At 41.2% G+C, this 288,358-nt stretch overlaps 2 protein-coding genes across 2 annotated transcripts; one reads left to right on the forward strand and one right to left on the reverse strand.

Moving 5' to 3' along the window:
• PGM5 (phosphoglucomutase 5) lies at nt 3,915-207,163 on the forward strand. The gene is made up of 11 exons (XM_003121933.6): nt 3,915-4,704; nt 24,809-24,971; nt 32,144-32,290; nt 36,511-36,636; nt 43,728-43,918; nt 44,765-44,919; nt 127,529-127,644; nt 148,149-148,284; nt 152,221-152,404; nt 168,635-168,769; nt 205,675-207,163. The coding sequence occupies exons 1-11, from the start codon at nt 4,444-4,446 to the stop codon at nt 205,762-205,764; spliced, it is 1,704 nt and encodes a 567-aa protein (XP_003121981.4). The 5' UTR covers nt 3,915-4,443; the 3' UTR covers nt 205,765-207,163.
• On the reverse strand, nt 212,378-218,066 carry TMEM252 (transmembrane protein 252). Its single transcript, XM_003121935.4, is given in 3 exon segments — nt 212,378-213,599; nt 213,602-213,678; nt 217,572-218,066. Coding segments are annotated over 3 exon segments (504 nt in total). The 5' UTR covers nt 217,850-218,066; the 3' UTR covers nt 212,378-213,450.

Consider the following 288,358-nt stretch of genomic DNA (forward strand, 5'->3'; position numbering starts at 1 on the left):
CTACAGCTCTGATTGGATCCCTAGCCTGGGAACCTCTGTATGCCTTGGCCACGGCCCTAAAAAACCAAAAAAAAAAAAAAAAAAAAAAAAAAAAAATCAGGAAAATGTATTTATCCATGACCTAGCCCACTGGGGGCACAGGAAGGGGGGGAGGGGATTGTCACCAGCTGTAGTCACAAAGCTTGTCTGAGTCCCTTTCCCTAAGCAAAAGGGCTGTGTGAGTTTATGTAGGGAAATGCCAGTTAAAAAAAAGAGTTAAACTGATTTTAAAAAGTTAAAGGTCTTTTCTGCAGGACCTTTCAGGGGTTTCAGAAAATGAGGTAATGTGAAAATGTACATTGTGACAACTCCAAGAATGGCATAGAGCATGCAGAATTTTGTTGTTGTTGTTGTTCTTTTTAGGACTGTGCCATGGCATTTGGAAGTTCCCAGGATAGGGGTCAAATCAGAGCTGTAGCCATTGGCCTTCACCATAGCCACAGCAACGCCAAATCCGAGGTGCGTCTCGCTCCATAGCTCTATGCCGGATCCTTAACCTGCTGAGTGAGGCCAGGGATAGAACCTGCATCCTCATGGATATCAGTCAGATTTGTTTCCTCTGAGCAACGACAGGAACTTCAGAACATGCAGAATCATGAAATACTTGCCTGTGCAGCATTTGGGAGGCACTTGTGTTCTGAGGAAAACCCTTGGGGAAACACTGATCTAATCCGACCTTCTCATTTTACCAGAGAGCAACTATGGTCAGGCATTTTTTACCTGTGGGGCCCTGTCAGGTTCCTTTCTTCATCACTGTTACACACTTGTTGGAATTAACTTGATCAAAATTGGGGGGCAGCTTTGAAGAGATCTCTTTTATTCATAAACCCCTTTTGTATGTTTCAAGGGCAAATTACACTATATATTTTGAGTTTCCATGGTAAAGAACCAGAATAATGAAACTAAACCTTATATAATATCACCTTTACCTAAAGATCTTTACATACAAAGATAGAAACTGTAGTTCTTACTATACAGGACATTAATAATAATGACAAATACTATACTGATGGCCATAATATGACCATCTAACATTTATCAAATGCCTTTCTGTTTGTCAGACACCTTAGTAATACTTTTATCTTCCCAGCAGTTTATGTGGTTGGGGTTATAATAACCCCCATTTCACAGTGATGAAGAGGGTAAGACATTATTCCACGGCCACATGCAGCTGGAGGAGAGAAGGTATATGGAAATATTCCTTATGAGTGACACAAAGTGCTATATGAATTCTGAGAAAAATAAAATTTTCAAAAGACTTGATCAGTGAAAGTGTTAACTATGGTTTGGTTACCCATTTCACCTCTCTCTGGGGACCAGCACCCCCGACTTTGGAGGAACTGTTTTCGTTTTCACTGTGGGGTTCCTGCTATGTGGTTGGGTGCACCGCCTCCAACTGGACCAATCAGAGTCTTTGGAAATTTGGGGATTAGAACCAAGGGACAAAGCTTTCTTCTTGGCTGGTAAAGCTGTAAAATCTTGTCTGTCATGTGCCTGACTTGTCCTCAGCTCTGAGGATGGAGCTAGGCTGTGGTAGGAGAGAATGATGGTGATGTACAGAGAGGCAAGTCCTGGAAGTGGAGAGGTGGAGTCCTGGAGACCTTCAGGTTAAGGCTTGGAGGCTACGTCCTTTTCTTCTTTACTGTGACAGAGGACTTGTCACCTTCTCTTCTGGGAATGATACCATCTTTCCTCGAAGTGTTATTAGAATGTGATTTTAAAAATCCTGCACTCCAGCGTTCATTGCAGCACTGTCTATGATAGTCAAGATATGGAAGCAACCTCAATGTCCATCAACAGAAGATTGGATAAAGACGATGTGGTATATATATTACAATGGAATATTACTCAGCTATAAAAAAGAATGAAATAATGCTATTTGCCGCAACATGGATAAACCTAGAAATTACAATACTAAATCAGTCAAAGACAAATAGTATATGAGATCACTAAATGCGGAATCTAATAAAAATGATACAAAAGAACTTACAAAACAGAAACAGATTCAAGGATTTTGAAAACAAACTTATGGTTAGTGAAGGGGACACGTGGAAGGGAGGGATAAATTAGGGGGGTGGGATTGAAACACACATACTACTATATATAGGTAACAAGGACCTACTGTATAGCACAGGGAAATCTACTTAATACTGTGTAATGACATATATGGGAAAATAATCTGAAAAGGAATGTATGTATGTGTATATATTTAACGGATTTACTTTGCTGTACACCTGAAATTAATACAACTTTGTAAGTCAACTACAATAAAATTAAAAAAGGGGTTCCCATTGTGGTGCAGTGGAAACAAATCTGACTAGGATCCATGAGGATTGCAGGTTTGATCCCTGGCCTTGCTAAGTGGGTCGGGGATTCAGCATTGCCATGAGCTGTGGTGTAGGTTGCAGAGGCGACTTGGATCCCACGTTGTTGTGGCTGTGGTGTGGGCTGGCAGCTGTAGCTCACATTCGACCGCTGGCCTGGGAACTTCCATATGTCGTAGGTGGGGCCCTAAAAAGGAAAGAAATAAAAAAATAAAAAAACCCACACCACAGAGAAATGCACAGGTTCTGAGACATGTTAATATTCTATTTGATGCTGAGACAAGGCTTGCTCAACCATAATGTCAAGAACTTTGCAGGGGAATGGACTCTTGGGGGCCTGAAAATAGAGTAGAACTAAAACAATAACAACACGTACACACGTTAAAAACATTGCTGTTTGAGAAAAGCTAAAATGTCTCAACTGGATTCAGTTGATGATCTCACACTTTAATGATGTAAATAGAAAGGGGAAGCATCATATAAGAATGTGGACTGAATGCAAGTGCATCTTGGCCACTTCCTTCAACCTCATAGAAAGCCTCCTTTTTCTCATCCTTAAAATGGGAATGATATGAATGCCATTCCTACTTCTTTTAGCTGTTTTGATGCTCCAAAGAGAAAACAGATGCAAAGCCTTTTATCAACTGCAAAAATGCATATAAGTGTGAGCTATTAGTCAGTCATTTTATGACTATCACTTCATAACCCTGCAGCAAGTCAACATTAGTCTCAGAAAGTGCACACTGTTTGGAGGGGAAGCAGCAGGAGATTTTAGTGACTTTAGTTGGTGCAAAAATGCTTTGGGAGTCAAAGGAGACAGAAGCAAAAATAAGAATTATTTCTTACCTTTTGGGGCTTTATCCTTTTAGCCTGTTCTCTCTTCACACCTATTTTCTATGGGGAATTTCTTGATTTGGGAATTTTGGTGGACTTTACAGAGAGATGAGAATGCATGTGAAAGGACCAAGCCCAGTTCCTGGTTCTCTGTCCTTGTTTAATTCGGGTTTGTCCATTCATTCCTGGTATAAAGGGCTTTGCCTTCCTCCAAGTGAAAGCGATGAATCCTGGTAGGAGCCAGTGTGGACAAGTTCAGTGTAGGATAGCCTGGTTCCAAGCAGGAGCTGGACTAGGGAGGGTGAGAAGGGCAAGCAGAATAAGGAAATACTTCTCTGTGCGTCTGTGTTGCTGCTGCCGTTTTAACTACCACGACAAACAAGCCAAACAAACAAACAAAAAAGTTTTCATCCGGAGACGTGTGCTGCCTTCAGAGAGTTGGGGAAAAGTGTGGATGGCTGGGTGGGTCCCGCTGGATTGAAGGGCCTGACAGTGTGTGATTCCCTGCAACAAATGGTCATGGTGGGGTGTGTGTCCACACACACAGACACACTCGCAGTGCCCAGCCTCCAATTTCAGCGCTGGCAGAAGATAACAATTCTCAGCTCGCCTTTCCAGGGTTATTTTTGGCCGGGGCTGTTCCCTGATGGCAAAAGGTTTCAGCCCCCACCCAATTCCCTCCCCTGTCCTTGTTCAAAAGAGAAACTGGTGCGTGTAAACCGCTCATTTCCAGGGAGGCTAGGAGGCCGGGCTGCGGGAGGGAAGGGAGAGGGACTGCGGGTGCGGGCGAGGACCCCCCAATCCTGCTCTAGCTCTCAACACCCCCAGTCTGTTTTCTAGCGGAGGGTGTGCCTGGGAGAGAAGCTATCGCCGAGGAAGGCTCGGGCCAGGCGCGCGAGGAGGCGCCCCTGGGGTCGGGGTAGCTGGCTCTGAGAAGGGGACACTCTGAAAGTGAGTCCAGCTCAGGGAAGAAACTGCGGCACCTCTGGCGCTTCGGACTGAGAGGAAGTTGGGCGGGAGCAAACTTTCTTGGAAGGTAGAGGCCGAACTCTGCCCGGGCAGCTAGGGGCCGCGTGCGGAGGGAGGAGCGGTCGGCGCGGCGGGAGGGCGCGGGGCGCCGCGCGGCGGCGGAGGGGGCCGCGGCGCGAGGCGGAGCCCGGGCGTGCGGCCAGGCTGGTGGGGGCCCCGGTGGCCTGCAGATTCCCTCCGGCTCCCGGAGCCGCGGCAGGACCGGCCAGGAGGCGCCATGGAAGGGAGCCCCATCCCAGTGCTGACGGTGCCCACGGCGCCCTACGAAGACCAGCGGCCGGCCGGCGGCGGGGGGCTGCGGCGGCCCACCGGACTCTTCGAGGGCCAGCGCAACTACCTGCCCAACTTCATCCAGAGCGTGCTGTCGTCCATCGACCTGCGCGACCGCCAGGGCTGCACCATGGTGGTGGGCAGCGACGGCAGGTACTTCAGCAGGACGGCCACAGAGATCGTGGTGCAGATGGCCGCGGCCAACGGGGTGAGTGACCCGGCCTCCCCTCGAGTCTGCCTTGCCCCCTTCTCGCCCTGCCGGCCCCCAGCCGACCTCCCTTCCTCAACCCCGCTCTCGGGCTCGCCGCTCCCCCAGGTCTTCTCTGCCCGCGTCCCGCCACCGCCGCTCCCCGCAGCCTCCCCAGCGCGCCCCGCACACCCGGGATAGATCGTGTCCGCCGCCCCGAAAGGCCTTAGGAGTTCCGCGACCCTCTTTGTGCCCCGCCGGGCATCCTGAACCTGCCGCAGCTCCCTGAATCTCCCTGGACTATGCGCACGTCCCACACCTGCTCGCGGTTCTTTTCGTCTTTCTCCTCGCCAGCTCTTTACAAATACTTGCTCTTACCGCTTGCCCTACCCTCCCGCTACCAACATAGTTTTTACCCCCCCTTGTAGCCTATTTGCAATCATCTTCTTCCACCCTAAATCTTGGCTCCGCTAAATTTCAACACACACACACACACACGCACACACACCCCAGTGTTGATCCCTGACATTTTTGGCAAGCGTGGACCCTGAAAGTTTTTAATATTATTGGGTCGTTAACCTCGTGGAGTTATTTCGAGATTAATTTGATTAGGGAAGGGATGGGGCGGGAATCAGCGTGAAGCTCTGCAGCCTGGGCTTTCAGGTCCCAGGAGGGGAGGCACATCTCTTAAATGGTCAGAAACGAGATTTGCAATGCCTTTCTTTAAGCAGTTCCCAACTTCTCTCCAAGATGCCCTTTGGCAGTTGATAGTATTTTGTGCCTCTTCACCTTTGCAGTTTTCATCCTCATTTCCTCTCCCTTCTCCCAAGACCTTTGCAGTCTTCTTTCGGGATATGATTCTCAGACCTTGGGTTTTTCCTCCCTCCTTTCTGCCTATCGTACAACTGGACCGACCTTTTGGTATGTCCCCCTTCCCTGGTTTCCTCCTTTCCAAAGCCAGCAACATCTCAAGAGGGACACCTAACTTCAGGGATTCCTGAAATCTCTGTGGGAAACATTGTCTAAAATAGGACTTTCAGCCTTGTTAATGTCTTCAGAACCACACACATAGAACTTTTAAGTGAAACCTCTGCAGATGTATAAATGGGTGTGAACATTTAAAAAAGTGAAACCAAACAATTATCCAGCTTTTGAATTCCCTCCCTCTATTCCAACCCTCTCCTTTTTTATTTGCTCATTTTTTGTTTAAAAAAAAAAAAAAGCTTGGAGGTTGTCTATTTTGTCACATTTACCTGCTGTAATTCCCCTTTGTCAGTGTTTCAGGGATGGGGGAAGAGGATCCCCTTTTTGCTTTTGTGGGTTTTTTTTTTTTTTTTGCTTTGTTTTGTTTTAATAACCCAAAAGCAGTGGGGAGAAAAAGAGCCCTCGGAAGAATGGGGGTGGAGTGGGAATGGAGAGGGTGAGTTGGGTGGCAGATTGTTGATATCCACCCCCAGCAGATGCTGCTGCTGGAGATATGGGACCATTTCTCTGGCTTCTCATTTGGGATTTGATGAAAGTTGGCTTGAATCAGGGGTTTGTGGAGAGGCTGACAAATGGTTTTTACTCTTGTCTGACAAAGCCCTTGCCTTGGAATGATGGAGAGTGATGAATCTTGGGGCAGCTTTCGTACTCTTTCCTGGGCCAGTTTTTCCAAGGAATGAGAGAGACATAGCCTGTCCAGTGTTTATTGTGGGTCAGGATATTTGTGAAGCTATAGTCATTGATTTGCATGAGCAAATTATTATTATTATTATGCTTTGTTATTTCTTGGCACACTTTATGCTAAGGACTCTTCAACCTCTTCAATGTGTCTTCTCTGATAAACACATTTTATCAACTTTAAGAGTGGAGTTTATTTCGGGAGATAGGTAGCATATGTTAATATAGGCTTAAAATAGAGTCAAATTTAATGTAGCAGTTGTCATGAAGGACAGACTGATACATTAAAGTCCACATAGAAGCACCATCTCTTAAATAATCTTCAAGTACTGCTTCTAAGATGGGTGGGCATGGTGGAAAGGGATGGTTGCCTTTTATCAAAATCTCAAACAGCCAGTTTTTTTTTTTTACCAATCTTTTCCTCATTTTGTTCTCTTTCTTGGGAACTTTTGTTAAAACAAAGTGAATACTCAGAAGGCTGGCTTCAGGAACAAGGAAGGTGGTTTAAAGGGACCACTGTAAGTGAAATTGGTCTTGCAAATTGATGGGGATGCACTAGTCTCTTAACTTGGCCTGCTGATTATACGCAGGAACTTCAATTCAGAATGCTCTGGCCTTTTTTGGATTTCCCACTGGATATTCATAAACAGGCTAGAAAAGTAGTAGAAAATAGAATTTATTCTCTTTGAACTGACTTGAATCTGACCAGGTGGGCTGCATTCTCTCTTTCTCTGTCTGAAATTCTTGGTTTTGATTGAAAAAGTTAATTTTATAAAGCAATTTTTTCTATGCTTTTTTTTTTTAAACTGGTCTGGTTGCTCCTAGTTGCTCTTTGATTATATAATTGCTGGAGAAGAACAGAATTTTGGAATTTCTGAAATGATAAACTATGCTATTAATGTTTTAATATCTCATAAAGCTTGGAATAGATTCTTACACAAAAAGTGGTACAATTTGAGATTAAAATTTTTTTTCTTAGAAAGAAATTTTCAAGCTTTCACAAAAAATGGAGCGAATAGATTAATGACATCCATATGTCCATACCTTAGATTGCTGACATTTTTCTATATTTGTTTCATCTTTTTGAGGGAATAAAAAAGTAAGTTTAAAGAAAATGACATTTTACCCCTAAGTTTTTCAGTATGGATCTCTAAAAAATAAGAACATTTTCCTTGGTAGTTATAATGTCGTTAACATCCCCCCCAAAATAAGAAAATATTTCTTTATATCATTTATTACCCTGTCCACATTCAGATTTCTTCAATTATTCTGAAATGGCTCTTATACCTAATTTGTTTAAACAAGTTTCTTCTAATCAAGGAACACATTACATTTGTCTTTTTTAACCTAGAAAGAACTCCCCCCCTTTATTTTTATTTTGTTAATTAAATTGACCTGTTGAAGAGACTAGGTTGGTTGGTTGTCCTATAGAATGTCTCCTCCACCCCTTTTCTGGAATTTTCTGATTACTTCTTAATGGTGTACTTTACTTTTTCCTTCTGTTTCCTATTTGTGTGAGTGTGCGTGTGTGTGTGTGTGTGTACTAGAAATTACTCTAAAGGGTTAATTAGATTCAGGTTCAACTTTTTTTTTTTTTTTGCCTCACCTGCAGCATGTGGAAGTTCATAGGCCAGGGATTGAAGCTGTGCCACAGCAGTAACCAGAGCTACAGCAGTAATGATGCTGGGTCCATAATCTGCTGCACCACCAGGAAGCTCCTCAACTTTTTTTTTACAAGATTATTTAATAGGTGATGGTGTGTATTCAGTTGCATGATGCAAAGAAACATCTATGGTTGTACCATCATTCATGATGCTAAGATGATTACAGAGCTGTGGTGCTATTATTTGTTACTTTTCCCTTGGGGACTAGGCAGTAGCCTATGGAGTGAACTTTGTGAATATTAAGTTCCTAATAATTCACAGTTCCTGCTGTAGCCCAGGGGCACAGATTCAACCTCCCCCATTAAAAAAAAATCAGTTCCTTATCAACCTTTACTCCATTGTTTTAGCATCCATTAATGATACTGGCTTGAGGTGATTATTTCATGAGGGGTTTCAAAATGATGCTTTTTAAATTATCTAATTCCATCTACATGTTCTTGGTGACATTTTTCTGTAAACTGGACATTTTCCTCACTACGAGGCTTTTTGATTATCCTGTAATATAGTTCCATTCGGAAAGGCAGAATATATGTTTATTTCTCTGTCTTTTTTTAAAAATCATTTTTGAAAATGTTATTAAAGTATAGTTGATTTATAATGTGTTAATTTCTGCCATACAGCAGCAATTAGGTTATTTATATATAATATATATATATACACACACACACATTCTTCTTCATATTCTTTTCCATTATGGTTTATCACAGGATATTGAATATAGTTCCCTGTGCTATTCAGTAGGACCTTGTTCATTATCCATTCTGTGTATAATAGTTTGCATCTCTTAATCATAAACTCCCAATCCATCCCTTCCCTCCCCCTACCTCCCTTGGTCTCTGTCTTTTTTAATTACCAATTTTCAGTGTAAGAATTTACTGAAATAGCCACCTCCCTTGATGACACATGAATTTTGTTTTGCCTTCACTTTTTTGAATATCGCTATGATTTCTTGTACTTTTATATATTAGGTGAATATATTAGTGAGGAATAAAAAGATACTTTTACCTTTTTTTAGTAGTTTTTATGGGGCTATGTGAATTTATCTAAAAAAATCCCCAGAAGTATTTTAATTCTCCTTTAAAGATACAAACTGTGTCATGCTATACAGAGCAAGAGAAAAATAACTCCTAAGTACAAAGAGGAAATAGTGTTATTTAAATGAACTGTGATTAAACTTCGTAACTAATTGATTTTTTAAATCCTATTTCTATTTCCTCCTCAGGGCTTTAGATCCTCTATGTATCAATTTATTCTAATGTCTTAAAGAGAGGAAAAGCCACATGCATCACAATGGCTACAGGAATGCCTTTGCCTTCTCTGGGTGGTTCCATCTGTGGTTAAGGGCATCTCTTTTTCTTCCTCCTCTTTGTTTTAATTTTCTTTTTAGCCCTAAACTACCTTTAATGTTGGACAGATGATGGCACTATGTCTGCCTCAAGAAGCTACAGACTTTTTCTAAAGTCTTCTTTCTGTAAAACGATGTTGCATGTCAGCACTGTCTAATAGGACTTACTTTGATGATAGAAATGCTTTGTAATCTCTATAATCTGCATTTTTCCTAGCCAACTAGGGCACATGACTATTGAATACTTGAAAAATTCACATTTTAGTTCATTTGATTGATTGATTGATTGATCGTCTTTTTAGGGCTGTACCTGCAGCATATGGAGGTTCCCAGGCTAGGGGTCGAATTGGAGCTGTAGCCGCCGGGATCTGAGCTGCATCTGTGACCTACACCACAGCTCACGGCAATGCCGGATCCTTAACCCACTGAATGAGGCCAGGGATGGAACCCATGTCCTTGTGGATACTAGTCAGGTTCATTAACCTCTGAGCCATGATGGGACCTCCATGTTTCAGTTCATTTTAATTAATTAAGATTTAAACTTAAATAGCCACAGGTGATTAGTAGCTACCATACTGGATGGCATGATTCTATAATTTAGCATTTAAAATGTGTGTGTGTGTGTCTGTGTGTGTTTTAATAGAGCCAGACTGTTCAAACCAAAAGAAACTATATGTTATATAATCGTAGGTCACAAAATACTACAAGTATGTAATTGGCAAACCCATACCAGAGTTCTTCATGTGACCACCACATTCTCTTTTGACTTTAGCCCAGGAAGCAATGAGGTATGGTAGAAAAAGCTTTGTACCAGCAGCTGGGGGGCTTGCCTTCTTTTTCTGGGTCTGCCATACAAGTTGTAGTGCAAATGCTTTAGCCTCTTGAAATACCTAGAAACCACTTGTTTTCTCATCTATAAGTTGGATATGACAGCATCACTGAATTATTCTGAGAATCAAATGAAGCATTGAGTATGAAAGCATTTTGTAACATCTGCAGCACTAAGAAATGCCAGGGGGTATTATTATGGTCAACTGAATACATCTCTGATAATAATGATTTGACTGTGTGTATGGACTAAAACAACTTAGAGCTCTGGTACAGGTTTTAGCCAAGAGAAAATCCATTTGTTGACTAGCCATGCACTGTAATGGCCATATGATGAGAAGCATTAGTCATAATAAAATTGGCCTACAGTGCAGCTTACAGAATTCAAGAGCTTCTCCATGCCTTATGATATCTTTTAGAGGTGGACAGTAAGGTTAAATGATAGGAGGAAAGCCCAGTCAGTGAGGAACTCGAGTGTGCCCTCTGGATAGATGCTGGCACTGCTCGTTTCTGATTCCAGCAGGTTACAAAGAGGTGTTGGTTTCCAAAGAATGAGAATACACTTGCCTTGGCACTTATGAGAAATATCTGGGGAACAAATTTTGGTTTGGTCCCAAAATCAAGGAACATATATTTAGAAGAGAAGCAGAGTGGAATTAGGTGGTGAGTGGTAAGTAGAGAGGAAAGGAGAAGGAAGCACGAGAGAGGAACACATGCTTCAACACATGAGGCTGCTTTCCTGGAATGGATCTGGAAATCTGGGCATGGCTAGCTCCAGGTCCTGTCTCTGGAAGGGAAAAATAACCAGGTAGTGATTGCTTTCTATGCAGAATAGATGAATGGAATGGGCTACAATGGCCTAGACATTAGAAAGGGCTAGTTTATAATACATCAGAAGACTCTAAAGAGACTTCCATAACTTTATCTTGCTTCCTTTCCCAAATTCTCATCCCTGAATTATGGAAAATGGAAATCTATTATATGATAATAGCGAATTTTAGGGTGCCCTTGATTCCATCCATTTCCCTTTTTGCTTCAGTTCATTCTTGACTCGCTTACCCTTAAGTCTTCATTCACTTTTTTTTATGGGGAAGTAAAAGGAGTGGGAGAGATTTTGAGAACAGCTGGGCCCTCCCAGTTGCTGGGGTGGGTTATTTTAAGCTTTGTTTAATGTGTCCAGGGACCCAGATGGCATTTTTAGCTAAGCTGCTTTATTAAATCTTGTGATAAAGCATAATGATGTTTATTGAAAAGACAGATACACATCAGCAACATTATGTCTGAAACTTGCCCTAAGAATTTTCTATAAAACATCTGTTCCTTTTTTGAACTCTGGAAGTTTGCTAGTTTCTGCAGAGCCTTGAGGAATAAAAGTTGGAACCTATTTGGGGGGAATCTAAGCAGAGGTATTGGCTTCACCTAACCTTAACCTTCATCTTTTGGGCCCTGGCCACTCTTCTGTTAGACGATAGTGACATCACTGCAAGCTGTAATAGGATTTGAATAGGATTATTTGGGAATAATAGGAAGTAAATGAAAGGGTCTAAATTTCCCAGGGATTTTTAAATTGAAGGTAGAAAGCTAGGGGCTGCAGTGTCCTTTGTTAGCCTACAGCCTTGACAGCTAATTGCAAACACTCAAGATTTGGCCAGTGTGCCTTTACTGTTTATACTTGCATAGCCAAAGGGAAAGTTTTAGGTTCTTTCATCTGACTTGACCCTCATTAGTTATGAATAAGAGGATATGTAGAATATACACAAGACTTGTTAAAATCCACATTTTCTGAGCCTTTAAATATCTTTCATCTCCTACGTGGCTAATGACGTCAAATTTTGCAGTCATGCTTCTATTTGTATGAAGAAAAAAAATTTTAGGAACATTCAATCCCCAAAGAAATTCTTTTTCTTGGCATAAGGTCACAGAAAATTTTATTTCCTTTTCCAAGTCCCTACTAATAGGTGTTTTGTATAAATAGAATAATTATTGCCTTTTTTTTTTCTAATGAGTCCAGTTTTGTAGATAGGGATATCTAGCTACATTTAGGTGTTTTTAATAAAAAAGTGAAAAGAATTTGAAATCATGGAACCACAGTTTATTCTGCTGGACCCAAGACCCCACAATATTCTGGGAGGAGGGTTTTAACAATCTACCATGTATGAAAAGCTTTTTCAAATCAATATGAAAATTCAAACAGTTTAAAAGAAATACTGTCAACAACCTACCACAAATGCATGAAAAGGTGATCAGCTTCATTAATAACCAAAGAAATGCAAATAAAAACAATCCATTAATTGAAAAGAAAAAAAGGAAAATACTCAGAGCTGGTGTAGGTGCTGGAAAATTGTCATGTCTTTACACTGCTGGTGAGGGTTAAATTGGTACAACTTTTTGGTCAGGCAGTTTGGCAGTATACATCTAAATTAAAAGAATACTTGTCCAATAATCTAGGAATCCCTCAGTCTAAGACTCTATGCTCTAAAGTTTCTAATATAAATGTGGAAACACTTATATACAAGAACACTCACAGCAGCATTTTGCTAGAGAAAAACTTGGAAACCATTTGTATGTTCAGCCATAGAGAACAGGTTCATAATTTATGATACAACCTCACCAGGAATGCATGAATATCCATAAATAATGGAGCTAAGTCTATACGTGACATGAGAAAGAGGTGGATGAGAGTCGGTTAAGAAACAAAGCAGTTAATAGAAGATCATGTGTAACACGATCCCACTTTTGTGTTTATAATTAGTCATCGAAAGTAGGGTTGGAAGCACATGGTTCAAACAGTTAACAGTGAATATATATCTGGGTACGTGGGTATGTATGATGGTGGGGGAAATCACCTTTCTACTTCATGTACTTGGCTTTGTTAAGTAATCACGCACGTATGTACACATGGCTTTCATAATTAAACACATCACTGCAGAGTGGTGGAGGACAAACGAGAAGCTCTGAATTTGCATCATGGTACTACCGTGTGCAACATGTATGACAGTGGTGAAAGTCACCTATTTTTCTGGGGTTTGTTTCCTCTTTTATAAAAATAGGAAAAGTTATAGTATTTGCCTCTCATATCCTCCAGAGCTTTGGGGACTACTGAATGAGGTAATGGATTATTATCAATTATTTTATTGATTCACAGAACACTATTATTACCAAACCGTTTTCCTCTGGTCAAAATAATAGAAGGACATGTGCACATCTGCTGTTCATTCTCACCTTACTGATGGAAGGTGCCTGCCCAGTGGTGATCACAGTTGCTTTCGTAGAGGTTCCTCTTGGCATCTGGCATTCCTGCACACTGCTGGCTATGGCTTGGGTGGCGGCTGCTCAAGTCACGATCCTCTCCCAGCACATACGTGCACACACACACACACACACACACACACACTCATGCACATACAAATACATGTGTACACACAGCCTGTCACGGTATTTGAGGTGGTAGCAGCTGCTCTGGCACAGACTTTAACTCAACATAAGGGACTTTTTATTATTTTTTTTTTTTTTGCATGGTCTCTGCATTGTTTTCTGTTATTAATCAGACAAGTCAATGCTGTGCTTTTCAACCTTAAACCTTTCTGAGGCTTAGGCTGTGTCAAGAGCAGACCCACCCGCTCTACCCAAATCATTGCCTCCAACTGAGGCCAGATCTTAATCTGCTCATTTCATGAAGATTTTCAAGCCTAATGGACTGGGCCATGTGAGAGATTACCGAGAGGAACAGACCACGCAGAGGCTAAGGGACTCCACGCTCATCTGCCGAGTAGTATGAAAATGCACAGCTGCAAGCTCTAGCGATGCTTTAAAGTATTTTGTCAGGCTGTTTGTCAGGGTGCCTGTTCCTGCAGCCTTGCTGAATGTTTGGTTAGAAGGCATAATCTTTTTTTGGACAGGCTCTCCCAAATGTAAAGTGACAGATGCTAATGTGGAATATAATACAGAAGACCCAGCTTTGCTGTCATAAATAACAGTAAATTGTTTAATCTTGCTGAGTTGTAAATCTATGATTGCCAGAGGTCTTTAGTTCACTGGAACATAGTATAAGGGATGGAAGCACTTAGCAAATGGGCAGTAATTATTTCCCAACCAAACAGATACTGGTCTGATGGAATTTATTTAAAGATCCATACATATGTATTTTAATTGATTGTGACAACTACTCAGAGAAACACATAGCTAAAAAGAGAGACTGAGATTTTTCTGGGACAATATAGACACCTATATAGGAATATGTGTATGAATATATACATTCCATCTATAAAGGTGCCAAAGATACTGAATTTTTTCTTTTGGGTAAATATATATATGTATGTGTGTGTGTGTGTGTGTGTGTGTGTGTGTATATATATTCATATATATTTTTTCTGTTTACCTATAAAGGTACCAGATGGAAAATGTTCTTAAACATTTAGGTAGTTAAGCAACATATGTGTCTGCTCATGTGCACAGGACACCCCCCTGCCGAAGACAGATCTTCCCTTGATATATTCAAAAAGAGAGTAGAAGCAGAGTCCCAGATGTCAGAAGTATTTGAAGACAGCACAGAGTTGAAGGAGATGACTGAGTGTTCCCTAATGACCTATGTTTCTACGATAATAAGTAGAACTTGTGTTGGAGTTGGATGGACCAATAGTAAGAAATATAAGCAGTATAAATCCTACTCTTCCAGGCAGGAGTGGACCTTGCGTGAATAGTGTCTGCTGTGAGCTCAGCAATGTGGGTAAGTTAGCAGCCTGCATGGGACATACCAGTGGACAGTGCAAGTCAGAGGCAAACATGGGGCAATGAGAGAAGATCTGGGCTATGATAAAGTCACAGACATGGTCCTGTCACTCCTCACCATGGACTTCAGCCGTTTCCTAGAGAGCAGGTTTGGTGGTTAAAGAAAGAAGACATTGCGCTTATATAGGCACTTTGCAACTAATTTTCTATTTAAATAGTGGCAAGCTACCTTCAGTTTAACTTATGTCGTGATGTGGGTTTAGTCCTTAAGCATTTTTTAGTTTTGCGTATAAAAACTTAGGTAAAAGAATACTTTTATATTGGTCAATAAACCATTGTCCATTTAAGTAATGAAAGTCCATACAAACACTAAAATCGTGCTGTGGAAAGATGGTTAGTAGCATGGAAAGGCAGACTCCAGGGAAGGACTCTGATATATTACATGAAAGATGTCGACCACACAACAATCTTTTTTTGTAAAAGTATATAAATACGTAAATGAAACAGATGGAGAGAGAGAGATACATTGCAACACACAGACAATGGGTAGACACCAGAATGTTTATAATGATCATTTTTAGGTTTACAGATGATTTTCATTTTCTTGTTTGTATATACTTACTAAATATCTTATGTATATGTCATATATATGATACAGTAATTAGAAAACCACTGCAGGTTAGTAAAACAAATTCATTCAATTACTATGTATTAGAAATTCATAATTAAGAATTAAGAAATGACACCAGCAAAGAAGGCAAGGGAAACATGTTGAGAATTTATTGAGTACCACACACTGAACTAGACCTTGGCTATGTTCCTTTTTCTCACCTTCCATCTTTTAGTTAACTAAATCAAGATACAGAGGATTGAGGATCTTGTCCAAAGTCACATAGCTGATAGGTGGCCAGTCCGTTTTGCCTCCTTTCCCATTGGATACCAAAATCTCAGCTTATCTCAGGGCATTCAGCACTGCCTTCTTGATCCAGATAGATCTAATAGTTTTTATTCTGGTATGCAGTTGGGTTGGTCACCTCAAAAATGGCAGTAGACATAGCCCTTTCTTGCTTCTGTGAGTCAGGTTCTGTATCTGAAAGTAAAGATTTCAGTATTTTTCAAGACAGATAACACCTAATAGACATCAGAAACATGAGTTCCAATTTCATCACCCCCATTTTGCACCCAAGGAGTGCTAGATTGCAGGATCCTCTCAATGAGATCTTGACAAGTGGGGGGCTGATTGAGGAACAGAACTGGGGCCAAACTTCTAGATGCCTGCGACTTTTCTGCACCTGTTCAGATGTTAGGAACTGAATGTGAAATCCATCTTGGTTTGGTTCAAATGTGCTCTCACCTCTCACCTTCCAGCCCCTGAGTGTGTATGTACAGACCTCCAGGGGAACAGGCAGCTGAGGGTGAGCTCGGTCACTCCCATTTGGTCTCCATGTAACAGAGCATATAACTGTACAATTATCCACGTGCAAACGGAGAGGTCCCTTGATGTTTGGATAACCACATGCATGTCTTGAGTTTGTTATTTCTCAAAATTCCACTTGGCTCTCTCCTGCTGACTCATGTACGGCCCTGGTCAAGGGCTGGCATGCCTCTCTGACAGCTGGGGCTGAGAGACTGAAGCCCGGCCATCCATGGCAGCTTGGCTCTGGGCTTTCTTCATGATTTTTGTTTTATGCTTAATGGAGGAGACAAGAAACAGGCATCTTTGTATATATGACTTCCCATGTGCTTCGTAGGTGGATGTGGCCGTGGCTGTGTGGTCCTGTACAGCACTTTCTCTGCGAACCATCAAGGAAGTTTCTGTTTAGTGCCCTCTTCACTCTCCCTGATTCACTTTGGGAATTACAGGGATGTGACGCAGTGAGCAGGGGATATTGAAGCATGTCATGCTTACTTCTTTTCTCTCTATGGGGCCCTTTCTTTTTTAAACAACTTATTTAAAATCTAAAATCAAGTCATAAAGGAGGGATCTTCTTTAAGGGAATTCACATATGAACACAATCCTGCTTTCATTGGTCTTGGGTTACTGGAGGGGAATTATTTGAAATCAAAATTCTGTGTCTACTCAGAGATTCTAGCCTCGGGGTTTCAGTTGTATATTGCTGTACTCTAGGACTTTACTCTGAGCTAATTAGAAACTGAACTCATGCAAAATCTAATTTAGAAGAGTAGTTATTAGTGTTCTGAAAAGAGGGAGCCATCAGAAATAAAGTCATCAAAAAGTTCATTGTATGTGGCACGTGATGTTAAGAATGGATGTACTGAGAGAAAGCTTCATGAAATCAGGTTTCCTCTTTCTTGGGACACTGGTATGTGGCATGTAGGGGTGAAGATCGATTCTTGGGGCACTTGCTATGCCCATTCATGGGTGGAGTACACAGTGATACAATCGAGGTGAGGTTTATCGCTTATATCTGGAATATAATATACAGCACAAAGGAACCTTTCCACAGAAAAGAAAATCATGGACTTAGAAAATAGACTTGTGGTTGCCAAGGGGGAAGGGGAGGGAGTGGGAGGGACTGGGAACTTGGAGTAAAGAGAGCAGAATCTTGCCTTCGGGATGGATTAGCGATGGGATCCTGCTGTGTAGCACTGGGAATTCTGTCTAGTCAATTATGATGGAACATGTAATGTGAGAAAAAAGAATGTATACATGTAAGTGTAACTGGGTCACCATGCTGTACAGTAGAAAAAATATATATATATAAATAAAAGATAAAAAAAAAAGAGTTGGTGGAGGGCACTGGCATCCAGTTAAAAGAATAGACTCAGAGATTATAAGTAACCGCACTGAGGGAAATGATGCACACAGCTCCCTGCAACATCCTCCCTTTCCCAAGCATTTAGAAGTCATGGCTGATGGGAGTTTCCATTGTGGATCACTGAGTTAAGAACCCAACAAAATGTCCATGAGGATGCTGGTTCTTCCCTGGCCTCGCTCAGTGGGTTAAGGATCCGGGGCTGCCACAAGCTATGGCATAGGTCTCAGAAGTGGCTCAGATCTGATGTTACTGTGGCTGTGGTGTAGACTGGCAGCTGTGGCTCCAATTCAACCCCTAGCCCCTTTGTGTAGCCCAAAAAAGACAAAAAAAAAAAAAAAAAAAGGCTGAGTGGGAACAAGTTCATAATGGGTGTGTGTATCTGTGTATCTCAGAAAGTGTGTGTCTCACCTATGTGTCTTTAGCCACCAGTGTGACAGTGTTCTCCTGGCTACCTGTGGATGCTGGGTGTGTATCTGTGTGCCTTCTCTGTGTGTAAGTGGCAGCAGATGAAGATCTACCTTGCCCCCTTTCCTGGTGGGACTTGAAGGACGTGTTCCTCAGTGGCAGTTAAGCCCACCCAGGTTGGTGCACCTTCTGCCAGACCAGGTGGGGTTCCCTCCTCCAGCCAAAGATAGACCATGGGAACGACAGTCCTCCAGTGTCCCTTGGGGAGGGTCAGAGAAGGGGCAGCAGAGTGCCATGGCTCAGACCTCCCCAGGCTGCGGTCTGGGTTTCACTCCAGGATAAAAGTCAGATGCTGTCTGCTCCAGTGCTGTAAACAAAACCAAATCCAATTATGTAATCAGACTATCTTTTCCTTGCAAGGTAGTGGTCTGCTTAAAGTACCCCTAAGACTTTTTCAGAAAGTGGAAGTGGTAATTTAAGGGAATGAATTTTGCATTTGGCCGGAGGGGAGGCTATTGGGGGAAGGCAATAGCATGATTTGAGTCACGTTGAATTTCACAAAGAGTTTATATAATCTCATTTTAAGTGAATTTTCCTGACTCCAAACTCTCTGGTCTTTGCAGATGAAGAACCAAGCCTCAGAGAAGCAACATGATTCAACTTGGGTCAGGGGTACAGCCAACACTCATAACTAGATCTTTTAACTTTAGATTGGCTGCTTTTTCTTTACACCACAGGGCCTTCTGAAAGTTATATTTCTTGGATGAATACTAGATCTTGAAAGTCCTAGCTTTCCGGATGACATTTGCCTTGGGCTAACTGGGAGAGGGAGAGTTCACAGAAGAGGAGAAAAGGGACACACACACAAGGTGATGTGTACACAGAGGCAGAGATGAGTGAGAGTGAGGGTTGGTCTCTGCTGTGGGCAGATGGGCAGACGGAGCCCTCAGCGGGGGCTGTAGCCAGGTCAGCCTTGATGAGTGGAGGTCCACATTGCTGAGTCCATGCTTGACCTCCCTGCTTGCTGCTGTGGCCACTTCATTCACAAGCCCTTTGGGTGGCTGGGGAAAGAGGCTGACGGTATTAACAGGACTCGTCAGCCAACCTACTTGATTATCCTCCTCTGCCAATGTCCCCTTTGGTGACCACTCCCACGGGACATGAATTTTCTCGTGATTTCCCATGTCTGACCTTGAAGCCTCATCTCTCACCCCCCTGTATCTCCTCCAGCACTTCTTGCCTCTCAGAAGTCCCTCAACTAGAGTTACATGCAGTGGCCAGCACTGCCTCATTTTTTTTTTTTTGGTATTGGTGGGTTAATGAGCAGGTCCACCCAGGTAAAATTTTCAGATAACTAGAATTTCTGTTATTCTCTGGTTGTAGCCAAAATGCTTCAGGTTGGAATTTTGTCCAAGCGTCTTTTCCCTCTCAAATCTTAAACACAGTATACGTTATCTTTTCAAAAAATAATTCAAGTTTAAGAAGACAAAAATGTATGTATAATCTCTCCTGTTTTAATAAACTCTGCGTATTGATTTCTGTATTTTTCTAAGTGCTAGGCCCAAAGTATACATAAGTACACTGCTGTAATAGCATACAAGTTACTTAAAGTTCTGCATTTCTGACTTAGCATTAAAGCATTGTCTTTGTTCCTTCTCTACTACTTAAGAAAATATAAGTTGTTATAGCAGATAAGCCTGAAACATAGATGATTGTTACTGTTTTAAAAACAGTGGAAATTTATTTCTCATTCCCATGACAGTCCAATGTGGATCTTGCTTTTGGGCAAAGACTCTTGTCCATCCAATGAGACAGGGACCCAGGTTCTTTCCATCTTGTGACCCTGACATCTCATCCAGCTGCCTGGTCACCCATATTGATTCTGTGGAAGGGGAAAAAAGCTGTGAGGAGAAGGTGTATCTACTCCTTAACATCTTTAGCCCAGAAGGAACATGCATTACTTGTGTTCTCATTCTCACACGAGTTTATCACTTGTTGTGATAACTGGTCACGTGACCACACCTAGACGCAGGGGTGGCCTAGAAAATGTAGGCTGGGCCAGCTGCTCCTCAGCAACAACTCTGTCCTAGGGAAGGGGAGTATAACTTTTTGTGGATTGTGCCCCAAGTCTACCACGGTTGCACGATCTTCATAAATATCCTTTTAGATGGCTGAAGAATATTCTATAAGTGATACCTCATACTTTATTTTATAGGTTCTTCATTATTAGACATTCATAAAGATCGCCTTTAATTTTTTTACCTCTAATGAATACCACTATAGGAAATGTCTGCACCTACATATCTTTTCCCCCTTTAAAGTTTATTTCTTTAAGAATAATTCTGAAAAATGAGACAGAAAACTATGAACTAAAGTTACAGATATATTTCACATTTTTGTATCTACAGGTTTATACCTTGAGAGCAGTGTTCAGTGAGAACACTTGAGAGCAGGGTTCTCATGTCTTGAGAGCAATGAATTAGTTCATTGCTGTAACGACAAGGTCTTCTAGTTTTGCCTATTTCATGGTAAAACTCAATAAAATGAGTTGCAAGACTAAATTCTAACAAAAGCATGTAGAACTGTCATGGCTCTGGGTAATAATATGAGTTAATTGTTGTCCTGTGTCTTTCTTATCTTGATAAATGGCACCACCATCCATCAAGTTATTAAAGGTAGAAGCTGGGAGTTGACTCCTTTCCTCACTGCCCTTGTTTGAGTTATTTTTTGTGTAAGAAGTTATGACAAAACCTAGTGGCTTAAAATAACAACACATATGTATTATTGCTCACAGTTTCTCTGGGATGGGAGGTAGGTTTTTCTGACTTTGTCGCAGTCACATATTGGTGGAGGCTTTGTCGTATGAAGGCTGGAAGGGTTGGAGGATCCAGTGCAAGATGGCTCCCCTACACGCCTAGCAAGTGGGTGTTGGATGTTGGTGGGAGGCCTCAGTTCCTCTCCATTCAGGTGGCTACACAGGGCTCCTTGAGTGTCTTCATGATTTGGTGGCTGCTATCCCCCAGAGTGAACAATCCAAGAGCAAGGCAGAAGTGGCAGTGTCATTTATGGCCCCACCTTGGAAGTCCCACATCATCACTTCTGCAACATTCTGCTGATCACCCAGATCTGCGTTATGCACTACTGGAGGGGACTGACTGCACCAAGGCGTGAATGCCAGAAGGCAGGGATGACTGGGGGCATCTAGGAGGCTGGCTACCATAGCACCACTCTTCTGCAGTTCATTCCCCCCACATGTTGTGTTCATTCTCCTTCCAAAAATGTATTCAACCATGATCACTTCCCTTGATGTCTTCTGCCGCTAGTCTAGTCCAAGACACTGTCCAAACTTAGTTCTGCTGTGATGACCCCTGTCTGATCTTCTTCCTTATGCTCTTGTCATTCTCTAATGCATTTTTCACACAATAGCCACTCATTCATCAGTCATTCATCTTCTTTTTGCTTTTTATGGCCGCACCTGTGGCATATGGAGGCCAGGCTAGGAGTTGATTCAGAGCTGTAGCTGCCAGCCTATGCCACAGCCACAGCGACTTGGGATCCAAGACATGTCTGTGACCTACACCACAGCTCATGGCAACGCTGGGTCCTTAACCCACTGAGCAAGGCTAGGGCTTGAACCCAAATCCTCGTGGATCCTAGTCAGGTTCATTAACCGCTGAGCCATGAAGAGAATTCTATTTTTTTAAATTAATTAATTCAATATATATTTACTGTGTACTTACTATATGCTAGGTTGGTTCTATATTCTCAGAATATGGTGGTGGAAAAAACAAAGCCCTTGAGCTTATCTATAGTGGGAAATAAATAAAATGGATGATATTGGGGGGAGAACTGTGTGTAATACAGAAGACTGAACAGGATACAGAAAATAGAAGACACTAGGGAAATTAGGGACTGATGGCTCCTGTACCATATAGGGCCGTCAAAAGTGCTGTCTTTGATTAGTTGACATTGAAAGAGTAACCCAAAGGACAGGAGGGGGCAGGCTTGTGAGTACCTGGGTAAGGGTGCTCTAAGCAGAGGAAGGAGCAAAGGTCAAGGCCCTCAGCATGCTTGATGTGTGTATGGAACAGCAAACCAGCTGTGTGAGGAGCAGAGGGAGGGAGGGAAGTGGAGAAGGACAGGTGATGGGGGTCAGATCATGTAGGCTCTGGTAGACTCTGAAGATTTTGACTTTACCTTGGGATGATGGGGGACAAGGAAAGTCATGGGAGAGTTTTGCTGATTTGATATGACTTGTTTTTTAATAAAATCACTTGGATTGCTCCATTCATGATCTTTGAAAATGTAACTGAGTAGTTGCCATTGTGGCTCAGGGGTAACAAACCTGACTGGTATCCATGAGGATGCTGGTTCGACCCCTGGCCTCGCTTAGTGGGTTGGGGATCTGGCATTGCCGTGAGCTGTGGTGCAGGTTGCAGATGAAGCTCGGATCCTGTGTTGCTATGGCTGTGGCATAGGCCAGTGGCTGCATTTCCAATTCAACCCCTAGCCTGGGAACTTCCATATGCTGCAGGTGCAGCCCTAAAAAGCAAAAAACAAACAAACAAACAAACAAACCCCAAAAACCAAACTGATATCAGGTTACTTCTACTGATTAAAAGCCTTCAATGGATTCCCACTGTACTTAGAATAAAATCCAAGCTTCCTTACCTATTGTTATTATTAAAATTTATACTCCATTATTGTCTATCACAGAACACTGCTGATTTTTTCCAATAGGTATCCAACTAATAATTATTACTACTATTATTAGGCTTATTTGTTTATAAATAGCCTCATCACCTTGAAAATATGTCTGGAGATGTTGTGGTGTGTAGGTCTTTCCATCCTAAATTTCTGAAGACTGCTTTGTTTTTGGAGCTCTTGTGTTTGTTCTTTTTAAAATATTTTTAAAAGATGTATCTTTTCCATTGTCATATTTGGTGGTTGACCTGCTTCTAGCATTGCTGTCAGTGGTGCCAGGGTCACTGTGCTGTTGAGCTGGACATAAAAGCTTGTTTTGGCTTCTGGACTACGTCAGTACTTCTCAAACTTTACTGGACAAATGAATTATGTGAAAGGAAGAAGGGGTGGGGTCTTGCTGAGATAGTGATTCTGATTCAGTAGGTGTGGGTGGGCTTGAATTTTGTGGTTCTCCCAAGTTCACAGGTGATGCCCATGCTTCTGGCTCTTCGAGTAATGAGGGGGTTTGATCATCAAACTCACCTGAATGTTGGAATCACCTGTGGAGCTTTAAAAACTATCACTACTGGAACCCCACCCCGAGATTCTAATTAGTGTGGGAAACAGTCTTAGTATGGAGAATCTTCTAGGCATCACTTTTTTTTGGCCTCTTTTTTTTTTTTTTTTTTTTTTTTTAGGGCCACACCTGCAACATATGGAGGCTCCCAGTTCAGGGGTCTAATCGGAGCTGTGGCCACCGGCCTATACCACAGCAGCATGGGATCCAAGCCACATCTTCGCCCTGCACCACAGCTCATGGCAATGCCGGATCCCCAACCCACTGACAGAGGCCAGGGATCTAATCCAAAACCTCATGGTTCCCAGTCAGATTCGTTTCTGCTGCACCACAGTGGGAACTCCTAGGCATCATTAATGATTCTAATTTGTAGCAACATTTGAGAGCCCCTGGATTGGATGACATTGGGCCCTAGTTTATTTTATTTTTTCCCATCAACAAAAGTATTTCTCTTATTTTTTTCAGTGAATTTTATTATATTTATAGTTGTACAACTACCATCACACTCTAATTTTAGAACATTTCCATTGCAAACCCACGGTGCACCCCTCCCTCCTCCCACCTGTCCCCTTTGGTAACCATAAGTTTTTCAAAGTCTGTGAGTCTGTTTTTGTTCTGGAAATAAGTTCATTTCTGTCCTTTTTAAAAATTCCACACTTAACTGATATCATATGATGTTTGTCTCTTGCTGTCTAACTTCATTTAGTATGATAATCTCTAGGTACATCCATGTTGCTGCAAATGCCACTATTTCATTCTTTTTTATGGCTGAGTAATATTCCATTGTAGTGCTCTGCAGGGCCATGCTGCTTTCTCTTTAAAAATCAGTTTTGCAGCTGTAGAGTCTGGCCACACCAGTGGATGACCTCCATATCTCTGCTGGATTTTGCCAATGTCCCAAGCATGTGCTGTCACTTAGTGGCTGAAATAGAATTTCTGCCTTCAGGAAAACAGGCCTTCTGATACAGGTAAAATACACTTGCTGACGATGAGGTTATAGTAGATCAGGCCCCTGCCATGTGAGCTTGTGCTGAGGCAGAGAAGGAAGGTGAAGCAGAAAAGTGCTCTCTATTTTTTTCTTTGTAATTTCCAGCACGTGCATGTGCAGTTTCTGAACCAGTAACAAACTAAAACCTTGGGTGATTCAAGCTAACCCTTTGGTTATTAGAAGCAGGTATTTCAAGTTACTGAAAATCAGTGAGACAGATCCCATTTACAGGTTAATAACTGTCTACAAGATGTGGGTGTCCTAAATGGTCTTGGAGACACTGGCAGCAGAGACAACGCTAGAGCCAACCCTCCCCGACCCCACCTCCCCCCACCTAAAGCCCATTCAGTTCTTTTTGCAAGAGATTAATTAGTGTGTGATATCAGAGTCTGAGACATCTTCTTATTGAAATGGACTTCAATCTCATGTAACTGAATTGATTTTTTCCCCCCCTGGCTAATCTAGATTGGTCGACTGATTATTGGACAGAATGGCATCTTGTCGACACCTGCTGTTTCCTGCATTATCAGAAAGATCAAGGCAGCTGGTGGAATCATCTTAACAGCCAGCCACTGCCCTGGAGGACCAGGGGGAGAATTTGGAGTGAAGTTTAATGTGGCCAATGGAGGTATGTGGTTCAGAGTACACCTTAATTCTCATGATTTCTTTCCTCTTACATTATCATGGTTTTACAGTGACCCCCTGGTGGTCGACAGGCAAGGAGGAGAGGAAATGGTGCAGAAAAATCTAGTGAGGTGCCTGTATTGGTCAGAGTTCTCCAGAGAAGCAGAACCAATAGGACTTATGATAGTTCCTTTGAGAGATTTTTTGACTTTATGATGATGTGAAAGCAATATGCGTTCAATAGAAACTGTACTTCATTCCATTTTGAATTTTGATCTTTTCCTGGGCTGGCAGTGTGTGATCTGATTCTCATGATGCTGGCAACTACAGTGAGCACAGCTCCCACCCCATCATGAAGTAAGCAACTGATACACTTACAACCCTTCTGTACCCCTTCATCCATTCTGTTTTTCCCTTTCAGTACAGTATTCAATAAATTGCAGGAGATATTCAGTGCTTTATCATAAAATAGACTTTGTATTAGACAATTGTGCCCAGCTGTACTAATGTACATGTTCTGAGCACATTAAAGATAGGCTAGGATAAGTCATGATGTTAGGTGTATTAAATGCATCTTTGCCTTATCATATTTTCAATTTCCAGTGGGTTTATTGGGATATAACTCCATTGAAAGTTGAGGGAAGAATTCCCATCATGGTTCAGTGGTTAACAAACCCAACTAGTATCCAGGGTTTGATCCCTGACCTTGATCAGTGGGTTAAAGATCCGGCATTGCCATGAGCTGTGGCATAGGTTGCAGATGTGGCTTGGATCTGACATTGCTATGGCTGTGGTGTAGCCTGGTGGCTACAGCTTCAACTCAACCCCTAGCCTGGGAAGCTCCATATGATTTTGGTGTGGTCCTAAAAAGACAAAAAAAAAAAAAAAAAAAAAAAAAAAGGAAAAAAAGTTGAGGGAGATCTGTAAAGAGATTTATTATAAAGAATTGGCTCATGTGATTATGGAGGCTGAGAAGTCCCAAGATCTGTGGTTAGCAAACTGGACACCAAGAAGAGCCAATGGTATAAATTCTGATCCAAGTCTGAAGGCCTGAGAAGCAGTACAGCTGATGGTATAAGCTCCAGTCTGAGTCCAGGTCTAAAGGCAGGAGGAGACCAGTGTGTCAGCTGGAAGCAGACAGAGAGTAAAGTCTCTCTTACTCAGCTCTTTGTCCTGTCCAGGCCTTCAGTGGGTTGGATGAAGCCCACCCATACTGAGGAGGGCAGTCTGCTTTACTCAGTCTGCTGATTCAAATGTCAATCTCATCCAGAAACAACCTCACAGACACACCCAGAATAACATTTAGCTGAACTTCTGGGCCATCCCTGGCCCAAGCAATTTGATGCATAAGTTTAAGCATCACGGTGCCCAAGGTGACATGATAGGGAAGTGGCATAACAGGCACTCAAACCCACTTGGTATCTTGGTCGTCTGCCTTCCTAAGCCCAGTGAAAGGGTTGAATTGTTGATGCTTATCTGACATGGAAGGGCTCTGTATTTTAAAGCTGAATGTATCCTCAAAGTCATTTAGATGATTCCTGTCATTTTACAGGTGAACATATCAGAGCCCTATGAAGTTGTTTGCTCCAGGTCACATGGTTGCTCAGGGCCAGACAGATGACTTCTTAGCATAAATCCTACACTCTGTCTTGTATGTCCTATAGTGTTGACTCTCTCACTGGCATGCTTAGAATTAGTTTGATTTTTCTTTTTTTCCTTTTTTTCTTTATTGGCTGCCCATAGCCCTTGGAGCTTCTGGGCCAGGGATCAGATCCAAACTGCATTTGTGAAATACGCCACAGTTGCGGCAACACTGGATCCTTTAACCCACTATGCTGGGCCAGGGATCGAACCTTGGTCCTGCTGTTGTAGAGATATGGCCAATCCCATAGTGCCATCATGGGCACTTCCACTTATATTCATATAAATTTGTAGTTTAGAAGTCCTAGTAGGGTGGAAAATATGTAAAGGGGTAAATTAAAAAAAAATTGAACATATATTAAGGTAGGAAGTATAATAAATGGATACCATGTTTCCATTACTTTGTTTTTCCATTTTGCTTATTTTTCCCCCAAAGAATTTTAAGGTAAATTACAGCATGAAGATATTTCATACCTAAATATTTTTGAATGCATCTCTAAAATAGAGACATATTCCATGTTAACTACATGATCACACCTGACAAAAATAACACTAATTCTCTAATATCATCTAAAATCTAATCTACATTCAGAAGTCTCTCCCAAATGTTATCTACATCTGTTTTGTTCAAACCAAGATTCATCCCAGAACCATGCATTGCGTTTGGTTGTTAAGTCTCTTAAATCTCTCTTAAGCTACAGCACTGAGTCTTTGTGTTTACATGGGTGGAAGCTGAATTCTTACCAACAGCAGTTATCACTATGAAGTATCCCTGGCCCCAGGGGGAAAAAAGCACATCCGGAAGGGAAGGTACATGATCAACACCACCACCCCCCGCAGCCATTTTGGACCTTATCCAAAAAAAGAAAATTACTCACTCGCATCAAGTGTTTAAAAGACACACCTTACAAAGAGCCTCGTTTTTGAAGGTATGATCCAAGAAACTGTTTCACTATAAAGCACATCTAGGAGCCACATCTAGTCTTGCAGCAGCTACTGAATATTTCAAGAAAAAATATGCAGGTATTCTATACAGGGATAACACAGGTCATCTGATGGACTCAAAATGGCAATTTGTAGAGAAATGTAGCATAGAAGTTGCCAAACTAAATGCTGTATTTAAACTTTGAACTAATATCTAACTTTGTATCTTGCAAGTGCATCTTAGCCATCTCTATAACTTGTGAGGATTAAAAGGAGAAGATATTTTTTAAATACCCATTTTGTAGGCTAAATTACAGATTATGAGACCTTTTCAATCATGTCCTAAATAGGGGGAAGGGGTTGAACTTGTCACTTGCCTTTAACTATTTAATTAGTTCGTTTAGTTAATAAGAATTAGTTTAATTCTTCATATTTATATGCCTTCATTAATGAGACTAACATTCCTAATGGCATAGAGAGACTCAGTTGGTTTCTTCCATGACATCCTCATCTGAAGTTGCAGACATTCATCTCTTCTACTGGGTGTCATGCAAATGCGCCTTACACAATAAGTCAAAAGGCTGAAGAATTAAATGTGTGTAGAATTAGCTGGCACATCCAGAGAAATGGGAAACATCTGAAACTATATTGCTTTTAGATTATTTAGAAAACAGGACCATTTTAAGCATGTTTTTAAGTAGAGGAGAAGATGCTGGAGGACAAAAGGACTCACTAACAAAAATACTGACTTTTTGGAATACTTACGGCATGCCAGGCTCCATACTCAGAACTTTACCTACGTGATCTCATTTCATCCTCAGAACAACCTGATGAAGTCACCGAGAATGAAAATGAATTTAAAAACTTTACCAGTGTCACAAAAACTCAGAAGTTGCAGAGGTCACTGGGAACCAGAAGTGGGCAGAACTTCTGAGTAAGAAGGCAAAGGTGGGGAAAGAGGCACTTTGAGGGGAACAGAATGGAAGTTTTGGGAAAGAGGTGTCTCTAACTCTTCAAAAAAAAAAAAAAAAAAAAAAAAAAAGTAAAGAAGTTCCTGTCATGCCACAGTGGAAATGAATCCAACTAAGAACCATGAGGTTGTGGGTTCGATCCCTGGCCTCGCTCTGTAGGTTAACGATCCAGCATTGCCAATACCTGTGGTGAAGGTCACAGATGCTGTGGCTGTGGTGTAGGCCGGCAGCAACAGTTCCGATTGGACCCCTAGCTTGGGAACCTCTATATGCCATGGGTGTGGCCTTAAAAGGACAAAAGACAAAAAAAAAGAAGAGATGTTGCCTGCCAAGATAATGGGGCAAAGTTAGAGAAGGGACTTGGGATAAAAAGAGATGTTTTCTGGGAGTTTCCTTCATGGCACAGTGGAAACGAATATGACTAGTATCCATGAGGATGCAGGTGCAATCCCTGGCCTTACTCAGTGAGTTGGGGATCCAGAGTTGCTGTGAACTGTGGTGTAGTTTGCAGATGTGGCTCAGATCCCTTGTTCTGTGGCTGTGGCATAGGCTGGTGGTTGTAGCTTCAATTCGACCCCAAGCTTGGGAACTTCCATTTGCCTCAGGTGCAGCCCTAAAAAGCAAAAAAAAAAGGAAATAAAGAAAAGAGATGTTTCCTAAAAGGACCTCTGCGAAATGTGTTGACAGTTCCCAAGGAGCTGTGAGGGCCAAAGTGACATTCATTAAGCAGCCTCATTCTTTGGGAGAGCCAGTTTGCATAATTTCACCACTTCCCTCAGCAGTGTATGGAAGAGTCTGGGAAGGGCAGCGGTGGAGCAGACACTGGCCATGTCCTGGGGTTGGGAGGAGCAGTGTGGGCATGGCGGGGCATCAAGACGGCTGGCAGTTGCTAAGAGTGTCTGTGCTGACATCAGACTATTAGGATTCAAACCCAGCCTCTGTCAATTACTAGCGATGTGATCTTGGTTAAGGTCACCTCTTCCAACTTCAGTTTCCTTATTTGGAAATTTAGGATAATAGTAATGCCTACTTCATCTACTTTTTGTGAGTGTGAAGTTCCGCAGAAGGTGTGAAATGTGGCATGGGTGAGTTTCAACAAATGTTGGCTTATGTTATTATGTGAACCAAGGCAAGGCTCAAATGCTTCCTGGGCTAAGAGAGCCATGACATGACAGTGGACTGCTGGCCTCTGGGATTAATCAAGTGATGATGGGCAGCAGTGTGGGAATGAGGAACAGGCTCAGCAGGGGGTGCAGACGAGGGTAGAAGGAAGATTAGGAATTTGTGGGCTGAAGACTTTCAGCTCTGATATTTTTGAAAGAAGGATTTTAAGAGACAATAATCCTGTATGACTGTACCAGGAATTGACTAAAATGAAGAGGGAAGTCAAGGGAGCAAAAGATGTCAGGACCTGGGAAGGTACAAAGGAATGCAGAGGATGCTGATGGACTAAGAGGTTATCAGTGTGGCTGGTTGAATGGCATTTAGCCTGCTAGATCGTTTTACTTTTGGAAATCGCTGTGCTTTGGCATACAAACTCAGATGGAGACTTTTAAAAAAGCAATGTAAACAGCCCAGGAACATAATGTGGTACCTGGGAGGCAGGGGGATATTCATGTATCATCTGGCCAGCATTAAAAAAAGTGCAAAAACTAAATAAGACTATTTATTTTTAAGTTTTGTGAAAGAATATAAAATGGTAAGGAGTGAAATTGAGAAAGACTCTGTTTATTTCTTTGTGGTCTTTACTTTGGCTATATAGGAAAATGTGTATTAAAATCTACTAGGTTCTTTATCGAAATGGTGCAAATTCTATTCCTTCCCTGCCGCCCCAGCTTTACTGAGGTGTAATTGATATATAAAAACCCTGCACACATTTAATGTCTGCAACCTGATGAATTTGGTCATTAGTCCTTTTTATATGTTCATTGAGCCTTTATTGGTGGTTGATAACAGTGCTATGCTTGAAGGCAGCACTGTGCAATAGAAATGTATTATTATTATTTTTTAAGGCCACACCCACAGCATATAGAAGTTCCCAGGCTAGGGGTCAAATCAGAGCTACAGCAGCCACAGCCTACGCCACAGCCACAGCAACGTGGGATCCGAGCCATGTCTGCAACCGAAACCACAGATCACAGCAATGCCAGATCCCCAACCCACTAACTGAGACCAGGGTTTGAATCCGCATCCTCATGGATACTAGTCGGATTCATTTCTGCTGCACCGCAATAGAAACTCCTTAGAAATATATTGTGAGCCACATATGTAAATAAAAATTTTCTAGTAGACAGATCAAAAGTAAAAAGAAGCAGATGAAATGAATAACATTTTGGGAGTTCCCGTTGTAGCGCAGTGGTTAATGAATCTGACTAGGAACCATGAGGTTGCAGGTTCGATCCCTGGCCTTGCTCAATGGGTTAAGGATCCAGCATTGCCATGAGCTGTGGTGTAGGTTGCAGATGCGGCTCGGATCTGGTGTTGCTGTGGCTCTGGTGTAGGAGGGTGCCTACAGCTCTGATTAGACCCCTAGCCTGGGAACCTCCATATGCCGCAGGAGCAGCCCTAGAAAAGGCAAAAAGACAAAAAAAAAAAAAAAAAAAGAAATGAATAACGTTTTATTTAACTTAACATATCTCAAGTATTATCACTTCACCATGTTACTATGAAATTATGAAGGGGATCAATTCTGTTTTTCTACTAACTCTTTAAAATTTGGCATGTATTTTATAATAACAGCACATGTCAGATAGACTAGCTACATTTCATGTGCTTAAGAGCCACATGTGACCAGGGCTATTGAATGGGACAGTGTAGCTCTAAGGATTGGGATGTAAAATAAATCGACATAATTTATGTTCAGTAGAAAGTTATAATATAGCTGGTGAGAGTGATCAATGCACAAAGCTATCTATCTGTCTATCTACCTACTTATCTATCATTTATATCTTAGATCTTCTACTTATTTATTTGATTCCTAAACTTGTTGCAAAAAAAAAAAATCTAAAGTGGTTTGCGCTGAAATAAAAATTAAAAAGAAAGGAAAAACTAGAGGAAGACAACTATTGATTTCATTTAAAGCCTATCACAGCTTAATTGTCAACTTGACCTTGTGAGGATGTGCATCAGATATTTACAGTTAAACCTCTCTTTAAAAACTTGGGAATCACTAGAGAGTGTGAGTTGGGGAAAATAACCTATCCTGGTCAGCTTACCCATCAACAATGAGGCAGCAGACTTGGGAGTAGAAATTGTATTTTCTTTCACTAAGTGCACTTGGGGAGCTTCAGTTTAAATCTGGAATCCCTCACTTCTGTCAAATGCATATCCTGTTTGTGTCTCATAGCCTGAATAAAGCTGATGACATAACCGGGTCTCCCTGGCAGGTGCGAAACTATTTTTAGGGAAGATGTATCATGGCTTAGGAGTGGATTAGAACAAATAAACATGTAGGTTTGTGGCCTCCATGGAACAGGTGAGGCTGGCCTCATTTCCTTCACAGTGGATGGATAAGAAGTAGCGAATCTGATCGAAGTGGGAGCTAGTGACAATTGTCTAGAGAACAAATGAATCTTTCTCCTGCTTGGTGGATTTTTTAAAACAAATTTATTTTTGGTGGCATGTTATTTTCAAATTTTAGGTCCTGCACCAGATGTCGTCTCAGACAAAATCTATCAGATCAGCAAAACAATTGAGGAATATGCCATATGCCCTGACCTTCGAATTGACCTGTCTCGACTAGGAAGACAAGAATTTGACCTGGAGAACAAATTCAAACCATTTAGAGGTAATAGAGTATTCTGAAGAAGTCAGAATAACTCCGTGGATGGGGGTGTTTCTTTTCTTTTTTTTTCCAGGGGATTGTGCAGAGGAAAGCCATTGAGTTATCAGTCTTAGGAGTGGCACTTGATAAATAGATATAATCTGAATGTGGCGCAGAGAATAATGAGAGCAGCCAAGAAATTTAGAACTGGCAACTTTCAAAAACCACTTTCCAAACTCTATATCATTTTTGACATAGGGAATGTTTCACGGCTGTGAATTGCCAAAATATGTCTTCACTTTTCTAAGCAGTTAAGGTGAAGATACTGAAATACTTTAGATAATTGAGAAGAGACCTGACAAGGTAGTGGGGCTATTAAAATTTCCCATGGAAGGCAGCATTTCTTTTCCAGGCCAGAACCATGTAGTTTATCTTGATTCAATGCACAATGGTTGATCACCTGCTCTATACAACACTCCATGTTGAGAGATTTTACCTAAGAATTCACTAAGTACCAGATGGATGTAGGAAAATTGTTCAAGAATTAAAAAACCAGGATTGATAGACAGTGATGGAAGATAATATAAGAAAGGGACGTCTGTGTCTGTACGTGTGTGTGTGTGTGTGTGTGTGTGTGTGTGTGTATAAATATGAATGACTGGGTCAACTTGCTGTAAAGCAGAAATTGGCACAACATTGTAAATCAACTGTAATCTTTAAAAAAAATAAAAAAAAACAAGGATGAAGTTGCCAAAAACATTATCCTATATTATAGATGAATACAATTTCTGAGTCCTCAAATTATAACTTTTCAATTTGTAGATTAATATTGAACCATAAACGATATTAATACCGTGCATATGCACATCATTTTTTTCACCCCCTGCTTTATCATATTGCTTTTTCCTAGAAGGCATACAAGTAACAATAAAAGTAACATTTTTAAAACTCCTTTGGTGCTCCTGTAAGCTTAAATCCAATTTGTGTTAAGATGTTCTCTTTCTTTTACAAGTGATTTAATTTAGCAAAAAAAGTGAAATACCTGGCTCCTGGCCACATGGTATTTTAGAAACAGAAAAGAACTTCAAATGAACTGTTCTGAGTCACAGTGTTGGGCCAACTCTACCACATTTTTCTTGGAAGATTTTTTTTTTGGATGGTGGAGATTGGTTTTGTTTATTGTGGTAAGCAGGGTGGGGCAGGAGTTCCTGTTGTGACTCAGTGGGTTAAGAACCTGACATAAAGTCCATGAGGATGTGGGTTCGATCCCTGGCCTTGCTCAGAGGGTTAAGGATCTGGCATTGCCATGAGGTGCAGTGTAGGTCATAGATGTGGCTTAGATCTGGCATTGCCGGGGCTGTGGTGTAGGCCTGTAGCTGTAGCTCCAATTCAACCCCTAGCCTGGGGACCTCCACATGCCCTCTTGGAAGATTTTGAGTCAGTTCTTTGCTTAGCTAATGAGCAGAAATTAATTAAAAACTATGTGATACCTACTGGAAGCAATGGTTGCTGCTTTTATTAATCTAGTTGGGAGCATGCATACACACAGGCACACACACACACACAAGACCACTTGATAACTTGATAACTAAGATAAAGGGATATTTTATATTAAATAAATAATTTAAGGATACTTTATTATGTATAAATAGGACTTAAGAATAAGATGAATAATAAAAATCAGGTATTACTGTCAGGAAGAAATTATATTTATTTATTCATATATTTTTGGTATTTTCACAATTGTATTAGCTGTGCAAGAGATCCAGATCTTTGGTGAACTCAGATTCAGGCCCCTGGCTTCAGCCACCTTGCTAGCTTGCTGTTTTCTATAATGCTACAGATACCATGAGGTGAATAGGGATATTTTCTGGTTCCCAAGAATAATTTGGAGATAATTGTTTGGGATAATTTTTATGCCATGTTCTTCTGGTTTTAAATGTTGAGCAAATCTTGAGTTAATTTGAAGCAAGTCAATCTATGGTATTTCACTGAAGAACATGAACTATGCGATATGAACTTTCAGTTTTCATAGAATTCTACTTATTTGTTTTTTACATTTCTGTTTGGTACTATTTGTTATCTGCTATAAATACCAAATGTATTTAGGTAAGCAGTTCAGGAATTAAAGAACTAGAATTAAATTGTCCAAAATATTATCCTATATGGTACAGTGAATAAGACTTCAAACATATTCAGACCATATCTTTAATTTTGTAGATTAATTTTTTATTGTGGTAAAATGTATGTAACATAAAGTTTACCATTTTTTTTTTTGGTCTTTTGTCTTTTGTCTTTTTAGGGCCGTACTCCTGGCATATGGAGGTTCCCAGGCTAGGGGTCCAATTGGAGCTATAGCTGCCGGCCTACACCACAGCCACACAGGATACAAGCCACATCTATGACCTAGCCACAGCTCATGGCAACGCTGGATCCTTAACCCACTGAGCAAGGCCAAGGATTGAACCCGCAACCTCGTGGTTCCTGGTCAGACCACTGTGCCATGACGGGAACTGCAAAAGTTTACCATGTTAATGATTTTTAAATGTACAGTTCATACAGATAACTTTTTCTTGGCTATGCCCACAGCATGTGGAAATTCCTGGGCCAGTGGCCAAACCTGTGCCACAGCAGAGACCCAAAGCTGCTACAGTGACAACAACACTGGATCCTTAACCCACTGCCCTACAAAGGAACTCCTAGATCATTTTTAATTAATTTGTTTTGTAGATTAATATCCTCCTCAGGAGCATGATAATGTGAGAAAAAAGAATGTATACATGTATGTGTAACTGGGTCACCCTGCTCTACAGTAGAAAAAAAATGATGTATTGGGGAAATAAAAAAACAAAGATAATTAAAAACTATCTGTGTTCCTTAAAAAAGTAATATTTGTGGAGTTCCCGTGGTGGCGCAGTGGTTAACGAATCCGACTAGGAACCATGAGGTCGCGGGTTCGGTCCCTGCCCTTGCTCAGTGGGTTAATGATCCGGCGTTGCCATGAGCTGTGGTGTAGGTTGCAGACGCGGCTTGGATCCCGCGTTGCTGTGGCTCTGGCGTAGGCTGGTGGCTACAGCTCCGATTGGACCCCTAGCCTGGGAACCTCCATATGCCGCGGGAGCGGCCCAAGAAATAGCAACAACAACAACAACAACAACAAAAAAAGACAACAGACAAAAAAAAAAAAAAAGTAATATTTGTATAGATACACATACTACCTTGATTTAAGTGCAAGTAAAAATATTTTCAGATGTGGATGAAGGGATAGTTTCATGTTACATATTAAAACCTCATCCATTAAGTGTTGCACTTGGTTTTACTAAAAATTATTAAGATGGATTTAGTGCAGGTTTACCTATCTCAGGATTCCAAAGTAGTATGCATTCGAAAAATGTGAAAAACAGCACACATAAGTTTCAAAATGTTAAGTACAAATTTAAAAAGAAAGGCTTAAGGACAAATTTTAGTACATAAAATGAAACATTTATCACTTCTAGGAAAAGCATTTCCTGGGTATTAATTATTTACTGATTGCCAAGTTTGAAAATTTGATATATTTTGGGTTTTATGAAACTGTGAAATAAACAGAAAAAACTTGTTTTGGATGCCTGCTCATTGGGTAGTGCAGAACTTTGGAGAATGTTTGTGTTTAATGAGGATTTCTAAGTATCTGGCACTCACCCTGACACTGATACTAGGCTGGGAATGCAAGAGACTCATGTAAGCTCTGAAATACATCCTTCATCACCAATTCAGAACCTGGACATGGTCAACACCATGGCCTTTGGCAAGTAGGGGTCACTGCTGAGGTTACTTGATTTGTTTCAGGCCGGCTGAGTCATTCTTTGGCCAATCCCCATAGAAGAAGCATAGGAGTGGGTGTGCCAACATGCCTCTTGGCATTGGTGTGTTTGCAGTTTGGGGAAGGGAGATGGTAAAAAGAAGGTGGGAATAGAGACAATAGGCCCAGTTTTATTTTAACCACTTCATTCTTGTAGTTGATTTTTTACTTGCAAAGAAGAATTTGTAACTTCTTGAGGTTTCTTTTTTTTACACCTAGATCACTTGCAAAGTTTATATCATCTTTAATTTGTGCTTTAATTTGTGATTTTGTCAGCAAATGGACATTTTGCTTTCCACATAAATGTGTACTATATGATGGAATCATAATTCTATATTTTTTATGCTACCAAGTATCCTTCATGGGTAGTCATGGGTGTCTGCTTTTGCTTTCCTGCCCTTAGTGGAGATAGTGGACCCAGTGGATATCTATCTCAACCTCCTTCGGACCATCTTTGATTTTAACGCCATCAAGAGTTTGCTGACTGGGCCTGGACAACTGAAGATCCGAGTTGATGCCATGCATGGAGGTAAGTGTATGGTCTTTCACCAAATGGTGGGCAAGAGATGGTTAAGAAGACCTCGATGTGTGTTGGGTTTCTGGGATTACAGGGAAGGTTGGATTTGTAGATATACACATACATGTTCAGATATTTGAGATGCTCTGGAAAACTTCAGGGTTCTAATTTCTTTTGATGCGAATGAAAACAAAGTTTCAACAAATGATTTTGAGGCTATGCCTGTTTGGGTGTGGAGGGAAGATAACAAAACTGTAGTTATTAAAAAAATTCTTGGGGAATTTTTTTAAATTTTATTTTTATTAGGGTATAGTTGATTTACAGTGTTGTATGAATTTCTGCTGTACAGCAAAGTGACCCAGTCATACACACATATATATACATTCTTTTGCTCATCTTCTATCATGTTCTGTCCCAAGAGACTATATATAGTTCCCCATGCTGTATAGTAGGACCTCATTGCTTATTCATTCTAAATGAAACAGTTTGTATCTACCAACTCCAAACTCCCTGTCCATCCCACTCCATCCCTCCGTCCCACTTGGAACCACCAGTGTGTCCTCTATGTCCATGAGTCTGTTTCTGTTTTATAGATAGGTTCATTTGTGCCATATTTTAGATCCACATATATATGATATCATATGGTATTTGTCCTTCTCTTTCTCTCTTATTTCACTTAGTATGAGAATCTTAGTTGTATCCATATTGTTGCAAATGGCATTATTTTGTTCTTTTTCATGGCTGAGTAGTGTTCCATTGTATGTATGTACCACATCTTAATCCATTCATCTATTGATGGGCATTTAGGAATTTTATTGATCACAGTACAGGTACATAATTTAAAAAGTCAAGTAGATCAAAGTATATTAGGAAAAATCCATTCCCAACACTTTTCCCAATTTTCTACTTTTCAGAGGCAACATTAAAAAAAAAAAACACCTCTTTTAGTGGGTTTTTAAAAAAGTATTTATCTCCATGTTACTAAATGCTATGAATATATGACTCCTTGTTGATTTTTCAGTTTGGGGAATCACTGACTTCATACTATGGAAGATGAGGTTGTCACTTTTTTCACCCTCTCCACTCACTAAATCCTGAAAGCACACTTCCTTAAACTAGTTATATCATCATTTTATAAGATCAGTATCCAGTGTCTACACTATCATAACAGTGCAGAGCCATGCAAAATACTATTACATTTTCCTGACAGCACAACTTTTTTCTTCTTTGGAATTACTAATTGTCTTGTTTCCTCATTGTTTAGTTTTTTTTTTTCTTTTTTTTTCCCCACTGTACAGCAAGGTGATCAAGTTATCCTACATGTATACATTACAATTACATTTTTTCCCCACCCTTGTTATGTTGCAACATGAGTATCTAGACAAAGTTCTCAATGCTATTCAGCAGGATCTCCTTGTAAATCTATTCTAAGTTGTGTCTGATAAGCCCAAGCTCCTGTTCCCTCCCATTCCCTCCCTCTCCCATCAGGCATCCACAAGTCTTTTCTCCAAGTCCATGATTTTCTTTTCTGAGGGGATGTTCATTTGTGCTGGATATTAGATTCCAGTTATAAGTGATATCATATGGTATTTGTCTTTGTCTGTCTGGCTCATTTCACTCAGGATGAGATTCTCTAGTTCCATCCATGTTGCTGCAAATGGCATGATGTCATTCTTTTTTATGGCTGAGTAGTATTCCATTGTGTATATATACACCACCTCTTCCGAATCCAATCATCTGTCGATGGACATTTGGATTGTTTCCATGTCCTGGCTATTGTGAATAGTGCTGCAATGAACATGCGGGTGCATGTGTCTCTTTTAAGTAGAGCTTTGTCCGATAGATGCCCAAGAGTGGGATTGCAGGGTCATATGGAAGTTCTATGTATAGATTTCTAAGGTATCTCCAAACTGTTCTCCATAGTGGCTGTACCAGTTTACATTCCCACCAGCAGTGCAGGAGGGTTCCCTTTTCTCCACAGCCCCTCCAGCACTTGTTATTTGTGGATTTATGAATGATGGCCATTCTGACTGGTGTGAGGTGGTATCTCATGGTAGTTTTGATTTGCATTTCTCTTATAATCAGCGATGTTGAGCATTTTTTCATGTGTTTGCTGGCCATCTGTATATCTTCTTTGGAGAAATGTCTATTCAGGTCTTTTGCCCATTTTTCCATTGATTGATTGGCTTTTTTGCTGTTGGGTTGTATAAGTTGTTTATATATTCTAGAGATTAAGCCCTTGTCAGTTGCATCATTTGAAACTATTTTCTCCCATTCTGTAAGTTGTCTTTTTGTTTTCTTTTGGGTTTCCTTTGCTGTGCAAAAGCTTTTCAGTTTGATGAGGTCCCATGGTTTATTTTTGCTCTAATTTCTATTGCTTTGGGAGACTGACCTGAGAAAATATTCATGATGTTGATGTCAGAGAGTGTTTTGCCTATGTTTTCTTCTAGGAGTTTGATGGTGTCCTGTCGTACATTTAAGTCTTTCAGCCATTTGGAGTTTATTTTTGTGCATGGTGTGAGGGTGTGTTCTAGTTTCATTGCTTTGCATGCAGCTGTCCAGGTTTCCCAGCAATGCTTGCCGAATAGACTTTCCTTTTCCCATTTTATGTTCTTGCCTCCCTTGTCAAAGATTAATTGACCATAGGTGTCAGGGTTTATTTCCGGATTCTCTATTCTGTTCCATTGGTTTGTCTGTCTGTTTTGATACCAGTACCACACTGTTTTGATGACTGTGGCTTTGTAGTATTTCTTGAAGTCTGGGAGAGTTATGCCTCCTGCTTGGTTTTTGTTTCTCAGGATTGCTTTGGCGATTCTGGGTCTTTTGTGGTTTGATATAAATGTTTGGATTGTTTGTTCTAGTTCTGTGAAAAATGTCATGGGTAATTTGATAGGGATTGCACTGAATCTGTAGATTGCTTTGGGTAGGATGGCCATTTTCACAATATTGATTTTTCCAATCCAGGAACATGGAATATCTTTCCATTTCTTTACATCTTTGATTTCTTTGATTAAAGTTTTATAGTTCTCGGCATATAGGTCCTTTACCTCTTTGGTCAGGTGTATTCCGAGGTATTTGATTTTGTGAGGTGCAATTTTAAAAGGTATCGTATTTTTGTATTCCTTTTCTAATGTTTCATTGCTGGTATACAGAAATGCAACTGACTTCTGAATGTTAATCTTATATCCTGCCACTTTGCTGAATTTATTAATCAGTTCAAGTAGTTTTGGGGTTGAGTCCTTAGGGTTTTCTATGTATAGTATCATGTCATCTGCATACAGTGACAGTTTTATCTCTTCTCTTCCTATATGGATGCCTTTTATATCTTTTGTTTGTCTAATTGCTGTGGCCAGGACTTCCAAAACGATGTTGAAGAGCAGTGGTGAGAGTGGGCATCCCTGTCTTGTTCCAGATTTGAGTGAGAAGGCTTTCAGTTTTTCCCCATTGAGTATTATATTTGCTGTGGGTTTATCATAAATGGCTTTGATTATGTTCAGGAATGTTCCCTCTATACCCACTTTGGCGAGGGTCTTGATCATGAATGGATGTTGGACTTTGTCAAATGCTTTTCCTGCGTCTATTGAGATGATCATATGATTTTTGACTTTTTTTTTTTTGTTGTTAATGTGGTGTATGATGTTGATTGATTTGCGTATGTTGAACCATCCTTGTAAACCTGGGATGAACCCAGCCTGGTCATGGTGTATAATTTTTTTGGTATGTTGTTGGATTCGGTTGGCTAAGATTTTGTTGAGAATTTTTGCATCTATATTCGTCAATGATATTGGGTGATAATTTTCTTTTTTGGTGGTATCTCTGTCTGGTTTGGGAATGAGGGTGATGGTGGCATCATAGAATGTCTTTGGGAGTGTTCCTTCTTCTTCAACCTTTTGAAAGTCATTGTTTCGTTTTAAAGTCTATTTACCATTATTAACCCTCATTCTCTCCCAGTGTCAAAATCTTCTCTCACTTGTTTTCCTGGAGACCTGGGATCTCCTCTGCTCTGTACTGATTGCTTTCTGAGCTGCTATTGTCCTGGAATCTCCACTGATTGTCATCTGGTAATTCCCTTTATCCTTTTCTTATCTTGACTCTCATATTTCTGGATCCTCAGTCTTCCCCCTTTTTTTCCCTTTGAATTACTCCTACATTTTGGAGGGGCATGTTCCTCAGGAACTTTGTGAGAGAAAGCTTATATGTTTTGAGTCACTAGGTAGCTGAAAATGCTTCCTTTCTATGATAACTCTTAATTGCTATTCATCTGTGTATAGAAGTCTAGGTTGGTATTATTTTCCTTCAGAAGTTTGAGGGCATTGCTCCATTGTCTTATGGCTATTCATACTGAACCTGAGAAATTTGATGCTGTTCCAATTTTTAATCCATGATACGAAACCTTTCTTTTTTGGAGGCTTTTAGGGCCTTTGAACAATCTTCAGTATTCCTTCCTTCCACAAAGTTGAGTCTTGGCGTGGGGCTGATTTCTTCTATTGTGCACCTGGAGGGTCCTTTTAATCTGGAAACTTGTATCCTTTAATTATGGGAAATTTTCTTGAATTACTTCTTGGATGATTTCTTTTATTATTTTTCTCTTTCCTTTCTTTCTAGAGTGGCTATTGTTTAGATATTGGCCCTCTTGGACTGATCCTTTAATCATCCTATTCTTTCCTCCCACCACCCATTTTCCTTCTCTTTGTTTTGGGCTACTTTCTGGGAGGTTTCCTCAATTTTATCTCCAAGTCCTTCCATTAAGTTTTTCAGTTCTACTATCACATTTTTAATTTCCCAAAATTTATTTTTTGTTTTACACATAGTCTGTTTTTAAAAATAGCTTCCTATTCATGTCCATATCTGTTAAAAATAAGTCAGGTTCACTGAGGGATAATTTATATGCTATAAAATTGATACCTTGTCAGTACAGTTTGACAAGGTTTGACAAACATATATAGTGATGTAGCCACTCTGACAATCAAGATATGGAGTATTTCCCTGACCTTAATAAGTCTTTTTTGTGACCCTTTGTGGTCATAACCCACCTCCTTCCCCTGGTCCCTGGCAATCACTCATCTGCCTTTTGTCCCCATAGTTTTTTCCTTTTCTAGAAAGCTATATAAATCAAAGCACACAATATGTAGCTTTTTCTTCAGGCTTCTTTCATTTAGCATAACATTTTAGAGATGTATTCATGGTATTGTATGTATTAATAGTTATTTCTTATTACTACTGAGTAGTATTCCATCTGTTTATCTATTCACAAGGGTTATTTCTAGATTTGGGCTACTACAAAACAAAGCTGCTGTAAACATTTGGGAACAAGTCTTTGCAGGGACACAGAACTTCCTCTGTTGTGGATAAATATGTAGGAGTGGGATTTCTGTGTCATATAATGTGTTTGTCTAACTTAATAAACTGCCAAACTGTTTTCCAAAGTGGCTCTATCATTTCACTACCAGCAGAATATGAAGGCTCCAGTTTCTCTGTGAACTCATCAACACTTGGTGTTGTCAGTCTTTTCAATTTTAGCCATTCTGCCATATCTTGTTGATCTCTCTTAGGATATGACTGATATATACATAAAAATATTTCTTCTCCCTGTGTAGTTTCTGTTTCCTCTAGGCTGCTCTTCACTCTGTTTGTTTTGGTCTCCTGTTAAATGCATTCCTCAAAAGTTTGGTGGTCCTTGGCTGTCTAGCACATTTGAGAGTGAGGGGCTAAAAATTTTGTTGGCATCTCTGAGCTTACATGTGGAACTTATCTTCCAAAAGCTTTACTTTAGTTCTTTCGGCTGGGCTATTTTTTCTTTCCTATTAGGTTATTATATTCCCCAGAAAGAAAGATCTTTCTGTTTCTTGCCTTGCATTATCTGGACTGGAGGGAAGATAGCTTTTCTTTCTAAATAGCTTGAGTAGTGTTTCTGGATTTGAGCGTCATTGCCTACCTTGTACTATGTGTTCATTTCTGAATCAGTTGTTCTGATTGAGGGGTGGGAATATGAATCAGCAGACCTAGGTTACTCCCCAGCCTTGGGGGAGATGGGATTTAGCCACACCCAGATCACATGACCTGAGATGGGAAAAGGACTCATTCTCCAGAGGAAAGCCAAAAAGCTGCTACCAGAAGAAGGGGAAAAGGGTGCTGGGTAGGCAAAATCACAAGATGTTCACTATTTGATGTTTGTGTTAGTGGGGGAAAAAAAGGAAAGCAGTACTTCCATCGATTTCAGCCAACAGGATTACATAGTGCTCCCCAAACATGCTGTATGTTTCTACCTCAGGCTCCATTCCCTTGCTCACAATATTCTCTCCATTTGGATTGCATCTTCACTCTTGCCAAATTTCTATTCTTCCAAGTCCTCCCAGAAATGCTGCCTCCTTCTTGAAACCTTACCTATGGCCATTTCCTCTGTCAAGCTATTGGATCTCATTAGTTCATGAATATACATTTCAGTCACTCACCTCTTGATTTGACTCATCCCACTACTAGATTGAGAGCCCAGCAATGGAGGAATGGGGTGCTTTTTGTCCCTAGATGTGCTCCACTCCTCACGTGGGAGTTCCATGTTCGGCACTCCATGAATGTCTGTTGAATTGGAAAACACAACTGCTTAGCATTTTTATTTTGTAAAATGGGCTTAGTTTTACATGCTTCAGTGGTTTACAGTGCTTAATTATACACTTGGCAGAGTTAAAACAATTGTAGAGACAGAATACATCACTAGAGCCTTTAAGTGCTTTTGCATATGTTTAGCTAAAGCTTTTAATACATAGAAAGTAACAGACAATGAATCATTATTAGGTAGTGAATTTCTTTCTGGCAACATTTTAGAAAAGTTTCAGAGAAAAATTTCCTGTAATTGGATTGTTGAATACAACTTCTCCGAGTCTAATAGTTACTGCCACATAGTAGATGGTTAGTGAGTAGTAGTTGAAGTAAATATTACTCTTCTCACTGCCTTGAAAAAACATGTAAACATGTAGAATGTATCTTCCCCCCACCCCCTGCTCTTAAGTAGCCTCTCTTGTAGCAAAACAAAAAACACCCTTGGGGGTTCTGAAAAGGTCTCACATTGCTGTGCACCTTTTTTTTTTTTTTTTTTTTTTTTTTAGTTATGGGACCCTATGTGAGAAAAGTCCTGTGTGATGAGCTGGGAGCCCCAGCCAATTCTGCAATCAACTGTGTTCCCCTGGAAGATTTTGGGGGCCAGCATCCTGACCCCAACCTGACATATGCAACAACCCTTCTGGAAGCTATGAAAGGAGGGGAATATGGATTTGGAGCTGCCTTTGATGCTGATGGGGTAAGTAGGAAAGTTTTCTACCTGCTGATTCTTTTACTAGGTAATGAGCCAAGTGCTGGAAACCAGAGAATTAATGAATACCTCTGGGCATAGGAACCCAACTGGCTCTGCATCTGCCCTTCTGTTTAATGCCTAAGTATTGCAATTAAATAGCCATTACTTTTCTTTTCCCTAGTAAACATGATGTTATAAAGAGGTTATTTCTTTTTTAAAAAAATTAGGCAATCTTTCCTTATGGCTGGTTTTGTTGAGATCACTATGTAAGGAATCACCTATTTTAACAATAATCTCCATTAAGTTTGGAGGAAAGTATGAATTAAGAATATAGAGACTTGGAGTTCCTGCTGTGGCTCAGCAGAAATGAATCTGACTAGCATCCATGAAGATGCAGGTTCGATCCCTGGGCTCGCTCAGTGGGTTAAGGATCCGGCATTGCCACAAGCTGTGGTGTAGATTGCAGACACAGCTTGGATCCCACGTTGCTGTGGCTGTGGTGTAGGCCAACGGCTATAGCTCTGATTCAGCCCCTGCCCTGGGAACCTCCAACTGCCATGGTTGCAGCCCTAAAAAGATAAAAAGCAAAGAAACAAACAAACAAAAAAGAATATAGAGGCTACTGAAGCCTGAGAAAGTCATCTCTACTTTGACCGGTGGGACATATTCCTCATTGTATCAGGTTCCTGGGCCCTACAATATTCAGGGATTTTGGTTTCCCATGCCCTCTTCGGCCTCATTCAAGTTGTGTAAATGTGTGGGTGGCAGTAAAGTGGCTTGTGATGATGATGGCACTGGGCTGCTAGTGGCAGATGCCTTGGTCTGAACATTTTCACACATTCCTTCCCACAGGACCGTTACATGATCCTAGGCCAAAACGGCTTCTTTGTGAGCCCTTCCGACTCCCTGGCCATCATTGCCGCCAACCTCTCTTGCATTCCGTATTTCCGTCAGATGGGCGTCCGAGGGTTTGGGAGGAGCATGCCCACCAGCACAGCCCTGGACAGGTAAGCACGGTGGTCACCATGATCAGCTTCATGGTAGGCCTCTGATGCCCGTGTCTCCTGTGCTGGCAGCTGTCACTCCTTCTCCCCTACTCCACTGGGAACTTGTTGAAAGCCTGGGAACTTACAGATACGGCAGCATGTACTGGTAGGAGGGTGAAGGATCAGGTGTTCTGAACTTGATTCTTGGTTCTACTACTTCTTTACTCTTTGGAACTTGAAAGACTTACTTGGTTTCTACACCTCTTTTCTTATCTTTTGAATGAAGATGATCATAGTATCATTCTTACGGGGATTGTTATGAGGTAGGAATGAGGTGATTCTTATGAAACGTTTAACAGAATATGTCTGGTTCATAGTAAATACTTCGTAGGAAAACTTACTAAGCACATGAGCTAGAAAGAACATAAGTCTTAAGGTGGATCATATTATGTTAAAATGCTAACGTGTATCATCATTACTTCTGTAAAAACAAATGACACATTATAGGTTTGTTGTGAGAATGAAAGAAGAGACGCATGGAAAATGCCCAGTAGGAGATTCACTTAGTAGATAAGACATTCTGAGGTTTCTTTCTGCTTGTCCTACACATCCATCTTTTACCTTGTCTTATAAACATGAATTTCAGAGTCTAAGATTTTCAAGCCACACATATTATTGTGGAGGCAGTATTTGTTATGGTGGAAAGTTATGTACAATGTGGTATATGGAATGACTGGCCAACAGGGATCTGCTTATAGCACAGGGAACTTTACCCAATATTCTGTGATAACATATATGGGAAAATGATCTGAAAAAGAGTGAATGTGTGTACATATATAACTGAATCACTTTGTAATACAGCAGAAATTATCACAACATTGTACATCAACTATACTTCAATAAATTAAAAAAAGAGAGATTGAGGTAAATTTGAAAAAAAAAAAGAAAACAAAAAAGGAAACTGTAAATATCATCTCTCTCTTCCTAAGTTACTTATATTAATCCATAAATATATTTTTCCTTTGGATCTCTTTCTATACATGTAAAATATATACTGTTGTAAATCATATATAATCTACATAATATGATATATAATATGTATAATATATATTTGCTTTTTTAGAAAACCAAAAAGAGATCTGAAAGTACATACTGCTTTGTAACTTGCTTTTCTTTTTCACCAGCAATCTCTACCTTCATATTAATATATTTATGTCATCTAAAACCAAGATTATATTCAAATTGCCTCCAAGTGTCCTCAGAATGCTTTTAATGGATGTTTTGCCCAAAGCAGCATCCTATTCAACACCTTTCAGGGCATCTGGTTGTTAGGTCCATCCTTTAAGGCTTTTATAATCTCACAGAATCCTTTTATCTTTACTTAATGACATTGATTTTTGAAGAGACCTGACCAGGTGTCCTGCAGAATCCCACCTTCTGGATTTGTATAGTTGTTTCTTCATCATGTTACTAGTCATTCGGTCATTCCTGAAGTAAATTTTATATGTACTGTAATCATAATCTTAAGGGTACAGTTTAATGAGTTTTGAAAAATGTATACGTCTGTAAAAGAACCCCCCAGAATAAGCCATAGAACATTCCTATAACCCCCAAAAGTTCCCCTGTCCTCCTTCTAATGCCCCTTAGGCAAACCATTGTCATAGTTTCTTCTGCCATATTTCGGTTTTACCTGTTCTTGAACTGCACGTAAATAGAATCATGTACCAGGTACTCGTTTGTTACTGTTTTTTTTTTTTTCACTTAATGTGTATTTTTGATTCATCCACATCCACTGCGTGCATTACTAGTTCATTCTCCTTTGTTGCTGTGTGGTATACCAGGGTATGAATATTCATAATTTATTTTCCCAGTCTCCTATTTATGAACATTCAGGTTGTTTCCATTTGTTAGCTGCTATGAATCACGCCATTATAAGCATGTTTTTTTTTAGACACATTTACTTTTCTCTAGGGTTATTGTCTAATAGAATGCTGATTGTAGGGTAGATGTATGTTTAATTTTACAACTCCCAACTTATTCTCCATCTCACACTCTTATTTTGCAATGTTTGAGAGTCCTAGTTGCTTCATATTCTCATTAACATGTGGTGTCATCAGTCTTTTATTTTAACCATTCTGATGAGAACAAAATATTATTTCATTTTGGTTTAGATTTGCTTCATCCTAATAACTAGTGATGTTGGGCTCGTTTTCATGTGCTTATTGTCCCTTTGTGAACTTTTTTTGTTTAAGGACATATTCAAATTGTATTTTCTCAATTAAAAAATGCTTGTCTTACTGATTTATAGAAGTTCTTTATAGTCTCTAGATAATAAATCTCTTGTGAAACATATCACAGATATTTCTCCCTCCTGTCACTGTCGTTTTCAGAAGAGCATAACTTTAAAATTTTGATTTCTTACATAATTAATATAGACTTTTTTTTTGTTCTCCATAGGAAATCTTTGTTTACCCAAACATCAAAAGGATGTTTTCCCTATGTTCTCTTATAGAATCATTATAGTTTTTATTTATTACATTTAACACTATGATGATTGTGAATTAATTTTTGTGTGGGGTATAAGGCAGGCGTCAAGGTTCACTTTTCCCCCACAACCGTTTGTAATTGAAAAGGATTTATTTTCCCTTTGTGGGTTTGTTAAAAATAAGTTGAGCATGTATATGTGGGTCTGTTTCAAGAGTCTACCTTCTCTTCCACTGATCCATTTGTCTGTCCTTTTGCCAATATTACACTATCTCCATTATTGAAGTTTTAAAGTAAATATTTAAATCAGGTGACACCCTCAACTCTTTTGTCCACATTGAAAAAAATGTGTATCTTAGATCTTTTGTCTTTCTAAAAACATTTTCTTTTCTTTTTTTATCACATCTGTAGTTGCATAATGATCATAACAATCTGATCCCACAGCCCAAGCACATCCCCCTACCCCCCAAACTGTCTCCTCCGGAGACCATAAGTTTTTCAATGTCTGTGAGTCAGCATCTGTTCTGCAAAGAAGTTCAGTCTGTCCTTTTTTCAGATTCCACACATCAGTGAAAGCATTTGATGTTGGTGTCTCATTGTATGGCTGGCTTCACTTAGCATGATAGTTTCTAGGTCCATCCATGTTGCTAAAAATGCTGGTATTTCATTCATTTTAATGGCTAATTCCATTGTGTATATGTACCACATCTTCTTGATCCACTCCTCCGTCGATGGACATTTAGGTTGTTTCCATGTCTTGGCTATTGTAAACAGTGCTGCAATGAAGATCAGAGTACATGTGTCTTTGCGAGTCATGGTTTTCTCTGGAGAGATGCCCAGGAGTGGGATTGCTGGGTCAAATGGTAGTTCTATGTTTAGTTTTCTGAGGCATCTACATACTGCTTTCTACAGTGGTTGCACCAATTTACATTCCCACCAACAGTGTACTAGGGTTCCTTTTTCTCCACACCCTCTCCAGCACTTATTGTTTGTAGACTTTTGGATGATGGCCATTGTGGCTGGTGTAAGGTGGTATGGCATCGTGGTTTTGATTTGCATCTCTCTAAGGATGAGTGATGCTGAACATCTTTTCATGTGTTTCTCAGCCATCTGTGTGTCTTCTTTGGAGAAGTGTCTGTTTAGATCTTCTGCCCATTTTCTGATGGGGTTGATTGTTTCTTTGGTATGGAGCTGCAGAAGGTGTTTATAAATTTTGGAGATGAATCCCTTGCCAGTTGAATCACTTGCAAAGATTTTCTCCCATTCTGTGGGTTGTCTTTTTGTTTTGTTTCGGGTTTCCTTTGCTGTGCAGAAACCTTTCAGTTTGATTAGGTCCCATTTGTTTATTTTTGTTTTTATTGTCAATCCTCTGATAGGTGGATCTGAGAAGATGTGGCTGTCGTTTATGTCAGAGAGTGTTTGGCCTATGTTTTCCTCTAGGAGTTTGATAGTGTCTGGTCTTCTATCTAGGCCTTTAATCCATTTGGAGTTTATTTTTGCGTATGGTGTTAGGAAGTGTTCTCATTTCATCCTTTTCCATGTGGCTGTCCAGTTTTCCCAGCACCACTTATTGAACAAGCTGTCCTTTCTCCATTGTATATCCTTGCCTCTTTTGTCATAGAGTAGTTGGCTGTAGGTGTGTGGGTTTAATTCTGGGCTTTCTATCCTGTTTGACTGATCTATATTTCTGTCTTTGTGCCAGTACCACATGGTTTTGATGATTGTTGCTTTATAGTATATTCTGAAGTCTGGGCGCCCGATTCCTCCAGCTCCAGTTTTCTTCTTCAGGATGTCTTTGGCTATTCTGGGTCTTTTGTGCTTCCAAACAAACTTTAACATATTTTGTTCAAGTTCTGTGAAAAATGTCCTTGGTACTTTGATGGGGATTGCCTTGAATCTGTAGATTGCCTTGGGTAGTATAGTCATTTTGATAAGATTGACTTTTCCAATCCATGAGCATGGTATATCTTTCCATCTATTTGTGTCGTCTTTGATTTGGTTCATCAGTGGCTTGTAGTTTTCAGAGTACAGGTCTTTTGTCTCTTTAGGTAGGTTTACTCCTAGGTATTTTATTCTTTTGGATGTGATGGTAAACAGGATTGCTGCCCTAATTTCCTTTTCTACTCTTTCATTGTTAGTGTATAGAAATGTTGTCAATTTCTGTGTGTTGATTTTGTATCCTGCGACTTTGTCAAATTCGTGGATGAGCTCTAACAGTTTTCTGGTAAAGTTTTTAGGATTCTCTAGGTATAGTATCATGTCATCTGCAAATAGTGATAGTTTTACTTCTTCCTTTCCAATTTGGATTCCTTTTATTTCTTTTACTTCTCTGATTGCTGTGGCTAGGACCTCCGGAACTATGTTGAAGAGCAGTGGTGAGAGTGGACATCCTTGTCTTGTTCCTGATCTCAGCAGGAATTCTTTCAGCTTTTCACCATTGAGAATGATGTTTGCTGTGGGTTTGCCGTATATGGCCTTTATCATGTTGAGGTAGGTTCCCATCATGCCCACTTTCTGAAGGGTTTTTATCAGAAATGGGTGTTGGATTTTGTCAAAGGCTTTTCCGCGTCTATGGTTTTTATTCAGTTTGTTAATGTGGTGTATCACACTGATGGATTTGTGGATATTGAAGAATCCTTGCATCCCTGGGATAAATCCCACTTGATCATGATGTACAATCCTTTTAATGTATTGTTGGATGTGGTTTGCTCATATTTTGTTGAGGATTTTTGCATCGATGTTCATCTGTGACATTGGGCTGTAGTTTTCTTTTTTTGTGGGATCTTTGTCTGGTTTTGGTACCAGGGTGATGGTGGCCTCATAGAATATGTTTGGGAGTATCCCTTCCTCTGCAGTTTTTTGAAATAGTTTCAGAAGGAGAGGTGTTAGCTCTTCTCTAAATGTTTGATAGAATTTGCCTGTGAAGCCCTCTGGTCCTGGACTTTTGTTTCTTGGAAGTTTTTTAATCACAGTTTCAATTTCAGTATTCTTGTGACGGGTCCATTCATCTTTTCTATTTCATCTTGGTTTAGTCTTGGAAGATTGTACTTTTCTAAGAATTTGTCCATTTCTTCTAGGTTTTCCATTTTATTGGCATATAGTTGCATATAGTAGTCTCTTATGATCCTTTGCATTTCTGTGATGTCCATTGTTATTCCTCCTTTTTCATTTCTAATTTTATTGATTTGAGTCTTCTCTCTTTTTTGCTTGATAAGTCTGGCTAGGGGTTTATCAATTTTGTTGATCTTTTCAAAGAACCAGCTTTTCGTTTCATTGATCTTTTCTATGGTTTTCTTTGTTTCTATTTCATTGATTTCTGCTCAGATCTTTATGATTTCTTTCCTCTACTAACTTTAGGTCTTGTCTGTTCTTCTCTCTCGAGCTGCTTTAGATGTAAAGTTAGCTTGTTTATTTGAGCTTTTTCTTGTTTCCTGAGGTGGGCTTGTATTGCTATAAGCTTTGCTCTTAGAATGGCTTTTGCTGCATCCCATAGGTTTTGGAGTGTGGTATCTTTGTTGTCATTTACTTCTAGGTATTTTTTAATTTCCTCTTTGATTTCTTCAGTGGTCTGTTTGTTGTTTAGTAGTATGTTGTTTAGTCTCCACGTGTTTGTGTTTTCTGCAGATTTTTTCCTGTTGATGTCCAGTTGAATAGTGTTTTCAGAAAAGATGCTTACTATGATTTAGATTTTCTTAAAGTTACCAAGGTTGGGTTTGTATCCCAGGATATGATCAATCTTAGAGAATGTTCCATGTGCACTTGAGAAGAATGTGTATTCTGTTGCTTTTGGATGGAATGTCCTATAAATATCTCTTAAGTCCATCTGGTTTAATGCTTCATTCAGGGCCTCTGTTTCCTTATTGCTTTTCTGTCTGGTTGATCTGTCCATTGCTGTAAGTGAGGTGTTAAAGTCCCCCACTATGATTGTGTTATTGTCGACTTCTTCTTTTAAGGTTGTTAGCAGTTGCCTTATAATTGTGGTGAACCTACGTTGGGTGCGTAGATATTTAAAATTGCTACATCATCCTCTTGGATTGATCTTTTGATCATTATGTAATGTCCTTCTTTGTCCCTTAAAATATTCTTCATTTTAAAGTCTATTTTGTCTGATATGTGTATTGCTACTGCAGTTTTCTTTTGATTCCCATTTGCATGAAATATTTTCTTCCATCCTCTCACTTTCAATTTGTATGTGTCCCTAGAAGTGAAGTAGGTCTCTTGAAGACAGCATATATATGGGTCTTGTTTTTTGTATCCATTCAGCCAGTCTATGTCTTTTGGTTGGGGCATTTAGTCCATTCACATTTAAAGTAATTATTGATATGTATGTTCTTTTTGCCATTTTATTAATTACTTTGGATTTGTTTCTGCTGCCTTTTTTCTTTCCTTCTTCTCTTGTTCTTTTCTGCCTATAGAATTTCCGTTAGTATTTGTTGTAAGGCTGGTTTAGTGTTGCTGAATTCTCTCATATTTTGCTTATCTGTGAAGGTTTTGATTTCTCCTCAAATTTGAATGAGAGCCTTGCTGGGTAGAGTAATCTTGGTTGGAGGTTTTTTCCTTTCATCACGTTAAGTATATCATGCCACTCCCTTCTGGCCTGCAGAGTTTCTGCTGAAAAATCTGCCGATAACCTTATAGGGGTTCCCTTGTATGTTATTTGTTTCTTTTCCCTGGCTGCTTTCAATATTTTCTCTTTGTCTTTAATTTTGGTCAGTTTGATTAATATGTGTCTTGGGGTGTTCCTCCTTGGGTTTATTTTATATGGTACTCATTGTGCTTGCTGGATTTGAGTGAGTGATTCCTTTCCCATGTTAGGGAAGTTTCGGCTATTATCTCTTGGAATATTTTTTCTGTCCCCTTCTCTCTCTCTTCTCCTTCTGGCACCCCTGTAATACAGATGTTGGTGCATTTAACATTGTCCCAGAGTTCTCTGAGACTCTTTTCATTCTTTTTTTTTTTTTGTCTTTTTGCCTTTTCTTGAGCCGCTCCCATGGCATATGGAGGTTCCCAGGCTAGGGGTCGAATCAGAGCTGTAGCCACTGGCCTACACCAGAGCCACAGCAACGTGGGATCCGAGCCGCATCTGCAACCTACTCCACAGCTCACAGCAATACCGGATCGTTAACCCACTGAGCAAGGGCAGGGACTGAACCCGCAACCTCATGGTTCCTAGTCAGATTCGTTAACCACTGCGCCACAACGGGAATTCCTCTTCATTTGTTTTCAATCTTTTTTCTCTTTTCTGTTCTGCATCCGTAATTTCCACTAATCTGTCCTCCACCTCGCTTATTCGTTCTTCTGCCTCCTGTATTCTGCTGTTAGCTGCTTCTAGTGAATTTTTGATTTCAGTTATTTATTGTATTTTACATCTCTTCTTGTTTAAGTTTTATATCTTGTATCTCTTTGCTCAGTATTTCCTGTGAGTTATCCATCTTTGCCTCCAGTTTATTTCCAATATCTTGCATCATCTTCAGCATCAACAGTCTAAAGTCTTTTTCCTAGAGGCTAAGAATCTCCTCCTTGCTTAGCTGTTTTTCTGGGGTTTTTCCTTTCTCCCTCATCTGAGTTATGGTCCTCTGTCTTTTCGTTTTTATAGGTTTTTGGTGTGGTGAGCTTTTTACACATAATAGTATTGTAGCCTTTCTTACTTCTGGTGTCTGCCCCCCCTGTGGCTGAAGTCGGTATGGGGGCTTGCTGTAGGCTTCCTGATGGGAGGGGCTGATGCCTGCCCACTGGTAGGTGGAGCTGATTCTAATCCCTCTGGTGGGTGAGATTTAGTCTCTGGATGGGATTAGAAGCAGCTGTGTGTGCCTGAGGGGTCTTTAGGTAGCCTGTTTACTGAGGGGCAGGGCTGTGATCCCACCTGGATTGTTGTTTGCCCTGGGGCTTCTCAGCAGCTGACTGAGGGGGAGTGGCCAGATTTTCCCAAAATGGCCACCTCCAGAGAAAGGCATGCTGCTGAATATTCCTGAGAGCTTTGCTTTCAATGTCCCTCCCTCACAACAAGCCACATTCACCCCTGTTTTCCCAGGATGTCCTCCAAGAACTGCAGTCAGGTTTGACCCAGATTCCCATGGAGACTTTGCTTTGCCCTGGGACTCAGTGCATGTGAAAGTCTGTGTGTGCCTTTTAAGAATGGGGTCTCCATTTCCCCCAGTCCCATGGAGCTCCTGTGCACAAGCCCCACTGGCCTTTAATGCCAGATTCTCCAGGGGCTCTTTTTCCCCGAACCAGATCCCCACACATGAGAGTTTGATGTGGGGTTCAGACCTCTCACTCCTGTAGGTGAGTCTCTGTGAACCAGTTAGTTTACAGTCTGTGGGTCTTCCCACCCAGGAGGTATGGGGTTGTTTATATCGTGAAATTGCTCCTCCTACCTCTTGATGTGTCCTCCTCTTTTTCTTCTGGAGTAGGATATCTTTTTTAAGGTTTCTGGTCCATTTGGGTGAAGAATGCTCAGTCTTTAGTTGTGAATTTTGTCATTTTTAGGAGACAAGTTGAGCTCCAGTCGTTCTATTCTGCCATCTTAATCCCATCTCCTCTACATACATTTTAGAATCAACTTGTCTACCAGAACCTGGTGAAATTTTGATTGAGATTATATTGACTCCATAGAGCAATTTTGAAAGCGTTGCATTTTAGTAATATTGAGATTTCTACTCCATGCATGTGATATATATCTCAGTTGATGATGTTTCCTTTAACTTCTCTTATATCCATTGTAGGTTTATTTCTCTTACATATGCTTTGTAGTTTAGTGTGGACACTTTACACAATTCTTGTTAAATTTACTTTTTTGGGGGGTGGGGGTCTTTTCTAGGGCCACACCCTTGGCATATGGAGGTTCCCAGGCTAGGGGTCTAATCAGAGCTGTAGCTGCTGGCCTATGCCACAACCACAGCAACACGGGATCAGAGCCGCATCTGCAACGTACACCACAGCCCATGGCAACACCAGATCCTTAACCCATTGAGTAAGGCCAGGGATCGAACTTGCAACCTCATGGTTCCTAGTCAGATTTGTTAACCACTGCGCCATGATAGGAACTCCAATTCTTGTTAAATTTAATCATGAATATTTTATATATTTTGATGCTCTTGTAAATGGAATAGTTTTATAGATTTAATTTTCCAGTTGTTTGCTGCTAGTAATGAGGAATATAACTGATTTCTGTAAATTGATCTCTTATTCTTCCACCAGTGGGGAGATGAATTACATGCCTTTTGGATGTTCCCTAGGTTACTTTGCCCTCAGGTGATATTGATATTAAGGTCCATGATAATGAACCAACCTCAGTTTAAAAGTTTTGCCTTATTAATAGCATCAAAGACTTGGATGTATGATGGCATTTTCCCTCTTTGCCTTTCTTTCCTTTCCAAAAAAAAAAAAAAGCGAAGCAAAAATCAGACCATCTCTAGAAAAGGTCATTCTAGACCATTTCTTATGGTCCAGAGTCATAAAGGATCCTGAGTGTTATGTAAGTTATTTAATATTGTGGGAGCATATTTAATAACACCTACTTATACAGAATCTTATAAATTAGAAAGAATTTTCAAAAATTTTAACTCAGAACAAGACAGGGATGCCCACTCTCACCACTGCTCTTCAACATCGTTTTGGAAGTCTTAGCCACAGCAATTAGACAAACAAAAGAAATAAAAGGCATCCAAATAGGAAGAGAAGAGATCAAACTGTCACTGTATGCAGATGACATGATTCTATACCTAGAAAACCCTAAGGACTCAACCCCAAAACTCCTTGAACTGATTAATAAATTCAGCAAAGTGGCAGGATATAAGATTAACATTCAGAAGTCAGTTGCATTTCTGTATACCAGCAATGAAACATTAGAAAAGGAATACAAAAATACGATACCTTTTAAAATTGTACCACACAAAATCAAATACCTCGGAATACACCTGACCAAAGAGGTAAAGGACCTATATGCCGAGAACTATAAAACCTTAATCAAAGAAATCAAAGATGTAAAGAAATGGAAAGATATTCCATGTTCCTGGATTGGAAAAATCAATATTGTAAAAATGGCCATACTACCCAAAGCAATCTACAGATTCAGTGCAATCCCTATCAAATTACCCATGACATTTTTCACAGAACTAGAACAGACAATCCAAACATTTATATGGAACCACAAAAGACCCAGAATCGCCAAAGCAATCCTGAGAAACAAAAACCAAGCAGGAGGCATAACTCTCCCAGACTTCAAGAAATACTACAAAGCCACAGTCATCAAAACAGTGTGGTACTGGTACCAAAACAGACAGACAGACCAATGGAACAGAATAGAGAATCCGGAAATAAACCCTGACACCTATGGTCAATTAATTTTTGACAAGGGAGGCAAGAACATAAAATGGGAAAAGGAAAGTCTATTCGGCAAGCATTGCTGGGAAACCTGGACAGCTGTATGCAAAGCAATGAAACGAGAACACACCCTCACACCATGCACAAAAATAAACTCCAAATGGCTGAAAGACTTAAATATATGACAGGACACCATCAAACTCCTAGAAGAAAACATAGGCAAAACACTCTCTGACATCAACATCATGACTATTTTCTCAGGTCAGTCTCCCAAAGCAATAGAAATTAGAGCAAAAATAAACCCGTGGGACCTCATCAAACTGAAAAGCTTTTGCACAGCAAAGGAAACCCAAAAGAAAACAAAAAGACAACTTACAGAATGGGAGAAAACAGTTTCAAATGATGCAACTGACAAGGGCTTAATCTCTAGAATATATAAGCAACTTATACAATTCAACAGCAAAAAAACCAATCGATCAATGGAAAAATGGGCAAAAGACCTGAATAGACATTTCTCCAAAGAAGATATACAGATGGCCAGCAAACACATGAAAAAATGCTCAACATCCCTGATTATAAGAGAAATGCAAATCAAAACTACCATGAGATACCACCTCACACCAGTCAGAATGGCCATCATTCATAAATCCACAAATAACAAGTGCTGGAGGGGCTGTGGAGAAAAGGGAACCCTCCTGCACTGTTGGTGGGAATGTAAACTGGTACAGCCACTATGGAGAACAGTTTGGAGATACGTTAGAAATCTATACATAGAACTTCCATATGACCCTGCAATCCCACTCTTGGGCATCTATCTGGACAAAGCTCTACTTAAAAGAGACACATGCACCCGCATGTTCATTGCAGCACTATTCACAATAGCCAGGACATGGAAACAACCCAAATGTCCATCGACAGATGATTGGATTCGGAAGATGTGGTGTATATATACACAATGGAATACTACTCAGCCATAAAAAAGGATGACATAATGCCATTTGTAGCAACATGGATGGAACTAGAGAATCTCATCCTGAGTGAAATGAGCCAGACAGACAAAGACAAATACCATATGATATCACTTATAACTGGAATCTAATATCCAGCACAAATGAACATCTCCTCAGAAAAGAAAATCATGGACTTGGAGAAGAGACTTGTGGCTGCCTGATGGGAGGGGGAGGGAGTGGGAGGGATCGGGAGCTTGGGCTTATCAGACACAACCTAGAATAGATTTACAAGGAGATCCCGCTGAATAGCATTGAGAACTATGTCTAGATACTCATGTTGCAACAGAAGAAAGGGTGGGGGAAAAACTGTAATTGCAATGTATACATGTAAGGATAACCTGACCCCCTTGCTGTACAGTGGGAAAATAATAAAAAAAAAAAAATTTTAACTCAACTTCGTCTTTGCAAAGATTTGATAAGGTAACTGGGTAGGTCTTACTCTCAACATATTAAAGATGCTGAACCAGTTATCAGAGAGGTCAAGTGACTTGCGTAAGCCTACCCAGCTAGTAGGAATGGCCCAGGATTTGAAACTGTTACATCTTCCCAGTAACTACAACTTGATCGGGATGGTCCCTGAGAAACCAGTTGAGACTATTGCTCAACTCTCCTGTGGGGTAGTCATGGCTTTCCAAACCCTGGCCAGGAGAAGCTGGTTTCATTCTGACAACAAAAACCATTTGTCCTCTTTTCTGGTGGAAATTTCCCAGTAGTTCTTGATTTCACTTTATCCTTCCCACTCCCAATAAATCTCTGTTTCAGTCAGAAACCAGAGGCCTTGCTTAGAAATTTCACAAAGGACCTGTTCTGATATGTAAGTGACCATTTAAAAGGATTATTCATGCTTGCTGGTTGGGATTCAGAATCCTGTGGGGCTCTGACGTGGTGATTTATTTTGGGTGTTTGACCTCTTGTGGAGTCCCAGGTGGATTTGCATGATGGACACTTTATACGCTTCTTTCTTCTTAGTAAAATAAATGCAACCTCATCATTTTATCTTGACAGTGGTTTCCCATAGAGGTTATTTTTTTAATTGATAAAATCACAGGAATGTGCCCGTAAATGCCAGGCCATGGAAGAATGATGATTGAGTGGCTGAGCCACATTAAATGATATGCTTGCCCTAACTTCTGGGATTCCAGAATAAGGAGCCCCTGCACCCTTGAAGCTTATGACTTAGACAAACTTCCATTGTTCACAGATAGTTGTTGTTCCCAAGGGAAGATATTCAGTATCTTCAATTTCTACTCTTGCAGTATCACTAAAACAAGGATTCCATTTTCCCCTGAATAATACTGTTTCAGCCTTGAAAATGGCATTCCTTTGGGGCTTTGTCATTCTGAATGTGTCTGATTTGTGGTTGCAGATGAATCTGTGTTGCTGAAATCATTTTGGTTCAAATGATTTGAGAAGTAAAGCACATTCAAAGTGTAATGTCGCCCCAAGTTCTGTCTCCGCCCCATGAGGAGGTATTAAATAATCCTCTGTGTCATCATCCTTCAGTAATATTTATGAAGCACCCGTCTGTGCTTGGGACTGTGCTGAATGCTGTGTGAACAAAGCAAACACACGCAGCCTTGAGCTCTCCTCATTACAGATGTTTAGAGCCTCCGACAAGGCTAGCATCCTTCTATACCCTGCAAGGGAGCCAGATCTGAAGAGTGTGTTTTGACTCAAGGGAGGCCACATAAGGTCCACCACCCATAAACATCATGGTGAAGGGAGTTAGTGCTCTCCTCTCTTTTTGCATTTTGTGTCACTCCTGTTGTTCACCATTTATTCACTCAATAAATACTTATTAAAGGCCTTCTAGGTCCTAGACAACTGTCCTTTTCCCTGATGGAACTTACAGTCTAATGGAGAAAATAAATTATAAATAAAGAAAAAATATAGAAACATAAGTTGTAACACATGTTAGGGGAAATGACCTTGGTATAGGAATATTTGGCAGGTGTGGTGCATCCTGCTTAGATAAGGTATCCAGGAAAGGACTTTTTGAGGAGGTTACAGGTAGGACCAAACATCAGAAACATGAGGCTGGACCTGGCTTTGATGCTGAAATGACCCATGACATATGGGAAAATACTTATTTTTCAGGGTGTGGTCTGCAACTATTTGTTGCCAGTCCCCAATCTGAAATATGTACTGTAGCTTTATCTTGAATTTATTCAGCTGGTCATTGGAATGAAGAGAGTGTTAATCCTGCACATAGGCAAGTATCTACTGATGTATGATAACCTTGGTCCTTGTTGCGTCCTTTAGATCTGTGCTATTTTTGTCTCCAAGCTCAGTCAAGATTGTATAGCAGTAATGGAAGAGATAGTGTTGTGAGCTAATATGTGCTTGTCCAGTCTCTCATACATCCCTTGAGCAATAGAATGATAGGACTTAAAATGATAACTATGTTCAAGTGTAGCTTTTTGGGGTCACACCCATGGCATATGGAGGTTCCCAGGCTAGGGGTCAGATAGGAGCTGCAGCTGTTGGCCTACACTACAGCCACAGCAACACAGGATCAGAGCTATGTCTGTGGCCTACACCACAGCTCACGGCAACGCCAGATCCTTAATCCAATGAGCAAGGCCAGGGATCGAACCCGCATCCTCATGGTTACTAGGTGGGTTCGTTTCTGCTGTGCCACAACGGGAACTCTCTCCATAGCTTTTTAAGTCAGGGTGAAGGAAGAAAAGAGATGGCACCCTCAAAAGGATTTGCTATAAAGAATTTAGTAAGTTAATAACCTGGTCCACAGAAGTATGGGTAAAGATTACAAAGGAAACCCTCCAAATTAAGAAGCCCCCCTGATGGAGAGGCACTTAAGGACTCACAATATCAGAAAGCTATTAATTCTCACATGACTCAAGGGTCAAGGGTGGGATCAGGGTAACCATGGTCTGGCAAGGTCTGGAGTTGCCGGGGACTGAACTTATTGGGGAGGTACAAATACCTTAGCTTCCCTTTGTTACCACCTTCCAAAATCTGCAGTCTGCTGCTGATGCCTCCTAGTGGCCAAGACCAACTGGAAGCCAGAGGGCAAGCTGTGGAGCTCAGCTTTGTAGGGAAGTGAACAGGGCAGAGATGGGCACTGAATGAGATGGGGACTCTGGGGTAGAAGAGGAGCAGATGAAGAATAACCAGCACGACCAACACAATGGCCAGTCCTTTTGGTAATCTCTACCTCCTCTTCTCTCAGTCTTATCCTCTCATCAGTTATTTGGACTTCAGATCTAGCAAGTTGAGTTAATCATACTTATCACTGAACAATCCTTTCATAATTTGTCCAATATTATTAAATATTATTATTAAATACTATAATTTGTCATATTATTAAAAAATTAATGTTTCTCTTTTCTTTGACTGTCTTCCCCCCATAGACAACCACAGATGTGTTTATTGTTTCCTTTTGTTTGAGTGTAGTTGGTTTATTTGCATGTATTTTAAATGATTGTGACTAGTACTGTATACTAGATCATTTGGTTTCTTATTTTTTTCCACTGTATTAAGATCCTCTCAGTGGCTACGTGTACATCTAGTGTGTTTCTTCTTGCTGCTGCATGGTAGCATGATGTGCATTCACATGTCACCTTTGTCCCCTTAGCACCAAACCCTTAGGCTGCCTCTTATCTCCTGCAGCAATGAATGATGCTCAGTAGCCCCCTTGGGGTTTGTGGGAGGATTTCATTAACATGTGTATCCAAGAGCAAAATTGTTGGGGCAGAGGCAGTGTATATACTTAATTTGACCAAATCCTATGTAAGATTGTACTCTTAAATGGCTTTCCTAGTTTGCTTCCCCCACCAGTTCTTGCATCTTCAAACCCAGGCCAATATTTTATTGTCTAGCTTTCTAATTTTCTCCCAGTGGAATAGATAGAGAGTGACATACCATTGCTGTACTAAACTTTCATTTGTCATGTTACTAATAAGCATATCTTCAGATGCTTGAGAGATTTGGGGGTTTCCTTTTATTAGCTGTCTGTTCCTGTCCTTGACCTGTTTTTCTCTTTAGGGTTCTCCCACCATTTTTGGTGTATTTGCATGAGTTTATTGTATATTCTGAATATTAGACCCTTGTTCATTTTAGGCACTTCTAATTTTCATCTTTTCTTCCTCAGACAAAAACTTACCCCTAAGTTCTATATTCAAATTGCTGTTAATAGACAACTTTGCCATAGACAAATCAAATTTAATATGTGTGAATAGCAACTTTTTTGATTTTTCCCTAAAAATGGTTCTTTTTCATGTTTATTATCTGAGTGAATCACCTGTCATAATCGTGGACTTCCACTTCTCCCTCATTCCCAGTGCACCATTAGTCATGTAAAATCACTTAAATATTTCCTGAGTGATTCTTTCCTCTCCATCCCTATTTTTATTTTCCTAGTACAGGTTCTCATAACCTTTTGCTTGGACTAGTGCAATAGTTAGTGAACTGGTCTCCTTAGCCCCAGACCTCTTCTTCTTCATTCCATCATCAGGACCATGCCCAAGGTCGATTGTTCTAGGGCAGAAAGCCATGCATCTCCTTCCCTTGCTTACAATGTCTTGGTGGCTTCAAAAGGCTGCAGCATGAGATCCCATGTCCTGATGCTAAAACATGCATAATCTCTGAATAATGACCATGTCACGCTTGCCGACAATTTTATCATGCCCTCTTAGTTGTATTGTGTTGCTTACTGTTTCCTAAATTTGATGGCCTCTCACACTGATGGGCCTTTACATCTCCTGCTCTCTTTCCTTGAAATGTGTTCCCTTTGTCCCATCCTACGCCCCACTTAGTTCTTCCTGTTCTTACAATACTGAGTCAGCATGACCTTCTTAGTAAGTACTCCTTTAATGTCATGTTCCTCCACCCCAAATGGTGGGACTTGCTCTTCTGAGATCCCTTTATCACAGTTGTCATAGTCATTGAACACATGTACTTGTCTGTTTCCTAATGTCTTGTGATCCCCCCAAAGGCATGGGTAGGTTCTTAGTAAACACTTAAATGAATGAATGAGATTTTTTTCTCCTTTTGGATACTTTTTATTGGGAGAATACATAACTAGAACTCCACAGATCTAATCACATAATTCTAAAAGTTAACTACCATGAACTAAAAACAAGCTTCTTTTGAATTTTGTACAAAATAAATTTGTCGATGCCATCACCAGGTGGTACAAAAAAAGTATCTGAAGGATAAGAAGGATATAATAAAACTGTGCCTGACTTATGGTTTTCATTTATATTTAGGTAAGTTTGTAGTGAGTTGGATTTTTCTAATGTTATGTGAGTATTGATTATAACAATAAAATGAGGTAAAAGGAAGTAACAACATAGCAGTTATTTCCTAGTTAATAACTCAGACTCACCACAGCTTCAGCTGAAGCTCAGGTTTCTTTATTCCTTGCTCTGCTAAGTAGAGTGAGAAGTGGATTTCTTTCTAGGACATGCAGAGAATACCTAGCATTGCCTTCTTCTGTGCTTTTTGTGTTTACCTCCTGGAAAGGATGCTAGCAGTGATTCAAGCCTGCATGTCAGAATTTCTAAGATATGATATCAGATGAGAAAGTGATTTCATACCTACGTTTAGTAGAATACCCTTATAAATTAATTAGCTAAAGTGAGAGGAATAAATTGGTAATATTTAAGACTAGAAGCTGCAATAGTTTTGGAGATGCCGGATAAGCCATCTTGGGTTTCTCCTGTCTGTGTTGGTCAGAAAAACAATTTTGGATGAGCATCGAGTGACCTGAGTTCCAAAATATATAGTCGTCATCATTCTTCCATGTGAACTCAAAGACAGACCATTTTGATAAATCAGCTTTCTCTGGCCTGCTCTTTGCAAGGACTTTTTCCACTCTTTGGTTTTGTTTATAGAAAGACCTAGTCTTTTTTTTTTTTTTTTTTTTTTTTTTTTTTGCTTTTTAGGGCTGCACCTGTGGCACATGGAAGTTCCTAGCCTAGCAGTTGAATTGGAGCTGTAGCCGCTGGCCTACACCACAGCCACAGCAACACAAGATCCAAGCCACATCCACAACCTACACAACAGCTCAAGGCAATGCTGGATCCTTAACCCACTGAGAGAGGCCAGGGATCGAACCTGCATCCTCATGGATCCTAGTTGGGTTCATTACTGATGAACCATGAAGGGAACTCCCAGAGTCACTGTTAAGGGTGTCCCGTATCGTCTTCTCAGTCTTTCCACTGACTTGGCACTTGTTGGCTTTTGGCAGGTAATTTTGATCACTGGTGAATTCTACCAGTGTGGAAAGACATTTCTTTACACTGCCCTGGGTGACTGGGAATTAAAGATCATTTTAAGCAGTGGTTTCAATGCCATCTGCTCTAGAGCATAAAATTAAGCAGCATGCAGTTGCTCTCCAGTGGGAATGTTGAATTCATGACTTGCCTTTATTTATAATCTCAGTTTTGGTTTGGGGAGGGTCCATTTGGTTAAATAACCTTATACCTTTTTTTTTCTTGTGACTTAAAATATTTACGCACTTTAAAAATCAATTCCATTTATTACTGCAAAGGGACATGAGGTAACTTTTTGGGCTGATAATAACGTTCTGTATCTTCTATGGTGGTGGATACAGAACTCACTCTATACTCACTCTGTATATATACGCATATATACATACACACATATATTTTAAATTTATTGGATATAGTTGACTTATAAAGTTGTGTTAGTTTCAGTGTACAGCAAAGTAAATCAGTTATACATATACATATATCTGTTCCTTTTCAGATTCTTTTCCTATATAGGTTAACTCCATCTGTATTTATCTATCTATCTGTTGAGATTTATGATACTGAACATTTAAAATTGGTGAATTTTATTTTATGTCAGTTATAAAGGTGAAAGAATAATCAAACCCTATTTATTTGAAAACCAAACAAAGCACTTCTCTTGGGTCTTCCTTTAGATTGGGGTCATGGGTCATGACTCTTTTTGAATGACTCCAGTTCCCAGCATCAAGGCTGGCATTTACCAAACCATCAGTAAACACTGGCTGGGTTCAGGTGAGTCTTTGGACTAGCTATCCACTGCCTCCTTCTGTGTAGTAAGCCAAAGCCTCAGTACACTACATGCAGTCTTGTCTTGAAAAGACTTACATTTAGAGTTGGAAGTTCTAAGATTTCATAGTCACATTTATTGGTGGCATAAAAGATATAAGGAAGATGGGATAGCCTAGCATGACTCTGAACTGTATGCTTTGTCAAGCAGCCAGAGAAGCTTGGCACTTGACAATGCTTTTAAATGACAGAGGATAATGATAAATTATCTTTAGGCTCGAAGATCTTTCTGGAGTGAAAAAGGTTTTTGTACCCAAAAAAATGTACTTTTAGTATAACTCTCACCAAAAAAAAAAAAGTTTTTTCAAATGGATCTTAAACTCCAACCTCTTAGGGTGGGGTTAAGCTGAACCTTTTGCGAACACTTAAATTGCTTACTATCAATTTCACTTACCCCTCAGGCTGAGGGAAGAATAATATCTAAGAAAGATACACAGGGGAATCAAGAAACTGCCAAAAAGTTTTGCTTATTCAGCAAAGAATGAGAGGGTGAATGCATTTTTATTTACAGTGGATTCCATTAGAGAGTCCTGTTGGATGGTCACAAAAACCCTCAGAAGATTGGCAACAAGTGCTATTATTAACATTTTATTTATAGGAAAAAATTGATATTGGGAGATTAAGTTACTTGTCTGAGGTTGTTCGTCAAGAAGGAAGCAGTCGGGACTGGTACCAGAATGTCTAATTCCAAGTCTCATCATTTCTTTGTTCTTCCTTATTGCTGAGAGCAGGAGAACCTTCTGATTGTATCTTGGGTGAAAGTCACTTGTATCTCTCGATGTGTGTCTTGGGGGTTACCTCTGAGTGTGGTGGATTACATCAGACAAGCATAATTAATTTCAATCCCAAGACATCTTGTAATTTTGACTTGAACATCACCACTGTTCAGTAAAGCTCTAGAAGAAGCAGTTCCTGGCTTTAATTTAAGACTTCCAGGAAAATGTTGACTGGAGTTCAAGGCAAGGTTTGAATTTTATACCCTTACCTCAGGATCTGCTTGAAGTAGTAAGATCAGCAGTGGCTGCATGAAACAACCTTTCTCAGTTTTCAGCAGAACTTTCTCCACAACATGTAAAGTGGGTTAAACTGATATGGTTTCTTCTAAGAGTTTTTAATCTCAGACAGTCAACACTGATGATAAGAAAAATAAAAGATACCAACTAAGTATGTACAAAGGAAGTGCAGTGGGATCCTTTGGTGAATAATGTGTTAGCAGTTGGGTATAAGATGATGCTTAGAAAAAGAAAAGACACCACGTCGGCCCCTGTCAATATGCCCCATACAGGTGAGGGTAGAAGTCAGACCTAGGATCCATTCATCTTGTCTCTCATTAGGATTCTTCCTGAGGTTTAAATTTGTCATTTTGGAATTCCAGGTTATTTTAGAGTTCCCAGTTGCATCAGTGGTTAATATTCTAGCATGGAAGAAAACTGTTTGGTGAGTGGGTGCCCACATTTGAGAATGCTAGGTCTTAATTGAGGACTCGCCACTGAGAGATTACATCAGTCAGGATCATTATGCTGCAAATGAGAGAGAAAACTAGCTGAAATGGAACCCAGACAATAAAGGGAATGTGTTGGTCCACACTAACTGAAGTAGAGTTGGCCTCAGATGAACCTTGATTCAGCAGCTCTGTGATACCTGAATATTCCCTCTGTGCTTTGTCTTAGAAGGTATCACTTTCATCCTCAGGTTCCCTGTCTCTTGCTCCCCAGGCTCTCCCTTTGGAGGAGTAAATGTCTGCAGGATTTCTATGCCTCACCTTCTTACAGGACTTTGTCTAGGAGGATAAAGTGTTTTTTATATTGAAGTAGAGTTGATAATAATGTGTTAGTTTCAGGTGTACTGTACAGTGATTCAGTTATATATATGTATGTATATACATACATACATACATATATATGTGTGTGTATATATATATATATATATACACACACATGTATTTTTTTCAGATTCTTTTCCCTTATAGGTTATTACAGAATATTGAGTATAGTTCCCTATGCTATACAGTAGGTCCTATCCTTGTTAGTTATCTATTTAATATATAGTAGTGTTTATATGTTAGTCCTAAACTAGGAGGATAAAGGTGTGTGTGTGTGTGTGTGTGTGTGTGTGTGTGTGTGTGTGACAAATCTTTTCTAGAAAAAAGCAACTGAGAATATCTCCTTGAGTCCTGATTTTGGTGGTGGTTTGTATCATCTTTGACCCATTGAGGACATGAAGGGTGGGAAAGGCTGAAAATTTTAAGTTCTTTCTCTTTATTAAGTGGAGCTGAGAAGGCAGTCATTTCTCCCCAGGCTAAGAGACAGAATGGATGCATTTGTCCTCCAAAGCAAGATCTTTTCTTTCTTCTTCCAGAAGGAGTAATAGTAGTAGCCTGGAACCCAATAGAGGGCAAAGGATGGGGTGTAGTTCTAGGGGGAGAATTCAGGACCTACTTAAGAACGCAAGATGACCTTCTTCTTGTTATCTCCTCATACTCCTGCAGATCCCCTGTTCCTTGCAATGACTGACAGTGGTGTGGGAATTAGAATGGTGGTGCTTACCTCTGGTCCTTGCATGTGCTCTAGGATTCATCTATCCTTCTTTCCCATCCTCTCCTTTCTACCCCCTTCCTCCATCTCTCTTGCTGATTCTTTCCTTTCTCCTTCCTTTATTCCCTCCCTTTCTCCTTAACTACCTTCTTTCCACTTTGTCATTTTTCAAAAACCATTTTTTTTTTTTTGCCTTTTAGGGCCACATCTGAGGCATATGGAAGTTCCCAGGCTAGGGGTTGAATCGAATCTACAGCTGCTGGTCTACACCACAGCCACAGCGATGCAGGATCAAAGCCAAGCCTTCGACTTACGCCACAGCTCACGGCAATGCTGGATCTTTAACCCACCAAGCAAGGCCAGGGATCGAACCCACATCCTCATGGATCCTAGTTGGGTTTGTTAACCACTGAGCCATGAAGGGAACTCCTCAGAAAAAATTTTAACACCTGCTGTGTGCCAAGCACTCTGCTAGGTTCTAGATACACTAATGAAGTTCCTCTTCTTTTCTACATCTTTTCTTCCTTTGTTAAACTTCACCATCAACAAAATATATTAATATTTTCTGTAGAAGGTATTCTGCTAGATTCAGAGAGGTTCAGGACTTCAATCCAAATGTTAGTGATAGACTTTGGAGAGTGTTTCCAAATCATGATGTTGTATCCAGCAGATTGCCTTACACAGATTCTTCTACTTAAATTTAGGAGTGGGAGGGAGAGAGAGAGGGTGTATGCTAGTTGGATGGAACATAGATTAAGGAGTGTAAACTTTTCTGCCTTTGCAAGTGTGTTCTTGCACGAAGGGGGTCATGGTCCTCTTTGACTTTCATTGGCCTCTGCATTCAGATGACCTGGGTTTGAATCCTCTGTTTTCTGGCTCAGTGGCTTTGGGCTGGTTACCTAATCAGTTTAGCTGTTATTACCACAATGATGGAGTTTTATAGATAGCAGACTCAAGGATGGGCAGTGGATTCTAATGACTAGTCTCCCATCTTCCACACTAAGGAACTAGGACTCAACTTTAACCAGTGGCTGCAGTGAGAGCCCATGTCCCCCATGTAGATAACAGTGGTAGAGTGGTTCTCCTTTCTATGGGTCCCTCACATTTCACAGCATAACAAAACTTCAGAAGACTGCTCCGTGACCCTCAAATATCTATGTTCAGTCATTTTTCAGATTACTTTGTAAGTAATAATTGTTAACTTTCTTTAGTTCTTCTCTAGGTATGTATGGAACCTTTCAACTAGGGATCCAGGATTAGACTGGTTGCTGTTTGATCTTTTGCCTTTTTATTAAAATCCTTTGAAGTTGTTACAAATGAGAAGTTCTTTGTTCATTGGAACACTTGTACCTTGGACTCTTGGACCCATATATTTAGAAAAATTGTCTTTCTGGTAAAACATAGGATTTCTTTTTTTCTTTTGAAATATACCTGTATCTCCTGGTTTTTGGTCAGAATCATTAAACCCTCATACAGAGCTCAAAGGTATTTTTCTCCACTACTAACGCTGATGATGTGTTATATACACATCCCATTAAAACATATAATGTGATTTGTGTGCAGAATGTAAGCACTTGCCTTTCATAATCTTTTCAATGTTCAGCCCAAAGCTAGACAAGTAAAATAAGAGAAACACTGTGACCAAATAAATTGCTCTGTGATATACCCGTGTGTAGGGATGAGAGACCGAGGAGAGATTTGTGAAAATGGCTTTCTTTGTTCCTAATATAACTCTAACTACTTCCTTTTCTAACACTTAGCATCTTGATGCTAATTTATTGTTGTAATGGTTATTTCCTACTTTTTAGTGACTTTTTAAAAGTTTACAAGCTCTTCTTTAGTCCTTTTATCTGCAAACTCATTAGCCAGTTCCTCTGGTGCACCAGGGAGAGACTTGGGGGTGAAAGGGTGGCTAGTTCCTCTCCAGTGAGGTTTATTTAGTGAATCTTATCAAAGCAAGTGGGTGGCGGGAGCAGGAGAAATTTGAGAATCAGAGTTGATTTGGGCATGACTGTTTGGATTTATACAGGAAACTTCCATTTGAGGGCAACTCCTAGAGTAGGTCAGAGAGCAGAGGCTGTGTTATAGTTCTGGGTGGGCATGACATTGAGTCAGGGAAGGGTGACTAGAAGGGGCTCTCGTGGAGATACAGTAGAATAAAACAGAAAAGGAGCTCTATGTATGAGCATCTGACTTTACTTTCTATCCTTACTGCTTCTCAAAGCCTGGCTCTTCCCATCTAGAAGGGATGCAGCCAGGGCTGGTAGAGTGGCTCTTCTCCACTGAGCTCCCAGGGACTCACGTTCCTTCTGGCTTATTGCTCTGCTTCCTGTGGGTGTAGCACTAGCCCTCATGTTTCAAGACTGCAGGAACTCCAACCATCATGTCTGCATTTTATTCAGCTAATGGAGTAAACGATACAGAAGAGCAAAAGGAAGAGCAAAGATAGATACACTGTCTTTTAAAGGGGTTCACAGAGTGAACATTTGCTGCTTTTGCTTATATCCTACTGGCCAGAACTTAATGATATGGCCATACCTAGCTGCAAGGGAAGCTGGGAAATGGAGTTTTCTCTCTGAATGGCCATGTGGACAATTCAAAGTCAAGGGTTTTCTTATCAAGAAAAAAGGGGAAGAATAGTTATAGAAAGACAGCTAGCAATCTCTGTCATAGGTTTAGAGAATGTCCTAAACATTTTGTGTAGAATATTGTAGCCTATGCAGATATAAAATATTGTTTTCTCTATCTTTGACATGAAAATATTTTTTCTTTTATTTATACTGAAGAAGTTAGGATGGTGACATAAATGATGGTGATATTAATGATGATAATGAGGAAGAGGATAAGATATTCCTTATCTACCAAAAAAAAAAAGATAAAAGATATAGCAACTCACAACCTAAGGAGGAAAGTGTTCCTTCCTTATAAATAAATAAATTGATGCTCAGAGAGGAGGAACCCACTAACATCGATCCTGATCTATGGTGGCAACTGTCAGTAGCTGCTAATTCATTTAAAGTGTTTGCCCATCATTAAAGGACATTGTAGAATTATAGACATTTCATAAAAATGCCATTGCCTTTGATGTCACTTGCTTATTACAGTTTGTTCACTTACTCATCAGTAAACATGTATTGAATACTTTCTCTGGGTCAGATGGTGTTATAGGTGAATATAATTCATGTTTGCCATCAAAAAAATGTATGACTTAGTGAGACAGACAGCCTGAGTAACACTTTCATTGCAATGTGAGGAATGCCATAATAGGGACCATGAAAGAACTAAGAGGAAACCATTTATGGCCTGGACCAAGATCAAGACTTGTGGCTGTAATGGCACTTTCTTCTCTTAGGTTATGAATGTGTCTTTTGAGACGCCTTTGAATAAGCTCCTTGAGATCAGGGACCACCTTTTATTCTTTATCTTTTTTCATCTGAGTGTAATGCTTTGACCATAGTAGTTGCTCATTGTGGTAAGCAGGGATGTGTCAGGTCAGGAAATGAAAACATTCTGGAGCAAACCATCCACTTTGAGCAAAAAGGTGCTATGGTATCGTGGTAGAGAATAGGAGCTTTGGAGTTCCTGTCGTGGCGCAGTGAAAATGAATCTGACTAGGAACCATGAGGTTGTGGGTTTGATCCCTGGCGTTGCTCAGTGGGTTAGGGATCTGGCATTGTCATGAGCTGTGGTGTAGGTCGCAGATGTGGCTTGGATCTGGTGTTGCTGTGGCTGTGGTGTAGGCTAGCAGCTATAGCTCTGATTAGACTCCTAGCCTGGGTACCTCCATATGCCACAGATGTAGCCCTAAAAGGACAAAAGACAAAAAAAAAAAAAAAGAAAGAAAAAAAAGAAAAGAAAAGAATACAAGCATTAACTTCACAAAGACCTGGGTTCAAGTGTGAGAGCTCTACCATGACTTAGCTGTATAAATGTAGGGAAGTTACCTAACCTCTGTGCTTGTTGTCTCATCTGTCAAATGAACCTTAAAGGATTTAGCCTCATCAAGTTGTTGTGCAGGTTGAATTGGATGATGCATATAAAATGATCAGCACAGAATAAGTGCTTAATGGATATTGCTGTTTTTATTACTTAATATCATGCTCTACCTTTTTTTCCTCCCTCATCTAATTCTTCAATTTTACTGGATTCTTTGTCAAAGAAAATGCTTTCTCTTAATCAGAATGTTTCTGGCAACTGGAAGTGAGCCTTACACTTACTGTGCTTCATGATACCTTAGTTGAGAGCCACAGAGTTAACAGACATTTACAGTGTGATTCTGACAAATATCACATGCTAATATTTCCTACATTCTGTTTATTCAGTGTTCTCTATTTCCTAAAAGAGGAAAGGGTGCACTGCTGAAGGCTTGCTGAATTTTCTCCACAAGAGTCTAGGTTTTCCTTAATTGATGAAATCATCTTTTCTTGATGGGACCCATTTCCAAGAGGGTTTCTAGATCTCAGGGCTCATGCTCTGGGTTCCCACTTCACTCCCCCCCCACAAAGGTGTTAGGTATTTTTAAGCCAAGATTGTCCACTAGGGAGTTCCTTTTGTAGCTCAGTGGACTATGAAACCTACTAGTATCCATGAGAAAGTGAGTTTGATTCCTGGCCTTGCTCAGTGGGTTAAGGATTTGGCATTGCTGTGAGCTGTGGTATAGGCTGGCAGCTGCAGTTCTGATTTGACCCTAGCCTTGGAACTTCCATATGCCTCAGAGGTAGACCTAAAAGGCAAAATAAAAACAAAAACAAACCCTGAAAAAACAAAAAACATAAAGAATGTCCACTAGTTGTGTCAGCTACACATCAGAGACTAGATTTCCTTTAATTGGCTCCAGGGGCCATTTTCTTAACAGTCTCTCCTTTTTATAAAAGTCTGTGCCATGTTCCATTTATGAGAAGAACACAGTATTCCAGAGCCCATGGTTGGGGATAACTGATCTAGCCAATGGAACAGTGAGGTAAAGGAGAAATCCAGTTGCACAGAGGCCCCTGGTCTTATGTGTGGCTTGAAGACATGGAGGACGCTGATGTATGCTTTGGGGAGAGATTCACAGTTTGACAGGAAACATCTGCTTTCATCTGCTCCAATATCAACATGAACAGTGTGGTAGGAAACCTGCTGTGATTGTGTGGGTTCCATTTCTCAAGCCAGGGCTGGGCCTGAGATCAGGACTGTTTGGACAGGCAACGCAACATGGCCCCATTTGTCAAAATAAGGACATACAAGGGCCATTATTTGAGAGTATCCTGGGGCTCTTTCTCATTTAAAGGGAACCATTTCTTTTTAAGCCATCTGGCTCTCTCTTCATGTCTCTTTTTTTTCTTTATGTTTTCTTACTCTCCTCACATGTCTATTCTGGGTTTCAATTTTGCGTGTGCCCTTCTCAACCTTCATTCTACACCACATCCATTTTCGTGAATAAGAATGGCTCCCTGTGGAGGAGGATTCTCCCCAGACATATCAAAATATCTGGGAAAGAAGTGTGCAAACATGCAGCTCACATCCACTCACATTCACTCAATTTTAGAGATTATTATCTAGCCCTTAAGACAGATCTGCCTCCACTCGCCACCTTCAGAATTACTACCTAGAATTAATTAAAGATGTGTCTGCTTTAGCATTGCGGAAGTGGTTTGCAGGGGAAAACTGCCTCGTTTTTGAATATCTAAAGAAGTAAAGTTGGTATCTTACACTGTTCAAAAATATCTGACATTCAGAAGTCAAGTAGGAGAGTCAAGTAGGGCCTCTGGAGAGTTCAAAGTGAGTGGAATTGCTGTCAAATCTGAAATAAACTGCATACTTCTGGAAAGATGTAAGATCTGAGGAATTCCTGCTACAAATGCTCTGATTATTGATTAACCAGCGACTTCCTGCTATCCTCAAAACACCCTCACTGAAATAGGAAGAAAAAATTAAATATTAGGTGAAGTACTTTGAGGCCAAGGGTTTCCACACAGGGAGTTATGGATGGCTCTGCTGAGATTCCTGCCCAAGTGTCTGATGAGTGTTGGGGTATAAATACCCCAGCTCCCTCCTCTCTCAGCAGGATCCTGTGACGTGTGTTTTTACAGGTTCCCAGAGGATCTTTGCTGGGTTAAGTTCAGTCACCGACGGTGATACCTGGCCAGGGAACCTTTCTTCCCTCCAATGTCTTACTTCCCTCCAATGTCTTACTTCCCTTCTCCCCAGCCTCTGCCCTCTCCACTTCCTTCCTTCCCCCACAGATCAAGGTGTGCACTTGAATCCTTGCTTTAGACCTCAAATCTGCTCCTGGAGAACCCAAACTAAGACATCAGGAATTTTTATTCTCTTTCTTCTCATTTGGACTTGATATATTTTAAAGCCGTAGATTTCCCCTGAATATGCAGATTTGTGCCTGGCTGATGAAAAGTACATAATGAGAAAACTAAGGCACACAGAGAAACTTGATACAACTCTGCTGGGATAACTCAGAAACATGCCCAGCTCTAGAACTTTATCTCAGTTTCCTCTAAGCAGGAAACCTCAAAGGGAATGCTTCTAGCTTTCACAATTGTGTGTGATTTTGTTATTTTATGAAATCTACTGCTGTGCAACTTTGTTGAGGAAAGACCCTTGATTAAGCTAGTAAAATATACATCTGCCACAAAGGGAATTTTATCTCAAAAATGCTATTTCCTCCTTAGCTTTGAATGTTGACGGATTCTTTCTTTCCTCTGGGGGTTCAGCAGGTTGGCTGGAAAGCCAGGATCAAATACCAGCAGGAGGTGTGAAGACTGGGTGAGCTGGAGTCCCATGAGTAGCCTTCCTCTTGCTTGGTTCTCCATCCTGATAAGATAAGCACCCTCCCAGGCTCAGGCTGCTGGTATCTTTATAGTGTCTGCAGCAAAGAAGCAAAGATGCATACATCAAGCAAATACAGCTTTTTTTTTTTTTTTTTTTTTTGCTTTTTTGCTTTTTAGGGCCACACTGGAAGCATATGGAAGTTCCCAGGCTAGGGGTCGAATCGGAGCTGCAGCTTCTGGCCTACGACACAGACACAATGAGGGATCTGAGCTGCAACCTATACCACAGCTCACAGCAACACCAGATCCTTAACCCACTGAGCGAGGCCAGGGATCGAACCCACATCCTCATGGATACTAGTCAGATTTGTTTCCACTGCACCACAACAGCAACTTCCTAGATACTGCTTTTAAATTAGGTTTAGCAGAAGGTCCCATGAGATAGCGTCTCCTTGTCAAAAACCGGTGAGATATAGTGATATTTGGAGTCCTTTCTTTGACAGTGGGTTATGCCTTTGGCTCTCAGGCTACGCCTGCTGAGAAGCACATGTGATAGCTCTTCACTCAACCCTAGGTCTCTGCCAAACCTGGGGGACCTCCGGGAGGAAGCAGTGAGAGTCAGGGAGTGGGAAGTGTGCTCTCCTGAGCTCTGGGGGTGGTGGGGGGGAATGCTTGTGCTGCATCTCCATTTGTGGAGATTTATTTATTTATTTTTTCAGATAGCAAAATTGAACTTTAATGAAAAGCAAATATCTTTTTTTAATGTTAAAGGGAAACATTTTGTTTTATATATATATTCCTTTCATATTCTTTTCCATTATAGTTTATCACAGGATATTGAATATAGTCCTTTGTGTTATACAATTGGACCTTGTTGTTTATCCATCCTATATATGCTAGTTTGCATCTGCTAACCTCAAACTCCAACTCCATCTCTCCCCCTGCCCCCTCCCCATCGGCAACCACAAGTCTGTTCTCTATGTCTGTCTGTTTCTTTTTCATAGATAATTTTATTTGTGTCATATTTTAGCTTCCATATATAAGTGATATTATGTTGTATTTGTCTTTTCTCTTTCTGATTTACTTCACTTAGTGTGATCATTTCTAGGTCCATCCATGTAACTGCAAATGGCATTATTTCATTCTTTTTATGGCTGAGTATTATTCGTGTGTGAGAGAGAGAGAGAGAGAGAGGGAGAGAGAGAATTTTGATCAAGTGCCTGGATGACCTTTTTCATAGAACATTGAATCACACATCTCACTTCCTTCATTCATGGCAATATCCAAAATATGAGGCATTTTCAGCCCCAAAGTTGTACTGAGATGCTGGAAAAGGTACATTACATGCCTATCAAGCAAGGAGAGGCTGAAAGCATTTGGATGCTACTAAGTGCTGCATCAAAAACCTGTCTTCAAAACCTGCTGACTTCAACTGTAGCCGCTGAGGTCTTCCTTCTTTCAATGGCTGCCAAGAAACACTTTCTTCTGTGTTGCCACCCAGGTTTTCCAGGATTTGATGGCATCTGCCAGACCTTTCAGGCAACCAGGAAAAGCGTCTCAGCTCTGCCTCAGTTGGACCATGTCTCTCCTGCTCCTGGCTTCTTGGGGAACTTCAGTTCGTTTTCTGTTATGGAACCTTCACCAGTAACTGCTCCCTGCCTGGTTAACACATCATTTGGGATGTACAGTGGCCAGAGCCCTCTCTGACACCGCAGGAAAGAGAGACTTAATTTTCCTGCCTTTGATCTCTCCTTTTGGCTCTGTTTCTGTCCTGATAAGAGCCAGAACTGGTCTTCTTGGGGTCATGGGGGGCGGGGAGGCTTTCTCTCTGCGTTGTTCTCTCCCCTCTTTGGTCATGGTGTTACACTCACCTGCTTGCAGAGTCACGTAATTTGTTTGCAGAGTTTGGCCAGAGACACCTCTGGAGTTTCTTTGAACTCCAGAGGTGGTTGTCGGATCTACTTGCTCCAACCCAGTGCGCCGTTTCACTGGGCAAATCCCCTGGAATGTTATTTACACCCAGGGGCTGAGAAGAAAGAGTCCCCCGAGGATTTGCCCCTGGAGGTTTCTACCGCCTCCCACTCTGCCTCGGCTTAGACAGAGGCCTCGTGGGCTCTGAACCCCCTCTGCCCCTGTTTTCGCCTTGACGGACAAGTGGTCTTATTTTTAGCTCGCAGACCTTTTAGTTAACATCCTGTCGCATTGAGGGTGTGAGAGAGAAGCGCTTTGGAAATCAGTCCCTGTCACTGATAGCTTGTCCTGAACTGAAAGGGCGATAAAAGAAAGGATGCCTTGTGTTCAAGAAAGAAGAGAACCGGGCTCTGCGTGGCCACTGCAGGCTGCTTCTGTTTCTCTCACCTCAGCTCGGCTCTTTGTCGGGATGAGTCACGGCTCTCTTGACGCGCCTGCCCGCGAGGTGCCGGGCCTTTGGTGGCACCTCACCTAATCCTGTCTGAGCCCAGAGGAGTCGGTTTCATCAGCCGGCTGGTGGGAGTGGGGCATGACCCGCTACCTTTTCAGGGCCCTCTTCTGTTTCCCTTCAGGACCCCTTCCCACCAGGTTGCCTGCCTGGAGCCCCTCCTACTAGCCCACTGCCTCTTGACTTGGGTGTCAAGGTCCGAGGGAGGATGGAGATGAGGGAGAGATGGAAGTTCAGAGGAGAGACTGACACAGGGTGAGGAGCCAGGCTTATGTGAGCTTAGAGTCGAGGGAAAAGAGAGAATGGGGTCCAGATTGGGTGGCCTGTTTTACAATGGCTCTAACATTCACTTCGTGCTTTCCTGGGTACCTCCCCTCACCTCCCCCTGTGTATAAGAAATAAACCTCCGCTTTGGGATTTTGGCAGAAAAATCAAATTAGAGGAATCTTGTAAATAAATATGATTTAATATAACACATAATTGATCTCAGTTCTGTGGCATATAACTATTTATTTAATTAGGAAGGAGATACAGTCACTATCGTGTACTTTCAGTTGTTTGAGGGAGAAGATGAACAGAAGATAATAGGTCTTGAGGGCTTTTTAAAAAAGTTTGAAAGCGTTGTGGCAGCTCATAATTTTCAGTAAATATATGAAGTACCCATTACTGGACATTTTATGGGCAAAACAGCAAAACACACATAGTTTTATTAGTTTTTTTAAAATTTACTGTATTAGTTTCATGTATACAGTAAAGTGATTCATTTACACACACACACACACACACACACTCTCAGATTCCTTTCCCATATAGGTAATTACAGAATATTGAGTATGGTGCTATACAGTAGGTCCTTGTTGGTTATCTGTTTTATATGTAGTAGCGTGTATCTGTTAATCCCCAACTCCTTATTTATCCCTCCCCACTTCCCCTGTGGTAACTAGCAGTTTGTAGAAAAGAAAGAAAATATAAAATTTTAAATGAATATTTACCCTACTATATATATATACATATACACACACATATGCATATATTTATTTATTTAAGTATAGTGGATTACAATAGTGTACTAATTTCCGCTATACAGCAAACTGACCCCGTCATTCATATACATATATATATGTGTGTGTGTTTCTTTTCTTAAATTATCTTCCATCATGGTCTATCCCAAGAGGTTAAATATCTTTCCCTGTGCTATACCCTATTTGGTAGGGCTTTGTTGTTTATCCGTTCTAAATGTAATAGTTTGCATCTACCAACTCCAAACTCCCAGTCCATCCGACTCTTTCTCCCCTCCCCATTGGAGGTTACCCTCTCTTAAAACAGGGTGTAGTTTTGAGAGAATCCTGAATCTACTTGAAGACTTAAATGAGCAGTTTAGCAAAGTTTGGGATCTAGTATTCTGGAGCAGATTTTTGGAAAGTTTGGTTAACAAACGTTATTCTCCTTAAAATCCTCTTTTAAAGCTTAGAGTAAGCAACCAGATGTTTTATTGTGCTTCAGTTTGCCAGATCTCAGCTTCGATCTATAAAAGGGGATAAGATAAATATTATCATGCAATAAACATGAATGAAATAAAAACTCAAGCTTGATTTTACAGAAACCATACTGAGAGAGAGACTGTAATCTAAATCTGGACTCACTAATATTACATTTACATATGATTAATTCTGAGTTCTGCTTACATGTTATCTTATATGAGTCATTGTGTCTTTAAAAAATTAAGGATGGATGTAAATGCCCAAGTTCTTAATCCTGGAGGAATCGGGGATGATTTTAAATGACTGCATTGTACTATGTGCCTAATGGGCTTTCCAATTTTAAAAGGCAGTTGAAACAGCATGTTGAAAATTCTTTGGAACTTAGAAAGTGAGACAGTTCTACATTTGTTTTTTTCTGTCCCTCAGATCTTAACATTTCAGTTACATCTGCTGAAAGACTTAAACATCTGTACTGAGGTTCAGAACAAGTATGAGAGTCAAGTGATGAGTTTTAACTTAGTGTACATTATCCATATTAAGAATAGAAATAAGCAATTAAAGGCTGTTGATGAAATGATCAAAACGCCAACCTTATAAAGTATCAGCGTGTAAGAAAAATTACGCCTAACCTTATTTTAAAACATTGCATTCTGATTTTAAATTTTTTTTCAAGTTTAAAGCAAGTTTTCCAGTACACGCATAGTGTAAATACTCAATAAATATGTGTTGAGTTAATAAACTGCAAATAGAATTAAGAAGGATGTACTTCTGCCAAGCCTTACTGAAGAACATAAAATCAGTAAAACTGAGACCCTGTAACAGTAGACAAAATTGGCAAACAAGTATAAAGTACAGAGCAAGATGATAGAAGGAATTTTTGTCCATGTATGGATTATAAATGTAAATGAATTAATATATCTTTTTTTCTTCTTTTTAGGGTCACAGCTGCAGCATATGGAAATTCCCAGGCTAGGAGTTGAATCAGAGCTATAGCTATAGGCCTCCGCAACAGCCACAGCAACACAGGATCCAAGCCACATCTGTGACCTACATCACAGCTTACGGCTATGCTGGATACTTAACCCACTGATCAAGTCCAGGGCTTGAACCTGCAATCTCATGGATACTAGTCAGGTCTTTACTGCTAAGCCATGACAAGAACTACTAATATATCTTTTTAAAGAATAAAGACTCTCAGAATGGAGTTTAAATGATTAAAAGTAAGATACCAGGCAAATATGTATTAAAAATTAGGAGAAAAAAGAAATAAAAGCAAAAATCAAGGTAGAAAGTGTTAAATAAAGCGATGAAGATAATTTTTATTGTTTCTAAATAACTTTCATGCATATTTATATATTAAGTAACAGCTCAAAATGTGTGAATATTCTTAAATATGCAATACTTTTTAAAAAAGAAACTCTAGATGTGAGGAAACTTACTATAATTCTCCTAACTTTGACAGAGCAAGTAGAGAAAGAATCTCCAGCAACAGTAAAATAATGATGTGATGACTTCACAATGTATTTAAATAGCATCGATTGGTTCTAAAACGTCTGTATCGTGTTTTTAGCCATCATAGTCTTTCCGCAAGGGATGTAGAAGAATTGAACTTCCATTTGTTTAGCAGGGACTCAGTTTTTGTTCGCAGATGTAGTTAACTTATTGGGAGGGATTGAAGGAGATAATGAGAGTGGGGCAAAAGCACCCCCCTTCCTTGGTTGCATCACTGCTCCTCAAGATTCTCTCTATGTTCTGGTGCTCTTTCTTCCCCATTTTGAAAAGTGAAAAAGATAAACAGGTAGTTGAGATAATTAAAGGAAATAAAATAAATTAGCATTCTAGTAGGAAAATAAGTAGTGGGAGAAAAGCATCTTGCAGAGGCAAAAATACTTTAAAAAACACAGAATGATCTGAATATAAACAGAGCAAAGCTTCTTTGAAGGGAGAAGGCTCTAAGGAGCAGGACTGAAAAGTTTTGCAGAGGTGTGATTTGAATCAGGGTTAATGTGAAAGTGACTGGCATTTCTGGCAGGCTCCTTCTCTCAGGCTTCCTTTTCTGTGGGGGCTAAGGTCCTTGAAGACCCATTAGCATTCCATGAATAATCAGAGATATTACCCTCAAATACTTTACCACGTGTGGAGTGGGCAAGTGTGGGTGTAGATACCTAACTCTACCTTCTTCTTCTCTTTCTTCTGTCTTTGCTGTGGGAGGAGTCGGGAGTGGATAAGGACACAGGACCTTATTGGGGTGACAGAATTAACCTAGATGGGGAATTCCAGGCTGAATTTGAGGAGGCTGTGTTTACTTTCAAAATCATCTAGGGGGTTCCCCTTTGTGGTGCAGCAGGAATGAATTCAACTAGTATCCATGAGGATGCGTGTTCGATTCCTGGCCTTGCTCAGTGTGTCGGGGATCCAGCGTTGCTGGGAGCTGTGGTGTAGGTCGCATATGCATCTCCAATCTGGTGTTGCTGTAGCTGTGGCACAGGCCGGCAGCTGCAACTCCAATTCAACCCCTAGCCTTGAAACTTCCATATGCTCCGGGTGCGTCCCTAAAAAAAAAAATTATCTAGGTGTGACTTATGCCATGTCCCCTGACAAAATTGGAAGAAGATGCAGTTTGTGGCCATTTCTCACCTAATATCATTTCTGACCTCCTCTTCTCACTCCTCCCTGCCCACATTTGCCCTTCAGGTACCTCTGACCTCATGATGAACAAGGATTGTGAAATGTCCGGAAATTTTTCCTAGGAGGAGCTCCTGACCAAACCAGACATGTTTGGTAAAGAAAAGACTCAGCTTTGCAATTCCCATGGTGTTTCTCAGAATGCTGCTCATGAGAAATGTTAGTGGGTATTCCAAAGCAAGGCAGAGAGGTTCCATAGACAAAATAAGTTTGAAAATGGTGGGATAAGGTTAGAATAGAGGTTTTTTTGGTTTGTATTTTAAAAACTTCTTACAGCCTTTAACAGTTGCTATGATTCTCCAATGGAGGGGCACACAATGCAGTCTTTATTACCACCTATTCACATCTCTTAGGGCACTAGGGTTCCTTGGGAAGCACTTGGGAGAAATCTTAACCTAAGCCATCAAGTGGAAAAGCAGTAGGTTTATTCTGCATTAATCAGAGGACTGATGCTGGTAGCAGTTTTAGGGAAAGACAGAACTTGACTCAATATAAGAGAAACAAACTATTAATTCTGCTCTGCAAAAAATTTAAATGGACATCCTTGAAAGGAGAGCTCTGAAACCCTCAGAAGCTAGTCAGCTCCACTGTTGTAGATTTCACAAGAGGGATTTTATATTAGGAGGGAGATTGAACTATCAGATTTTAAAGATCCCTTCCAAAATCTGACACTCTAGTTCCAAGTTGCCCTTCTTACTCTGACGTGTCTTCCAATGTCCAAAAATGACCTTCTTCCTTCATCTGAAATTAACATTATTATGTGATTAAACACATTTCTAGCAAGGCAAATTTGATGTTAAGTCTCTAGCTATTCATTTGCCATCCATTAAAAAAAGTGAAGTTTCCGGAGTTCCCGTCGTGGCGCAGTGGTTAACGAATCCGACTAGGAACCATGAGGTTGCGGGTTCGATCCCTGCCCTTGCTCAGTGGGTTGACGATCCGGCGTTGCCGTGAGCTGTGGTGTAGGTTGCAGACGCGGCTCGGATCCTGCGTTGCTGTGGCTCTGGCGTAGGCCAGTGGCTACAGCTCTGATTCAACCCCTAGCCTGGGAACCTCCATATGCCGTGGGAGCGGCCCAAGAAATAGCAACAACAACAACAACAACAACAACAACAAAAAGACAAAAGACAAAAAAAAAAAAAAAAAGGTGAAGTTTCCTATACTAAATAAATAATTAAATCGAGAATTATAATGAGATCCCCTTTTTTTGAGGAGTTTTCTGTATGCTCTTTCTAGTCTACATCAACTCATCCTTGTTTTCTTTCTTTCTTATTTATTTATTTATTTATTCTTTTTTTAAATTACTTAATGAATTTTATTACATTTATAGTTGTACAGCAGTCATCACAACCAAATTTTACAGCATTTCCTTCCCAAACCCTCAGTGCATCCCCCGACCCCCAAACTGTCTCATTTGGAAACCATAAGTTTTTAAAGTCTGTGAGTCATTATCTGTTCTGCAAAGAAGTTCATTGTGTCCTTTTTTTAGGTTCCATATGTAAGTGATAGCATTTGATGTTGGTGTCTCATTGTCTGACTGACTTCACTTAGCGTGATAATTTCTAGGTCCATCCGTGTTGCTGCAAATGCCATTATTTCTTTCCTTTTAATGGCTGAGTAATATTCTCTTGTTTATATGCACCACCTCTTCTTTATCCACTCTTCTGTCGATGGACACTTAGGTTGTTTCCATGTCTTGGCTGTTGTATAGAGTGCTGCAATGAACATTGGAGTACATGTGTCTTTTCGAGTCATGGTTTTCTCTGGATAGATGCCCAGAAATGGGATTTCTGGATCAAATGGGTAGTTCTATTTTTAGTTTTCTGAAGAATCTCCATACTGTTTTCCACTGTTGTCTAGGTCAACTCATCCTCATTTCCTTTCTTTCTTTCTTTTTTTTTTTTTTTTTTTCTTTTTTAAAGCTGTACCTGTGGCATATGGAAGTTCCCTGGCTAAGGGTCAAATCAGAGCTGCAGCTGCAGACCTACATCGAAGCCACAGCAATGCCAGATCTGAGCCGCATCTGCAACCTGCACCACAGCTTGTGGCAACACCGGATCCTTAACCCATTAAACGAGGTTGGGGATCAAACCCACATCCTCAGGAACACTAGTCGGCTTTTTTAACCTGCTGAGCCACAACAGGAATTCCTCATTCTTGTTTTCTGCCCTTGGGCAGGCTAAAGGACAAACTTAGGAAAAAGCCAGACTCATCAAAGCTTCTACAGCAGTGAGGAGGAAAAAAAAAAAAAAAAAGAAAGAAAGAACACAAAAGAGGCAACTCCCTTGATGACATGGTAGAAACATCCAAATTGCTATATTATTTTCCAAAGATGACAGGCAAGGCTCACTCTGAAAGTGTCCCATCTGGTTAATGATGTCATAACAATCCAATCTACCATGAAGGGGGAGAGAGAGGTGAGGTGGAGAGCAATGCAAATTCCAAGGTACTGTTGTTGGTAATGGGAGTTGAGGAGGCTTCCAAGTGTGTGTGTAGCTTGCGGGAAGTGGACTTGGAATTCTGCAAATGTATATTTGCTCTTACGTTCCTAAATATGCATAAGGGAGGGAAAATGTCAAGAGCATAGTCTCAGAGAAAGTTGCGGCTGGATCAAATCCTGTCCGGAGCATTATCCTATTTTGAAGTTAAGATACCTATATTCCAGAGATGATTTTAATACAGCACAGCTCAGTGCTGGACTTTAAGATTAAATAATTTTCTGCTTGGCATGTGGGAGGAAAACTATCTTGAAGCAATTATAAATCTTGGTCAAATGGTATGATAACACCTTAACAACTTTTATTGACTTATACATTAAAGCAAAGTTTTAACTTTCACTGCCAGTAAACCTAGGACACAAAAAGTGACAAGGGATGCCCCAAATGGCTTTCTACAGCTGGGATTAAGATGTATTTGTATCAAAAGCAGGTTAGGATTTGCATTTCCCTGATTTTTTGGTTTTATATCGAAAAGAAACACCTCCTGGCTCTCAGCAAAATTGATTATTGTTGTTATTTGGCATGTGAAACCCTTCAGTACTATTGTAGATACATTTTTTAAAAAATTAAATTTACTTTCAAGCACTTTAAATTATTTAGAGATGTATATTGACAATTAAAATCTAGCAAATGTTTCACCTATACTAGCCCAGCAATGATTTGCATTTTCCAGAAACAGAATAGTAAAATGGAAAGAAGGCCTTGGAGATTAGATGTGTTCCTCGTGTTTGAGTTTTCTATTCTGACCCTGGACAAGTCACTTATCTTCCAGAACTCCATTCCTCACACATGAAGAAAAATGTGGCTTTGTAATCATACTACTTAATTCCCAGGGTTGTTGTGAGTATCCAATAAGAGAATATGTAAAACTAGCTTCTAATTTTCAGGTTCCTTATACATCTGTATAGTTACTTTTAGTTCCTTTCTGATCTTTATTTATGTATACATGGTTCCAATCATGGTACCTTTTACAAATTTGTGTTCTACTTTTTACATCTAACATTGGGTTGTGCTGTAATTTACTATCTTTTCTTCTATTGATGGACATTTAAATGGTTTACAGTTGTTCCCTATTATAGTAATATAGTGAAAAACATCTTTGTACATTTAGGCTTTTTTTTTTTTTCCCTTGGACCAATTTCTCTGGGACTGGTTCCAGAGGAGGGATTATGGAGTCAAAGTGAATGAACATTTTTTATCTATCCTGTAGCTTTTTCCTTCATCCAAATACCCCTCCCTTTGGTAACTTTCCTAGAATGTCACAGAATGCTTAAATGCCCTCTTGAAAGCAGCCAGCAGGATTCAGAATCTACATTTGGTGGCCATATTTCCTCTTTAGGCTCCATCAGAACAATTCAACTCTGAGGCTTCCCCCCCAGACTACAGGGTCCTCCAGGGCAGGACCATGTCTTAATCATCTGTGCATCCTAGCGTGGCCTGGCCTGTCATAAGATCTTAATGAATGATTGTTCAGTGGAAATAAACTGAGCAGATGGCTAATACAGGATAGGCTCCTTGCAGTCACCTGACTTGCCAAAACTTTCATCCATCAAAGAGTTGTTAAAAATGCCGGACACTGGTACTAGAAACTGGAGATAGAGAGGCAAATGCAGCACAGGTCGTCTCCTTGGTCTAAAAGCAGAATTCCCAGTGGGAGTGGAAGGCTTGGGTCTGCAATCTGTGAATTCCCTGAGAAGGGGTTAAATAATGGAGCTGGCCTGATCCATGTGATGTGATATCAGGGAAGGCTCTTGCTCTGGTCAAATATTTTAATCATCGACCCTCTAATATCTGTCATTCTGTTACCAAGATCTCATTACAGAGGTTGAGATGACAGAAGGGGCCTGTGCTGCGTTGCTTGATAAACCATATCCTGTGTCAGAGAACTCAGACTGTGTTGTAAGAGCCAGGATGTGAAAACAGAGTTCCTTGACCCAGCCGGGCTAGGGAGGGTTTCCAAATTCCCTCTGGAGCAGAAAATCAATGTCTGATCCTATAGAGCATCATAAGGCTACCTGCTCTGGGCATAGATGCTGCAGCCTCCAGCCAATTAAGGAAAGATCAGAGTTCTGAGCTTTTGACTTGCATATGAAGAAGTTCATATCTGAATATCGTATGCATGCCACTTGCCTATTGCTGGAAAACTTTGATAAGGGGAATTGAAGTTGAGTAAACAGTTCTGAAAAGTTTTCCTTGGCCTCAGACCCTGGGTTGTTTTGTAGCTGATTCCTTGGGAGTCTATGTAATTTATTGAAGGCTGGCTGAAAGCCAGTCTTGGGTCTACTACGAAGAAGCCTCTTATAGGGTTGGCTTAGCTTGAACTCTGAGGGCAGCTCTGCTCCAGAATTCTAATTACTGTTGTTTTCTGTGGAAACTCTCAGAGAACTCTGACAAGTTTTTCAGACCCCAGATTGTTTCTTGTTGGACGTCACACTATTGAGCAATGACTCGGAGTTCTCTTTATGAGATAGAATAGTGCACCTTTCCTTTTACAAGGCTCTGTTAAAGAGCTCCCCAAATTTGGCTAAAAATTATATACTTTATATATTGCAGTACAATCATCTATAAAATTGAGTAAAAATAAATGCACTTGAACTTACATGTGAAACTCAATTTAATAATATTTAATTGTTCTGATTTGATCAGAAAGATACTGTTTGCTTGAGATGGCCACTTAACCAACTGGGACTAAGGAATTTTCCTCTGTTTAAGACAGAGTATTAACAATCTGCAAGTTTTAAATGTCAACAGGACAAGGGATCTAGCACAGTTATCTTGCATGGGGTATTGATTGTAACTTCATATGTGCAGATGTAGTTAGAGGTATGGTAGGTGTTTGATTTATTTTTGACCACTCATAGATGATTTCATTATTCCAGATTTGTACTGATGAGCCACGGCTTTCCAACTTTTTCATTTTGGCTCCTATTTCAAAAGTGCCTGGGTGTCTTCTTTTCTTTGCCTTTGTTGACTGGCTTTCAGGCAGGCGTGCTAATTCCTGTTTCCCCTGAGCCAAGATCACATTTTGAGTTTCAGCTGCAACCTAATAACCTGTCAGAAGTATGGAAATATAGATCTGGAGTTTGTGATTCTGCATGGAATTAGGACTTCCAGGAGTGCCTGTTAAAGGAAACTGCTTTGTGCTTCTCATTTCTTAAAACTGGCTCTTCAGGTTAATTCAGAGCAGCTGCCGGAGACCCGATTTCCCTGGAAATTGCTATCTCTCTCACGTTCTTCAACCTCACATGCACATAAATCTGATGACACTTAAGGCATTTCTATAAGTATGTGTGTTTTGCAGAACGCTCCCCACAATTCAGATTTCCTGCATAGACTTGTTGCCATTTAGCTGCAGAGGTGGAATTGTGCAGGGCCGGGTTCAGACCCTGGCTCTGTTACTTATGGACATGCCTTCTAACCTTCCTGTCCTTTACTTTCCTTATCTGCAAAATGGAGATGAACATTGTCTTGGTTTAGATTTGTCCAGTGGTTCAAGGCACCTGGATAAAACATTTTAGGGGTCTTTTCAGTAATTGTACTATTGTAAGGATTATACTAGTCTTGCTGTAGGTTATTATATAGGATAATACTCTAAAGTATTCAGAACAGTTCCCAGTACATAGTAGGCTTTTAGTTTCCATGATCACCTTAAGGGTCTCAAGAAAATATTAATTTTTTGCCTCTGAAATGAGACAGAGCTCTAATTAAACTAAATGCATGCTGATTGTGGGGAGTTTACATTTTTTAAATTTCTACAAAAGTAAATACAATAAATCACCAAAAATAATCAACCATCCAGCCAATTAACCAATCAACCAACAGGGGAAAAAAAAATCAATCCAGATTCTAAAGCGGTAGAATATCACTATACTTCCTGCTAACACAAAGTTCATAAAACACAAACTTCAAGGAGTTAATCCAAACTCCCAATTAATATTTTCCCTTCAAGTAGTATTTTTTGCTCACATATCCCACAGATGACAAAATTCACTGCCTGACAATGTTCTCTGTCAGTGTTTTTGGAAGTTAAATGAAACAAGTATATTTTGGAATGAAATAGTATAAAATATATTTGGAATGAAAAGTGGTGAAAAATTTCCCCCAAGTATAATTTTTCATTGGTTCCTATGAATTATATTGTCTTGGATTAAAGAGCACTCATTCTTTTTGTCCCAGCATCTGGAGGAGAACAGGCCACAGTCTTTCTCAGGCCTCCATCCCAGGGTTTCATGGCTATAACAGTTCTGAAGTCTTTCTGAGATATAATCTATGTGGTTGCAATTTAAGACAGTTTCTTTTTATCCTGTTTTCCACACTCATCCTTTGAACAATAGCCAGGGACGATGGACTTGAACCTGACAATCCTGTTACCCAGGGAAGAATGCCAGTGATCTAGAATAGGACACAGTGTTGGTGTAGCTGGGAGGAGGAGCAGTATCTGGGTATCTGAGGTTGGTTATTATCTGCTTTATTGTCTTAAGACCCGTGGGCTTTGTTTGAAAGGCAAAACCCAGTTGAAAAACTTCTGTTGTTGTCTTGGAGATATATCATTTGGAATGGAGAAATACTCTGAAAAATAAGCATACATTATTGAAACAGCTGTCAAGAATGAATACTTTTGGAAACATGTAGTTTCCTTTTGTCTTTGCTACAGTTTTGAAATTTAACCTTGAGATATTTGTCATCATTCTATAGGTTGAATTTTCCACCTGTTTTTGTTTTGTTTCATATCCCAATTCTTGTGCTTGAATGGATGTACATGAGCTGTGGCCCTGGGACTAAACAGCTCCATGTGTCAGGGATAAGCAAATGAAAGCATTTTATACTTTTCCTTTCCAAAATGTTTACTCTATTAAACTAAATTCTACTTACAGATGTTTTCATTATTTGTAATCTATTCTAGCATATCATTAATATCAGAGATAAAGAATTTAGAGCAAAATTCAGGAGAGCATTTATGTACTTTCCTCACTGACTTTCAAATATTCTTATTTCCTAATTTAGTCCTGATTTTCTCAAGGCTCAATGATGTTAAATCCATCCATCAACTTTTCAGGAATCAAATTTTCTTGGATATTGTTTCTAATTTAGACTTGTAGCCAGTTTCCAGGTATAAAAATGGCTTCAACTTTTTTAAGAGAAATCTCAGATTTCTTTTCCTATACCTCTCTCTATATATGTACTTCATATCTTGTCTCTTTTATAAGAAACCAACACAGCCAGAAAGTTTGAAAACTTTTAGGTGATTGCTCCTTTCTAATTAGAAGATTATTTTCTCACTTCATTCTTTGTTAGAATTTCTTTGTCTTTTGAAGTTAGAGTAATCAATCATAATATGCACATATGCATCAAATATTTAAATTTTATCAATAGTTTTTGTAAGGAATTTTACACCATGACTTTTTCTTCTCCAGCTGTATGGAGATAAAATTGGTATTAACACTGTTTAAGGTATACAATGTGATGATTTAATGTACATATATATTGAGAAATAATTACCACAATAATGTTAGTTACCACATCTATCATCTCACAGTTGCTATTTTCTTTTGTGCTGAGAACTTTTAAGAGCCATTCTCTCAGCAACTTATAAGTCTGCAGCACATTATTAACTATAGACACCATGCTCTATATTACATCAAGAAACTTATTTACCTTATTCCTGAATGTTTATACCCTTTGACCAACCTCACCCATTTTCCTTAATCCTCCCCCAACCCCTGGCAACCATCAGTCTACTCTCTCTTTCAATAATTTCTTTTTTTAAGGATTTCACATATAAAGATTTAATTTTATTTTTTGATGCTATTGTAAATGGGATTTTTTTTTCAGATCATTAGTATTTAGAAACAAAATAGGCTTTTGTTTGTTGATTTTGTATCCCAACTTTATTGAGTTCAGTGATTAGTTCTAACAGTTTTTTGGTGGAGTCCTTAGAGTTTCCTATATATAAGATAATGTCATCTCCAAACAAAGACATTTTTAGTTCTTTCTTTCTAATTTGGATGCCTTTTCTTTCTTTTCCTTGTCCAATTGCCCTGGTTACAACTCCCTGGTTACAACAGTACTCTGTTGAATCTACTGGTTACGACAATACTCTGCTGGGCTCCTTTGTCTTGTTCCTGATCTTAGAGGAAAAGCTTGAAAAAGCCTGAAAAGCCTGAATGTTAAAGTGCATTTCTTCTGTACATAATTTGTTGAGTTTTTATCATGAATGGATACTGAATTTTGACAAATGCTTTTTCTGCATCTGAGACGATATTGTTTTTATCTTTCATTGTGTTAATATGATGTATCACATTGATTTGCATATGTTGAATTACACTTGTATCTCGGGAATGAATTCCACTTGATCAAGGTACATGATCCTTCTAATGCGCTGTTGAGCTTGGTTTGCTACTATTTTGCTGAGAATTTTTGCAGCCACATTTATCAAGGATGTTGGCTTGTGGTTTACTTTTCTTATAATGTCCTTATCAAGCTTTGGTGTCAGGGTAATGCTGGCCTCATAAAATGAATTTGGAAGTGTTCTCTCCTTTTCAGCTTTTTGTAAGAAGGTGAAAAAATTGGCATTAATTCTTTAAATATTTGGTGGAGATCACCAGTGAAACCACCTGATCGTGGGCTTTTCTTTGTTGGAAAGGTTTTGATTACTGATTTAATCTCTTTACTCATTGGTCTTTTCAGATTTTCTATTTATCTATAATTCACTCTCAGTAGGTTGTATGTTTCTAGGAATTTATCCATTTCTCTCATTTACCCAATTTTCTGGCAAATAATTTTTCCTCATAGTCTCTTATGACCCTTTGCATTTCTGTGGTATCAGCTGTTAATGTCTCCTCTTTCATTCATAATTTTATTTATTTGATTCCTCTCTGTTTTTTCTTTGTGAGTCTAGCTAAAGATTTGTCAATTTGATTTATCTTTTCAAAGAATCAACTCTTAGTTTTGTTAATTTTTTCTATTGTTTCTCTTTTCACTGTTTCATTTATTACTGCTCTATTCTTTAATATTTCTCACTAGCTTTAAGCTTCATTTGCTTTTCTTTTTCTAGTCCCTTGGGGTGTAATGTTAGGTTGTTCATTTGAGAACTTTCTTTCATCTTAGTGTATGCATTTATAGTTATAAACTTTCGTCTTAAAAGTACTTTTTCTGCTTCCATTTTCATTGGTTTCAAGATTTTTTAAATTTCCTTTTTGATTTCTTCTTTGATTTGTTGTTTGTTCAGAAGGGCATTGTTTATTTGTCATGAACTTATGAATTTTTTAGCTTTCATCTGGTTATTGATTTCTAATTTCATACCATTGTGGTCTGAAAAGATACTCGATGTAATTTCTGTCTTCTTAAATTTGTTGAGATTTGTTTTGTGGCCTAACATGATCTGTCCTGGAAAATGTTTCATGTGCACTTGAGTAGAACACATGTTCTGCTGTCGTTGGATGGAGTGTTCTATATTTGTCTGTTAGGCTAATTTGCTCTATGGTATAGTTTCAATCCACTATTTCCTTATTGGTTCTCACCTTAGATCTTTTGAATACAGTTCTATAAATATCATGCCTGCCTGTTCCCCTGGAATATATTATAATATATTATAACCTGAAAACATTCTGGTCTTATGCAATCAAGTCACAGGGCAGTGTAACATTCAAAGAAACAATCAAAAGCAAATGAAATGAACAATGGTTCTCAGTTTGCTTGCTGTTCTTAGAACATATTGAAGGGGATCCAAGGGGATCTAATGTACAGATCTTATTACCCTGCTCTTCCATTTCCTTTTTTTTTTTTTTTTTTTTTTTTTTTTGCTTTTTAGGGCCACACCATGGCATATGGAGGCTCCCAGGCTAGGGGTCTAATTGGAGCTCAGCTGCCGGCCTACGCCAGAGCCACAGTAACACAGGATGCGAGCCGCATCTGCAACCTACACCACAGCTCACAGCAACATCCTTAACCTACTGAGTGAGGCCATGGATGGAACCAACAAACTCATGGTTCCTAGTCGGATTAATTTCCGCTGCCATTTCCTTATTTTTGGCGACCACCTGGAGCTTTCTCTTTTCTGTGTCTCCTCAGTGCTCTCCACTCTTTTTCACCACTTAATTCTGTCTTTTTAGTCCTACAGCTTTTTTCAAAAAAAATTTTTGTTTTTAATCACGGGAACCCAGCCCTTAAGTTGGCAAGATTAAAAAAATCTCTTTAGAGGCCAGGCAAAGAGGAGACACTAGCAGGCAGAGATGAAATTATCTTTACTGAGGAGCAGAGGCCTCCAGGGTTCAGAGCGAGGCTAGGAAACTCAAATAATAATAAATTTTGTTTCTGTCTCAAAAGCATTTTTAAAAAGAACATGGGGATTTAATATAGCTATTAAAGCTCTTGCTTTACTTAGCTTAGGTTAAGCTTTCCAAAAGAGAAAAGTTCTTAAGTCCATGGCAATGGAATGTGTGCTCAGAGAAACCTCAGATAATACATTTACAATCTTCTTCTAGAACTGTAACAGATATAGGGGCAAAATGTACTATTAAGACTCTAAGTCTATTCTATCTCATAAGGAGTGTGGATTTTCCAGGAGTCCATGCTGTGGTTTTCTCAAAATTCCCTCTAGGAATAGCTAAAGGAGGCAGCTGGTTGGAAAGGGAATACTGGGGAAAATGAAACTTGAGTTTGAAAATCACTTTATGTGAGATAGAAAGAACATCATTTTTCACATCAAAGAAGGGACAGGTACTAGTGGCTGCTGGAGGTCAGTGCAGTGCCAAAGCAACCCCTCCTCTCCGCCACCGTTCAGTCCGCCCCTTGGAGTTCCATTACTAATGTGTGGTTTGCAGCCCAGGAGCCTTTCCTGAATGTAGTATGCCTTGGGTTACTAACATATTCTCAGGTTATTTCATTATTCTTGTGGGAGCATTTTTGTTTTTTAAAAATTCCTCCTTCTATACGTAACTACTATAAATACCGGTATGTGTCTTTCCAGGCACCATACACACACACAGAGGCACACGCAGTTTTAATTTGTTTTTTAAACAAACAAAAAAATTAGGTCATACTCACTCTTTGATCTGAAAATTGCCTTTTTCACTTTACTGTTTGTTATGAAAACCAATGTCAGAACATTTAAATATACTGTATTTTGAACAGCTGTTGTACTCCATTGCATAATAAGGGAATCTTATATGCATAAATTCCCCCACCATTGGACATGTAGTTTGCTTTTAATTTTTCATTCTACAGACACTAGTTCAGTGGACATCCTGGCCTATAGATTTTTGCAAATTTGTACTAGTATTCCTATACTATTGGCTCCTAATAGTGTAACTTGTGCTTTACACCGTGCAGCATGTGCTTTCAAAATTGTCATTGCAGCTACAGAATTAATGCCCCTCCCCAGAGAGGAAAGCTTTTGCCCTAAAAGGCATGGGCTCTAATCTGAACTCTGTTACCTAGTTGTATGCTGTGAGCAAGTGGCTTCTTCTCTCCTTTGTTTTGGCTTCCTCTCTGTGAAATGAGAGGAGTGGAGCAGATGATGATCTCTGAGTTCCAGTGGCTCATGAATCTTTACATTTACAGATTGATGTTGCCCAATTTCAGAAAATTATTTAGGGCTGTCCCCAACCAACGTATGAAAATCTGCTCTTTAAAAGATTGCAGAGAGCAAAGGTAATTTGGGTTCCTTTTGATTTAGCTTTGATTAAGAAATAAATATATTATCATCTCCCCCCACCCTCCCTGAGGATCCTTTTGAGACATTCAAGCTGTGAACTTTTCTTTCAGGGCATTTACAAAGCTGAAAGACATTACTGAACAAACTCCCATTTTGGCCAGATTTTGTTTATTTTGTCCAATTCAGATCAGTTTGATGGCTATGTGTTTATGTGTGCTCTTCAACATTCCCCTGTACTTGAACAGGGCACATTTGACCTGGTGGTCAATGAACAGATTTGGTTTTAATCAAGTTCCAAGTCAGATATAGCACTCATGTGATGGTAATCTTGCATCTAAAGGCTGTGTTATGCTCACTGAACCTTGAAAAATCAAATACATAAATAAAATGAAGAGATGGGGAAAGATGTTCGTTTGGTTTCTTCAACCTTCTGCTTATTGAGGGCTCAGAGCCAAAGGAAAGGGAAAGGTAGAATGATGGGGATTTTACTCTTTATTTACTTAACTGAACAAGTCTGCAGATGTCTGGAACCATCCTTTGTAAAACAGAGTATTCGCCAGTCCCTCAGAGTCCCTCAAGGAAACAGTCCTGGTTTAACAAAGCCAATGTCAAAGTGGATTTGAAATCTGTTCAAACCCACACAGGTATGGTGTAGTGTTTGCCTTGGTGGGATGTGTTTACGTCTGCTCTGTGAAAGGGTGTTTGTAAATCATCTGTGTGCAAATTAGCCAATGGTCTGAAACCTTTGTTAAAAGGTTGAAACCTTGTTCTAACCTAGTGTTAGAATATTGATCCCTCTGTGATGTTGAAACCCAACCAGGGTGAGTTGCTCATCACACATCATGCCAAAGAATGGTATTCATTTGATTTTTAAATGAATTTGAGCCATAACAGGTTAGGCCAAAAAGGGGCAATCAGCTCAAATCTGGCCTATTCACAGAATGGTTGGTGTCCTTTGAAACAGAGCAAAAGGGCCTTCATAAATAAGAAATTAAAAGACAATCAGATTTCTTTTAAAAATCATGTTGAATTTAGTAATTCGAATAACATAAGAACCAGGTAAGGATTTTCCTTAAGCAGGAGCAGAAGCTGTTAGGTCCTAAGATAGAAGGAATCTGGTGGGTTCTTGCTGCTTCATGAGTGAGTGGTAGTTACAGGTAAGCCAGAGTCAGTGTAATGAGAAAACAAAACCTAGAAGATAAAGGAAAACAATATATATGGAATGAAATATGAGGATTCCAGTGAGAAGGAGTAGCTGGGTCAAGGTCATGACAAAGTCGTGACCAGCCATATTCCCTTCTTGGATTTTAAACAATGTATGTTTGTGCAGCCTTGTGGTTCAGTGTTTCCTGGATTCCTTTTAAAGCTTGGCCTCATGGTCAAAATTTCTGTGTTCTCATTCTGAAATGTACTCTTTCAAACTACTTCATCCCACAGAATCATGCCCTATTATTTGAAGTAACTTGAGTTGAGCCTTTGTTCCTTGCAACCAGAAAAGCTGAATTTAAAACTTTCATTATTAACTGCATTCGACAGAGGAAGAAACCAAGATTCAAAGTCATAGTCTAGTAAATGAGGGAGCTCGAGTTCAGATTCAAGTTTATCTGACTCCAAAGCCCAAACTTTTTACTGTAATCTGTGTGCTCAGATGTATTTCCTGTCATAGTCAGGTGTTTAACTTCAGTTTGATAGCAATATGTTCTCACCAGTTAAATGAACCAGCTTGGAACTAAGTGTAAATTCATATTTATTAATGAATCTCTTCACTAAAGTTAAAATATGGTGTCATATTTATGCATAACTCCTGATTTTCTGTTACTGCCAATAACTGAGAAGTGTTTTGTACATATAAATGTGTGTAGCTAATGTTTCACTTCATTATCCCTGTCAGGTCACATCACTTTGAAATCAAAATCAAATGAGACATGTCGCATACCCTTCAGTAACTTGCAAATTAAAAATTCCTGGCAACATATATTAAATGATTTTTGAGATTTTTCTTTCTCTTGCTAATTTCCTCCCTTTGCTCTATTTCCTCCGGGTTTTTGTTGGAAGAAAAGGATTCAATGAAAGATATTATTAGTGGGGGAAAAGAAAGCTTGGCAAATTCCATTAAATTATATGCTTTAAAGAAAAAGGAATTCTTAATCATACTTCAGGGAGTCTAGTTCATGAACAACAGTCTATAAGTTGGTAAATTTCTCTTTCCAAAGGGGTGTTATACTTTACATATGTTGCTGTACCACAAAATTTCTAGACAATGAATATTTTGGTTGCATGTAGGGGATTTCCAGGTATTCAAGGACAAAGATTAGACTTTTGAAAGGAACACACACACAGGCACCTCCCCCCCCACATACACAATATATGTACAACCAAATTACTTTATAGAAATGCTACCAGTTTCTCTCTAGACCAAAAACAGAAAACTGATATCCTGCAGTTCTATTTTTGAATTATTTTGCTACCATTTTGTATCAAAATGAAGATCATTATTGTTTTATTGAAAAATTGCAGTTCTGGTGCTACTGGGTCTGCATTCCTCCATAGGAATAGTTGTTTGGAGCTTAGTGGAGGCTGCCCTGAACAGATGTGGACTTTCTAGTTCACCACTGTCCCAATCACTTTCTGGTGTCATAGGAGCAACTGGACGTTTAACCTATGTAGCCTCAGGAGGCATTTGAGTTTGCAATCTTTGATTAAGGACCCAGAGTTCTTGAACATTAGCCATTATCAGAGTGATCTGGGGTAGAATCCGAGCAGCCGTAGGTAATCTGTGTGGCTTGACCATATTCTGAGAAATGGCTCTCCACAGAAGTTGTGCATCTACATCTCCAAAAATCTACATTTTGTCCCCCATTTCCCAATTCCCCTTTAAGTGCCAGTAGGTCTGGTGTGGAGCCAGGGAATCTGAAGGTTGAAAAAGTTTCCCTCTTATTTCTTATTTTAAGTAAGGTGGAGTAAACACATTTTATCTACTCTGTGTTCCACTGAAGGCAGCTATAAAATCTGGACAGGTGTATGGCATAGCTATTTAAGGACTCTGAAAAGTAAATAGTAGTAGACAGATTGGGGAAGAAGACCAGAACTTAAAGTACCACCAAACTGGTAATGAATTTATCTTTTTATGTATCTAGTATCCTTCAACTTGAACTCAAGGCAGCCTAAAAACTGAAAGTGAACATCAGCACAGACAGAACTCTGGGATAAGTCCTCTACTTCAGGCTCAAGGGACCAGTTTTCCTGAGGAAATTCTCCATTTTTCTTTTTTCCTCTCTTTTTCCCAGTCTCTTGTGCCATAGCTCCCAAGAAGTTCAGAGGCTACAGTAGCTGAAGTAGTAAGGTAGCCAGCAGGAGCCTAAAACATAGGAGGAAAGGACACATTCCTCTCAGTTGGAGAAGTATTTCCAAGAAAGTAGGGAAAAACACCATTGATTTTTTTTTTCTTTCTCTGTCTTCCCACTGCTTGACTCTCTCTTCCCCCCCTAAACAGGGGCAGACATGGGAAGTAAAAATCAATTTTCTAGCCAGAGTACCAAAAAGAGCCCCAGGGAAGCTGGAAGGTTATCAGGGAGATCAAAAAGAGGGTGGAGTCAGGAAAAATGACCCTCAAGTTATGTATAAACTGTAAGATTCATCTATGAGCTGAGCATGCACAGATATAGCCTTAAATAATATACATTGGCTTTAAGAAATCAACAGCACTGCAAAGTCTTTGGAAATTGAAATTATAATTGACCTGTTTACTAAAAGAAATAATAATCCTAAATATTATAATACCATAACTTCAAGGTATATGAAGAAAAAATGGGCAGAACAGGAAGGGAAAATAGAGAAATCCAAAATTCCAGGTGGATAAATCAACAATTTCCTCTCAGAAACTGATAGAACAGACAAAACCAGATAGACTAGCCAGAAAATAAGCAAGGATATGGAAATAATGAACAACTCAATCCATCAACTTTGTGTTATTGGCATTTATAGGATAATTTTACCATTGGCAAACTATGTATTTTTTTCAAGGGCATGGAACATTTAACCATCTCCTGGGCATTAAAAACAAAAACAAGAACAAAATGTAAAAGAATTATATGTTCCTTGACCATAAAGGAATTAGACTAAGAATTGGTAATGGAATGATAAAAAGAAAATCTCTAAATATTTGGAATGTAAACAATATGCTTCTAAATAATCTGTGGATCAAAGAGAATGTTTCAAGGAACATCTAAAAATTTTGAACTAAATGAAAATAAACACAACACGCACATCTTTGTAGGATGCATATAAAGCATTAAAAAGGGGGAAATTATAGCATCAAATTCTTATATTAAAAAAGAAGACAACTTTCAAATTAGTAATCTGTGCTTCCACCTTAAGAAACTAGAAAAAAGGAGCAAAATAAATACAAATTAAGGAGAAGACAAGGAATAATAAAGTTAAGTGCAAAATTCAATGATATTGAAAAGTAAAACAATTAAAAAATCAACATTCAAAATCTGGTTCTTTGAAAAGATGAACAAAGTTGATAATCTAGCAATGACAACAAGAAAGGGCACAAATTATAAGGATCAGGAATGAAAATATCACTACTCAATCTTTAGACATTAAAAGTAAGGGAGTAATCTTTAGACATTATAGTAAGGGAACACTATAAACAACTCAATGAATGAATTAAACAACCTAAATGAAAAGGCTATTCTTCAAATAACACACATGATCAATACTCACCTGGAAGAAAATAGGTTAATTTGAACATTTCTGAGGCTAGTGAAAAAATTGAATCAATGGTTTAAAACCTTCCAAAAAAATAAACCTTCAAGTGCAAATGGATGCTTTGATTAATTATTCAAAATATTAAAAAGAAAATTTTACACAGTCTCTTCCAGAAAATAGAACAGGATGAAACACCTTCCAATACATTTTATGAGGCCAGCATTACTCTGAAACTAAAACTAAACAAAGGTGGTATAAGAAAAGAAAAATACTTTATAAACTTATAAAGATCTTTGACAAAATAGAAATATTAAAATGTAGCAACATGTAATAAAAATCTGGGGTTTCTCGAGCTGATTTAATATTCAAAAGTCAATCGGTGTAATCCACTTTATTAGCAGTTTAAAGATCATATCAATTAAGACAAAATTATTTGAAAAAAAGTAAATATTCATTTAAACTTAGAAGAGGACTTACTTATGTCTAATAAAGGGCATCTACAAAATACCCTGAAGCTAAAATTATAGTTAATGGTGAAAAACTGAATGCTCTCCCACTCAAGGTCAGGAAGAAGACATGGTTGTCCACATTCACTGCTACTAATCAACATTGTACTGGAAGTCCTCACCAATGTGATAAGGCATGAAAAGACATAGAGAGTTCCTAGTCACAGGTGACGTGATTAGCTACATAATATATCCCAAGAAATCCACTAAGAAGTCCTAGAATTAACAAAGGAAGATCAGAGGATACAAAGTCATTGCTCTAAAGTCAATTATATACAATCAATGTTCAGTTGGAAACTGAAAAGAAAAAAAAAGTCGATACTATTTACAGTGCTCAAAAGAAATAAAATACCTAGCTATAAATTTAATGAAACCTATACAGGGTCTATATACTAAAAACTGCAAAGCATTGATCAAAACGTAACATGTCCATGAACTGGAAAACTCAACACAGCGTAAGTGTCATTTTTTTTCAAGTTAATATATCGATTTAATCCAATTCCAATAAATATTCCCACAGGATTTTGGTAGATATAGACAGACCAATTCTAAAATTTATGTTGAAAGGCAAAAGAACTAGAATAGACAAAACAATTTTAAAAAAAGGAATAAAGCTGGAAGAAGCACATTTTTTCTTTTTATTTTTTTATTTTTATTTTTTAATTGTTATTTCCCCAATATATATGTTTTTTGTACTGTACAGCATGGTAACCCAGTTGCACATACATATACACTTCTATTTTCTCACATTATCATGCTCTGTCATAAGTGATGAGACATAGTTCCCAGGGCTGCACAGGAGGATCTCATTGCTAATCCATTTAAAAGGCAATAGTTTGCATCTATTAATCCCAAGCTCCCAATCCACCCCCCTTCCCCCTCTCCCCCTTGGCAACCACAAGTCTATTCTCCAAGTCCATGATTTTCTTTTCTGTGGAAAGGTTCCTTTGTGGCTTATATTAGATTCCAGGTATAAGTGATATCATATGATATTTGTCTTTCTCTTTATGACTTCACTCAGAATGAGAGTCTTTAGTTCCATCCATGTTGCTGCAAATGGCATTATGTCATTCTTCTTTATGGCTAAGTAGTATTCCATTGTGTATATATACCACATCTTCCTAACCCAATCATCTGTCATGGACACTTGGGTTGATTCCATGTCTTGGCTATTGTGAATAGTGCTGCAATGAACATGCGGGTGCATGCGTCTTTTTTAGGTAGAGATTTTTCCAGATATATGCCCAAGAGTGGGATTGCAGGGTCATATGGAAGTTCTATGTATAGATTTCTAAGGTACCTCCATAGTGTTCTCCATAGTGGTTGTACCAGTTTACATTCCCACCAACAGTGCAGGAGGGTTCCCTTTTCTCCACACCCCTCCAGCACTTGTTATTTGTGGACTTATTAATGATGGCCATTCTGACTGGTGTGAGGTGGTATCTCATGGTAGTTTTGATTTGCATTTCTCTAATAATCAGGGATGTTGAGCATTTTTTCATGTGCTTGTTGGCCATCTGTACATCTTCCTTGGAAAAATGTCTATTCAGGCCTTTTGCCCATTTTTAAATAGAGTGGTTGGCTTTTTTGCTGTTGAGTTGTATAAGTTGCTTATATATTCTAGAGATTAAGCCCTTGTCTGTTGCATCATTTGAAACTATTTTCTTGCATTCTATAAGTCGTCTTTTTGTTTTCTTTTTGGTTTCCTTTGCTGTGCTAAAGCTTGTCAGTTTGATTAGGGCCCATTGATTTATTTTTGCTTTTATTTCTGTTGCTCTGGGAGACTGACCTGAGAAAATACTCATAAGGTTGATGTCAGAGAATGTTTTGCCTATGTTCTCTTCCAGGAGTTTGATGGTGTCTTGTCTTCCTTTAAGCCATTTTGAGTTTATTTTTGAAGAAGCACAGTTTTTGATTAGCAGAAAGTGATGTGGTATTGGCAAAGGGATAGACATGCAGAACAATGAGAAACAATAGAGAGTACAAAAATAGCATATATAAATATAGCCAGTTGATTTTTTTTTCTTTTTAGGGCCACATCTAAGGGATATGGTAGTTCCCAAGCTAGAGGTTGAATCAGAGCTGCAGGTGCTGGCCTATGCCACAGCCACAGCAATGCTAGATATGAGCCATGTCTATGACCTACACCACAGCTCACAGCAACACTGGATCCTTAACCCACTGAATGAGGCCAGGGATCGAACCCATATCCTCATGGATAATAGTCAGGGTTATTACCCCTCTGAGCCACAATGGGAACTCTGCTAGTTAATTTTTTACCAAAATGCTAAAGCAATTCATAGAAGAAAGTATAATTTTTCAACATATTAGAAGAATTGGAACTGTCAATCCAATTAAAACTGGGCAGAATATTTGATTGAAAGGAAATGTATGGATATGTAATAAGCACATCAAAAGATATTCAATATCATTAGCCTTTAGGAGAGGCAAATTAAAACCAGGGTGAGATACCACTATATAATAATTAGAATGGCTAAAATAAAAAAATCCTGCTAATACCAAGTGCTGATAAGGATGCACATCTGGAGCTCTCATGCACTGTTGATGGAAATGCAAAATGGGACATATAGCTACTCTGGAAAACAGTTAGCCATTGTTTATAAAGTTAAACAGACAATTACCATATGACTCTGTAATCGTGCTCCTATGTATTTATCCTAGAGAACTGAAACCTCAAGTTTACCCCAAAACCTAGACACAAATATTTATTGCAGTTCTATTCATAATATTCCCCAAGAAGCAATAGCTCACAGTTGAATAACTTCAACGGGTGAATGGATAAATAAACTGTGATATAGTCATACGATGGAATACTACTTAGCAATAAAATGGAACTACTGATACACACAACTTGGATGAATTTCAAATGATTATACTGAGTGAAAGGAGCCTGATTCAAAATGTCATATACTGTGTGAATCCACTTATATGGTATTCAAAAAGACAAAATTAAAGAGAGGAAACCAGAGAAGTTATTACAGGAGTCAGGGGTGGGGATTAGATGTGACTGTACAGGAGTGTTTCTGGAGAGTAACGGGAGTGTTTTGTCTCCTGATTATGGTGCTAGTTACATAAGTCTATACATATGTCAGAATTAATGAACACACCAAAAGTCCATTTCACTGCAGGTTACTTTAAAAAATTTAAATACTGGAGTTCCCTTGTGGCACAGCGGGTTAAGGATCTGGCATTGTCACTACTGTGGCTGCTATGGCTCAGGTTTGATCCCTGGCTAGGGAATTTCTACATGCTGTGGGCATGGCCAAATAAATAACTAAGTAATAAATAAATAATCAAAATACATTTTAAAGCTTTCCTCTTAAAGCTGAGGTGCTGCCTGGGTTGTATATCACTTCTCTGGAGCGACATTCCAATGATGGGCCTCTTAAACAACAGTGTTTTGGAACTTGCTTCCAAAAACTTAGAACTTATTTTGGAGAATCACAGTAAAGAGTCAATAACCTGCAGCAGGAATAAGGCAGCTATTTCAAAGCAAGAGCAGTAGAGAGTCTGAAAAGTTGCCTTGCTGCCAAGTCAAACAGAAAACACAAATATTTGTATAGCTTTGTAACAAAAGGGCCATATGGGTTTTGGCAGGAAGACCCCTTAATGGCACTTACGGCTTTAAAATAACGGAGTCTTGCTCCTTTATGTGGAAATTGCACGCAGATGTCAGGGGCCATAGCGCTACCCTGGGGAGAGGACATTAAAGATAAAACCCAGACTGACAAGGAGGAGACTCTGTCTACTTGCGCAGATGTGGTGAGCCCAATAACTTCTTGGCACTGGATCTTGAGATTGCGTGCACTACTTAGAAGAGTCACTTGGATCACTTTGCAGTTGTGGCTTCATGACTATTTCTATTTTCGGCTGCACGGATAGTGTCTTAAGCCTTTTAGTTTAGGGATGGGGTGTTTGGGGATCAAAGGCAAAATACTAGGCCTTTTTTGAAAGAATAGAATGGTGGGTATTGATGGAGACAGAGGTTTTCAATACTGCACCCCCAGCCATCCAACTGCAGTCTTATATCCTCTTGTTTCCAAAAAAAGAGATATTTAGCCCCAACATCTCTTTCCAAAGGACTGAATCAAAGGTTTGTGCATTGATGGTTTGGAGTTAAGGAAGCAGGGGTCGTGTACAGTTCTTGACATATAAGTGACAGACCAATTTTAAGTTACTTAAAAGGAATGCAATATGAGGATAAGGAGTAGCTCTCAGAATCAAAGGAAAAACTGGTCTCGAAAATAATGGGAACTTGGGATGAGAGTAGCCATCAAAAAGTCTACAAATAAAACATGGTGGAGAGAGTGTCGAGAAAAGGGAACTCTCCTACACTGTTGGTGGGAATGTAAATTGGTACCACCATTATGGAAAACAGTATGGAGGTTCCTCGAAAACTAAAAATAAAGTTGCCATATGATTCAGCAATCCCATTCCTGGACGTATATCTGGAAAAAGATGAAAACTCTAATTTGAAAAGATACATGCACTCCAATGTTTATAGCAGCACTATTTACAAAAGCCAAAACATGGAAGCAACCTAAATGTTTATTGACAGATGAATAGATATAGAAGATGTGGCAGGTGTGTGTGTGTGTGTGTGTGTGTGTGTGTGTGTGCAATGAAATATTACTCAGCCATAAAAAGAATGAAGTAATGCCATTTTCAGCAATATGGATGGACCCAGAGATTCTCACACTAAATGAAATAAGCCTGACAGAGGAAGACAAATACCATATGATATCACTTATTTGTGGAATCTAAAAAAATAATACAATGAACATATTTACAAAAACAGAAACAGACTCACAGATGTAGAAAACAAACTTATAGATAGGGGTAAATTGGGAGTATGGGATTAATACATGTACACTAACATATATAAAATAGATAAACAACACAGATTTACTGTATAATACAGGGAACTATATTCAATATCTTGTAATAAGCTATAATGGAAAAGAAAAAATCCACAGATCAAAGAACTACAACAACAACAACAAAAATTAATAGGAACCCAGTTGGCAGGAATCATGTGTAGACAATCCTGTTAGAGAATTGCCTTCCAGATCTAGGAAGAAACTTCAGGCATTTTCCCTGTTTCACTTCACTCAAGGCTCAGTCCAGGTTGAGTCAGTTTTAGGCTCGAATTTTGGCCAGAGGAGTGGCTATCACCTTGAGTGAAAAGCAGTGAGAAGGGAATGGTTCTATCAAAGTCCTGTTTCCTTGAGTACTTGGATATCGGATAGAAACAACAATTTCCAGATCACCATTGTGGGTTTTCTGCATTTATTTTATTTTATTTTTTATTTTTATTATTTGCGTTTTAGGACCACACCTGTGGCATATGGAAATTTCTAGCCAGGGGTTGAATCAGAGCTGCAGGTGCCAGCCCACACCACAGCCACAGCAACGTGGGATCCAAACCACATCTGTGACCTACACCACAGCTCACAGCAATGCCAGATTCTTAACCCACTGAGCGAGGTCAAGGATTGAACCTACATCCTCATGGATACTAGTAGGGTCCTGAGCCATGACAGGAGCTTCTTATTCTGCATTTAAAAATGTCTATAAATAGTGTGCGTTTGGGTGCAGGTATGGTGCAGGGAAGGGTGGGGAAGGTGTTGTGTGTTATGACAGGATAAGCAGTAGTCTAGGACCTGGATTGGGACTAGAACTTCCAAAGGGCTCTATGTAGGCTGGCAATAAGACCCTATAGCAATTCAGTTACTCTTCCTGGATCTCTGCTTTCCTTATTTCAAGAATGAAGAGATTGAATTAGCTGTCCCTAAGATCCCTGTTTGCTACATATCTTAGAAGAAGTGTGCTTTGGGGCCAGGGTCATGATTGTATTCCTTAGCTGGATATAAGACTGTGTCAAATTGAAACAGGATTTCTTGAAGTGCTTATAGCAGTGGTTCTTATAGCATAAGAATGTTGGGGTTGGTTGAGTGGAGATATATTTGTTAAAATGCAGATTCCAAAAAACCTCTCCCCAAGATTCAGATTCAGCCATGCTGAGAGGAACATCAGCATTTTAAAGGAAATAGTCGGTTCTGATGCAGGTGATCCAGGCTGCAGACTTGCATTCCTGCTGTTTGGTTTTCAAGCAAATCAAGCAAAAGCGAACCCCCTCAGTTGGACCTGCAGGTGTTTCAAAGTGTTTAAATTAGAGCAACCAGCATGCCCCTGAAAGCTCCCCACCCCAGGCCCTCTAGAGAGTGGGAAGATGCTGGCAAGACAGGGGACACCAGGGTAGGCAGGGCTCCACTGCCCATGTATTGGGCGCAAGAGACAGAGCCATCCAGGGCTCCTGCATTTTCTCCTCCCTACTCTCACTCTCTCCACCTCAAATGTAGCCATGGGATAAAACTGTTGCAGAGAGTCAGCCATGAGCATACGGAGGTCCCAGGCTAGGGGTCAAATCGAAGCTACAGCTGTCAGCCTACACCATAGCCACAGCGACGAGGGATCCGAGCCTCATCTGCAATCTACACCATAGCTCCTGGCAATGCCAGATCCTTAACCCACTGAGTGGGGCCAGGGATCGAACCTGCATCCTCATGGATCCTAGTCGGGTTCGTTAACTGCTGAGCCATGAAAGGAACTCCTGGTAGATCTTTTTAGGTGAGGACATGTGTTAGAGAGCAGAGTCTGATCTCTAAATTTCTGATTTTAAGAAATTCAGCCTCCAGGCTGCACTTTCACATTAAACACGTCTCATTTGGGGAGCTACGTCGAAGGATGCATTGTTGGTTGTTTTCTTTCTTTTTTTTTAAAATCTTTTTTTTTTTTTTTTTTTTTGCCTTTTGAGGGCCTCACCTGTGGCATATTGAGATTCCCAGGCTAGGGGGCTAATTGGAGCTGTAGCTGCCAGCCTACACCACAGCCACAGCAACGCCAGATCCGAGCCGTGTCTGCAACCTATACCACAGCTCATGGCAACGCTGGATCCTCCACCTACTAAGCGAGGCCAGGGATCGAACCCACAACCTCATGGTTCCTAGTCGGATTCATTTCCACTGCGCCATGACAGGACCTCCATTTTCTTGAGTCTTGTACTTTGCATAGCACCCTCTGTGTGGTGATCTCCAAGTGTTTTTTAAGAGTATTTACTCAAGGTTCTCTCTGCATACTTGTCATTTGCAAATGGTGATGGAATATGCTTTATGTGTATAAAATGCCTGACTCCCCTATCCACTAGTTTGTATAATGTGCCTTTAGAACCTATAGTGGACACCAAGGGTTCCTTGGCTTTTTTAGACAGGATAGAAGAATTTGGTCATTTGGACCAGCATGTACTCCAACTAGATTCAGAGTCCTGACCAAATGAAAGTGAAGAATAGCCAGGGTGAAAATAATTTAAATAGTGATGTAACATGCTTCCTTATATCCAAGAAACTGCCTTATGTATTAAGACACAAAACAATAGTCATTTACAAATTACAATTCTAAGAGGACATTAACACAGTGCTTGAGTTAACTGTGGATATGATTTTTGCTGTACAAAGCACTTCTCCATACATGCGCATTTGATACACCCTCTTGTCTTTATTGGTTTCTGTCTTAGGACAGAGATTGGATGGGAGAACTTGGCTTATAGCTTCTAACAACATGACTAAGGCCCTTTATAGATAAGAACTCTTTGTAGCTGATTCTCAATAGGACGGTGTCCTATTTCTGTGCTATGTTTCAAACGAAATTGCCCTTCTTCTTCAGATGCTTGATGGGTTGTGTGGTGTGTGTGTGTGTATTGAATGGGGAAACAAAGACTAGGGCTGGAGGGTATAAATGCGGGAAGGTGACTTTCTATTAGTTTTGATTCTTGCTTTCTTTATCTCTTTCTCTGAGACTTGGGGGGAGCTGGGCATATTCTTTGGCTTTAAGAAATGTTGATATTTGAGAGAGGAACAAAAATGTTTATTCTTCAGAATAAAAAAAAAAAAAGCCTCAGCAAGCACGCATGCTGTTCCACTTGGTCTCATAAGTCCTTTGCCAGCAAGATGAGCCTTATATCTTCTCTCGGGTGAAAGAGCCCCACATCTCCTGATCGACATTCCTCCACTTGTGCGCTTCATAAATTAGGAGGGAGGGTGCCATTGTCATACTTGACCATATAAGGGAAAGAGAGGGCCCCACCGTTATTTGGTCCTGCCCTCCTGTCAGAATTGTATATACACCCAAGACCTTTTAAGGGAACGTGGTGCGTGCAGGGAAAACATCCCCAGGCAGTCCATCCATTTCCTTCGCTACTGCAGAGCTGGTGCCTGCAAGCTCTGTGTCACTTGGAAGCATAAATCATAGGGGGTTGCTGGCGCCGAGCTCGGGGGAGGGAAACCTCAGAGGACCATGCTCGCTGCCTCGTGCTGTTAGCCTCTTGGTTTTCACTAAAAGCCTATCTCACAACTTGGCCTTCTGACGTGGAGTAACAGCATCACAATTTATCCATCCTGACATTCATCTGGACCCCTCCTCCCTATTAGGAAGTATTGTGATGGCTGCAACGAAGTGACTGCGGCTTCCTTAAGATTTCATGTGAGTTTTATCTGCACTGTAGCATTGTCTCCATACAGCATGAGGTCTTGAGGTCAGAGAGGCTGGTCTTGAACCACAGAGCTTTCTCTCCCCAGCTCTGAGACCTTGGGCATGTTACATAACCTCTCTGAGGTCCAATGTCTTATCTAAACCCGGGGAAGATAAATGCGATAAAGTCCATTTTAATGTGTTGAGGACAGTGCCTGATACATAGTAAATGCTTGATACCTGTCAGCTGTTATTATTACCACAATTGCTGCCAGAAGAGAGCTGTAGTTCTGCTCTTTGCAGCAAGAATTTCCTATCAGAGCAAGTAAGTGCTCTGATCCAGCACTCTTTTTTACAAACAGAATTTCTTTAGAGGCAAAACACGTCCAGAAGTATTCTTAGCAGCCCTGAAGAATGTCTTGGCACAATTCGTCGTACAGAGAATAGGTTCTGGAATTAGGCAGGTCAGAGCCTGAATCCCCACCCAGCCACTTATCACTTATGGCATTGGACAAATGAATTAATCTCTTGGTACCTCAGTTTTGTGGTCTGTAGTCTAGTGATAATGGTTGTTTAAATCCAGGCATTTGATGGCCAAGGTTGAATCTTGCATAGAGCCAAAACAAAGAAAGGATTGACTGCAAACCTGTAGAAGTTTCATGGAAATAAATTGCAGTTCCGAGGGCTCTTCAGTGCCGCTGAATGGTAATTCCTACCTCTCGGACTTGCAGGGAGGAGCCAGTGCATTAACAGAGGGTAGCACCCAGCACCGAGCCTACTCCTAGGTCAGTGCTCATTCAGCGTCTGCTCTGTCCCACTGATTCCCTGACTCCCTTCCCCATGAGTCCACACTCTACTCCTAGAGCTATAGCACCAACGAGGGTGGCAGGAAAGAGAGCACTGCTGTCAATTCTGAGTTAGAATTCAGAGAGAAAGAGGTGACTAAGTCTGGGGTGAGGAAAAAGAGAGAGGGGCCTTGAGGGGAGGGGGAGCTTCCACTTGTAGGTACATAGACTGTCTCCTCTGGTTCCCGCTGATCTTACACTCACTTCCTTCTTTGAATTCCACCTGCTTGGAATGGAATTCACGCTTGAATGGAATTTCCCAGGAAACATAGCTCTGCAGGAGAGGTCAACATGACAAACACAACACTCTATCCTTCAAATTCCTGCCCTTCTATTCAGACAAGTCCTGCATCAGTCACATTGCCAGGGCAACCAGGTAGCTGAATCAGCCAGGCCAAGGAGGTGCTGGGGGGACACCCAGGGAAGCCTGCATGGGACATCCCTTGGGGCCCCTGCACCTTCAGTGCAGAGCCCTAGCCCCAGCCGGAGGCTCCAGTACCTCAGAACCTCATGCTAATTTCCATAACAAGCCTGTGCTGGATTGGACCTCCCTTCTCTTCTCCATTAGGTCAGAGGCTCTTGAACTGTTTTTCTGTTTACAGGTATAGGCCACTCCCACCAGGAGCAGCCATTCTCCCTGCAGCAGTGATTCTCAAGGCAGGTGGGGTTCTGCCTATTAGAACCACCTCTGAGTTTCTGATAATCCTTTCTGATCCCGTTAGAATATAGCCTAGGGACTTCCCATTGTGGCTTAGCGGTAATGAACTGACTAGTACCCATGGGAATGTGGAATGTGGGTGTGATCCCTGGCCCTACTCAGTGGGTTAAGGATCTGGTATTGCCATGAGCTGTGGTGTAAGTCACAGGTGTAGCTCAGATCTGGTGGTGTTGTGGCTGTTGTATAGGCTGGCAGCTGCAGCTCTGATTGTCCCCTTAGCCTGGGAACTTCTGTAGGCCATGGGTGCAGTCCTAAAAAGAGAAAAAAAAAAAAAAAGAATGTAGCCCAGAGGCCATTTTTCCATCAATCAGTATCTCTCAATACATGCTCAGTACCTGGCCCTGTGCTAGGAGTTGGCCTTCAGAAAGGACACAGCCCTTGTCGTTGTGAAGCTGCTGGGGGAGATGGACCAGGACAACAATGTCTTGCACGTGGCTACCGGACAGCAGAAGAGACACCTGGGGAGGGGTGATCGTTTCACCTTCAAGGAAACTCTGGGGGTCTGGAGAACCTGATCAGAAGCTGAAACTTAAAAACACTTAAAAGTCAGCTAGTTCAAGTGAGGGAAGCTGTGTCCCTGAGTTCTGGGAGGGCAGAAAGTATGGCTTATCTGGGACTTATTAACCTATGCAGTCCCTGGAAGGTAAAACTGGGGAGTATTTCTTCAAGGAAGACAAACTCTTTCACTTGCTGTCAAGCTCACTGTGAGGGTCCTGGGGCCCCCAAGGTCATAGCCCTTGCAGTTCACATGCAGCACCTTCCCAGGAAACACTATGGGCCAGTCCGCAGTGGGGGAGAGGGAGGTGGTGGCTGGTCCTGATCCCACACAGCCATCTCTCAGAGTCACACCCCTCTGGCAGCTCCCATTTCCTTGCAGGCTATCACCAATGGGGGAGTTGCTTTTCTTGGAAGCCTTCGGAAGGCCCACTTTCCCCAACCAAGGATTTCTGCCTACAAAATCATGCAGCTCTTCTGGCTTGTTTACTGTGTATCATGACAATCCTCATTTCTTCCTATGGGAACACGAGATTCAGAAATGCAGTGACTTAACCTGTAAAAGTTAGTAAAATATGGAGTCAGGATTTGAACCCAGGTTGATCCACCCAAGACACCCAAGCTTACTCCGCTCTGCTGCACGAGCTCCCTAGAGCACTGCATGAGAAATGAGTGGGGAAGTAAATCCAGCTCCTCTTGGTAGCAGGTAATATTAGTAGTAGTATTATTCCAGTTTCTTAGAGGTCAACTCCAAAGAATGAGGGTCACAGAATCAAAAGAGTTGTGCTTTGAAACCACGCTTGTCAGATTTCAAAGACAGTACCATACTTACAGGTTGAGGGACTGGTTGTTTTGTTCACATTTGCAGAACATGCCGTGTTGAGGTGAGAGCTGAACCTCAACCTGCCAGGGTTTGATTGCCATCATCCGTATTCTCACAACACAGGCTCACATCTAGGCTAACCCTGATGTTCAATGTTGAGTTGAGTCTGGATTCCCAATCAGATAATATCCTCTGAGGACTTCTTAAACATTATGCAATGCGTGCATCAAAGTTTGGTTCTTAGCATTTTGACATCATTAACACTGTTGGTAACACTTGACACATCAAAACTGTTGCATAGGTCACTATCATTTGCCTCTAGTTTGTCTTAGAGTTACTTTATAAATCCTCTTAGAATAAGAGTCTTCTAGAAATAAAAAACACTACTTGAGGGGTTGCCATTGTGGCTTATTGGGTTAAGGTCCCGACATAGTCTCTGTGAGGATGCAGGTTTGATCCCTGGTCTCGCTCAGTATGTTAAGGATCTGGTGTTGCCACAAGCTATGGTGTAGGTCGCAGACACAGCTTGGATCTGGCATTGCTCTGGCTGTGGCATAGACCCGCAGCTACAGCCCCAATTTGACCCCTAGCCCAGGAACTTCCATATGCCTCGGGTGTGGCCGTAAAAAAACAAAAAACCCCACTACTTGTTATAAGTATAGACACCTAAGCCCTAAATAAGACCAACTAATTCAAGATATTCTCACGGAGGGGCCTAGGAATTAGTAAGTACCCCAAATGATTGTTATTATCAAGAAAGTGTGGGAAGCATGACCTCTTCTGTGAAGCTGAGTAATTAAGCACCACCAGCTAGACAAAAGAGGGAAGCTTGTCCAAGCTTGTGTGCTAGGTGAGACCTTGAAAAATTCTGAGGACCCCATAGATGTCATCTTACTCTAAGTTTATAAAAGTTTACATTATATCAAGTCATTTTGCTACTTTTAATTGGGTTGAATATGCACACTTGGTTTCGTGAAGGAAAAAAACACAACAACCAACTGTCATATTTCATCCAGCTAGAAAGTCTAGTGTAAGTGGATATCCATATCTTTTTCTCACCCTTGGAGCATTACCTTGGGATTTTTCTAAGAAACTCAGTCAGTGATCTAGTGCCAGGGTAGGGTCCCGGGGTTGCATGCATCCAGTTTTGGCTTTCCAGATGGGCATAATTAACTGCATTGGATACTGGCAGAGAAATGGGAGCTGGCTGAGACAATTCTGGGATGGAATGTTCAGAAATATATTTGTAGGACCTGCTGAAAATAAGTATGGTATATGCAGAATAGTGTGGAGATTAAGTGGAAGAAAAGATGAAACATTCTCTCTAAACCTTATTGTACAAGAAACTCCCTAAGGTTCTGAAATTCCCTGGTGGCCTAGTGGTTAAGGATCCAGCATTGTCACTTCTGTGGCTCTAGTTGGATCCCCGGCCTGGGAACTTCCAGATGCTATGGGCGGGGTCAAAAAAGAAAACAAAACACAACCAAAGAAACTCCCTAGGGTTCTGACAAGAGTTCCACCACCTTCCCTTCCCACCACACACACACACACACACCACATACACACATATGTACATACTTAGCCACATGCACCTGTGTCATTTTATCACTGCCTTCATTCTCCACCTCTTGCCTAGGGCCTTTGATATTCACTGACTTAAAAGTAGAGACCTGAAAACAATTAAGGTTGACTCCTGAGCAAGGTGGGTTTGAACTGCATGGGTCCACTTATAGGAGGGATCCACTTTTAGGAGAATTTCATTTGCTAAATGCCTACTACAGTGGTACACAATCTGAGAGTGGTTGAATCTGTGGATACAGAATGGATACAGAGGGCCAAGTATAAAATTACACGTGGATCTTTCAGCTGCAGAGCTGGTGGGTGCCCCTACCCACCTGCATTGTTCAAGGATCATCTCTATTAGCTCCAAAATGAAGCTAATGAAGAAAATTGCAACATCAATATGATCAACTGCCTAGTTTAATTTGTAAAAATGTAACATCTTGTCACTTTATTATTAAATTTAGCAACCAAGTAATCATAACACTTGAAAATAATTTGTAATGTACATATTCTTATTTTGAAAGGATCTAGAGGGTGCATCATAGATGAGAAATCTTGTCAATAGTTAATTAAATGAGTGACTTGTAGGAGTTCCTGTCTTGGCTCAGTGGTTAATGAATCTGACTAGGAACTATGAGTGCAGGTTCGATCCCTGGCCTTGCTCAGTGGGTTAAGGATCCAGTGTTGCCGTGAGCTGTGGTGTAGGTTGCAGATGCAGCTCGGATCCCACGTTGCTGTGGCCCTGGTGTAGGCTGGTGGCTACAGCTCTGATTTGACCCCTAGCCCGGGAACCTCCATATACCGTGGGAGTGGCCCAAGAAATGGCAAAAAGACAAAAAAATAATAATAATAATAATAATAATAAAATAAATAAATAAATGAGTGACTTGTAGCCGCATTTCAAAAACAAAATTATAAGAATACCTTCAAGATACTTTTAAAGCAAAAAGTTTTTATGTGAGATGTGGATGTCTTTTATTATGTTCAGTTTGCTATGGGTGAGGCCTCACACATGCACACACTCACAGAGTTCATCACTTCCGAATGTTCTTGGAAGAATTATGGCCAGAGAAAATAAACTATTGTTCAAAGCTGTATCTTCAACTGTTCAAAGACCGTGAAAGAGGGTTTAGGGTCCACCCGTATTCATATGACTATTGGGAAGGCTGTGATCCACCCCTGCTACACCAGGAACAGTTTTAAGGACTTGAGAGCCATAGCTTCTACTCTGGCTACATTCAAGTGAAGCTGGTGGAGAGCTGCAGCATCCAGTTGCACAAGCTGTGTACTGCGTAAGGATGCCATATCCCGAGGGGGCAATGTTCTCATTGAGGACACTTGCAAGTAAATATTTATCATGACAGTGTTTCAGCAGATGGCATTAAAGTACTCTCTTCTAAGAAAAGCAGTGTGCTAAAACACTTTTTGAGCACTGAAAATTATCAGGTTTTGAAGACAGATGATATAGTACCTTTAGCACAAAGGCACTGCTGGGGCTGCAGCCCCTGGGGCTGATACGAAGGGTGATGCTCCTACTGCCCTGCTTGTCCTTCCCCAGGGGAAGTGGGATTGTTAATTTTTTTTGAGGGATGTACCTGCGGCATATGGGAGTTCCCAGGCTAGGGGGTCGCATCAGAGCTGCAGCTGCCGGCCTGCACCACAGCCACAGCCACGTGGGATCCAAGCCTCATCTGTGACCTACACAGCAGCTCATGGCAACACCAGATACTTAACCCACTGAGTGAGGCTAGGGATTGAACCTGTGTCCTCACAGAGAGGATGTTGGGTTATTGGCCTACTGAGCCACAAGAGGAACTCCCCATAAGTGGGATCTTGACCAAGAGAGTTGTTCCTCTCACACAAGACCATGCCCCTTCAGTGGTTCTCAATGTCCAGAAGACATCATGTCCTCCCCCGACCCTGTCCCTCTTCTGTAGGCCCCAGTTAGACCCAGATAGCATTGTCCTAAAACACGGAATGGTTCCACACAGAGAAATAATTCTATGCCTCATTCTCTGAGAAGGGGAACAGAGCAGCTGAGTGGCATCCTAATTCCCTGAGGAGGCTCTGCTTCTTCAATTAATTTCAGGAACTGCATGTTCTGACCGACCTATTTTGGTCCTGTCCCCCAGAGACTACTAGGTCCTTTGAGAGAGTCCATCCCACTGCATGGGTCACCCTGAATGCAAACAGCTGCTTCCCCAGCTCTTTCCTCTTCCCCTGGTGCCTCCCTAGGGACTGGGCCCCAGGACAAGATGCAGAGAGTGAATAGAGCCCTGCTGTCAACTTCCCCTGCCAGCCTGGTCACTGGGCTGCTTCTCTCTGCTGAGCTCAGAGCTTCCTGGAGGACTGGTATCTGATTCCCTGGGATATGCCCTTCATGTTAACTCATCTCTCAAGCCTCTCTGGGAAAGGCATCTTCCTGAGAATCCTTGAAATGACGTAAGACCCACTGGCATGTTCTTTCTCCCTTGCTCTTCAGAAGTGTTCAGTGTGGTGTACCTGTCGTGGCTCAGCAGTAATGAACCCAACTAGTAACTATGAAGACACGGGTTCTATCCCTGGCTCCACTCAGTGGGTTAAGGATCCAGCAATCCCATGAGCTGTGGTATATGTCACAGACGCGGCTTGGATCATGCATTGCTATAGCTGTGATATAGGCCGGCAGCTGCAGCTCTGATAGGACTCTTAGCCTAGGAATTTCCATATGCTGCAAATGAAGCCCTAAAAAGAAAGGAAAAAAAAGTATTCAGTGGGAATAAAATCCTTTGAAGTACAGCCCTGCCATAGCGATATAAAGACTACATTTCTTGCCTTGTCTTAACCAGTGTTTTCCAGCATGTGCTACACAAAACATTAGCCCCATGAGGTGCTGCTTGTAAACATGAGGAATAGGCACCCTATCTTCTCTTGAAAGTTTTACACTGAAATGAACATTTAATTCTGAGAAATCCCACAAAGGTAAAGAGAAACCAGTTTTACCCTAATCTCCCTTTTCACAATAAACCGACAGTACTGGATTTGGTAAACTAACACACACTTATTTAGAAGTAAGGCTATCCATCTTTTCAGACAATTCTTTGGCTGTAATTCCATTTGGAAATTCATCCACCATAAGTTAACTTTATCCTAAGCTTTCAGTGGTTTTATGTACTTGCCTGTGGTATTTGAAGGACTTAGTTCTGGAATCTCAATGACGTTTGTACCCATGTAGGAGAAGCTCTGTGTTCTGATAGACCCCACGATACTTCCATGGAATTAAGAAATGCTATTAAGTACGAGGTCAGAACCCTTCTCCTCCAGGCACTCACAGGTAAGAAGCAGTCAGCTGTCCCAGCGTCTAATGCAAGACCCTGTGCTGAGTTGTAACTGGTGGGATTTGCTGAGGCAGCACAGAGAGGGGACTGAACTGATTAACCTGGACAATTGGAAGTAGCCCAGTCTAGGGGGATGGATGAAGAAAGTGCACAGTATCTTCCATTTGCTCCCAAGACCCCCTCCCCCACTTCCCTACCCTCTTTCCTTCAGGGTGACCTCTATGGACGGTATCGACTGGCTCATCTTCCCTCCTGATCAGTTGGGTTTGGACAGTTGGGAGCACTTCAATACTGTAGATGGAGGAAAAGGCAGTCAGGAATTGACTCTTCTCCCTGTTGGGTTTCTCTGAGGTAGCAACATGCCTCTTCTGAAGGTCATGGCTCCTGCCAGGCAACCCTCTCCACCCAGCTTTGCTTCTGGGTCCAAGAATGAGTCTTGGGTCGGGGTGATGTGAGCTCTGATGTTACTTGCCCTGGGGTTCTGTCCTGCCAAGTTGTGCTTCCCTTCTCCATGGCCCACACCCATGTAAATAGTTCCTATATTAGACTCTTCTCAAATTATTCAACTTGTGTGTCATCTATTCCTGTTGAGACTCTAACTGATAGAGTAGCCTTCTCTAAGTGAACTGGTGTGCCAGGATCTGAAGCTATGTGATGCTTTAAGGAGGCACCATCGAAATAGCAGTTTGCCCTGGCAGGAGTATTAGGGGAAATGCAGGAGAGGTACCAGTGCTAGGAGCTGTTGCTGCTGCTGGTGGACTGCTCTGGGTGCTTGGGGCTTCCTGAGGATTACCCCATTGAGTCCTCCCTGATTGAGGAGATCCGTTGTTATTCTGTTGCACAGTTGAAAGAGCTGGGCTTATTGAGTTTGAGTAACTTGCCTAAGGTCACCCAGCCAGGAAGGGGTGGAACTGAATGGGCACTCAGGCAGTCAAAATTCAGAGTCCATCCTTTCGTCCATGCAAAGGTGTCTGGACTTGATTCCACAGCAGTGCATGTTTGCCTACCTTTCCCATCCACTCAGCTTTACCTTTTGCAGTAAACATCACTTCCCACGAAAGGACATCAACTTTTTGAATAGTTTCTTTCCTCATAACTATGTCTCATAAGTCAAAACTTTTTAAAAAGATAAATTTTTTTTTTTGTCTTTTTGCCTTTTCTAGGGCCGCTCCTGCGGCATATGGAGGCTCCCAGACTAGGAGTCCAATAGGAGCTGTAGCTGCCAGCCTATGCCAGAGCCACAGCAACTCGGGACCCAAGCTGCGTCTGCAACCTACACCATAGCTCATGGCATCACTGGATCCTTAACCCACTGAGCAAGGCCAGGGATCGAACCCAAAATCTCATGGTTCCTAGTCGGATTCATTAACCACTGAGCCACGATGGGAACTCCTAAAAAGATAAATTGTTAGAGCAGAATTAATGCGGCATGAGCTTTCATTATACTTAATGTCAAAATGGAACCTAGTCTTGACTAAGAATGGACATCCTGGGAGTTCCCGTTGTGGCTCAGAGGTTAGGAGCCTGACATAGTATCTGTGAGGATGCAGGTTCAATCCATGGCCCTGCTCAGTGGGTCAAGGGTCTGGCTTGAGGCCACAAGCTGTGACATAGGTCTCAGGTGTGGCTCAGATCTGCTGTTGCTGTGGCTATGGCCTCAGCTGCAACTCCAATTTGACCCCTAGTCTGGGAACTTCCATGTACTGCAGATGCAGCAGTAAAAAAAACAATGGACATCCTGGAAGGGTAAGTGCATCCTGGAATATGTGGTACCTTTCAGGTGGAGTGGCTGCTTTTATGTCCCTTGATAAGTACTTGTCTTCTCAGAGCCCATTTAGAGATGGCTGGCTGGTGACTTGACCTGGCTTTCTGGGAAACAGCAACCTGGGTCATACATTAGGCTGCAGATCTTTGGGAAAATGGATAATGACATAATGTTTCAATGTTTACCTCTGCTCATGGCATTACCCATGGAATGGTGATGCGGCATTATGCGAAGACTTATTTTCTCTGCACTTTGTTCTTTCTTTAAAATTAGTTGGGAGTTCCCGTCATGGCTCAGTGGTTAACGAGCCTGACTAGTATCCATGAGGATGCTGAGTTCAATCCTTGGCCTTGCTCAGTGGGTTAAGGATCCAACGTTGCCATGAGCTGTGATATAGGTCTCAGACATAGCTTGGATCTGGCATTTCTCTGGCTGTGGTGAATGTCGGCAGTTATAGCAGTGATTTGACCCCTAGCCTGGGAACTTCCATATGCTTGGGTGCGGCTCTAAAAAGACAAAAGACAAAAGACAAAAAAAAAAAAAAAAATTGGTGTCCATGTATAGATGCTGTGTATTTGTTTACCGTTCTATGCCCTGGTAAACCTTCTGTCCTGTTTTACAACATAAGATCAATAAGATTTTGTAGTCCCATCTAGGAAGAGACACTAATTGAATCCACAAGACGAAACACAGCAAGGGTTTTAAGAAAGAGAAGCTTTGGAGTTCTCATGTAGCTCAGCACATTAAGGCGTGTCACTGCTGTGGCTCAGGTTGCTTCTGTGTCGTGGGTTCGACTCCTGGCCCAGGAACTTCCGCATGCTGGGGACATGGCCAAAAAAGAAAAAGAAAAGAAAGAGAAGCTTTGTGAGTGAGTTGTGTTATCTCCTGAGTTAGAGCTGTCCTATAAGTTCGTATTTACCACTTTTTGTCTATAGGAGCAAATGAAATCTGCTAAAGGTATTATACAGGCTTTTAAAAAAGCTTCAATAAAGTGTCAACACACTTTAAAATTCAAAGCCAAACAAAAGGACAAGAAGTTGATTCACTCTTTGCTCTCTCATGGGAGCAGTCTCAGGGGAATCTGAAGGACAGCTGACAATGGTCTCTTTCTCAGCTTAACAGGAACACTTGGGACTTAAAATTTGCCAGCCCTAGCCCTCAACAATTTTTCTTCTTTGAAAAGAATTAGAACTAGGAACATTTTGCATCAACGTCCTCAAGCATCAAGATGCTAAATACAGATATTGTTAATTCCCAGACCTAGGGTTACAGATCATTTACCAGCTTAAGAGATTGAACCTCTGAGTCCTTCAGTTTTATATATTTTTCCTCCTCAGATTTTGGTCAATTTCCCAAAGCCAACTCTTGCCTTTTAAGTAAAGCTAAGATGCTCAGAAATGTGCCTGCCTTATGTTTCCTAACAAAATTTAAAATCTATCTGGGAAGGATCCTGTTTCTCCCCCATAACACCTCCTAAAATGAAAGAGCAGAAGCTTTTAGATAAAGCAGCAAAGGTCCCTGGGCTTGTTTTACAATTAGCCAAAATCTAGAATTTTAGAGAGGCATACAGTTATATTTTGATTTTTCTTATAAATAGTCCTTAAATGATCTGTTTGTTTCCCTTTAGGTTAAGTGAAAAATCCAATACTCAGAACAGTAATAATGTTGTAATGCTGTAGGACATTTCGAAGTTGGTAGAGGACTTTTTTTTTCTTTGTAAACCATCTAATTTGGTCCTTATGTCCCCCCTGCTAAGATAGGCAAGGGAGGTGTTTTTTAATGTATGAATTTTGAGGTTCAGACCAGGCTGAGATTCTATAGGTCCCAGGAACAAATAGCTCTTTGCTAAAGCTTATATATAAGTAGCTCTCTGCTAAAGCTTAGAGAGAGAGTGTGTTGGTGAAAACTTCTGTGGTTATCTTACTATTACAGCGTCATGTTTTGTATTTATTTTACCTGACAGTATGGGTTGCTCCATGCAAAAGATGAGTCGAAAAGTGGACTTGGAGATTGGTTCAGTCTCGCTGAACTCTGCCTGATTCTTGTTTGTGAGCCGGGTAGGCTGCCTTAGAAGTGCTTTTAAAGTGCAAACTCACATAAACTTTTTACCCCAGAGCAGCTCCAGCCAGCAGTGCCACATATCAGAGAAGGGATCTGAGAGTGAACTCATCGATATGAAAATACTGAAAGGATTAACTTGAGGGCAGTTTTGTTACACATCTCCTAGACATTAACCAGGATGTCCCCAATGCCATTAAACTCTCTCTTCAATAGTTTGTTTGTTTGGGGGATGACGTAAACATGGCTAATTCAAACATGTACTCAGTCATAAATACTGCAGAGAGCTTTTGCTTTTAAATAGATGTTTAAGTGAAGCATAATGTATTTTTTTTTTTTTTGGTCTTTTTTGCTATTTCTTGGGCTGCTGCCGCGGCATATGGAGGTTCCCAGGCTAGGGGTCTAATCGGAGCTGTAGCCCCCAGCCTACGCCAGAGCCACAGCAACTCGGGATCCGAGCCGCGTCTGCGACCTATGCCACAGCTCACGGCAATGATGGATCGTTAACCCACTGAGCAAGGGCAGGGATCGAACCTGCAACCTCATGGTTCCCAGTCAGATTCGTTAACCACTGCGCCACGATGGGAACTCTGAAGCATAATGTATGTTTTTAAAAGGCATAACTCATGCATAGCTCCAGGACTTTTCTCAAAGTGAACAAACCCATGTAACTATCATTGCAGATCAAGAGATAGAATAGGAGTTCCTGTTGTGGTGCAGAGGAAATGAATCCAGCTAGTAACCATGAAGTTGCAGGTTCAATTCCCTGGCCTAGCTCAGTGGGTTAAGGGTCTGGCATTGCTGTGAAATGTAGGAGGAGGTCTCAGACATGGCTCGGATCCTGCGTTGCTGTGGCCGTGATGTAGGCTGGCAGTTGTAGCTCTTATTCAACCCCTAGCCTGGAACCTCCATATGCTGTGAGTGTGGCCCTAAAAAAAAGGCAAAAAAAAAAAGAGAAAAGAAACAGAACAACATTCCTGAACCTCCTTTGATCCCCATTCCAATCACTGCCTCCCCCTCCTCCCCAGAGATAACCTCCATTCTGACTTCTGTCACCAATAACTAGCTTTGCTGGTTATTTTTTTTCGTTTGATTGAAGTATAATTGACAAATAAGCTGTAATGTATTTAAAGTGTACAACATGATGATTTGATACTCATATACATTGTGAAATGATTATCATGATCATAACTCATTCATCACCTTATACATAGTTAAATTATTTTGGTGAGAATTCTACTCTCAGCGAATTTCAAGTGTACAACACATATTAATAACTATAGTTACAGTAGATATTTAGAACTTATTCACTTATCGATGGAAATTTGTACCCTCTCACCAACATCTCTTCATTTCCGCACGCCCTCAGTCCCATTTCCCCATGCCCTCAGTCCCTGGTAATCACCCATCTACTCTTTGTTTCTATGAGTTTGTCTTATTTTATTTTATTTTTTTGGATTCCAGGTGTCTGTAATACTCTACAGTATTTGTTTTTCTCTGTCTGATTTATTTCACTTAGCAGAATGCCCTCAGCAGAATGCCCTTCAGATTCATCCAAGTTGTTGCAAATGGCAGAATTTTCTTCTTTTTTATTCATTGTATTTGTGTACCACATCTATCTATCAATGGACATGTAGGTTGTTTCCATAAGTTGGCTATTGCAAATGAAGATGCAATGAAAGTGTAAGTACAGATAACTTTTTGAGATCCTGTTGTCATTTCCCTTGGATAAATATCCAGAAGTGGGGCTGGATCATATGATAGTTCTTTTTTAATTTTTTGAGGACCCTCCATGCTATTTTCCAGAGTAACTGTACCAATTTACACTCCCACCAACAGTGTGCAAGTGTTCCCTTTTCTCCACACTGGCTCTTATCTCTTGTCTTTTTGATAACAGCCATTCTAATAGGTGTGAGGTGATTTCTCACTGTGGTTTTGATTGGCATTTTTCTGATGATTCGTGATGTTGACCATTTTTTCACGTATCTGTTGGTCATTTGTATATCTTCTTCAAAAAAATTTATTTTACTGTTTATATCCCTTGCCCATTTTTTATTGCATTGTTTGTCTTCTTGCTGTTTTTTTTTTTTTTTTTGTCTTCTTGCTATTGAGTTGTAAGCATTCCTTATATATTTTGGATATTAACCCCTTATTGGATATAGGGTTTGCAAATATTTTCTCCCAATCCATAGGTTTTCATTTTGTGGGTTGTTTCCTTTGCTGTGCGGTAACTTTTTAGTTTATGTAGTCCCACTTGTTTTTTACTTGTTTGTTTGCTGTTATTGCCTGTGCTTTTGGTGTCAGATCCAAAAGATAATTGCCTAGACCAATGTGGATGATTAATTTAGTCTATTTTTGAACTCTGTATAAGTGGAATCACATAGTGTATGTTCCTCTGTCTTACTTTTAGTCAATGTCATGTTTATGAGATTCATTCATAGTGTTCTATATAGTGCTAGTTTGTTCACTTTCTTTGTGTTGTGCTATTCTTTTTGTGTAATTATATCATATAAATAAATATATTGTAATCAGTACTGACCTGCATTCCTTTAACAGTACATGAAATTCCAAATCTTTACCAGCACTTGACAATACCACTCTTTCCAGTATTTTTTTCATATGCTAATTGGTCACTTGACTATCTTCTTTTGTAAATTGTCTATTCTAGGTTTTTGCCTATTTTTTAAAGGTTATCTGCCTTTTTTATTGATTTGTAGGAGTTTTTATGTGTAGCATATATATAAATCTTTTGTTAGATATACGTGAGGCAAATATCTATCCTCTCCTAACCTAAGCAGATGGAGGCTTTTTTTTAAATTTTATTTTGTGTGCGTGTGCTTTTTTTTTTTTTTTTTTCAGGGCTGCACCCATGGCACATGGAAGTTCCCAGGCTTGGAGTCGAATCAGAGCTATAGCCACCCACCTATGCCATAGCCACGGCAATGCAGGATCCTAGCCATGTCTGCGACTGACACCAAAGTTCACAGCAATGCCAGATCCTTAACCCACTGAGCAAAGCCAGGGTTTGAACCTGCAACCTCATGGTTCCTAGTCAGATTCGTTTCCACTGTGCCACGATGAGAACTCTTGTAGGCTTTTTTAAAAAGTGCCTAGAGGAGTTTCTTTGTGACTCAGAGGGTTAAGGATCTAGTGTTGTTATTGTAGCAGTTTGGGGTTGCTGCTGTGGTGTGGGTTTGATCCCTGGCCCAGCAACTTTCGTATGCTGCGGGTATAGCCAAGAAAAGTTGGGGGGCTGAGAGTTCAGTGTGTAGAAAATAGAACCAAGAGGTCTGCTAAGCTCTTTCTTAAGAAAGTACACATTTGAAGATAAATCAAAGGAAGAGGGACCTGGATCTTGTCCTATTTAAATCTATTGAAACTTTCTTAAGGTAAGATTCTAGGAGCAGGTGGGTAGAGGGATGCACTAGGGGTTTGGGAAGGAAATGCTATAAAAATGGGTTGTGAGGATCATTGTACGACTATAAATGTAATAAAATTCATTTAAAAAAAATTCCAGGAGCAGCTGATTATGCCTCATGTACTTGGTATAATTAGTCGTTGTTTATTTGGCTGTTCTCTTGCAGGGTAAAGGAGAGTCATTAATAACCATTGATATTCCAGTAAAATATTATTGCATACCATGATGTAGTACTGAATAATTAAGTTAACATCTTTTAATACCTACTATGGGCATGCACTGTGCTGGATGTGGGAGGCACAAAGATGGATAAGCTAGCACCTCCCCATGTAGTGAGCTTTGAGGAATCTTTTAGGATGCATTTGTATCTGGAGTCTTGTGTGAGCACATGAGGGTAAGGTGACCACCAGACTTGTAATATAGAAATAGCGTGTCCTTCGACTCCCCCAACCTTTGATTCTCATATAGTCACTACCCTAATCCTGTGAGATCCTTTTTTTTTTTTTTTTTTGTCTTTTTATCTTTTCTTGAGCCACTCCCACAGCATATGAAGGTTCCCAGGCTAGGGGTCTAATTGGAGCTGTAACCACTGGCCTACGCCACAGCTCATGGCAACGCCAGATCGTTAACCCACTGAGCAAGGGCAGGGATCGAACCCGCAACCTCATGGTTCCTAGTCAGATTCATTAACCACTGCACCACGATGGGAACTCCTGTGAGATCTTTATCTTCAAGAAACGCTTTTGTCTTATCCTGATATCCCCACTAATTAATATCTGGAGAAATTCTCTTTGCTTAAAATGACTAATTTAAATGAAACATGCACAAATTACCTAGTTATATTTTAATATAATGTAAAGAAACTACAATGAGAAGAGACCATAAAATAGAGACAATTTTCCCTTTGCTGTTCAACAACTTTCCTTAAAAAATAGATATTAGTCAACCAAAATCATAAAGAATGTATTGAGGGCAAGTCTGACAAGGTACTATGCTATCCTGGACATAGAACTATAAAGATATGTAAGACACAGTACCTGCCTTCAAGGAACTTCTAACACCTTGGAGGTGGTAGTTGTGTCTGTCTGTGGAGGGAAAGTGTTAAGGAGGTAACAACATCTACAATGGCAGTGTGAAGAGAAAAACCCCCTCCCAAGTGAGAGGAAGCATAGGGGCAGGAAGGGTTACTTTGGGTTGATTATGGCATTGAAGAGAGACTTGTATTTGTTACAGTAAGGGAGCTGCTGCTACAAAACTAATCCCCAAATGTACAAGGACTCAAACACAGCAAAAGGTATTTCTCAATCATTGAAAGTTAAAAACAGGTGTTCCTGACTGATTAATTCTGTAATTCTGCTCCAAATGGTGATTCAGAGATCCAGATCCTTCCAACTGGGAAATCCACCATCTTCAATATGTAGCTTCTAGAATTGCTGGGCTTGTCCACCTTAAAGTGACAAAGGAGAAAGATCATGGAGAATTTTTTTTTTTAATTTTATTGAAGTATAGTTGGTTTACAATGTTGTGTTACTTTCTCATGTACAGCAAAGTGATTCAGTGATAGTCTTTTTCATATGATTTTCCGTTATAGTTTATCGCAGGATGCTGAGTATATTCCCTATGCTATACAGTAGGAGCGTGTTGTTTATCCATCCTATATGTAATAGTATACCTTTGCTAATCCCAAACTCCCAGTCCTTCCCTCCCCTTCCACCCTTCCCCATTGGCAACCACAAGTCTGTTCTCCATGTCTGTGAGTCTGTTTCTGTTTTGTAGATAGGTTCATTTGTACCATATTTTAGATTCCACATAAAAGTGATGTCATATGGAGTTCCCATCGTAGCTCAGTGGTTAACAAATCTGACTAGAAACCATGAGGTTTCAGGTTTGATCCCTGGCCTTGCTCAGTAGGTTAAGGATCCCGTATTGCCGTGAGCTGTGATATAAGTTGAAGATGTGGCTTGGATCCTGAGTTGCTGTGGCTCTGGCATAGGCCAGCAGCTGTAGCTCTGATTAGATCCCTACCCTGGGAACCTCCATGTGCTGCGGAATCGGGCCTAGAAAAGGCAAAAAGACAACAACAACAAAAAGTGATGTCATATGGTATTTGTCTTTCTCTTTCTGATTTATTTCACTTAATATGACAATCTCTAGTTGCATTAACGTTGCAGCAAATGGCATTATTTCATGCTTTGTTGTGGTTGAATAGTATTCTCTTGTATATATGTACCACATCTTCTTAAACCATCCATCTGTTGAAGGACATTTTTAGTTTTTTTCATGTCTTGGCTATTGTGAATAGTGCTGCTATGAACATAAGGGTGCATGTATCTTTTCAAATTAGAGTTTTGTCTGAGTATATGCTGAGGAGTGGGATATGGTAGTTCTATTTTTAGTTTTTTGAGGAACCTCCATGCTGTTTTCCATAGTGGCTACATCAAAAGTATAAAAGGGTTACTTTTTCTCCACATCCTCTCCAGCATTTATTCTTTGTCGACTTTTTAATGATGGCCATTCTGACTAGTGTGAGGTTTTGATTGCAGTTTTCACTGTAGTTTGATTGAAGTTTTCATTGTCGCTTTGAGTGGCATTTTTCTAATAATTAGTAATGATGAGCATCTATTTATGTGCCTATTGGCCATCTGTAAGTCTTCTTTGGAGAAATGTCTATTTAGGGATTTTGCTCATTTTTTTTATTGGGTTGTTTATTTATTTATTTTTTTGATATTGAGTTGTATGGGCTGTTTGTATATTTTGGAAATCAAGCCCTTATCAGTTGCATAATTTGCAAATAGTTTCTCTCGTTCCATAGATTGTCTTTCGTTTTGTTTATGGTTTCCTTTCCTGTGCAAAAGCTTGTAGGTTTGATTAGGTCCCATTTGTTTATAAAGATAGGAAGTTTTAATAGCCAGATCAGAAAAAAGTGTTCAACATTTCTACTCGAGTTCCATTGGCCACTCCGCATGTGGCCACAGTGAAACTTGAGGGAGGTGGTCCAGCTGTGTGTCCAAAAAAGCAGATGTGATTGTTGACCACCTAACAGCCTTTGCCACAGGCTTTATGGTGGCAGGGCATTTAAGATAGGTTTTGAAGCAACATGAAGTATTTTGAGAGAGATTGGAAAGGAGGGTTAATCCAGGTAACGAGAAGCATGAAGAAGGGCTCAGAAATTGACAACAGTAGCAATACAAATGCAAAAGCATATTTAGAAAGTAAGAGGTGGGAGTTCCCATCGTGGCGCAGTGGTTAACGAATCCGACTAGGAACCATGAGGTTGCGGCTTCAGTCCCTGCCCTTGCTCAGTGGGTTAAGGATCCGGCCTTGCCGTGAGCTGTGGTGTAGGTTACAGACGCGGCTGGATCCCGCGTTATTGTGGCTCTGGTGTAGGCCGGTGGCTGCAGCTCTGATTGGACCCCTAGCCTGGGAACCTCTATATGCTGCGGGAGTGGCCCAAGAAATAGCAAAAAGACAAAAAAAAAAAAAAAGAAAGAAAGAAAGAAAAGAAAAGAAAGTAAGAGATGTTTCAGTTTTGTTTGTTTGTTTGTTTGTTTTGGAGCACGTGGGGAATAACATGGGAAAAAATATTGGAAAGATAGGTTTAGGCTACTTCAACCTGAAGCCACATTTTGAGAGGTTTTAAAATCGATGCTAAGATTATCTCCACCTTCTGTGTGTGTGTGTGTGTGTGTGTGTGTGTGTGTGTGTGTGTGTGTGTGTGTGTTTGGCTACCAGGGCTCACTACCATTTGCAGAAAAATTGTGGCCCAGATTAATTTTCTTTCTTCTCCTTCCTAGGCTGGTCTTTCTTATAAAGTGAATTCTGTTTGTCTCTAACACATGGTGACAGTAGTCAAGGAGAGGGTACAGACCCTCAGCATGAGCAGCTTCACTTTTAGCTTTTATACCAGAGGATTTCAGAGACTCCACTGGGGACTCCTGCCAAAAACCAGTCTGGAGCGTGGTATCTGCTGAATGCTGTCATTGGGATGGATCCCAAGTTTAGTAGGAGGAGAAGGGAGGGGAATTCCTTTCTGACTCTAGGATACAATCAACTTATGCTCAGGGTCCTGGAATTTAATTACCCATATTGTTATCTTAGCTTGTATAGCTGCAACTGGCTCATAGTTATAAAAGTATCCGGTCCTTTAAAAATCCAGCCTCAGCCTTCAGCCCGATGACCTGCTGACAGTGATAAATTGAGAAGGGTGGGAGCTGGGGAAATCCTTTCCCCTCCCTTTAGATCTGCCAACTTGGCTTCAAATCACAGGAATGTTTTGGCCAGAGAATATATATCCCCACACCCTGTAGCCTCTCTCTTACCCTCACCTCTGCCCCATGTTACTCATTCTGCTTGGTAGTCATATACATTCATTTTAGCTAAATTAATTTTGACCCAGGCTGTACTGTGTTCTGCCCTCAGAAGCTTCTGTGTGAATGATTTCTCCTTCCTTGAGCTTCTGACCATCAAATTAATGGCTCTGAAAATTTACCTTGGTTCTACACTTTGGGGAGGATTTGTTTCATTATTCCTACCAGGGCTTATGCATGATTGTATATCTTTTTTAGACTCTTGAAAAAAAGAGAAAACGGAATTTTGATGTAACATCCAAGCATCCAAAAGGTGCTTCTTTTCAAAGCAAACTTGAAAAAGACTTAGCATGCACTTCTACAAGATCCCAAGCATATTAATTATATTTGGGTTTGATGGAAAGACAAGTGTTTACTTTCCTGTGGCAAGAGTTTCTAGGTATTTTTTCTCACTAGCTGACCACAAAACAAACCTAAAGAAATCACTGTTATTTTTTGTCCTTTGTTGTACGTGTATTTTTCTTCTTCTTCACCAAGACACATTCACTGGTTTCTCTCTACCTTCTGCTCTTAGAGTATTCAAAGAACCAAACCTGGCTGGTGGCAGGCATTTGGTATTTTTCTCTTTTGTTGCTTCCATGCGGGGAAGATGAAACTTTCAATCCAGTGTCATTTCCCAGCATGCTTTGGGATCTAGGTATGCCTTGAAGCACTAAAACATTTGGAGAGACAGCGTGGCATAGTGGAATGAAACATGAGCAGAAGTTAAGCAGACATAGGTCTAAATTCTAGCTTTGTCTCTTACTTCTGGGAGATCTTGAACAAAACTCTTGACCTATTTGGTCATCTGAGCCTGAATTTTGACAGTATAGGTTAGTTTTAGCTGGTTTTGAATTTTTTTTTTTGGTCTTTTTGCCATTTCTTGGGCCGCTCCTGCGGTGCATGGAGGTTCCCAGGCTAGGGGTCTAATCGGAGCTGTAGCTACCAGCCTACACCAGAGCCACAGCAACGTGGGATCCGAGCCGCGGCTGTGACCTACGCCACAGCTCACGGCAACGCCGGATCGTTAACCTACTGAGCAAGGGCAGGGATCGAACCCGCAACCTCATGGTTCCTCGTCGGATTCGTTAACCACTGCGCCACGATGGGAACTCCTGTTTTTGAATTTTGTCTAAATGGAACCATATAGTATATATTCCTTTGTTATCAGTTTTTTTCTTCTTCTTCTTCTACTTTTTTTTTTTTTGTTTTTTTTTTAGGGCCATACCTGCAGCATATGGAAGTTACCAGGCTAGGGGTAGAATAAGAGCTACAGCTGCCCGTCTACACCACAGCCACAGCAACGCAGAATCCAAGCCATGGCTGTGTCCTACACCACAGCTCATGGAAACACCAGATCCTTAACCTCCTGAGTGAGGCCAGGGATCGAACTCGCATCCTCATGGATACTAGTTGGGCTCGTTACTGCTGAGCCACAAAGGGAACTCCCAGTTTCTTTTTCCTGAAGTTATGTTTGTCAGATTCATTAATGTTGTTGCATGTAGCAGTAGTTTAATGAAATGTATACTGTTTTATTATATATTGGAAATCATTTATTTGTGTATTCTACTTTGATGGACATTTGAGTTGTTTCAGTTATTACCATTTCTGATTCTATGATCATATTTGTAAAATCTTGTACACATACCCTGTTGAATAATATCCCTTCTGGGTTCCCCAGGAAGCAGCTCTGAGAGACATTTGCTTGCAGGGACTTCATTCCTTTCTGCTATCAAGGTCAAAGTTTCCTTCAAGAGCAACTCCTATGGGGAGGGAGAAAGGAAGATTGGACAGAAGGATAAGTTGGACTGCAATGCAGTCACAACAAAAGCCTTGGCCAACCTACAGCGAGCTCTGGAGCTGAAATGGCCCTACAGAATTGTGCCAGATAGGAGCAAGGAGGCTATGCCTTTATATATCCCTAATTTGCCAGTCATTGGATGTGGATTGACACAGGGAAGGGAGCATAATTTTGAATGAGACATTCCTCTTTGGAAGAGAGTGGGAACCACATCTGTGAGCTGTCAGCCATCAACATTCCTAGCAGCTGGTGGAATGAATGCTCCAGTCCTGAAAGTCCTAAAGTCTCTGTCTGTGTTTGGGCATGAAGCAGAGCAGGATACCACGGTGTCTACTGAATGTCTTCGTAATTTCTAAGAGTTGAATAGCTGGTTTGTAGGATTTGTGTATATTCATCTTAAGTAGATACTGTTAAACATTTTTCCAAAGTGGGTGCACACAAATACCACCATAATTTGGAGTCTGAGATCCCCCAATTAGGATCTTACCACGAAGATAAAGGAGAGAGAGAGAGAGAGAGAGAGAAAGGAGGGAAACATACATGTAAGAATATTCTATACATGAACTTAATATTTTCTATATTATGGGGAAAACAAAACTGAGTGCTATTGACATAGGCTATTTATCATTCTCTACTTCATGACTTGACATCTCAAAAACTGTCCACACTGTTCAGGATGTTCTGAAATCTAGTTATTGCATTAATACATCCTAAAGACTTCCTTATGTGCTAAGGAAAAAAAAAAAGAAAGGAGAACTATGAATTGACTATTGCCTCAAATTTCATTTTTCAGAGTGGCCAAATCAATGAAGGTTCCAGTGTATGAGACCCCAGCTGGATGGAGATTCTTCTCAAATCTGATGGACTCGGGCCGGTGCTCTCTTTGTGGAGAGGAGAGCTTTGGCACTGGTAGGCTTTGTGGGGTTGGTGTTGCTGGAGAGGGTGGCTGCAGCACTCCGTGATCCCAGTTTGGGGACCTGTGAGCCCACTATGAATCAAAGGCTGGAGGAAAAGTTGGAGGCAAAAAAAAAAAAAAAAAAAATCAGAGAAACCTAGGAGGATATGTGCTATCACACACTCACCTCTTCTGCCCATTTCATCTTCATTTTAAAAATTTCCCTTTCTTTCAACAAAGTTCTAGCATGAAAATTAAATATATATATATGTATCATTGATAATGTTAATATGAATAGTGTAACTAGTGTAAAAGAGGCTAATAGGTTTGTTATTTTTATTTGGAGTTGCATCAACTTTTTGGTTCCTAAGACCAATGGGTTACTATTAGCCTTTAAAAATTTGAAAAAGCCATATTTAAAAAAATGGAACTCATAATATATACATGGGGGGGGGAATATATCAAATTCCCATGTGCTCATCACCTAGGTTTAACTGTCCTCAACTCATGGTCAATCTTACTTTACTCTCATTCACAAAGGAAGCCCTCCTCCCTGATAATTGTGAAGCAATCCCTATTGTGAATCTTTAAGTATAAGAGCTACTGAGGAAAAAGAATATATATCATATTTTATTTTGTGTGTGCGTGTGTATATATATACACATACATATTGTACATATATATATATATACTTATATATATAGGACCATAGTACTATTATCTCACCTACAAAGTTAAAAAATAATATAAAGTTGCATTGTGATAATAATTGTACAACTATAAATGTAATAAATTCATTGAGTAATATAAAAAAATAAAACAACAGCATTCTCTTTCAAAAAATAATAATAATTTCTTCTTTCAGTGTTTTTTAAAAAAATTTATTATAGTTGATGTACAATGTTCTGTCAATTTCTGCTATACAGCAAAAGTGACCCAGTTATACATTTATATACATTCTTCTTTCAATATTTTAAAGATGTCACTCTATTGTGCTCTGTCCTACATAGCTTCCAAAAAGTTGGCTCTAGTTCTTACTGCTATTGTTCTGTATTTAAATTTCCCCTGCCTTCCACCTCTGGCTAACTTCATTATGTTCTTTTTATCTTTTGTTTTTAACAGTTAATCATAATATATCTCCGTACATGTATTTTTTAATCCTGCTTGGGGTTCTTTGGGATTCTTAGATCTGTTGTTTCATTAATTTTAGAAAATAAATTTTAGAAAATTCTCAGCCATTATCTTTTCAAATATAACTCTTCCCCTATTCTCTATCTCTGAGACTCCACTTACTCATATGTTAGATAATTTGTGACCATATCTTGTCTCAGAGCTCTTACATGCACTATTTGGTTTTATTTCCTCTTTTTCTTTTTTTGTGTTTCAGTTTAGAACGTATCTTTTGGCACATTACTGATTCTTTCCTGAGCTGTGTCCAATCTTTTGCTAAGCCCAGTGAAGGATTTCTTCATCTGATACTGTTTTTATTTCTAGTATTTCTCTTTGACTCTTTTTAAGTAATTTTCATCTCTTAGAAATTCCTCCTCTATTTATGTCTTTTTTTTCCTACTGGATCATTTAACATATTAAACATAGTTATTATAAACTTTTTGTCTGATTGTTCCAACATCTGGTTCTTTTCTGACTTTGATTCTCTTGATTGCTTTGTCTCTTGATAAAGCAATGGTTTACTCTTTCTTGCTTTTTGTATATCTCATAATTTTTCATTGAATGCTGGGAAGGATGCATATGAGAACAGTAGAGACTCATGTAAATCATATTTATACCTAGAAATGGGCATACCCCTTCTTCTATCAGGGCATTAGTGTATAAGGTTAAGTTAAATATAATCAGGAGTTGAGCTGGGTTTAGATTTTATTATGTCTGTTATAGTCTTTTTTTTTTTCATTTATAATGATTTTTATTTTTTTCCATTATAGCTGGTTTACAGTGTTCTGTCAATTTTCTACTATACAGTAAAATGACCCAGTCACACATACATATATACATTCTTTTTTCTCACATTATCGTGCTCCATTCATTGTAAGTGACTAGATATAGCTCTCAGTGCTATACAGCAGTGTATCCCAGGTTTCAAATTCTTCCAAAAGTGGGATATTTTTGCTATGTACTAAAAGTGAGCATGGGTGATGGAGGAGATTTTTCAGTGTTGCTGTGTCATTCACACCTTTCAGCTGTTATGGCATGTGTGATGCAAAATAGACCTCTATTGACCCTTCTTTAGTGGCAGGAGACCTCTGTTTAGTATTGGTATGAGATTCTGGGCCCAAGGTTTCCTACCCTTTCTCCAGGGGCAGGCTGTTTTTATTTCAACCCCTGTTTCAGTAGCAGGGAATCTTTGCCTGGGTCCGAGGCATAATAAAGTTTGCAGCTTATTCATCCAGGAGCTTAAAGCATTTGTTTCCTATTAAAGAAAGATTTGGGGAACTGGAAGAGTTTCATGCTTATCTCTTGGCAGGAATTGAACATCTCCTGCATGCCAGCACCACCAAGTCTCTCTGTCTCTCTCTTTTTCCAGTCTTTCTTATAAGTACTCAGTGAAATTACGGGAAAGAATTTGGAAGTGTGCCCCTTGTATCTGGGACTCTAAGGATTTTAAACTAATGTGATAGACTGTACTTGGCCTTTAAGACTTTTTAAAACTCTCATGTGGCTTTTATTATTCACTTGTATGGAAACATCCTCTTTTTCCTGTGCTCTGCCAAAGATGAGTTGGTTTTTGTGCCCTGTCTTTCCTTGAAGGGGCTTAAGAGTCTCAAATTCATTTTATTGCCTGTGACCTCCAATCTCTAATCAGTTAAAAATTATGATTTCATAGGCTTTCTGACCTCTTCTTATTACTGAAATGGGAATAACATTCTCTTGTACATCTCAACATCCTAAATAGAAGCATAGACATGGAACCTCAAAACTAATATCTTAATAATTTCTCCTATTGTTAACATTCCTCCACGTTAATAGATTTTTACAATTAAAATCCAAAAGATCTTACATCATAACTGGTTGATATGTCTTAAGTCTCTTTTAATCTGAATTTCTTCCCTCTAAATTTTCTCTTTCTAGTTTATTCATTGAAGAAACTGAGTCATATGTCTTGTAGCGCTTTTAACAGTTTTGATTTTAATGATGATGTCTTCATTTCACTTTCTAATTTGTTTAATGATTATATAAAGAGAAGCTATTGATTATGCCTTTTCTCTGGTGTGGAGCCCCCTTAACAGATTCCACTATAAATTATGGCACTTTATTTTCTAAAAGGTTTTCATGTTCTTGGTATTTTTTAGGTGTACATCCATAATATTTATGATTAAAAAGTTTTTGTGCTTTCTAATATTTGGACCTTATATTTCCTATTTTTACTGCTTTAGCTACATTTTTCAAAATAATGTTAAATAACAGTTGTGATAGTTAATGATTTTAATGGAAATTGATTAAGTATTTTACCATCTGTCTTAATGATTGCTTTTTAATATTGGTAAAATCGGTTAGCATGCTTAAGTATTTTTCCCTATTCTTATGTTACTTAGAATCATATTATAAATGGCTGCTGGAAGGTTCCCTGTCAGAATCTAGTCATATATTAATGTGTTTTTCTCCTTTATTATGTGAATGTTATGAAATATAATGATTGATTTGCTGGTATCAAACCATCCTTGAATTGCTAGGAATAAGTCTTATTTGGTCATGCTTAAACAGATTGCAGTAAAATCACTCTAACTGGTCATAATGACAGCATTTAAGGCTATGTTGGGGTTCTTGAAGGAATTTTCCTCTGGAAACTTTTATCCTTTTTCCAAAATCAGTTACTCTAATAGCATTACCATAAATGGTACAAAAATATTGGAAGGCATCTTTGTCTCCTTGGAAAAAGAGAAACCATATCAAGCTCTCTTAATTACTACTGTTTGATCTCAGAACATGTGGATGGCAAGTCTGCTTAGGACAGTTGAAATTGTTATGCTTTTACTCTGCTGAAAAAAAATTGTTTTCCTGCCTGTCTTTGTTGGTGTTCTGTGTGTCTAAACCAGTGACTGTGATTCAAAAAATAATCAAGTAATAATTCTACCTACTGGTTATTAAAATAATGTAAATCTCACAACTGGAATGGAGACTGGTCAGTCCAGGTTATCCTCCACACCCTCAGTCTGCCTGTCTTTGTAAACATTTATTGAGTGCTTACAATATATCATAAACTTATAGTCTTCAAAATTAAAGGATAAAATATGATATATTATATAATAATATTATATCCTTAATAACAAATATTTGCTGACCTCAACTTAATAAATATTTATTTAGAACTTATAGAGTACAAGGTACTGTATTGGGTGGTATGTAGAATACAAAATTCTTAAGACCACACACTTAAGAAACTCAAGATCTTCAGGGTACATAGTTAGATCCACAAATGAGTTTTCTACCAAGAAGAATCTTTAAAGTTCCACAGTAGAGAAATAGAAAAAATGCATGGGAGATGAGAATAGGAGAGAGTGGTTTGGAACTGAAAGTTCAAAGCAGGCTTCCTGGAATAGATGCAAGTTGCATAGTTCTTAAAGAATGGGAATGATTTGCACACATAGAGATGAAAAGACAGGGCCTTGTCTGATAGAAGGAGCAATGTCAGGAAAGGAATAGAAGTGGGAGAGCAGGAGACATGTGTCATATAGGCAGCTAGTTGTTAAGTTTCTCCAGAGAAGTATGCATCAAGACTAATTTAGGGTCATGAGATTGGTATACCCATGAATAGCCTTTAAAGAAAATATAATAGACTAGCAACTATCAGAATGCATTGCATTTAGTAAAGGTACATGCTATTTTGAGAAATATATATATATATATATAAATATGCACTCAGGTATCTATGTGTATACTAGGTCTCACTGTAAAATGTATTTAATGTGGGTCATGACTAAAAGACTTTTCAGTCTACACCAGGGATCAGCAAATTTTTCCTGTAAAGGGCCAGATATTATTTTAGGGTTTGTGAACTAAGAAGCTATGTATAGTTTCTTTCACAGTTACTCAGCTCTGCCATTGCAGCACAAAAGCAGCCATGGACAACACATGAACAAATGAGTATTGCTCTATGCCTGTACAATTTTACTTACAAAAATAGTCCAAATTTGGCTCCTGGGCTGAAGTTCAGTAATCTCTGATGTATAGGGTAGGATAGATGAGGGAGTATCAAGAAACAGTATTGGAAATGCCAAAGGGGAGGGACTCATTTTTGAAGCCAGTTGCCTGCCTAGCTTAGACATTGGGACTTGACTCAATGGGAAATAGGAAACCACAGTCCACACAGGAGGGAGGTCTGCTTGCAGCCACTTTCCAGCAAGCTTTGCTTTCAGACTCTTCAGCTGATTGCAACATGTAGGCTGGACTACAAAGGAATTTTAAGTCTCTCGCTGTTATATTTGTCTGTCATTTTCCTTTCAAGGAAAATAGGAGATTTTCCAATCTCTCGTGGAGCCCTAAATGTATTGCCTTTGCCTCCTTCACCATTCTTCAGGTTCTGATGACATTAACCTGATTTGACAGGTGAAGCTCCTGAGCCCCAGAGGTAGTTGAGTGACTCACCCAGGGCCCCAGAGCCTGCAAAAGGCCTCCACTTGAGTTAAATTACAGTTGAACTGAACCACAGGCCTCCCGCCCTACAGTGTATGCCGCTTTCCACTGTGCTGATCGGCCTTTCTGATGAAAGCAATAACTAATTCCATGTCTCCAGCACTCGACAGTAAATGACTATTAGAAGACTTGAAGAACTGGACCACTCAATCCTGGAAGGAGAAACTGGCTTTGTGCTACTCTTTATGAACGCCAGTTCTTGAAGAGGCACTGTGTTTGTTGTGTTAGACTCACCTGGGAGGCTTGCTAAAAATATAGATTTCCTATCCCACCCTTACTTGGAATCTCTGGCAAGGTAGAGGCTGAGACTCTGCACATTAAATAAGTCTCCTCATGTGATTCAGATGTGCAGTCAGGCATGGGAAACGTTGCTGTAGTGAAAACTAGTATTTGTTGGGAGTTCCCATCGTGGTGCAGCAGAAATGAATCTGACTAGGAACCATGAGGTTGCGAGTTCGATCCCTGGCCTCTCTCAGTGGGTTAAGGATCTGGCATTGCCGTGAGCTGTGGTGTAGGTTGCAGACATGGCTTGGATCTGGTGTTGCTGTGGCTGTGGCATAGGCCAGCAGCTGTAGCTCTGATTAGACCCCTAGCCTGGGAACTTCCATATGCAGCAGGTGTGGCCCTAAAAAGGACAAAAAGAAAAACAAAAACAAAAAAACCCCCTAGTATTTGTTTTTTATCAGGAGTGGTAGGAAAAGTGTGCCTGAGAAGCCACACGAGGTTTGGTTCAGGAAGTCTAGAGGCCTGGGAATGTGAGGCTGATGACTATGTTCAAAACCCTCACCTGCCTTTTATGGATAAGGCATGTGGCCTCTTGACCCCTCACAATTCCAACCTGTAAAAGTCAGCTGATCAGCCATATGCCCAATATACCTTGGGGTATAGTTTTCAACATCAAGTGAGCTAGTTAAGGAAGGAGAAAGTAAAGAGCTGGAAAATTTTAGACCTGAGACTGAGGAGACGCTTCTAAAACTTATCAAAGCTTTTTCGATTGGAAGATTTTTTCGGTGCCTCTGGGGCATGGAGCTGTGTACCAACTAGGAATGCATAGTTGAGTGCCAAGAAAGCTTGAAAATATGGATCTGCTTCAGGCTGAAGAATGCCCAGCTCTTGGTCCAAGACGAGCCGGATACCCTGAGTAGAAATTTCCTTTCCCTTCCATGCTTGAGCTCTCAGCTTTCCAAGGTAACATGCTGGTGTTAGAATCAGAGTTCAGACTTCTCTCCTATGGAAAGGTCCCTGTCCTGGACAATAGGAAACCTGTACTTATTGTTCTGTCAAAGAACTAGGGTCATTCCAGAAGCCAAATCATCTTTTGTGTTAGGACCAGGTATTCATCCACTTCTCGAGAAGGGCTTTGGAAAACTGTTTATAGAGAGAAAGGAGAACATTTTATAGAGAGAAAGGAGAAGACTGTTCATTTAAATGGCATTTTGGCTACTTTTCTAAAGTCCCAAATTGGAAGGAATCTGGACTTCTTCCCATACACAAAAGGGGATGTACCAAAATACTAAAACTAAGATATGAAAAACCAAAACCTTTGAGGCTTGGGGGCACTTGTCTATTATGTTTTGCTGGTTTCCATCATTGTCATTTGTTTTCTAAGAAGTCAAACCATCTGGGGAGTATATGGATTATCATGCCCAGAGCTTATCCCTTTACAGGTAACACAAAGAATGGTTCTGTTGTGAATGCCTGCAAGAGCTCCAAGCTGGCCACCATCTTGAGTATTACCATTACTTTTGTTATGTATTTTTAAAAAGCTAATGTTGGAGTACCCATTGTGGCTCAGTGGTAATGAACCCAACTAGCATCCATGAGGAGACAGGTTCAATTCCTGGACCTACTCAGTAGGTTAAGGATCCAGTGTTGACGTGAGCTGGATGCCGTTGTAGGCCGGCAGCTGAAGCTCCAATTCAACCCCTATCCTGGGAACTTCCATATGCCACAGAAAAAAAAAGATAAAAAAAAAAAAAAGCTAATGTCAATAACCATACAAATTTGCCAAAGAAAATCAGACAATATGACATTTTTAAATGAGCACTTAGTATGTGCCAGGGTGTTGCTAAGCCTTTTTATACAATCATCTCATTCTGGAAATTTGGAATTGAATCCAAGTCTCCTGGAACCAACATGACTTGTCCATCATTGTCATACCAAATTTTTCCACTGTGAACTCTGGAGTACAGTCTGGTGCTCTTGAAGTTGGCTATTTTTATACTGCCCAGACTCTAGCACAAAAGGAAGAGGCCCAGAGTATGTGTGTATTTCATGTCCTACGAAATCTTGAAGCTCTTTCTAGTCTTTTGAGATTTTTTCTGGATCCCTCTAAGAGTCATGTAACTGTAAATGCCCTGAGAACAAAGGCCATGTCTATCTTGATTGGCTTTATTTCTTTTATATATGGTAGGCTTTGAGTGTTTGTAAGATGGATGGAAGGGTGGAAGGCAAGAAAGAAGGAAAGGAAGGATGGAAAGAAGGCCGGAAAGGTGAATGGAAGGTAGATTGAAGGAAAGAAGGAAGGAAAAAACAAAGAATTTTCATTTGGGTATTTTTTCTTTGCATTTTTTAATGGTTGTATTTTTACCATTCTTGAGTGTTTGTATCTCTAGAATGGGCATTAGGTTGTATTTCTAGAAATACCAAGATTTTGGAGGATTCATAAAAACAAAACCACATAAGTATAGACTAGTTGGAAGAGGATGAAGAAGGATGTTGTGAATTATAGTAAAATATGAATTATATAAATTTTCAAATAACGTTTTGCTATTTTAAATCATCACATCATTATTAGCACAAATTAAAATGTAATGAAGTACTTCTAGGAAAACTCCATATCCAAACCTTTATTAATGAACAGATGTAAGTATTAAAAGACTGTTAAATATTTGTAATTAATTTATTAACTTCTTAATTTCCTATGTATGGGCGAGGATGAAGATGCTGAAAATTACCTGTAAATATCCATGTTCAACATGGTTAGGTTCCAGCTTTAGAGATCTTTTATATATACTAAATTCTTACAGCTTTAAACATAGACATTCCCTGTTAAACTCTCTTATAGTTTATGTTACTGACTTATTCCCCAGTTGCTTTAGGAATGGACATTTTATTTCCCCTAATGCTTAAACAGTTTATAACACTTTCAGGTCCCTACCTCTTCTTTCCTTTATATTTCACATATAAACTCTATATCCTAACTCAAGACTGGGTTCACAGAAGTACCGTTGAACACATATTGAATAGGTGTAATTATCTCTTATTTATACAGTTATTTTATTTAATACCATACTTTAAAAAAAGATACAATAAAGAACTTTAGTTCATTCTCTATTGAGATAATCATTAACTCTACGTTTGGCAGTTTTCACATCTGCCCAGACTCTAGGCCAGAGAAGGAGGCCCATATATCTGCGAGTTTCAGATTATTCAGGTTCTACCACATTTCTTTCTCGTATTTCTGGCTGGGTTGTGTAAATTTGGCTGGGTATCAGATGTGACATGAGGAGGCTGTGATGACAGCATTATCAGCACTGGGAGAGCAATTTCTCTGCTGGGCTAGTTGAAACAGGCTGTGTGCACATGTGCAATTCAATCTAGACTGAGCCAGAGCACAGAGGTGTTGTGATTGACACCCCCCAAGAGCCTCCTTGTAGACTCTGAAAACTGAAACTCCCTCCTGGATCCTCTACAAACTATCAGTCCCTGTGCTGGAGAACAGAACTCCCACTTGGAGTGAGAAGAATGTCTCTATCCAAAAAAAAAAAAAAAATCCTTTTCTTGGGGTCTCCACAGTTCCAGTTCTACTGACCCTTCAATTCATCCTTCAAGCTGATGAAAAGTGGCAAGGGGGCTGGGAGGGGGGTTATTTCGTGACACCCAAGTGTGGAGCAGAAAGAAAGGAATAGGGCCTTTGAGGCTGTGCCCACACTTAGCAGTACATTCTGGGACTGGGAAGCCTGGGAAATGATGGTGTGGATTGAAGAATTCCAAACAGTCTTAGGGTTTCTTTTCTCAGTGTCTACTAAGGGACTTTTAATAAGGGGGTCCATCCTGTAGCATTTCAGATGCAATCCCAAAAATTGTGCTTTGAGTCTTCCCCACCTGCTCTCTCCTAGTTGCTAGGTGGCCCCACTGAGATCAAAGTACAACTAAAGAGCACCAGTCTTCAACCCTCTGGTGCAAGCCTTAAACCTGCTGGAGGAGTTTCTGGTGCAGCTTGTGACCAACCAGGGAACAATTCTTTTTTTAATTTTTTTTTATTTTTATTTTTTTTTATTTTCCCACTGTACAGCAAGGGGGTCAGGTTATCCTTACATGTATACATTGCAATTACAGTTTTTCCCCCACCCTTTCTTCTGTTGCAACATGAGTATCTAGACATAGTTCTCAATGCTATTCAGCAGGATCTCCTTGTAAATCTATTCCAAGTTGTGTCTGATAAGCCCAAGCTCCTGATTCCTCCCACTCCCTCCCCCTCCCATCAGGCAACCACAAGTCTCTTCTCCAAGTCCATGATTTTCTTTTCTGAGATGTTCATTTGTGCTGGATATTAGATTCCAGTTATAAGTGATATCATATGGTATTTGCCTTTGTCTTTCTGGCTCATTTCACTCAGGATGAGATTCTCTAGTTCCATCCATGTTGCTGCAAATGGCATTATGTCATCCTTTTTTATGGCTGAGTAGTATTCCATTGTGTATATATACCACTTCTTCCGAATCCAATCATCTGTCGATGGACATTTGGATTGTTTCCATGTCCTGGCTATTGTGAATAGTGCTGCAATGAACATGCGGGTGCAAGTGTCTCTTTTAAGTAGAGCTTTGTCCGGATAGATTCCCAAGAGTGGGATTGCGGGGTCATATGGAAGTTCTATGTATAGATTTCTAAGGTATCTCCAAACTGTTCTCCATAGCGGCTGTACCAGTTTACATTCAGGGAACAATTCTTACAGAGCTGTGTTGTTCCCATCAGCGCTGGTGACAAAGAAATGGGATGGGACATATGAATCAGGAGATCTCACGTGCTGGTGTGCCCATGTGAGGGAAGGGTGTCAGCTGGCTGGCCGAGATGTTTTTAACCCCCCTGCTCCTCTGGGATGGGCGGTGTGGCTGGCTTAGGACCTGTGTTAATGAAATAGTGCTGATACTTGGTACTTACTGAGTACCTCCAGAGTGATAGATATGGTGCCAAGAGCCTCCTATACATCATTTCATTGAGATTTCTCAATTATAAAATGAACTAGGGACCATAACGACTCCTATTTTACAGATGAAGTAATTTAAGCTTAGGGAGGAAAGTTGAGCCACTGGCCAAGCTCACATGGCAGAGCCAGGTTTCAAACTCAGTCTTATTGGCCCCATAGTACTCAGCCACCCCTTTTTAAAGACATGGTGGGGGTCCTTTTCCCCATCCAGTTAGTCTTTTAGATGGGGATGGGGAGTTCCCGTTGTGGCTGAGCAGTAGCAAACCTGAAGAGTATCCATGAGGATGCAGGTTCAATCCCTGGCCTCACTCAGTGGGTTAAGGATCCAGCATTGCCACTAGCTGCAGTTTAGTTTGCAGATGTGGCTCGGATATGGCATTGCTGTGGCTGTGGTGTAGGCCAGCAGCTGTAGCTCAGATTTGACCCCTAGCCTGGGAACCTCCATATGCCACAACTGTAGCTGCCCCCCCCCCAAAAAAAAAGATGGGGACGGAATGTATGCCAGGGGACATAGAAGAATGATGTCATGTTAATAGCACAGCACCAGAAGCTAACAGACCTGGCTCCAGTCTTGACTTGCCCTCCCTGCCATTGAACCACCCTAAACAGATCAGTTAACTTCTCTGGGCCTCAATTTCCTCATTTATAAGATGCATCTGTTCTACAGGATGCTCTATAAAGTTTTCTTCCAATATGTCTTTTCAGGTTACTTCTAGCTTTTAGTGGGAAATGAATCTGATGAACTCTATCCAGCTACATAGCAGAGTTTCACTTGATCATCCATTTACTCACTCAGGGAATGTTTACTGTGCACCTTCTATGAGCCAGGATAGAATGATGAGTGATTTCAGACACAGGCCCTTCCTTCATGGAGTTTAGAGGGTGTTACTATGGTCAGCATGTTAGCCAAAAAACCGTGCCACATTATTGTGTCACACATTGTTATTATCATTATCACCATCATCATCATCAAGTTTATTATTACATAGCACTGAGAGCCCTGCCACCCACACCCAGCATGAGCTACTCTGACACTTACTCTCATCCTGCCCTTCTCAGCTGACAGCTGGCTCCGACTTGCTTATGTGCAGAATAGATTTGCTCTCCAATTGGTAAAGACTTAACAGCATTCATCTTTTTTTAAAATGTTAAAATAATAATAATAATTATTATTATTATTATCAGTATTATTTGCTTTTTAGGGCCAAACCCACAGCATATGGAAGTTCCCAGACTAGGGGTTGAATCAGAGCTGCAGCTGCCAGCCTCCACCACAGCCATAGCAACGCAGGATCTGAGCCACAGCTGTGACCTACACCACAGCTCACTAGCAACACCAGATCCCCAACCCACTGAGTGAAGCCAGGGATCAAACCCCCATCCTCATGGATACTGGTCACATTCATTTCTGCTGTACCACAATGGGAACTCTCGCATTCATCTTTTTAAAAAGCATTTCTTTTTAAGCATGGAAAAGTGACAGGGAGTTCCCATTGTGATGCAGTGGTTAACGAATCCAACTAGGAACCATGAGGTTGCGGGTTCAATCTCTGGCCTTGCTCAGTGGGTTAAGGATCCGGCATTGCCGTGAGCTGTGGTGTAGGTCGCAGACACGGCTCGGATCTGGCATTGCTGTGGCTCTGGCGTAGGCCGGTGGCTATAGCTCCGATTAGACCCCTAGCCTGGGAACCTCCATATGCCACGGGAGTGGCCCTAGAAAGGGTAAAAAGACAAAAAAAAAAAAAAAAAAAGAAAGAAAAGTGACAATTTTTCCATGAGCCCCTCTTTGAGCCAGATTGAAGGAGCTGAACACAAGCAGTTTTTGACATGGAAGAAAAACCAAACCCATCACAATTCTATAGCAGGTTCTCAAATTTCAGATTCCCTTTGAGGAGTGCCTCCTAGGGTTCCCTCATCACGTCACTATTTTTAAAAGATAAATCCTTGTCTTGAGGGGATTAAAAAGATGATGGGAAGAATTTCCCTGCAAATTAATGAAAATTTCATTTGTAAATGAAAAGGCTAAGTCAATAGGAGAGAAGTAAAAGGAAATTGGTAACTTATCCTGAATGGCTAGTGTGCAGAGGAAAAAGTACAAATCCATGACCCAAATCTGCAGAAGGGCTGCCTCAGGTCCAAGCAAGTGGGGCATTTTACCTGCCTCCTTGCAGCTCCTGATGACCCTGGTCATGGTCATTACTGGGCCACTCCATGGGTGGTTATGTCCACAGGCCTTGGAGCCAAACTGCCCAGGTGCGAATCTTCTTTTCACCACTAGTGGCCGTGGGACCTCATACAAATGACCTGACCTCAGTCTCTCATCTGTAAAAACAAGCTAGCAATTTGCCAAAATTAGATAATAGATGTATAAAATACTGAGTAGAGTGCCTGATACCTTGCTGTTATTTTTCTAAGAATGGTATTTATCGCACTGTGTAATTCTGCTTCAAGAGCAAGTGTAAAGATACATTTCCCATCCCTTCTGGCTGTAGGAAATATGTGTGCTTAGGTATGTGCTGCATGTGCAGGTATCATCAGGAGCCTCTTTGAGCGAGCAGCCTTCCTTATCAGATGGCCAACCATCCTGGTGTGCCTGGACGGAGAGGTTTCCTGGGATCTGGGACACCTGGTGCTGAAATGGGGAAAGGTCCATGCATAGCAGGATGAGTTGGTCACCCCCAGTTGGCAAGGCCCTCACAAGATTTCTAGATAAAAGGAGAAATCATGATATTGAAGCTGACTCCAGTGAATGGCCCCCACCTGTTTAAAGACAGTGGCAGCCATTGAACTAGACTAATGGCCACTTTCCTTTCACACTAAGTTTGAGCAAATCGAGGAAGAGGCCAAATCACCACCCCTAAGTAATATGCCCCCAGTATGGAATGATTTTGAGCGTCCTTCTCTTAAAACAGTGGTTTTCAACTCTGGCTGCCCATAAGAACTACCCAGGGAATTTTTTAAAAATACTGATGCCTGGGTGCCATTACCAAAAATTCTGACTTTACAGATCCAGGATAAGTCTGGGCATTGTTTGCTTGTTGTTTTTTTTCTTTCTTTCTTTTTAGGGCCCCACCTGCAGCATATGGAAGTTTCCAGAGTAGGGATAGAATCAGAGCTGTAGCTGCTGGCTTACACCACAGCCACAGCAATTTGGGATCCCAGCTGTGTCTGTGACCCACACCACAGCTCGTGGCAGCATCAGATCCTTAACCTACTGAATGAGGCCAGGGATCAAACCCATATCCTCATGGATACTAGTGGGATTCTTAACACACTGAACCATGATTGGAACTCCTGAGCACTGGTATTTTTAGTAAGTTCTTTAGGTGATTCAAGTGGGCAGCCTGGGTTGAAAACCACTAACTTATTTCTAGCTTGGAGTTGGCAACAGGTGCACAATGATTTATATTTTCCCACTTGACAAATTCAGACTTTCCTGATCTGATTTTCAGATGAGATGACTCGATCTGTTAGTAACATGCGTGGTATTTTATTGAGTTGATTTTCCCATGCAGGCATTTTCATTTCAGGAAAATTCCTTTGAGACTGAGTACTCTCTTTTTTCCTTCTTTTTGTGAGGTCACTATGCTTACTGGTGCACGGCTAGCTCAAAGTAATGTGGTTTTTAAAGCTTGGGAAAATTCAAAGTCTAATTGAGGGAAAGGGAGAATATAGATGTTTCTGAGGGAAAAAAAAAATGGACCTGTTTTTGGTGCCACTGTTTTTTTTGTTTTTTGTTTTTTTGAGTTATGGTAGGGAGAGCTGAGTGCCCACCCTCTTGTATCTGGGTGAGAATGGCTGTTTCTCTGGGCTACTCGAAATAAGTCTGAGCAGGCTTTGGGCTGAGCTAGCCTGAAAAGAGGAAGGCCAGTTGAGTGGTACTTACAGGCTTTGGCAATATGGATAAAAGCTTTTTGCCATGTCCTGAACCAGGTGGCAAGTTCTGGCTGCACCACCAGCCAGGAATTCAGAGGAAGCGGACTTCCAAAATTATTGTATTGTAATATTCAGTGCTAAGGAGAAATGAGCTATCAAGACATAAGAAGACATGATTGGGTTAAGGATCCGATGTTGCTGTGAGCTATGGTATAGGTCACAGATGCGTCTCGGATCTGATGCTGCTGTGGCTTTGGTGTAGGCCATCGGCTACAGCTCCGATTAGCCCCCTAGCCTGGGAACCTCCATATGCCATGGATGCAGCTCTAAAAAAAAAAAAAAAAAAAAGATATGTGAAGACATGAAGGAAACTTAAATGTGTATTACTAAGTGAAACAAGCCAAACTAAAAAGGCCACGTACTCTATGAGCCCAATTATATGATAATCTGGAAAAGGCAAAGCTATGAAGATGATTAAAGGATTAGTGGTTGCCAGGGGCTAGGAGGCAAGGAAAGATGAATAGACAGAATCCAGAGGATTTGTAAGGCAGTGAAACTGTTCCATACGATTCCATAATAGTGGGTTTATGCTTATCAAAACCCATAGAATGAATGCCAAAAAGTGAACCCTAAGGTGAACTATGGACTTTGGGTGATGATGTGTCAGTGTGGGTTCATTACTGATAACAAATGTCCCACTCTGGTGTGGGATGTTGATGGTGGGGAGGTTGTGTTTGTGTGGGGACAGGGAGTCTCATGGGAACTCTGTTCTCTTCATTCAGTTTTGATGTGAAGCTAAAACTGGTCTAAAATTGTATTAAAAATTATTCTGGCAATAGTATGCATGTATAAATGTTAGTGTTGAAGAATTTTTTCTGGAATCTCATATTCTAAAGATTGGAGCAGATGTGAATATATGAAATAACGAAGTGCAAGAGCTATTTTATTTCCTTTTTATCCCCCCTAGATTACTTAACTGTTCAGAGTATAGAGATTTTTCCTGGGAAGAAAGGGGTTGAAACACAGGCTGGGTGATCCCCTCTTCATGCCTGGTTGGCAATAGTAGAAATGCCTTGGGGCTGTGGGGATGAATCTGAAGCTTTGTCCTTGCTAGTGGGGTCTCCCTGTGAGGTGAACAAACCTGGTCCCCTAAGCCCAGCTTCCCCCAAGGCCAAGGTTGACAGCTCAGCAGTGCACTGCCTTCCCTGCCCTCACTGTCTGTCAAGTCCTGAGTCCTTACAGGACATCTCTGATCTCAATGCCAAGACCTACGTGCCCCACAAGAGGGTCCTATTCAGTCCTTATGCTCTAACATGGTATTACTCAGTCTAAGAAATGGGATGAGCAATAGGTTCAAAATTCACCCCCTGTTCCTCAGTGGTATTGATCCCTTTAATATCCCAACTAACTCTTGGTAAATGGGATTTCATGTTTTCAAATGTGAACTTCTACACACTATTGACAACTTTAAATTTTTGAATATTTTTTCCTGTATAATAAAAATAATACACGTTTATTGTGGAAATACTGCAAAGGAAAGAGAAGCAGAACATCTGCAATTCTGCCACCTCAGAGATGGCACCGATAAAGGTTTGCCGCATATCTGATTGTTTACCTGTGTGCACACATAAATACGTATCTGTGCGTTTTTCTACAAAAACATACTCTATATTTTTTTGGTAAACTGATTTTTTTTACATTTATTAAAATTGGATGAATATCATTAAGTGCGTTACCAAAGATTCTTATTCAGTACTTTGTCTATATAAGTTTTGGGGTGGATTTTCCACAGTTTCCTATTCTGTAACAATTAGTATTCATTTTTGCAATTTTCCCTTTTCTTTTAGCTGCTGCAGTGAATGTCCTTTTGAGTAAAGGTTAAGAAATAGAATAGCTGGGTCTAAAGCTGGACTTCATTTATTTATTTATTTTTGGTCTTTTTTTTTTTTTTTTTTTTTTTTGTCTTTTTAGGGCCACACCCACGGTGTATGGAGTTTCCCAGGCTAGGGGTCCAATTGGAGCTGTAGCCACTTGCCTATGCCACAGCCACAGTAGCGTGGAATCCAAGCCACGTCTGCAACCTACACCACAGCTCATGGCAATGCCAGATCCTTAACCCACTGAGTGAGGCCAGGGATCATACCCGTGTCCTCATGGATGCTAGTCAGGTTTGCTAATCACTGAACCACGATGGGAACTCCTGGACTTTATTTTAAGGCTCGTGATCATTATCACCAAATCATTTTACTAAACTGTACACACTTAGACTGGTACTTTGCTGGTACTAGGTGTTCCCTTGCCCTTAAGGAACCCTTGCTAATTTGAAAGTCCCCAGATGGGATTCCATTTTATGGACATTTCTTTGAGGTGAGATTAAACATTTGCTCAAATGCTTTTGACTATTAATATTTTTCTCTTGAAAATTGCTCATTTCTGCCCTTCCACACAGTTTTCTATTGGTATTCCTCTTTTTCTGATTGATAAAGACATTTTTAATATAAAGTCTATTAGTCCTGTCATACATAGTGTGAGCATTTCTCCCCTCCATTTTCACTCTGTTTATAGTGGGGGTTTAGGAAACCATTTGGTGTGTTTGTATTTTCTGCATTTCCTCTTTATCTGTCACTGATACGGCATTATTGTTCACTTGCCTTAAAGTTATTAAAAGGAAGAGTTCCCTTTGTGGCGCAGCGGAGACAACCCCGGCTAGTATCCATGAGGATGTGGGCTCAATCCCTGGCCTCACTTAGCGGGTTGAGGATCCAGTGTTGACATGAGCTGTGGTATAGGTCGCAGACGTGGCTCGGCTCCCACATTGCTGTGGCTATGGTGTAGGCTGGCAGCTGCAGCTCTGATTCGACCCCTAGCCTGGGAATTTCCATATACTATGGATACAGCCCTTAAAAAAAAAAGTTATTAAAAGGAGAGTTGTTTTCCCAAAACCACCCCCTCTAAAGCACACTCTGAGAGTTTAGTGGAAACATCTGTGTAATTGCAAATCATCAATGTCTCCATCCCTACCTCAAAGAGCTGAAAAGAGCACAGTTAATTTTACTTGATCATTGGCCACATATGAATCTTGGCAATGCTGAATTTGTAGGCAAGCATGTCCAAGATATTTAACTTGTAGGTGAGGATAGCCAAACCAGTTCACAATTTACTATGTGGTTTGCTGCAAACAGTCAAGTTGGGTTTGTGTGCTTTGTTTGTTTTTTGTTTTTTTTTAATCTTGCAAAAAGAATTTTATGTCTCTCTACTCTAAATTATGACATCTTATCTCACAGACTTAGCAGCATCTAATAGGTCTATCTCTAGATAATGTAATCCATCTGGAGATTCAAGGTATGCAAAGCCTGTGTTTTAGAACAAAAAGGTATTTCTCTCTAGCCAGTAAAAAAAAAGTGATTTTTTTTCAGCTATAAATGGACAAAGAGTCTTGCAATTATCCCACTGGGCAGGGCTTCCTAGACTTGTTTTTTTGGCATTAGGCCATGGAGCTAACCCAACATCTTCCAAATTTCTTCCATTTTTGTCGCAGTGTGCACGGTTCCTGGGATGAGACCAGAGTCACTCCATGCTGTGATGATTAAATGCCCAGGGTCTTCTAAACCAGAGGCAGCCCCAACCAAACATCTAAATGTGTCACGAGCAGACAGTTGATCTGTGTACAGAGGAACCAAAGACTTGATTATTTCTCTTTTTAAGTATCTTCACTGGCCTCTCAAGGCTGTGTGCTTTCCTTTTTGAGGAAAAAAACATTTAACACTGCAAATGTAACAAGAAATATAAATATAAATGATCCGTAGCTTTGGTGACAAGTTCTCTTAAAAATACCTAACTTAACTAGGCTATTGTTTCAAATTTTCAAAGTTTAAACAGCTCTGTGTCATTGGGTCTTTTTTGAGTTTCAATGTTTCACCTTAAAACCTAAATACTGTTGTCCATTTTCACTGCTCTGTTACAGGAAGAAATGATCCATCCCCTGGTCCTAGGCCCCTTTCTTAAGACATTGCTATTGCTAGAGTCAGAGAATAAAATTATGTGAACAACAGAACAATTTGTCTCAAAGTGTGTATTGAAGAGTCATCACTGTGTTGGTACTTTATGTGAATTACCATTAAGATTAACAACAACCAGCACCATCGGTGACATCCCAGCCATTGTTCATCGTAACCGTAACCCATGGGGTAGAGGCTGTTGGGGTTTCCTAGGTTATAGATGAGGACAGCAAGTCACACAAAGGTCAGTGGCTGAGCCAGAATTTGAACTTGAACAGTCTGACTAGAGAGCCTGTCCTCTGCACATGATTAAATTCATATGATGACAACCCTGCAAGATGGGCAGTGGGGTCCCTATTTTACAGAAAGAAACTGAGGCTCAGAAAGGTTAACTCTTTTACAATAACTTCTCATATACTTGGGCAGTAGCAGAATCTGGCTTTCAATTCTAATGCCAAAGTCTTCTTACACTACAACACATTCCTTTATATTCTGGGTTTTATTCACTTCGAGGAGAGCTTACCGTTGGCTAACAGATGCTCAAATGAGCCTCCAACCCATTCTTCTGTGTTCTTTTTGCACTGGAAGCTACCTGTTTAGCCTGCACACTTCATCCTGCCCTACCATGAAGTGTAGCTGCCTCTCTCTGTAAATAGCTGAAGGAACACGCTTCCTGGTTGATTCCTACTTCAGGGACTTTGTGGTTCCTGTCCTTTGCCTTGGAATGCTCTATCCCCATATCTCCACATGGCTGACTCCTTCTTGGGTATCAACTCAAGTGTCATCACCTCAGTGGGGCTACCTATATTCTTTTGCTGAGACTGCCATAACAAATTACCTTAATCTGCGTGGCTTAAAACAATAGAAATTGATTTTCCTATAGTCCTGGAGGCTGGAAGTCTAAAAATCAGGGTGTTGGCAGAGCCATGCTCCTCTGAAGGCTTTAGCGGAGAGTCTTTCCTTTGCCTCTTTCAATTTCTGGTGGCTCATGTATTCCTCAGCTTATGGCAGCATCACTCCAACCTCTGTCTTCATATAACCTGCTACTTTGTATTTCTCCCCCCCTTGTCTTCTCTTCTTCTAAGAGCATTTGTCATTGGATTTAGGGCCCACCTGGATAATCCAAGCTGATTTCATCCCAACTTCCTTAACTTAATTGTATCTGCAGAACTGTTGCCCTACGTAAGGTCACATTCACAGGCTCTGGGCCATATATTTGGTGGGGGCAGGGAGGATACCATTCAACCTCCTTCTAGGTAAGCTACGCTACTCTAGTAACATAGTCTTTGCTGATGTCGTGCTCTGTGACACCATCACCCATTTTAAGTATTTTCATAGCCCTTGTCCCTATTAGATAAGTCTTGTTCTTTCGTCTGCTTTCCTGTTGCCTGTCCCCGCCTACTTGAATTCAAACTTCATGAGTAAAGGGCTATCTCGTTCACTCGTGTGTCCCTAGTGCCCAAAGCAACACTTGGTGTATTGTAAGGCTCACCAAATATTTACCTAATGAATGATGCTGTTAGTTAAATGTGATGTCAGCTTGGCTCTTTGATCCTTTCAACAATTTCCAGGATTTTGCTTTTCGATATTATTTTACATTATTTGAATTTTGGTTGCATATTCTTGGAAATGCAACTATGTTATGGGATGTGTATCAAACACAGTAGATAAATATATCCAACCAGTTCAATATAGCACTCGAGTGCTGATGGGTCTTTATTGTTCATTTAGTTTCTCCTTTTCTCCCATGTACAAATTCTGAGCAGAACATTTCTTTCTTCCATAGGCTCTGATCACCTCCGAGAGAAAGATGGCCTCTGGGCTGTCTTGGTCTGGCTCTCCATTATCGCCGCCCGGAAGCAGAGTGTGGAGGAAATTGTCCGAGATCACTGGGCCAAATTTGGCCGCCACTACTATTGCAGGTGAGAAGGGCCAGGGTCTCCATATGGACTCCAGGGAACTGCTGTTGGAGAAGGTTTTGTTTTTTTGTTTTGTTTTGTTTTTTTCAAAGTGGGCTAGAACCTTAGGAAGGAGGCACCTTTCAGGAAGAGCTGAGGAACACAGAGGCTATAGAAGCCCTGAGAGATGGTTGGGGATGGTGGGAAAGAGTACCAGCTAGAGGACACACATTTCCCCTCCCCTGGTAACATCCCTGTATAATGTTTTCGTCAGTGTCTATGAGGTGGGCAGCCATCCCAAGAGGAAACCTGAACTGAAGAGCCTTTAAAGGTCCTTTGGTGGCCATGAGAGTTGTACAATCAGGCCATAGGCTTCCCTTGTTGCTTTTCCACTCATACTTATCAGGGGAAGTGGGGAAGAGACAGAAGCGGCAATGGTCAGGGTGATTTTGTAATCCTCTCTCTGCCTTTGTCTTACCCCTCCCCAAATGATGGTCCAAACAGTCACCAAGACACCTAAGCTGGTGCCCTCAGAAGAGACCTCATGGTTTAGGAGCCCCAGATTTTGCTAAAGTTTTGCCCCCATAAAAGGAGTTACAGAAAAGAGAAATATTGTCCGAGAAAGGTCAGTGCTAAGAGCTTCAATGTAGGGCTCAATAACCACTTTCCTGTTATTGAAGCAAGCGAGGGAGGCTGAGTCCTCTGGCTGTGTAGCTGCCTGCTAGATATGCTTTACCTGGATATTCTAGGTGTGTGTAACTAGTACCAAGCCAGGGTTTATGGGGAGCAGTGTTCAGAAAGGATGTTAACTGTGGAGAACACGGGGATAGGGCAGGCCATCTTTGGGTAGTCTTAGAGGATCTCTGTGTATTAAAAACAGAGACTGTGGCTCATTTGCTTTGCTTGTGAGTAGTTAACTACTTTGGATGTTTGGTTGCAGTTCAAAAGCTTATGGGAGGAAAGAAAGCTTTAGACTTCCCTTATAAGGTGATTGTTTCTTCTCTTAAGAGGTCATTTAGTTAGATAAACATCAGAGAATAAGGGAGCCTATGATGGCACTCATTAAAATCAAAGAGACTACAGTGCTCTGCAAAATGTAGACAACACCATAATATTCTTCGCTCTTGTTTAGTTAAGAAGGCTGCGGGTGTGAGAGCCTGCAAACCACCTCAAATTATTCACTGTATTGTAAAACAAGGGCTCTCAAGGCGGGTGGGAACTTGTTTGATTCACTAGTATTTGTAACAAATGCCAAAAATCTTGATTCTTGTGGGTTTTGTCAGGGGTTTTTTTTGTTGTTGTTTTGGTTTTTTTTTTTTTTTTTTTTTTTTTGGCATACCAAAGGGTCTCATTAGCACAGCAAATCCTTTTATTGCCTGAAACTATTCCAAAAAATGCACTCTGATAAAATATATTATGATTGCCAACCTCTGGCTTAGTGAGATCCCTTTGAGTCAGGGCTGTGTTCTTTGTAATTTGTGGGATGATGACCTAACTTTCTGCCAGCGTTTTGAAGACATGGTGTTATGATAAGTGTATTTATAATATAGTTCATTTTTTGTGGCCAAGAACTTACATGATAATTACTTTTTTCATAACAAATACCATATTAGAGAATATAAGGCAATGTAGATTTAAATTCTTGTAGGACATTGAATTATGTTTCAGGTTCCTGTCCAAGAAGATCACAGAGATAAAGGAAAAGGGAGGAGGGAATAGGTAGAAGGAAAGTGAACATTTCCTTCAGCCTCTGGGTAAAGTAGGTTGAAAGTGCTTGTGAAAGAAAATGATTTCTAGCCTGACGGTTTTCTTGGTGGGGAGAAGAGAATTCAGTGCTTTTGGCTGAACTCATCCTGAGCCTGAAGTTGTATCTGAGAACTCAGATGATTTTCCCTGTATGAATGGACCCTGGCAGGGGGTCTTCATGTTAAAATTTCTTTCCTCGAAGGTTTGCTGGTGGTGGTGATGGTCAGGGGGGGTTGTTGGGGACGGTCATGCTAGAACCTGTTGGTGTATGAATGTGGCTTGTGACATTAGTGCATTTTCTCAACCTCTAAGTCGCTTTCAATGCCTGTCTCCTACTTGACCCTCTTATCCCATCCTCCTACTTCTTTCTGCTTGATTGGGTCTTCACCTTCCCAGAAAACGACCTTTAAAGAGAATCGAGGCTTAGGACCCACACACTGCTGTGAAAGAATGTTCTGAGAGAGTTCCCTATTGTTTTGTCTGTGAGGCTGGGAGGACACACCTTGTGTAGGAGGGAGACAAAGAATTGGATGTGGGTGCAGAGGACTCATTATTAGACATGGTATTGTTCCCTGTTCTCCATTTTGCCTAACACTCTGATGTTTTCTGGAAGTCTCATGAGATTTGGGGTGGAAAAAACTATTGCTAAATCAGATCTTTCTTCTTTCAGTTCATTCTGAGAACTCACCTCCTTCCCTGTGTTATTTAAAGAGACCAAATGTGAGATCTCACCACAGCGCTTGGGCACTGCTGCCCCTTCTGGGGCTTCCTCCTTAAACAGATTCCCCCCTACACATACACCCTCTACTCCGTGTGTGCTGTTAGGACTTGGTCAAAATCATCTGATATAGGGAAAGGCGCTACAGTTTCTTCATGGCAGTGACTAAGAATAAAAGTAATTAATAGGTTTAAGTTGGCACTGTGCCAACTACTTGATATGCATTATCGTATTTAAACCCCCCAACAACCAATGAGATCGGTGTTATTTTTAGTCTTTTTCCCCCCCCAATCACCTCCCAGCCCCATTGTTATATTTGATGTTCTTGGCTCAGAGAACCTTTTTTTTTTTTTTTTTTAACGGAACAACTGTAATATTTTTTCCAAATTTCCAAGAGACTTTTAGGGTACACCGAGTTCCCTTCCTCCTTTGCTCTTCCCCTGCCTGAATTCCTCTTTTTCCTTCCTTTCTTCCTTCATTTCCTCCCATCTTTCATTCCACTACTTTCAAAACACTATTTACCAGAAGCAACAGAGAACAAAACAAGTAAGATCTCTGCCCTCCTGGAGTTTACAGTTCTCATGGGCAAAAATTAAAAATAAGTAAACAAGGGAGTTCCCGTTATGGCTCAGCAGTAAGGAACCTAACCAGGATCCATAAGGATGCAGCTTCAATCCCTGGCCTCTCTTAGTGGGTTTAAGGATCTGGCGTTACTGTGAGCTGTGCTGTAGGTCACAGACATGGCTTGGATCCCACATGACTGTGGCTGTGGCATGGGCTGGCAGCTATAGCTCAACTGGTCCCCTAGCCTGGGAATGCGGTCCAAAAAAAAAAAAAAAAAAAAGGAGACAAGTATATTTAAAAAAGTAAATACAGATTACAGTAACTACCAAAGAAGGTACAGAGAATGATAAGAGATGCGAAGAGAAAGAGGGAAGCTACCTTAGAGAGCTGGTCAGAGAAGGTCACTTTCTGGACATGACATTAAATTTGAAGACTGAAGGAAGAAAATTGTTTCAGCCCTATGAGTAGCCAGGGGAAGATTGTACCAGGCAGAGGAAGTAGCAAGAGCAAAGGCCCGAAGATAGGAAAAGGCACCGTGTCTCTGAGGACCAGAGAAGAGGCCCCTTGTGGCTGGAGCACAGTCAACAAGGGGGAGAGTGAAATAAAGTCAAGGAGATGGGCAGGTCCCTCCCAAAGTGCCTTAGAGACTGTGGTTAGGGTTTGGAGTCTCATTATCCACAGGATGGGTATTTTGGGAGGGTTTCAAAGGAAAGGATCGACATGATTCGATGTTTACAAGATGGTGTTGGCTGCTGTGTAGGGAGTGGATTATGAAGGCTAAGGGGGAGAGGGGAGACCAGCTGCAGGGTGCTTATCTGAGTGGCTCTTCCATGGGAACAAAATCAGTGATTAGATGACCTTGAGAGGCTCAGCCAGTTGCTGGTTCTCTGATGAGATTTGCATTTATCTTGTGTCCTGCCCTCCCTCGCCAGGTTTGACTATGAGGGGTTAGAGCCCAAGACGACGTATTACATCATGAGGGACCTGGAGGCCTTGGTCACCGACAAGTCCTTCATCGGCCAGCAGTTTGCTGTGGGGAGCCATGTCTACAGTGTGGCCAAGACAGACAGCTTTGAGTACGTGGACCCTGTGGATGGCACCGTGACCAAGAAACAGGTACTTGTTAGGAAATTGCCAGAACAGGTTATCAAGCAGATCGGGACAGGGGTAGGGGGTGGGTGGTGGGGATGTGACAGGGGTGTAAAATGTCCTACAACCGGAGGGGCCTTCAGGGATGATCTCCTCAGAGCCCTTCATTTTACAGATGACAGCCCCATAGCCAGGAAAGGAGAAAGCCTTTGGCAAAGGCTACCTACCTACTTCACGGCAGAGGGTGGATTAAAACACAGGACCCTGGCTCCCTATCCACTTGGTAACTCATGGGCTAATACCCTAAACAGATTTAGATCCATCATTTCTTTCTGAAATATTTGCAGCCTGCAGATTCAGAAAAGTTTCCAAGAGCAAAAGATCCCTTTCCTTGGGACCCCGTGTGCGGATGTTTCACCTTTTACTACCTTATGTCATTGAGGAATGATAGACGTTTAGCCAGAGGGGTTTGTTATTCTTGGTAGAGGGAGAAACAGTTGGAAAACTTGCCCCATAAACCCCAAAGGAAGATTTATGGTTGAGAACTATTATGAAAGATAAATGGTACAATCAGCCACAGATTCTATTATGATCTCATCTGTGTAAATTGTGTAAGGGATGCTGAAAGCTATGACAATTATTTTTCTTCTCGATTTTGTTTATTCATTGGCTATGGCAATATCAGCCACTCCGGGAGCACATTTTTACATTTATAGTCTAAATAAGATACTCTGAGTAATGGTGAGAGACGTTCCGTTCTAAAGTACCCAAATTCTTGTCTTTTTATGCCTCATTCAGTACAAGACAGCAAAATAAATCAGAAGCTGTAGGTCTTGGGGGGACTAGATATAATGATGGATATTTTCATTTTGAGTAGGATTTTGTACGTAGTCCTTGTCCTAGGGTCACCTGACTTGCTGATGTTCCAAAGCCAGTGCCTCCTTTACTTTTCTGGTGTTCTCTCTCTGGTCTGCTTAGCTTTATGGTGATCTTTCATCTCTATCAAATGTCAGTCTTTCATTACAGTATCACTTTGAAAATAGTGGTTACAAAGTTTGAAGACCCAGAATTTAATCCTATCCCTGCTTTTTTTTTTTTTTTTTTTTGTTGCTATTTAAGGCTGCACCTGCAGCATATGGAGGTTCCCAGGCTAGGGGTTGAATCAGAGCTGCAGCTGCCAGCATACACCACAGGCACAGCGTTGCAGGATCCGAGCTGTGTCTAAGATCCACACCACAGCTCATAGCAGTGCTGGATCCTTAGTCCACTGAGCGAGGCCAGGGATCGAACCGTCAACCTCATGGTTCCTAGTCGGATTTGTTTCTGCTGCGCCACCACGGGAACTTCTCTATCCCTGCTCTTTACTAGTTGTGTGACTTTGGGAAAGTTGTTCAATTTCTTTGAGCCGTGGTTTCTTCCTCATCTGTAAAACATTGATCTCACAGAGCTGTTTAAAAATAGAATGAAATAAAATATACAAAAACTCCTAGCTGTTCTTCATACAAGGGATACACACTACAATATTTATAGTTTTGTTTTGTTTCACTCAGGGAGCCTTTCTTGTAGACTGGATTGAATTCTATCCAAAATAATACCAGTGAACCCTTAGAGATGTGAAGCCAAGAACCAGTGCATGGCATCTCTGAGCTTCAATAATTCTTTTTCAGTTTTGTACCATATTTTCACTTCTGTTTTATACAGGGCCTTCAGAACAAACTTCCCTCATCCAGGGCTCATTGTTTTTGTTGTTATTGTAGAAGTCAAGAATCCTAAAATATGTGCTTTCTAAAGCATCCTTGAGAGGTTTTTGTTTCTCAATGAGGAATGCTTGAAAACCATTCCTCGAAGGGATTGTCAAGTAGGCTGTAGGTTCTAGACTTTATCTACTCATGCAAAGCTCTATTGAGCTCATTTGTTTTGCTGTTAAATCCACTATCTTGTTTCTTATTTATTTATTTATTTATTTATTTATTTATTTTGCTATTTCTTGGGCGGCTCCCGTGGCATATGGAGTTTCCCAGGCTAGGGGTCCAATTGGAGCCGGAGCCGCCAGCCTACACCAGAACTACAGCAACGCGGGATCCGAGCCACGTCTGCAACCTACACCACAGCTCATGGCAACACTGGATCCTTAACCCACTGAGCAAGGGCAGGGACTGAACCCACAACCTCATGGTTCCTAGTTGGATTCGTTAACCACTGTGCCACGATGGGAACTCCCTTGTTTCTTCTTTAATGCACTCAGCATTTGGATACTTTTTTTTTTTTTTTTTTGGCTTTTCTTTAACCGTTCACATCAGTCTAATTCCTCAGCTGGATCCCAAGTTCGGAGTTTGATTTATTCCATGCCCCCTACCCTTCAAACCTGAATACTGGTTTCCATTTTCACTCTGGAATTTGATTTTTTTCTATACTATTTAATCTGAGCTAAAAGGTGGCTTATGTATGAATAGATAAGTGTTACCAGGTCCTGCTCTTGGGCATTTCTCTGATAACAAAGGAAAGGTAGTTGTTCATCTTCCCAGATTCCAGAACCCAAGTGATACCTTCATTAGCTGGTGGCCCTGAGTCACACTAAAGCTGCTTGCAGGTCCAGGTTTGGCTCAGAGAAGGTTTGGGGAGACAGTTAACACTCAGCAGCATCCCTGTTTTCAGCAAGTTTCAGATGGTTCTTTCAGTACTGTTGGTCCTGTTGCCATAGAGGGGGACTTCCTCCAGAAGTGAGGCCATTGCCAAACTTTTACCACTGGGACCTGCATCTCAGTTCTTACGGGATGTCAGTATTATCAGCATTCGAATTTGGGGACAGCTGAGTCTGGAGCATACTTTGTGCAACATTATTGTAAAATAAACTATCCATTCCTAAAGATATATTTGAATTTAAATAAACTAGTATTATTTTTTAAATAATCATGAAGTGCCTTGGTGCATTCATTCAATTGTTATTTCTTGAGAGCCTACCAAATGCATACTATTGGCTTTTTAGTGGTGCAGTTTTAAAATTTAAATGTTTATCAGCTTTATTGAGCTATAATTCACATACGTAATTCACCTATTTAAAGTATACAGTTCAGTGGTTTGTACTATATACAGAGTTGTACAATCATTAACACAACCAATTTTAGCACATTTTTATCACTCTTTCCCAAATAAATCATGTACTATTTAGTTATCACCTCCCTTCCAACCTCTGGCAACCATTGAGCTACTCTCTGTCTCTATAGATCTTCCTATTTTGGAAAAGTTCACATAAGTGGAATCATATAATATGTGGTCCTTTGTGATTGTCTGCTTTCATTAAGCATAATGACTTAGGGTACATCCATGTTGTACTATATATCAATACTTTGTTCTTTTTTTTTTTCTTTCTTTTTTTTATTTTATTTTCCCACTGTACAGCAAGGGGGTCAGGTTATCCTTACATGTATACATTGCAATTACAGTTTTTCCCCCACCCTTTCTTCTGTTGCAACATGAGTATCTAGACATAGTTCTCAATGCTATTCAGCGGGATCTCCTTGTAAATCTATTCTAGGTTGTGTCTGATAAGTCCAAGCTCCTGATCCCTCCCACTCCTTTGTTCTTTTTTATTGCTGAATAATATTTCACTGTGCAGCTAAACTACATTTTGTTTATCCATTTATCAGTTGATAGACATTTGATATATTTCTACTTTTTAGCTACTATGAATAATGCTGCTGTGAATATTCGTGGAAGCTTTTATGTAGACATAGGTTTTCAGTTCTCTTGGGTAGGAGTGGAATTATTAAGTCAAGTGGTAACTCTGTGTTTAACCTTTGAAGTATCTACCATAAAGCCTCCAAAAGCAATTGCACCATTTTACATTCCTACTGGCAATGTATACAGGTTCAAATTTCTGCATACTTTTGTTGTTGTTGTCCTTTTAGGGCTGCTCCCACAGCATATGGAGGTTCCCAGGCTAGAGGTCAAATTGGAGCTGTAGCTGCCAGCCTACATCACAGCCACAGTAACACAGTACCTGAGCGGCATCTGCGACCTACACCACAGCTCATGGCAATCCTGGATCCTTAACCCATTGAGCAAGGTCAGGAATCGAACCCATGTCCTCATGGATACTAGTCATGTTCATTAACCACTGAGCCATGAAAGGAACTCCTGAATACTTTCACTAACCCTTGTTATTGTGTCTTTTTCAATTATAGAATAGTGTAATTAAAAATAACCTACTATGCGGAGTTCCTGTTGGGGCTCAGTGGTTAACAAATCCAACTAGGAACCATGAGGTTGCGGGTTCGGTCCCTGCCCTTGCTCAGTGGGTTAAGGATCCGGCGTTGCCGTGAGCTGTGGTGTAGGCTGCAGATGCAGCTCAGATCCAGCATTGCTGTGGCCCTGGTGTAGGCTGGTGGCTACAGCTCCGATTCAACCCCTAGTCTGGGAACCTCCATATGCCACGGCAGCGGCCCAAGAAATGGCAAAAAGACAAAAAAAAAAAAAAAAATAACCTACTATATTATGGATTATTTCAAAATTAAGATATAAGAAGACTTAACTTCTTTAAGGAGAAACAGAAGTATGCTTCTGCTAGCTATGGGAAGCAGATTGCTATGGTTTCTCCCGTGTTCTATCATGTTGGTGTCAGACATACATAAGTTTGAAGGCTGACTTTGTCATTGCCTGGATCTGTGACTCTTTGAACCATAACATGATGAAGGGTGGAGAGGGGGCATGCGGGTAATAATGACCATATAAGGTTATAGAGAAGGTTTGAAGAGAAAAACTTACAAAGCCCCCTTGTACATTGGCTAGTGCCCATTTGATGCTCAAGAAATATCAGTTACTTCCCCATTATCAGAATCCTTAACTTGACTACATCAGTTTGAAGGAAGGGTCCAAATGTCTTAAAGTCAGATAGTTGTGGGTTTGACTCTTGGCTCTGCTATCTCCTGGCTGGGTGATCTGAGGCAGGTTAATGCAACCTCCCTGTGCCTTTCTCTTTTGTTGGTGGAAATGGGAATAAAAATTGTGGCTATACTTCTATTGGGAGAATTTGATCAAATAATACATGTAAATAGTCATGGCACATAATAAACAGTAATAAATGGCTAACTAAAATATGTTATGTTAAAAGAGCATCCTTGGGAAAGAAACATTTTGGCATTTAATGTACCATGAATGATAAGAAAAGCAGGAGGGAAAAAAACATACCACAACATACAACTTTGCCAGGGGTCATATGATGATATGGGAAGGCTCTTTCACTTTCTGAGTTATTTATGAATTGATTCAAACTCACATTTCTCTGCCTCCCGCAATCCAACCCCCAGCACACACATACTTTGCTTCGGAAAGAAAAAGTTTTTTCTTTTTTTTTTTTTTTTTTAAGGCATCCCTGTCTCCTTTTTGTCCTTGATTTGAGGTCAAAATCAGGAAACAGACCGTGGGAAAAAATAAAGCTGTTTCGCATGTATCTCTAGAGATAAAAAAGAAAATGCTTCTCTCTCCAAAATGACATTAAAATCCTATTCTGGTGAAAAGCCATCCCTGTCCTCCATCCTCTCCACTGCTGTGGAAATGCTCAGCAAAATCTATCCTGCCTGTGAGATCCTGGGAGGGTCATTCAAGGAGCAAGGAGAAAACCCAAAGTACTCAACCTCTGACATGAATTCCCAAGGACCTCATCGGCCTCAGTGTGGCCTGTTGGGTCTCATGGAATTTACTATGGCTGCCTCTGCGTGTCTGATGTTTTTGTGACCTTGGGTGCCAAGAGAAAAGTTGATGTGTGCCTTCCATTAAAGAGGACCCAAAAGAGACTCTGATTTAGAAATAGCAATTGAATCAGGCATGGTTCAACAATTGCAACTCATCCTTCTCTAGTCCCACGAGGATATGTCACTGGTTATTTTCTGGCAAAATCTAGTCCTGTGAATGAATGCTGATGGTTTATTCAAATATGAGTGGGAAAATATGAGTGGGGAAAATAGCCAACAGCTGCTGTGAAAATAGGGGAGCAGTTGGATTGAATTGCTGGCTAATTGAGGAGGTTCCCACTTTATGCTTTGTAAAGACATGGGAGAGATGAGGGAAGGTTAGGCAGCTCCCTAAGGCATTAAGGGGGACCCAGTCTTTCCTCAAAGCAGAATTTATTGTGCACATATCAAGATTTTCCATGGTGCTTGGTGCTCTCTCGCTCTCTACCCCTCCCCCACAGCTGTCAGTATCTCAGGGAACATTATTGGTACCTGTTTTATCTCTTACCATTGTCCTCCCCATCTCCTCCTTGTAGCCCTGATTATGAGACTCTCCCAGCTCTGGGAGAAGGAATACTACAATCCTGGTGCTGTGAAGGAAAAACAGCTCAAGAAATGGTACCAACACTGAGTGAGGATGTATTGCCACTGGTGGGAGGGAGGGGCCATCCATCTAGAACTATGACCTGTATTTTGGAAATTAGCTTGGAAATGAGAAACCCTGACACTTTGGGAGCAAAAGTTAACTGATTTTCTCCTTATGACTCATCCAACTCCTGTATTTCTATTTAATAAGATCAAAAATCATTAAATTCTATGAGTGCCGAAGTCATTTGCAAGTAAAAGTTCAGCTGATATTTAAAAAAAAAAAAATCTGATGTAAATAAATGCATACCAGTTAGCTGATGTGGAAAACCAAATCCAATTTGATTATGTCAGGCTGACTCTGAGCTTATTAATACCTCTTCCAGTTATGCAGACTGCGTGGAAACATTTTGATGTTGTTCTCAACCTGGAAGAAAGAACCATTTGAAATTAGTTCAGAGAAAAGCACACTTTGAAGACTGATTCTGAAGTCACTTTGCTTTTAATGTTGTTATTTTAAGATGCAGGAGGGTGCCTGTGCTTTTTAATTTCTGTATTTAGAAATAATAAGTGAATCGGCAGTCTCTAAATCACATTTTAGTCTGGCATGTGGTGCTTTAATATATACCGCAGTGTGGCCAACTCCTGGTCGGCAGATATAGAGAAATTTACCAGCGCCTCCTCTCTGGCAGCCTCATGTGAGGGCAACTGAGCAATGTCAGTTGGAAGATCTGGGACCCTGGGGTGGGGGCTCGCTCTTCAGAGTTAACTGGTCAACCTTTACCTTCAAGCATCAACTTTAATTACGTTCCAGTCAATGAACCATCGGAGTGACAATCATAGTAACACTCTTTGTCCTATAATATGCCGTTTCCTTGGGTATGGTTTCCGCATCTAGAAGCAGAATCTTCATTTGGACTGATTATTATCCCACCTGTGGAATTTAGTTAAATCTGGATGTTAGCACCTATTGGTAGTCTGCCTATGTTGAGTAACAGCAATGTTGTCATTACATGTTTCAATCTGGGCTTCAAAATCCTTTTGCTCTTGCAGTTGCGATGTTTAAAAAAAATTCCCCGTAATAAACATACCTTCCTCTTCCACCTTGTACAATATGGTGGAGGTAGTAGAAGTTTGATTCATTCATGGGTGCATCCACTTACTGAATATTTTCCAAACATTTACTACCTGCTAGTAAATGCTGGGCATTAAGGATACAGCAGCACCCAGGGCAGTCTAGCAGGGAAGGCAGACTGACGTTAAACTTGTAATGACTGCAGAGTTTATTGAACAGTACTTTAGAGAAATCACTTATTTGGAAGTGCATAGCAGAAGGAACGAATTTAAACAAGGACTCTGGAAAGCTCTCCATGGGAGGTGGTATTTAAGCTGCGCCCTGAAGAATGCTTTTCTTCCTTATTTATACTATTGTTTAGCTTTCCAGATAAAGATATTTCCTATGGGCCATAAAATTCTCAATGGGATGTTACTGTTGCTGTGATTATGATTCTCACCTCTAGTGCCCATTCTTCAACGCTGTACTTGTGGTAAATAAAGACAATTGGAGAGTTCCCATTGTGGCTCACCAGGTTAAGAACCCAATATATGGAGTTCCCATCGTGGCGCAGCAGAAACAAATCCGACTAGGAACCTTGAGGTTTTGGGTTTGATACCTGGCCTCGCTCAGCGGCTTGGGGATCTGGCGTTGCTGTGAGCTGTGGTATTATAGGTCGCAGATGCGGCTTGGATCCTGTGTTGCTGTGGCTGTGGTGTAGGCCGGCAATTGTAGCTCCAATTTGACCCCTAGCCTGGGAACTTCCATATGCTGCGGGTGCGGCCCTAAAAAAGCAAAAAATAAATAAATTTTTTTAAAAGATAGAATTAAAAAAAAAAAAAAAAGAACCCAACATAGTATCCATGAGGATATGGGTTCCATCCCTGGCCCTGCTCAGTGGGTTAAGGATCTGATGTTGCTGCAAGCTGTTGCTTAGGTTGAGGATTTGGTTTGGATCCAGTGTTGCCATGGCTATGGTGCAGGCCAGCAGCTGCAGTTCCAATTTGACCCCTAGCCTGGGAACTTCCATGTTCCTCAGGTGCAGCTGTAAAAAGAAAAGGAAAAAAAAAAGAAAAAAGATAATTGAGCCTCTTGGTAGGATACTAGAAGACCGTGGATTTAAAAGGTTTTTTTGTTTGTTTGTTGTTTTTCCTAATGGCTTCTTTTTCTGTGATTTTGTTGATTTGTCTTCCAAGGACCAAACATATATTCCGTGCTTTAAAATGACATGTAGGCTGATTTGGCAACAGAGGGAGATGCTGTTTCTAGTTAGTTGGGAAGTTCTGCCTTGCCTGCTTCTGATTCAGTGGAGTTTTGATATAATGAATTACCTTCTCCTGACATAAGTTAATCACTTCAGGACTATCTTCTAAAATGTTAGTACAATCCTGCTAGGATGTGTGATAAGAATCTAACATTCTGGAATGGCATCCCAGTTACTTCCTAATGAAATACTAATGTCTGTGTGTAGTCAGGAGGGCAACCGTCACCAGGAAACATAAATATTAAAGGAAAAAGCTGCACACTATCACAGGAACTGAGGGAGGAAACTATCCCTGTTGTCTGGGTGAAGTATGTCTGAATCCAAAATATCACAGAACTGGGCCTGGTGTTGAGTGAACAGGCATCAGTGGCCATTTTGGCCAAAGACACGGGGAAATGGAATGTGTGTGAGAGCTTGGACACTGTTCCAAGCTGGATAGTTGGAATCTGGGTGAGGACTAGCCTAGAAGTCTTTAGTCTCCAAGTAGCCTTCTCATCACCTAATGTGAGTTTTGCTGGATGGACGTTTTAAAACTGCACCTAAGAAGCCATTTGACCTTGATTTTCCCCAGATAATTATTCTCCATTGTTGGGTTCCAAGAGTGCTGCTTGGTTTTAAAAAATAAAAGTAAGGCTAGATGAGAATTGATCCCAAGGGTAGGGCAGCTGGGTATGGCTGTGTAGTTAGTGCACTGCACAAATGCGTGAGCCTAATAGGGAAGCAGAAGCTGAAGTCCAGACCAGCCAAGAGGAAGGATGCTTTTCTGTCATTTGTCCACCCCGAGGGGGCGCTATTTATACTTTATATAAGGGGCATTGATGGACTAGCTGGTGACCTGCTCAACCACTTTTGAACTCATGATCGCAGCTAACTCTATGACTTAAACAAAGAAAAATGGAGTAATTCTAGCTATTTTTTTTTTTCATGGAGAGAAATGCCTGTCCAATCCAGATCTTCTGCTTTAAAAGCTGCATGCCTTCTTCTACAAAATCTGATTCAGATGTTGCACAGCGATATTTTCACCTCGAAGCTTTCCAGATAAATGGTTGGGATTTCCTGTGGGAGATAGCATCTGAGTTAATCTGCAGGGTGTCTCTCTTCCAAGCCTGTCCTGTCGCCAGGTTCACATGCCTGGGGTGGCCAAGTGACTGTACATGCGACATTGTACCAGATTTCAGGGCCATGTGCTGTTTTCCCCTGGAATTCACCCTAAGTCAGTATTTGACTAGGTCAGATGCTGCCAAATCACTGCTGGTCATGTCCAGTTCTTCCTTCCCCGCCTGGCTGCAACATGTCCTATCGTCTCCAAGCTCACATCTGGCAGCTCTGCGTGTACTTAGCAACTCTCAGATTTCCCTGCATTGATTTACACAAGGACTTAAAAAAAAAAAAAAAACCCACCCTAACATTCATTTATCAAGCATTTATCAGATACCTACTCTACATAAGGCTGTGTGCCAGTTTGCAGGACCATACAAAACATATGCGATATTGTTCAAATATGTCACAGGAGAAGCAATGTATGGCTAGCAGTGGTTTCATATAGTTCAACCTAAAATTATAAGCCTGGAGTCAGAAGACCTAGGCTGAAACCTTGGCTCCTCCATTTACTGGATGTGTTACCTTGAACAAGTTTTTTGACTTTCTTTTCAGTAAAAGGAGGGGGTGACCTAGATGATCCTAAGGTTCTTTCAGGACCTTAAGATCCCAAATTGACCAGCCAGGAAGGAGTATTTTATTGCCAAATAAGCCAGTTCCATAGGAGATAGGGAGAAGATAAATGGTAACAAATTTATGTGTTTAGCAATGATTTCAGAGAACATGGCACTGTAAGAATAAAATTAATCTTAATTCTGCCTAATTTAAAAATAAGTATATAGCATTGCACCACAAACCTCTAGGCTTTATACAGCAGTCTTTTGCAAAATCTGGAAAGTTGGACAAGTTAGAGCATAGCACCATTTTCACTAAAATCTTCAATATAAGAATAATTCTGGAGTTCCCGTTGCGGCATAGCGGAAACAAATCAAGACTAGTATACAATAGGATGTGAGTCTGATCCCTGGCCTCGCTCAGTGGGTTGGGGATCCAGCATTGCCGTGCGCTGTGGTGTAGGTCGAAGATGTGGCCCGGATCCTGCATTGCTGTGGCTGTGGCGTAGGGTGGCAGCTGTAGCTCTGATGAGGCCCCTAGCCTGGGAATTTCCATATGCTACTGGTGCAGCCTTAAAAAGCAAAAAAAAAAAAAAAAAAAAAAAAAAAAAAGGAGAAGAATTCTACTTATATAGTGAGTTAAAATTTTTTCACAGCACTTCTCAGATACATTTTCTCTTTCTTTTGTGACATAAAACAATGTTTTTATTTCTTTTTTAATATAATGATTTTGATTTTTTCCATTTTCTCTTTCTTTTTTGACATAAAACAATGTTTTTCTTTTTTTAATATAATGATTTTTATTTTTTTCCATTATTGCTGGTTTACAGTGTTGTGTCAGCATGGTGACCCAGTTACACATACATGTATACATTCTTTTTCTCACATTATCATGCTACATCATAAGTGACCAGACATAGTTCCCAGTGCTACACAGCAGGATCTCATTGCTAATCCATTCCAAAGGCATAGTCTGCATCTATTTCAGATACATTTTCTGATCTGATGTTCACAAGAACCTGGTAAGCCAGGCTGTATTATTTTTCATCCACTTTTAGGAAACTGAGGCTTAGAGAGCTCGAGTGACTTACTCAAGACCACCAGCTAATAAGCCAAGCCAGAACGCTAGCCTCGTTCTTTAGTTGTGATTCCTGTATCATTTCCAAACTGACTTTCCACAAACAGCAAACCGAAGGGGGCAAATCTGGGGAGAAAAAGAAATGCTACAGAGATAACTGGAAGCAGATGGGAGGGGTTTTGTTTGGGGTTCGTAAAGCAGTTCTTCAACAACCTTCTTCATTGGAACAAAGTTAGGTAGGCAAAACCCCACCCTGGTCATGGAGACATACAACTATGGACACTCAAAGGGGAAAAAAAAGCAGTAGGCTGGAAGTGCAGTACCCCCATCCCATAATTATCTTCTAAGGGAGAAGGGCATCTCTTTCCCTTCTTTGTGCTTGTGGCCATTGTGTCATCCTGGAAATTCCAACTCCTACAGCTGCTGTGGCTACAGAGGTATCATGGATTCCTCCACTGCTGCTTCAAGAATTTCCGTAAGAGATTGTGCTAAAAGCAATTAGTGTCAGATGCTCCAGAGGAGATGTTCTAGTGGTTCCGCTGCTGACAAGGCACTCAGAGGAGGCTTTCAGAACGCAGCAGCAATGTGATGTTTTATTAGGCCCCTGGGTTATGACCTTCTAAGATGCCAGTCTGATGGTAGTGTGTGCAAGGAACCTCAGATCTAAAAGGGATCTTCCTTAAGATTGACATGTAGTATTGTCAGTCACTTGGATACATGAAGCAAGTGACCCAGAGCAAAAAGGCTACTTCAGTGTCGTCCACATGTGGCTACATGTTAGAATCCCTTGGGGAGCTTTTATAATCCCAGTACCCAAGTCACAGCCCATGCAAATTCGATCACAATGTCTAGAGTGGGAACCAGTTGCCACTATTTTTTTTTTTAAAGACCTCTGGCTGATTTCAATGTGCAGTAAATTTTGCAAATTATGGGCTATTTGTCCACAGGAAATCACCACAGTGCAGCTCCAATGTTTTTTGCTAAAACAGACCCTTGCCTAAAAATGAAGGATGGGTAGACATACTATCTGTCACAATTACCTTTCAAGGTGAATACATTAGCCTCAGCTCACCAGTGGAAAATTTGAGTGTGTTTCCACTTGGCCTTTTTAAAGGTGGAAGGAGACCTTCCAATGGCCCTCACAGCAGCTATTGAACATGTCATGACATTCATTCAATAAGTGTCTATGGAGGGCCTGCTGTGTACCAGGCATTGTCCTAAGCTATGTCAGTCAGTAATAGGTGAATGAGGAACATAAGGGTTTGCCCTCCCAGAGCTTCTCAGCTAATGAAAGACCCAAAGACATAATTCAGTGGTTCTGACAATTTAGGGTTAAGGCCATAAAGGGAATTTATTTTATTCCTTTGCATTGGGCCTTGTTTCTTCAAGGGGATTTATGGCAGCAAACACACACATAATGAAGTTGTTAGAACATAAATAAGAAACAGAAATCAAGACTAGGGAAAATATAAATAAGGGTAGAGAATCAAGAACAGAAAAATAATTCATAATTATGCAAGTCATAAGGATCCACTTGGGCTGAACCTCAGATTTGACATTAAGTGTCCTGGCAGCCATATTGACAAGGGAGCTATGGTTAGTTATAAAGTTCATAGTGTCAGAAAGACAAAAAACAAAACAAACAAACAAAAAAGCCAGTTCCTCAGGGAAGGAAAAGTTTTCCTAACACTTGGCTCCTGAGATGTCTCATGTGGAGGTTTGTAGAGTCTCCTACAGTGACTGCAAAAAATAGATTTTATAATAGTCCCTTGCAGACCTTCCTTGCAGTAAAAGTGAGGATATAAAACTAAAATGCAATTTAATAAATCCTTTTCTGCCATGATTAGGTGATCAGAAGTAAGTTGATTTGGGCCAAATATATGTCCAGATAAATATATGGCTGGAAGCTGGAGTATGTGGGGGACACCCTTGTAAGAGGCTTCATAATTTCTCTCTATTAGGATTTTCATAGGTCTATGGTTATATTTTCTGGCATAGAGTTGAAGGATAAGGATTCCATGTTGTGGATAATGGAATGGTTTATACCAGGGGTCAGCAAACATTTTCTCTAAAAGGGCCAGGGAGTGAATACTTTAGCCCTTGTGGGCTTGCCTCTCATAATAGTTCAGCTCTGCAGTTGGAGCACAAAAGCAGCCATAGACAACACATAAGTGAACAGGCATGGCTGTGTTCCAATAAAACCTGATTTATAAAAACAGGTGGCAGGTCAAATGTGGCTGACAAACTGTGTTGCCAACCCCTGGTTTAACCTAAAAAAAAATTTTTAAAGCAAAGTATATTATTAGTATTCTTTTGTTGGAATTATGGAACATTTAGAAACTTGGAAAATTTTGGTTAGTGGTGGCTTTGGCCACACAATTTAGTTGATAGTAAGTGATGATACATAATGAGGAGAACATGGCTTGTGTCCAGGTTACAAATTCATTAAGGTCATTGGAAGAACATGCAAACCCCAAAGCAATCTAGCAGAACTATTCATACTTCCAAGTGACACTCAATAGACGTGGAACTGGGGTTGCTGCCGCACAGAACCAGGCTGGATCTAAATATTTTTTGTTCTATGTGGAGAAGGAGAATTGTTATATTCCTCACTGAGAGGTCTCACAAAGCAACATGGATTCTCTATTAAGATCTCATGGTTCCTTTGGAAAGAGAGAAGACATCGGGTTATTTCCAGCAGGCTGATGTGTGCTATTCACTCCTTTATCATCTTTTCGAGCGCAAAATCTGTTCTAGGCTACCCAATGAAGATTGGAGCCAACCTTCCATGAGTACAGCCAAAGCTATGGCTACCCTTAGGGAAAAAAATAAAATGATTTCATTGTACAAAGGGCTTAGCTATGAGCAGATAATACACGTTAACAGTTTATCATGGCCTGAATTCTTAAAAACTTCCCCTGGCCATAAACTAATCTGGACGGTTAAATGTGTAATGGAGTTATCATAAAGGGTTAAGGCTGGGAGGTCATCAGAAGAGGAAGCTTCGAGTGACTTAAAATCTACAACAGCTGGTTTAGGGCTTCAGCTTTAGAGTTTTCAAAAACATGGCTATGAATATGATGGTGGAACCGAACTTTGGGGCTCCACTATCAGTCTAACCAGAATTGGGTATACCAGACTTTCTAGATAGTAGGGAATTGGTTTGTTTGCTCCTCTTGGAATTCCTAATTATTCACTTCTTCAGCAGCGTAAAGTGATTAATAGTTTTGCATTGCATAGAATATCCCAGGCTTATGAAGAGCAAATACAGTATTTACCTTCACATACCCAGGGCTTAGCCCTATCCCAGATCCATCGGGGTGGCTCTAAAACATATGCCCAGTGAATGAATCCTGGGCAATATCATCCTGTTTGTAAGGCTAATGTCATAGAGTGATGGGTTGTCAGGAAGGGGCATGGCTTCTTCTTCTTCTTCTTTTTTTTTTTTTTTTTTTTTGTCTTTTTGCCATTTTCTTGGCCCGCTTCTGCGGCATATGGAGGTTCCCAGGCTAGGGGTCAAATCAGACCTGTAGCCACCAGCCTACACCACAGCCACAGCAATGCAGGATCCGAGCCGCGTCAGCAGCCTACACCACAGCTCACGGCAACGCCGGATTGTTACCCCACTAAGCAAGGCCAGGGATCGAACCCGAAACCTCATGGTTCCTAGTCGGATTCGTTAACCACTAAGCCACGACGGGAACTCCATGGCTTCTTTTAATTACACAAATTGTGGCAGACATTGCACCACTCCAAAAGAAACTACACTTTTTGTTTTGGGATTGGAACAAAATATGCCCACAAAACTTAAAAGCAGAAAACCACTCAGATGGAATCATAGTGTTCCCCAGCAGATATTACCAGATGGCAGCAAGGGGAAAGGATTAGGAGTCAGATGTATGCAGCATGTATGAATATTTTCAATAATGGCTTATTCTTAAAAGCAGGATTTGAGGCCAGAGAAACTTCAAGGGTAAACTTCTTAGGGAAAATATCTGATATCAAAGTTGCCTGTGACATTGGCTTTTTCAGAAGTGACAAGTGACCAGACTATGATTTTATTCCCTCGTCTCTTTCTTCTGGCCCCTGTCAATAGGCTTATTTATAGCAATGACTTTATCATTGTCTTAAAAAACACAAATCTCCTTCAACAGAAGTCATACTGGGATCTCACAATCGTATTCGAAAAAATATCACTGCCCCCAGGGAGCAGAGATGCGTAAAGAATGGTGATGTTCTGAGACAAAATCAGTGTGAGGTGCTGCCACAGCCCCACCCCACCCCACGCCACCCTCTTGGCTGGGTCTTACATGTAAGAAGGAAGGAGAGAACCAAGAGGTTGAGGATGTACACAGAGACCCTCGAACCCAGCGGAAGCCCCAGGCCTGCGCATTTCATCATAGGAGTCCATGGTTGCCAGAGGAATGTGGGAACAAGACAGAAACCAAGAGGAGGTGAACTTAAAGCAAAGTCTAACATTACATGAGGGTAGCTTTTATACAGGTATTGGTCTTACTCTAATAGATAAACTGCCTACCTGACTGTATCCAGCAGGTTCCTAAGGGACCAACTTTGGCCCCAGGGACATTTATTAAGTATCTCCCCATCCTTGTTACCTCTACCTCTTTCTGATTCCTGCAGCACCAGACCAAGGGGCTTGGCGCATCTGGTCATAGTTCTGCTCTTCCCTCTCCCCCAGTATTAACCACAGGGTAACAGAAATAGAGACAAACAGATAACCTTCAGTAGCTTCTATGTTTACTTCACTGTCCTGCTTGGGTGAGTGTGGAGCCAATTATAAGTTGTCATCTTTGGATCATAGGAACGTGCTGGCCGCCAAGGTCGGTATTCATTATTTTCACTTGTGTATTCATCCTGGGTGTTCTTGCCCTCAGGGCCTGCGGATCATTTTCTCTGACGCGTCTCGGCTCATCTTCCGGCTCAGTTCCTCCAGTGGCGTGCGGGCCACCATCAGGCTGTACGCAGAAAGCTACGAGAGGGATCCCAGCGGTCACGACCAGGAGCCCCAGGTACCAAAACAGGACTGTACTCTCAGCACTGTGTCGTATCGCTCCTGACAAGTTTAAGGAGCTCCAGTAGGCATTTAGTGAGAGTGATTCTACTTTCCAGAGAGATATGCTGATGGCTCCAGCTGAAGGACAAGCTTAGAGTAACTTTAAACAGTTTTGGATTTTGTTTTTGTTTTTTCCTCTTTATGGCCGCACCTGCAGGATCAAAGCCAAATCTGCAACCTAACCCACTGAGCAAGGCCAGGGATCAAACCTTCATCCTCCTGGATACTAGTTGGGTTCTTAACCCACTGAGCCACAACAGCAACTCCAACTTTAAGCAAATTTAACTCCTTCATTGTGGTGTTTCAAACAGAAAACTTGTTCTCTAGCATTTATGATGAGTTTAGCCAGCATTTCCCAAACCACTTTCCTCTCTTGCCTGTTCTGCGGTTTGTTTATTGTGGGAACCTTAAGAGAGGCACCTTGTATGGATAAGGGAATTTTGAGTTAGCGTCATGCTGGTCAAACTCATCAGAGTCTTGACTATACTCATATAAATGATGAATTCCCAAGTGTTTGGAAAACTCTGGATTGAGCATGACTTTGAGGTGTCCTATACAGATGCTACCCTAGGCTTCCTCTCCAAGGTTGTTGCATGGCTCACTGTGAGAGGAGGGGCCATGGCTAGTCCGAAGTTAAAGTTAAGGGAGGACACTGACAAAGCTATCTTACCCTATGTTTGGCAGAGCCCCCTCAAGTTGTCAAAAAAAAAAAAAAATAGAACTAATTAAAAGCTCACAAAAGCAACAGCATGGGACTTGCCAGTGAGGTGCAGTGGGTTAAGGATCCAGTGTTATCTCTGTAGTGGCTTAGGTACTGCTGAGGGGCGGGTTCAGTCCCTGCCTGGCCCAGTGGGTTAAGGATCTGGCATTGTCAGCTGTGGCATAGGTTGTAGCTGTGGCTCAGATTTGATCCCTGGCCCGGGAACTTCCACATACCATGAATGCAGCGCCACCCCCACCCCCAAAAATAAAGAAAGAAAAGCAACAACACAACTATATCCCCACTCCGCTATTTGTTAAAGCTCCAGGCAACATTAATTAATACTGGAAAGCACCCTCTGTAATGTCGGGTTCTTCCAACTACACTGTTGGCTGCCCCTGCCCCCTTGGTCTCCAGTTCAACCTGGGTTTTAAAGCAGAGTCCTTGATGCACTGGTTCCTTGAGATGAAAACATCATTTCCATCTGCAGTGCTTCTTTTGTGGAGAAGTAGAAAAGCAAAGACAAACTCACTGCTTCTCAGTTTTGAGTTGCTCAGAATTTTTGGTTAAAATTTGCCGAAATTCCACCCTGGATGGAATAAGATACCAGGGAGGGTTTTCTTTCTTTGTCTGTAGTTCATTGTTCTTTGTTTTTGCTTTTAATGGCATCTTTGGAGAGTCTCAAAGAACTTGGTAAAAATGATATCATTGGAGTTCCTGAAGTGGCTCAGCAGTTAAGAACCTGTCTAGTATCCATGATGATGTGGGTTCGATCCCTGGCCTCCCTCAGTGGATTAAGGATCTGGCATTACCACAGATGTCGCTCAGATCTGGAGTTCCCATGGCTGTGGTGTAGGACAGCAGCTGCAGTTCCGATTAGAACCCTAGCCTGGGAATTTCCATGTGCCTCAGGTGTGCCCCCACCCCCCCCCAAAAAAAAAGAAAAAGGAAAAAAATATATCATTACACCTGACCCTGTAAGCAAAAGATCTGTCTGGCATAAAATTATCCCTAATGGAGAAGTGGAGGCCTGAGAAGCTGAGAGCCAGGGTCAGGGTCACGGAGAGTGTGAAGGGGCAGAGCACAAGGTCCTTGGTCTTTCCTTCTCAGGATCACAGGCTTTCCATGCAGGGAGGTGTCAGGCTCTGCCAACATAATTTGTTAGTGAGTACATTTCACCCGAGATAGTACCAAATCCTGCCAGAATTAGAGGCTAACCCTCTCTTTCCATATAAAACTCTTCGACCTCTCTTTTTGGGAAGTAAGATTAAAGCAAGGGCCTGAAAGTCCAGAGCTACGTACAGGGTGAGGAATGATATTCCTGGCCTCACCAACTCTGACTCACTCTGACTCTAAGGCTATTTTTTTCTCAACATTCTTTTCCCTATTTGCACGGGGTAAGTGATTATGTTTGCTTATTTTTATTTACCTTTGCACTGACTACAGAAGTATGATGTCCAGGCCATTAGACATGTAAAGAAAATCCTATGCAAATATAGGTCTCCCTCTGAGGTGGTCCCCCAAAACCAAGTGGTGCCACTTCTATTTTTTACAGCTTCCATTGAAGCTGAAAACCACCTCAGACAGGTCTGTTGTTAGAGGATTGTGTGATGAGTATTATTTTAATCTGTGAGTAAAAAACAAAATTGTTAAGTGATACCAATTATAGTCACCCTTACTGTGTATTTCCCACCCTGGTTGGTTTAAAAAGTTTGCCATTTTGGAGTTCCCACTGTGGCTCAGTGGAAATGAACCCAACTAGTATCCATGAGGATGGAGATTCTATCCCTGGCCCCGCTTAGTAAGTTAAGGATCCGGCATTGCCGTGAGCTGCAATGTAGGTCACAGACACAGCTTGGATCCTGTGTCCTGTGGCTATGGTATAGGCCGGCAGCTGTAGCTCTGATTCGACCCCTCGCCTGGGAACTTCCATATGTAGCAGGTGCATTCCTAAAAAGAAAAAAAAAAAAAAAGTTGCCTTTTTGAATGGTTTGAGAAATCCCTTCATTGATAGGGTTCTTTTTCTCATATTGATATTCCCTCCCTTTCTAATCATAAGTGTGGGTTTTCCCAGACCTGGCCAGGTGGACTCAGAATATTTAACTTATGATCTAGAGAAAAATTTTAGATTAAAAGGGAACTCCTTATTCAAATACCAGACATCACTGACGCACCAACTTTAGCTGTATTGCATAATACATTCCGGCCAAGATATAATTTAGAGTAAGATTTTAAAAGGCATCTAAACCCCTAAGGAAAAGGAAGTGCATCTCTCAGCAGGCCCACCTGTCTCAATTACTGTCCCCTCTACGTTGGCATCTAAGTTAAATCACTGAGGGCCTCCTTCCAGCATTGCTTTCCAGGACCACCTGCTCTTGCCTTCCAAGCACTTTGGAAGGAAAGCCTGCAGTTAACTATTAACAGAGCTCAAAATAGAGCCTTCTCCACAAGTTGCTAATATTATTACTGGTCCAGGGCCTGGCAAGGCAACACTAGCTTGTGGTGCTGTCTTAGCTGCAGAGAGACCTCTTCTACATTTTCAGCTTGTTCTGATTTTCAGCTCTGAAAGCAGAGAACAGATACCCATCCTCTCCCCCAACCCCTACACTCCCAATTGTACTCAGAAGCTCCTTTAAAGGACCTCTCTCCTCTGAAGAAATTCCATTGATAATCTTAATCCAACTCAGCAGGTCATGTTTTGATGTTTTACCCACCCTAATACTCATCAGCATTCAAGTTATTTGATAAGAAGACTTCCTTATTATTATTATTTAACAAGAGTTCCCTTCAACTAGCTTATCAGCATCTGGCGCAGGGATAGTTTCTTTTCCAGACATTTTAAACACACGTGAGCAGAACATGTTTATTTATTTGTTTGTCTTTTTAGGGCCGTACCCATGGTCTATGGACATTCCCAGACTAGGGGTCAAATCAGGGCTGTAGCAGCTGGCCTACACCACAGCCACAGCAACTCAGGATCCGAGATGAGTCTGTGACCTATACTACAGCTTGTGGCAATGCTGGATCTTTAACCCACTGAGCGAGGCCAGGGCTCGAACCTACTTCCTCATGGATACTAGTCAGATTCATTTCAGCTGAGCTATGACGGGAACTCCTGAACAGAACATGTTTAAAACCTTTATGCCGTGGTTGCCTTGTGGAAGTATGCACAAGTCTCTTAGTGATGCAACTAGAACTCATACCTTCTATATGAACACAAGTCTCTACTCCTGTGGAGATTTTTCCATTTGTCTACCAGTGATTATGCTCTTTGTCTTAAGCTGATGTAAATGAATTTCTTCTCTACGTCAGAAAATATTTTTTAAGTGATTCTGTTCATATGCACCTATGAATTGGTGGGGAGGGGAAGAAGGAGAGGGGGAGGGCTCTGATGAAACGAGGAGGTGCGTTCCTTGCCCTCACTCTGTGTCCCTGGTAAATTAGGAAGGAAAGCATCCAGGGCCTATTTCTGGAAGACTACATAGTTTTAAAAGTACAAGATTGCTTTAATTTTACTGGCAATCAGTAGGCCTTCAACGAGTCCTCACACCAGCTGGTAATAATTTGGAAAAAGGGACGAGCCAAAGAACTTCAGTTCACAGGTAACCAGAAACAATCCAATTGTTTTTATTTTCTTTCCCACCAAGTTTATTAGCAGGGTTGCTAAAGTGACTTCTTATTTACCTTCTTTCTTTGTCCCTTTGAGCCTGAGGGTGGAGTAGCTATTGAACAATAAACGATCAGAAAGGAAAAGGAAGAAGAAGTTTTGCTAAGGACTTTGCTTTGCTGTTGTGCTAATCATGGGATGATAATCAGCTCCTGCTAATCAACAGTTGGCTTTGGAACATTAATTGCTATATACAACCGCGCCCCACCGCTGCCGAACCCCCAGAAGGAGACTTATTTTCTCCAACCTTCCTTACCAATTGAGGGAATTTAAGTATGTATAGCTGATAAGCTGTACATAGAATATTTAAAAAACAATATCTGAGCATCAGGACGTTCTCTCCATTGGATTCATGCCAAACCAAAGGCCATCTGATATTTTGTTCTACCTGTTTTTATTATGAATTTATAATCCAGAAATAGAAAGCACAGAGCCCTTTTGTATTAAGTTGGGAGGACCTGTAATTTATCATTTAAACCACGATGCTTCTGAGAGTGAAAGGGGCACTAATAATCATGTGGAGACTGTCCCTCATACACCAAAACAGATGGTTCCTCTAGCCGCACCCTTTCATGCTTAGATCTGCACATCTCTTAGGAGATTGGGTTTCCAAGAGCATCGTCTGTATAAACCCAGCAGTACAGAGAGCAGGCCAGGAAGAGAAGCGTGAGCTCAGTGGTTCTAACCAGACTGAGCATCAGAACCACTTGGGGATCTTGGTAAGGACACCTTGCCTGGGTGCTCTCCCAGAGATTGATTTTAATTATTCTGCATGGGCCTTTGGGTTGAAAAATCTTTGCAAAATTTAATGTGTCTATGAATCACCTGGGGATCTTGTTAAAAGGAAGATTCTGACTCAGATTTGGGAAGGCCAGAAAGCCTGCATTTCGAACAAGCCCCCGGGCCTATTGTGCTGCTGATCTAGGGGCCACACTCTGAACAGCAAAGAGTTAGACAGACTATGAAGCCCAAAAAACAGGATCCTGAAAAAAATTTAAGGGGGGAACTTTGATTTTCATTTAAATTTTTTTTCCATTTTTAGAATTGAACTTAAAAAAAAAATTATAGTTGTTTGACCTTGAAGTCTTTAAAATGGCAGAAGGGGCAACATGTTTTTAGCACTCTTGTAGGTATGGCCACTGTCCTCTAAACTGCCCAACTGGACTTCACTTGACAATCTAGGCATCTCTAACTGGACACATGCAAAAGTGAACTCCTGCCAGCGCCCCTACCACTACCAACCCCAAACCCTGCTTCTTTCAGAGTCTTCTCCATCTCAGTAAATGGCAGTTTCATTTTTCCAATAGGTTCAGCCAGAATTCAAGGATTCATTCTTGACTCCTTTCTTTCTCTCCTGCCCCACATCCAAGAGCAAATCCTATCAGTATGACCCTCAGAATACAACCAGAGTCTGACCCTGTCTTAACACCTCCACCATTGCCAAGCTCCTGTCCTCTCCAGGTTATTGTGGTGGTCTCCTTACTGGCCTCCTTTCCTTCACTCTTGTCCCCTCCATGCCCACACCCCAGCCTCAGCACAGCCAGCAGAAGAATTTTTTTTTTTAAGAAAATTAGATCACCTTATTGCTTTAAAATCCTCCAGTGGCTCCCCACCTCAGAGAAGAGCCAAAACCCCTACCATGGTCTCAAATGCTACTGGGAATGGCCCATTTCTCCTTCTGGCCTCATCTCCTACTCTTGTTCTATTTCTTTCTCTGTTTCAGTCTCTGTTCTGTGAACACGCCAAGAATATTCTGCCTCATGACACCTATGTAGCTTTTCCCTCTGATAGCTGTATGACCTGACCTTTCACTTCTCAATGAGGGCTCCCCTGACAACCCTACATAAAATAGCCCTCACACCCTTGCCTTGTGCTACTTTTTCTCCATAGCACATAGTCCCACTTCACATGTATATTTGTTTTATTGTCTGTCTCCACCCAGTACAATAAAGGTACCAGGAGGCTAGGGCTTAATTTTTTTTTTCACTGTATCCTTAATGCACAGAATACCACCTAGTATATGGTAAATGTCCAATACAGTTTTGCCAAACGAATGAAATACAGATGGGCTCGCTACACCTCTGCCCATTTGACTAAAAATTCAGGGGTTCCCATGATTCCCCCTTTAGACAATAATTCAGTGGAATGACTCACAGAACCCAGAGAAGCATTTTACTTACTATTAATGGTTTCTTATAAGGGATATAACTCAAGAGCAAATGGAAGAGACAGATAAGGCCAGGTCAGAAGTGCTTTGAACCAAGTTGTTTAGGAATTTTTGGAGGTTTCATTACCTAGGCATGGCTGATTGAATCACTGGGTGTTGATGATTTGAACTCAATCTCCAGCCCCTCCCCCTTCTGGGAGGTGGGGGTGGGGCAGAGAGTTCTAATCCTCTCATCACGTGGTTGCTTCCTAGGGCTACAGTCCTCATCCTGGAGCTATCTAGGGGTTCCCCAAGAGTCACCTCTCTCCTTGGCATAAACTCAGGCATGGTTGACTGTGGGAAAACATCCTCCCTCAATTCTGAAGTGACTGCAAAACGCCACGTGCCTAGTATATGATTAACTAGGGGAAATGGGCTGAAAGGGACTGGTAAGAGGATTTGCATGAACTAAGAGAACATGGTGGTGACTGGAACTCGGAGACAGAGCAAGTAGGAACGCTGCCTGGGCAGGTACGTGTTTCTCAAGCATTGATTGCTATCGCCAGTTTCCCTCGTGTCCTGTAGATAAGAAACCTCTCCCTGAAGGCCATAAAGAATAGCTTTTGCCACGTGACTGTGAGCAGTCACGCCCCTGAGCCTTTTCCCTGCCTCATGTTTCGAATGAGCACAGTAAAACCGGTGAGGCACCAGCAATCTGGTGGGCTCTTGATCCAAGAGGTCTTGAGCTCCCCCCCTCCCCTGCCGGGTCCGACCTTTAAACTTTACTGTGTCTATATATCTTTCTTCATTGCCATTTAACTTTTCTTAAGCTTTGCAGTGCCCGTCCTTCACCCTCCACTTACTGAGCTGGTCTCGGCACTTGACACTCCTGTCACTCAGGAAATTCAAAGGATTATAGAGGTTCTCTGCCAGAGACAAAGACAAGATATATATATATATATATACTTTTTTTTTCACTGCACTTGAAATGTTGGTAAATGTGAGTGCTTTGAAAACAACCAGTTTTCTCTCCCTTAATTTGAATCCGAGATGAACAGGTTTTTAAAAGTTATTAGAGGAATAATGTTCTGCATTCATACCAGTTGTGTTTTATAACTAATAGAGGATCTAAAGTGAGTAGTTAAAAACTTGGAGAATAAAGTTAGAAACTGACATAATGTATGTGATGCAGAAAGGTTGGAAATAGAAGAGAATTCAGAAGTGACACATAAATGGTCCCTAACTTAGGCATTCAATTTTCATAACAAGATGAAAATAAGTATATATATGCATATGTATGTATGCATGTGTTTGTTTATGTATGTCTGTGTTTGTATAAGTATAGTATATATACACACATGTCCAGACATATATATATATACGCATGGTCTTGGAATCATACTAGATAAATAAATATCAGAAACATTGTGCTGTATTTGCAAAGAAAATCAGCACAGGAATGTACTAATAGCCATACAGGGAAAACATGAAACACTTTATTTAATTTTTCTCCTCAAAGTTTAGTCTATATTGCTGTTGTTTGGAAATATGGGGGAGGGTGGGGTGATGCAGAGAGAGTTTAGAAGAGAAACACGCGGTGAAAGGGTTGGGATTTAAACTCCTCCAAGGCCAAGTTGAAGAACTGGCTCGTTTTGCTTGAAAGAGAGGCGTGACCTGTAGGTCTTCGGGAATTTAAAGAGTAATATGTTGCAGAGAAAGATGACCAGCTGTTCTCCATAAGTGATGAATATGTAATTTGAGGAAATAAATTCAAGCTGAACTGGAAGAGGTTCAGATTGACTGTTAGAACAATTTCCCAACTGCCAGGCCTCCTGCCCAATTCAGATGGCTGGTTTGTGCTTTTCTAGGCGTCTCCATGACCACATAGATTCAAATAAGTTTAAAATGTGGGCAAGGGCACAAGGGACAGAGAAAGATAACATTTCAACATATTCTTCAGCCTTAAAATTTTGGTTCTGGGGTTATTATTAAAAAAAAAAAAAAGAAAGAAAGAAAAGAAACAAGTCCTGGTCCGGTGGGCTAGATTTCCCTCTAGTGGCCTAGAAAGGAATTTAGTACGATGCTGTTTTCACAAATCAGTCACTTGGAAAAGAATTAAAATTGAGGAGTTCCCTGCGTGGCTCTGCGGTTAATGAACCCAACTAGTATCCGTGAAGACACAGGTTCGGTTCCTGACCTTGCTCAGTGGGTTAAGGATCTGGTGTTGCCATGAGCTGTGGTGTGGGTCACAGATGCGCTCGGATCTTACATCATTGTGGCTGTAGTGTAGGCCAGCAGCTGTAGCTCCAATTTGACCCCTAGCCTGGGAACTTCCATATGCCTTGGGTATGGCCCTAATAAAGCAAAAAAGAAAAAAAAAGAATTAAAATTGATACAGAAACAACTATATATGGGTTTTCTTTATTTCTACTCATTTAGATGAACCACCTCCTTAAGACAAAGACAGGGCAAACAGTCTAAATTTTTCCCACTTGCATATTGAAATCTGGACTCGAATTCTGCTATTATATGGCTCCGTGTAACCGAGACCTTTCCTGGAATGGTCATCTGATGGTGTGGCTTAAACTCTTTCGGCTGGGAACCTGCAGGTGTTTCTGGGGTGGTTGCAAGGTGGGGGGGGTGGCTAGTGACTGTCGAAGACCAGGGCTGTTTTGAGGTTTTAATGACAATACACCTTTCCCTTGGCCTCTGCTGAGATCACAACTCCCTTCTGGGTACTGAGTATGAGCTGGCTTGGGGCACAGACTCACTCTGTCCACCCACACTGTGGACGTTCTAGAACTTGAGGGAAAGTGTGTGCCTTGATGCCAGTAGCCTCTCCCTATAATCCATCCCCCATACAGAGCCTATCTCAAATCCTCTTTTTTTTTTTTTTTTTTTTGCAGTATATACAAAAAAACTATATTCAAAATCTGGTAAGACTATCATGGTGTTGATAATTTACCCCAGGAAACCAGTGATCTTAGGAAGCAGAAGAGCCAAAAGTCATGCCTTGATCCTGGCTTTGGGTCAATTTTGAATTAAGGTTTAGAGACCTAAAGCTCTGGAAAAAAAAAAAGTATATTTCCTTTCTCCATGTCCCCAGGTGTAATTCAAAATAAAAATAAAACTAACTTTAAAAATAAATGCAAGGAGATCCTGCTGAATATCATTGAGAACTATGTCTAGATACTCACCTTGCAACAGAAGAAAGGGTGGGGGAAAAAATGTAATTGTAATGTATACATGTAAGGATAACCTGACCCCCTTGCTGTACAGTGGGAAAATAAAAAAATATATTAAAAAATTAAAATAAAATAAATGCAAGGAAATCTAACAAAACTTTGATTTTTTTTTCTCCTTATGGAGCTATTTATTTTGGTGTTTCTGCTTTGCCGTGTTCAAAGCACGTGCTGAACCCGCTATTGATTAACTAAGTGCTGACTATGTACACAAATCAGAGTCTTGCTGGATCTTGTTTACTCAGCCTGAAAAGGGAGCATGAATGAATTTGCCTTGGTCACACAAGTACAGAGGGTCACTGGCCATAATTCGTCTCCCAGATGAATGGGTTTGACAAGCTGTGGCAGCACAATCTGGCTTTCCCAGCATCCTCTTTGATCCGGCCCAGGCTCACAGCACCACCCCGTTTCCATGCCTTTCAGCAAAAAGCTGCTGAAGACTCATTGGCTGGCAGTGATTCAGGCTTTCTTTGATCAGTGCCCTTCAAGGTGAATAGTAAATCCTTCGCTTTGCTCAGAAAGAAGACTGTATCTTGGCAAATAAATGCTGATGGTGAACCTGGAGATTACCTGTGACCTTCTGAAGAAGGCTCTGGGCTAGATCATGCACTCAGGCAGCCTTGAGAAGAGGAGGCATTGCCTGGGTTCCCCACCACGGGTCACCCTTTCTTCTCACGGCAAATGCAGGATCTGGACCGTTGAGGTGAGGAGTAAGGCTTGTCTGCTCTTGGTTGATTTTAAGTTTGATGCCTTCACCCCAGGAAGAGGAACCCTGTTCAAGATGCAGGTGGAGAAGTTTCCCATCCTTTGTTTTTGCTTCCCAGGAAGGCTGGCAAGTGTGACAGACTTCAGGAGAGTGGCATTCCATATCACAATGCTTAGGCCTTAGGTGGGCAGGGAAGCAGTGAAAGCTTAATGAAATTCCTGTTTTATGAGTTGGGTTTTTTGTTTTGTTTTTTAGTTTTGGGGGAAAGGGTTATTTGTTTCATTTCCAGGCTTTTTTTTTTTTTTTTTTTTTTTTTTTGTCTTTTTAGGGCTGCACCTGCAGCATGTGAAAGTTCCCAGCTAGGGGTTGAATCGTAGCTGCAGCTGTCAGCCTACACCATAGCCCCAGCAACGCAGGATCTAAGCCTCATCTGCAACAGCACAGCTCACAGCAATGCCGGATTCCCCAACCCACTGAGCGAGGCCAGGGATGGAACCTGCATCCTTATGGATACCAGTTGGATCTATTTCCACTGTGCCACAACAGGAACTTCCTCCTCCAGGTATTTTTGATGATAGAAATCATCATGCCAGGCATTGTTGGGGCCTGTGTATTCTGAACTTAGTAACAGGGGGACGAAAAGTAGATGAGGCTATGAGAATGTTTGACGGTGTATGTTTTATTATTGTTGGGGTATGGTGAGGGCAGTAGGATGGGAGATGATTGTCATTGAAAAGAGAGCTTGCTACTCACCATTCCCAAGGAGAGGGGGCACCACACTACATGCAGGGCCACAGTGGGTAGCACCAGGGTTGGTTATGAAGCAGAAGGAGTGGGACAAAGGTAGAGAACAGCTTTCTTTCTCTCTTGCTCTCTCTCACTCTCTCTTGCTCACTAACTCTTTTGGAGGGAGGTGGGGAGCAGCACTCCTAGCATGTGGAAGTTCTGGACCAAAGATCGAACCCATGCTATAGCAGGCCACTGCAGTGACAGTGCTAGATCTTTAACCTTCTGTGCCATAAGAGAACTCTTTGGCAAGAGCTTTCATTGTGGTTTCCATGGGAAGGAATAAGAGAGGCAGGATAAGTAGGCTTAGGATTGGCTAATTTGAATAATTTCAGCAGGCTCTGGGGTAATAGAACTGTTGCTATTGTGATAATTGGTTCTGGGGTGATTAGGGCTGGCAGATGGTGGTCTGAGTGTGAGAGCCCAGCAAAGGAGGGGTTGGGGTGTGGGCTCTGGATTGGTTGATCTTACTGTAAAAGTTGTGCTCCTAAGGAGCTATTTGCTGTCTCTAGAAATTAGCCAACTCGGAAGGCACAGTTGTATCCAGTGTCAGTAAGGTCCCAAGAGGTCAAAACTTAATACAAAGAGGAATAAAAGACATGCTTAATACAAAGAAGGGAAAAACCACCATCACTTCTTCAGGTGAATAAAATTTGGGGAGGCACTAGGATTTTGTTTCTTCACATACCATTGAGGCCAAATGGCACACCCCATTGAAAGGTTGACTTTGGAATCTTATATCCTTGGTCTTAAGCCCCAGTTCCTCCATTTTCCAGTTCTTTCATCTTGACCAACTTAACATCTGTAAGTTTCAGCTACTTTATCAGTCACATAGAGTTAAAAATACTTATTTCATAGGATTATTGCGATGATTGCATGAAATAATTTATACAAAGTGTTTTGGACAATGCCTGGGACATAAAAATGCTCAATAAATGTTTGTTATCATTAATTTTGTTTTTGTTTTTGTTTTGTCTTTTTAAGGAGGCACGCACAGCATATGGACGTTCCCAGGCTAGGGGTCAAATTGGAGCTACAGCTGCTGGCCTACACCACAGCCACAGCAACGCAGGATCTGAGCCATGTCTGCAACCTACACCATAGGTCATGGCAATACCAGATCCCTGACCCACTGAGTGAGACCAGGGATCAAACCTGTGTCCTCATGGATACTAAGTCAGTTTTGTTACCACTGGGCCACAATGGGAACTCCCATTAATATTATTGTTCTTACCTTTATTTTAATAGCATTGTAGACCAGATTTTTCATCACATGAGATCAGAAAGGCCCAGACTAATTAGCAATTTGTTTTATAATGGAATTAACCTGTTTTGTATTATCATCTTCCATTAAATTCTTTGAGGGCTAACTGGATCTGTGGGAGATGTCCCAAGAGGATGGGCCACTTCCAAAGATGTTGGTCCTATAAGAGGGTGCCAGAGCCCTGTGACACAGTGTTTTAGTTTCACAACACTCTTTTGAAAGGTTCAAAAATGAATTTGAAATTCTCTTCCAGTCTCTCCATTCTCCTTTCCTTTTTCTCATTCCTCCCATTATTTAGAATTTGTATATGGAGCTGGTGGAACAAATTTGCTGCCCTCCTGACTTGAAGCAAGAGGTACTGGGTTAGGATAGTTTAAGAATTCTGTTTTATCCAAGATAATGTGCAATTGGTTGGATGTTCCCAACTCACTTGCTAGGAAGAAAGAATTGGAAGACTAGTGTGGGTGTGAGATAGAGAATTTCTGGAGTCTCTGTTGCTGGTTATGAGGCATGTGCTTGCTGGCTTCAAAGTGTTAAATGCAAAAACTTAATCCCAAGGAATAGGTGTTAGCAAGATTTTTCTGTAAAGGGTCAGATAGTAAAATACTCTAAGTTTTGCTTAGACTCTTTCCCTGGTTTGTAGATGGTTGGCTTCTCCCTGTATCTCTTTACATCATCTTCCCTCTATGTGCCTGTGTCCCTCCTCATAAGGAGACCAGCCATATCGAAGTAGGACGCACCCTAATGACCTCATCCTAACTTGAGTGCCCCCATAAAGACCTTACCTCCAAAAAAAGGTCGAATTCTGAAGTACTGGGGTTAGGACTTTGACATATGAATTTGAAGAGGGACACAATTCAACCCACAGCACTAGTCGTATGACCTCTGTTGTAACTTCTTTTTTGCTTTTTCTTTAGGGCCACATCCGCAGCATATGGAAGTTCCCAGGCTGAAGGTTGAATTGGAGCTGCAGCTGCTGGCCAACACCCTAGCCACAACAACGTGGGATCCGAGCCATGTCTTCAGCCTGTAGCACGGCTCACGGCTACATGGGATCCTTAACACATGGAGCAAGGCCAGGGATGGAACCTGGGTCCTTATGGATACCAGTCAAGTTCCTAACCTTCTGAGCCACAATAGGAACTCCTCTGTTGCAACTTCTTAACTGCCCTTGTAGCATAAAAGTGGTCATAGTCATAGTAAATTTATATATGGGCATTAAGATTTGCATTGCACATAACTTTCACATGGCCAAATAATCTTCTGATTTTTTTCCACCATTTAAAAACATAAAAATCAGTCTTTGTTTATAGGCTATACAAAAACCAGATAAGAGGCCAGATTTAGCCTGAGGACCATAGTTTACCGATGCTGGCCTTATGGGTTTTTGAACATCATGTACAATTTCTGGTTACATTCAGGGCAGCACACATCCAAATTATTTGGCTAAACAATACATTCTAGAAAAGGTAAAATTAGATTTATATTCATGTGCATGTTTTTATAGAGAGATGGATTTTCAGTGTTTTCAGAAAAAATATCAGATATCTCTGGAAATCTCCAGAATTGGTCTTCTGAGATTGAACTCCCCAGCTTTTGATTGCAACAAAACATGAACGGAAAATGTCTTTGAGTGTGTTTGTTTCCTAACATTGAATTCCTTTTTCAGGTGTTTGGTTTCTTATAGGAAAGTTTTCTTCTTTTTTCTATTTAAAGCAGTTGCTTACAAATGATTTTCAGATGAGCAGCAATATCTGTTGGAAGACAAAGGAAAACTATTCAGGAAGGACTCATGGATAAATGAGAAGAAAAAAGAAAGGTTTGAGAGAGAGCCCTGGAGATGACTTAGGAATGTATGGGCAACAAACATGGGCCATCTCAGCAGTGGAACAAAGCCAGGAGAGCCTTGACATTGTGTTCTGGTGTGACTGGGGCTTCCAGGAGTTGGGAACAAGGCATGATTGCATTTTAGACACTTTATCAGTGCTCTCAAACACAATCCCCCAGAAGCCTACATCCCTTAGGAAGCCAAGTCAATTGTTGCTTTTTGTTCTTGGTGTGCTTTTTAGTTACAACCTTGGGAATTACAGTGAGGATGAGCAGTGTGATGTTCAACAAAAGCTAAGACACTTTGATGACTGTCTAAGATTGTCCAATGACATGTTTTATTCTGCCATGGTCATTTCTCTAGTGGGGAGTCCAGCCGCTGACCCAGACTTATGTTAATATAGGGTATTTCATTCTGATACTGCTCAGAAGTTACAGCCATGATGCATCTACTGTCCATGTAATAGATAAGATTCAGTAAAAAAAATTTAAAAGAAGATTTAATTTATACTGTTTCTATCAATATATGAAACTCTTGCTATCCAAAGAGTAGTCCTTGGTCCAGCAGCATCAGCATCACCTGGTTGCTTCTCAGATGCAGAATCTTAGGCCCCACCCTAGACCTACTAAATCAGTCTTTGCATTTTAACCAAGCTTCCCAGGGGATCTGTGTCCACTCTCAAGCCTGAGCATTCTTGCTATGATGACCTTCAGGATCCTTATTTCTACCTCTGCTTAGTAGGATTGACTCCCTTCAGGCCAGATACATCCTTCTAAAGCCAAACATTCATAGTGGGCACTGGCCTCTGCTCTTCCGTCCTCCTTCTGGAAAATTACCAAAAGTGCAGAAAATAACCCAGACAAGTGTCCCAAGACCTTTGAAGATCTGTTTCTGCTTCTCAGAACTAGAAAAGCAACAAGAAAATCAGTTTCACTTTGCATCTCCATAGAAACCCTACCTCTCTATCAACTCTGCAGTGTTAGGCTGTGCTTTCTTCACACAATTACACTAGTCAAACTGAGAAATGCAAAATAACCTGGGGATGAAGAAAGCGCTGATGTGATTTTTTTACCAAGATAGAAAGTCTTGCTAAAATTGTGAGTAGACAGTCTAGCACTACTTCAATTACCAGGTAAAGGTCAATGGCTTACTTCAAGTACTTAAGGGCGAAATGGCAGCTGCATCTCAAAGGCAAAGTCCATGGAAGAACAAGCTCTTTTGTCAAAAGTGGAAGAAACTCTCAGTCATTGCACTCATAAAATATATATTCACCATCCATAAATTCCATTCACAGTCTTTATGTCTCCGGGAAGACTCTGTCTGAGTAGAGGGCTTACTTCTATCATTTTAGAGGCTGGTGTCAATGATTCTGCTGCATTGTTTCCTCTCTGTGGCTCAGGCAGCCTCTCAGCCCAAGTTCTTTTTCTTCTTGTGTTGCTCCTGCTCCTCATGCCCCATGTGCCAGCCTTGCTCGTTCACTGCTTTAGAAATGGATACACCCATTGAGCGTTCAGCAATGTCTGTTCTTCTGTTTTCAGCTTTGTCTCATTCAAGTATAATCTGACTGTGTTTGTTCCGGCTGGATGGTGGGCAGAGGGGGCAGGGGGATGCTATACGCATGAACCAAAAGGAAGATGGGATATCCTGGGGCCCAGAGCAGCTCACTGATAGACAGAGAACTGAGCTGGACTGGCTTTGGGTATCTTTCATATGCAGAGCTGAGAGTACTTGTGATAATCTTAATCTCTTTTTTTATCTGATCTTCCATCAGAAAAGATCATATGAACTTCATTTTATGGCCAAGGAAGCAAAAGCCAGAGGTCTGTCTACCAAAGGACAACCTGCTGAGGCTGGAATGCTGGTCTACTCACTTCCACCCTCCTGCTCTAGCAAGCTAGGCTTCCTGCTTCAAAGATAGCAACAACCACCACCACCACAATAATTATTCACTAGCATGCATCATGCGCCTGTCTGTCTATTGGGTTAGCTAGAATGCTACATGTTTTTTTATTTTTCTTTCCTTTCTACATGTGGCATGTGGAAGTTCCCAGGCCAGGGGTCAAATTGGAGCTGTAGCTGTAACCTACACCACAGCCACAGCAACACTGGATCCTTAACCCACTGAACAAGGCCAGGGATCAAACCAGCACCCTCACAGAGACAACATCAGATACTTAACCTGCTTAGCTACAATGGAGACTCTGAATGCTACATGTTTTTTGTGTGTTATACCTAATTCTCACCACGATAAAAAGGTGCTCATCCATTCATGTTATACAGATGAGAAAACTTTGGCCCTGAGGATTTGAAAACCTACTAAGTGATATAGCTGGTATTTGAACCTAGCCTCCAGCCCTAGAGCCCAGGGTCTTAACTAGGGTGCTATGCTATGTGCTATCAAAAAATATTGGGATGTGTACCCATCTTTGAAAAATAAGAGAAACCAGGGTGCCCATCTTCAGTCTGAAATATCATTGATGCACCCAACCCAGCCTCTAAGAGTATATTCTCAGATGCAGTCTGTGAACCCACAGTTCCAAAATAATGGAACGTCTAGTCTCTCTTTAACACTTCCTACCCCTGTTTGCACCTTCAGTTCCTTTCTAAGAGCTAGTCCTCTCTTGGAAGGCTGTATCTTCTAGAGGCTAGAGGATGCTGCAAGGCTACTGTGACCAGTTACATCAAGTGGGCTGTGGGTGGCAGTTGTGGGATGTGTTAACTTTTTCCTTGGAGAAGCAGTATCACCATCCCAGGGTGGGCTCCCCATGGGTGGGCCTGAAGGGAGACAGCAGGGCTAAGCCTCCACCATCTGTCTGGCATTCAAGGTGATAGAAGGAAAAAGCCCGTATTCTCAGGGCTCCACTCAGCTAGGAGTTCTTCCTGCTGAAGCAGGCCTGGGAATCTCTGCATCTCTCTCCATGGCTTCCTTTGCATGGCTGCTTTGCAGGTTCTCTCGAGCCCCTGGAGAGGGCTGGATTGAGAGGAGATATTTCCTGGATTACAGTCCTGTGTCTTAGTCCTGTTTTCCTTAGTCCATGCTGAGAATCTGAATCTCAGAGAATAGGGGTTGGGTAGGATCTCAGCCCCTTTGCTCTCCAAAAGTGTTTCCAGCTCCTCATGCAAATCTGCCAACTCTCCCTCACAGTCTTCAAGCTCCTGACAGTGAGAATCTCTATTTCAAAAAAAAAAAAAAAAAAAAGAAAAAGAAAAAAAAAAGCTAAATTAGAATGTCTTCAATTCCTAAATAGAGAGCTATCCCCGTAAAATGTTTACTATTAATACTGAAATCTTCTCATTGCTTCTACTGCATAATTGCTTGTTCAGTGGTAGGGAATCAGACACCCACCAAGATAGGCAGCAAATCCTGGACTGGGGCTAGTTTAAGATGGTCAAGCATGGTGGGAACTCTGGTGATAGTTAGCTCTCTCCAGTTATTGCCTTGTTAATTTGTGAGCCCGAGGCAGGCAAATCTTTCAAATCTAGATTTTCATATGAAATTTGACTTTTGAACATTGGCAAGAAAATGATTACCAAGATAAAACCAAAACTCTGTGTAAAGGACTTTTAGTATGGGTGGGCTAGGTGATTCAAATTGACCTTCCCTCCAAAAAGGGAAAATCTGAAAGAAATCTATAAAAGCATCTTTTGAAAGGCATCAATGACATAAGAAGATAGAAATGTGAGTCAGAAGGAGATTGGAGCTCAGGGAAATGAGCCGAACTCTTTCTATCCCAGTGTACCTGCCTCCCCAGGAGAATCACTAAGAACAGTTGCTCAGGCAAGTTACACAAGATGTAGGGGACAGGCGTCAGGTCCAGTGGCGAGCCTGGTCTATTTCCACCTGCCTCTGCCACCTGAAGGACTAACCAAAAGAGGCAGTTAAAGAGGGAGCCTATGTGGCAGATTCATGCAGCTGAAGGAAAAATAGTTCGAGCTAAGAACTCACCAAAGGTGGAGATCTTGGTACAGTAATCCCTGGTCCAGGTTGTAAACTCAAAGGAAACCATTCCAAAGGTAGAGTAAAGAAGGTAATCCAAGAGTTATAAATCCATGACACTGAACAACCAGCACCCTTCGGAGTCTCATAGAAGGAGATGAAGGATGCTAATAATATGCTAGGTCTCCAGTTATTTCTATAAGTAATTTTTTCAAAAAAATTGGCCAGCAAACTATAAAAGACTACAAAGCACTTGAAGAGACAAAGCAGCATGCAACAAAATCAATAGAAAATATAGAATAGAGGTATGTCATGTGAAAGATACATTGAGCTCTAACATAATTAAATGGTGTCTCAAAAGGAGTGGAGAGACTGAGATATAGGTAAAACTTGAAAAGACAATAGCTGAGAATTTCCCAGAAACAGTGAAGGAAATCCATTCACTGGTTCAGAAGCCCAAGCAGGATAAGTAAAAGTAAATTTGCATCTAGACACTTCAGATGAAAACTGCAGAAAATCGAAAACAAAGACAAAAGAAAATCAAAATCTAAAAATCAGAGTTGTTTGATTGACAACTAGTTTTTCAACAGCAATGCTGAAGATGAAGAAAAAAAAGTAACACCGTCTAGAAACTATCTTCTTAAAATGAAACTGAAACAAAGACATTTTTAAACAAAAACTGAGAGAATGGACAACCAGCAAACCCACACAAAAAGAATTCTCCAAGGTAGTCTTCAATTAGGCGGAAGATTATCCCACATGGAACCTCAGAGATGCATCAAAGAATAAAAAGCAAAGAACAATTTAAAAGAGGGGTTGGTTTATGTGAACATTAGCTCTATGAAACAGTAATAATGTGGTGCTGAAAGTATTTATCCTAATATTTTAAAGAACTAAAATATACAGCCACCATAGCTCTAAGAGCTGTGAGAGTAATAATAGATGATCTTTGCATAACTTAGAGAAAAGTAAAGTATGAATTATTATTAGACCTTGATAGGTCATGGATTCATGCTGTAATTTCTAGGTAACCATCACACACAAAAATAGAAAGGCTAGGAGTTCGCGTCGTGACTCAGTGGTTAACGAATCTGACTAGAAACCTGACTAGCATCCCAGGATGCGGGTTCAATCCCTGGCCTTGGTCAGTGGGTTAAGGATCCAGTGTTGCTGTGAGCTGTGGTGCAGGTGTGGTGCAGGTCGCAGATGAGACTCGGATCCCATGTTGCTGTGGCTTTGGCATAGGCCAGTGGCTACAGCTCCCATTGGACCCCTGGCCTGGGAACCTCCTTATGCCGTGGGTGCAGCCCTAAAAAGACAAAAAAAAAAAAAAAAAAAGAAAGGCTATAACTTCCAATCTAAGAAAGGAAAACAGAGAATAACTTGAAAAATCAATCCAAGAAAAGAAAGAAAAATAGGTCAGATATAGAGCATGTGAGATGATAGATTTAAATATAAATATATCTTATTACTTTAAATGTAGATGAACTAAATAAATACTCCAGGGAAAAGACAAAGTTTGGATTTTTTTCAAAAAGACAAATATAAGCTCATTATAAGAGACATCTTAAAAATATAGAAAATCTGAAAGTTAAAAAAAATGGAAAAGATATATACTAATAATAACCCCAAATCTGGCTCTGTTAGTTTTGGATAAAGGTCAAAGAGTATTGCTAAATATAAAGAGAGACTCTTTAAAATGATCAAAGATCTAATTCTGCCAGGAAGTCCTGACAGTTTTAAATTTATAAAGCAAAAAAAATGACAAAACTGGAAGATGAAATAGAGAAATCTACAATAGCCCTAGAATAATTCAATACCCCTCTAGCAATTATCAGAACAAGGAGATAGAAAAATTAGTAAGGCTTTAGAATATTTGAACAGCATAGTTAACATACCTTATATAAAGGATATATAATGTATATCACACTACACCAAACGACATCAAAATATAAATTCTTTCCATGCTACAGGGAACATGTATAAAAATTAAATATGTTAGGGAATGGAACAATACAGAGTTTTATCACAAGGGCAATTAAATTCGAAAGTAATAACAAAATGGATACTAAATCATCTCTTCATGATAAAAATTCTCCAAAGAGGAATAAAAAGGAAGTCCTTTAATCTCATAAAGGGTATTGCTAAAGAAAAATCTTGGATGTAGGCTATATGTGCTGACTGCATTTCATGCTAACTGGGGAAACAATATGATGAGTTTATATAGAACTCAAATGCCCTGGGGCCCCAGAAGTACAAGCATCAGCTTTACATATAATTGAAGAATGTAACTTCTATGCACTTCCCTGTGCTTGCTGTATTTCATAGTTCTTAAAAAGATGGTTTTCTTTCTTTTTTTTTTTGGATTTAAAGAAGTTTTTTAATTTTTTCCATTATAATTGATTTCTGTCAATTTCTACTGCACAGCAAAGTGACCCAGTCAAATATATATATATATATTCTTTTTCTCACATTATCCTCCATCAAAGGCGATTTTCAAATAGTGCACCTGGAACAGAGAAACCTTTTACAGTAAAGGCATGAAGACAAATATTTTAAAATTTTCTCTCAGAAAAAGGGCAGTCTAGGGAAGGGAGATACAGCCCAGCTTTGCAGTTAAAAATCATGGCACCGACTGGGTTCAAAGCTCAGTTCTGCCACCTACCAGCTGTGTGACTTTGAGCAAATTATGAAATGCCTCTGAGCCTCAGTTTTCTCATCTGTAAAATAGGGATGGTACCACCTATCTCATATAATAGATATCATGTCAATATTAACTCAAACCATGAATTTGGAGAAATGCTTGGCACAGTATGTACTCAGATGTCAGCTATTAAAAACCCATAAAGAAGGAGCAAAATAACCAAGGCATGAACTATAGAGAAGGGCCAGAGGAGGCATTTCATTTTCCCAAGACTCTCACAAGCCAGTAAATCAATTCTCTGTCTTGTTGTGGAGCCTGGGACCTAAACCCAGCCAGGAAACATAACATTTTCTGGCTTCCAAGACTGCTCAGGCAAGAGCAGGAATTATCTGACGTTCATATGTGCAAGCTGCATATTTAGCAGGGTGAGGCCTCTTGGCTGCCTGCAGGGATGGAGACACAAAAGCAGGCCTGGGGATGCTGCTGAGGCCATGCTGTATTTCATTTCATGTTCACAACAACCCCATGAGGCAGGAACTATTGTTAGCATCCCAATTTCAAAAATGATGCACAGAGAGATTACAAACCTTTTCTAGTAAGTGCTGAAGATAGAATTAAGCGCAAGTCTAATGGATACATGCAGTCAACCAACATATTATAAGTTCTGTCATCTTACTTAAGCCATAACTTCTTTCCCCACCTCATAAATGGTCAAGCTTTTTGTTCCTGAACAAATCACCTTAGCACTTAGTAGCACCCTGCTTATGAACCTTGTAGGCTAGGAATTTGGATGTGGCACAGTGTGACAGCTTGCCTCTGCTCCCTGATGTCTGGGCTCTCCAATGGCAAAACTAGAAAAACTAGGAGAGACTCCACGGGCTGGGACCTGGAATCTTCTGGAGGCCTCTTCACATTTTTGGCTTCAGGATAGTCATTCTTCTTGCACTTTAGGTTGCCGAAGATGGTACGGGGAAACTGTTGGGCTTCTGTGACCCAAGCACACAAGTCATAGAACAACACTTCTGCCAGACTCTATTGGTTGGACAAGGCGGCCGAGGTTCAGAGGAAGAGAGGCTAGACCCCACCCCTTTATGGGAAGAGTCCCAAAGAATTTACAGCCATGTTTTACAGCTGTTACATCATCATATCCTTTTAATTGGCTTCAGAATATCCAATATAATAAAGGTAGCCTCAAGCCAAAAGCAAATGATAGCATAGAGTTTCCAAGATATACTCTCTTTCTTCATACCTTCTGATTAGGAAAATGTTTTTAAAGTGGCATTTCCCACTTATTTTAGTGAATAATATTTTCATCAGTCCAGATGGGCTAGACATTGCCATGGTAACCAACAACTCCAAAATCTCACTGTTACCATCCAAGGTTCTTGGACTCCTTAATTAATAGGTATTGATAAGAGGCCAGACAAGAAATTCAGCAAGGCTTCACTGGGACTTGTGCAGCAGGAAGGAGTGAAAACAAGTAACAGGTTCCCTTCCTTGTTCCCTGAGTGGGGCAAGCCATTTCCTTAAATGGGGTGAGGGTAGGGGCAGGTCCAGGGGTTGGGCTGGAGGGATGACTTGAGTGATTTGCCTACCCCCTTGGTGGTGGTGTATGTACGGGGCATGTGCAGGCCCCTTCTTTTGCTCTCACATCTCAGAAGTCAGTTGGATTTTTGGTCTTTTTGTATCTTGCTGTTCATAATTTGTTCCAAAACATGCATGCAATTGTTTTTAGTCCTAAGAGTTTCTTTGTATTCTATTGCTCGTTAGTCTAGGTGCAAGTACTGAAGCAAAGGGTCCCAGGTCCCAGCCTGTCTCATCACTGGCTTAAAACCACTACTGAAGATAAGGTTTACTTCTACTTCCTATTGTATATTTACCATACCCTTGGCTGGGTGCTTGCCTCTGTGTTCTTACTCCAGGGTCCAAGTCTATGGAACATCATTGTGTTAAGGGGGAGGAAAATTTCCTTTACCCTTTGAGGTTCTTCTGGCTGGTCTAATTGACGTGAGACAGATCAACAGGAGAAAAATCAAAATTTTAAGAATAAATATTCAATGGGAGAGACCCAGAAAAACCAACTCACCAAAATGGCTGAAATCTCCACCTTAAATACCATCTTCAGCTAAAGACAAAAGAGTATGTTGGGAGTAGGGGTTTGGGGCTTCAAAAAGGAGGAAGGCAATTGACCTGGATATGGAAAAGCAAATTTTGGGAAATAAATGTTTGCTGGACCACGAAGAGACAATGGGATTCAGAGTGGACTCAGATCTCCAGGCCCCATCCCTCCCTTGCCCCCCCTCCTGGCCCATATTCTTTGCAGGTATCTCTGGTGAGAGCTCTAATTTTTTTAGGCCATTAGGGGAAAGGTTAAAATTTCTTCCTCAGTCTCTTGGGCCTTGATTAATTTTCAGCTCAGTATCATCTGCATACACTATTTACAATAGCCAAGACGTGGAAGCAACCTAAATGTCCATTGACAGAGGCATGAGAAAAGAAAATGTAGTACATATATACAATGGAATATTAATGAGCCATGAAAAGAATGAAATAATGCCAGTTTGCAGCATCATGGATGGACCTACAAATAACCATACCAAGTGAAGTTAAACAATGAAAGACAAATGTCATATGACATCACTTAGAGGTGGACTTAAAAAAAAGGAAAGGTGCAGGAGTTCCCATTGTGGTACAGTGGAAACAAATCTGACTGGTATCCATGAGGACGTAGGTTTGATCCATGGTCTGCTCAGTGGGTTAAGGATCCAGCATTGCCGTTAGCTGTGGTGTAGGTCGCAAACATGGCTGAGATCTGGTGTTGCTGTGGCTGTGGCATAGGCCAGTGGCTACAGCTCTGATTCAACCTCTAGTCTGGGAACTTCTATACACCGTAGGTATGGCCCTAAAAAGCAAAAAAAGAAAAAAAAGAAAGAGCCTGCGTGCTAAAGAGACACTTTGGAGTGGCAAATTTGCTCCGTAATAGCTAGTCACTCTGCGGAAGGGAAGAGATTTGGCTGAAAGGAACCACATCTCTTCTGCTCTTAACCCACTGGCTAGAAATTGTCAAAGGGCCCCCGCCTGAGCATAAAAGAGCCTGGAAGCTCCTTCCATGGCAGGGAGGAGAGAAACACTAGGTATTGGTGTGTGGCACCCATGACTACTGCAGGACCAAGTAATGTCAGGAAAGGCAGCTTAAGTATATTACTTGGAATAGTCTTTCTGAGCCTAGACATGATGACATTGGAGCCAAATATCAGTAACTGATCTTTTGGAACTATAGAAAGGTGAGCTAGTTTGGATGAACATGAACCAGTGTGTGACTGTGTTCAGATTCTGTTACACAAAACAAATTCAAAAGTCGAGTGGACACCACACAGCTGGGGAGATACAGGGAGGCTGGCTGGGGTTCCAAGCTTGGTTTCTTGATCCTAAAGGGCGCCTTAAGGAAAAAGCTCTGACCACCTGTGTCTAAGAATCACCAGTCTTCATGGGTATCCTGTAGTCCTGATTTATGTTCCATATTGGGCCCCAAGTTGTATGGCCATTAAACCCAGGATGAAGAGGGTGTATGATCTGGCTTCAGGACACCTCAAAGCTCAGTCAGGAGCTTTCTGATACTAAATCCATAGGTCTCTTCTGCCCCACGTGAAGCCATACTCAGGAGCAGCCCTGTGGGTTTGTGCCACCCTCTCACCAACACACACATCACTGACAGTAACCAGCTTCCTGCGACAAGGCATGGTGACAATAGGGTGTACACCCCATGGTAAACCCTGGGGTCAGAAACTCAAATATAACTCACCAACATAAATAGGGCAGCTGACATAGAACAGAAGAAGAAGTCGTTATTAGAACTGACATGCCATCTAAAGGCATTCAATTCATATTTCTAAAAATATATATTTGTGCCAGCAAAAATATGAGATCATAGCATGGATCTGCTGGCCATGAATCTCCAGTTTGCATGCCCCAGTCTAGCCCCATGACAGTAGGTAAGGGATCCCTATTTCATATAAAGAAAATAAAGATTCACAGAGGTTCAGTAGCTTGCCCAAGCTTGCACAGCTCAGAAGGGGTACGACCAGGCAATTTGACTTGAGAATCCATGCTTGTAACCACCTTTCTGTATTGCAGCTTTAGAATAAGTAGCACATCTTATTATCAGTGTGATTTCACACCTGGCTATGCACCAGGGAAGCTTGTTAGGGTACACATTTCCTGCCTGGTCCCTCGATTCACTGAAACAGCATCTCCATGGTTGGAGCCCACAACAGCATCCCCAGGTGGTTCTTACCTCATCCCCAGCTAGCAGTTTGCTGATCAATCTTTGGGAGACTTCTGTTGATGCTTTTCAGCCATTTTTCAGGAACAAGGCTTTCTGGGATCTATCCTGAGAAAGCCAAGCTGAGTCACATTATTGTCCAAACCTAGTTTTTAAAAAATGACTACTGATAACCTAGACTTTGGCTTCAAAAGAGGAGGCAAATAGCTACAAGGGAGTTCTTTGAGAATGTGAGCTGGATAGTGGTTCTTTTTTTTTTTTTTTTTTTTTTTCTTTTCTTTTCTTTTAAACCTCTACCTTCCATCTTGCAATTATATGTCTGCTAACAGTTTTGCAGGTGGTGGTAGGGGGTGGGTGCCTATGGTTTCCTTCTAAACTGGCAGGTATATTCCATATCAGGGAAACCTTCATAGTCCACTGTGGAGTTAACCAGGGGAGAAAATGTTGAAGACATGATAGGGACATTGGAGGTAGGCAGAAATTGTGGTAATCTGAATGAATTAGTCATTTCCCATGCTTTTGCAGTGTTGTCTGTGGCAGACAGGGAGATAGATGAAGAGGAGAAAGAAGAAAAGGGAAAGAGTGGCCAGGGGAGCAGTTTTATGAAACTGCTGTAAGCTGTGAACACTTGCAGGTTGGTCTGTGTTTGCACTACAGGACAATGAAAGGCCACCAAGATTCTGCTTGATGCCTTTGAGCTGTGCCCTCAGATGCTGGCCAGCATGTCTGTTTTCTTTCCTTCTCCAGCCCAACAAGATACTTCTTGGTATGGAACCAAGCATGGCTCCAATTTGAATAAATAGGAAAACTGGCTTCATGACTCTATTGCTTTATTTTGAATTTGCAACTAAGTGCTTCCTTTCGTCCCCTGAAATCCCAAATCCATTGCAAAAGTGGGGTGGGTGGAGGAGAAGGAGGCCAGTCTGCCTGGTCACTGTGGTTTTTGTTAAGTTCTTCGCTGTGTTCCCAAAATGCTGGTTTAGTTTCTGCTTTGATTAGACTTCTTTGGGAGTATTTTATCCCTTATATCCTAGAATGGCTTTCTCCCCCTCAGAAGGAGCTTTTGCCGAGGCCTATTTTCTAACAAGATAGATGGGTTCCCTCGGGGGTTGGGCTTGAAATTCAGATTTATCATACTCTGTATTTTTCATACTCTGTATTTTGGTTAATTATCATTTTTCATACTCTACATTTTGGTTAATTTTAGGTCCCTTTGGGATCAAGATAGACAGGTAGATTTATTCCATGAAAAGAGTGTTAAAGTTAGGAGCATGGTTGTTTATATTGTAATAAAGACCAAAATGTTTGCCATGCTTAGCATTTTCACTTACATTTAGCAAAAAAAAAAAAAAAAAAAAAAAAGAGGTATTTTATTTTCCCTTCAGGAACAGTTTTTCTTGTAGATACTTCTCAAATATGATTTGAAATAGCTAGTCATCTTTGTTACCTAAAATCTTGGCACCTGTAAACAGGGCCACATCTAGCCTCTAGGGCACCTTTGTGCAAATTAGAAAAAGGCTCCCCTCTCAAGAATGCACAGGCAAGATGCAGCCACTTGCCAGGATGCCTGGCTGGCAGAGAGGAGCTCGCATAGATTTCCACCCATACTTACTGCTTTGGGCAGGACCCTTATAAAGTGGTCCCGATGGTTAGTTACAGGTCCGTGTACTTTGCTCTCTCCGTTACATTGTGTGCATGTTCAGGAATTTTTTTTTTTATCTATTATCTTTTTAGGGCTGCACCAGAGGCATATGGAGGTTCCCAGGCTAGGAGTCAAATTGGAGCTATAGCTGCTGTCCTGCACCACACCCATAGCAATACCGAGTCCAAGCTACATCTGTGACCTACACAATTCAAGGCAATGCCAGATCCTTAACCCACTAAGCAAGGCCAGGGATTGAACCATGTCCTCATGGATTCTAGTCGATTTCTTAACTGCTGAGCCACAGCAGGAACCCTGTTCAAGATTTGAAGGGCACTGTAACAAAAACTTTCTCCAGTGTTGGGATGTATTGGAAACAAAGCCAGGGGACACCTCCAAGTTTATAATCAAAGTGGGTATGGGTTGCTCTACAAATACTAGGATGCAAGAAACATCACCTTTCTGTATTGTATAAATCAAACTATCCCGAACTCCCCTCTTAATTGGCCAGAATCTCAGCCATGGCCATCTGGGGCTCCTTCCCTTTTCCAGATCATACACAATAGCTCAGAGGGGATGGTGCTGGGAGTGGGCACATGCTGCCCTGAAGGAGAGTGCAAGGCTCTGAGGTGGCCATCGCCTCTGCGTGTTATCACATCCTCTGTCTACGGCCCTGCCTTGAGCAGGGGCCAGGGGCACAGGCTGTTTTCCCAGGTGGTCCTTCCTACGGCCCACGGGCCATCCTTTCAGCACGTCCCTCCCTCCTTAGCGGTGTTCCATCCAAGAGGACTCCCACTCCCACCATTTCCAGAACTCAGAGTCCTTCTCCCTTTACTGCACTTCTGGGTTGGACGGTTTTCCTTTTCTTTGAGCTGTGGATTGTGAAGGCTTCACCCAGCCCTAGCTCCACAGGAGCACTTGGTGCTAATCAGAACCACCCAAGTACCTATTAACCCTTCATAGGCAGAGCAGTTCCTGGCTTCCACTTGGGTTGAGGAGGAGGAAGTTGAGGGACCTCATGGACAGTTTCATCTTTTCCTGGTGAATCTTCCTGATGAAGGGGGTGCAACAGCACAAAGTAGTCTCTCAGCAGATCACCCCCTGCACTAAACTCTCGAAACAATATCCCCAGCCCACCCTCCGTTTTTTAGCATCTCTTATAGGCAAGACATGTAATATTGTGAGGGAAACAGACACATTTAAGAACAATTTCGCCTGCTAGTCGCTTAGAGTTTAGTTGAAGTGTGGTAGAAGAAAGAAAAGAAAAAGCCTACAAATTCTTGTCATCAGAATAAAAAGGAATCAGCAGAGAAGCACGTGAGGGGGTCAGAGAGTGGAGGGTTCCTCCCAGGGAATGTCAGAGAGAATTCATGAAAAAGGCCTTGAAGTGTGGCTGACATTGCAACATCAGTCCAAAATGAAAGAACAACACACGTAAAAGTGGAGAAGAGAGCCTGCGTGCAGGCTGCCCTGGGTTGAGAGGTTACCATTCAAGGGGTACAGTGGGGTGAGACAAAGAACAGGCAGAAGACTGAGGAGGAATTGTAGAAAGGAAGGGTGTGTTGATTGCCTGTGGGTGCCTGTGTAACAAATGACCAAAATTGGGTGACTTAAAGCCGTAGAAATTTATTCCCTCAGAGTTCAGAGGCCAGATTTCTGAAATCAAGGTGTCAGCAGGCACGCACTCCCCGTGGAGGCTCTGGACCAGGCTCTTCTCCTCCATCTTCCATCTTCTGGTGGCTGCAGGCATTCTTTGGCTTGTGGCCACATCTCCACCATCTCTGTCCCCATGCTCACATCACTTTCTCCTCTGTGTATGTCTACATCTCCCTCTGATGCTCCCTTATAAGGACTTCAGTGATTGTATGGAGGAGTTAGCTGGAAAACCCAGGCTACTCTCATCTCAAAATCTTTCACTTCATCACATCTGCAAAAACCCTGCTTTCCAAATAAGGTCACATCCACAGATTGCAAGGAATATGACATGATATCTTTGGGGGCCAAGATTTACTATTCTGCCTACCAGAGAGAGTAAGATCCAGCTATCAAGAAGCTGACAGCCATGATGAGAGAGGCAGATTGAAGTCTTGGGAAGACATCCAGCACTTTTGTGTTAGGGTTCCTACAAGTGCACTCTGGTAAGCTTGAGAGCAATTAGCAGACTCCCACTAGCCAGGGGTCATAGGGGACCTTGTTAAAGGAAGGAGCCATGGGATGAGAAGCGGGGTAGGGTGGAGAGCTATTATGGAAATAACAGCAGCAGGTTTGGCAACTCTTTGGATGTGGGGGAAAGAGAAAAAGACTCACCAAAGAGCATGTCCAGCCCAGCTGATGGAGAGCTTGATGGGCTCTGTTAGTAGCAGAAAGGGGAAGGTGATGCTATGAGCTGATTAGGTGGGGAAAGTAACTTCAATTTGCAAGACATTTAGTTTCATAAGGAAAAACACTTTTTCTCATTGATGGTAGAAAGCTGGATAATGATGGCTCCTCAAAATGATCCAAGAAAAACATACTCTGGGTGTGTTTATTTTATTAATGTGATTTCATTTTAATTTGTTTTAAAACATTGATTTATTTTAGTGTAGAAAGAGACCAAAAGTAGCTGAAAAAACCCAAGAACAGGGCTGGGTCTCAGACGCTAGACTTTGAGCAAGTTGTTAATTTCCGTCCACTTGGCAGGAGTTAGTGGATCTTTATTTTTGAGATGATTGGGATCCATGCCATCCTTTTCTCTCTACCAACTCATTATTATTTCCCTCTGCGCTCTTTAGTTTCTATTTCTCCTAGGTTTTTTTTTTTTTTCCTAATTTGGACTTTTTCATCTTTCTCAAGCTCTGCTTTCTCATAATCCTGGATTAACCATGGTGCCTTATGCCATGAGGTTTATATTTGTTTTATATATACCTATTTATTTAGCTCCCACTGCTAACTGCCTTATTCTTTTATGACTTACCAATTTAAATCCCAAGGGAAAAAAATCTGATTAGCTGAGTTTTGCTTCACTCCTGGTCCAATCAGCTATGGTCAGGGGGTGGGTTCACTTGATACAAACACAAACACCTGGTCCATAGCTGGAGCAAGGCATTTGACAGGCACATTAATGAGCATACCTTAGAACAGTGGTTCTCAAGGTGTGGTCCCTGGACCAGCAGCATCAGCATCACCTGGAACTTGTTAGGCAGATTCTTGGGCCCTCCCATCAGCAACTTCAAGGGAGGGGACCAGTAATCTGCATTTTTTTAGACCCTCCAGGTGATTCTGATGCACACTTGAGTTTGAGAACTGCTTTAGGCGAAGCAAACAGCACATGGACTGAATACATGTATAAATGAAATCATGAAAGAAAGGTGGGTAATTTTTTTTATTATTATTTATTAGGGCTGCACTGGCAGCATATGGGAGTTCCCAGGCTAGGGGTCGAATTGAAGCTGCAGCTGCAGGCCCACACCACAGCCACAGCAGCCAAATCCAAGCTGTGTCTGCAACCTACACTGCAACACCGGATCCTTAACCCACTGAGTGAGGCCAGGGATTGAACCTGCATCCTCAAGGATACTACTTAGGCTCCTTATGACTGAGCCACAGCCAGAACTCCAAAGGCAGTTCATCTTTAACTCGAGGAGGTGTGTTAATGCAAGTTGCCCTTAAGCATCAGGAGAATGCGGCATTTGTTATGAATCTCTATTTTATGGATGCCAGAAGATCAGTGCTTTGATGTTGTTGAATGATCTGTGTTCTCTGGGTTTTAGTACCTGCCTCAAACCACCAACTAGGATAAGTACTGCCTTCGCCACATGGATACTTCTCTGACACTCCTAATGCACAATCCTTATTCAGACCAGCCAAGCCCTGGGCTCCCTGCACAAATTCTAACCAGTCTTACTTAAGTGATTGTGTTTCTGGTTAGCGTTTTGTTTTTCTCTAAAAAAAATCAGTTAACTGTTTACTTTGAGTTTTGTGACATTCAGATCATTTACACCTCTCCTGTCTGTTGCAGGTCAGGGCAAGAAGTTCATTTGCTAGGGGTCTCTTTTTATAGCTCTAATTTACATGAACGTGAATCTAAACAGCATCATAAAGCGAGAGAGAAGATGGAAAATGAAAGGAGAAACCTTCTCTGTCCCTCCAGGGGGTATGAGCAGGTTAAACCCTAATGCAGAGCCGGGCTGAGGGTGAGGTTAGCAGAGTACAAGATGTAAAGAGGTACCAAAAATTCAATAATCAAGATAAATATTGTAATGCAGTAAATCAAAAGGAATCCTCCCAAAATCCATGATAAACAAAGTATCAACATTTTAAATAGAGCCTGGGTTTCATTTCCCTCTTTAGCCTGATAGGCTTATGACTCAAGATGACAGCAAAATACACCCAACCCCCAAGTGGAGGAAGAATGCTGGAGCCACAGTGTGGAATGGATGCCTTGCTGTTCTTACTCTCGAGTGTAGAAAAGCTATGTCAAGCCCTGAAAGAAGTACTGGAATTAGAAAAAAGATGCTATGTTTCTAATGGATTATCATTTCTATTAGTTATTTCTTTATTCACGAAGAGTCATCTTGGAGATTCTTTTTTTTTTTTTTTTTTGTCTTTTTAGGGCCGCAGCTGCGGCATATGGAGGTTCCCAGGCTAGGGATCGAATTGGAGTTGTAGCTGCCGGCCTTCGCCAGAGCCGCAGCAACGCGGGATCTGAGCCATGTCTGCGACCTACATCACAGCTCACAGCAACGCCGGATCCTTAACCCACTGAGCAAGGGCAGGGATCAAACCTGCAACCTCATGGTTCCTAGTCCGATTCGTTAACCACTGAGCCACGACGGGAACTCTCAATAATACTGAATTTTTACTGTCATATTTCTCTTTAGAAATCACAACTTTGGTATACATGAATCCCAGGGACTCTTCTCATATCATCACCTATCATCATGGGAAAGAGAGGGGGAGATTAATTTTCCTGAGGCAATTGGAAAGGCCCTCAGATTGGGGAGTGAAAGAGGACTGAAGAATGAGATGCCTGCAGACATGAGATTTCTGAGGAGGAACTGGACACAGTGCTTGAGAAGCAGAGAGAAGCCCGAGATAGTCTAATTTGGTTCTTTCATGTCACTGATGAGGGGACTGAGCCCAGAGAGGAGGCGTGCTTGGCCCAGGATCACATGTCTGTTCCGCGGCTGAGCTGAGAGGAGAATATAGAGATTCCTCTTCTACTGCTCTTTCCATGAGGCAATTCTGAATATGAGATCCGTGAATGACAAGGAAAAAACAAGCGGATAAAATAAGCCTAAGGGGAGGGCTAGGAGAAAGAGTAGGACTGTCATCACACTGCCCCAGACAAGTCCCATGTCACATGAGGGGTTAGAGAGGACTGGCTGGCCACTCCTACTGACCAAGAACAGGTAGAGAGTGGGGAGAAGAGCCTTCCTGGTTTTGTGAATTTATCAGAATTTCCAAGACGGAGTTTCCATGGTAGCTCAGTGGAAAAGAAATCCAGCTAGCATCCATGAGGATGTGGGTTCGATCCCTGGCCTCACTCAGTGGGTTGGGGATCAGGCAGTGCTGTGACTGTGGTGTGGGCTGGCAGCTGCAGCTCCAATTCAACCCCTAGCTTGAGAGCTTCCAGGCCCTTTACGAATGACCACAGAAGTCTCTACCTGTCTCATCATTTTCTTTTCATCAAACTGATAGAGCATTCTTTTTTTTCCACCAGTATTTATCCAGTGCCTCCTAAGTAGCAGGCACTTCTCTAGCTCTAAATGAGACAAAATTCCTGTCCTCGTGGTGTGATCATTCATTTTAGAGCATACATTCTATGTATACATACACATAGTCAAGCAAGAAAAAAACATTTTAGTTTATGATCCTTAAAGTAGACTTGAAGCTCCCATTTCACAAGGCTGGCAAAAAATTCAAACTTAGACACTTTTAGGGATCCCTTCCAGAATTCCCTAGGGTCCTACAAACATCTGAAGACTTTCTGGGTTCCTGGAAAATGTGTGAAAGGACCCTAATAGTGTTCAGTCCATGTTGATCATCACTGAATGTTCTTCTTCCCAAATTCTCATGGTCTATTGAACACAGATGGCTCCACAGCTTCTGAGTCAGGTTGGCTAGGAGCTCTTTGCTCAGGGGAGGAGTTCCCATGTTCAAGGTCTTCCTCTTAGGGAGTTTCCAAAAAGGTGTTTTCTTCCTTTAAGTTTCCCTAATGACCATTGAAGCCTTCTTCTCTGACATGGTCAGGATAAGGGACACATGTATTCATTACTACAGAGAGTTAAAAGAGCTAATTAAATGTTTTCATATCTTGACCATTCTGTTTTTAGCACCAAACGTATAAACATATGTTTATTTGCCAATCTTTTAATTATGACCCAAGACCTTTTCTTTGAATATGAGCATACTGTTTGGTGTTGTGATTATCTTTCTTTAAAAGATTCCCACTCACAATTCACCATCTGTAATACTCACTTTAAATTTCTTTATTGTCAGTGGGAACATAATGCCATTTGTGAGACAATCTGAAAAAAAAAAAGAATTTTCTCTACTTTTAAAAATTCTCCCCAATATTTTACAGTATATCACTCATATCTAATTCGACAGGCTAATTGCCATTATCTAATTCTTTCCAAACCATTTAAGTTAATTTTCTTTTTCTTTTTCTTTTAATTTTGTCTTTTTAGGGCCCCACTCATGGCATATCGCAGTTCGCAGGCTAGGAGTCAAATCAGAGCTGCAGCTGCTGGCCTACACCACAGCAACGCCAGATCCAAGCCACCTCTATGACCTACACCACAGCTCACAGCAACACCTGATCCTTAACCCACTGAGCAAGGCCAGGGATTGAACCTGCATCCTCATGGATACTAGTCAGATTCATTTCTGCTGAGCCACACCAGGAACTTCCTAAGTTAATTTTTGTAGAGGGAACCCTTCCTTTTATTCTCACATTTCCCTGCTTTACATATAATTTAATAATTTCATAGTTTCAGTAACAAGTACTACAGGCATTAAAAGATTTAGGAACAAACTTAACTGACTCCCAATAAGCACTTAACTCAACTGCTAGAGGCAGAAGGAGGCAAGCATATTAGTGATCTCTTGGTCACAGACAGCCAATGTGCTGTGGGCATGAGTTGGGATGTTTTACAGAAGAAATGAGAAGCGCAGGTCCATCTGTAGAGTTCAGCAGAGGTCAGTTAAGAGAACATTTGCAGTGTTTACAGCATCATTACAGCTCTGCTCCCCTACCCTCTTGCCAAGAGGTACCACCACTTAAATGAATGGAGTAGAAAATCTTGAACCTTGGAGCTTCTGGTTTCAAACAAAATAAGTCTTAATTTTTCACTTTTTGAAGTTTCCAATTGAATTTCATTGCATCTTCTTAAGTTAATTTTCACCCTTTAGGACCTCAAAGTGATTAATATTAGCGTTTTGGTGTTTTTGTTTTGGGGTTTTTTTTTTTGTTTGTTTGTTTTGTTTTGTTTTTTTACCATGCCCATGGCATGCAGAAGTTCCCAGGCCAGGGATCAAACCCATGCCACAGTAGTGACAATGCTGGATCCTTAACCCTAGGCCACCTGGGAACTAACTCTGATTTTAGCTTCATTCTCGTTCTCTGTCCTTGCTTTACTTCTTTTGCAGGTGTTAGTGCAGCATTAGCCCAAAAAGGGGGAGAAGAGAAGAGGGAAGAGAAGACAGGGAGAGGAGAAAGCTATAAGTCCAGTGTCTATCCAAAGGGGGTTCTTGGCTCTTAAAGAATCCAGGTGCTGCCATTTAGGCAGCATGTGAGATACAGCCTGGCTAAATGAGCCAGTGGGAAATTTTTATGGCCACCAGTTGGGTTATTAACAGGAAAAGACACCCTTCTGTTTCTATATATCACATTTATGGAACTGGGACCAGAGGGAAGCACCACATGCTTGTGTAGTTGTGAACTGGCTCTAGATTTTCATTGCTTTTCTGGCATCTAGTCACCTGGATAGAGTAAGAAAACTTAACATACATAAGCCATAAATTATTAAACTACTGGACTTGCTGCTTGAACAGTCTTTCCAAAGTACCACTCTGACAGTGTTACCTTTTAACTCAAAAAATCCCAACAATGGAGTTCCTATTGTGGCTCAGAGGTAATGAATCCGACTACTAACCATGAGGATGTGGGTTCAATCCCTGGCCTCATTCAGTGGGTTAAGGATCCAGCATTGCCATGAGCTGTGGTGTAGGTCACTGATTAGGCTCGGATCCTGCGTTGCTGTGGCTGTGGTATAGGCGGGCAGCGGCAGCTCCGACTCAACCCCTAGCCTGGGAACCTCTGAGTGCCACAGATGCAGCCCTAAAAAGGAAAAACAAACAAACAAAAAAGCAACATTTCCCTATCTCCCCTTGCCTAATTAATGAAATCCTTATACTTAGGAGTTCCTGTTGTGGCTCAGTGGGTTAAGAACCTGACTAGTATTTATGAGAATGTGAGTTCAAGCCCTGGCCTTGCTCAGTGGGTTAAGGATACGGCATTGCCGTGAGCTGTGGCATAGGTCACATTTTCGGCTCAGATCTGGCTCTGGTGTAGGTCAGCAGCTGCAGCTCCAATTCAACCCCAGCCTGGGAACTTCCATATGCCCCAGGTGCAGCCATATAAAGACAGAAGGAAAAAAAAAAAAAAAAAAACCCTTACATTTCACCCTGATGTTTAGGTCCAAAATCATACTTCATCCTGGCGTTTAGGTCTGCCCTGTGTCCACAGTCCACTCAGGACACACTGGACTGCTTGTGTTTCTGGTGCCCTAGGTGTTTGCTTGGATTCTTGCTGTCTTATTCCTCCATTCCTGTGTCTATTAGGAATAGGTGACATTTTCAAGTTACAGAATCTCCCTCTCCCCTCCAAAAATACAAGTTTTCTTTTCCTCCATATGATACCTTTTTTGCCAGTATTTCCCAAACTTCTTTTTTTGCCAGTATCCCTAATTAGTATTTGTCTTTAAATGAACTCATTTTGTTTTCACCTAAATCTCTACTGATTATAGAAAGTTTACATCAGTACTCTCCATGGAAAAAATAGTATCCCTTGATAAACTCCCCTGGTAAATAAAATTCACCATCAAAATAAATTCAGTCAAAACATACAATGATACCACCTTCTATCTAGATTAACTCTTATCTGAGGCATGCTGTGTCTTTGTAAAAATCTTAAAAATTGGCAGCAAATAGATTTTTTTTTACTTGATAAAATTACAAGGGTTGGAGAAGAATGGAAAATAGGGTGACTTCTCAGTGTTTTGGTGCCATGTCCATCTTGTACTACTCGCAGTCATCTTGAGTGATTCTTGGTGGGCTCCACACTTTGGAAACAGGCTGATTCCTATGAAATGATGAGCAGCTAAAGGGCAAGTTGTGATTCTCACTCCCCTTCATATCCTTAGCCTTTCTGAGAATCTATTCCTTAAGCCTCCAAACCTCCCCACCTCCTTCAAGGGGCAACTAAGGTGCTCTGAGAGCCACTGTGTTATATCATGGGGAGAAAAGAGTGGTTGTTTCTGCATCACCAGCTCATGGATTGGTCTGTTTTCTCTGAGACATCAAGAGAGTAGGTTCTTCAGGCCCATGGACTTGGGTGGAGAATGAGGGTTTTTTCTCAACTTCATGTGTGTATATACATATGTAGGGGGGTATACATGGTGGTGGGGAGAGAATGTAGCAGAGGAAGCCTGTGGGGTTTTCTGAACTCCCCTGATTCACAGAGCCCGCTTCCTTTAACACGCCAGTGCTCCTGTAGTTGGGCTGTGTGAGTTCCTCTCTTAGAGCAGTGTTTGGAGGAGCCAGATAAGACTTTGGAGATCACCCTCTCCACCTGCCCACTCCAGTCTCCTCTTATGGAAGAGAAAACCAAGGTCTAGAGAACAGGTGTCCTGCCTGCAGTGACTCGGAGCCACAAGTCAGAACTGAATCCAGATGCTTGCAACGGAAACCCATCACTGTGGCCCTCCTGTGACTCACCCGAGTTATTCACAGACTTTCTTCTTCCTTTTCCAGGCAGTGCTGAGCCCTCTCATAGCCATCGCGCTGAAAATATCCCAGATTCACGAGCGAACTGGCCGGAGGGGCCCCACTGTCATCACCTGAACGGAGGAAGACCACTCACCAAGCCAAAAGAGCGTGCTCGGCGGGGAACACTTCACTCATGCCTTCTTGCTACCTGTTTGTGCCTCTTACGACTTTGGAAAAAAAAAAAAAAAAAAAAGATGACTTGCTGGTGGGGGGTGGGGGTGGGGAGTAGGTGGGAAAATATCTGTTTTATTTGGGTTTTAATATCTCCAAATGCAACAAGGTCTTCAGTTTGTCTGTTAAAGCTGCACTGTCATTTGATAGCTGAGTTTTATCATAAGAGGGAACCTGTCCTTTCGAGAGAGAATCAGTGGGCTGGAATAGTCAGGGCCTCTGCATCATTGGTGACTGGTGAGAGAAGGTTCTAGAATAATGGAGGAGAGCACAGTGCCAGAAGTCAGTTGGCCCTAAGCCCCAGGTGCCCTGGGCAGACCCCAGAAGACTTTCCTCAGCACGGGGAAGATTTAACTTTTCATCCCAGGTCGGGTCTCCCACAGGTGAACATTGTAGGTGTTCTAATAGCCCACCTCATGCCCACCAACCTCCAGACAGTCATTCACCCTCATCGTGTCTCCAAAGTCCCTGTGCCACCTCCTCTCACATCTTCTAGAGCTTCCTACAAGTCACCATGCGCACATTCAACAAAACATATCAAAGGATGTTTTCCTCTCTTATTTTGTAAATAATATTAGCTATTAAGCTGGCTGCATCCCTTCAGATTCAGCCATTCATAAGCAGGTGGGAGGTGGTTTCTTAGCAGGACTCTGTGAATGAAGGCCGGACATTTTCAGGCCCTTCCTTGATTATGTCTCACGGGTTGATACGTGGGTTGATATTGATTCTTGCTGAGAAGACAAAATACCACCACATCAGCTATCTCTCTGACTTTCTCTCTGCTATCTTATCTTCCAAGGAGGGCCTGTCTTCATACTCGTGTTTGGACACAGTTCAGATCTTACTTATCATGGCTGTAAAAGGAGACAGTGAAATGCTGTAAAAGTAGGCCATAAAGGGGATGCTGGCAGAAAACCATATTGCTTTTCTTTTTGGTGGTACAGTGGTGGGCCTGATGAAATGGGGGCAGGGGGCAAGCAGAGGGTCACAGTTGGCTGTCTCAGCCCAGAAGAAGGATATTGCAGCCCTGACAGCCTCCGCAGCCCCGCAGCCAGAGCCCTGGTGCTTGGGACCTGTTTGCCTATGTTTTGCTGCCTTGGGAACGGCACTCATTATCGTGTCATTGGCACAGATGACGTGGTGCGCTTTGACCGTTAAGCAATGTGTTATTGCTGTAGCCAAGATTAGGGCAAGCAGGGAAACCTTCCCAGCAAGGTATTTGTTTCCGTTTTCTATGCTTCTGTCAGAAACCTGCTAGGACCTTTAGTAGCCAATAAAAAAGAAGTTTCTGATTTCAACCTTATGTAAGAATTGTGGATTTTTGCTTCTTTGCTTATTGGTTTGTGTTGCTATTTAAGAAACTCTTCTGAGAAGTCTGCTTTTCAGAACACTTGCAAGGGCTGGTTTTGGTGACCATGACCTTGCAAATTTAGCAAATAAATGGAACAGAGAAGGCAGAGTGCTCAAACCTGCCTTTAGGTGTCAGAAGAAACGAATGTGGCATCTAATCTTTCATCATAAGTATCTTCATTTCAAACTAACAGGAGAATGGCTTTGAGCTGAGATTCTGGGGAACCAGTTGTGAAATGGATCAGCAATGAGTACAGCTTGCCTTGTTGTTATCATCTTTAAAGTAGAGGTCCAGGATGGTTAGCATGATTAGATGCACTCTTAGGCTTGGACAGCTAAGCTTATTTTTTCTCAAATTTTTTTTTTCTCAAGTTACTGAACTCTTTTTAATGTCCAACTTTGAGGTCCAAATATAAATTAATCCTCATTTTAAATCCCATTTCTTTATATCAGTATGGAGCCATGTGTGTCCAGTAGCCCTAATATATGTTCATTTATTCAATCAGCGAACACTTGTTGAACAACTATTCCATGCAGAGTCCTGGTTTGGGTGAAGAAAACAGATGCATAAAACATTATTCCTTGAGTTTCCGTTGTGGCTCAGTGGTTAACGAATCCAACTAGGAACCTGAGGTTGCGGGTTTGATCCCTGGCCTCTCTCAGTGGGTTAACGATCTGGCGTTGCTGTGAGGTGTGGTGTAGGTCGCAGATGCAGCTCAGATCCCATGTTGCTGTGGCTGTGACGTAGGCCAGCAGCTACAGCTCTGATTTGGCCCCTAGCCTTGGAACCTCCATGTGCTATAGGTGTGGCCCTGAAAAAAAAAATTCCTGCTCCTGTGAGTTTATAGTTTGGTAACAAGAGACTATGGCATACATGCAGAAAGAGTGAAGTAAATATGAAAGTTACAGTAGTGGCACAAGCAACCCGCTGTGGGAATACACAGAAAGATTGACTCAGAGATGGTGGAAGGTACTAAGAACTTAAGGGATTTCCCAAAGAGTGGAGTTTCCTGGGCCTGGTAACCATGTATATGATTTCACCAGGTGTGAATGTAATAAGAACACAAAGAGTTGAGAGGTAAGATGGCTGGAGAGGAGGCTTGCTTTGGATCTAGTGAGAGGTTGGCTTGGATGAGTGGGATTGAAGCAGCGTTATAAATACCAGGCAAAGCAAATGCCTGGGCCCAGCTATGGAAAGAAGCAGCTGCACAGCCACCTATTTTTACAGAGCTTTTTTCTCAGCGAGGTTGCCAGAGGGAAGGTCCCGCCTGGAGTGTCTCAGGACACTGCCTCCCTCTGGAACTTGCCCAAATTCACATTGCAAAAGGGTGATTTCTGCATTATGTAGAATCCAAGCTTCTCTTGCTGAATTTTACATCTTCACCTCCTCTTCCCTTATACTTGGGAGAGGTGAAAGACTGCAAATCTCTCTTCTGCAAGGAATGTTCCTTATGTTCCTAAAGATGGAGCTGTGCCAATCTATCTTAAGACCAAATACCATGAAGATGTCCAGGAATGTCCTGGGACCCACAGAAGACAATCAGAAGGGACTATGGATAGAGCATGGCAACTGTCATGGCCAGTCTTGTGATTGGCTAACATTGAGGGGTTCACTCATTCACCATGTGCCCCCAGATCAGTGACAAGCAACAGTGTATGTAATGCAGTGGTTCCCAAGCAGGGCATTGCCACTACCCAACCGGGGCATTTAGTTAGAGAGGCATTTAGTGAGAGGGGACTAAAGATGTGAAATATCCTGCCAGGTGTTACCCAGTCCCTGAGATCAAAAAGTTGTTTTATCTCATCTAAGATTTTTGAATTTATTACCTGACCTTGAGAATGGTAGACAGCTATTATTAAAATAAGATCATTTATCAATCTTATTAATCCAAGGCACAACCTACATCTGCTGTGTTCTTGGGATAAATAGTTCTGCATGGTGTTCCAGGCTGAAGGGCTTAGATGACATGAAGGCTTTCTGCACAGGAAGCCTCAGACTGATGACCACCAGTCCTTTGGAGGCACAACAGGCTGACAGTTGGCTGAACGGAGCCAGTGTTCTCTGCTGATGTTACAGGAGATGACAGGGATAATGGTGCAGTGACTCCTGATTGGCCAGCATGGCTCAGTGTAAGGCCTGGGATTTACGCTGACAACACATCCATCAGCTGTGGCGGGTGTGGGGCATTTGAAATGCACCTTCGGGAACTGATAATGACCTAACAGATGACTCCATCTTATTGATCAACATGGGTACTCCCGAAACACGTGGCCCCTGATATCCCTGACACCTGCCTTGATGAGATTTACGCTCCTGAGTGGAGAAGGGGCCAGAAATCATGTGCCTTTGGAAATGATGTAACTGACTGTAGATCAGCCTTTGGCCCTTCAACAGTTACAAACAGCAAGAGATTATCTGAGGCGGCAGAGCTTAGCGGAATGCCTACTCCACTCGGACCGGCTGGAGTCTTCATCAGCAGATGGCTCATGTGGTTGACAACTAACTTGGTATGTGAATCAGTCTAAGTTGTCATAGACCATTATAGAGTATGGTGAGGTGGTGTGGTATAAACCCATGTGTTTATCATCTTTCCATGTCTCTTAGCACCTAGCAAGTGCCTTGCAAAATAAGTGAGCTGAGGAGATACCTCACCAAAGACTGTATGTTTAAGTACTTGAAGGATGGATGGGATTGTCAGTAAAAGCACTTGTGAGTTTTTGAGTGGAGGGATCAAAAATATATCCACTATATCTCAAATATGCAAAGGATGCAGCACAACGTATTCTATAACTGCCCTTGTCATGCTCATCTCCGGGGCAGAGTGGGGGGAGAGTACTGTATACTTGCTACTTAAAGAGACGTGATAAGATTAAAATGCCGGAGAGCCACCACCATGGAGAATTTCCCTTTGCTGTTGACATGTGAGCCCACTGTTCATATTTGAGAAGAGGGAACAGGCAAATACTGCAATGGAGGTTTGCGTCTTTTCCACTTTCTCATAATCTAGTTGCCCTCCTGCATGGAGTCATAGTTCTCAATCCATCATCGTTAATTTTATCATAAACTTCAGGAGGAAGAGGGGATACAATGTCTCTTTCCCCTGAGTGAAACCTCTAGGAGTGGCCACTTCTGACTTCCTTTTTTCTGCTTTTTAGGGCCATACCTGTAACATATGGAAGTTCCCAGGCTAGGGGTCAAATCAGAGCTACAGCTCTCGGCCTACATCACAGCCACAGCAATGCTGGATCCAAGCCACATCTGCGACCTCCACCACAGCTCATGGCAATGCCAGATCCTTAACCCACTGAGCAAGGCCAGGGATCAAACTTGCATCCTCATGGATTCTAGTCAGCTTCATTAATTGCTGAGCCACAAGGAACTCCCTGTCTGACTTCTAAGTGGGTTTTAGTTGCTGGGCTTCTCTCTCAGAGGCAGGATTTGCTGTGGGTAATAACCGTGTTCTTGATGCTTACTGCAGAGTATATTTCTTTTTTTTTTTTTAAAGGCAATAAATCCCTATTAGTAGTGTTTCTTTTCAAAAAGCACCTGGCTTATTTTCTTAATCAATAGTTTATGTTCAATAATGTTAGGCTTTGCAGAAAGATTAACTCACTTGGATGCTGTTAGGTCCACATGGAGAATAAAACTTTGACTTATGATCCTCTACTAATTTTTTTCTGATACAAAACAACAAAAAAACAGGATAGTTTAAGTACAAAATTTATTGAAGTAAAGAAATTAAAACAATTTTCTCATGTAAACCACAATTTGTCTCACATGACTACCAGGAGTTGGAAAAACCATCTATTACAAATTCAAACTCTGGATGAAAGCCCAGTGATGGAGCTTGTTCACGTCAGTGAATGCACTCAGATCCCAAGAAAATGTCAAGATGACCATCTCAGCAGAGGTATAGAAAGAGATGACAAGAGAGAGATAATAAATTGCCTTGCAAATAAATGAAGACCTTCCTGTTGGACAATCATGAGTGACTTTCCTATCCAGTTATGCTCTTGATGTCCAAGATTCAAATCACAGATGCCCCAAATCTGCCTTTGTGTAAAAGAACCAGGATTTCCGTTTTTGGCTTCCTGTGTATTCATCAGGGTAGGCTTAATCTGAGCACTCTGCAGTAATAGGGAAGAGAGGCCACAGGGGCCCCCATCCCATCTCCCCAAGCCTTAACCTTTTCGAAAGTTCTTTGTCCTTCCCAGGACTGCCCCCAAGGCCTTCCTGTGCCCTTTCACCATAGGCTGTGTGTTATCTTTAGGAACCATCTTTCATCAAGAGGATAAGAATCAGATGAAAGGAAACTTCATCAGGAGGTGGGGGCCAAGCTCCAAGGCTGAAAACGTGGAGGGCTTATGTACATTTGGAGAGAGAAGCCAGCTTATTAACCTTAAAGCAAACTTTGCTGCCCCTCCAAGGACTCTAAGATAATGCTGCAATCCTGGTGCTCCAGTTCCCACTCCCTGAGGAGGGAGTCAGGTCCAAACAGCTCCCTGGGAGGAGGGATGTAAGACAGGATTAGCACAACCTTGCACAAAGCAGTGAAGTAAATGTGTCTTTCTTTCCATGGCCCTCTGTGGACCCTTCTTCTCCCTCCTGGGAATAACTATATGTTGCTGGAAGAGTTTCTTCTCAAAGTCCCAATTTATGCATCTGTAAAATGGGAATAACCATAGCACTTACCTCTGAAGACTGTAAGGAGGGCTAAATAGAAAGCATAGAAAGTTCACAGCACAGAGCCTGCCATGTGAAAGGCATTCCATAGTTGTTAGATGTTAATCCCAGCATAAATTCCTCACTTGATAGGGGAGAGAACTGAGGCCCAGAGAGATGAAGATTCTTGCTCAAGCTTTAAAGCATCAGGCTGCATCTCCTCCCACCACTCTGCCATCTGATTTGTCTTCTTGGATTAAAACATAAAAATTAGGAGTTCCCACCATGGCGCAGCGGAAACAAATCCAACTAGGAACTATAGAGTTGTGGGTTCGATCCAAGGTCTCACTCAGTGGATTAAGGATCCGGCGTTGCCTTGAGCTGTGGTGTAGCTTGCAGATGTGGCTTGGATCCTGCGTTGCTGTGGCTGTGGTGTAGGCTGGCGGCTGTATCTCCAATTAGACCCCTAGCCTGGGAAACTCCACATGGTGCAATGGTGCAGGTGTGGTCCTGAAAGGCAAAAAAAAAAAAAAAAAAAAAAAAACCCAAAAAACATGAAAAATATAATAAAGCCGAAGAGGCATCATTGGGCTTTAAAATAAATGCCCTGAATCTAAAATACCTGACTTTATATCTTAGAAAACAAAGAATTTTCTGTTAATGATCAGAATACTACCATATAATCTCACAATCTTTTTCTTCAAATTCTAGAAATTTATAATTACATTGTAATATATGTGTACTTTAAAATTTTGCGAGGCTTATGTCAAATTCTATATTAATACAACCTATGGCTAGTACAAATTCTTTTCTTCCTGCATTCTGTGTAGTATGAATTTTTAAGTATGCTCTTTATTCAACTGGAGTCTCCAAGAAAGCTTGTCATATATGTTCATACAACCATCCCATCCTTAAAATACTCATTTAAAATTTTGTGCTTGAACCATTTTGAAAGCACATATTGAAGTCACTTTGCTTCCACATAGAAATAAAATACACATACTTAAAATCATGTGATCATGGGTTCCAGGGGCAAATCTCTTACAGTGTGAATTACTATGTCACTCTGGTAACACGGTCAAGGAGGGTAACTATGCAACCAGCCAGCAGAACCCACAGTTTAAATGGTAATGACCCTTCATTTCCAGCATACTTTCCCTTTGTGATTATTAGGTAATGCAGCACATGAAGGTGTGTGGTGTCCCCATAAGCAGCATCTTTCCCCCTCTGCTGGGGACCGAGGTGATGGGAGAGGAGTCGACGGGGGAGTAGAAAGTCTCTCTGTGGAGTAGAGCTCTCACAACACTTTTGCAATCCAAAAGCTGACCTGGGTTGGGATTAGTTCAAATCCTTGCAAATGTTCCTTGGTGTTGACCACATCCTTCCAGGCCGCACTCTGCCCTCGCAGGCCAAGCACCTGTGTGGAATTGCATTGTTGTCACACACAGCATCCCCTCTGTGGGCTCTCATGTGGGGTCACTGATGTGGCTTTTCCTACCACCATCCCTGCCTGCATTTATTATTAGCAGCTGCATCCCACGAGAGTATATCCTGAGGGATGTAGAAGTTCTCCTGCTTCAGCACTCTTGGCTTTGCCTCTGCGATGGTATTGCTTCCACCACGCTGTCTGCTACTGACTCATTGTAGGATGGTGGGGCTTCGGGGTGGGCATCATCTTCATCTTCATATATGAGGCCTGTCTCTGAATATGGAGGTGGAGGAACACAAGGGCCTCTGGTTCTGCAGGACAGGCTTGCTTTTCAGCATCAAGCCTCTCTTCATAAGCAGGAGGGTAAAAATCTGGCCTAGAGGACAAAATGCCACAAACATACATGTGTTATTTAACTGGTTAATGCCAAAGAGGCATATGTCTCCTTCTCTCAAATCACATGGTGTGAAGTTAAACTGTTAAGAAACATTGATTTTGAAACAGATGTTCTTCTTCCCTGGAATCACCAGTTTTAAAATGTGCTGCTCTTCTAGCAAAAACTTCTTTATCAGCCATGGGACATGTGCCTCCATAATCATATTTTCCCCAGTGGATTATTCCAAGCTATTCCTTCTCTCTTATTGGAACGCATAGCTTTCAGCCTGAGATCCTTATCGGGGCAGGGGACAAAGGAGCCTTGACTGTGAAACATCTCTCTACCCAGTTTTTTAGTTCATTCACATCCTTTTCCCCATTCACACACACCGTCTACTACTCAGTGGCACTCGCTGTCTCGGATCCTCACAGCCAACAAAATAATGAATGAAAACCAGCTCTGTGCTAAACTACATCCATGCTTCTCCCTTTCCTGTTACTCTTTCAAGTCTCAGCAGCTAGTTTCCAAAAAAATTTACTCATTCCTCAAACTAGTTCAGCTGACAACTTTATATAGATTGCAACAGTGGCCCTTTCCATGCCAACAGGCTAATGGCTAAAGGAGCCATTCATGCCAGAGTGGTTGGACTCATTGGCAATCTTGCCAAGCGTTGTTAATTGCTAAATCCTCTGGCTTCTCCATCATGAATGGGATCAGGGGTGGCATGGAGGTGAAGAAGAGAGGGGGTGAGCTTGATTGAGTTGTGTATTTATAGAGTGAATCCTTCCAGTGCCCACAGGGAGTGTTTGTGGTGCGTAACCACAACAGAACAGGGACTGCCATTCGTAGCCACAGCTCCATTCCAAATGTTACCAGGCCCAAAGCCAAATAGTTGAAGGAGTTGTCTACTGTACGGCATAAACCTCAGGCTTGTCTCAGAATAGCCAAGGCTCTATATGACATGGGGCACATGTGTAGGTACTGAAGACAGGTAAGATGTTCCCTGGAATGACCAGAGGGGCTCCAGGATGACAGGTGCCTGCCCCAAATCCACACACTTCTCCCAACCCCACCCTCCCCACATCAGTTCACATTCCAAGTGGGATAAATTCCACCATTGCAGAACCATTGGCTTTGATACCTCCACCTGGGTACCTGTTTTGGATGCAAATGCTTCTGAGAAATGGAATTTCCCATTTACTGACCTACTAGCCCTTCTGAGTGGGCAGGGCATCTATTAAATGTAACAGAAAGAGGCAGTAAAATGGGGCTGTCATGATGTCCATAAGTTAAAGTATTTCAGCACAGACAATGTAATTTTATGAATGTGTTAGTAAATTTAAGCTACATCCTAAAGGCAATCAATTATTCATGTCAGGAATTCATCAGGAAGCAATCATCTAACATTTATATATTTTAAAAAAATTCATCACTCTAGAAGCATCTTCTACAATCACTTCAGTTAGCAAATCCAGAGACCTTGCAGTAAGTATCATAAGCACTAGAATGGGTTTTGTTTATTGTAATTAGTATCTTAATTAATTAGCATAATAATGTCAAAATAATTATCATGGATAAAATTACCTATATTCAAGATAGGAGTAGCTACCTTAAAAAATACTTTTGAGGAGTTCCCGTCGTGGCACAGTGGTTAACGATCCGACTAGGAACATTAAGGTTGTGGGTTCGGTCCCTGCCCTTGCTCAGTGGGTTGAGGATCCAGCGTTGGGTGTAGGTCGCAGACGTGGCTCGGATCCCGCGTTGCTGTGGCTCTGGTGTAGGCTGGCGCTACAGCTCCGATTCAACCCCTAGCTGGGAACCTCCATATGCTGCGGGAGCGGCCCAAAGAAATAGCAAAAAGACAAAAAAAAAAAAAAAAATACTTTCGAGGAAGGGGGCAAAAGGATTTATGGAAACTGGAGGTCCCGTCGTGGCTCAGCAGTTAGCGAGCCTGGGTAGCATCCATGAGGATGTGGGTTCGATCCCTGGCCTCGCTCAGTGGGTTAAGGATCCGGCATTGCCGCAAGTTGTGGTGTAGGTCGCAGAAGTGGCTCTGGTATAGGCTGTCAGCTACAGCTCCGATTGGACCCCTAGCCTGGGAACCTCCATATGCTGTGAGTTCGGCCCTGAAGAGACAAAAAGACCAAAAAAAAAAAAAAAAAAAAAGAATATGGAATCTTACAGCCTGTACCTTAAAGATGATGCCTGAGGTTTATCACTAAATGATTCTGTGTTCAGCCAAGAATTAGCAGATTTTGGTTGTCAGATGTTGACCATAAGGTTAACTGAAAATTTTTTATTGTGGTAAAACACATATAACATAAAATTCCCCATTTTAGTTATTTTAAGTGCACAGATCAACTTTTTTTTCTTTATTTTTAGGGCCACACCTGAGGCATATGGAAGTTTCCAGGCTAGGGGTCGAATCGGAGCTGCAGCTGCCTGCCTACACCACAGACACATTAACACCAGATTCAAGTCACATCTGTGATCTCTGGCCCAGCTTGCTGCAATGCTGGATCCTTAACCCACTGAGTGGGACCAGGGATTGAATCCACATCCTCACAGACACTATGTCGGGTTTTTAACCCACTGAGCTGCAACGAGAACTCCAGCTCAGCGGCTTTAAATACATGCAAATATTTTTGCAACATCACCATTATCCAGTTTCAGAATTCTTCCACAATCCCACACAGAAACTCTGTATGCATTAAACAGTAACTGCCCATTCCTTCCTCCTCCCAGCCCCTGGTAACCACTATCCCACATTCTGTCTGTGAATCTGACTACTCTAGGTACCTCAGATAGGTGGAATCATGCAGTATTTATCTTTTTGTGTCTGGCTTATTTCACTTAATGTCTTCAAGGTTCATCCATATTGTAGCATGCATCAGTATTTCCTTTTTTTAAGGATGAACAATATTCCATCTTTTGTATGTTATATATTATTTATCCATTCATCCACTGATGGATATTTGGGTTGTTTCCACCTTCTGGCTATTGTGCAGAATGCTGCTGTGAACCTTGGTGTACAAATATCTGTTCAAATCCCTGCTTTCACTTCTTTTGTCTATATACCCAGAAGTGGAATTGTGAGATCAGATGGCACTTTTATGTTTAATGTTTCGAGGAAACTCCAGGCCATTTTCTAGAGCAGCTACCTCATTTTACATTCCCATCAGCAGCAAAAAAGGTCTCCAATTTCTCCACATCCCTGCTATCCTTCTTGTTTCCTCCATCCCTTCTTTCTTTCCTTCCTTCCTTCCCTCCTTCCTTTCTCTTTCTTTTGTCTCTTTCTTTTTTAAATAATAGCCATCCTAATGGGTCTGAGGCAGTAAGGTTAACCAGATCTTACCTCAGGAATATTATATACCTGGTATCAAAGAAATCATTCATGCACCTAAGAGGAAGGTAAGCTGGGACTTCGATGAGTTTATAGAGACAACAGAGCTGATTCCTGCTTGCTCATTTGTTGTGTGGCCGAATTTGATCTGGGACTTGCTTTCCTTCTGACCCTATAGGCAGGTTATGAGGAATAACTAACCATCACCTGCCTCTAAGGACAGCTCTCATGATACTACAAAAGAACTTGAGTTGGGCCTTAAAAACTGGCTTAGGTAGATTTTCAATGGTGGTTGGGGGGCGGGGGGGGCGGTTATTCTCTGAAATAAATTCCCTCTACTTCACGGTTTTCCCCAGAGTTCAATACCATTCTTCCTTATGACTAATCCCAAACTAATTCCTGATTTTTAAAGCTTTAATTGGAGACACATAGCCCCATGGGACATGTAAGTTGCTCCACAATGGGATTAGAAGTCCTTCACCTTTTGCAGAACTCATCCCCCTCGAAGCTCCCCCCACCGCCCCGAGTCCTCCGGCTTCTCAGCACCTACCTGTCCACTGTGGCCAAGGGCACGGCCCCCTGAGCACGGTGCTGTCTGAGCACCCGGCCGAACACCCCTTTGCTTTCACTGGCCTGGCGGTAGGTGCTCCAGAAAATTCCACTCAGAAGGATCACAAACCCCAGAGGCAGAAGCACATAGGCCAGAATCAGGTTCCCTTGGCAGCTGAACATGGAGCCTGTGGAAATGAAGTAGGCTCCCAGGCAGATCATCAGGAAGCCCATCAGGAGGGCAAAGGCACAGAGAACTAGACTGGATCTGTTACACATCCCTGCTTCTTTGGAAGCCAGCTCCCCAACCTTTCCACTCCCCTGCTCCCCTTGCTCAGAGAGAATGCTCTCATTAGCCAGCTCGCAGCTTTATACCTCTGGGACCAACTGGCCTTTGGACAATTAAATGAAGCAGGCACTTAGAAGCTATTCATTAACCATTGAAAGTAACTGTAATATCCTTGGACGATTAACCTAAAAACACAGCATTGTGTACTGCAGAGAGGAGAGGCTTTTCATAGTGGCCTTGATTTTCTGAGCAGGACAGGATCCTGGGCTAACCCCAGTTATGTGAGGGAAGCCCTCTCCCATCCTTTGAATAAAAGGGTCTCTTGATCCCTGTGGTGGGTGATTCCCAATTAATGCTAGAGAAGAGAAATTCACATTCCTTGCTGAGTTCATTTCTTGCTGGTTTGTCAGAGAGTCCTTTTCGAATTGCTTCTTGCTTTTGCTGTCCTAATAAGATACTGTTGAAGGTTCTAACCATGTTGAGTGCCTCTATCAGTGAATCTCCCTTTACTGTCCTCCCACTATGATGCTGGACAAATTCCAAGAGAACAGCCCAGGGGTAACTCCCTGATTTGAAGGGCAGTGTCAGCAGGTGGCGAGAATCATTGTAATAGAGCCTCCAGGAATGTGAGGGGATTTTTGAGGACGGCTGTAAATGGGAATGATCTGGTGACTTCTGTTCTGATGCTGATTTTGTATCTGTTCCATTCTTGGGGCCCAAATGTTGAAATCCTAGGGTCATTTCTGGTTAATACCCAGGTGTTAGATTTTTTTTTTTTTTTTTTTTTTTTTTACTTATTGCTCAACCACTTTCTCACTAGAAATATTTAAACCAGATCTCACCCTTCCTGCTCTCAAAAAGGCCACAGGCATTTGATAAAAGAGCTTTCCCTAAACATGTGTAGCATGTTTCCACCTCCAAACAGAATGAATGAGCTGAAAAGTGCTGCCTGTTTAATCCTTACCCTCCCTCACACACATCTTAGGGTTTCACAGAGTGTACTAACATATTAAAGGCTCTGAAAAGTCCTGCAATCTGTGCCCTCCTAAAATACATATTAAATGAAATTTGTTTTGTTAGATGCTGCTAAAAAATATTCCCTATCCTATCCCCTGTGTCATTGCTCTCTAGCATTGCTTTCAAAAAATCTTTTCAGAACCCGCCTTCTGTTTTCTATCTGGAATATGTTTCTTCCATTTTGCCTTTGGTTTAGACAGTCTCTTCCAGATATGCTTCATGCTGTGGTTCCTTCCTTTCTTTTTTGATGCTTTGGCATGTCACTGCCAAAACTCTCCTTCCAAGAGGGGCTCTGGGTCATTTTCATGCAGAGAGATTATCTTCAGGCCTTCTCTGATACTTCTCTACTCCACACCTCCATTACTATTATTCTCCATTTACTTTCTCAGTGGAAAAAGCAGTTCTTTATGCAGTGCCATAGTTGAAGTTCCCTCCTTTCACCTCATACCCACCATCTCTTAAATTCTGCCTTCATGTTATGGCTAGGAAAGAGAGAGAAAAACACTGGATGAAAAATGATATAAGGTCCTTTCTCATTTCACCCCCTAACCTCTATCTTTTATTAGTTTCAGTCTTTATCCTGGACTATTTTCATTATCTAGTCTTGATATTATCCTTGTAACTTTAAAACAGCCCCTTCTCCCTTCTTCTCCAATTGGTCTTGAAGTTGACAGATTTCTAAGATGACCCTTGAAGTTCCTGCCTCTTGATATTCATGTCCTCTTGAGTGTGAGCTGAATATTTTGAGTGTGGCCTAGACATAGTGATTTGACTCTAAGCAACTGCATAAAGCAAAGGTGATGATATCACCCTGGATTAGGTTACAAAAGATTATGCCTTCTGTCTTGTTAGCAGACTCTATTGCCCTCATGGCTTGCACTCTTTGAAGAAAGAAGCTGCCATATTGGAGAGGCCCATATGACAGGGCGCTTTCTAGCCAACAGTCAGTAAAGAACCAAGGCCCTTAGTCCCCCAGCCAGTGAGGAACTACATTCTACCAATAACCATGTGAACTTGGAATGAAAGACTTGCTCAATTGAGCCTTCAGATGACCAGATCCTAAGCAACACCTTGACTGAGGACCTTGATGCCTAGGACCCAGCTAAGTCATGGCCAAATTCCAGGCCCATGGAAAGTGTAAGATGATAAGTGTGTGCTGTTTTAAGCTGCTAAGTTTTAAGGCAATTAGACAGCACTAGAATAACTAAAACAGTTCTTTAAGACTTGGGAACCAAAGGAGAATATCTGTGTTACATGCTTACCCACTACCTGGCCCATAAGAATTGCCTTATCAAAGTTAGCTATGATCATCTTCACCATTATTGTTACCATCATTACTGCTGTAATTCCAAAAAGCTGGGAAAGACCCAGGATTTCCAACTGAAAGGTCTGCACTAGGAGTTGAGTCTACCAAGAAATGGTAGAGCCCGGAGCTAGAATTCTTAGAGTAAGGAGGGATACCATTCTCATTGAGAACTGTCTGTCCATAGGGTTGGGCCTCTTTGTTTTAAACCAAAACTTGATGTTGAAACAGACTGGGTACTGTGACAGATATGGACTATTTCCTGTGATTGCATGAATATGTGAGCAAGTAAGTATCTCTATGTTTTCTCTCCTCCAGTATCAATAAAGGGTAAGCAGTGCCTTATAATTTGTTAGATAGGTTCTTCCCCTGTCATACCCTTTAAGGAGATGCCTGTTTTCCAGAGCAGTGTATCTTTTCCTTGTGGTGTTTTTTTTTTTTTGTATTTGTTTTGTTTTTTGCTTTTTTGGGGGTGTGTGTGAGAAATTGAATAGGAAAGAGCAAGATCTAGGAAGTGGCAGAAGAGTGGAAGTCTTCATTATTTTACATAAAATTTATGTACAATAGCAAGTTCCTGGGCTGAGAATATTTAAGGTATTTATCTGGGCTGAGGTGGGGCCCCAAGGAGAAATTATGGGAGAATCTTCAGTATATGAGTGTAGATGAGAAAGGGGAACAAAAATCAATATAAAAATAGAAAGTATTTCTGAGAAACATGTGTCTCCTTCATGATGCTTTAGATGTACTAGTGAAGGACTTATGTGGATATTATTTTTGCATATTTGTGTTATTTTTATTATTAAACATATAAATTATTAATTAATCTCTTTTTTGGCTGTGATTCTGCTTCAGTTCAGAACCACAGCCATCACTGATCTATGAGCATTATTCCCCTTCGATGCCTCAAAAATGACCACGGTAACTAAAACCAGCAACTTATAAACAATCCTAATTACTTGTGGTTCAGTGGAAACAATTTTGAGAAGTGAGAAATGACAGTAGATGGGTGCTTGCTTCTGTGATAGCACAAACATTGAGAGAAAGCCTCCTGGTCTTTATCAGTCTTGAAGGGGTGGAAATGGGAGCAGAAGAGCAGCTGTCATGACAGAAAGAAAAGTGGGTCACATCCTCAGAGCTGGGGAAAAAATGAAAAGAATTCAATGAAAAACTAATCAAATACAAAAAAAAAAATCACCTTGAAGAGTCAGTTTTAGGAGAACGTTGGGTGTGGCTAGTCTTCCTTAGACTCTGCCTTACCTTCTGGGCTGGCTTCTCTCCTGGGCCAACTTGCTTGGGCTTGCCCATCTAACCACTTAGCCCACACTGAGTGTGAGAGGAAGGGACCAGTAACACTGACTCCATGTTAAGGCAGAGAAACTGCAAGGGAGAGATGAATGACTACCCTAAGTTCCTCCGGTCAGCATGGGGTTGATGAGAAAAATGGATATTCTGGGAGGAGATTGGACAGAGGTCCACCTTCTACAGAGAAATGTTCTGGGACCCAGGGGAAGCCAAGCCAGTGTCCCCTCATCCTGATTCCCATCCCTTCTACGTGGGATCCATCTAAAAAATGATGTCTTACTTCTATACCAGTTTACTTCTTTATTATTATCATTCTTAAAAATTTTCCAATAAGCAGTAGGCAGTTACATGTTATTTGGTTGACAGCCAAACTATCTTAAAACATAATCACTCTCTCAACACTATGTTCTCTGAGCATTACTGACCCACAAGTGCTATTCTGAACATTGAGTGCAGCAGAGTTCCAAGCCCTATTCTTCCTTCCATGTCAGAGCCCCTGAAACTCATCTTTCAAACTCTCCCACGTAAAATGTAGGTGCGTTGGAAGTTCTAAGAGCTCTCTTCACTCCAGTGTTTTTTTACTTGGCACATGGGCCAGCACCCTTCTTGTGAAAGCAGGAAAAAATGTTGCCATGGATGAGAAGTAGACAGGGACTTTGGAAGGAAGCTAATGGTGTGTAGAGGCTGTTGCACTGGAGGGGCATGGGGCCAAGACCTAAGGTGGAGTGGCCGGGTTTCAGAAGGTCACTTTGGTTTAGGAAGTGAGGTTCTGAGGGAAGTGAGGAAGGCAATCATCTGAGTAGTGAGCAAAGTCACCCGGTCTGATTTCATGGTGATGATTACTGAGTGATTGCTGGATTAGCCTTTCACACATGTGGGTTCACTGGGCACTGGCCGCTTCCTCTTCCCGCTCCTTGTTTTCTTTGCCTTGGGCCCTTTCTCCTGACCTCTCCTCCGCCCCCCCCACCTCACTCTGGAAGATTTAAGTGAAGGCATTTTTAGGTTGGCAGAGGACAAACTGCTTCACAGAAAATGTGTGGCATTGTGAGATAAAGAGATATTAGACTAGCACACAAGTCTAATACTCCCCCTGGAATGAACATAGTGAGTTTCTAGGATAGAGGACTCTCAGCAAGGCAAGAATGGGGTGAGGCCTGACAGACACAAAACTTCTGGGGGTGCCAAAAAACTAAATAATAAGATAAATCAAAATTTCAAACCATGTTTTCAAAAATTAAGTTGGGAAATATGGCTCATAAGCTGCCCCTCTCTTTCTGTAAGATTTAGTAAGGAAATTGGGTTATGTCTGTGGACCAAACAAGACAAATTCTTTTCTAAAGAAAGTTCAGCTTCCAGTTGATCCAGAAACAAGCCATAAGAAGTTTAATTTCTTCATGGATCTTTGAAAAACTTGAAAGGAGACCATATTTTTACAGCCACTTTGAATCAGCAGAAGCCTCAAGCCAGAGCAGATTTGACTGCCTGAGTTACACTAGTTGGTGTGATGGACAGTGATATATAAATATGAAGTGGGTACTATATCCCACAGAACCCACTTCATATTTATGGGGTTTTGTATCTCATGAAATTCTCTTTAATATTGATCTATGTCCCACCTCCCTTAGTTTTTAATACTATTGGATAGCTTAAATGATAAAAAAAAATCATGTGTTCCTTAAAGATTTGGTAGAACTCATAAAACCAATGGGTTCAAGACCTTTTTTTCTCATTCTTTTATATCTTATAATTTTTCTTCATTGAAAGCCAGATGCTATGTGTAGGACAGTAAAGACTAAATAAATAGTATTTATGCCATGCCTGGAAATGGGAACACCTCCTTCTATGCTCACTTGTCAGTGGAGTAGATTAAGCTAATCTACTCAAGATTTTAGCTGAGTTTGGTTTCATTGTCACCTATGAATACCTTCAGTGCACTACTGGTTTCAAATTCCTCTTGTGTTAACTGGAACTGGGGTGAGGGTTGGGTTGCTAGAGGGTTTTTCTTCAACATTCTTCCTCTATGCTCAATTGTATACTTTCACTGCCTGCAAGAGGTCTTCACACTCACCCATTCCCTCAGCAGTAAACTCTGTTGTTTGTTATTGGTACTTGGTAGATGGGTGGTGAAGTCAGGGTTTTTTTCAGTTATAATTGTCTGTCTCAGTCTTAGGTAGACTCTGTGGTCCTTGGTCTTGGGGGTGAGGGCTTTCTCAGTGGTCCAGCCTTTCTCCATCATTCGTTTGGACTCAGGATGGCCTCAGAATGGTTTCCTGACCCACCTCTAGAGGTAGATGGTTTTTTCTTTTCACTTACCCCAGCTACATGAGTTTCACTCTGTCCTGGGTGTGGGGGGGAGATGATTTGCTGCCCTTATTTCTCAAAGCTGCAGCTTCACAAAGTTCAGGTGGGGTTTTGACATTCATGCAGGAGCTTGGTGAAGATCCATGGAGAAGAGCCTCCCCTTGTTTCCAGTGGTTCTATTTTTCAAGTTAGCTCACATTTGACATTTAACAATTCGCTAAAAATTTTAACTGAATTATTCTTCCCAGCTTATGACACTCCATGTCTCTTCTTCTTCCTGTCTCTTTCTTCTTCCTGTGTCCTACCACAGGAGAGCCAGTGCTTATGTCCCAGCTTCCCTCAGAAGCTCCAGTCTTTCCTTAACCTCAGCTCTCTGATGGATTCAAGAAAATTTATGATTTTGTAGATTATCAGCATTTTCTTTGGGAGAATGAAAACAAAGCTCTTTCTAGCTTTCTACATTTTAAGCAGATGCAGAACATTCTTGGCATCATTTTTTTAAATGGGTAAATTTAGATTCCTTTTTCAAAGTTTCCTAGGGGTCAATATATGGTTTTCTCTTTTTCTTGAACAAATTGTCTAAAATGCATAATTTTCTAGAAAACATGTGCATGCATATATTTTTTCTGCATATCTATATTTCACTAATAATGTTAAAACCTCCCTGATTCTATAGGTATGTCACTTTTCCAATTATTTAACATTATTTGTGTGTCTTTACATTTTTTCCTTGATGAAACTAGTCAAAGCTATTTTACTAATTTTTTCAAAGCTACTTTTTCATGCATTGATCTTTTCCAAGAGTCAGCACATTTATATTTATTTTTCAGGCCTTTCTAAAAAGGACATTTTTGAGTTCCCACTGTGGCACAGTGGAAAAGAATCTGACTAGGAACCAGGAGGTTGCGTGTTTGATCCCTGGCCTTGCTCAGTGGGTTAAGGATCAGGCGTTGCCATGAGCTGTTGTGTAGGTCACAGACATGGCTCAGATCCTGAGTTGCTGTGGCTGTGGCATAGGCCATCAGCTGTAGCTCCAATTTGACCCCTAGCCTGGGAAACTCCATATGCCATAGGTGTGGCCCTAAAAAGCTAATAATAATAATAATAAAATTTAAAAAAATAAAAAGGACTTTTTTTTGTTTTAAGGTTTATATTTCATAATTTTTTCTTTTATCACTAATAAGAACTTTAAGAGTTCCTGTTGTGGCTCAAAGGGTTAAGAACTTGACAGGGTGTCCTTAAGAATGTGAATATGACCCCTGGCCTCCTTCAGTGGATTAAGGATCTAGCATTGCCACGGCTGTGGCATAGGTTGCAGATTTGGCTCGGATATGGCATGCCTGTGGCTGTGGTACAGACTGGCAGCTGCAACTCCAATTAGACCCCTAACCTGGGACCTTCCAATGCTGCAGATGCAGCCTTAAAAAAAAAAAAAAAAAAAAAAAAAAGAACTTTACTTTTAAGGAGTTGTCATTCTTTCATCTTCAGTAAATCAGACCTTTAATTTTTTACGGTTTGTCTTTTTAATTTTGTATTTTATCAATTTCTGCCTTTTATCTTTAAAAAGTTCTTTAGTCTACTTTTTTCTTTTTTTTTTTTTTTTTTTTTTTGTCTTTTTTCTATTTCTTTGGGCCGCTTCCGAGGCATATGGAGGTCCCCAGGCTAGGGGTCTAATCGGAGCTATAGCCGCTGGCCTACGCCAGAGCCACAGCAACGCGGGATCCGAGCCAGGTCTGCAACCTACACCATGGCTCATGGCAACGCCGGATCGTTAACCCACTGAGCAAGGGCAGGGACCAAACCCGCAACCTCATGGTTCCTAGCCAGATTAGTTAACCACTGTGCCACGACGGGAGCTCCTTTTAGTCTACTTTTAATGGTGTTTTTGTCATTCATTTTATAGTATCTTCCATTGAATGGTAACTTAATTTATTTTCCATCTTAATTGTTTTCTGGTAAGTATAATCAGGGGTATACATTTTCTCCTGTGTATCCCTTTGGCTTAAATCCTACAAGTATTTTGTATGTCATGTGCCTATTGTCACTCGTTTCCAAATAATAAGTAATTTTACCTAATATAACAAAAAAGAAGCAGACTCACAGATACAGAGAACAAACTGATGGTTACCAGTGGAGGAGTGGCAGGGCCAATGCAGGAGGAGGGAAGTGGGAGGTACAATCCATTAGGTGTGAAATAGGGTCAAGGATTTATTGTAGAACATGGAGACTATACCTGATACTTTGTAACAACTGTAAATGGAAAGTAACCTTTAAAATTATATAAAAATTTTTAAATTAAAAAAACAGACGAGTTCCTGTCGTGGAGCAGTGGCTAACAAATCTGACTAGGAACCATGAGGTTGCGGGTTCGATCCCTGGTCTTGCTCAGTGGGTTAAGGATCCGGCGTTGCTGTGAGCTACGGTGTAGGTCACAGATGCAGCTCGGATCTCACGTTGCTGTGGCTCTGGTGTAGGCTGGGAGCTGCAGCTCCGATTAGACCCCTAGCCTGGGAATCTCCATATGCTGCGGGTGTGGCCCTAGAAAAGACCAAAAAATAAATAAGTAAATAAATAAATAAACAGAGATAAGTCTATGCTGGGGGAAAATGAGCAAAATATATAAACATGTGATAGGAAAAAAAATGAAATAGCCCTTAAAGAATGAAAAAAACTCCAACCTTACTTATAATAAGAAAAACACTAAAATACAACTTGTCACCTATCAGACTGGTAAATCTCAAAGTCTGACAATACACTCCATTGGTAAGCCTTAGGAAAAAGCACTCTCATATGCTACTGGTAGGAACACAAAATCTAGCAAAGTTACATTTGCATTTTTCTTCTGGCCTAGAAATCACACTTCTGGAAATTCATTCCAAAGATAACAGTGACAAAAAACCGAAAAGTATAAATGCATAGATCCACTCGTTATAGCAGCAATGTTTATAATTTCATTAGACTGGAAACGTCCAAATGGCTATGAATAAACTAAGGTACATTCACATAATATAATTATAAAGCCATGAGTAATATGTTTATATTACTACAGAATGATCTTCTGGATATATTGATAAGATAAAAAGCAAAGTAAACAGCAGAGTTTAGAGTGTAAAAAAAAAAGGTTGATACATAATACATGTCATTATAAATTTGCCCAAAACCATAGAATGAACAACACCAAGTCTGAATCCTAATATAAATTCAGGGTGACAATAATCTATCTCTGTAGGTCCCTCACTATTAAAAATGTACCACTCTGGTGGGGCTTGATAATAGAGGAGACTATACATGTGAAGGAGACATGGAATATATAGGAAATCTCTGCATTTCCATTCAATTGTGCTTTGAACCTACAACTGTTCTAAAAAATAAAGCTTATTAAACAAATAGTCATCTTTAAATAAAAGAATGAGGTAAAAAAATATATAGATAAATGCCTATATATTTTCAAAAAGAAACAATGAAAATACTAAAAAATTAATTTTTTAAATGTTTAAGAGGGAAGAAACAGGGTAGAGGGACAAGATTGGAGGATAGAATTGGCTGAATGTACCTCTTTCGAAGAAGTTTGGGAGCTCCCTGGTGGCTCAGTGGGTTTAAGGATCCAGCCTAGACACTAGTGTGGCTCCAGTCACTGTTCTGGTAGGGTTCAATTGCTGGCCCAGGAATTTCTGCATGCTCTGGATAAGGCCAGGAAAAAAAAAAAAAAAGCTTAAAATAGTTTTGACATGGGAACTGTACACATGCTTTGCATAATTAAGACAAAAATAAATGAAAAATAAAAAGACAAATCCATCCCCAAATAAATTTTTTTAATGAAAGACTTAGGGCCTCTGGTTTCCTTTTTTGTTGATGGTGGTGGTGGTGGTTTGGGGTGTTTTTTTTTTGTTTTGTTTTGTTTTGTTTTTGGTCCTTTTAGGGCAGAAACCACAGCATGTGGAAGTTCCCAAGCTAGGGATAGAATGGGAACTACAGCTGTTGGCCTACACCACAGCCACAGCAGCTTAGGATCTGAGCTGCATATACAACCTACAGCACAGCTCACAGCAACACCAGATCCTCAACCGACTGAGTGAGGCCAGGGATTAAACCCATGTCCTCATGGATACTAGTCGGGTTCATTACCACTGAGCCATGTTGGAAACTCTGGGTTTCCAATTTCAATGGAAGGAACTTGGAAGTTGCCACATCATTCCAACAAGAGCTAAATAGACTGAAAAATCAACAACTCTTCATGGATCCATAAGAGAAGGGAGGACACAAGGCAAACCACTGCCTCTGAGATTAGAAAGTCTGACAGGTGAGGGCAGGGAGCCTGGGCTTCCTGAAGCCTCTCATGAGCAGGAACACAGCAGGAAACAGTACCGTGCAGGAAGACCTGCTGTGATTGAACATTGCTGAAGACTCCCTGGGGACAACTCTGAGAGCTAAATCCTCCAGAGGAGCCCAGCTGGAGGGGTTCCCCAACACACACTACAATGTGAGGTACACTCCAGGAGTTCCACCAAGTCCCACAGTAAACAGTGGAGGGAAATCCCCCCTTGCTTCTGGCAGGGGGAGGGGAAAAGGAGCCATTTGGAAATATCCCAGAGCACTCTGTTCCTTTTAACAAGGCCTGCTCTCAGGAGAAACTAGTTAAGAGATGCCTAACCAACATGGAAGGATGGACAAACCCAACTCTAACTGGCTCTAGCCTTCAATGTGGCGGAAGGTAAATAGCTAAATCCAGCCTCTCAAGCCATCCTCTCCCACCTAAAGGGGGGAGAAACAAAACTGAGAACACTTGTGAAGCTCAAGTCCAGAGGCACAGGCTCACTGAAAGCCTGAGACCTAATCACTCTATTCTATCAGACTACAGAATACTTCTTCTCCCCACCCACCTCACCAGCACATTACTAAGAGCTTATTTACTGCTGTTCCTTTCATCTGGTCCATCCTGTCCAGCTATCAACAAAAAAATTGCAAGGCCAGATAAAGGAGGGGAAATTAGAAGTATCAGAACCAGACATGGTAGGAATGTTGGAATTACCAGACCAGGAATGTAAAACAATTATGATTAATATGCAAAAAGTCTAGTGGATAAAGTAGACAGCATGAAAGAACACTGCGTCTTGTAAGCAGAAAGAAATCCTAAGAAAGGACCAAAAAGTAATACTAGAGAGAAAATTGTTAACAGAAATGAAGAATGACTATGATGGCTTAGTAGACTGCACACAGGTTGAGAAAGACTCTCTGTGCTGAAGGATATACCAATAGAATCCTCAAAATTAAAAAGCAAAGGGAGAGAAACCCTGGGAAAATGAAAAACAGAATAGACTACTCAAGGACTGTGGAACAACTACAAACGTTGTGACGTGTAATGGAAACACCAAGAGAAGAGAGAGAAAGAAAATGGAAGCAATGTTCGAAACAATAAGGACTGAGAATTTCTCCAAATTAATGTCAGACACCAAATCACAGACCCAGGAAGCTCAGAGAACACCAAGCAGGAAATGCCAAAATAACAAATACATTTGAACATATATTTCAAACTACAAAAAAAAAAAATAGGAAACAAACTCAACTCCTGATCGAACTGAGAGCAAACCATAAAGAAAATAATTACTTTAGGTACGTTTATGTATTTATTTATTTAGTCTTTTCCAGGGCTACACCTGAGGCATATGGAGGTTCCCAGGCTAGGGGTCTAATTGGAGCTGCTGCTGCGGGTCTATGCCAGAGCCACAGCAACGCCAGATCCAAGCTGCATCTGTGACCTACACCACAGCTCACAGCAACGCCGGATCCTTAACCCACTGAGCAAGACCAGGGATCGAACCCAAAACCTCATGGTTCCTAGCTGGATTCATTAACCACTGAGCCACGAAGGGAACTCCCTACTCTAAGTAAATTTAAAATGCAATATTTTAACTTAGTGGAAAAGACTTTAATGCAAAACAAAATGAAAATAAAACCTATTAATAAATCCTAATATATATTAAGTAGTCTATCAGTAAGAATATAAAGCATTCTTTTCAAAATTCTCCATGTATATTTTAGGATAAGCTAAATAGGTTAATGTCAGTATGGGCCAAAAATTGTAGCATTAGGTTGTAGATAAAAATCAAAGAAGTTAAAGAAGCTCTGTAAAATCTTAAATTTTAGCTTAAAACCACTCACGATTTATCTTGCTCATGATGAAAGTACATGTAATTTAGCACTGAAAGGCTTTTAAAAGCAATGACCACCAAGCAGCAAAGAGCATCTGCAGCACTCAGATTTTGGTCTTTATCTACCATTCTCCACCAAAACTAACATAAAAGCAAAATTATATCAATCATCTTTGTAAAAAATGGCTGATTCTAGGTCTCAGGCAGAAGACCTAGAAGACATGATGTTGGCTCTAAAAGCAGGAAACTAAGAAAAACACCAGGATTCATGCCTAAAAAGGATAGGAGCCAACCTAAAAAGGCCCCTACTAGCCAAGGGTTTCTCATCCTCAGCATTATTGATATTTTGAGCCAAATTTCCTTTGCAGTAGGGTTTACCTGTACCCCATTGTACAGTGTTTAGTAGCAACCCTGATGTCTATTCACTAGACATTCAGTCATGGTAATCGAAAATGTCTCCAGGTGGAGTTCCCATCGTGGCGCAGTGGAAATGAATCCAACTAGGAACCATGAGGTTATGGGTTCAATCCCTAGCCTCATTCAGCAGGTTAAGGTTCCAGCATTGCCATGAGTTGGGGGTGTAGGTCACAGACACTGTTCAGATCTGATGTTGCTGTGGCTGTGGTGTAAGCTGGCAGCTGTGGCTCTGATTGGATCCCTAACCTGGGAACCTCTGTGTGCCACGGGTGCAGCCCTAAAAAGCAAAACAAACAAACAAACAAAATGTCTCCAGGTTACTAAATGTCTCCTTGGGATCAAAACTGTCCCTAGTTGAGACCCCTTGCACTAGCCCAAGAAGGGACAATTTATGCACCAAAGATTCAAAACTAAAATGAATTGAGACAAATAAATTACAAAAAAAAAAAATCCATGTGTGCATACTGTTTTTTCAGCCCTGAGAAATAGGCCTCTCTGATTTTTGAATGCCTTTCCATCTCCTGTCTTTTTTTCCCTCCATTGCAAAAATCTCTAGACTGATGGAGAAGCTTCTGGAAATACCTTTTATTTTTGCACTGTTCTGAAAGATTTCCTTGGCCCAGTGTGGCAGCTCATTAAAATAATATTCATCTGTACCTATTTGGATATTCAGCCCCATTTTAAGTAATGGTGATTGTGTTTTCAATAACTGAGAAGTCTGATTATCTCTTTCACAAGGCTGATTTTCTATTTTATGGCAGCAATAATCATGTCAGTGAATGAAGGTTCTGAATAAAGAGCCAGCTTCTAGAGTGTGTAGAGAATGTTGTGGACATGCAGGTAGATTATCTCAATGTGAGAGGTGCCTCTCCCACCATAGGAGGTCTGAGAACCTCTTATATCAGAAGCATCTCATGGTTTCTTTTTCGTGTCACCTTTCCCCACTCCAATTCTTTTTTTTTTTTTTTTGTCTTTTTAGGGGCGCACCTGAGGCATATGGAGGTTCCCAGGCTAAGGGGTGAATTGGAGTTATAGCAGCTATAGCTGCTGGCCTACATCATAGCCTCAGCAACACAGGATCTGAGCCACACCTGTGACCTACACCACAGCTCACAGCAATGCCGGATACTTGATGCACTGAGCGAGGATCCTCGTTCTCATGGATATGGGTCAGATTCTTAACACTGTGCCACCACCAGGAACTCCCCCACTCCAATCCTTATTGTATGTGTTGGGTTATCAAATCTGCCCTGCTTCTCTGTCCAGAGTCAACCTCTCTGATAGGAAACCACCCAGGTTCACAGGTTAAAGCAGTTACTGAGGCTTTAACACAGGAGTAAATGCCACTGTTACCAGAAGGGCATTACATGACGGGCATGGGTGGATTGTGATAAGCCCATCAGTTCATAATGCAATCTTTTAATTTATTGACCAGCTAATTATTGACAAGGCCCCTCCCTACACTGTACTGTTAACCCCGAGCTTGAAGTTCCTCCAGGAGGTGAGTGTACAAAACATCTCTTATCTTTGCAGTGTCCTTCTTCTGGCTTTTCCTGCTTTTATTGCTCTTTCAATCCAATTTAATCTTTGTTCTGTTTTCCAGAAAATCTTCACATTTTCTGATCTTTAATTGTAACTTTTCTTATTTGGCATTTCAGTGGAATTTAGGGGGAAGGAAAAGCAGACAGGTGTGCTCAGCCTGCCAATATGATCCCCGTATTTTTTCGAGTGGGTATTATTTACAAAATTAGCATCATGCTGTACTTGTAATTTTGCATTTTGCTTTTTTCACTAGAACAACATATGTTGTTGAAAACATTATTTTTAATGATTGCATGTTTTGAATGAGTCTTCGTAGCTCATCATCCTGGAGTATATATACTAATTTTCTTTTATTTCTCCTTGGGGAGAGAGAAAAATGTCAGCTTTGTAGACCCTTAGGACTAATTAAAATATTTGGCATGTAGTGGTTTATAAGTATTCCTGACTCAATCTAATTTTTTTCAGTTGAATGGGTGAAGACCAAGGCAGAGACGGGGAGGCAGGTGGAGAGGGGAGGCAAGGAGAGGATTGACTGGGGAGTGGAGAATACTGCACATGCACCTTCCTGTGGTTCTATGTGATTCCCCCTCTCCTCCATTTTTGTGCTATTATAAAACTTGATCCTTGTGCAACCATTGTGGAAAGTAGTATGGAGAGTCTTCAGAAAATGAAAAATAGAGCTACTATATGATTCAGCTATTCCAGTTCTGGGAATTTATTGAAATAAAGCAAAACACTAACTTGAAAAAAAATGCACTCCTATGCTCATTGTAGCATTATTTACTATATCCAAAATATGGAAACAACCTAAGTGTACACTGAAGGATGGATGAATAATGGAATATTACTCAACCACAAAAAGAAGGAAATCTTGCCATTCATGACAATATGTATGGATCTTGAGGGTATTATGCTAAGTGAAATAATTCAGGCAGGGAAAGATAAATACTGTGCGACTTCGTTTATAGGTGGGTCCTAAAAAGCAGAACAAATAACAAACCAACAGACAAAATAAAACACATAGATACAGGGAACAGCTTGGTAGGTAGCAGAAGGGAAGTAGGTGGCGGGGAGAAGGGGGTCACTTGTATAATGATGGATAGTGACTCAATTTACGTGGTGATCACTTGGTAGCATATCTAATGATCAAATTATTATGTTGTACACCTGAGACAAATATAATGTGTAACATTTTTACCTCCATAAAATGTTTAAATATGGATATTGAGATATTCCTCCCTCTTACTGAAGCCCTAGAAACAAAAATCTATCTTTTTTGTTTTGTTGTGTTGCGTTTTGTTTTTTGGTCTTTTTAGGGCCGCATCCGCAGCATATGGAAGTTCCCAGGCTAGGGGTCCATTGGGAGCTGAAGCCGCCGGCCTACACCAAAGCCACAGCAACACCAGTTCTGAGCCATGTCTGCAACTGACACCACAACTCAAGGCGATGCTGGATCCTTAACCCAACTGAGCAAGGCTAGAGATCAAATTCACATCCTCTTGGATACTAGTAGAGTTCCTTACCACTGAGCCACGACGGGAGCTCCAAGAACCTATCTTTGGAACACAGTGTTTCTTTCAGCACATATCACAACATGAATAAAATACTTCAGAAGGGGGTGGGTATTTGGGTGAGAGGAGTAGTAAGAAGTATAAAGATGCTGTTGACCTACCCAAGTTGCTATTTACTGTCTCAGGAGGATGAGTCATTCTCTGTTTATGTTGAGAGACTGAAGTCATATCTCCTCCCAGCCAGGAGTGTAATCAAGTCATGAAAATGCCTTAACAGGAACCAAAACTCTCTTGGGATTGTGACATTCGGGTAGTTAGAAATCTTTATTAAAGTGTATTGGGATTGTGGCATTCGGGTAGTTAGAAATCTTTATTAAAGTGTATTGTGATTAATTTACACTTTATTAAAGTGTGCTGGAAATGAAACCAAGAAGGCAAAATACAACATGATACTCACAAAGAAGATTTATCATCAAACCCAGAATTTTTTTAAATTTTATAAATGTAATTGAGAGCCTCAAAAGCTGATGATTCCTAAAAACTACCCACAAAAACAGAAAAACAAATCCTGAGTCTTTATTTTATTTCTCCCCTTTTCAATGCATCTATTTATTTAATATAAGCCACTGGTGTCTAGCAAATTAAATAATTCATTAAAAATATTCCTCTCTGAATGAGAAATGATATTTATACATAAATTGTTATTTCTTCACAGTAGTCTCACACATTTTTAAAAAATTAATAGGGGTCTATTTTATGAGAGATGAGTAAAAGAAGAGAGGAGGGGAAAACTTGCTGCTGGTGTTTAGGAAAGAGTAGTGGTAAACACCTTGGTTTAAATTGAAATATAGGGAGTTCCCGTCGTGCCGCAGTGGTTAACGAATCCGACTAGGAACCATGAGGTTGCGGGTTCGGCCCCTGTCCTTGCTCAGTGGGTTAATGATCCGGCGTTGCCGTGAGCTGTGGTGTAGGTTGCAGACTCGGCTCGGATCCTGCATTGCTGTGGCTCTGGTGTAGGCCGGCAGCTACAGCTCCGATTAGACCCCTAGCCTGGGAACCTCCATATGCCGCGGGAGCGGCCCAAGAAATGGCAAAAAGACAAAAAAATAAAATAAAATAAATTGAAATATATATAGTTTCTCACATTTCTCAGTCACATGGTCCAATGTGGAAAATATACTTAAAACTATTGTAATAATTCTTTGTTGAGTACCACCCTGTACCAGGTGCCACTCATTTACTATCTTTAATTCTCACAACAATACTGCAAGATAAATATTATAAGCTCCAACTGAAACTTGAGGATGCTGAGGTCTGAGAGGAGCAGAGACCAAGGTCATTCAGAGCCAATCTGCAAACCCACACCTAAGCAGCTCTGTATCATGTGCCTCTCTTGACAGCTGAATTCTAGTGATCTCCACTGATTAATTTACAATTGATAAAATTATCCATTGCTGCTTCTAACATATTTTTTTTTAAATGCTGGATTCACAGCATTTATTGAGCACTAACAATTTACAACTGTTATCAGTTAGGATGGGAGAGGCTTTGTCTTCTAACAAACAACTCCAGAGATCAGTGACTTTAAATAAAGAAAGCTGATGCCTTGTTCGCTCCCTGTGGCCATCCTGGGTTAGCTGGGGCTCTAAGTTGACATTATCCCAGCTGAGGAGCTATTCTCCAGAGTATAAACTGTCACAATACCAAAGAGGAAAGATGACATGAAGGGTTTTGCATTAGTGATTAAATTTTGGCCCAGATGTGTCACACACCACTTTATTTACAACTCATTGGTGATAACTGGCCACATGTCCCTAACCAATCACAGGGGACCAAAAATTGTAAACCTACTATAGACCTAGATGACTTAGCAGCCAGAAATATTTGGTGAGTGGCATTAATTCTCATCAGGCTTGCGGTAAGACTCGGGTCACGGTGGGGAGGATGCAAAGATTCAGATGTGGTCTTTGTCCTTAGAAAACTCACTGTGACATGCAAACAAGCAACCATAAGGCAAAGGAGAATAAGTGCCAAACTGTAGTATTAGCATCATGTTAGAAGAACACAGAGGAAAGCACAGTTGATTTTAAATGGTGAGTCTTTGCAGAGAAGAATACAGAGAAGAATACAGATGAGCTTTAAAAGCCCTGAAGGACATTTTAGGGAGAAATGCATTCCAGCTAAGGGAACTCCACGAAAGGGTTTGGCCTGTTCCGGCAAAGAAGTGTAGCCTGATGGGATAGGAGAGGCAGGCAGGTGAGATGAGCAATGAAATAAGAAACTGAAAAAATCATTTGAGTGCAGACCATGGAACTATAAATGCCACGCAGGGGAACAGTGCACTTATATTGATATAGTTTTTCAGAACTATATCAGAGATGTTGCCAATGAATGCCACCTTGGCAAATTTGCCATTCTTAGAAATTTATGTTCTCACACCAAGCAGAATAAAATAGCATTGCAAGAGCAGAGTGCCTGCTACATAACAGGTAATCAAAAAATATGAAAGAGTAGGAAGAACATTGAGAAAAAGACATTATGTGTTAAACCTTTGGTAGTTTGTCAAATTCTGAATCCCCACCCCTGATTTTTTTCAAAAAAAGAAAGCAATCACGACCAAGGAGTACAGACTCGTGGTTCCTGAGGCGGGGGAAGGGGTAGGGATTGGGATGGATGGGAAGTTTGGGAGTGTTGGATGCAAATTCTTATATTTGGAATTGATGGCCAATAGGGCCCTATGATACAGCACAGGGAACTGTGTACGATTGGGTCACTTTACTGTACAACAGTAACTGAAGAAATGTTGTAAATTAACTATACTTCAATTTAAAAAATTAAAAAATAAATAAATAAAGCAAAACCAGGAAGTTCCCACTGTGGCTCAGCGAGTTAAGAACCCAACTAGTATCCGTGAGGATGCAGGCTTAATCCCTGGCCTCACTCAGTAGGTTAAGGATCCGGCGTTGCCATGAGCTGTGGCTTAGGTTGCAGATGCAGTTCAGATCCCATGTTGCTGTGACTGCGGTGTAGGCCTGCAGTTGCAGCTCTGATTCAACCTGGGAACTTCTACATGCTGCAGGTGTCACCCTAAAAAGAAGGAAAGAAAGCAAAACCAAATTTACTGAGTAGAGTTGTTCAGGTGAAGAAGCCTCAGTAAAATGTTATCCAATTCTACATGTTTAATTCCTTTTCACTTTTCCCTTCCTTGGCCTACAGATATTGATCTTTTAGTATTTCGACTTAGGTTCAATATTCCAATTCTTTAACCAAATTCATTTTTATCTTAAATTTTTCTGGGACTTCTATGTGTCTATGTGTCTCTTAATTTCTTGGAGCCTCAAACACTGGACAGAACTTGCTAAATGAGAATGTGTCCCAAAACTTCCTATTTGGCAGTGAAGGTTATTTATGCTCCCTGCAGAGTCTGTAGTCCTGTAGACTCAGTAAAAGAGGCTATACTAAAAAAAAAAAAAAAAAAAAAAAAAAATTCTTAAAAAGTGAACAAAACTCCCTAACTCTGCCTAGGGCTGTTAAAGAATACAGAACTTTCCTGCAGCCAAGTTGTCAGCCTGGGGATAGGATTTCACACCTCTTGGGAACGAGGTGATCTGAGGGAACACATTAATGGCGTGGGCTGGAAGCTTGCTGGGTTTAAACTAAAACCTTTCTCTGCTTCCTTATGCAGAGAGTGAAAAAAAGACCTGTTAAAGTAAATGAAACTTTGCAAAGCATGTGTGGCACTCAGGGATTTGTGACAGCAGAATGAGAACAAATGAGAGAAGAAATGGACAAACAACAGGGCAGCAGGAGGCAACATGGCAGACACCCTGGGGGCCCTTGGCAATGATGCCTATGCTTCTCAAACTGAAAGTCCCCAGGAATCACCCAAGGGTCCTGGGAACGTGCAGTTCTGATTTAGCGGGGCTGGGGTAGGGCTTAAAATTCTGCATCTCTAACAAGCTACCCGGTGATGCCAGTGCTGCTGGTCCCTGGACCACTCTTTAGGTAGTAAAGCATCTACGTGACTGCTTTCCCCAGCCCCTTCCTTGTGAGAATCCTAATGGCCAGGTGTTACCATTCCTCATGCTCAGGGAGAAGAACCTCTCCTCAGCTCCATGGGGATGAGCGATGAGGGTATCAATCACCTGAAGACAATCATGGTAATTCTATTCTTGTTGCCAGTGATTGGCTTGGGCCGAGTGGTGTGACCAATCCTGGTCAATGAGATAAATAGGAAGGTGGGGCTTTTAGGAAAGACTTCTCATTCTAAAGAAGGGGCCGGAGGTAGAGATTTGGCACTTTGGGGCTTTTGGGTCACAGTGAGGATGTGCTCCTTGGAGATGCAGTGTTCATCTTGCAGATGGAAAGAGAGACCTTGCTGGCCACTGGGTCCTTTCCACCCACCTCTCCGTAGGATCCTTTCTGTCTTCTTTGTAGGCCCCACCTTCTCTAGTTGAGCCCTAAATAATGGATTCCCTGGGGCTCTATTTTAGACCCTGCTTTCTTCTCATCATTCCTTCTCTAACTTCAAACTGTAGATTGTAACTCTTTGTCAGGCCATTAAATGAACATAGAAGTTTGACCAGCCCAGAAACAACCAAGAATCACGGAACGTCACATGTGGCAAAGGTAAGCATTGCTCAGGGTAATTTTATTTTTATTCTGAGGTGTGTGTGTATGTGCATGGGATGTAAAACACAGTTCTTTTTGCAGATTCTCATCAAAAAAGTTTGAGAGTCCCAGGTGTATATGACCTCATTTACTTCTCTGACTTTCAGACCTCTGTTTTTACCGTCTACAACGGAACCCTAGGAATCACTTCACTCACGATATTCTCCGTCTCTAAATTATATTTCACCCTTACATACCTTTCAGAAAAGGTGTTTTTGGAATAACTGTCCCCCCTCTCCCTCACGTGCTGCTGTCCTGATCCAAATCACTGTCATCCCACATCTGGACAGAGATATTTGCTTCCAAACTCACCTCTCCACACCATATTTTATCCCTTTCCAATCCATTCTTCGCTCTGCAAACAGAGGGGTCTCTTAACCATGTCACTTCCCCACTAAAAGAGTAAAGCCACAAATCTGGATTGGGAGGCATTCTGTAGCTGGTCTCTGACCATCCTGTAATGATGTCATAGCTACCCATCCAGGGCTGCTCTCAGGTTTTCTTACATACCATACTGTTTCATGCTGGGGTCTCCGGAGATGCTTTTCTTTCCAGGAACTCACTCCTCCCCTTGTCTTTCAATGCTTCCAACCCTCCCTTAATCATCAAAGTTTCAGAAGACTGTTACCTTCCTTAGGAAGGCCTGAGTAAGACTAGGAACTTCTATCGTAACACATAGCACGATTGTAATTATTTGCCTGTTCTAAGATCTGTATTCCTCATGAGACTTGAAGCTCCATCAGGGCAAAGACTGCATCTGTTTGCCTCTTCACCTTGGTACCACAGTGTCAAGCCACGGTCTGGAACACAGCAGTGGCTCTATCATTCTTTTTTGAATAGATTGAAGAAGACTGTGCTTGAAAGACATTTCTTTAAGTAATCATGATGGCCATTTGTGATGCTACCTCTTCAGGAGAACACCTGATTGCCTGAAAGTAGAACATTGCCCATTGGAAGTATTCTGGGAGGTTTGGGCTTTAATATGTAAAACAAGGGCTATTAACTCCAGCTGAACTTCATCTTTGTAACTGAAGCCTATGTATTTAGCAGGAGTCTGATTGTGCTACTCATCTGATAGTAAGATGCTGGCTAACTAGATCCCTGCAATGGTTCCTCTGTCTAATCATCAGAACACACATTCAAAGACCCGACTTAGCGACACCTAAAGTAATGTGATTATCTCTCTACCTTCTACTCCCAATTAATATTTTTTTGTTTCTTCCACTCCTCTGCCAACATCAGGCCTCCAGACGGAGAGGAGCTAGCAAGGCCACTGACTTCTGATAACAGAAGCTTCACTCATTTTGTTTTTCATGCCCTCCAACATGTTCTTCCTCAGTAGGTCCTCAGGGAATACTGTAATAATCCCCTTGGCCTTGGCCTCTCTGGGAAGTTAAAAATTAAAATGAGTTTTCTCTAGTCACTTTAAGTAATATAGTTAAATATTACAGTGTGGTTGACCCCTGCCTCCCCACACCACCTCTTTGACGTGATACTGCCCGGCCTGCTGATCAGACAAACATGGGTGAGCTGTCGAAGGGGGTTAGCAGGGAAAGGGACGTGTTATACTTTAATAAAAAAGTGGTTTCACATTCCCAAGAAAGTTACCTCGGGACAGGCCAAGGAGGTACATGTAGTGCTTTCTCTAGAAACGACAAAGCTAAGCCTCGCCCAGGGTCCATCTTCCCTTCTGCACCAACCAGCATGGTAGATGGTGAGTGGGGGGAGGGAGCATGGAGACTCTTTCCTGCTGCAGGTGAGGAGCCTGTACATCTTCGGGCACTCTGCCCGCATCTCCATCACTTGTATCCCCAGCTGCTCAACAGGGAGGAAGCACAGGCTTTGCTACCTTCCCACCCCATGGGCCAGAAGCAAATGCAAAACACCTATTAGTTCCCCATGAGGCCATGGGGAGATCTCTGCTCAGGGAGCAAGTTCCAGATGTGTTTAAATAAAGCCTCTGGCAATGTTTCCTCTGCTCTGCCCATTCTGAGACAGGAAAGGCTGCCATGGCTGCTGTGTCTTCTTGGCTTTGGGAAAAGATGACTGTTGTGGTTCCCAGAGAAGCTCCAGGAAATGTCATGCTCTTAAAGACCCCTTCACTTCTGGGGACTATTTGCCTCATCTCCACTTGATATTTCGCGTGGACCCTTCTATCTTCTGTCTCTTTTTCCTTTGCCCTCTTTTCAACTGAATATGTTTTGGGTAAAATTAACAGTATTTCTCTTTCTTCATGTGCTTCCTAAATGAGTGCAATGCTCTCTACACCAAACTAAGGCAGCCTTGGCTTAGAATGAATTCCCTGGAAACACTTCGAGAGAGAGAGCTGCATGCAGATTCATTGGAACAGTAAGGAACTATGCCAGTGAGGATGTGAAAAAGCCAGAGTTGGGCAGGGGGAGAAGCTGATTCATGACAGGGTTGCAGTCCAGAGGACTTAGCCAGTCACACAGGGAGCTATGCCGTGGGATGGTCCTCCAGAGATTTTCCCAAAGGAAGCTCCAATGAATCTGCATGCAGCGCTCCAGGCTTTGGTTTCCCTGCATCCACCAGTCATTGGCCACAGGCTGTCCTTTCGGAAGGGGCTTATTCTTGGACCAGGTAGTTCCCTTAACCGGAGGGGAGTTCCTGGGATGGGGGCAGCAGTGAGCTGCACTAGGTGATGATCCCAGCAGCTAGCAAGGCACTCAGCAGCCCTCAACTTGGGGATACTACTCTCTCTGTGCCAAGACTGAACCTGGTCTTCAAATACATGCTTTTCTTTTCACTATATTTAAAAAATGAATGATTCCACAAAATAATCGAGATACTCAGCTTCTCCTAAAATCAGAACTGGCAGATCGAAAAAAAAAAACAATCAGAAATAAAAGCCACACTGGTTATTTCAACAGAGGTTTAATTCAGGAGATATATTAAAAATTGAGGAGGCTGAAAAATAGACAGGGGACATGGTGGTAACCACATTAACTGCAGGAGGAAGGAGCCGCCACTCCTCCAGCTGGAGGAATGAAGGGAATAAACAGGGGTTAGCAAAACCCAGAGGCTCAGAGAAGGCTGAAGCCTCTGAGGGTGGGGGAGCCCTCAGGGCAGCTTCTGGTTCCTTTGAGGAGACCCAGTCTGGGTGGTTCTGGGAGTGGGAAAGAAAGCTGGAATCTGAAACCAGCTGTTGCTGCTGGGGTGAAGGTAACTACTGGGTTGAGGCTGGTGGTTCCAGCAGGTGAACAGGCATAACAGACCTGCTCTCACCTATCCTGCCATCCAGGCTTCCTCTACTGCCCTCTGCTGGCAGAACCTGCCAAGAAAGTGGCCGACAAAGGAGAAAGTCCCCATCATCACTAAGCAGAATGTGGAAAAATAGATAACAGCTTAATAATCGGCACATTGGGTGATTCGGCATCCACAGTTCTGCATGACAACAATCAAGGAGTTGCACTTCAGCTGGCTTTTTTAAAATCGAAGAGTAGTTGATTTACAGTGTTGTGCTAGGCTCAGGTGTACAGCAAAATAATTCATGAATATATATGTTTATATATATATCAGATTCATTTCTATTATAGGTTATTACAAGATATTGAGTAGAGTTTCCTGTGCTGTATGGTAGGTCCTTTTTAGTTATCTATTTTACATATATTAGTACCTGTTAATCCCAAACTCCTAATTTATCCCCCCCCATCTTCTCCTTTGGTAACCATAAGTTTGTTTTCTAGGTCTGTGAGTCTGTTTCTGTTCTATAAATAAACTCATTTCTATTAAATTTTAGATTCCACATATAAGTGATATCATAAGGTATGATAATCTCCAGGTCCATGATTGTTGGCATTACTTCGTTCTTTTTTATGGCTTAGTAATATTCCATTATATATATGTATCACATTTTCTTGACTCTTTCTTCTGTCAATGGACATTTAGCTTGTTTCTGTGTCTTGGCTATTGTAAATAATGCCCTCAGCTGCATTTCTGAAGCAAGAGATATGCCTTCCAATTCACTGATCGCACCACTCAGGGTCTCATTCATGTACCTCCCCAGCCAGGACCTTATGGGCTTTGGTTTGCTACCCCTTTATCAAATATATATCACCCCCAATGGATCAAAGTCTTCTTGAGGAATAAGTATAGGTGTGGAATTTAATGCTCAGCCCTTTGATCACTTCATGACATTGTTTCTTCTGGAACTAAATTCTCCTCCTTTGTCGTCTCACCCAACCCACAGGCACCCATACACAGCCTTTTGGGCTGAGAGAAGGTTGGGGGCTTCCTGTTCCTGGTTTTTCTGTAACATGGTCACACACCTCAGCACTAGGTTTGTAACCTGTCTGCCCCTCACCCTTCTCTTGTTTTCCAACAGTGTCTTTCTTCTCTGGAGAGGGAGCTGTAAGGCCAGACTGTTTTCCACAGCATGTGGATCAGAAAGTGCTTCTGGAGGGAATCAAAACTGTCTTGAGACAGACCAAAGCCCTGAGTAGAACCATTTGCCCTTCGTATAAATTTGGTTTGTTTGTGTTTTGTTTCTTGAGAATTGATGTGATCAGAACTTGGCCAGAGACTCAGATTTTTCTGGTTTTCTAAGAAAAACTTCAAGCATTTTAGTGAATTAGTAGGTAGCATTGGAGCCAATTATCATTTTGGAAATTAAATTCTTGAGGCTTAGACTCTGGAAATAGGAGTTAAAGGTCTGCAGAGGCTTTCCACTTTCAGGAGCCTGGAGCCAGCCATTTGGTTCAGGAGAAGCAGGCTGATGGGGCATCAGGTGAGATGAGCACAGTGGTTGGAAGAGCCTGGCTGCCTTGCACTGCTTAGGGACCATGAGGAAGGTCAGGGTCCCGACCCAGGACCCAAGGAGGAGTGCATTCTGTGATCTCCCTTGTTTCCCAACAGTTTGAAGATACTCAAACTGAACTTCCCTATCTCTCCTCAATACCTACTCAGGAACCCCCAGCAGATCAGCAAGCAGGTTCCTCATATCAGTAGCCCTCCAAGCATCTTTAGCTTGCTTCTCCTATAAATTGTTGTATTCACCCCAGCTCCAGCCTGCCCCTGCTCTGCTGAAGCAAAACAGGTGAGAGTACACACCTGGGCTTGATATCAAACACAGAGATAGATAGATGGCATGTCTCTTCAAGAAGTGGCCATTTGTCAGAGTTCCCATCATGGTTCAGTGGTTAACAAACCCAACTAGTGTCCATGAGGATGTGGGTTCGATCCCTCGCTTTGCTCAGTGTGTCAAGGATCCAGCGTTGCCATGAGCTGTGGCGTAGGTCACAGATGCAGCTCAGATCTGGAATTGCTGTGGCTGTGGTGTAGGCCAGCAGCTACAGCTCTGATTTGACCCCTAGCCTGGGAACCTTCATATGCCGCAGGCGCAGGCTTAAAAAGACAAAAGATTAAAAAAAAAAAAAAAAAGTGGCCACTGATCACAGTGATTTATTGAGTGCCTGCTCTGTGCCTGGCTCCACGAATATGTTACATCTACACCTCTGAGACTGTTCTCATTTTCAGATAGATAATTGAGGCTTGGGGCAGTCCGATGACACAGGGAAAGGAAGGGACAAAATCAGATTTGGAATCCATTGCACACGAAAAGAAATTATGTTTGAGAGTTTTTATTCATTATGATAATGTTAAGGAGAAAGTCTCAATGTGGCATTAACATACTTTGAATTTTACTTTTGTTAACTTATTTTGCCTTATATTTTGGTTTTAATATATCTTCAACACCTCGGTAACACCTGCTTCTCTGCACACCCCCGCTTCTTCTTAGCAAAGAATGTCTGATCTTGGCAGGCAAGAGAATCAAGCTAGAAGTTAATAACATTGTTTTGCATTCATTCTATCTGGTTACATAGTTACCTCCTATTTATGGCAAGTGATACTGATTTTCCATTTACAGTTAGAGACGTGAAGTTTCCCTTCCAAATAAACTTGTTAAAAAAAAAAAAAAAAAACTTTGTCAGGTTGACAAAAAAAATTGCTTCCTAATAGTTGAGGTGCCCTGGCTATAACAAATTATCATGAGGACATGATCTTGCATAATGTTTCTGACCAACTCTGTACCTCAGTTTCCACAGGATACGAATAACACCTCCCTCCCAAGGTTGTTGTGAGGATTAAATGTGTTAACCCAGAGTTCCCATCATGGCGCAGTGGTTAACGAATCCAACTAGGAACCATGAGGTTGCGGGTTCGATCCCTGCCCTTGCTCAGTGGGTTGACGATCTGGCGTTGCTGTGAGCTGTGGTGTAGGTCGCAGACGAGGCTCGGATCTGGCGTTGCTGTGGCTCTGGTGTAGGCTGGTGGCTACAGCTCCGATTGGACCCCCAGCCTGGGAACCTCCATGTGCCGAGGGAGCAGCCCAAGAAATGGCAAAAAAAAGAGACAAAAATAAATAAATAAATGTGTTAACCCATGTCAAGGGCATAAAGCAACACCCGGGACACAGTAAGTACTTCTTAAATGGCAGCTGCCGTTATTTTATTAAGCAAATGTGTGACATTTAGAGAAGATTTTCATTTTGTTTTTGTGTGTCTTCTGAGGAAAGGCAAGCTGGTAATGCAATGACAACCAGGGACATCTAAATTGTAAACATGGATTTCTTGAAAAAGCCAAATCTAGTTTCACACTATTCCCTAAAACTGCAGAGTGAGGGAAAAACTTCACTGCCATTTATTGGGACCAGCATGAAATCTTTTTTAACACTCAAGTTAAATTATGACTATAAAGAACTTACAGCCTTGGAAGTACTTTGTTTTAAACATGTTTCCTCTGCTGCCCCCCTCTTCCACACACCCACAAGAATTTGAGAACAGTAGTCAAATTGTGGAGACTGCTTCACTAATCATTGACCAAATACAAGGCTTAACTAGGAAAAGTCCAGGGACAGTTAGAGCACGTATTCCACTCATAGGAGGTATGATGATGGAGTAAAGCTTGGGTGTCGTTTCAAACAAGCAAATGTCTGGAAGGACAAAGTGGAGTCTCTGTGGAGAGGTGAATTTTAAAGAGCCTGTGGGGCATATTTTAATGTAATCATAGCGTTTCCACAGGAATTATCTTTCAACAACCCGCCATGTAATTTTGAAAGTTAAAGGCTAGTATGAGGTATTGATGGTGGGAGACTGAAATGAAGCTTTTGGGGGGCTCAATTGTGAGTCACTTGGTAGTCAGAGCAGCAATGAGAATAGAGAGTAAAGGAGCAGACTTCCTGATAGTCAAAGTATAAAGATTCTAAAGGGATACACTGTCGACTGAAGAAAAATGCACCACCTAAAAGACAGAAATTAAGGGTTATTCTGGGACTTCACTGAGGATTATAGTCTGGGAGACAACCTCTCAGACAGCTCTGAGGAACTGCTCCAAAGGGGTTAGGGAAGGAAGTTCCTGTCATGGCTCAGTGGTTAATGAACCCAACTAGCATCCATAAGGACGCAGGTTCAATCCCAGCCTCACTAAGTGGGTTAAGGAGCTGGCATTGCTGTGAGCTCTGGTGTAGGTTGCACACATGGCTCAGATCCCATGTTGCTGTGGCTGTGGTGTACGCCGGCAGCTATAGCTCCGATTCGACCCCTAGCTTGGGAACCTCCATGTGCCACGGGTACAGCCCTAAAAAGACCAAAAAAAAAGGGGTGGGGGAGAGCCAGGGCATATGGGAGTTTTTGCTGGGAGAAAGAAAAAATATATATATACACACGCAGATGTATATTATGTGTGTATATAGTTAAACATCAAAAGATTGCAGCTAATCAAAAAAGCAGACATCCCAAGTTAATGATTTTAGTGCTTTTCTCTGTATGAGAAGATGCAAGAGTCTGGATTCACTGAAATTATTCCTTGAGTGTGCATCTCAACTATCTAGGGCCAGTATCATTTTTCTCCATCCTGAATTCCCCTCAAGGCACACCATCAGGGGCAGCTGCAATGGCTGATGGCTGGACACGTGCAACGTTCTTGGTTTACTGAAATGGCAGGTGACATTTTTTTGTCCTCACTTGCTTTGGAGAGGGTGTTTCAAAACACCTCATCAGTTTACCCATGGTTCTCTTTTTTTTTTTTTTTTTTTTGGTCTTTTTAGGGCTGTGCCTGTGGCATTTGGAGGTTTCCAGGCTAGAGGTCAAACCAGAGCTGCAGCTGATGGCCTACGCCACAGCAATGCTGGATCCAAGCCATATCTGCAACTTACACAGCAGCTCATGGCAATGCCAGATCCTTAACCCACTGAGCGGGGCCAGGGACTGAACCCGTGTCCTTATAGATACTATGTCAGATTTGTTACCACTGAGCCACTATGCAAAATCCCGATCTCACTCTTTATGGCTCTGCAGCCTATTAGACGAAATCCGCCCTCTCTCCTCCCTCTGGGCCTCAATAAAATAAAAGAGATCATGGTGATTTTAGCTTAATCCCACAAAGACAGAGGAACCTGGCTTTCTTGTTCACCATTGTATCTCCAGGGCCTGGAACACTGCCTGCTAAAGTAGGTGATAAATACTTTAAAAAATCAATGAAGCTGGTGGTAGAGGGTTTCTCCCTTAGACCACCATGCAGGAAAGATCTGAAGGCTGGCACTTCTTATACAGGACCGTGGTCAATCCAAGGAAATCAAGATGAGTGTGAAAATCCAGAAGGAAAGAATATGGGGATGAAAAATGGATGCAGTGAAGGGTCAGGAGTTGGCCAGAAATGAACTTAGATCCAGGGAGGGAAATGAGGTACAGATAGATAGTTTTGGTGTCCAGCACTTGCCTGGTGCATGAGTAGGTTGGCTTATAGTTACATTTACTGATATTCAGCAAGTTTTACAACCCTATTGTGTGCCAAGTATTAGTCTAAGAGGCACTTGTGACTTTTTAGTAAATCAAAGACAAAAATCCCTGCAGTCACGGTGCAGATGGCAACTGGCTTCAGAGGAAACACTAATAATTGCTACCTAATTTGATAATAGCAATTGATGATTGCTCACCATGTGCCAGGCATTGTCCCCCGCTAGCTCATTTAGACCTCTCAAATGGCTGATGGAGTTTCTGTGGTTATCAAGTCTCACTTTTCAAGGGTCATCCTTCTTTAGACCATTACCTTGGGGGAACAAGCCTTAGGGGTAAGTAAGGTCTGACCTTGAACATGAAGCTTTGCATTACATCTGGGTACTAAAGTGGAGGCAAGCCAGTCACCCCACTTCATCACAGGTTATGAAAGACTGAAAAACACCATTGCATTCAGTGGTATAATATGAGGCTCTGGTTTATATGAATAAGTAAAGGAAATATTTTAAGAGAATGAGCATCAGATGTTTTTTATCTCATGGCATGTTGTCAGAAGAATATTATGAGTGAACTCTTCTATAAATTTTCTGACTCTGTAAAAAAAAATAATACTGCCCAATTGATAGGAGTTTGGATAAAATTCCAGACAGATGGTGATTAATTGGGAAAAAAAAGTCCTTATAAACAAGTTAAACATAGATACACGCTTTGTGTAAACAATTTCTATACTAAAGAAATAGATATAGATACCAGCCAAAAGTGCCTGTTGACAAGGGTACTTCTTTTTTTATGCTATTTTATTTATTTTTAAATGATTTTTATTTTTTCCATTATAGCTGGTATACAGTGTTCTGTCAGTTCTCTATGGTACAGCAAGGTGACCCAGTCACATAGACATATATACATTCTTTTTTTTTTTTTTTTTTTGTCTTTTGTCTTTTTTGTTGTTGTTGTTGTTGTTATTGTTGCTATTTCTTGGGCCGCTCCCGCGGCATATGGAGGTTCCCAGGCTAGGGGTTGAATTGGAGCTGTAGCCACCGGCCTACACCAGAGCCACAGCAACGCGGGATCCGAGCCGCGTCTGCAACCTACACCACAGCTCATGGCAACGCCGGATCGTTAACCCACTGAGCAAGGGCAGGGACCGAACCCGCAACCTCATGGTTCCTAGTCGGATTCGTTAACCACTGCGCCACAACGGGAACTCCATACATTCTTTTTCTCAGATTATCTTGCTCTATCATAAGCGACTAGGTATTGTTCCCAGTGGTATACTGCAGGATCTCATTGCTTATCCATTCCAAAGGCAATAGTTCACATCTACTAATCCCAAAACAAGGGTACTTCTAAATATCAAATTTTTTAGAAATTTTCAACTTAATCAAATGGGTTTTTTTGTTGTTGTTGTTGTTGTTTTTTTTGTCTTCTTGCTATTTCTTGGGCCGCTCCCGTGGCATATGGAGATTCCCAGGCTAGGGGTCCAATTGGAGCCGCAGCCGCCAGCCTACACCAGAGCCACAGCAATGCGTGATCTGAGCAGCGTCTGTGACTTACACCACAGAAGCTCAGGGCAACGCCGGATCGTCAACGCACTGAGCAAGGGCAGGGACCGAACCCGCAACCTCATGGTTCCCAGTCGGATTCGTTAACCACTGCGCCACGACGGGAACTCCTCAAATGGTTCTTGTTGTTTTTCTTTTATCTTCTACACGTGGAGCTTGCTTATATTAAACTAGTTTATTTAACTGACATAATTATGAAGCGTCTACGTTGTCCCATGGGCTGAGGACATAGCAGTAAACAATAGAGACAAGGCAATTGCCATCCAGTGGGAAGACAGATCCTGGACAAGTACACCTCAGGTGCTCAGAGCTGTTACAACAGGGAAACCCAAGATACCACTGTGGACTTTGACAGGGTCAGGAGACACAGGGGTGTGTTTCCACTGAGTCCTTTGGATGTTCTGTGTCCACCAGGCAGGGGGGAAGAGAGGACCTGGGAGAAAATTAAGGCATCAGTAGGGTGTGGTGGACTCCGTATGGAGTCAGGGTTGGGTCCTGGGTTTCTGGTTATGCAGACCCTTCTTTTTTTTTTTTTTTTTTTTTTTGCTTTTTAGGGCCATACTGGCAGCATACGAAGTTCCCACCAGGCTAGGGGTTGAATCGGAGCTACAGCTGCCGGCCACAGCCACAGCCACAGCAACTCTGGATCCAAGCCGCCTCTGTGACCTACACCACAGTTCATGGCAACACCGGATCCTTAACCCACTGAGTGAGGCCAGGGATCAAAGCCACATCCTCAAGGATCCTAGTTGGGCTAATTAACCACTGAGCCTCGAAGGGAACTCCCACAGACACCTTTTTATAGCTCTTTCAATTGCTTTTTTGCTTCCTTCACAAAACTGTGAGATTGTCTTGAGGGCAGGGATCAAATTGTTTATCTCTGGTATCCATCACAACATCCAACACATCTGTGCTGAAAGAATAAATTCAGAATGTGAGCAAGGCATACTGCCTGCATATTCTGATCATACCAGAACAGGAAGCCACTTTGACTCCCAGTTGTCCCAACCCCCACCTTGCTTCCTAGCAGGGCATCTGGCCTTTTGTTGTGTATACATTTCCATGGATTTCTGTGGATTGCACCTGGTGAATCCTTCTGTGTGTGAGAGAAGAAAACATAGCAGCTGAGGGCCCAGCCTCAGTAGCCAAGCTGCTTAAGTTCAATTTCTGGCACTGCCACTTACTAGCTGTCTGATAATGCAACAAGTTATTTAACTTCTCCTGTCTCATTTTCTCCATCTGTAAAAAGGGATGGTTAACAGTGTATCAGAGGGTGATGAGGAGTCTTGAGTGTGCTCACAGAGATGAAGTGTTTAGCAGGGTCTCTGACCCACAGTGTGTCTATGGAAGATAGTGATGCTGTTCTCTTGTGTAAAGCTTCTGGGCTTCCCTGTGCCCCCTCAGCAGACCCTAGATGGCTCTTCCTTCAGAAGGTAACCATCTTCATCTCCCATCCACATCATCTTCCTTCATGTTGCTGCCAGTGTCTCTTCAACCCAGTATCACCCCTGTAATTCCCTGTGGCCCATAAGAACCAAGCAATGCCACTAGAACAGGTGGGAGATGGGGAGAGAGAGAGAATGAAAATGAATGCAGAGGTATGCTCCCTCTCTGGCAGAGGTCCATACCCAGTTAGGGTTGATTCCTGAGCTGGTTCAGGGCTTGGTCCTGGTATTTTCCATGTGACCAGAGACATTCCTGCCCAACCATGCACTCCAGGCTTCCCCATACCTGGAAACCTACCTCAAGAACATAGAGCCATGTTTTTCCCTCTCCTTAGGCTAAGGTCCACCACTGCCGTGTCCTAACCTTGGATCAACTCCTCCATAGACTGGCTGAGAATGGAAGCATCCCTTTCCTTCAGGGCAAGCCCCACAGCACCCAAAGTGATATGGGATGAAAAGATAATCCCATCAGGGTTTGATTCAGTAATTATCAAGAAGTGCAGCCATAATTACCCATGGACCTCCATCTGCCATCCCATGCTCTAGCTCCTGTTCAGCTGGTTCCTCCTCACCTAAATTCCAAACTTCTTAGGATCTGATCTCACCCAGGGTTGCCTTGAGCTGGGTGAGCTTGGGGTTACGAGAGGCCCATGGGCTGTTCTGAGATTCAGAGTACGCTGCTCTATCAAGGACTATTTTAGCTATCATATAGTTTAAGAAGAATTTGAGCATCCCTCTGGGAACTCAACTCTATTTATAACGTTGTTTCTATGGGAAAAGTGTTCCAAGTGACAATTTAAAACAGAATTCTTGGAACCCAGCCTTTTCGTTGCTGGAGATGGCTGGTAATTGTTTCTTCACATTTAGAGATTACATTAACGTTTTTTAAAAAATGCTTCTAGTATAAACAGAACGAGGAAAAAGCAGGTGTTGTTTCTTGCATTTGGGGGGCATGTTTTAAAAATGGAGTGCCTTTTTTTTAAGAAACCATATTTATTTCAAAAGGTAGCATTACACTGTTTACTGGCCACTGGGTTAAAGGCTATTTGTGTATAATCTCACTTGATGCTCCCAACAATCCTCGAAGGTGGTATAATAAAGAATCTGACCGCTTTTTGATGCTTTGCTACTGACAGCTGTCAAGCCCCACCAGGTCTCTTGCCTTTCTGCCCTACATTTTGACAAGCTTTTAAGAAAAGGCCCAACTGGTCTCTCTTTTGGCATGGTTGTGAAATTCAAATCATGTCAACCCCAGCTGCAAAGGGGAACCTTCATTCCATCACTGTAAAGCCTCAAAGCCACTGTCCTTGTGTTTTACCCTTAAACTGTTCTTGAACCTGCTGGGGAACCCACCTTACTCTCCCCAGAAATCCTCTTCATGTGAGTTACAAAGCTTTTCAGACCCTCTTGGCGTTGGCGTGGCATCCTCAGTCTCAACATCACAACCAAATTTGGGGTGAAGGGTCCGTTTCATTGCAGCAAGGGGGATACAGCTTTCTTTACAGATGAGGAAAATGAGGCTCTGAGACATTGTTTGTCAAAGGTCGTAGAGCCAGATAAGAGTGTCATCTTAACAATCTACTCTTTCTCTCCTTAAGGTCAGATGAGCTTGACATTTTGAAAATTTGTGAACAAAGTTCCATTGAGAGATTATACCTCTTGGTATATTTAATATGTATGGAACACCTGCCTACCTCAAGCCCTTTCCATGTATTCACTCCTGGTATCCTCTTAACAGCTCTTTGAGCCACATGTAATTATTATTCGTATTTTTGTAGATGAGGAAACTGAGGTACAGTCAACTTAATTTATGGAGGGTCAACCAACTAAGAAACAGTGGTGCTTAGATCTTAACACGGGAGGTCCAGCTCAGAACCCATGTTATGAGTCTCAGGGCTACAATGCCTTTTATATGGTCTACGAATTAAGACTCTGCTGTTAACGCAGTTTACAAGGATTACATTCTTGCCACTGCTTCAGTGGCAGTCTTGTTTAAAGAAAATCCTATATTAATGACACGGTTGCTAATTACGTTTGTGTCTGTCTAATGTATACTGTCTGTATACATGTTACTCAAAACTGTAAACTTCTAGAAGGAAAAGACAATAATGTGCTATCATTATTCCTCTTCCCTCCCTCAGTAACAAGGAGATTGCTTTTGAGACAAGAGGGGCTCAATAGATGCCCTGGGAATAGTTTAAAATCAGTGGGTGTTGCAGAATGAATTCCTGTGATTTTTCCTTCACCCTAGATACCGCCCTACACTCCCTTGCAGATAGGCCAAGGTTCCTCTGCAATTGCCATGGAAACTCTCAAGAATTCTTGTTCTGTCTTGTGCCATCTGTCTGACTAAAGGTACATCAAGGAAAATAATGATCTGTAATTTCTTACAGGAAAGTTCCCCAAATGCACCAGGGCAGAGTATTGTTTTTTTAAAAGCATCTACTTTCCCCCTTGGCTTTCCAGCAACTTCTCTGCAACCTAATAAATAAAATTGTATAAAATTTCTCGTGGACAGTTCACCATACATGGCTACAGGCTCTAGAAACCCAGTTATTTGGAAGACTGGAATAAAAAACAACAAACAAACAAAAAACAACTATGAATCAAAATCAGCATAAATTACAGTTTTAAGAGTTGGAACAATTGTTAAAACTAGTCTCTTATTCAGTCTGTGTACCAGAGGTAAGGTTTGCTGCTTTTAAATCTTGGCCTTGACCTTGTCTCCCTCAAAACCTTTGGGCAAATAAGATTTATAATTTGCCCATGAGCAAAGCTAGCTAAATAATGGCTTCTATGCAGAACTGTCAGAAGTTAAAGGAGGCTGTGAAGGATTATGAGAAATAAAACTTTACGTAATTAACTGTTAACTATGATCATTCCTCTCAAGAAGTAGATGAAAGCTAGAGGGTACAGTGTCTGAGTTGGAAAGCACATCATTCATGTCAGTGGTTTTCAGCCTGGGTTCCAAGAAACCCTTGGGTTCCCTCTGATTTCTCTCTCAAGCCGCCAGAGGCAAGAAATGAGTGACGTTACCTCTGGACTCACTTATCCAACTTAGAGCAATTCTATACTTACTTGATTTTCACTAAGGAGTCTCATAAGATTGATCTTAATGAATATTTTGGGAAATCCCCTGATAAAATCCAGCTCCCTTGTTTTATGGATGAGGATGTATAGAAAGCCAGAAGGCTAAGTGATTTGCTAAGGCCTCAGAGATGCTCAGAGATGCAGCTAGGACCAGATTTCCCAATCTCTTCTTCTCTCAGTGGTCTTTGCCTGGAAATATAGGGCTGGTCCACATCTGCCACTCAGAGAGAGAGTTCTGAATCATTCTTCCCAACCTCTATCCTGAACTTCATCTTCTTATCCACTAACATCTTCTCAGATTTTATTTTCATCTGGCCAATTGGGTTTGCTGCCTAAAATAGCTTTTTCCAACAATGCCCTATTTTCTTCTCAGGAAGATATCTAAGTAAATGTTTATTTCCTAAAAATTCTCAGTTTACCATGTCCTGGGAAAAATAAAGCCTACAGAGAAGTTTATTTTATCAGCGAGGTGCTGGGTCTTGATATCTTCAAGAACTGGTACGACAAGTGACCCACTACAAAGAAAACAAACACTATTTTTATTCATGGAGTGGGAAAATCATAAACTTCTCTCTCTGATGTAAGTTAAATAACTGAAATGATGGATTTTCATGAGGCGTCCCAGGAGAAAAAGTAATAATACAAAAGGAGAAAAGTCTGTGTTGCCTTTGTTAAATGGAACTGTCTTTAGATCACTGTGCTGGTACTGGACAGGACCATGGAGGTCGTGTCTCCTTCAGGAGAACCACTGTTTTCCAATATACTGATCATTATTATTATCTTTAATACCATTACCATTTCTTGAGCACTTACATGGACCAGGCAACTGTGCTCAACTCTTTCACGTGTTGTCATGCAATGTCCGTAACCACTCTGGGTGTTATCATCTCCCCATTCTTCAGATACAGAAACTGAGGTTCAGAATGGTTGAATCAGGGCTAGAGCCTTGCACTACTACAGAAAGCCTTTTCACCCAGTTTTCTCTGTAAATAGCACAATGCTGTAGCCCTGGGTAAAACGACTCCCAGCTTCACAGAGCTAGTAATTGGCAGAAAAGGAATCACACCATGATTGCTGGGATCCAAAGTCCATGTTCTAACCACTTATATACGTATTTGCTTCAGAAATTCTTACGTGTACTCAGACTCCAAGTCTTGTTTTATTTATAATTATTGTTATTGCTGAGAATGGATTGATAATGATGAGTCCAGAAGGAAGCTGGCTGCTAAATATTGAGCATGACTCAAACTCATAGTAAGTGCCCAAGGAGACTAGTCATGCTGGTTTTCTTTTCTTATTCCCAGAGAGCAAATAGTTTTAGTTTCATGGTATAATTTTTTAATTTTTATTTTGAAAGAAATTCAAATTTAGAGAAAAATTGCATTGAGAGTAAAGAATTCCACAGAGTTCCCGTTGTGGCTCAGCAGTTAGCAAATCTGACTAGCATCCATGAGGACGCAGGTTCGATCCCTGGCCTTGCTCAGTGGGTTAAGGATCCAGTGTTGCCGTGAGCTGTAGTAAAGGTTGCAGACGTGGCTTGGATCCTGCGAGGCTTTGGCGTAGGCCAGCAGCTGCAGCTCCAATTCGACCCCTAACCTGGGAACGTTCGTATGCCGCAGGTACAGCCCTAAAAAGAAAAAAAAGTAAAGAATTCCTGAATACTTGTTACTCAGACTCACCAATTAACACTTAGCTACATTTTCTTGATCATTCTTTCTCTCCTTTTGAATATATGCCAACACATGTACCATATGTATATATACATAATAAAAGTATACACACACACATACACATAATTATATATTTTAGCTCTTAAAATATGGTCCCTGAGAACAAGCATCACCTAGGTACTTGGTAGAAATGCAGATTCCCTGGGTCACACCCCAGAACTACTAAATCAGAAGTTCTAAGAAAGGCACCCAGCCCTCCAGGGGATTCCGAGGTCTCTCAAGATTGCGAATCATTTCTGTGGAAGAGCACTTGGACAGAAATTGTTCCAAGCCTTTGTTATTTCTCTAATAAAAAGGGAGAAGTTGGAAAGCATAGCTTAGTTTTTCTAGGGTTGACCTCGACATAAAAAAAAAAATCTTTGTTGATTTTTTTCTCCTGCCCACTGAATTGATTTACATAAAGAGGCTCCACAGGCTAAAATAAGTTCTAGGGCTTAGTGCTCTAATTGAAGTTCAAATGCGACTTTTGAAATTATTGCCTGGACTAGATTCATTTTGGGTACTTAATCCCTCTGAAATTGTTCTAACTTTATTGCTTATACTCATACCAAAAAAATCTTACAGAAATACAAATATAAGCTTTACAGAAAAGTTTAATGACTATATGTATTACTGTGTTCACCAGAGTGGCTTATCATAATATTCACAGGATGAGAGTTTGAATGGATCTACTCTTTCTAGAAAGCAATTTAATAAGATTGTCAAACATTGAGGTAATCGATGAAATCATCAACTACATAAAATTTCATTAGTCTTTACAATTACAAAATCACATTTCTGCCTTTAAATAAATGATTCAGGGTTTTACAATCTGCAAAGTGAAGATTCCCAGCTTCAAAGTGGGTGTGTGCATGTATGTGTATTTGTTTGGAAAGGAAGCCTGAATCTTAAAATCGGTTGACATGGTTACCAAGAATTTTTTTATTTCTTTAGTCTGCTTGGGTTACCAGCTATCATAAATTAGGGTGATCATGGTTGTGTATATAGAGCAAGGAATAAACTTTCAAAGAAAGAACACTAGGAAACATTTCTTTGGGCTATTAAAGGCTAGGTATATCTCTGTGGAATATTCCTTTCAGGGAGGTTTCTTCATAGTTAATGTGACAATTAAGTCAAACTGCAACAAATAGTTTATATTTCAAACCCTAGATGATGACACATTTATTGCAGAGAGAAGTGAGTAAAGAGCAGGAGGGGAAAGGAGGCAGGGAGAAGGAGGAGGAAGAGGAAGAATAATAATAACAATGGGGGGTGGGGGGGGAGGGGAGTTCCCTTTGGCTCAGTGGAAACTAGGAACCAGGAGGCTGCAGTCTCGATCCCTGGCCTCAATCAATGGGTTAAGGATCCAGCGTTGCTGTGGCTGTGGTGTAGGCCAGCAGCTATAGCTCCAATTTGACCCCTAGCCTGGGAACCTCCATATCCACAAGTGTGGCCCTAAAAAGCAAAATAATAATAATAATCAGGGACAGTTTCTTGGAGTCTTTTAAAATGAAATCTGACCTGTGTTTAGAATTTTCATGTGAAAAGGGGTAGGAGGTCTACTGTTCATTTCCTGGGACTTATAAGTTGTTTTGACAGTACTTGTGCGTGTTTACTCTGAAACTTCAACACGTCAAAGAGCCCTGTCTCACAACCTCTCAGATAACAAAGCCGAGAGAACAGATGAACAAAAGACACAACCTAATGTATTTGGGGATGTTTTTACTCCTTTCCTACAGGCTAAGCAATCTTTTGGAAATGGACTGTTGTCAATAGTCACCTTGCAGTTTTGATGTTGTGGCTCCTCCTCCCAGCACTCCTCCCATCATCTATGTTGAAAGGCTTCTGACATCCTGCTCCTACCACCCCCACTGCCCATTTGGTTCTCTCTGCCTCGGATTCACTTTGGCAATTGCCACCTCCTCCCTCCTCTGTTCTAACTCCAAGCTGACTATCTGGCCTGTGAAGTCACATCACATTCCACCAGTGATCCATGAAAGATCAACAACACAGGTTTTATGGCAGTGGCATCATAAGAGCTCTGAACTTGGAATCCAGAAACCTAAATTGGTGTTTGAGTCTGGCTGCTAGTATATAACCTTGGACTCAGGCTAGAGCTCATTGTGCACATCTGTAAAATGATGTAGTTGGAGTTGATGAACTGGAAAATGTCCATGACCATTCAGTGTCTATGATACCACTTTTCCCGCATTTGTATCGAGGTATGATGGACAGGTAGCACCGTTTCAGATAAACAACATAATGACGTACCTACCACAGTAAGTTTAGTTAATAGCCATCATTTTATACAGATACCCAAAAAAGGAAAAAAGAAAAAAGAAACTTTCCTTGTGGTGAGAATTCTTAGGATCTATCCTCTTACCAGCTTTCAAATACGTCATACAATAGTATTAACTATAGTCATCGAGTTGTATGTTACATCCCCAGTACTTATTTAACTTGGAGCTGAAAGTTGGAAACTTGACCACTTTCATCCAATCCCACATGCCTTACCCTCCGCCTTTGGTAACCACAAATCTGATTTCCTTTTCTTTCTTTCTTTTTTTTTTTTTAAAGACTCCATGTGTCAGTGAGATCATTCAGTATTTGTCTTTCTCTAACTTATTTCACTTAGCATGATAAGTGTATCACACATGACAGGATTTCCATCATTCATGACTGAATACAATCCCATTTTGTGTGTGTGTGTGTATCCTACAAATTCTTTCCCTATTCATCTATTGATGGACACTAAGTTGTTTCCATGCCTTGGCTGTTGTAAATATCACACTGCTATGAACACGAGGCTGCAAATATCTCTTCAACATAGTGTTTTTTTTCCCTTGCATATATTCCCAGAAGTATAATTGCTGGATCATACAGTAATGCTTTTTTTTTTTTTTTTTTAATGTTTTGAGGACTCTCCGTACTGTTTTCCATAGTGGCTGTAACAATTTACAATTCCAGCAACAATATACAAGTGTTCCCTTTTCTCTAGATCCTTGCCAACACTTACCTCGTATCTTTTTGATAACAACTATTCTAGTAGATGTGAGGTGATATCTTGGTGTGGTTTTGATTTGTATTTCCCTGATGATTAGCAATGTGGAGCGCTTCTTCATTTACATATCTCCTTTAAAAAAATGTTTATTCATGTCCTTTGGCCATTTTAAAAATTGGATTATTTGAACAGAAACAGACTCACAGACATACATAACAGACTTGTGGTTGCCAAGGGAGAGGGGGAAGGGAGAGGGATGGACAGGGAGTTTGGGGTTGGTAGATGCAAATGATTACATTTAGGATGGATAAGCATTGGGGTCCTGCTGTACAACACAGAGAACTATATCCAATCTCTAGGGGTAGAACATGATGGAAGATAGTATAAGAAAAGAAATGTGTATATACATATGACTGGGTCACTTTACAGCAGAAATTGCCACAACATCGTAAATCAACTGTACTTAAAAACCGATTTTTTTATTGAGTTGTATGAGTTCCTTATATATTGTAGCTATTAACCTCTTATCATATGCAGATATTTCCATCCCATAGGCTTCCTTTCCATTTTGCTGAACATTTCTTTTTCTGTGCAGAAGATTTTTTGTTTTGTGTAGTCCTACTTTTTTTAATTTATGAATTTGTTTTCTGTGATTTAAGTGTCATATCAAAAAAATCACTGCCAAGACCCACATCAAGAAGCTTTTTTCCTGTGTCTTCTCCTGGGAATAAAATGGTTTTCAGCCTAATATTTAAATCTTTAATCCATTTCAAGTTAATTTTTTTGAGTAGTGTAAGATGGGGTTCTAGCTTCATTATCTTGCATGTGAATATCCAAGTTTTCCAGCACCATTTATTGAAGAAACTATCTCTTCCCCACTGAGTAATCCTGGCAAATATTAGCCAACCATGGATTTACCTCTAGGATCTCAATTCTGTTCCATTGGTCTATGTGCCTTGTTTATGCCAGTATTATACTGTTTTAATTACTGTAGCTTTATGATATAGGTTGAAATCAGGAAGCATTATACCTTGCACTCTGTTCTTTTTTTCAGGATTGCTTTGGCTATTCAGGTTTTTGGGGTTCTCGGTAAATTTTGGGGTTTTTTTCCTACTTCTGTTAAACAAAAAAAGGCACTGTAATTTTGATAGGGATTACTTTGAATCTATACATGGCTTTGAGTAGCATGGACGTCTTAATTATTAACTCTATAGTCCATGAACACAGGATTCTTTTCCATTTATTTGAGTCTTTAATTTTATTGATGGCTTGTAGTTTTCAGCATAGGGAGTTTTCACCTCCTTGATTAAGTTTATTCCTAAGTATTTTATTGTTTTTGATGCTATTGTAAATGGGATCATTTTCTTTATTTCTTTTTCAAGTAATTCATCGTTAGTGTATGGAAGTGCTATTAAATTTTTGTATGTTAATTTTTTATTCTATAAAGTTACTGAATTTATCAGTCTTAACAGTCATGTTATTTGCAAATAGAGAATTTTACTTCTTTCTTTCCAATTCTGATGCCTTTTCTTTTTCTTGCCTGATTGCTCTAGGTAGGACTTCTAGTACTACATTGAAAAGGAATGATGAGAGTGGGCACTCTTGTCTTGTTCTTGATTTTGGAGGAAAAGCTTTTCACATTTCACCATTGAGTATGTTAGTTGTGGGCCTGTCACATGTGTTTTTATTGTGTTCAGGTATGTTTCTTCTATACCTAATTTGTGATGTTTTTATCATGAGTGGATGTTGAATTTTGTGAAATGCTTTTTCCGCAACTATTGAGATGATTGTATGATTTTTTTCTTCATTCTATTAATGTGGTGGATCACATTGATTTGCATACTTAGAAACATTCTTGCATCTCAGGGATAAATCTCACTAGATCATGGCAAATGCTTTTTTTTTTTTTTTAACTGTGCTGCTATATTCAGTTTGCTAGTATTTTGAGAACTTTTGCAATAAAATTCATCAGGGATAATTTTCTTTGCTTTTAATGTCCTTATCTGGCTTTGGTATCAGTGTTATTCTGGCCTCATAAAATAAATTTGGAGGTATTCACTTCTCTTTAGTTTTTTGGAAGAATATGAGAAGAATTTGGCATTACTTCTTTTGTAAATGTTTAGAAAAATTTACCAGTGAAATCATCTGATCTTGAAATTTTCTTTCTTGGGAGATTTTTGGTGACTGAGTCCATCTCTGTACCAAAGATTGGTCTTTTCAGATATTCTGTTTCTTCCTGATTCAGTCTTGGTAGATTATGTGTTTCTGTGATATCTTTTTCACATAATATTCCAAGAGCTGCAAATATGTTTTAAAATGCCTAATAAATAGAAGTTTAAAAGGCAATGAACATTTTAAAAGCACGGTATACCAGAAACTGTGCTGAGTGTACTTCTATGGATCACCTAATGTAATCTGAACAACCACCATGAACGATTTTTGCTTTTATCTCCATTTTATAGATAGAAAATTAAATTTCATAAAAGGCAGATAATTTCCCAATTTTACATGGTTTAAAAATGCCAAATCTGTCATCTGGACTACTTGGATTTTAGACCAAAGAGATTGGAATCTGTATTTATAATTTGTTAACAGACTAGAACTTCCACAAATTGCCATGTGTCAGTTTGTCCATGAATATGTATTTCTACATACATATATTAAAGACAGTTTAAAAAGTAGGGGCAGATGTCAAAACTATTTTATTTAAAAAATTTTTATTTTATTTTAATAGAGGTAGAGTTGATTTACAATATTATATTAGTTTTAGGTATACAACATAGTGATTCCAAATTTTTGTAGATTATACTCCATTTAAAATTGTAAAATATTAACTATATTTCCTGTGCTGTACAATATATCCTGTAGTTTATTTATTTTATACACAGTAGTTTGTGCTTCTTAATCCCTTACCCCATTCTACCCCTACCCCTCTTTCCTCTCCCCACAAGTAACCATTTCATTGTTTATATAGATATTTTTCATTACATCTGCAAATTTGTTTTTATTTTATGTTCATTAATTTGTTTTATTTTTTAAATTACATATATAAGTAATAATATTCATTATTTTTCTTCCTCTGTCTGACTTATTTCACTAAGAATAATACCTTCCAGGTCCATCTATGATGTTGCAAATGGCAAAATTTTATTCTTTTTTATGGCTGAGTAGTATTCCTATATATAGTATTCCTTTATCCATTCTTCTGTTGATGGACGATAAAGTTGTTTTCATATCCTGGCTATTGTTAATAATGCTGCTATGAATATTGGAGTACATATACTTTTTGAATTAGTGTTTTTGTTTTCTTATAATATACTCAGGAATGGAACTGCTGGATCATATGGTGGTTATATTTTTATTTTTTTTGAGCAACTTCCATACTGTTTTCCATGGTGGATGTACCAATTTATATTGCCGCCAACAGCATACTAGGTTTTCCTTTTCTCCACATCCTGGCCAACAGCTGTTATTTGTGGTCTATTTGATGATAGCCATTCTGACAGGTGTGAGGTAATAACTCATTATGGTTTTGATTTGTATTTATCTGATTATTAGCAATGTTTAACACTATGCCTATTGTCCATCTGTATGTTTTCTTTGGAAAAATGCCTATTCAGGTCTTCTGCACATTTTTAATCAAGTTATTTGTTTTTTTGACATTGAGTTGTATGAGCTATTTATATATTGTGAATATTAGTCCCTTGTCAGTCATATCATTTGCCAATATTTTCTCCCATTCAGTAGGTTGTCTTTTCATTTTGTCAGTGATCTCCTTTACTGTGCAAAAGCTTTTAAGTTTAATTAGGTCCCATTTGTTTATTTTTGTTTTTATTTCCTTTGTCCTAGGGACAGATCCCCAAAAATATTGACATGATTTATGTCAAAGAGTGTTGTCTGTGATCTCTTCTAGGAGTTTTGTGGTTTCCAGTCTTACATTTAAGTCATTAATCCATTTTGAGGGTTTTTTTTTAATATGATGTGAGAAAATGTTCTAATTTCATTCTTTCATTCTTTTACAAAGAAGTGGTATTTCCATAACCACTTTTTGAAGAGACTGTCTTTTCCTGATTTTATAGTCTTCTCTCCTTTGTCATAGATTAGTTGATTATGACTGTGTAGGTTTATTTCTGGACTCTTCTTCTGTTCCATTGATATCTGTGTCTGTTTTTGTGCCAGTAATATACTGTTATTTTTTTAATAGAATAATTTTATTATTTATTTGCTTATTTTATTCTAATTCTCTCTTTTATATTATTTTTATCATTTATTTTTACTCATGTAAATCTAAAACAGGTGTTTCTTGAAGTGATACTTTAAGGAACAAGGTAGTTGCATTTTTGGGGTCCATTATCTTCAATATGTGGTTTTCAAAGTTGCCATACTTTTCCTTTTTTTTTTTTTTCTTTTTACTGAAACTTTGTAGTATGGTCTAAAGTAGGGAGCACAATATTCCCAGCTCTGTTCTTCTTTCTCAAGATTGTTTTGGCTACATGGGGTCTTTCTTTCATGTTTCCAAACAAAATTTAGAATTATTTGTTCTAGTCTGTGAAAATGCCACTGGTATTTTGATAGGGATTGCATTGAATCTGTAGATTGCCATGGATTGTGTGAGCATTTTAGCGTATTAATTTTTCCAATTCATGAAAATGATATATCATTCCATCTGTTTGTGTTATTTTCAGTTTCTCTCATCAATGTATTATAGTTTTCTAAGTACAGATCTTTTACCACCTTAGATTAATGGAAATGGGATTTTTTCTTAATTTATCATTCTGACTATTGTTAGTATACAGACGTGCAATATATTTCTGCATATTAATTTTTATCCTGAAATTTACCAAATTCATTGGGCTGTAGTAGTTTTTCGATGTTGTCTTTAGGATTTTCTATGTATAGGATATCATTTGTACATAGTGACAGTTTTGGTTTTGGTTTTCTTTTTTTTTTTTTTTTTTCTTGTCTGATGGTTGTGGTAATACAATTTTTTTTTTTTTTTTTAAGGGCTGCACTTGCATCATATGGAGGAGGTTCCCAGGCTAGGGATTCAATCGGAGCTATAGCTGCCAACCTACACCACAGCTAAAGCCATGCAGGGTCCAAGCCACATCTGTGACCTACACCACAGCTCACAGCAGTGCCAGATCCTTAACCCACTGAGCAAGGCCAGGGCTCAATCCTGCAACCTCATGGTTCCTAGTCAGATTCACTTCAGCTGCGCCATGATGGGAACCCTTACAATTGTTTTAGAGAGTGAGGAACTTGACCCAGAAGAGATACATGACTTGCTTAAGGATTAATTTTCTGGTAATAGAATAGGAAAAGAAGAGATTTTTTTTTTTCATGGGATTCTTCTGTAGTTTTAGAAGCTGAAGATTCCACAGTGGGCATTGTGGAAACTATATAGCCATAATCAGTCTTCCAGAGAAAATGATGAAATGTTCCCTTTGAATTAAGCTTTTTAAAATTCAGGTAGTTTTTTAATAAGCTGTGAGTGTTTGTTTGGTGTCATATGAGCGATACCCCTTGAGGATGTGCAGATAACTTTACCTGCCTTAGAGTCGGAACAGTCATGCATAAGCCCTGGGGCTGTATGGTTTGGGGCATTGACTCAAAGAGCAAGGCTGACTTGTTCCTTTAGGGAAACAGAACTTTCATTTAAAGAAAGGGAAAATCTTCTTCCTAAGACTGATGAAATCAAAGTTGGGCAAATCCTATCCCACAGGTCAAATTGGAGCTGCAGCTGCCGGCCTATACCACAGAAACACAGGATCTGAGCTACATCTGCAATGCCGGATCATTAACCCACTGAGTGAAGCCAGGATCAAACTCGCATCCTCCTGGATACAGGTTTGGTTCGTTAACGCTGAGCCACAATGGTAAATCCCCATTTTTTTTTTTTTAGAGGAAATACTTCTAATGGAGCAATACTGGCCATAAAACTTAGCTGCCTGTTTTCCTTAGAGCCCTGGTCTTTGCTAGGAGAGAAGGATTTCCAGTTGGTTAATAAACATCCCCATAATACTGAGTCCATGAGTTAGTGTGCCATGCCTGTACACAAGAAATATCCTTGGTCAAATGCCCAGATCTAATGACTCACAGGCATTCAATATCTGATTATCAAATTATTACAGTTCTCAGAAATCTGAAGAATAAGTTTCTAATTCCAGTAGTTGTGTGGCTCTGTAACAAACCAGCGTCGGAGATAATTGGGGCATTTTCAACTTTTATTTTACAGCTGCTCTCTTTAGGGCTGATTCTATGCTAATTCTATATACCCTCTCCCCCCACCCTCCACAGTCTAAAGGCTATCTGTATTAAATCACCAAGAACCACTAAATCAACACATTTTCAAAATAAACATTAACTTTAGGTTTCCTGGGTTCTTGTTTGTGTATAAGCAGCAAGGAGACACCCTTGTAAAACTGCAAAGATAGTAAAACTGCTTCTTTCATTTTTGTCTTTCTTTCATTTGTTCATTTATATAATGACTTATTAATCACATAACCTACCTGATGCTGGAAAATGGAAAATAACAGAAACAGAGTTTTTCTCCTCAGACAGTACAAATTTGGCTAGAAGAGACAGAGGGATAAATAACTAATTAATGAAATATGTGATAGAGAAACTTATTTTGTTACTGACCTGAGGTCTTGGTCTTCCTTAACCAACAGATACTGGTAAGAGGCCAGACAGAAAATTCAGGCAAAGCTTAATTCAGGGCCCCTGCTGCGGCAGGAAGGAGTGAAAACAACAGGTTCCCTTGCTGACTGAGGGGAAAGGGGGGAAACTGATGCTTTATATAGGGTGAAGGTATGGGTGGGTCCAGGGGTTGGTCCAGAGGGGTGGCTTAGGTCGTCCGCCCACCCCTTTAGTGGTATTTCCGGCGGGCAGAAGCATAGTACCCTGCTTTCGCCCTGGGTTCTTCAGAAGTGGCAGGGTTTTGTTTTTTAGTTTTTTGTTTTGTTTTTTTTCTCTTGTCTGTAACTCGCCCCAACTGCACATGCACAGAGTTACTTTTAGTCCTTTATACATAGTGTTTTTGTGTATTGTTGCTTGAGCAGATGTTTGTCCAGTCACTGCAGCAAAGGGCCCAAAGCTTGTCTCAGTTTGAGGGAAAAACGTGATTCTGAGAAAGTGAGGTATTGACCCAAGGGAAAAGGGAACAGAGAGGTGAGGAGCCATCCCAGCACTGGGGCTGCCTGGGTCCCCAGTAGAGAGCGGGAAGGGAGGAGGAATCTTCCCTGGGATATTAGCCTGGGAACTGAGTGCATATCTAGAGCCCTGGCTCTTCTATTTCACATAAACCAGAGCTAATCTAGAGGAGAAGGAAGGGGAGCCACTGCTAAACCTCAGGGTCGATGTGGTGTCCAAGCTGGAGAGAGAGAAATGCGGAAGGGAAGACAGCAGTGAAAGACAAAAGGCCCTGTTGAGTAATAAAGAGGTGAGGAACCAAGAACAAATAACCAGGAATGTGAAGAAGGAATTAAATGTCTTCAACTGTTTCCATCTTGATTTTTATTTATTTTATTCTTATTTTTAGGGCCACACCCAGGGCATATGGAATTCCCCAGGATAGGGGTCAAATCAAAGCTGCAGCTACCTGCCCACGTCACAATCACAGCAATGCCAGATCTGAGCCACATCTGCACCCTACACCACAGCAACGCCGAATCCTTAACCCACTGAGCGAGGCCAGGGATCAAATCCTCATCCTTATGGATACTAGTTTGGTTTGCAACTTGCTGAGCCACAATGGGAACTCCCTTAATCTTGATTTTTAATAATGACTTGGGATGAGAATGAGTTTTTATTCTTTTTTTTTGATTTTTACTTTTAATAACCACATTTGGTAGATTGTGTATTTAATTGTTATTCTTTTTTAAATAGTCAATTATGGGGTTGTTTGGCTACATTTAGAATTTTGGGTGATGGAAATTTGCTCTTCTAGATATTTAGTGTCCATATTCCGTCTCCCAGCAGGGCTGACTCTGCGTCACTGATCCACCCAGTCTAGTGTAAATAGGGCAGAAATGCATCCATGGGCTCTGCATGTCCAAATATGGGGTAGAGTGAAAGGATTTTTATGGTTATAAATACAGCTCTTAGGGCCACCCCTACTTCTCAATGCATACCCTAAAACACAAATGAAAATAGGCGTCCTTTCAGGTGCCAGTTCTGACCAGTTGATAGTGGGTCTTATAGGATCTTTATTGGGAAGGATTCTAAGGCTGTATCCAGACTTAACAGAGATGAACGTCTTCATTATTTAACAGTGTAAATTGGTGAGGGATTTTGATACCACTTCTAGCTTTACCACAAGATAGTTGCATGCACTTAGACAAGCTATTTCACTGTCGTAGCCCCAAGCTTCTTCACACCTAAAAATAATGGAAGTTGGATGATCATTTTTTCCAGCCATACATTCGAATTCAACATGGGGAGAGGACCTTTTCCATTACAGATTCATTTTCAGCTACTTCTTGTGCAGTCCACCAAAAAGGACTCTGGACACACCATTTTAAGATATAACTGACTTTAAGCCTTAAGCTTATAGAAGGTTCTATTTTGGTAAAGTGGCAGTAAAAGTTTGACACTAATAGACAGTTCACTGTGACCTCGTCTGGTTGTCATGGTGGGGCGAGGCCCTTAGCTGCTAATTAGCCCAGCATCTCGTGCTTTCACTCTTTTCTGATAGGTTGTTCCTTCTGTCTCTATTCTCCTTGCTCCACTCAACATCTCTGATTTTAACTGCATCCCCTGGAGTTGTGAGGGGACTGGATTCCTGTCTTGCTGGAGGTCAAGGTCTAATTCTCAGCATTTTGATTTGACAGTGGATAGAATCTTTGGAAGGTGGGTAGTGAGAGGGAGAGCTTATAGGGGAAGAAGTCTAGATCAAGTTCGCAAGGCTGAGTCTAAATTGACACCAGCCAGGTCTAAGGCAATAAGTCAAGTCTGTGGGAGTCTGAAGGAACTGCCAGCCCCAGCAGCAATAACCTGGAAAACATCTTCTCCACGTTGAGCTTCACCCGGAGGGTATTTGAGGCACTTCAAATTGGCTTGTTTTTCAGGGCTGCCTCTACTCCTACAGGTTTGGGAGACTGGCAGAAAGTCAGCCCAAAGATGGTGTTGCTCCACCCTGGCTGCACAGGAGACTCTTTGGGGAAGTTGTGAAAAATAGACACAGAATGAATTGGTCTGGGGCAGAATCAAGAACTCTTTTACCAGAGTACCTGTCATGGCTCAGTGGTTAATGAACCCAACTAGTATCCATGAGGATGTGGGTTCGATCCCTGGCCTTGTTCAGTGGGTTAAGGATCCAGCACTGCCATGAGCTGTGGTGTAGGTCACAGACGTGTCTCATCTCCCAAGCGGCTGTGGCTGTGACTGTGGCTGGCAGTTACAGCTCTAAATTCAATGCATAAGCTGGGAACTTCCATATGCCGTGGTGTGGCCCTAAAAAGACAAAAAACAAAAATAAAACAAAAACAAAAACCTCTTTTATAAGTATATTTTTTTAGATTTTATTTATTTTTTATTTTTTATCTTTTTATAATTTATTTTTTTTCCCACTGTACAGCAAGGGGATCAAGTTATCCTTACATGTATACATTTTTCCCCCACCCTTTGTTCTGTTGCAATATGAGTATCTAGACATAGTTCTCAATGCTACTCAGCAGGATCTCCTTGTAAATCTATTCCAAGTTGTGTCTGATAAGCCCAAGCTCCTGTTCCCTCCCACTTCCTCCCTCTCCAATCAGGCAGCCACAAGTCTCTTCTCCAAGTCCATGATTTTCTTTTCTGTGGAGACGTTCATTTGTGCTGGATATTAGATTCCAGATATAAGTGATATCATATGGTATTTGTCTTTGTCTTTCTGGCTCATTTCACTCAGTATGAGATTCTCTAGTTCCATCCATGTTGCTGCAAATGGCATTATGTCATTCTTTTTTACGGCTGAGTAGTATTCCATTGTGTATATATACCACCTCTTCCGAATCCAATCATCTGTCGATGGACATTTGGGTTGTTTCCATGTCCTGGCTATTGTGAATAGTGCTGCAATGAACATGCGGGTGCAAGTGTCTCTTTTAAGTAGAGTTTTGTCCGGATAGATGCCCAAGAGTGGGATTGCGGGGTCATATGGAAGTTCTATGTATAGATTTCTAAGGTATCTCCAAACCGTTCTCCATAGTGGCTGTACCAGTTTACATTCCCACCAACAGTGCAGGAGGGTTCCCTTTTCTCCACAGCCCCTCCAGCACTTGTTATTTGTGGATTTATTAATGATGGCCCTTCTGACTGGTGTGAGGTGGTATCTCATGGTAGTTTTTATTTGCATTTCTCTTATAATCAGCATATAAGTATATTTTTAAAACTCTCCAGATGATGCATGTGCACAACTAAGATTGTAAATCACTACTCTAGGATGCCAGCACTACAAATTTACCTTTCAAACTGTCCGTGACAGGACTTGGAGGGCATTATGCTTAGTGAAATGAGTCAGACAGAGAAAGACAAATACTATATGATATCACTTACATGTGGAATGTAAACAAAAAAAAAATGCAACAAACTAGGAATGTAACAAAAAGGAAACAGATTCACAGATAAAACAAACTAGTGGTTTTCACTGGGGAGAGGGTAATATAGGGGTAGAGGGATTAAAAGGTACAAACTACTATGTATGAACTAAATAAGCCACAGGATATATTGTACAATGCAGGGAATATAGCTATTGTTTTTAAAATAACTTTTTTTTTTTTTGGTTTTTGTCTTTTTAGGGCCGAATCAGTAATGTATGGAAGTTCCCAGGCTAGGGGTTAAATCGGAGTTACAGCTGCTGGCCTATGCTGCAGCCACAGCAACGCAGGAGCTGAGCTGTGTCTGTGACCTACATCACAGTTCATGGCAACGCTGGATCCTTAACCCACTGAGCAAGGCCAGGGGTTGCACCCACATCCTCATGGATACTAATCGGGTTTGTTAAGCGCTGAGCCATGACGGGAACTCCTTAAAACAGCCTTTAAAAATTGTGAATCACTGTTGTACACCTGAAACTTACAGAACTTGGTAAATCAACTATACCTCAATAAATTAAATAGATAAATAAGATTTTTTAAAAGCTGTCTATAAAAGAGAGGATGGTCTACATCAGAAATGACACACTGGTGGCCTGTGATGTTAGAATACAGACTGCAGAAATATCTTGTTGGGCCAGCACAATGTTTAAAACAAAAATAAGCAAACAAACAACACCCCCCGCCCCCGAATTTGAGTGCCTTTTCAGAAGGCCTGACACTCAGCAGGCTTTTGTCATTTCTATGACTTGCATGGTATTTAGTTGTTCAGCTCCTGGTCTGCTGAGACCACTGTACAAAAGCCATGTGTTCTTGCACAGTGAGGAGGAGCGCTGGGAGAGTGGCAGTGATGGGGTGGGGTCCTCAGAAACCTGCAGGTAACCTACCTGAAATTACTACTCCTCCCTTCTCTGAGCTCCTGCCCACTAGTCGCACTATTTTTGTGGCTAGAACAGGGCTCCAGCCCCAATTCCATGACAGGCTACTTCCAGAGCTCTCCTGGGATGGGTCAGTTTTATGGACCGTCATTGAACCATGGTGCTAGGGGATCGTGAAGGGGAGGAGCAGAGCTCAGAGCCCACTGCAAGGAAGTCTCTTTTCAGGACTCTTGTTTGGTGCAGTGAGTTGAGTCTGGGCAGGGTTCCCAAAAAAGACTGTTGCTGTGGGCCTCCTCTAGCAGCAGTTGTTGGCAGTGGGAACTCTTTCTCAAGGTCAGGGTTAGGGACACCTTTAGACAAATGATCAAAAGGCACAGGGTGGACTCAAACATTTGTGGCTTACCTACCCCCTTCAATATTTCTCCAAATGTAGAAAATCTCTTTCTAGAAAAGTACTAACACCTTTTATCTCAGTCTGCCAACACAAATAGTGGTACTAACGCATGACTCACCCATCTTTCCTACCACAAATGTTTACTCATTTGGAGGCAGAGATTCTATCCCACATCTGTCAATCTGCTGCCCCTGCTCCCATACCACTCTTCCCAGCTGCAGGGCAAGGCTTTTCATGGGTGTCAAGGTGAATGCTTAATGGCTTCATGGGTTGAATTCATTCTCAGCCCAATTTTTTTGTTGTTGTTTTTTGTTTGTTTTTTGTTTTAGGGCTACACTTGTGGCATATGGAAGTTCCCAAGTTAGAGGGCAAATCGGAGCTGCAGCTGCTGGCATATGCCACAGCCACAGCAACCCAGGATCTGAGCCATGTCTGGGACCTACACCACAGCTCAATTGTAATGCCAGGTCCTTAACTCACTGAGCGAGGTAAGGGATCGAATTTGCATCCTCGTGAATACTAGTCAGGTTTGCAACCTGCTGAGCCACAATAGGAACTCCCCTATTTTTTTTTTTTATACTTACAGATTGGTCTATTAAATTCTTACTATTCCCTTGGTGATCACATATTACCATTAGTAGTTAAAGGTCAGCATCATCATAAGTCCTCAGCCATAAAAAGGAATGAAATATTGCCATCTGCGGCAACATGAATGGACTAGAGATTATCATACTAAGTGAAGTAAGTCAGAGAAAGACAAATATTATATGATATCACTTACATGTGGAATCTAAAAAAATGATACATATGAATCTGTATACAAAACAGAAACAGGAGTTCCCGTCATGGCTAAGTGGTTAATGAATTCAACTAGGAACCATTAGGTTGCAGGTTCGATCCCTGGCTTTGATCAGTGGGTTAAGGATCCAGTGTTGCTGTGAGCTGTGGTGTAGGTCACAAACGTGGCTCAGATCCTGCATTGCTGTGGCTCTGGTGTGGGCTGGCGGCTACAGCTCCAATCAGACCCCTAGCCTGGGAACCTCCATATGCCGCAGGAGCGGCCCTAGAAAAGGCAAAAAAAGACAAAAAAACAAAAACAAAAACAAAACAAAAACAAAACAGAAACAGACTCACTGAGATAGAAAACAGACTTACGGGAGTTCCCGTCGTGGCGCAGTGGTTAATGAATCTGACTAGGAATCATGAGGTTGTGGGTTCGGTCCCTGCCCTTGCTCAGTGGGTTAACGATCCAGCGTTGCTGTGAGCTGTGGTGTAGGTTGCAGACACGGCTCGGATCCCGAGTTGCTGTGGCTCTGGTGTAGGCCGGTGGCTGCAGCTCCGATTCGACCCCTAGCCTGGGAACCTCCACATGCCTTGGAAGCGGCCCAAAGAAATAGCAAAAAGACAAAAAAAAAAAAAAAGAAAGAAAAGAAAACAAACTTATGGTTACCAAAGGGGGAGAAAGAAGGGGGAGAATAAATTGAGATGGGATAAATTGGGATTAACATATATGAGCTACTATCCATAGAATAGATAAGCAACAGGATTTACAGTATACCACAGGGAACTATATTCAGTATCTTGTAATAACCCATAATGGAAAATAATCGGAATATATTTTAATATACATAGTATTATATATTATCTGTATATTATATATGTATATTGTATATTATATATTATATGTATATATACACATATATAATACAATATTTAATATAATAAATAATATATATAAATATATATACTTTGAAACTAACACAGTATTGTAAATCAACTATACTTCAATTTTTAAAGAAAAGAAGTAGTAGTGTGTATTAGCTGTACCATTTTTAAACTTCAAAAGCCAGCCCAAGCGTGTGGTCAGGGCTTCAATTTCTGCTTCCTTCAAAGGGTTTTACAAGGGTCGGGTCAGCTCTTCCCTTAATCCTTTAAATCAATGTGCCCCTGTCCACAGTGAAAAGGACAGAGGAAGCAGACATTTCTGGACTCAAATATAGTGGAAAGGAAGCATCCCGGGAACCTTCTGCAGCATCCCCTGCTTCAGCCCCTCATCCTTCTAGACTCACTGTCCTGTACCCTCGACTCCTGGGAACATAGTTGAGAATCAGAACGTACTATTTTTTTTTTAATTTCCTTGTTTGTTTCTAAGACTGCAAAACACATAATACTTATGTAACAAAGTCCTTATACCCAGATCTTGTCTTGGGGATGAATGCTCTAGCCATTTCTGCCATCTTCAGAGAAGGGCCAGCACAGGCGTGACAGGCACAGATCCCTCAGCTTCACTGCACATGGTACTCAGTACCACCATGTTGGGGGTCCTTTATCAGGGACGTGAGAAAGCATCTTTCTTTGAACATAACCACCTCACTAAAGGCAAACGTAACATTTCTATTAAACTTTACATACTTCAACTAAAAAAGCCATAGCAAATGGAGGTCCTTCTGGTTTTAATCTTTCCTCCTCCCTCCGGGATACTAGCTAATGATGCAGTTGTTTGTCCATGAGCAGCTAGGACAGAGCCACCGTCTTATTTTGAGTTGGAGGATTTTCACATGTCCATATATTCTCTTCATCATCATGCAAGGGATGTACAGGCCCCAAAATGATCTCCTAGATCATTTGTTGCTGCTCCTTCCAGGGATCCTTACAGTGGACTCTCTCTCTCTGTCCTCTTGCTGTGCTCATGGCTACCTTCTCATGCTGCCCTGGAGATGGACTCTCAGGTTCTCATTTGCTCTTTGGTCACCTTACACCCCATCCTAGCCAGTTTTATGCCAAGTCTCTAACCTCACTGGTCACATCTTTCTCTCAGGTCACACTTGTGCCCTGGTGACCCTGTTCTTTACAAGGTCTGACTCTGGCAACTGCCTTGGCCCTGCTGTCTCAGTCGGGGGAGGGTCTCTTGGCCCAACCCTGGGGTCCTGGATAAGAAAAAAATAGCTCTCCACCTGAGTGATGTTTCTTTACCAGAGTCTAATGCATAGAACACTCAGTAAGGTAATAGGGATGAGATATAAAACAAAACATGATACCCTCTGTCTATGTGGAGGGATTTGGGGGCCTCTACTTGTTCATTGATTCACTCTTTCCCCACGTTCTTAGTGAAAGCTCTAGAGGACAGCACTGACACCTTTTCAGGTCTCCAGCTTTTGCATGCTCACAGCTTTACCCTTCCTCAAAGCTTTGACCGTGACTGTTGCTGTCACCATGTCCATTTGGAAACTCTGGGTGTTGATGACCCACCATTGCCTCCTGGCCTCTGCTACTTAATGATGACCTCACTGTGTGTTGCGGGGAGGATGGTGGACATTCAACAGACTGGCTTTCTTGCCTATGAAGGAACTGATTCTGAGGTGCATTGGATGCTCCAGTGCACCCCTGGGATCCGGAGACCAGGACTCCCTCTTGACATTGCACCATTGTTTGACTTCATCCTCTTTTGTCTCCTGCCTCCCTGCTCTCTGAGCAATTTCTCCCAGGAACATGTCCTCAATATAAATCATATTTTTGGTTCAGGGTCTGCTTCTGAGAAAACACCATTTAAGACAAGCCCCTTCTTCTATATGCCAGGCAACATGATTATGTTCCAGTGCAAGAGGCCACAATGGAGAAATTAAAAAATGGGTTTTGATTACATTTAGAATGGATAAGCAATGAGGTTTTACTGTACAGCACAGGGAACTATATCCAGTCTCTTGGTATAGAAAATGATGGAGACATTCCCTTCATTGCTCAGCAGTTAATGAACCCGACTGGTATCCATAAGGACACAGGTTCAATCCCTGGCCTTGCTCAGTGGGTTGAGGATCCAGCATTGCTGTGAGCTGTGGTGGAGTTTGCACACGAGTCTTGGATCTGGCGTTGCTGTGTAGGCCGGAAGTCACAGCTCCGATTCGACCCCTAGCCTGGGAACTTCCATACGCCTCAGGTGTGGCCCTAAAAAGTAAAAAAGGAAAAGAAAATGATGAAGGATAATATGAGAAAAAGAATGGATATATATGTATAACTGGGTCACTATGCTGTACAGCAGAAATTGACACAACACTATAAATCAACTCTAATTTTTTTAAATTGAGAAAAAACAAAGAACATGATGCCCCAAATAAATCATTGTTTAGCTTTGGAAAAAATAAATGGGTTATAAAATGTCATTAAGCATTGTGGGTCTCTAATGAAATACAGGGTTGTGAAAGGCAAGAGTGTACTTAATTGGGATAATTTAAGGACAGTTTATACAATGATGGTTTGTAAAGGTGTAGGCAGGATGCAGGTTTTCACAAAGAAAAGCACAATATCCAGTAACACAGGCTACTATTATTCCTCCAGAGAGAGGTGTCTGCTTTGGCTGAAGATATGGCCTTTTGTCAAGGGACAAAGCCAGTCCAACAGGACCACACCAGGGGTCCAGGAATAAGGGCATAGGGTGTGTCTAGAGTGGTTACCAAGGTTTTCAGCACTCTTGGTATGTAATTGTCAAATAGTTCTTGAACATAGGAAACCCTTTTTATGGACCACCTCATGGCAAATCATGGAACACTGGTGTTTTGAAGGATGTGATTTAGGACATAGTATAGAAGGTATAGGGAATTACTGTTTGAAGGTAATCCCCTAAGAAACACAGCTGCTCTAAAGCGTGGCCCTAAAAAGACGAAGGAAGGAAGGAAGGAAGGAAGGAAAGAAGGAAGGAAGGCAGGCAGGCAGGCAGGCAGACAACTGCTCCTTATTTGTGGAATTTTCTACTCCAAATATTCCCCCTCCAACTCTCTGGGTCCAAGTTATTGAAGTTATAAGGTCTATTCTTATGCAGCAAAGCCAGCATCACATTGAATATGTGATGACTTACATCTAGCTAGCATCCACCATCCTCATCCTGAATCACTTGCCTTGACCCCTCTCCAGGCACCACTCCCACTTCTCACCTTATTATTTGTACTCTCAGTCACAGACCTACCTCATCTCCTGGAACTCAGAATGCATCACAGGCAGTTCACATGCAGACCACCAGCTCTATAGTACAAAAAAACCTCACTGTGATCTTGTTCCTACCTGGACTCTGGTTCTGATTCCCTCGGTTATGATCCCCTGGGTAGTATCTGCTTGCCCTCCCCTTTATCACTACCTGCAGGACTCTTTTCTGTGAAATGGCAGCTGTGGGCAGAACCCTGCCCTTCTCACCAGTAGGGGCAATGCTTCCAGCCCAAGGAACAGAACTCAGCACACATACAACTCCCCTGCCACTTAAAGAGGCAAACATCAGGTGCAGTGGAAACGAATCCAATTGAACCATGAGGTTGCAGGTTCAATCCCTGGGCTTGCTCAGTGGGTTAAGGATCCAGCATTGCCATGAGCTGTGGTATAGGTCACAGATGTAGCTAGGATCTGGCGTGGCTGTGGCATAGGCTGGCAGCTGTAGTTCTGATTAGACCCCTAGCCTGGGAACTTCCATATGCCATGTGCGTGGCCCTAAAACAAAAGAATAAAAATAAACAGGCAAACATCAAAACAGGGCTGCCTCCCATAACCTTCCCAAGCTTCAGACAATACTATGAAGCTACAGTAATCAAAACAGCATGGTACTGGCACTAAAACAAACATGGATCAATGAACAGGAGAGAGAGCCCAGAAATAAAACCACATATCTCAGGTCAATCTTCAACAAAGGAGACACATATGATATCACTTACATGTGAAATATAAAATACCAAACAAATGAACTTCCAAAACAGAAACAGACTCACAGACATAGAAAATAAACTTATGGAGTTCCCATCCTGGCTCAGCAGAAACGAAGCTGATGCAGGTTTGATCTCTGGCCTTGCTCAGTGGGTTAAGGATCTGGCATTGCCATGAGCTGCATTGTAGGTCGCAGACTCGGCTCGGATCCCGAGCTGCTGTGGCTCTGGCATAGGCCAGCAGATACAGCTCTGATTTGACCCCTAGCCTGGGAAGTTCCATATGCTGTGGGTACAGCCCTAAAAAGACAAACTTTTCTTACGGTTACTAAAGGGGGAAGGGGGAGAGGGGTAAATTAGGAATTTGAGATGAACAGATACACAACTATATATAAATATATAAAACAGATAAACAATGACTTACTGTATAACATGGGAAACTGTGTTCAATATTCTTTAATAAGTCATAATGGAAAAGAATATGAAAAACAATATATATATGTATGTATAAATGAATCACTTTACACCAGAAACTAACACAGCATTGTACCTCAACTGCACTTCAATAAAAACCCAAAAAAACAAAAATACTAAGGCTGCCTCCAAAATGCCAGCTCACATGATCAGCTGCTCATCCTAAGAAAAGTCTTGTAACACTTCCATTCTTTCAGCTCTTCCCTACTCACAGGGTGTGGGATTCCATAGACACTAAGAGACCTACATGTATTCAAATAGGAGAGGGGAAGGGTTCTGATGTTCCCACTGGAGTCTGTTTAACATATCACATAAAACAGAATTCTAATGAGCTCTGTTACTTCATTTCTGATTCCATCTCTTCCGCAGATGCAAAAGAAGGGTGGAGTTGGCAGTGGGATTCGAGATGGGCAGCAAAGTAGTGAAGAAACAGGTGAAAATGGAAGTATAAATAAGAACATAGACTGCATCACAGGCAGTTCACATGCAGACCACCAGCTTTGTAGTAGAAAAAAGCATTAGAATCATATTTAGACCTCAGCCCTTCTTAGTACTTTATTGCTCTTATTCATGGGCATTGAGTCATTTTTTACAAGGAAAAATCTGAGCCTCTTAAACACTGGTTAATATCAGTCACTGTACTCTCTTAAAGAATCTGGAAAAAAAAAAGACTGTATATGTGTAACTGAATCACTACCGTACAGCAGAAATTATCACAACATTGTAAATCAATTATATGTCAATAAAACTTTAAAAAATGAACATTGTAGGAGTTCCCGTCGTGGCTCAGTGGTTAACGAAACAGACTAGCATGCATGAGGACGCAGGTTCCATCCCTGGCCTTGCTCAATGGGTTAAGGATCCAGTGTTGCTCTGAGCTTTGGTGTAGATCACAGATGGACTAGGATCCAGCATTGCTGTGGCTGTGGTTTAGGCCGGAAGCTACAGCTCCAATTCGACCCCTAGCCTGGGAACCTTCATATGCCGTGGATGTGGCCTTAAAAGACAAAAGAAAAAAAATGAACATTGTAAAATGTTCATCTTCTGGTGAAGTAGTAATTGTTAATATCTGCTAAGTACAAAGAGTTAGGCAGTGTGCTAATATATTTATTATATTTTTTAATTATCGCAGTAACTTTGCAGGGTGGGAACTATGATCATCCCCATAGGAAAGGAAAGTGCGATTTTGAAAATAAAATTAGGTGCCTGCCTGCCACCCAGTTAGCAGAACTAGCACTGGATCTAGCTATCAGAGTCCACGCCTTTAATCACACTATCTGCAAAACCTGAGAAATGATAGTGGTTCAAGAGCTACACCACCAATTGACTGCCCGGAACATTCTCTTCATACATAGACCACATCTGATAAATGGAGCAATACTGTACTACTTAAACTGGCTAAGTCCAAGAGGACAAAGTAACAGGATGAATAAAATAATTTTTTAAAAAGGTATTTAATTTTAAAAGACATGCAATTCATTCATCCAAAAGGAATGAGAACTGATTTTGCTTTGGCTTTTGAGAAATCTCTGAGGAGGAAAACATCCACCTGCACTGGCGGAGGTGACTCAGGTTTACCAATATCTCAGGTCAAGTTTTTCTTTGCCCATCCACCTGCTTCTCTGCAGCCTCCGACTCTGCCTTCTCCTGCCCTCCACAAGAGGGCGCAGAGTTTCCCAAAACCTAGTCTCAAGAGACCCGCTGAAACAGGACACGACCACTAGAGGGAAGTAGTGAGGTCCTTACGCTTCATTCTTCCCTGAGTGTCAAATCAGTGGTATTTATTTGCTTTTTGACGTCATTTTAAAGATGCTTTCATCTGAGAGACATACTTTATCATATATGGATGGTGCCAGGGTCAAGTGGGCTCTGTAAACCACGGGGGCACACTTCAACTCAGCATTTCCATCGCATCAGGGAGAGTCTGATATCAGCAATTAACTTCGCAAGAGGCCCCAGCAATAGCTTAACCTAGTAGAAATGGCATTTTCTTCTGCACAGTCTACTCATAACATTTTGCAGGATATATTAAATCCAGTAAATTTTTCCCCCTTTGAAATGCATGTGGATCACAAACAACTGCAAGATACCTGGTTCTTGTCATTTCTTTTTTGAGGGAATTGAATACAGAAATTCAAAGACAACAGGAGGGGTCACGTCTGGCCAGAAGTAGCCCACACAGTCCCTAAATGAGTCCTCTGTGTTCTGAGGGAATGGTGCCACCTAATCACTCATGTGAAGACTCTTCTGAAAGACTGCAGAATCTCAGGTGTGTACTGAAAAGAGCTCTGGGGAGTTCCCGTCATGGCACAGTGGAAACAAATCCGACCAGGAACCATGAGGTTTGGGTTCGATCTCTGGCCTCGTTCAATGGGTTAAGGATGCCATGAACCATGGTGTAGGTTACAGACCCGGCTTGGATCTGGTGTTGCTGTGGCTGTGGGGTAGGCCGGCGGCTATAGCTCCAATTAGACCCCTAGCCTGGGAACCTCCATATGCTGCGGGTGCGGCCCTAAAAATACAAAAAGACAAAAAAAGAAAGAGAGGAGCTCTGGAGTTATTAACATTAATGATGGTGATTACGCTCGGTTTGATTTTTTAAGTGCTCCCTTTTGTACATGTGGCTGAGAACACATCATTTGAATGGATACAGTTAAGGTTTTTACACCAATAGAAGTGGGAGATTGGAGACGGTTCAAGATGTTTTTCAATGTGGAGTAATAAATGGCCATTTAAATGATGCTGAGTAGTATATTTATTGATATGGAAAGATTGTCACAAGGCATTAAGTTTTCTAAAGTAGGTTCTAAAAGAGTACGAGCCCATTTGTGTAAAATAGATTTATATACGTGTATTGAAACAAGTCTGAAAGATGTATTCATTATCTCTGGGTGCCAGAATCATAAGTGATACTTCTTTTTTCCCCCTTCCTTTTGTTTCACTGTGTTTTCAAATTTTTCTACCCATTTCTACCCAATTGTACATGTGTATTACAAGTACAGTTTTAAGTGCACCAATTTATGCACTTTATATCAATTGCTTTGCAAGGGTTTGTTCAGGTAGAGCCTTCTGATCTTTTTGAGAAGGATGTTCTCAGAATCATGCAATTGTCATCCATCTGTGCTCACCTAGATCCACAAGACTGAATTACGAACGAGCCAGGGGAGTTCCCATTGTGGCTCAGCAGGTTAAGAACACAACACAGCATCCATGAGGGTACAGGTTCAATCCCTGGCTTCACTCAGTGGGTTCAGGATCTGGCATTGCTCTAAGCTGTGGCATAGGCTCCAGAGGTGGCTCAGATCCAGTATGGCTGGGGCATAGGCTGGCAGCTACAGCTCCAGTGGACCCCGAGCCCGGGAACTTCCATATGCTGGAGATGCAGATACGGCCGTAAAAAGGGAAACAATAAAATAAAAGGAAGGAGCCAGGAACATTTGCTGCTTCCATGTAATATATTTGCTGTCTAGCTTTCAGAAGGCCACGCCTGTCTCCCAACTGTCCACACTCAAGGCTCTCGCTCCCCAAGGCTGCCCCAACCATCATACCTGTCCTGTCTTAACTCTGCTTCCCAAGCTCTGTCCTTACTCCACAGCTTTTCCTTTTCCTTGATCATCCCCTGCCATGCACAGGCCTTTGCTCAGTTTACCACCTGGTAAATCTTTTCCTCTGGCCTCATCTATCAAAATCTTCTCCGTCCCTCAAGGCCCATTTCAGATGCGTCTTCACTCCAAGCCTTTGCGGAATCCCACAGGTGTGAGGGATCCAGGGATGCAGGGAGGGAGTGAGGAAGGCTGACCCTGCTCCTGTGATCTTTCCTCTGCGTGAATCCTTCCCATGAACCATAACCACCTCTGCAGACGACCAGCAACCCCGCCCCTACCCCACAGGTATCATTGGGGTTTGTAAGGTGAAGTGACATATTTCAACCAAAACCACCTGCAACCGATAAGAATAGGCTCATACTGAGATGTTCATTGTAATTCAGAGATGGCTTAGGGGAATTTCAGAAGTGTATCTGAACACACCTTTCCCTCTCAAGTCACAGCAAAGGTTTTTGCAGAAATGATTTTGGCAGCTGCTGCTAGTACAAGACAGCAAGGGGAAGATGGTCTGTGTACCATGACATGTGGGGCAGTGAGGGGCACCTCCGCCCTATAGGCCTGGTGCAAAGGAACCATCCTCCTGCTTGGCACAGCTGTCCTGCCCCACCTCTGTTCTGTCCCAGACTTGGACCTGGGGCTTCACAGGGCACTCGGGGGCCCTGTATCCTCTCCATCCCCTGCGAAGAGTTTTCAGTGGCCCAGGACACCCTCCCATCCCCATTTCCTGGTTGTTTTCTGGCCCCCAGTGATACTGCCATGTTCTCCAGCTTTCCACGCTCCTCCCAGGCCACCTGTCAGGGCCTCCCGTCAGCCAGGCAGCTGGGGTCTCATTGGGATGCTTTCCTTCTCTTTCCCACGGGGCACATGTCACAATCCCTGCCTAGAACTTTCTATCTTGATTCATTCCAACGCCCATCCATCCTCCAAGGCCAGCTGAGGTCTCTCTCCCTCAGGGCTCTTCCTGACCAGCCCCAGCCCCAGAGCATCTGTCCCCTCATCCTCACAGCTCTGGCCTCACTCTTGTTCATTTAGTCCAGGACACACGTGGGCTTTGCAGTCAGGCTGCAGGCCAGCTGGACCATTTGCCGGCTGTGTGACTCTGGGCAGCTGACTTACCCGCAGGTCCCTCAGTTTCCTTACCTGTAAAATGGGAGTAATCATTGCACCTACCTCTAAGGGCTGTTGCGAGAATTGAATGAGCTAAGCCAGAGTTCCTGGCACATAGTAGGGACTTCTTAAATGTTCATTTTTCTCTGGAGAGCATATCTTTTTCAATCTAGTGTATTCTTATTTAACTTTCTATAGTTTCCATCTTATCTTCCTAACAAGGTTACAGCTCGTTCAAGTGCTACGACTGAGTCATTTATCTTCAGTACTTTTCTGTAGTCTTCACAGCATCTGTCCTGTAACCTACACACAGTAGGTGCTTAATAGTTACTTACTGCTCAGCTTACAAAATGGCAATAGGAGTGTTTCGTCATCTGCAAAATAGACAGTACCCAACTGCCACTCATAGGTCATTGTACTTAACTCTGCAAAACAAACCACCATTAAACATGGTGGCCTCAAGACCCCGGGTGGTTCCTTTTTTTCTCAGGATTCTTTGCATTGTCTGGGGAGTTCTGGTGGTCAGCAGCATTCAGCTGGAGGGTCAGAGAAGCTGGAAAGGCCCGAATGGCATCACTCAGGTCTAGCAGTTAGTACTGGCTCTTGGTTGGGCTTCTTGGTTCTTCTTATTTTGACATCCTCCAACAGGTTAGACTGGGCTTCCCAACCTAGTGAGGGTCTCAGGAATCCAGAGCATTGCAGTGAAAGACACATTACCCCAGAGGTCTGGGCTCCGGAACTCACAGTGTCCCTTTTGCTGTATTCTGTGGATCACAGCAGGTCACAAGGCCAGACCCAGACCCTAGGAGGGGAGAAACAGGCTGCACTATTTGATAGGAGGAGGGGTTGAGTCATATTGCCATAGGGGGTGTAGACCAAGGGAGGCCTGCTCCACTGGAGGCCGTTATCACAAGCATCTCCCACACATCCTTGGTAAAACATTGGGTAAACTTGTGAGATGACCATCTCGGTAACCTTTCTCTCCTGTGCTTTATGGTTTAACAAAAATTCACAAGCCCTTGCTGCTTTGACCTTCACAACATCCAAAGCTCCTCTGAGGCAGAAAGAAAAGGTAGTATTGTCTTTACATCACAGACTAGGAGGCTAAGTTTAACACCCATTCCCTAACTCACACAGCAGTTACTAACAGAATTGCACTAGAGTGACTGTGTCCTTTTTTTCTGAGTTATGAAATATTTGTCTTACAAAAAGGGCAGAGGGTAATACAAACACCCATCCCTATGACATCCCTAGCTTAAGGACTGGAACGGGAGCATTCGCCGTGCCCTCTGCATCGTTTCCCAGTCACACGCCCTCCACGTCCACGTCACCACCCTCAGTGACGGCAGCCGCCTTGAATTTGGTAGTTATCACTTCCATGCATAGGTTTTACATTTTCTATGCGTCTTTTTTTTTTTTTTTTTTTTTTTTTTTTTGTCTTTTTGCCTTTTCTAGGGCCATTCCCACAGCATATGGAGATTCCCAGGCTAAGGATCGAATTGGAGCCATAGCCATCAGCCTATGCCAGAGCCACAGCAACTCGGGATCCGAGCCGCATCTGCAACCTACACCACAGCTCATGGCAATGCTGGATCCTTAACCCACTGAGCAAGGCCAGGGACCAAACCCGCAACCTCATGGTTCCTAGTCGGATTCGTTAACCACTGCGCCACCACGGGAACTCCGACATTTTCTATATTTCTTTTTATCCATGAATAATATCTGTCATGTTTCATATTTCTAAAGCACATACCTTTTTTTCTTTTCCGTATAGTTTATTACCAGATATTGAGTATAGTTCCCTGTGCTGGACAGTAGGGTCTTGTTGTTTATCTATTTTATATATAGTAGTTTGTATCTGCTAATACCAAATTCCTATTTTTTTTTTTTTTGTCTTTTTGTCTTTTTTAGGGCTGCACCTGCAGCATATGGAGGTTCCCAGGCCAGGGGTCCAATCAGATCTGTAGCCACTGTCCTACGTCACAGCCACAGCAATGCAAGATCCAAGCCACATCTGCAACCTACACTACAGCTCACGGCAATGCCGGATCTTTAACCCACTGGGCAAGGCCAGGGATCAAACCTGCATCCTCATGGACACTAGTCAGGTTTGCTAACCACTGAGCCACAACCGGAACTCCCCAAATTCCCAATTTATTCCTCCCCTTCCTTTCCGCCTTTGGTAACCATTAGTTTTTTAGCAAAGCTTTTGCATCTGTTTTGTAAATAAGTTCATTTGCATCTTTTTTTTTTTTAGATTCCACATGTAAGTGATACCAAAATGTTCGTTCCATTGCAAAACTAGATTGAAGGGTGTGGTGTGGTGTGGTCTTGAAGACAAGCGGGTTTGCCAGGACCCTCCTACTTTGAACTTACCCTTCAAAATGTAAAGCACACCTCTTTTTTCACATTTTCATATCTCTGGAATCAGGACCCTGCTCTTAGCATTGATGACACCTTCCTGTAGCTGTCAGCCAGGTGGCACTGGTGCCCCACAGCCTGCACATCCTCTGACATCAAAAGTAGCAGGACTAAACGTGCAGAAGATGGTAGAGACAACAGTGGGTTCCCCTTTCCCTTCAGAAACCAAGTGACTGTGAGGAGATAGTCGGGGAGGCGGTCGGTCGATGAGAACTGCCCAGCATTGTTCCGGGAGGAAGACGCTAAAGCTTAGCTCTACCCAACTGCAAAAAGAGCCTAAGAGCCCAGCACGACCAACCGTGAGTTACTTTCAGTTCTATCACCAATCCCCTAGTTGGATGGAGGATTAATTATGTGGGAAACATAGAGACATTAGTGACTTTAAGTCAAAATAATTTAGAAGAGTCAGAATGTTTTTTAAAAAACTTATTAAGATATAGTTGATTTACAATGTTGTGTTAATTTCTGCTGTATAGCAAAGTGACCCAGTCATACATACACATATATTCTTTTTCTCATATTATCTTCCATCATGTTCTATCAGAGGAGATTGGATAGAGTTCCCTGTGCTGTACAGTAGGACCTCATTGCTTATCCATTCTAAGTGTAATAGTTTGCATCTACTAACCCCAAACTCCCAGTCCATCCCACTCCCTTCCCTTCCCCCTTGGCAACCACAAGTCTGTTCTCTATGGCTATGAGTCTGTTTTTGTTTTGTGGATGGGTTCATTTGCGCCGTATTTTAGATTTCAGACATAGGTGATATCATATGGTATTTGTCTTTCTCTTTCTGACTTACTAAGTATGAGAATCTTTGGTTGTATCCATTTTGCTGCAAATGGCATTATTTCTTTTTTCTTTTATGTCGAGTAGTATTCCACTGTGTATGTATATCACATCTTCTTAATCCATTCGTCCTTCTGTAGACATTAAGTTACTTCCATGTCTTGGCTGTTGTGAATAGTGCTTCTATGAACATACAGACGCACATATTTTTTGAATTGTAGTTTTGTACAGATATATGCCCAGGGGTGGGATTACTAGATAATATGCTAGTTCTACATTTAGTTTTCTGAAGAACCTCCATACTGTTCTTCATAGTGGTTTTACCAAGTACATTTCCACCAACAGTGAAGGATTTATTTTTTGTAGATTTTTTGATGATGGTCATTCTGACTGGTATGAAGTGTTACCTCACTGTAGTTTTGATTCACATTTCTCTAATAATTAGTGATGTTGGGCATTTTTGCGTGTGCCTGCTGACCATCTGCATGTCTTCTTTGGATAAATATCTATTTAGGTCTTCTGCCCATTTTTCGATCAGGTTGTTTGTTTTTTTTGTTGTTGTTGAGAAGGGTCAGAATTTATATGGGAAAAAGTTGGGGGAACACCTAAACCGATTTATTTCAATTTATTTTCCTTTTTATGTATGCACAAGAATCATATATGGTTAAAAAAAATTGACTAATCAGGTATAAAGTATAAAATAACAAGTAACAGGAAAGCATCTTGTCAGCTTTTAGTTCTCAGCAGTTTTTCTATTTTAGTGGTACTTAAAGTCATGATAGATCTTATAAACTTTAAGGAGAGTGTCAAATTGTACCTGTCTTTCTGCAAACCATGGCTCTTTGTTTTACATTTTATGCTTTTGAGATTTTTCAATTTGATAAATCCAGTCCCAGGTCATTCATCTGAACTACTGCATTAAAAAATCCATTGTATAAATATAGCATTTTTATGTACCCCATTTTATCCATTCTCCTATTGATGGGCATTTAAATCGTTTCCAATTTTTTTTTATTGCAAAGAATACAGTTATGAGAGTCTTGCTTATAATTTCTGGTGAACAGAATTTCTGGATCACAGAGCACACGTATCTTTGACTTTAGACATTCCCAAACTGTTTTCCCAAGTTATGTCTAAGTTCCACGCCCATTAGCAGTGATAGGAGAGGCCCCGTGGAAGAGCCTCTTGTCTGGATTCCCAGTGTCTTTTTCCATTCCCTCCAGCTTGCTGCGCTGACTTAGTCCACGTGAGCACAGACACACACAACAGGCCAAATCACAGCTCAGGTTTGTTTCTTGGGTTTTTTTTTTTTTTCTCATTTTTTAAAGTTTTATTAAAATGTAATTGATTTACAATGCAATGATTTCTGCTGTACAACAAAGTGATTCAGATAGATAGATAGATAGATAGATATTTAGATAGATAGATAGATATGCACATACACATACATCCATTCTCTTTTAGATTTTTTTCCCACACAGGTTATTGGGTAAAGTTCTCTGTGCTACACAGCAAGTCCCTATTGGCCAGTCCTTCCACATGCCACAGTGGGCATATGCCCTTCCGTGAGTTTCCACTGAGCTTCCCGACAAGGCGACACAGCGTCCTGGCCCTAACCTAGCTCTACAACCTCTTCTCTTGTTAAGCTTCTGTCACATCAGACCTACCCCAGTGTTAGAATCCACAGCTTCACAGTCCTTCTAGTTCCTAGCATGACTCCTTCCCCGCAACCTCTATAAATGCCATTTCGTCTGCCTGGAAGGCTCTTTCCAACGAAACCACGTTTGCCCCACCTGATGCCCAATTTTGCAAACTCATCCTTCCTGTCTAAACGTATCCCTCTCTTTCTCTTCAGAGCTGTCTTTGACCACCCCCTACACACACACACACACACCCCACCACTGCTACTACCACCACCACCAGAGTAAGTACCTCTCATATCCTCCAGGGTGTAGTTCACAGACACTGCCCATCCATAGCTCTTCTGACGATGCTGAAATGCCCTCTCTGTTGTTTGGATCTTGCACTAGACTTTAAGCTCCCCAAAGTGGGGGTGGAGGGGGACAGTGGAGATCTTGTTCACTGCCTTCTCCTTACCCAGTAGACAGCCTACATGGTCTTCAATAAATTCTGTGTTTGTTGAATAAACAAGAGCATGAATCAAGTCAGCACAGGAACCCATTCATTCAGGTGCTAGTTCCTTGCATTTCCTACCACAGGCTCCCACACTGCCCAAGACAACTCTTCTTCTGAAACCTACAGGTTATTAGCAGAGGGTCAGGTAGGCTACACAAGCCACCATGAGGGGGAAATACCAGAGAAGAAATATGGAGCTTGGGTGGCAAACTCCAGAAATTCCTTCAGGTTCATTGCAGCTGAGAGCCCCTAAGTGGGTTCTTGGGCAGAGAGGTAGCATATTTAAAGGAGGAATCTGTACTGCGTATGAGGGAACGAAGGAAGGACCCTGATGGATGGTCCTGTTTGCAGCCACCTACAATGTACAACTTTGGTAATGGAAGGCACATCTGGAGCTGTTTGAGAAGAAAGCAGCCATTCTATAAATGGGACAGAAACAAAATGGAAAATGTTAAAGTTAACATGAGAGATAAAAACTAGTCTGGGATGATGGAAAGAATGTGCTCTAGATTTTTTTTTTTTTTTTTTTTTGTCTTTTTGTCTTTTTTTGTTGTTGTTGTTGTTGTTGCTATTTCTTGGGCCGCTCCCACGGCATATGGAGGTTCCCAGGCTAGGGGTTGAATCGGAGCTGTAGCCACCGGCCTACGCCAGAGCCACAGCAACGCAGGGATCCGAGCCGCATCTGCAACCTACACCACAGCTCACGGCAACGCCGGATCGTTAACCCACTGAGCAAGGGCAGGGACCGAACCCGCAACCTCATGGTTCCTAGTCGGATTCGTTAACCACTACGCCACGACGGGAACTCCCTTTTTTTTTTTTTTAAGACAAGGAATGAATTTGAGGAGTTCCCATTGTGGTTGAGTGGTAATGAACCCAACTATCCATAAGGATGAGGGTTTGATGCCTGGTCTTGCTCAGTGGGTTAAGCATGGCCATGAGCTGTGGTGTAGGTCACAGACATGGCTCAGATCCCACGTTGCTGTGGCTCTGGCGTAGGCCAGTAGCTGCAGCTCTAAATCAACCCCTAGTCTGGGAACTTCCTTTATGGCCCAAAAAAAAGAGCAAAAAAAAAAAAAAAAAACCAAAAAACCCCAAAAGACAAGAAATTAATCTGGCAGATCCCGACAGCCCTCTCCTACAACTCAAGAAAACAGCAAAAACATTTTTTTTTAAAACCTCTACACTGACTTGGAGTTTTTGGCAGAATAACAAAATCCCGCATTCAGGAACCCAACAACTTCCTTCTGAGTCGAACAGCGTAGGCTGACATGTTCTAACTCAGGAGTTCTTAAACTTTAGGATACACTCAAGTAGTCAAAAGGGCTTGGGAATACATAAAGTTGCTGGACCCCACCCTCAGAGTTTCTGATACACTAGGGTGGGGGAGGGGGAGTGAAGCAAGCAATTTGCATTTCTAAGAAGTTCCTAGAACCACACAAAGGAATGAAGTACTAACCCATGCTGCAACCTGGGTGAACCTCAAGAACATTATGCTAAGTGAAAGAAGCCAGACACAAAACATCACGTATTATGCTGTATGATTCCATTTCTATGAATGTCCAAAATAGGCAAACCCATAGACACAGCAGATTATTGGGAACCAGAGCCCAGGGAGGGGAGGTAAGGAGTGACTGCTAATGCATACAGGCTTTCCTTCTGGAATGATGAAAATGTTTTGGAACTAGGTAGAGGGGGGATAGTTGCACAACACGGAGGATGTGCCACATGAGAATGAGTTGTACACTTTAGAATGGTTAATCTGATCTTAAGTAAATTTTCCCTCAACTGAAAAGAAAAAAAAAAAAAAAAAAAAAAAGACACCTAAGTGATGCTAGTACTGCTGGTCCAGGAAGCTCACTTGGAGACCCATTGCCCTGAGCCACAGCACAAGAGGGGAGGAGACTGAAGGATGGTCAACCTCCAAAGTGGATGGAAGTTTCTCTGTAATTCACCGAGCAGGACCTTGGCTGAGAATTCTTCAAGTCTGAAATAGATTGTTCTATTGAAATCTTCAGGGAGCTCCTGTTGTGGCTCAGTGGTAACAAACCCGACTAGTATCCATGAGGACACGGGTTCCATCCCTGGCTGAATTCAGTGGGTTGGGGATCAGGTGTTGCTGTGAGCTGTGGTATAGGTCACAGACCAGGTCAGATCCTGAGTTGCTGTGGTGTAGGCCAGCAGTTGCAGCTCTGATTTGACCCCTAGCTTGGGAACTTGCATATTTCCATATGCCACAGATGCAGAAATCTTTGTGCTCAGTTTGGGCTGAGAGCCACTTCCCCGTTTCAAATCTAAGCTCTGGACCACCTAAGCAAAGGAAATGGCTGAGGAGTTCCCTGGTGGCTCAGAAGATAAAGGATCTGATACTGTCACCGCTATGGCTCAGGTTCATTCTCTGGCCCTAAAACTTCCACATGCCACCCGTGTGGCCAAAAAAAAAAGGATGACTGAGAACCAGTTTTTCCCTTCTCAGCTGATCACTTAGCTCTAGCAGCTTATTCTTAATAAGCCTTATAGGTTAAACCGGATGAGGGGAAGTTGCCAAATGGAGAGAGAATTTCCTTGGATGGAGTTATTGGTGTTCTGTGAATCTGACCACATGCACTGGAAAAAGCGTGAGAATTCTTCCCTTTCACCTCATCAACCCTGTCTCTAGACACTGTT

Source organism: Sus scrofa, chromosome 1 (assembly GCF_000003025.6).
Source record: "Sus scrofa isolate TJ Tabasco breed Duroc chromosome 1, Sscrofa11.1, whole genome shotgun sequence".
In the NCBI taxonomy this organism is placed as follows: Eukaryota; Metazoa; Chordata; class Mammalia; order Artiodactyla; family Suidae; genus Sus; species Sus scrofa.

What these genes read in the sequence shown, in the direction of transcription:
- PGM5 (XM_003121933.6), top strand. Translation starts at nt 4,444, where the DNA reads ATGGAAGGGAGCCCCATCCCAGTGCTGACGGTGCCCACGGCGCCCTAC. An exon ending in CAAATTCAAACCATTTAGAG is followed by an intron (nt 32,291 to 36,510) that starts GTAATAGAGTAT and finishes TCCTGCCCTTAG; the next exon opens with TGGAGATAGTGGACCCAGTG. An exon ending in AGAGGAGAGCTTTGGCACTG is followed by an intron (nt 127,645 to 148,148) that starts GTAGGCTTTGTG and finishes TTTCTTCCATAG; the next exon opens with GCTCTGATCACCTCCGAGAG.